General features: G+C 50.4%; 11 protein-coding genes, 1 non-coding gene and 1 pseudogene across 42 annotated transcripts; 7 read left to right on the top strand and 6 right to left on the bottom strand.

Annotated features, from left to right (window-relative positions):
- Positions 1–29,331: 29,331 nt before the first annotated feature.
- Naif1 (nuclear apoptosis inducing factor 1) lies at positions 29,332–34,146 on the bottom strand. The gene is made up of 2 exons (XM_038336730.1): positions 33,397–34,146; positions 29,332–31,455 (listed from the first exon to the last, which is right to left on the bottom strand). Exons 1-2 carry the CDS (start codon positions 33,905–33,907, stop codon positions 30,980–30,982), a joined length of 987 nt encoding a protein of 328 aa, XP_038192658.1. The 5' UTR covers positions 33,908–34,146; the 3' UTR covers positions 29,332–30,979.
- Positions 34,147–34,956: 810 nt separating this feature from the next.
- Positions 34,957–69,149, top strand: Slc25a25 (solute carrier family 25 member 25). Of its 2 annotated transcripts, none has more exons than XM_038337115.2 (10): positions 34,957–35,275; positions 62,139–62,265; positions 62,348–62,435; positions 63,262–63,373; positions 64,500–64,658; positions 65,831–65,983; positions 66,205–66,312; positions 66,404–66,571; positions 67,090–67,240; positions 67,324–69,149. In XM_038337115.2, the coding sequence occupies exons 1-10, from the start codon at positions 35,018–35,020 to the stop codon at positions 67,506–67,508; spliced, it is 1,509 nt and encodes a 502-aa protein (XP_038193043.1). In that variant the 5' UTR covers positions 34,957–35,017; the 3' UTR covers positions 67,509–69,149. The 2 variants fall into 2 exon arrangements, with proteins under 2 accessions (XP_038193043.1, XP_038193044.1); XM_038337116.2 differs by lacking the exon at positions 34,957–35,275 and adding an exon at positions 59,332–59,623.
- A 12,713-nt stretch (positions 69,150–81,862) lies between these two features.
- Positions 81,863–88,614, bottom strand: Ptges2 (prostaglandin E synthase 2). The gene is made up of 7 exons (XM_038337047.1): positions 88,313–88,614; positions 87,302–87,499; positions 84,665–84,723; positions 83,896–84,045; positions 83,381–83,581; positions 82,862–82,979; positions 81,863–82,432 (listed from the first exon to the last, which is right to left on the bottom strand). Exons 1-7 carry the CDS (start codon positions 88,586–88,588, stop codon positions 82,304–82,306), a joined length of 1,131 nt encoding a protein of 376 aa, XP_038192975.1. The 5' UTR covers positions 88,589–88,614; the 3' UTR covers positions 81,863–82,303.
- Positions 88,615–100,049: 11,435 nt separating this feature from the next.
- Lcn2 (lipocalin 2) lies at positions 100,050–104,573 on the top strand. Its single transcript, XM_038337764.1, has 7 exons — positions 100,050–100,294; positions 100,799–100,938; positions 102,902–102,981; positions 103,106–103,228; positions 103,415–103,516; positions 104,180–104,206; positions 104,394–104,573. The coding sequence occupies exons 1-6, from the start codon at positions 100,157–100,159 to the stop codon at positions 104,197–104,199; spliced, it is 603 nt and encodes a 200-aa protein (XP_038193692.1). The 5' UTR covers positions 100,050–100,156; the 3' UTR covers positions 104,200–104,206; positions 104,394–104,573.
- A 2,078-nt stretch (positions 104,574–106,651) lies between these two features.
- Positions 106,652–109,869, top strand: Bbln (bublin coiled coil protein). The gene is made up of 2 exons (XM_038336737.2): positions 106,652–106,855; positions 109,427–109,869. Exons 1-2 carry the CDS (start codon positions 106,777–106,779, stop codon positions 109,597–109,599), a joined length of 252 nt encoding a protein of 83 aa, XP_038192665.1. The 5' UTR covers positions 106,652–106,776; the 3' UTR covers positions 109,600–109,869.
- Positions 107,592–127,218, bottom strand: Ciz1 (CDKN1A interacting zinc finger protein 1). 6 transcript variants are annotated; one of them, XM_038336735.1, is made up of 19 exons: positions 127,109–127,218; positions 126,185–126,347; positions 125,899–126,014; positions 124,334–124,405; positions 122,731–122,957; positions 119,536–119,629; positions 119,341–119,437; positions 118,566–118,812; positions 118,265–118,445; positions 117,903–118,024; positions 116,166–116,363; positions 114,765–114,889; positions 113,512–113,599; positions 112,963–113,076; positions 112,681–112,830; positions 111,677–111,746; positions 111,405–111,526; positions 110,950–111,114; positions 107,592–108,651 (listed from the first exon to the last, which is right to left on the bottom strand). In XM_038336735.1, exons 2-19 carry the CDS (start codon positions 126,340–126,342, stop codon positions 108,631–108,633), a joined length of 2,367 nt encoding a protein of 788 aa, XP_038192663.1. In that variant the 5' UTR covers positions 126,343–126,347; positions 127,109–127,218; the 3' UTR covers positions 107,592–108,630. The 6 variants fall into 6 exon arrangements, with proteins under 6 accessions (XP_038192663.1, XP_038192662.1, XP_038192660.1 ...); XM_038336734.1 differs by lacking the exon at positions 107,592–108,651 and having other exon boundaries at positions 110,765–111,114; XM_038336732.1 differs by lacking the exon at positions 107,592–108,651 and adding an exon at positions 126,442–126,476 and having other exon boundaries at positions 110,765–111,114; positions 118,265–118,812; positions 127,109–127,177.
- Positions 115,374–115,475, bottom strand: LOC119820047. Its single transcript, XR_005286328.1, has one exon. It is a non-coding gene; the product is annotated as a U6 spliceosomal RNA (small nuclear RNA).
- Positions 127,219–136,232: 9,014 nt separating the features above from the next.
- Positions 136,233–136,381, top strand: LOC119820168 (annotated as a pseudogene).
- A 1,733-nt stretch (positions 136,382–138,114) lies between these two features.
- On the top strand, positions 138,115–189,442 carry Dnm1 (dynamin 1). 16 transcript variants are annotated; one of them, XM_038337569.1, is made up of 23 exons: positions 138,115–138,405; positions 150,705–150,778; positions 151,270–151,419; positions 151,683–151,886; positions 153,502–153,600; positions 153,679–153,839; positions 155,455–155,597; positions 155,683–155,818; positions 155,912–155,979; positions 158,477–158,615; positions 164,158–164,244; positions 168,888–168,958; positions 169,154–169,205; positions 169,415–169,426; positions 170,817–170,930; positions 174,460–174,569; positions 175,719–175,830; positions 176,269–176,280; positions 176,584–176,754; positions 178,470–178,711; positions 179,059–179,274; positions 180,941–180,977; positions 181,823–183,612. In XM_038337569.1, exons 1-22 carry the CDS (start codon positions 138,245–138,247, stop codon positions 180,960–180,962), a joined length of 2,556 nt encoding a protein of 851 aa, XP_038193497.1. In that variant the 5' UTR covers positions 138,115–138,244; the 3' UTR covers positions 180,963–180,977; positions 181,823–183,612. The 16 variants fall into 16 exon arrangements, 14 of the variants coding, with proteins under 14 accessions (XP_038193497.1, XP_038193495.1, XP_038193496.1 ...); XM_038337567.1 differs by lacking the exon at positions 158,477–158,615 and adding an exon at positions 156,888–157,026; XM_038337568.1 differs by lacking the exon at positions 158,477–158,615 and adding an exon at positions 156,888–157,026 and having other exon boundaries at positions 181,820–183,612.
- Positions 183,537–203,837, bottom strand: Golga2 (golgin A2). 4 transcript variants are annotated; one of them, XM_038337553.1, is made up of 27 exons: positions 203,708–203,837; positions 200,258–200,380; positions 199,220–199,300; positions 195,900–196,010; positions 195,622–195,665; positions 195,459–195,522; positions 195,047–195,103; positions 194,791–194,871; positions 193,609–193,647; positions 193,304–193,366; positions 193,126–193,219; positions 192,927–193,033; positions 190,002–190,060; positions 189,647–189,788; positions 188,999–189,088; positions 188,793–188,900; positions 188,579–188,666; positions 187,892–188,229; positions 187,578–187,691; positions 186,654–186,899; positions 186,498–186,573; positions 186,202–186,284; positions 185,779–185,997; positions 185,598–185,700; positions 185,391–185,497; positions 185,154–185,310; positions 183,537–185,062 (listed from the first exon to the last, which is right to left on the bottom strand). In XM_038337553.1, exons 1-27 carry the CDS (start codon positions 203,789–203,791, stop codon positions 184,848–184,850), a joined length of 3,093 nt encoding a protein of 1,030 aa, XP_038193481.1. In that variant the 5' UTR covers positions 203,792–203,837; the 3' UTR covers positions 183,537–184,847. The 4 variants fall into 4 exon arrangements, with proteins under 4 accessions (XP_038193481.1, XP_038193483.1, XP_038193482.1 ...); XM_038337555.1 differs by lacking the exon at positions 194,791–194,871; XM_038337554.1 differs by lacking the exon at positions 199,220–199,300.
- Positions 203,838–204,023: 186 nt separating this feature from the next.
- On the top strand, positions 204,024–213,436 carry Swi5 (SWI5 homologous recombination repair protein). Of its 2 annotated transcripts, none has more exons than XM_038336681.1 (5): positions 204,024–204,225; positions 204,499–204,547; positions 210,355–210,476; positions 211,564–211,658; positions 211,834–213,081. In XM_038336681.1, exons 1-5 carry the CDS (start codon positions 204,176–204,178, stop codon positions 212,019–212,021), a joined length of 504 nt encoding a protein of 167 aa, XP_038192609.1. In that variant the 5' UTR covers positions 204,024–204,175; the 3' UTR covers positions 212,022–213,081. The 2 variants fall into 2 exon arrangements, with proteins under 2 accessions (XP_038192609.1, XP_038192610.1); XM_038336682.2 differs by lacking the exon at positions 211,834–213,081 and adding an exon at positions 213,103–213,436 and having other exon boundaries at positions 204,033–204,225.
- Positions 213,437–223,732: 10,296 nt separating this feature from the next.
- Uck1 (uridine-cytidine kinase 1) lies at positions 223,733–230,076 on the top strand. 2 transcript variants are annotated; one of them, XM_038336268.1, is made up of 8 exons: positions 223,733–223,918; positions 224,082–224,241; positions 225,101–225,197; positions 225,321–225,463; positions 225,552–225,646; positions 228,175–228,223; positions 228,692–228,884; positions 229,953–230,076. In XM_038336268.1, exons 1-7 carry the CDS (start codon positions 223,811–223,813, stop codon positions 228,871–228,873), a joined length of 834 nt encoding a protein of 277 aa, XP_038192196.1. In that variant the 5' UTR covers positions 223,733–223,810; the 3' UTR covers positions 228,874–228,884; positions 229,953–230,076. The 2 variants fall into 2 exon arrangements, with proteins under 2 accessions (XP_038192196.1, XP_038192195.1); XM_038336267.2 differs by lacking the exon at positions 229,953–230,076 and having other exon boundaries at positions 228,692–229,920.
- Positions 230,077–230,222: 146 nt separating this feature from the next.
- Pomt1 (protein O-mannosyltransferase 1) lies at positions 230,223–247,329 on the bottom strand. Of its 5 annotated transcripts, none has more exons than XM_038336261.1 (20): positions 247,204–247,329; positions 246,483–246,634; positions 245,258–245,364; positions 245,072–245,122; positions 243,511–243,657; positions 241,933–242,044; positions 241,476–241,541; positions 241,299–241,392; positions 240,883–241,038; positions 239,403–239,533; positions 238,916–239,011; positions 237,582–237,674; positions 236,580–236,676; positions 234,543–234,635; positions 234,247–234,364; positions 233,717–233,814; positions 233,078–233,191; positions 232,033–232,159; positions 231,201–231,378; positions 230,223–230,646 (listed from the first exon to the last, which is right to left on the bottom strand). In XM_038336261.1, the coding sequence occupies exons 1-20, from the start codon at positions 247,237–247,239 to the stop codon at positions 230,472–230,474; spliced, it is 2,241 nt and encodes a 746-aa protein (XP_038192189.1). In that variant the 5' UTR covers positions 247,240–247,329; the 3' UTR covers positions 230,223–230,471. The 5 variants fall into 5 exon arrangements, with proteins under 5 accessions (XP_038192189.1, XP_038192192.1, XP_038192190.1 ...); XM_038336264.1 differs by having other exon boundaries at positions 247,176–247,289; XM_038336262.1 differs by lacking the exon at positions 247,204–247,329 and adding an exon at positions 246,772–247,166.
- Positions 247,330–248,843: the final 1,514 nt, after the last annotated feature.

Below are 248,843 nucleotides of genomic sequence, written 5' to 3'. Positions count from 1 at the left end.
AAAAAAGAAAAAACCAAAAAAAAAAAAAAAATGTATGAATTATCGAGGCAGAGGCAGGCAGATCTCTGCGAGTTCAAGGCCAGCCTGGTTTACAGAGAGAATTCCCGGACAGGATTCTAAGCTACAGAGAAACCCTTGTCTCGGAAAAGAAAGAAAGAAGAAAAGAAAGAAAGAAAGAAAGAAGAAAGAAAAGAAAGAAAGAAAGAAGAAAGAAAAGAAAGAAAGAAAGAAAGAAAGAAAGAAAGAAAAGAAAGAAAGAAAGAAAGAAAGAAAGAAAGAAAGAATAAAGATGAATTCCCTAACCCAGCTTTCTCAGTGGGAGAAGAGCCCCACAATGCTGAGGTTGGAGAGCTTCTTCAGAGCTAGCGATCTGTTTCAGATACAGGAAGTGGGATTCCCCGCCTCCACCCCCCACCTCACAGATGAGGTCATTGGAGCAGAACAGACACTTGCCTCCGGCTTACAGACCCAGCATGACAGACCCAGGAGTCCCAACCACGTCCCCTGACTCTGCTACCCTCCTTGCAGATTCCACCACCAGGACTAAACGTCAGACAAGGAGGAACATGTGTCAGTTTCCCGGTCCCACGAGAATCCCAAGGAAAACTTCATTTCCCCACCGGCTTCATAGTGGAAGAAACCAAGGCAGCAAGGCAAGAGCTGTGCAGTGCACAGACGTCACAGGCCATGGAGTGAAGGGGGGGGGGCATCAGCAGTCTGGGACTGCTGGGGTTTTGTGACAAGGGCAGAGGAGAGAGGAAGGAAAGAGGGGGTGGGGCTTGACATAGAAGATCAGTTCCTGGTGCCCCGTTATCACAAATTCAAATCTCTGAGGCAGCAGTGCAAACAGGATGTGGGTTTCCTTTGAGAAGTTGGTGCCCCGCGAATTGATAAATGCCTCTCCACATGTGAGCATCATGGGAGAGGCAGTGACGCTAGCTGGTTAGTATAGCTCGGCTGAGCTCCGGGCTGTGTGAGGGAGATGTGTGGCTTGACCTCTCTGGACTCTGAATAGAACCTACCTTGAAGGCTGTTGGGGCTCATGAGATGGAGCTGCCCTGATGGTGACAAGGACCTTTGCCACACTGGAGGACCACACGGTACCTCAGCCAGCTTCATTCTATTTCGTATCAGCTAACATCTCTCCTGGCCCTCAACCCAGCACACACTATTAGAACAAAGAGAGTTCCGCTATGTAAAACAGCTTCTAGATAGGCCCTCATCTTCCCAGCACTTCCCTCCATGCAGGTGACACAGGTTGGCTGGGCCCCTGCCAGGTGTCAGCTGCTTTGCACGGGTGGAAAAGCAACAGCCCTGCCCTGTCCCCACCCCAGAGTCACCTCCCAGGGATCTGCCTGGCCCTGTGGGTGTCACCTGCACATGGGAGCCACAACCCAACTCTCAGGATGACATACACAGAAGGTTACTGGGCAGCCTAGGAGAGGGTCTGAGTCTAGTACCCAAAGGGTAGGACAAGGGCTACCCCTTGAAAAAAACAGTCAAAACAGAAGAAACTGCTCCGGAGTCAGACAGCCTGGGGTTTGACTACTGTCTAACACTCACTGCCTAGGTGACATTCAGGAAGTTACTTAACATCTCTGAATGGTTTCCTCAAACAGAAAGCTCAACTAATAATAAGGATGGCTTAGAATACTAAATGGGAGCTGGATGGTGGTTGCGCACGCCTTTAATCCCAGCACTGGGGAGGCAGAGGCAGAGCCTCTCTGAGTTCAAGGCCAGCCTGGTCTACAGAGTGAGTTCCAGGACTGCCAGGGCTGCACAGAGACACCCTGTCTCAAAAAACGAAAAGGAAAAAGAAGAAAGGAAAGGAAACTACTGTGAGTTCGAGGCCAGCCTGGTCTACAAGAGGTAGTTCCAGGACAGGCTCCAAAGCTACAGAGAAACCCTGACTCGAAAAACAAAAGTAAAAACAAAACTAAATTATTAGGGCAGTGGTGGAAAGGAAACTGGAGAGCAATCGGAGAAGAGCTCCGTTCACAGCACCGCTTCCTCTGAGGTCTCTTTTTATTTTATTTTCTTTTTTGACATGGTCTCACACAGCCCAGGTTGACATGGAACTAGGTATGTAGTAAGCAGGTCTTGGATTACAGATATGGTTCACCATGTCTGGCTTTCAAATTTCTGTCTTATCAGAAGAATGCCACTGGACTTCACCAGCTATGGGAAACACCTTTCTTTATACACCAACAAGAGAGAACGCCAGCAGGTCGGGCAGACAGGGGAGGTGGCTCAGTCTGTAAAGTGCTTGTCACACAAACAGAAGCACTTGGGTTTGATCCCAGAATCCACACAAAAAGCCAGGCGTGGCGGGGTTTGAGCCCCCAGCACTGGGGAAGCTGAGAGAAGGGTCCTTGAGACCCTCTGACCTATTAATTAATTAGTCCAAAGAGCCTAATTAATATGCCAAGCCAGGTCTGAGTGAGAGACCCTGAGGAACTGCCCCCGAGGCTGTCCTATGTCGGCAAGCAGGCAGCTGTCAGGTACAGCACCAGCAGTTGAAGGGGACACCAGCCGCTAGCACAGAAGATGCTAATGTTGAGGAAGTGAGCCTCTCAGTTCCGGAATCCGTGAGCTGTGGTCTCTGCTGGAAGAGAACAATCGACCTGTTACCCACGGGGGGGGGGGGGGGGGGGGGGAGTCCTGTCCACCTCCAGCTCCCACCTGCCCACAGAAGCCCCATCTCAGCAGAGCTGATTTTATCTCATTTCTAAGTCACGAGCCCACACCACTACCCCTGCTACGTTTGTCTCCAAGACAATCTGCCTCCAGCCCTACCCTGTACCCACCTTGCGGTCCACCATGACTGCCACCACCTAACTAACACACTAAAGGAGGACTCCCTGCTCCCCATTTCCAGCCTGTCTCCCCTTCCTTCCCTCACCCATGGTGGAAGAAATGTTGCAATTTGGGGTTAACTCGCTGGTCATTTTTCAGATATGTATGTTCATTTGCTCCCTTAAGATAGGGTCTCACCATGTAGCCCTGGCTAGTTGTCCTGGAACTCACTCTGACGTCTTTCCTAAACTCTCTCTATACCCAAAAAAGCCTCTGGGATACAGGATTTGTAGACCCGGCCGGGTCCTCTTCCCGGGAGGAGGGAAGAGTGGGTTCCTGGCCCAGGCAGTACACTCTGTGGCTCTCCCTTCAGGCTCTTCAGCGTTCTCACACCCCTCAGAACTGCCAGCACCTGAGGTTCAGTGTAGTTATCCACTGCTGCCTACAGGATGGCGATCCACACATGGACAGCTCCTGCCAGCTCTCACTAACCGTTAACAACGCTTCCTGTATGCCCAGGATAGAGCCCTGTGCTCTGTATGGGTCCCTTGAAAAATGTGTCATTCATTTTATTGCCTAAAAAATAAAACTACTGCCTGTTAAAATATAACAGCAGCACCCGGTCGGGCGGTGGTGGTGCGTCCCTTTAATCCCAGCACTCAGGAGGCAGAGGCAGGCGGATCTCTGCGAGTTCGAGGCCAGCCTGGTCTACAAGAGCTATTTTCCCAAGACAGGCTCCAAGGCTACAGAGGAAACTCTGTCCTGTAAAACCAAAAATAAATTAATAGATAGATAGATAATATAACAGCACCCTTATCAGCTGGACATTTTATTTTGAGCTAGGCGCAGTGGTACACACCTGTAACCCAGCACTTGGGAGACATAGGCAGAATGATCAGAAGTTAAAGGGCAGCCACCCCCGTGTAGCAACTTTGAAGATAGATTGGACTAATGAGACTCTCACTTTTGTAGTTTTTGTTTGTTTTTATAAGACCGGGTCCCACTATGTAGCTATCGCTGTCCTGAAAACCACTCTTTTTTTTTTTTTTTTTTTTGGTTTTTCGAGACAGGGTTTCTCTGTAGCTTTGGAGCCTGTCCTGGAACTAGCTCTTGTAGACCAGGCTGGTCTCGAACTCACAGAGATCCGCCTGCCTCTGCCTCCCGAGTGCTGGGATTAAAGGCGTGCGCCACCACCGCCCGGCTCTGAAAACCATTCTTTAGACCAGGCTGGCCTCCAACTCACAGAGGTCTGCCCGCTTCTGCCTTCCAAATGCGTGGATTAAAGGTGTGGGCCACTACGTCAAGCATTGCTTATTTATGTGTTCTTGAGTTTTGCCTGGATGTATGAAAGTGTCCCAAGTTCATGCAGTACTTAAGAAGGCCAGAAGAGGGCTCTAGATCCTTTGGGAATTGGACTTACCAACAGTCATAAACCGTCTTTGTGAGTGTGGGGTTCACAATTGCACAAACATAATATGGAAATTATGATAAAAATGATATATTCCTATTAAGTACATCTATACATGCGGTGTCGGACCTCCTGAGATGACTTTCAGGGAAGAGCACTGGGTCTTCAACTCAGGGCCCCTTATGTGCTGTGTACCCTACCATTGGGCTGTGTTCCCAGGCCCTGACCTCCATGCAACCAGAATACGGATAATGCGGCTGTTCATTGAAGACCATCTTCAACCATCTCCCTATATGTGTGTGAGAAGGTGGCTAATGCTTAAGAAGTATTAGCTTGTGTGCATGGGGGTCACCACTTAGAACAGAGACCCAAGCCAGACAGTGGTGGCACACGCCTTTAATTCCAGCACTTGGGAGGCAGAGGCAGGCATATCTCTGTGAGTTCAAGGCCAGTCTAGACTACAAGAGCTAGTTCCAGGACAACTAGGGCTGTTACACAGAGAAACCCTGGTGTGGGACAATTGCATTCTGTCAATTATATTTTAAATAAATGCTGATTGGTCAGTAGCCAGGCAGGAAGTATAGGCAGGACAACCAGACAGGAAGTAGAGGCGGGTCAATGAGAACAGGAGTATTCTGGGAAGAAGGAAGCTCTTTCTGCAGTTGTGAGCCCGCCACAGAAGAAGTAAGATGTGACTGCCTTGCTGAAAAAGGTACCAAGTCATGTGGTTAGCATAGACAAGAATAATGGGCTAATATAAGTTATAAGAGTTAATAAGAAGCCTGAGCTAATGGGCCAATCAGTTTATAGTTAATATAGACCTCTGTGTGATTTTTTGGGGACTTAATGACCATGGGAACCAGGCAGGATAGAAACCCCGACAGCAAAACCCTGTCTTGGAAAAGAAACAAAAAAGATCAAAGTGTGGTATCAGTCATACCACGTGTTAACAACAGTACCGGGAACTTGGTTCAAGCTTGTCCCATGCGCAGAATAGGAGACACCCTAAACCAGACTGACCCCCCCAAGACATTACACCAACTCAACTGCTTAATGACCTCAGTTTACCATTGTAACAGTGGAAGGCCCTGGCTCTGCTGTCACCCCGTGGACCCAATAACTCAAGACAGTGTGAGAAGAGAGAGTATTGACGCCTTGAGGGAGGTGAAGACAGACAGCCCTCATTCAAATTTCACCTCTGTTGGAGGGAGGCCCCTTGTTAGTTCCTGGCTGCCTAGAACCAAAATAATCACACAAAAACTGTATTAATTAAATCACTGCTTGGCCCATTAGCTCTAGCTTCTTATTGGCTAGCTCTTACATTTTAATTTAACCCATTTCTGGTAATCTGTGTATCACCACGCAGCTATGGCTTACTGGGTAAAGTTCCTTCTGGCTCTGGTGGGGTTACATGGCTTCTCTCTGACTCCGCCTCCTTTCTCCCAACATTCAGCATAGTCCCGCCCCCCCCCCCCCCCCCCCCCCGCCTATCTAAGTTCTGCCCTACTATAGGTCCAAAGCAGTCCTTTATTAACCAATGGTATTCACAGCACACAGGGAATCCCATATCACACCTCATTAAGGGTTGTAGATACAAAGCTTATCTAGATCAAATAGAGCCTCTGACTTGGCCTTGGCCATAGTTCTGTGGGCACAGGAGTGTTCATTCATTCTACCAGAATCAACTCTCCTCACATTGTTTTAATGTTGTCCTCAGAGCACCAAAGCTCCAGAAGTTTCTAGTTCCTAAATACAAAGTCACCTATGATGGTACAAAACTACAATCCCAGCAGCTGAGAGGTGGAAGTATCAGATCCAGTCCATCCTCAGCTACAAGTAAACTCAAGGCCAGCCTGGGCTACGGAAGACTGTGGTGGTTTCTTATTTGTTTGTTTCCTGTTTAACTTTTTGTTTGTTTTTCGAAACAGGGTTTCTCTGTGTAGCTTTGGAGCCAGTCCTGGAACTCACACTGTAGACCAGGCTGGCCTCTAACTCATAGAGATCCACCTGCCTCTGCCTCCTGAGTGCTGGGATTAAAGGTCTGCACCACAACTATCCAGCTTGTTCCCGTTTTTTTTCAAAAAGGAACTAAAACCTCTTGAGTAGGAGGTCTGTCAGGCGATAGTCTCTGATTCTTCTCTTACCCAGCTAGGCTGTCTATAGACTAACTAGCGTGGGAGGAACAACACAAACACTGATAAAACAGATTTGCAGGGACGAAGACAGGTATCAGTGGTAGAAGGGACTGGTCACTGAGGGCTACATTTTAAGATGCTTTCTGTTAAGCAGGGCAGTGAGTCCCTGGAGTGGAGTTATGTATGGTTGCAAGCTGCCACGTGGTGCTGGAAACTGAACCAGCGTCCTCTGCAAGAGCAGCAAGTGTCTTTATCACTGAGCCAGCTCTCCAGTCTTGCATACTTTTTCTAAAAAGATTTATTATTGTTTAATTTCCAGTGTATGGGTGTTTTGCCTGCATGTATGTCTGTGTATCACCTACATGCAGTGCCCTTACCTACATGCAGTGCCCCCACCTACATGCAGTGCCCTCACCGAGGGTACAAGAGGTCACAGGATGATCAGGAACTGGAGTCACAGGTGGTTGTGAGCCACTGCATAGGTGCTGGGAACTAAACTCCAGTCTTCGGCAAGAACAGTAAGTGCTCTTCAGCACTGAGCCGTCTCTCCAGCCTGAATACACATTCCTCTGTACAACAGATGAGCCCGTATATGTGTACGTGAACATGTATCTGTGTACAGAAACATGCATATGTGTGCAGGTGCATGTATATGTGTAGTCGGTTTTTTTCCTTTGGGCTGCCAGCTGATAAAAATGATATGGAGACTTATTAATTATGAAAACTTGGATGATAATTTAGGCTTGCTTCTAACTAGCTCTTATAACTTAACCAATTTATATCAATTTACTTCCTTCCTCGTGGCTTTATTACCTCATGCCTATACTGCCATCCTGCTTGCTCTGTGTTCCTTGGTGTCTTGTTCTTCTTCCCAGTGTCCTTTGGGCCTGAAGATCCTGCCTGGTTATTGGCCATTCCGCTTTTTGTTAAACCAATCAGAGTGGCACATCTTCACAGTGTACAAAAAGACTATTCCACAACATACATGTACATGTGTATAGGTGCATGTGTATGAGTCCACGACCACGTATATGTGTACAGGTACACGTGGAGACCAGAGGTTAATGTCAGGTGTCTTCCTCAACCATTGCCCACCTTAGTTTTTGAGAGAGAGTTTTCCTTTGAACCCGGAGCTTCTCAGTTCAGCTAGACTGGCAGGCCATGAAGCACAGGAACCCTATCCAATGATAGGATTATAGGCACATGAACCACCATGCCCAGCTCTTACAACAATGCCGGGGCTAGAACTCAGGTCCTCATGCTTGCAGAGTAAGCCGCAGCTCCAGCCCGCCATCCTCTCCTCATAAAGCCAGCAGTGCTGCAGTGGCACTGAGCACTTACCTCATGTAACCCTCGTCAACCCACTTCAACCCTACCAACATGTGGGGTAAGTGCTGTCATTACTGGGGTGTCCCCAAGACAAGACTGCAATGCCCAGGTAAAGGGCCCTGAGATGAACCACTCTTGAGATGGTTTCAGGGAACAGTGTCTGATTTACTGCATATGAGCAAACACTTGTATAATGGGCACCTGTCAGCTGTGATTGGTTGGCACATTATCTCAGACTGGACAGGGAGCACTCACACACCAGGATCTATGACGAAGACTTCTGGGAATATTCAGGAGCATGGTGTGCCATGCTTTAGCAGTGCAGTGTGCCAGGTCACACCGGCATTTTCTCCTACAGGTAAGTCTCCAGTGCAGGGACTCGGGAAACTTTCTGACGGCAGCAAGTTCTCTGATAAGTAACACATGATCTGTGAGGAGCCAACTTGGGGGAGAACACGGGAGGCAGAGGCCAGGAAATAAGGGGCCTGTGGCTGGAAGAGGAAATTTAGGGGCTTACTTGCACTGACAAGTGGCCAGAGTGGTTGGGATGTGATGTCATGTGAAGGCGTGTACCGGATGAGGGGATAGAGAGGTGGGAAGGGCTTGATCTGTCAGCATTGTTCTCCAAAATACAGGGAGGGAGGGGCATTGTCGAGCTTCAAATTGAGAAAAACATTAAGATGTAAAAATTAACTCACTTCCCTTAAATCCTGGCACTCGGGAGATTGAGAACGGAGGATCAGGAGTTCCCAGTCAGCCTGAGCTGCGTGGTGAGGGCTTGTTGCAGTAAATAAAAAATACATCAGCCGGGTGGTGGTGGTAGCACATGCTTTTAATCCCAGCACTCGGGAGGCAGAGGCAGGCTGATCTCTGTGAGTTCAAAGCCAACCTGGTCTACAAGAGCTAGTTCCAGGACAGGCTCCAAAGCTACAGAGAAACCCTGTCTCGAAAAACCTAATAATAAATAAATATATAAATAAATAAATATAAAAATAAAAAACACATCAAGTCTCAGACAGTGTTGGAACTGGAAATGAGACTCAGGCCTGGTTTGCTTCAACATCTGAGCTCTCAACACCATTGTGGGTTTTGGCTTGGTTATTGGTTTCAAGACAGGGTTTCTCTGTGTAGCCCTGGCTGTCCTGGACCTAACTGTGTAGACCAGGCTGGCCTCTGAGCTCACAGAGATCCGCCTGCCTCTGCCTCCTGAGTATTGGGATTAAAGGCGTGCGTCACCGCCACTACTGCCCAACTCTCAGTCCCCTCTGAGGGAAAGGCAGAGCAAGCTGATCTGTTTTCAGTTCCGACCACTTCAGGAACTGGGGCCCAAGGATGGGGGCAGTGGCTTTGCCCTAAGTGGCACTGCAGGTCGGCTCTAATCTAGATGTGAGATTCCCAGGCTCCCTACTTTCATTCAGCTCCAGCAGGCCAGACCAGACCAGCCACAGCCCCACCGTTCTGAGCCCCAGAGAAACCACCAGAGCTTGGAGAGCAAAGGGCTGTGTGTGTTCCAGGAAGCTGTGTCAGCTGGGGCCAGGTTCTCAGTCTGTGCTGGTGGTGGCTGGTTTCAGCCCCCTGGAGCTCTCCTGGGCCACACGGGCCCTAAGTGGACCTGGACTCGTGAGACAGCAGGTGACACCCGCCCTAGTCTATTCTCTGCCCACCCTGCTGGGCACAGGTTAAAATCCAGCCCCTGTGACCCTGTGGTCCTATTGAGCCCTCCACCAGTGCTGGTGCTCAGAGACCAAAGGGCTCTGGGCCATAGGGTCCAGGGATGATTTTGGGCTCCGTGGCCAGCCAGCCCAGCAGGCCTACGGCCCCCTCCCCTTGACACAACCTCAGGACCAAAGATCTTGGGACAGATAGTTCACTACTCTGATTTGTTTCCCCCACCCCCAGGAAAAAGATCTCTAGAATGAAGCTGCGGAGTCACAAGAGCCTGCAACCATTCATGCAATTTATTCATTGGTTAATTTCTAGATGAGATTTCACTGTGTAGCCTAGGATGGCTTTGAGCTCACAGAACTCTCCCTGTGTCTGCCTCTGGGCGTCTGAGAATGAAGGTGTGTACCACCACAGCCAGCTTTCTTATTATTTTTAGAGGTCTCCCTGTGTATATCTGGCTGCGGTAGATCTCAGAGCTCACTAAGTAGACCAGGCTAGCCTTGAGCTTTCTGTGAAATGCCTATCCCTGTCTTAGGAGTGCTGGGACCACAAGTACATACTGCCACACCTAGCTAATTTTGTAAACAAACAAGCAAGCCCTTTGTGTTCGTGCGTGTGTTTGGAAGTATGAACAATGCCTGCCACGGAGGTCAGCACATGGCCTCAGGTGTCACTCCTTACCTTCCACTGCTGTGTGTGACAGGCTAGGTGGCTCCAGAGCTTCCGGTTTTCCCTGGTCCCTACTTCCCTTCTCACCTTTGGAATGCTGGGGTTACGTGTGCCGTGAACAGCCCTGTGTGGTTTTACACATGTTCCATGGATCCAGGCTCAGGCTCCTCACAATCTGCGGCTGCTCAGGGATAAGGGTGGAGAAGTGGGGCTGGGAAGGGCTACACAGAGCGCTGAGAACCTGTGGGTTGGGGGAGTTTGCCTGACAACGCATTCCCTTCATCACAGCCATAGTTTCCCAGACGTACATTCAGATTCATCAAAGGCTGCATGAATGGATTTTATCATGTGGCAGTTACACTTCAGTAAAACTGTAAAAAAAAAAAAAATACAGACAACTGGGGCCCATCAGACCTGTCTAGTGACCCCAGCTTCTACACAAGGTCCTAGGCAATCCAGAAATCCCAAGGCATCACTCCGCACGCAGCCTGTTAGCTATGATTGGGTGTTTAAAAAATATAATAACTAAGGGGTTGAGAGATGGCTCAGTGGTTAAGGCTGTTTGCTGCTCTTCCAGAACCCAGGCTTGGTTCCCAGCACCCTTATCAGGCCATTTCCTACAACCTATAACTCCAGTGCCAGGGAATCTTACGACCTCTCCTGGCTTCCACAGCACACAAGAGGCAAACACACGCACACATAAGTAACTTTTTAAAAATTAAAAAACAACAACAACAATAAGGCTCCCAGGCATTTAGGTACACCCCCAAATTAGAGAAGCGATGCAGCAAAACCCGGTAACCGCTACATCTGTGTCATCAAGACCTCTTCATGGGGTGGCACATGGTGGCGCACCCCAGGAGGCAGAGGCGGGCGCATCTCTGTGAGTCTGAGTTCAGCCTGGTCTACAGAGTGAGTTACAGGACAGTCAGGGCTACACAGAGAATCCCTGTCTTAAAACCAAAAAAAATCTCACTGGCCTCTGGGGGCTCTCTGCACCATGTGCACGGACACATACACACAATTTTAAGAAATGTTTTTGTTATACAAGGAGAGGCTTAAGCAGGGACGGCCTTGTTACCTATGGGGAGAGGGTGCTGCCATTTTACAGGGAGGAAATAGGTCTTGAGGCAAACCACAGCTTAGGGGAGGAATTTGGGATTGTTAGTGTTTATTGTGAATACGACTGGCTCTGGAATTACCCGGAAGTGTGTCTGTCAGAGTATTTTCAGAGAGCTTTAACTGAGAAGGCTGGAGGAAGTGGCGGTGACCTATGGGACCAGCTGGGGACCTGAACTAAATAAAAAGGGAAAAGGAGAAAACCAGCCAAACCCCAGCATTCCTTCCTCTGCTTCCTGCTCTGTAGAGCTACAAAGTGGCGGGAAGCCATCGCTGGGAGCACCCTCCCCCTCCAGCATGGACTGCACTCTCAATGTGTGAGCCAGAACAAGCTCTAACTGACTGCCTTAAACAGCTCCCTGTCAGGTGTTGCTCACAGTGACAAGATAAGTCACTCTCTTCCAAGCGACAGGACTGACCATAGTTACCACAAATCAAAAAGGCAGCGGTCAGGAAAACAAGAAAAATCCCCCAGAGAGGTGTTGAGGGCCCAAGGTCAGGCCTGAGATTTTCGGGGAGCCCAGGCTGCCTGTTGGGGCACTGCAGCCTGGCTTCTCCCCAACTGTCCCTTTTCACTCGGCTGTTCACATCTTCTGCACTGTTGGTGTGTGACATTCCAGAAGGTTCAGAGGCTGCAAAGACTGGGCTGTAGGCCTCTGGATCCAGTTCTTTATTTCCAACTGAGTTTGGACCTTGAATCCTCGTCCACTCAGCTGTGGCCACAGGGGCAGCAGCAGGAAGTTCATCCGTGTTGAGGAGAGGGGAAGGAGCAAGGGTGTGTAGCTTGGTTAATCATCAACACCCCGTGTCCCTCACGCATGCCTGGTTCTGAGGTGGGAACCAGACACGTGCGTAAGCAGCCAGGATGGTCCTAACACAGAGCTCCTAGGGTCTGAACTGCAGATCAGGGCCAGGGAATACCCAGTGGGATTTTGTGTGGAATCCTGAATTCCTGACCCTGGGAGTGGGGCAGAGGGAGGCATTAGGACTCCAGCTGCTGCTGGCTGAGGAACACACCAACTACTAAGGAAATTCAGACTTTCTGTTACCCAGGCTGGCCTCAAACTCCCTGGCTCTAGTGATTCTCCCCTCAGCTGTCCACATACCTGGAACTCCATTGTGACTCCACAGATGCCTGTGAGCTTGCCCGCCCGCCTCTGTCCCTCTTTCCCTGCCTTCTGCCCTCCCTTCCTCCTCCCTCTCTCTTTCCTCTCTCTTTGTTTCACAGAGGTCCCCTTCATCAGCCAAGTCACCTCGTTAGCCACAAACCTACTTAACTGTTTTTAATTTTTTCTTTCCCCCGAGACAGGGTTTCTCTGTGTAGCCTTGGCTGTCCTGGAACTCACTCTGTAGACCAGGCTGGCCTCGAACCCAGAGATCCATCTGCCTCTGCTTCCTGAGTGCTGGGATTAAAGCGTGTGCCACCATACCTGGTTTAAGTTGGCGTGTGTGTCTATTCACTGCATGCAATGTCCACAGAGGCCAGAAGAGGGCATAAAATCTCTGGGCTTGGGCCTGGAGTCCGAGTTGGTTGTGAGGGGTTATGTGGGTACTGGGATTGGACCTGGATCATCTGGAGAGCAGCCAATACCCTAGAACACTAAGCCATCTCTCCAGCTATTCCACCAACCCTTTATTGAAAACACACATGGCCTTGTGTATCCAAGACTGGCCACAAATACCATATAGCTGAGGGATGGCCTTGAACTTCTGACCCTCTTGCCTTCACCTCCTGAAGACTGGAATAGAGGTATGTGCACCACACATAGTTTATATGGTACAGGGGATCGAATCAAGGGCTTAATGTGTGCCGAGCAAACATTCTACCCACTGAGCTATACCCTCAGCTGAAATCAGGCTCATTTTGCCCTTTGTCCAATATGTCCATCCCTGGGACAAGACTTTTGCTAGACAGTTGTCTGAATGAGAAGAAAGGGAGTCTCCTGTATGCAAATCTACCTCCTTATATATAGGTACAGAGAGGGGCTTCGGGTTTTTGTTTTATTTTTTGAGGCAGGGTCTCTCTGTAGCTTTGGAGCCTGTCCTGGAACTAGCGCTTGTAGACCAGGCTGGCCTTAAACTCACAGAGATCCACCTGCCTCTGCCTCCCAAGTGCTGGGATTGAAGGCATACGCCACCACCACCCGACTGTGTTTCGCTTTCTGTTTGTTTTTTCTCATGGACAGGGTTGAGCAGTCTCTATGTAGTCTAAGGAATGGGGAAAAGGTGTTTGGAGGTGATGAAAAAAGTGTCTGTGATCTCCATGATGTGGTCAAAGTTCACAGTTCCTAAGACACATATTCCCAAAATGGTAGCATTGTGTGATCTGAGGGTCAAGTTCTAGTCCTCTGAAGTTCCAAGGTCACCTATCTCAGACAACTGTGCCACCCTAAGAGCTAATTTGAGGTGGACAAACAAGCTTCTAAATTCCTGGAGAACCACTTCCACAACTGTTACCATGGCGACCGGGCCTAGGACGCTACAGAGAGCAGAGAGCAGAGCTGATTGATGGGAGTGCTGGTTAGCTATGGTGCCTGGAAAATGGATGATGAACGCAAGCAGTGGAATGAGAAGGTCTGTGCAGGTTTGCTCTCCACGGGACAGTCTGAGTCACATCCTTCCCATGGAAGGGCAGCTGGGCAACCTCTTCCAGCTGCACGGACTAAGAATGTGGAGGGATTGGCTCTCTGAGAGGAAACCCGGAGAGTCCTGGGGCTGCGCGGGGGGCCCCAACAATAGCCAGGAGGAGGGGGGAAAGGGGCACGACTTTGAGTTTGAAGACAGGAAGGTGAAAACTGACTCCCTAAGGTGTCTTCTGATCTCCGCTAGTGCCCCCCAAAGGATAAACAAAACAGGCCCGCCTGCCTGCCTCTGCCTCCCAATTGCTGGGATTAAAGCCATGCGCCAGCTGAATGTAATGAAAACTTTCAAAAATAGAAACAAAAAGAAATCCTTAAAAAAAAAAAAAGAAACATGCACACACACACACACACACACACACACAAATAAATAAATAAATGAAAATTTAGAAAAGAGGTGAGGGTGAGACCATTCCACAGCAGAAGGCACCGAGCTGGATGACCTGAGTTTAATCCGTGTATCCACATGGTAAAAGGGGAAAACAGCCAGGTGGTGGTGGTGCACGCCTTTAATCCCAGCACTGGGAGGGGGGGGGTGGTGTCAGAGGCAGGCGGATCTCTGCGAGCTGGAGGCCAGCTTGGTCAACAGAGCCAGTGCGAGGACAGGCTACTGCCTCCAAAAACAGAAACAAAAACAAAAAAGCAAATACACAACAATAACAAGTAAAATTAAATTGAAAGTAAAAATCTGGGCATGGCTGCACAAACCTGTAAACCCAGTGCTAGATAAGGGGTCAGGCCAGGCCAGAGGGAGGAGGTGGGTGGGAAGTCGTAGAGGGTACAAAGCCCTCCTCTGGCCTTCACACACCTACACATGCATGCATTCACACAGACCCAGATGATATTAATGATACATTTCAAGCCAGGACCTTGTTACTTTGCTGGAGGTCCTTAATGACCTCTGCCTAGGTGGGGTCTTCTGTGACGTCCAGTCTCACTTTGTACTTGATTGCTGACAAGAGGGTGGGGTGTGAGCATCACAGCTACTTGTCACCCTGACTCAAGGAGGACAAAGCAGAATCAGGTGAGTCAGGCTGGCCTAGGCAAAGGAGGGGGTGTCCTTACCAGAGGCAGCCTAGCCCTGCATTGAAGAGGGGAAGTAAGATCTCCAGAGGAAAAGGGGCCTGGCACTCCAGCCTCCGGCAGGTCAGCTTCCACCTCCAAATGCAAGAGTGTTAGTCACTAGCTCCAAAAGTCTTGAGTTTGGAGCTTGGAGACTGGCTCCAGTGGGTTGGCTCCAGACCGGTGGTGCTTGTTTGGCTTGTAGGAGTTTTGGAAATGTTTAGCAATCAATAAGTTTAAAATGGAAGAGCTCATATCAAGCCTCGGATTCTGGCTCCCATTGAAAAGGACGACCAGGAAGGACTTGTTTCTGATCTTGTGAAGCACTGTCCACAGCTTCCGCCTGCTAGTGTGGCAAGGAAGTCCTTATCAGTGCCTCTGCCGCTGTTATCTGAGTAGCTTTGAACCTGGCAACTGAATCTCAGAGGGGCTAGCACTCCACCAGGAACTATTGCCAGGTGGGCCTCTTTGATCTTTTCTCATCTCTTCACATCTATTGCCCTCGTGGCCAGGCTCTGGGCCACTGATCTCAGTGAAACCATCTTGGTCAGGAGTTAGCCTGAGAGCACCTGTGACCCAACAGGTGGATTGCCCAAGGTCCCCACACTCAGGTGTGCCTGGGACTCACAGGGTGAGGCTCTTGAGGCTTCTGTCACAGGTCCAGGGTTCAGGCTGCTGGAACGGAAGGGTGATTCATGCCCAGGCTGTGTACTCTCACGGGAGGTTGACTCACCGCGGGAGGCCGCAACAGGCACACCTGGGGAGGAATCCTGGCTCTCTATTTACAATGATGTGCCATTGATGAGTGAGTCTTGGCTTTGGTGCCTGCCTCTCGAGTAGTGAGTGTCCACATCATCTTGTGACGATACTGTTGGCCTTCGACTTAGTTAACACTACAGTAAAAGGTATACCAAAATGGTCCAGGTCTGGGGCATACACTTCAACAGTAACTATGACTAAGACGTGTTGTCACAAGAGGAGGTTTGGGTGCCCTCCTCCCAACATTTAATAAGGTCTGGAAACACTTCTGACAGTCCCAAGTGGGGAGGGTGCTCCAGTCATGTGCTGGGTAGATACCAGGGAAGCTACACAACAGTCAGCGACATCCTAAACGTATAGGCCACGGACCAGGGTCAACTGAATGCCTTGACTCCCAAGCTGGACGACCTAAGTTTGGTCCCCAGAACTGACATAGTGGAAAGAGAGAACCAGCTCCCATAAGTTATCTGTCCTCTGTCCCCACAACATGCCAGGGCACATGTGCAGCCATATACATATACACACAAAAGGGCACACGTGCAGCCATATACATATACACACAAAATAAGTGCGCTGGGTGGTGGGGGTGCACGCCTTTAATCCCAGCACTTGGGAGGCAGAGGTACGTGAATCTCTGTGAGTTTGAGGCCAGCCTGGTCTACAAGAGCCGGGACAGGCTCCAAAGCTACACAGAGAAACCCTGTCTCGAAATAAATAAATAAACCCAAAAATGCAAAACCAAAACCATACAGGACATCCCTCAACCCAGAATTATCTAGCCCCCAGAGGTAACTATGCTGAGTTCCTACAGCGGAAAACAGACATTGAAAGTGATTGCATGCATGTTCCTGTGAATACATGTGACAAACATGTGACGGAGGAAACACAAGATGTGACCCAGAAAGGCTCCTTGGAGAAAGTACGCCTACGCTGCAAGAAGGGTGGCTAGGAGTTAGGGAAGCAAGGGAAAGAAAAGGTCGGTGCAAGAGAAACCGCATCGGCTGAGAGCTGCAGGCTAGACCTAACCTGCAGTCTCCGTGCTGCCTGCATCTAAGGAGCACAAAGGGGAAGGCAGCCAAGCTGAAAGATCTTCCAAAGTCACACGGAGAGCCTGGATTTCATCCAGAGTCCAGAACGAGAGTGACTGAAGGGAAGGGCCTCTCCCGGAGTGAGGCTATGAAGAAGAAGGTGACCTGGAGCCATAGACCTCTAGAAAAGGGAACCAAATAGGAACAGGAAACCCCTCAAAAGGTTGACAGAAATACTTGGGGCCATGGAAAGGGCAGCAGGGGACAGTGGCCTCTGCTGCTTGGGGCTTAGAAAGTTATCTTAATAAAGCAAAGGTCATCTGGGCATAGTGGCACATGCCTTTAATCCCAGCACTTGGGAAGCAGAGGCAGGTGGTTCTCTGAGTCTCCATCCCGGGACAGGCCAATTTCAGAGCTACATCCCCCTTGGCAAACATTCATGTCAGGTTGATTTCAACATCTTCAATGAAATAGTTGGCTTTGATCCAGTCTGCTTTTCAGAGGGTGGACCCTGACCACCTTCTGAAAGCCCGCAGCGATGTCTAAAAGTCCCCAGGATCAAGAAATCTTCCAGGGAGATTTCCAAGCAAGACAAGTGAGTCATCTTAAAAGTGTGTTTTCCAGCACCAGAAGGACCATTCAAATTGCAAAATCCCTAGCAAGGGCTAGGTATGCTGGTACACACCTTCAATCTCAGCATTCGGGAGGCAGGGACAGGGATCTCTGTGAGTTCAAAGGCAGTATGATCTGCAGAGTGAGTTCCAGTAGACCAGAGCTGAGACTCTGACTTAAAAAAAGAAAGAAATCTAGGTGTGGGGAATCCATGTCTTCAATTCCAGCACTCAGGAAAAGGCAGGTACATTTCTGCAAGTGTGAGACCAGCCAGAGCTGTATCGTGAGGCCCTGGCTAAAACAAACAAACAAACAAATAAATAAATAATAAAATATCTTTATGGGGCTGGAGAGATGGCTCAGTGGGTAAGAGCACCTATTGTTCTTGCAGAGGACCAGGGTTGGTTCTCTGCACCCCCATGTGGCTCACAACTCCAGTCCAGGGGACCCAATGCTCTCTTTTCCAAGGGTACTAGGTACACTCATTGTGCAATACATACATGCAATTGAAACACTCATACATATAAAACAAGTAAATCTACAAAAAAATAAATTCAGAGTGAATAAATGGTGCTGGTTTTAAAGCTGTGTCAAACGTCCACTGAAACAAGAACCGCCTTTAAGTGTGCACAAGCTGCCAGGAACCCTGTAAAGTGGTCTACCAGCAACTAGCTAACTTCCCCTTCAGCCTTGTTCAGAGAAGGTGTTTCCATGAGGAAGTGGAGGTGCTGACTCTCCCAGGGCACAGCCCTGTTAAGGACAGGCTAGATCATGTGACCATGCAGGGGGACTGCAGGCAACTACAGAGGTTCAGACAGGCAAGCCTTCTGGGGTGGGGAAAGCTGCCTTTGCCCATCCCAGACTTGGGGCAACCAGCCTTCCTGACCCTCCATACGCTTATGCAAACTTGAGTTCTTGGTTGGGATACCTTCACCACAGGCCTCTTTAATAGAACTCACCACTTGCACTGTAGACCAGGCTGGCCTTGAACTCAGAGATCCACCTGCCTCTGCCTCCCAAGCGCTGGGACTAAAGGCGTGTGCCACCACCCCTCAGCCGAAGTTTGTCCATTCTTTCTTTCTTCTTCTTTTTCTATTTTTTAAGGAATAGGGTTTCATGTATCTCAAGATGATCTTGAACTCAATATGTATTCAATGACAATGCTGAGCTTCTGCCCTGCTGGGCTTTACCCCCCACAAGTGCCTCAGTTACAAGGATGTGTCAATCACCATGTCCAGTGAACTTGCTGCTGGGAATCAAGCTCAGGGCTTCGGGCATTCTAAGTAAGCACTCTAGCACTGAATTACATTCTCACTCCAGACAAAGCCAGAGCCTTCCCACAGGTCTCTTCCAAGATCTCATAGGCAGAACTGGGGGTGGGGCGGTCTTGAAGACTCGGGATCCAGGAGGGGCTAAAAATTGTTTTGTCTGTTAGAGTCAGGGCCTTGCTATCTAGCCCAGGCTGGCCTAGAACTTGTAAACTTCCTGTCTCCTCCTGCTGAGTACCAGGAGAACAGGCTCCAGAGATGTTTGAAGAAGCTTTTGGCAGGGGATTGGCATTTTCTACCTCCCTTCATACTTTCTGTTTGGCTTGTGGGCCCAAGGGACTTCTTGGATGCTTGGTTGCTCAGCAGGCTCCAGGGCAGAGTACCAGGCATCTGGGCACACTCCCTTTTCAAGGCCCCAGGGACCAGAGCCTTCAGGTACATAGCTGCTTCCTATGAGGGGATCCATCCCTCTGCCCTAGTCTGCTTCAAGTCCTTCTGTTGTAATCTGCTGGCCTGGTCTGTCACCTGGGTACCCTGTTCCTTTAAGAGACAAGCTCGGGCTGGAGCGATGGCTCAGAGGTTAAGAGCACTGGCTGCTCTTCCAAAGGTCCTGAGTTCAATTCCCAGCAACCACATGGTGGCTCACAACCATCTGTACTGAGATCTGGCGTGCGGGCATATATCGAGGCAGAATGTTGTATACATAATAAATAAATTAAAAAAAAAAGAGAGAGACAAGCTCTACCCACTCCTAACCTCCCCGCTTCTGCCAAGGCAAGCAGATCTCCCACCCTCTCTGTCTCTCCCCACTCCCTCCCTCTCTCTGTCTGCCCTTCTTCTGGAGAGGCTTTTTCTCTCCTCCCTCCTTCTCCTTCTTCTTCTGGAGAGGCTTTCTCTCTCCTCCCTCCTTCTCCTCTTCCCCCTTCCCTTTCCCCTCCATAACTCACTAAATAAGCTCTATACCCAAACTCTCTCTGCATTGCATATTTATCTGTCTCCCGCGGAGGCCTCAGGCCACCCGCCAGGGGACCAACTGAGGCTTCAGGTGACCCACCACCATCCCTCATAGGACCAGTCTCCCCCTTTATAAATGATAACACCTTCCTTCCTCTGCCCTTTGAGACCCCACTGTTCTTTAGTCCCAGGGCCATATCTCCTGTCACCTGATTCAAATCACATGAACTGTCATTGTGATAACAAGACATACCCGTCACTTCCCACTTCGGTTGTGCCACCAAAGGGTGGTATAGAGGGCTGTCACAGTGAAGTTAGAAGGCTGTATTTATTGAGCATGTGCTATGTCTGAGGCTCATGCTAAATGTTTTACACACATGATCTTGAGAAATGAGTTCAGAGGGCAGTCTTCACATAGTGGTGGTCTTTTCCAGACCATCTTCTCGCTGCCCTCTAGAGTAGATACTATTATCTGTCATGTCCTAGTTTTAGCACTAGCAAAACTGAGACTAACAGGCGTGAGACACAGAAAGTGCTGGAGCCATACCTAAAGCCAGACTCGCCCACTTTAGGTCCCTCCCACACACATTTCCTACATCGCCTAGGCCAGTGCCATGTGAGAAAATTTGCTTTTTTTAAGTTTTTTTTTTTTTTATTATTATATCTATGGGGTGGGTATGTGCACATGAGTGCAATTGCCTACAGAGGCCAGAAGAGGGTTTTTGATCTCCTGGAGCTGGGGTTATAGGCAGTTGTGAGCTGCCCAGTGTGGGTGCTTGAAACCCATAGGATCCCTGGCTAGAGCAGTATGCATTCTTTGGTTTGTTTTTGTTTTGAGACAGGGTTTCTCTGTGTAGCTTTGGAGCCTGTCCTGGAACTAGCTCTTGTAGACCAGGCTGGCCTCAAACTCAGAGATCTGCCTCCCTCTGCCTCCCAAGTGCTGGCTGGCATTAAGGCGTGCGCCACCGCCGCCCAGCACAGTATGCATTCTTAACCACTGAGCCACTTCTCTCACCACTGCACTTGAGTATTTTTATTTAATTTTTTAATTTTATTTTAGGCAGAGTCTTGCTATGTAACCTGTTATGGCCTTAAAGTCAAGAGCATCCCACCTTGGTCTCTCATGTTCTGTGAGGACCCCTACACCGGACTCAGAGGACATGTGTTGGGATATTTGAGGGAGCCTGGCTATGCGGACCCAGTGCCTTGAACCTGCCCTCCTCCTATCTCAGCATCCCAAGGGCTAAGATCCCAAGGGTTGCCACCATGCCTCTCAGTGACTGGGTAAGTTCTGTGATATAAAATTCCATCCAGGTGAGGTGACACACACTGGTAATCCAGAGGCAGAAAGACTACCATAAATTTGAGAGCAGCCTGATTTATATGACAAGTTCTAGGCAAGTCAGGGCTGCAGACTGAGACCTTGTCTCAAAAACAGACAAGTCATGTCTTTGATCCCAATACCCTGGAAAGAGAGGCAGGCGGGTCTCTGGGAGTCATAGGACAGGCTGGTCTGCACAGCAAAGTTCCAAGCCAGCCAGAACCACTTAATGAGATTCTGTCTCAAGAAAAGCATACAAGCAAACAAACATTTCATGTTTTCAGGAGATGTCTCCCCAAATAATGTCTCTAAATCACCCCAGTGTTTGTATGTGTTTGGTGCTGGGGATAGAACCCGGGCTTTGCCTATGCTAACAAATACTCTGTCATTGCACTGTCCCCATTCTAAATCACCCCAGGGCAAAGGAGAGTTCTGCCTCCATAACAGCCATCATGGTACTTCGGGTCTATCCAGATAAACCATTATCTCTCTTCTTTCTTTCTTTCTTTCTTTCTTTCTTTCTTTCTTTCTTTCTTTCTTTCTTTCTTTCTTCCTTCCTTCCTTCCTTCCTTCCTTCTTCTTTTTTATTCTGTGTAGCCCTGGCTGTCCTAGAACTCATTCTGTAGACCAGGCTAGCCTCAGATTCAGAGATCTGCCTGCCTTTGCAAGTTCTGGAATTAAAGGTGTGTGCTACCACCACTGACTTTTCTCTTTTTTCTTAATAGAAGCACAGTGCAGTCCTGAGCAGGGGAGCCTCTTTGACTTAGATGTTCCCCAAGGGCAGGTTTAACGCATTTCCAAAGGCTTTAAGTCCCACAGGCCAGAAGGTCAAAGTAAATTAGGACTAAAAATAGTAACTAGATCTGGCTTGGCAGTGCAGGCCAGTTAAACCCAGCTACTTGGAAGGTTAAAACAGCAAGATGTTGCTGGGTGGTGGTGGCACAAACCTATAGTTCCAGCACTTGGCAGGCAGAGGTAGGTGGATCTCTGTGAGTTCAAGGCCAGCCTGGTCTACAGAGCTAGTTCCAGGACAGGTTCCAAAAGCTACAGACAGACCCTGTCTTGAAAAACAAAACAAAACAAAAAACAAAACAAAAAAAATAACAAAACAAAACAAACAACAACAACAACAAAAACCAACAGTAAAAGCACTTGCGTAGAAAAAAAAAAAAACTATAGCTAAAGGCACAGGCTGCCCTGTGGAGCAAGGTTGCTTGGTGGCCTTACACAGGCAGTTAGACTTCTGACCTTTAGTGTCCTTACCTGCACAGTAAGAACCTTCTCAGCCCCCACTTCCTGTCATTGCTGTGAGGACTCATTGACGACAGTTTCTAAGGTGGAGCCTGACAACTGTCAGCTGTATTTACCTTTAAACAGTGACAAGGAAGCACTGGAGCCTGCCCTGGGGAGCCTGGATCCTTCTGAAGGATCAGTCATTCAAATGAGCGTCTCTGCTGGCCAAACACCTCACCTGTGTGAGAGGCAGCCCACTCTGGAGCAGGATCTGGAATCCAGCCAGTTTCCAGAATGCAGTGCTGGGAGCCAAAGTTCTCAGGCTTTGGGAAATCACAATGTTCACTCTAAAGGCAGGATGTGTCTAAATCATACCATAAAGACCGGGTGTTTATATCACACCTTACAGACCGTGTGTCTATACCATACCATACAGACCGTGTGCCTATACTGTACCATACAGACCGTGTGCCTATACTGTACCATACAGACCGTGTGTCTATGCTGTACCATACAGACCGTGTGCCTATACTGTACCATACAGACCGTGTGTCTATGCTGTACCATACAGACCGTGTGTCTATACTGTACCATACAGACCGTGTGCCTATACTGTACCATACAGACCGTGTGTCTATACTGTACCATACAGACCGTGTGTCTATGCTGTACCATACAGACTGTGTGTCTATGCCGTACCATACAGACCGTGTGTCTATACTGTACCATACAGACCGTGTGCCTATACTGTACCATACAGACCGTGTGTCTATACTGTACCATACAGACCGTGTGTCTATGCTGTACCATACAGACTGTGTGTCTATGCCGTACCATACAGACCGTGTGTCTATACTGTACCATACAGACCGTGTGTCTATGCCGTACCATACAGACCGTGTGTCTATACTGTACCATACAGACCGTGTGTCTATGCTGTACCATACAGACTGTGTGTCTATGCCGTACCATACAGACCGTGTGTCTATACTGTACCATACAGACCGTGTGCCTATACTGTACCATACAGACCGTGTGTCTATACTGTACCATACAGACCGTGTGCCTATACTGTACCATACAGACCGTGTGTCTATGCTGTACCATACAGACCGTGTGTCTATACTGTACCATACAGACTGTGTGTCTATGCCGTACCATACAGACCGTGTGTCTATGCTGTACCATACAGACCGAGTCCTTTTTCTCCTTGAGTCTATTCGAGGTTCTGGGTAAGACCTGGAAAATTCTCCCCACATCAGAAGACACACTAATCCATGTACGTACTTCAGGCTTTGTGGTTCAGCTGTTTCTGGTTACAGCTACTCAACTCTGCTATGGACTATAAATCAGCTAGTTTTTTTAAATGAATGCATGCCTGTGTTCCAGTAAAACTTACTTTACAAAATAGGTGGCAGGTCAGGCATGGTGGTGCACACTTTAAATCCCAGCACTCAAGAGTCAGTGGTAGGTAGATCTCTGTGTGTTCAAAGGCAGCCTAGTCTACATAGTGAATTCCAGACTGTTAATCCCACTGGGCGAGAATAAGACCACTACCACAATTTTTTTTTGTTTGTTTTTTGTTTTTGGAGACAGGGTTTCTCTGTGTAGTTTTGGAGCCTGTTCTGGCACTCGCTCTGTAAACCAGGCTGGCCTCAAACTCACAGAGATCTGCCTGCCTCGGACTCCCAAGAGTACTGGGATTAACAGCGTGTGCCACCACACAGATTCCACTATCACAATTTTTTTTAAAGATTTATTTATTTATTATGTATAGTGTCTGTCTGCATGTATGCCACCAGACCAGAAGAGGGCACCAGATCTCATTATAGATGGTTGTGAGCCAACATGTGGTTGCTGGGAATTGAACTCAGGACCTCTGGAAGAGCAGGCAGTGCTCTTAACCTCTAAGCCATCTCTCCAGCCCCACTATCACAATTTTTAAGCCAAATTTGAAGCGAGCTTTATTGAATACTGGTCAGGACAATGGACATTGACCAGGTCTATACCTGGGGTTTCCAGAGTATAGCATCAAATTACATTAGATAGGAGCTTATAAAGGCACAACCCTCAAGACTATGTATTTCCTACCTTAGTCCAATCAGGGGCTAGCATACATCCTGATGTATTTCCTTCCTTTGTACCTCCCACCAGTATGCGATCAAACACATTCTGGGCAGTTGGGGGAACCAAGCTTGTTTACAGAAGCAAAATGTGTGGCTTGTTATTTAACGTGAACAACAGCCCCAGCATTTCAGAAAGTCATGTGCCTTTGGGCAAGTGGCGTGTTGTTTATAGATGTCCCTCCCTCCCTCCCTCCCCACTCCTTTGAGACAGGATTTCTTTGTGTGTCTTGGCTGTCACAGAGCTAGCTCTGCAGACCAGGCTGGCCTTGAACTCACAGAGATCTGCCTGCTTCTGTCTCTCAAATTCTGGGATTAAAGGGGTGCACTTGGGAGGCAGAGGCAAGCGAATCTCTGTGAGTTCAAGGCCATCCTGGAGTATGAGCGAGTTCCAGTACAGCTAGGGCTGTTATTCAGAGAAACCCTGTCCTGAAAAATGAAGAAGAAAGAAGAAGAAGAAGAGGAAGAAGAAGAAGAAGAAGAAGAAGAAGAAGAAGAGAGAGAAGAGGGAGAAGAGGGAGAAGAGGGAGAAGAGGGAGAAGAGGGAGAAGAAGAAGAAGAAGAAAAGAAGAAGAAAAAGAAGAAGAAGAAGAAGAAAAGAAGAAATGAACTAACAAAGGTAGCCACCAGTCTTGGGGAAGGAGCTGGTTGCTAGCCATCGGCTCGCATCAAAGATCTGAGAAGGCTAAATTATAGCAGGAAGTATTACCCCAATGGTCTCAGTATTGACTAAACGACAGATACTTACCAACTACCTGGACAATAACCCTAGTAGGCTCTGTGGTCTTAATGGCTTTGTTGGGGGCAGAGGCCATCTTCACTATCACATAGGACAGTGTTACATCTTCAGTTGCTGCACAGGACAGCATAGGCCTTCAGCAGCCAGACACAGAAGGTCTGGTTTTCCTGTGGATGAGGAACTTGGGAAAACTGGTCTACCAGTAGGACAGTCAGCCCAACAGTGTTCACAGTTTATACAGAGTCCTGGCGGCAGGCGAGGCATAGGGTACTATTTCCCAATGCTTACCATTCCAGGTCCGTGCCATCTGCCTTCTCTGGAGACTTTAGGGCTACCTCCAGGAGCTGGCATATTTGTCTATCACAGGACACTTCTTCCATTAAGCATTTAAAATGCCATATTAGGCAGCTCTTTGAAAAGTTTTGAGAGCCATCTATTACGTATTCCCAATCTTTAAGTTGCTGTTAGTTATTTGTTTTAGGCTTAACCTTGAAAATATATACAGGAAGCTGAATGAAACTTATTTTTATAATTATCTACATTGGTCCTTAGCGTGACTGCAAGGCAAGTACAGTTCTGAAAACATTAAAGAATTTAATCGCTTATTAGGTGACTGGCAATTTGCACATCTTTTTTTTTTTTTCGAGATAGGGTTTCTCTGTAGCTTTGGAGCCTGTCCTGGAACTAACTTTTTGTAGCCCAGGCTGGCCTCAAACTCACAGAGATCCGCCTGCCTCTGCCTCCTGAGTCTTGGGATTAAAGGCCTGCGCCACTACTGCCTGGCTAATTTGCATATCTTAATCATCTTTAACAGTTCATTAAATCTTTAACAGTGCATTTTTGTTCCTGGTAAGTTTAGCTTTAAAAAATAACAATTTTTGAATTGAACCTTGTTCAGCATCAAAATAAAACTTTAAATCATAGATACAGTACAAGGGAGACCGGCAACTACTTTCCTAGTTTTTTCACAGTATATATACTATTACAAAAAAAAAAAATCACAGTTTCTTGAATGACTCAGTTTATTAAAATAGCTAAGGTTTAACATAGTTAGAACAGGAGGTGAGCTGGGCGGTGGTGGCACAAGCCTTTAATCCCAGCACTTGGGAGGCAGGCAGATCTCTGTGAGTTTGAGTACAGCCTGGTCTACAAGAGCTAGTTCCAGGACAGGCTCCAAAGCTACAAAGAAACCCTGTCTCAAAAAACCAAAATAAGAAAAAAGAAAAAAGAAAAAGAAAAAAAAGAAAAGGAGGTGAGACATACTTCTTAAGTCAGTCCCTGTTCGCCTGATTAGACCTTAGGTAAGGAGAGACTTTCTATGGGCTCCTTGCCAGGCTGCTTAGGTCATTTTCTTGCAGCATCGTAAAAAATATTTTATGATGTTTCTAGTGTTTAGTGTTTGGTACTCATAGCTATGGTGATAAATCTTTAGCTTTTTATTTATTTATTTGTTTGTTTACTTTGTTATTTTCTGTTTGTTTGTTTTTAGAGACAGGGTTTCTCTGTGTAGCCCCGGCTCTGTAGACCAGGCTGGCCTCAAACTCGGACATCCGCCTGCCTCTGCCTCCCAAGTGCTGGGATTAAAGGCTTGTGCCACCACCTTCCAGTCAATTTAATTAAAAAAAAAAAACCTGAGCCAGGTGGTGGTGGCGCACGCCTTTATTCCCAGCACTCAGGAGGCAGAGGCAGGCGGATCTCTGAGTTCGAGGCCAACCTGGTCTACAAGAGCTAGATCCAGGACAGGCTCTAGAAACTACAGGGAAACCCTGTCTCAAAAAACAAAAAACAAAAAACAAAAAACAAAAAAACAAACAAACAAAAAAAAAAAACCTCCAAGATTTCCTTCTAAAGAAATTAAAAAATCTCTAAACTGTGAGTTCCTGTAGTATCAAAATAAATGCCATTTTTTAAAGTAACCTTTCTTCCTTCTGGAGGGAGAATCAGGGCACAGCCTCAGTCTGGACAAAGCGAAACCAAAGTCCAACCAGGCGAACAGCTCAGTGCTCAACATCTGGCCTTTTCAGGGACCTCTGGCTGCCTCAGGAGGCTCACCTCTCCGGCCCCACCCTCAGGCAGCATACACAGCTTGACTTCTAGGCTCCAGCTGGCTCCATTTCCTGAGGCTGCTGTTCCTGGTAACCATCACTTGGCACCAGCATCTCCTAAACTGCTGAGGTCCCTCTCCTGGGGTCTCTTCGGGAACTCCAGCCCTGCCACACAGTGCCAAGCCTCAGCTTCTCTCCATGACCCCTTCATGCTCTTAAAACCAATACCACCTGGGTTACTCTGTAGACCAGGCTGAACTTGAACTCAGATCCACCTGCCTCTGCCTCCTAATTGCTGGGATTAATAGTATACACCATCACTGCCTGACCTTTTTTTTCTTTCTTTCTTTTTTTTCTTTTTTTAAAGACAGGGTTTCTCGCCGGGCGGTGGTGGCACACGCCTTTAATCCCAGCACTCAGGAGGCAGAGGCAGGCGGATCTCTGTGAGTTCGAGACCAGCCTGGTCTACAAGAGCTAGTTCCAGGACAGGCTCCAAAGCTACAGAGAAACCCTGTCTCGAAAAAAAAAAATAAATAAAGACAGGGTTTCTCTGTGACACCAAAAGTCTAATTTTGTTATTAATTAATTTGTGTATTTATTTATTTTAGCTGTTCTGTTTTTCCTTTTTTATCCCTGTCAGAGTAAGGTGTATCACCTGACATAGGACAGAGAGGAAACTTTTAAATAAGCTTGCTTGGGCCTAGAGAAGGGGGAGCCCCAGATGCAGCTTTTCAATAAAGTAGAATAGCATAAAGCAACTTTAATATTACCTACACCCTGAGGGCATCTGAATTCTTCCTAAATTGAATCCAGTGACCAGAAAGCTCAGATATAAAATCCGAGCCCTGGCCATCAAAGCAGTCATGGCAAAGTGATATTAACTGTGGTGGCTGGCAGCTGGCAGCAGCAGAGACAGTAAAAACAAAACCAATAAATGCAGAACATAGAAAGCTCACACTGAAAGGAGACCAGTCAGAAACAAACATGTGGTGTCCACCATCGTTCGTACATTCATCTAAGCCTGATCCATTTCCTTCTTGGCTCCCATGTTTGCAACAAAACTTATACAAAGGCAAGACAAATGAAACACAAAAGCAGACTAACAGCCTCAGCTGGGACTTGCAACGTCTCACTTTTTTGCTTTGGATGGGATAGAGTTGTGTTCCATCAGCCCCAAAATCAGGATCCCGACAGAACCAAATGTCACAGAAAATGACTCTGACTTGCCAGGGGAGGCCTCTGTAGGTACTGGCTGCTTCTCTCAGCATGGCTGTTCATTCTGACAGTCCACAAAACCAAAAGCTCATGGCAGAGCCACAGAATGTCTCCAGGTGTGCACCTCCTGAGGTCTAGAGTCCCAGAGTGAAGGTCCCGTTTTAGATTTTGGTGGGTAGTCTGATCTCACTGGGGTCTCCAGAAAATATTAATCCCATCAGGTGAGAATAAGACCACTGCAAGTTCTGAGTCAAATTTGAAGTGAGCTTTATTTTATTTTATTTATTTATTTTTGGTTTTTTTCGAGACAGGGTTTCCCTGTAGTTTCTAGAGCCTGTCCTGGTGGAACTAGCTCTTATAGACCAGGCTGGCCTCGAACTCAGAGATCCGCCTGCCTCTGCCTCCTGAGTGCTGGGATTAAAGGCATGCACCACCACCACCCGGCTAAAGTGAGCTTTATTGACTACTGGCCAGGACGATGGACAGTGGCCAGGTCCATACCTGGGATTCCCAGAGTATGACACTGAACATTAGACAGGGGCTTAGAAAGGCACAACCCACAAAGTACATAGGTACTTCCCACCTTCGTCCAATCAGGGGCAAGCATACACGATGACTACATACATACTTCCTGCCTACATACCTCCCATCTATGTTTGATTAAACACATCCTGGGCAGGAGGGGCAACCAAGCTTGTTCAAAGAAGCAAAAACGTGGCTTGTGATCTTCCACGAACAACAGCCCCCCGCATTCCAGGAAGTTACGTCCTTGGGCAAGTGGCTTACAGGTTAGAGGCATTTTTTTTTTTTTGTTTTTTTGTTTTTTTGTTTTTTGTTTTTTTTTTTTTTTTTTTGGTTTTTCGAGACAGGGTTTCTCTGTAGCTTTTTTAGAGCCTGTCCTGGAACTAGCTCTTGTAGACCAGGCTGGCCTCGAACTCACAGAGATCCACCTGCCTCTGCCTCCCGAGTGCTGGGATTAAAGGCGTGCGCCACCACCGCCCGGCGCATTTTTGTTTTATAGGCCTCTTAAACACAGTAATTTAAACTTAAAACATAATTTTAGCTATCAGAAGGCCAGCCAGGGAGACACAGTGAGACCCTATCTCAAAAACACAAAAACAAAACAAAACGAACAAAAAGTAGGTGGCGGGCCAGATTTAGGCTGGAGGCCATAGTTTATTTCCATGTGTGATTAATAAAGACACAGAGAAGTGTATAAAAAAAGTGATATTTCTTTAATTTAATGTTGTGACCTGGAAAGACCAAGTTAACTTACGTAATCTAGGCTTCCTCTTTACACACAAATGGAACAGATACACGATTGGCTCAGATTTCCAACCCCAAAGAAGAGCCAAACTGGGTCACAAAGCGTTAGGAAGTCCCTGCAGCAACCCTGCTGGGCCCAACAGGCTCCACAGGGTGAGGGGTCCCACCTCATTCCCCTCTCTGTAACTGGCATTACACACGCCTCCTTGGAGAAGGGGACAGTGTGTAGCCAGCTCCTGTCTCCAGGGGATCTCCTCCTGGGACCACAAGCACGGCGCTAAGTATCCCTGGGTGTGCACGCCTGGAAGGGCGGCTTGGCTAAGACCTGGAGCTCGGCTGTAGCCACTGGTCATGAGTGACCCAGTTATGGCAGCAAAATGGCAAATGGGATGGTGATGTGGGGAGAATGAGGGCTCAGCACTCTACAGCACATCTGAAAGCGATGCAGACAATGCCTGCCTGGCTGAGGTTTTTGTAAATGCCTCAGAGAGAAGGTGGAAAGACAGACAAGTCCTTCAGCCCTCTGAGACTGTGTCCTGCTTGAGCACAGAATTAAAAGCACCCCACTTTCTGTCTCACCCCTCCCCTCCCACCTCTTACATTCAAGGACAATCCTTGTTTTGAATTCAATCAGCCAGTCGGGGGCATCGACAATGCACCAGGCACGGAGTAACAGAGCAGGAGCGGGGGAGTACTGCTGAGCAGGGCTCTAATGCGCACTGTCTTTCAGATGTGTGGTCCACAGAGCCTGGAGCCCTCCCAGAAGGGGTTCGGCTGTAGAATAAATATGACTGGCTAGAAGTGAGCTCTCTGAAAAACTAATACTAAAATAAAGTCAAAATTAGCGATTTGCCTCAAGTGCACTGCCGTGGGAAAAAGGAGTCCACAGGGTTTGCCTTCTGACTGACAGCACCTGAAGCCCACCTGGGTCAAAGACCGGGGTGGGGGCAAACTATATAACAGCTACCCAGAGGCATCATGGAAGACAAGAGAGTGGCCAACCCATCCCCACCACACAGAGCAATCCTGAGCCAGGCTGGCTGCATGCGTCTCGGGGCATTTCCAAGAGCTGGGCTGTGCCAGGGTGGTGGTGGCATACAGCAGTAAGGAGCGTCCCCTGAGAATGGAGGCACGGTGGGAGGAAGAAAGGGCTGGGGTTTCCCAGTGGCGCTGGGAGGCATTCTTATGTGGGTGTTATTGCATTTCTGCCAGCGCCACTGGAAGGATGGCACTAGAAAAGGTGGTGTACCTGAGGTGGGGCAGCCCATTGAAGATCCTGTGCCGTGACATGGCCCCAGTGAGAACCAGTCTGTCTTCAAGGTTGTCCTGGATGGAGTCTGGGCGATGTCTCAAGCCTTAGACCATGACAACATCCGGCCCATCGCCGGCACACACAAACCCAGCTAAATCTCCCAGATTTCAACAAGGCAGCTCCACTGGGTCCCGGGAGCCCAGCAATTTTCTTTTCCCAGTCCCCTTCATTTCTCAGACTAATAAGCCCCAAATATCTATCCAAGAGGGAGCTAGCCACATGGTCCACTTAAAGCCACTCACAGAAACCACTTACAATCACAGCAGAGTGCTGGCTCTGCCCTCACTGGAGGATGCTGTCTGGCTGCCCATTCTGGGCCACCTGTCCAGGGTCAGGGGCCGGGGCTGGGGTGGGTGTGTTACTCTGCAGGTAGCGTCGGAAATCTTTAATCATGGGCCGGAGAACCTGGATGAGGACGCTCAGGGCCGCCTGGGTGCCCTCCATGGCCTGGGCCTGCCGCTCCTGGGCGCAGGCCTGCACCTCCTGGGAACGCCGGATCATCTGCAGCAGGTCATTCTGCTGCTCCAGGTGCTGGGCGATCTCCTTTATGTGGAGGTTGGTGACCCGCTGTTCCTGGATGAGCTTGGCCGAATTGAGGGCGATGCGGCTCTTAAGTGCCTGCGGTTTGACGGAGGCGGCCTCTGCGTGCTGAGTTATCATCTCCACGGGGGCCTCAGTCGGCAGGGGCTGAGGAGGCTCGGCGGTGCAGTACTCCACCACCCCCTCCTCCAGGGTGTGGAAGGTGGCCTCAGTGGGGACTGCCGAGAGGAAAGAACAACAGCAGAAGCAGGTCATCGTTCGGAAGGAATGGTGCCGGCTCTGTAACAGGGGAGGACACTGAACCCTGTGTGGCAGGGAGGCAAAGGGGAATTCAGGCCTCCCCTAGCTGTACTGACATAAAAACACAGTATCTGAGAGGTGCAAATTGTTCCTCGAGGCTGGGATGGAACCCAGGACCTTGTATATGGAAGCATGTGCACTACCCCCAAAATACTCCTCCAACCAGATTTCAGGATTGTACTCTATTGGTAGCCAAAGGGAAGCCCCCAGATCTGACAATAAGGCCAGCAAAATCTTAGGATACTTATCGACTACTCTGCATTCATTAGCTCAAGGCATCTTCCAAGTGACAAGAGGTGGACACTGTCGCCTTCAGTTTCAGAGATGATGAAACAGAACCACTTTTCTGGGCCACTTTGAACTAAGTCCACCCCTTCTGTGTGACCAGTCAACGAAGGAAGGGCCTTAGCAGCTCACATCTTCAGAAAATGCCTCCTTGTCTCTTTAATCACCTTGGTGCTGAAGATACCTAAACATCCAGCCTGGTGGCGGTGGCGCACACCTTTAATACTCAGAAGGCAGAGGCAGGTGAATCTCTTAGTCTAAGATCAGCCTGGTCTACAGAGCAAGTTACAGGACAGCCAGGGCTACACAGAGAAGCCTTGACTCAAAAAACAAAACACCACCAACCATAATAAAGCCAAAACCGAAAAACAAAAAAAAATCCCAAACATCCTTGAAGATGCTGTTCCAGAACGGTACCTGACTTGGACCAGCGCTTTTCCTCCTCTTCCCACTTCATATGGACTGCAGAACTATGCAGAGGAGAGCACACACCCACACACCATTGAGAGTCTGGTGGCTACAGTTCAAAGCCTATCATGGCCGAGCAGAGTTCACAGCTGTGGGCACACATCCTTATCTCAAACACAAAACCTAACCAAAGTTAGCTCTGTCATCAATGACGAGAACCTCCAAAGGGACATCAGGTGCTTGGGCCTTCGTGCATGTGGGAGATGTCAATCCTTTTTATATGTTCTATATGTTCATATATATGTAGGTACACATGTGTGTGCACACAAGTGTGTTTGTGTTCATATGGAGGGGTTCAGAAGACAGCCTCAGGTGCTACCCCCACATCTTTTCTTTATTGAGAAAGGGTCCTTCACTGGCCTGGGCCTCTCCAAATAGGCTGACTGGCTGCTAGAGTTGCAAGTGTGTACCTCCATCTATTTCCCCTACCTTTGAATGCCATCAACCATATGTCCCCTTCACACCAGGAACTCTTGGGAGTCCTTGGGTTTTCTCCTCTCATAGTTAAGCTATTCATACATACCTCATCTTCCGTAGTAGAATACAATTGGCATATATATTTAATTTTTGCAGTGCTAAGCAAGAATTCTACCACTGAACTATCTCCCTAGTCTCCAGGGGATGTTAAATACTTTGGTATTTTTGGTGCCTAGCATACATGTCTTGATGAACGGATGAACAGATAGAAATCATGACGGTCCTGAGACCTGCCTAGTGAATGTGTGTATTGAAAACACGGTCTACCTTTGTGCAGAATGGACATCTCACTTGGGCGTAGAATTCCTAGCCAGTCATTCAGCAAGTATACCCTGGCTGCCTAGGAACAGAGCAGATGCTAAGTCCCATGGGGCTACAGATACAGTCTCTTGACTTCAAGGCTATATAGGTCAGCAAGTGGGAGTCATGGATATCCAGCTATCCACATGCTGAGGAAGCCCCCTAAAGAACAAGCTCATTTCTGTCTAGGGAGTTCTTGGAAGGCCTTATGGTCTTTCAAGATTACCATCTGACTTTTGACCCTTGGCAGCCAATTTGCCCCAGGCTGCCCCAGCACTTGCTGGCCCTTCCCATTTATGCGGCAGAACTGAGCAGGAGAGGTCACTCACTCTGTGTCAGGGTGACCGTGGCTGCAGCTGCCGTGGCCGTGGTTCCGAGGGCCACGGGATGGATCTCTGTGGTACTGGGCAGGCTGATGATGGTGGCCTCACCCAGCAAGTTGCAGATGCGCTGTTGCATAGGGGTCAGAAGTACTGGAGCTATGGCTGTGCCACTGCCACCACTGCCACCGCCTGTCCCAGGTCCACCAGCTCCATCCTCTTCTGTGGGCCCTGGAGCCTCGCCACCTTCTACAGCAGCTCGGACTTGGGCCACTTTGCGGCGGACTTCGGTCTTGAGGTCGGACCACTTCTTCTTGACTTCGGGCAGCTCCCTACGGCAGGTGGCCACAGCGTTGACTCTTCTCAGAATGCCATGCCAGGCTGCACTCTTGGCAGCCAGAGGGACCCCAGCATTGAAGTGGTTCACCAGCAGGTGCTTCTTCAGCTCTAGTTCTTCCACGATGATCTCCACCTCCCGCTCTGAAAAGTTCATCTTCCTCTTCTTGGCTGGAACAGCCATGGCCTCTCCTAGCCTCACTTCTTAAAGAAATTATAATGCCCTTAACAACCCCAATTTCCCTTCTCTTCTTTTCCAGTCTCGCCTCTCGCCCACCCCCCACCCCCAAAAAGGGGGACAGGCAGGGCTTGCTTGAGGCCAAGCACCAGGCCTTAAGTAATCCCCCTCGCTACGCAAAGTGCGTAGGGCCCAGCCCTGACCGGCCCGACCGCCGCCAGCCAGCTGCGTAATGGCTTCCTGAATCTGCCTCTTCCGCTGGGGTGTGCGGAGATCCGCCCACTTCCCTTCTTCCCGCCCCTCCACACATCCCTGGGAAGCCCCGCCCTCCAGGCTGGCGTGCCTCAAATACCTCGCCGATCATTGGCTCTCCAGGCCTGACATTCTTCTCAAGAACACACCTATTTGCCAGAACTGGCTTGTTCATTGGTCTAAAGGCTTGTCTGTCGCTTCAGTGCGTCCGCCCACATGGCCTTTATTCACATCCATTGGGAAATCAGTCTGTCGTTCAATTGTTGGTATTGCGACTATTACATTGTTAAGTTCAGCTATTTTATTGGTAGTTTAGGAGACTACTAGAAACGAATCTTCCGATTTTGGTTCGTGTTTTCGGTCTTGAGCCGTCAGTGCATTACATTTTTATTTTATTCAGTGTTGCTAAGGGTGTCGTCTAACTTCAGTCCACAGTTGCCCTCATACAAATCTTATTTCCACGGACAGCTACGATCTCTCCGCACACAGCCGCTCTCCCAAGCCTCCGCAGTCTAAGGAGCGCTTCTGAATGGGAACTGGACACAGGGCCTCCTGCTTGCCTAGTTCCCAGCGTCAGCCAATCCCCGCCTCTCCCAGTTTGAATCGACTCAAAGCCAGCGTGGTGGCCCCGCCTTCTCATTGACCCCGGAGCCGCCATCCCGGCCTGTGATTGGACGGCAGTGTACCAGGGTCCGCGCCTCCGCGAGCCGCGGGGCGGGGCTCCCGGAAGCGGCCCCTCCCTCCAGCCTGCCGGCTTCTCGGAGCCCGCGCTCGCCGTCTGGGTAAAGTCGGCGTGCTTCTTCGCGCTCAGGTAGCCTGCCTGTCGCCCTCAGCCCCGCGTCCGGCGCCCCCGCCTCGCGCCCGATGGTGAGCAGTGTGTTGTGCCGCTGCGTGGCCTCTCCGCCGCCGGACGCCGCCGCCGCCGCCTCGTCGTCCGCCTCGTCGCCGGCTTCCGTAGGGGACCCGTGCGGCGGCGCCGTCTGTGGCGGCCCGGACCACCGGCTGCGCCTGTGGAGTCTTTTCCAAACACTCGACGTCAACCGCGACGGCGGCCTCTGTGTCAACGACCTGGCTGTGGGGCTGCGGCGCCTGGGACTGCACCGCACGGAGGGCGAGCTCCGGGTAAGCTTGCGTGAGCCGTCCACGCGGGCAGGATCCGGGAGGTCCTGGGAGCGATCCTCTCCGTGGGGACGGGCTACGGGGCCTTTGGCAACCCTCTGGAGCTTGACAAGCTTGAGTGAATGCTGCAGGAGCCAAGTGGGACCCCTGGAGTTGGGGGGATAGTGTCCCTTGACTGACAGATGGAAAGGACATTCACACTGTGTTGAGCTTGGGACTCCTCAAGTGGGTGCCCGGGACGTAAGAAAAGCTCGTCGTGGGTACAAGTGGCACCCTTGGGTCTCTTTGATGGGCAGAAAGCCCCTTGCTCCTACTTTCCTTAGGGCAGAAGGACAAATCTCAAGAATGCCTTCCGGGCCTCAGGGCCAAGTTGGTGCCAACCCTGCCCCACTCCCAGGTTCCTCTGCATCCATTCTCATCGTCACCCCACCCTCTTTTAATCCTTCTCGTTTCCATGCCACCGGGGCTCCTGGTTTGGTTGCTCTCAGAAACATGTGGGTGTTGTGGGGAAGAAAAAAAATGGGAACTGGGTTCTAGGCAGATCTATGTGGATGTGGGTGGTGACGACTGAACAGTTCTTCTGGCTTAGGCCCAGCCCCCACGGCTGTTCCAGAACACTGGGGTCATGAACCCTTTATGGAGTCGGAGTGTGGATACATTAAAGAATCGGAAGGAAGATTCTTTTTTGTTTTTGTTTTTGTTTTTGTTTGAGACAGGGTTTCTTTGTGTAGCCCTGGCCTTCCTGGAACTTGATCTGTAAACCAGGCTAGCCTCCAACTGACAGAGATCTGCCTGTCTCTGCCTCCTGAATGCTGGGATAAAAAGCCTGCGCCATCACTGTCGGGCTGGAACATTTTTTTCAAAAAGTGAAAGTGGGGTACATCTAAGAATATAGTTGGTTGGAGTGGGTTGGGCCAAATCCAGGAGACAGAGGCGGAGAAATGGCCACCTCTGGGGCTATAAGAAATAGAAGTGCTGCCGTTCCTGGGCGAGAAACCCTGAGCGGTGGCTTTTTCTTCCCTTTTGGTTTTGTGGTTGGGTTCTCAGTTTGACTTTAGCTGTGGCTGCCTTTTACGTTGTTTTGGCCTAGTCTGGCATACAATATGCTTGGTTCTGCTGAGCAGTTTGCCTAGTAACTTGTTTCTTTCCAAAGTTCGTGTTTGGTTCATTTGTATGTACAGTAATTAAGAATCTCATAGCCAAGTGTGAAGAAAACCTGGTAAGATGGTAGTGAATCATGACAGTTTGTTGCTTGGGTGGGCACGCATCAGGTGTCATGTCCAAGATAATCTTAGATCAATATCCAAGATATTTAGCCTACTTAGGATCAGCGTAGGAAGCCCAAGTACAGCACTGTGTAATGTAGAATCCTTGGGTTAAGCCCAAGAGATTTAAAGATAAGGTTTCTCTATGTGACCATAAGAGCTTAGTTTTAGGGGCTGGAGACATGGCTTGGTAGTTAAAAGCATTTGCTGTTCTTCCAGAGCTCCTGAATTCAATTCTCAGCACCCACATGGTGGCTCACATGTAACTGGATCTGATGCCCTCTTCTGCCATGCAGGCATACATGCAAATAGAGCACACGTGTGCATAAATAAATCTTGTAAAAAAGAAAACCAACTATAAAAAAAGTTAGCTTTATACAGAATAGTGTTATGAGCTGGATATTTCCATCTAATTCATCTAATGAATAAATCATTTTCCTTTCTGTTGTTTTGCTTGTTTGTTTGTTTTGACGCAGGGTGTTACTATGTAGTTCTGACTGTCTTGGAACTCACTACGTCAATCAGGCTGGCCTTGAACTCACGGGGATCTGACTGCCTCTGCCTCCCTAGTGCTGGGATTAAAGGTTATTTTTTTTGAAGATAGGATAGCTAAACTCAGAGGATCTGTGCGGGGGGGAGGGGCACGGGGGCAGTGCAGCTTGGGGGTCCAAGTGAACCTTGCTCTTAGGAACCTGTACAGTTTGTGGTACCAGGCACACAGGAAACAGCTGGCTGTGGGAGCGTGTTCTGTGTTTATACCAAGCTTTGTGACTCTGCAGGAGTTACCATGTTCTGGCATTCATAGCATATCTGATATTGATCCTAATCCATTTTTTTGGCAGTGATTTTTTTTGACTAAAGACAAATAAGGAGAAAGTGGCCATTCTCCAGTGCTAAGAGAAAGCCTGTTTGTTTGAGACATTTTCTTGCTCTGGTAGCTCAGGCTCAGAACTCACATTATGTAGCCCAGACTGGTCTCAAATGCACAGCCATCTTCCTACCTCAGTGTCCCTGTGTGTCTGCCCTGCCCCACCCTTCCATGCTGGATTATAGTTATGAGTCACCACCCAGGTAAAAGAAAACCTTTGGTTAACCTAAAGGAGCTTAGCTCCTTGTGGTTACTCTGACTCCACAATATTTGACTCTTTGACTGACCTAAGTTCTGTAACGTGAATCTTTTTTTTAGAGGATTGAACATTGATTTATTAAAAAGTCAAAACTCCCAAGAGTGGGAAATACCCTAAAAGTTTTATTGTTACTGTTAACTCGGAGCTCTTCTAGCTTTAAAAAAAAAAAAATGTAAGTTAACATACCAAATAATTAATGTGTGTCATTGGGTATCTTCATATGTACTTCATTAATACTTTTGTTACTCGTCTCCCTCCCTCTCTTAGCTTTGAACAACTTAAATTGTTATACTGCTTTGAGAAAGATTAGAAATGATTCACTTTATTAGTTTATTGCTTTAGGGGAAACATTCAAGCATTAGAAAGAAAAATGTTCCTTTCTGTAAATAACTAGGCCATAGTGAGACGCACACCCCCCCACCACTTCCTGTTGAATTCATTACTATTTGCTGCCTAAAGGAAAAGGCAGCGCTGTTGATTTTACAGAACTGGTAAGAGAGCCAAAGAACTTGGGGGCCCCCTGGGTAGAACTGGGTGCCTGCTGTGGGATAAGCCTTGACAGATGTGGTGCTGTAGGAAGCTGCTTCCTGTGGCCCATGGGAAACTGGTTTGAAGTGGAGGTTTTCATAGGAATCAGCTATGAGCTCTTATCAGCAGATGCAGCGAACAGGGGTCATGTGACTCCACAAAGCCTCTTGCTAGCTTATAACAGCTTGACGTGAAGTTTTCTTTTAAAAATAAACCAGCAAGTTTTGCCTTCTGCCTTTGTTCCAGAAGAGACTGAAACAGAAAAATTACTTAAAATGGAAATGGGCAGAGAAATTCATGGCAGCCAGCCAGGGAAATTTTCTTTATAAGGGGCATGTGAGGAAGAAGCCTGTCTTGGGACAAAAGGAAGGGAAGGGTTTATTAAAGAACTAAAAGATGACATCACCGGCAGTGACTTAGGGAGATGACACTCAGACTGGGCTACTTATAGCATTGACTATTTTGGGCATTTTCATGTGACCAAACAAAATTTATGTCTTAAAACAAGTTTAAAACATAGGTTAGGACTTGGCAGCCGAGTAAAGGAAGAAAGCAGTTTGTTTTACCTATAAACAGCTGTGTTTTTCTCTCGATAAGACTGTGGGCTCTCACAGGGGCAGAGTTTCATCCAGAGCATTCTAGATGCCGTGATGTTTGCTGTTCTAGAGACTTGTGTGCACAGTGAGCCCTACAAAAACAAATATGACAGTAACATGATTTCACATCATTTTACAAGGGAAGAAAGGGACAATCCAAAATGATGATGCTTCTTAGTGGTAGCATGGCTTCAGGTTAGGAGAGGGGCTGGGCAGGAAGATCGCTTGAGTCCAAGAGTTTAACGCCAGCTTGCCAAATATTGCGAGATGCACTCCTCTCATCTTTAGTGAAGTGAGATCCAGACCTGGCCTTTGGGGAGAACTTGAGAAAGATGAGGCCTCCCCAGTGCTGGGAAGGCAAACACGGGGTCTTGCGCAACTGAAACAAGTGATATGCCACCAAGCCACATCCCTAGCCCACACACCCACTCAGAAACACTTTCAAGGTTATCCCAAGCATCCCATCAGAGAGCAAGAGCCCATCTTGCCCTGTCTCTTTCCCTGACCTGAGTCATGTACACAGTCTCTGTTGACTCGAAATTATCAAATGAAAGATTGTTACTGGTGAGCTAGTATCGTTTAACTAGACAGCATCTCTAAACTTCCTACCTTCTTCATATTGGCCAAAACTAGATAGATTTAGAGAAGATAGTCTTGCCTAAAGAAGAAAGGACTTTTTTTTTTTTTTTTTTTTTTTTTTTTGGTTTTTCGAGACAGGGTTTCTCTGCAGCTTTTTTAGAGCCTGTCCTGGAACTAGCTCTTGTAGACCAGGCTGGCCTCGAACTCACAGAGATCCGCCTGCCTCTGCCTCCCGAGTGCTGGGATTAAAGGCGTGCGTCACCACCGCCCGGCAAGGACTTATTTTATTTATTTATTTATTTATTTATTAAGCATACAATGTACTGCTGACAAGGAAGACACCAGGTCTCATTACAGATGGTTGTGAGCCACCATGTGGTTGCTGGGAATTGAACTCGGGACCTCTGGAAGAGCAGCCAGTGCTCTTACCCTCTGAGCCATCTCTCCAGCCCCAAGGACTTATTTTTTGATACAGGATCTCACTTAGCCCAGGCTAGGCTTGAACTTGCTGTGTTACGGAGACTAACTTTAGAACTTCTGATCCCTGAGTTCTGGGATCACAAGTATGTGACACTGTGCCTGGTCCAGGACTTTGTGCATGTTAGGCTGTAGGAGGAGCAGCTTAGCCCCGAAATAATCACACAAAAACTGTATTAATTAAATCACTCTTTGGCCCACTAGCTCTAGCTTCTTATTGGCTAACTCTTACATATTAATTTAACCCATTTCTATTGATCTGTGTATGGCCACGTGGCTGTCTGTGACTTACTGGCTAAAGTTCTGGGCATCTGTCTCCCGCAGGGCTACATGGTGTCTCCACCCTTCTTTCTCCCTGCATTCAGTTTAGGTTTCCCCACCTACCTCTATTCTACCCTATTAGGCCAAGTCAGTTTTCTTTATTAATGGTAATCACAGCACACAGAGGGGAATCTCACATCACTAGGCAAGCACTCTACCAATCGAGATACATTCTCAGTCTCTTCCTACCCCCTTTGGGTGAAGACAGGGTCTCTTGTAGCCCTCACTAGCTTGGAACTTGCATCTATTCTCCTGACTCGGCCTTAGAGGGTTAGGGTTACAGGTGTGAACTTTATACCCAGCTATGGAAGAGCCTTTCTCTTGGGATGGGGACAGACATCATTGGCAATAATGTAATGTCCCTTTAGTAAAACCTTAGACTGAGTGTATTTATTAAATTCATTGTTGCCAACTTGGTTATTGGCTCAAATTCATGATCATGGGGCCAATTTGAAAAGTGTGTACATATTTGAAACTGGGGAGACTAATGGAAAGGGGTTGGGAGTTCAAGGCTAGCCTGAGGTGCATAGTGAGTCCTTGCCTCCAAAATAATACTCCAAAGCTGATACATGGAAAGATGGACCAAAATAATGAGTAGGAATACTTCCTAGTCTGTCTGGAGTGGAGCTTCACAGATGCATCCCTTTGTTCAGAATCACTAATTACTGAATTCTCTCAGAAACCGCATGGAGTGGAGCAAGCAGATCCTCTGCTGGAATTCATTTGTAATCCAGCTAAATACAACCGTGGGTCAAATCAGTGGACAAAACTATTGCTCTACCAAATGCATGGAATTTTCCCATTTCCTATTAGAATTGGGTTTTCTTGTCTTTTCCTTTTTCTTTCTTTTTTTGTTTTCCACATACATAACTTTATGTGCACTGGTGTGATGGTATCAGATCCCCTGGAACTGGAGTTACAGATAGTTATGAGCTGCCATGTGGGTGTTGGGAATCGAACCCGGGTCCTCTAGAGGAACAGCTAGCACTCTTAACCATTGAGCCATCTCCCCAGTCCCTCTTTTTCTTTTTCGGCTTTTTTGAGACAGGGTTTCTCTGTAGTTTTGGAGCCTATCCTGGGACTAGCTCTTGTAGACCAGGCTGGCCTCGAACTCACAGAGATCCACCTGCTGAGTGCTGGGATTTAAGGCGTGCGCCACCACCTCCCGGCTAATCTCTCTCTTTAAAGACGTGGTTACTCTGTGTAGCCCTGACTGTGCTGGAATTCACAGTGTAAACCAGACTGACCTTGAACTCTCAGGGGTCTACCTATTTCTGCTTCCCAGAATGCTGGGATTAAAGGTGTGTGTCCCTACATCTGGCCTAGAACTTTGAGATTTGAAAGAGTCACTGACCACCAAAGTCATGCAGTTCCTGTTCAACTTTCCACTTGATGTAGGATTCTCTTTGTGGCATCATTCAAGGAAGGTCATCTAACCTGTAACCTGGATCATGTTCTTTGTCATCTGAGACCTGTAGTCTATGTCAGCTATTCATGTGCTGAAAAGTGCCTTTAAGAACAGAAGAGCAGTCATGCAGGAGCCCTTTAGGAAGCCAGAAACTAATATACTTATATGCAAATGTCAAAATGAAACCCATTATTTTATACACTGACTAAAAAAATTTAATAAAATTTTGAAAACCACGAGTCATGGTGGTGTACACCTGTAATCCCAGAGTTTAGGAGGCTGAGACAGGAAGTTTTCAAGCTTGAAACCAGCCTGGGGTGCATAGTGTGAGACCTTGTTGACCTCTGCCCCCAGCACACATGCAAAAATTGGGGAACTTGCTGTGTTATCTTCCCATGATGTCTGCTGATCCTGCTAAAAGCTGTAGGTGTTCACATGCACATCTCATGTAATGCACCTTGCATGTATTTGATGGCTTCCTGGGAGTTGATAGAGTACAGTATTTGCTAAGACTCAGCCAAGGCAAAGAAGCCAGTGGGGAGAAGAGCATGCATCTTATGGTCCGTCTGTATGCTCCCATAGAGACAGAGAGCAGATTACTGGTGTTCTGATCCGGGAGGAGAAATAGAAATGTGGTAAGGAGGGATGGTAGGGTTTCTTCTTGAATGCTAAAATGTCGTCAGGTGAAAAATGACTATGAACACACCTACAGAGATACTGAAAACTACTTTTTTTCAAACGGTTCTCTTGTATCCCAGGCTAGCCTTGAATTTAGTCTGTTGGCAGTAATGATCTTGACCTCCTGAACTTCCTGCCTGCCCTGTGCTAGGGGGCAGAAGTAGGCCACCACACCCAGTTTATTCAGTGCTGGGATTAAAGTCAGGGCTGTGCTTCATTGGTAAATACAGCCGAGCCAAATCTCTGGCTCCCAGTTGTGCCCTTTAAATAGTCGATCTGTGTGGTCTATGATCTGAACTCAGATGTTTCTATAGCTTGTTTGCTAGCTGGGGGACCATGACCAGGAGGTCCACCTTTCCCAAGAATCTCTTATCAGTATGGCAGTTTGAATCTCTCATTTCAGATGCTAGTTGTATGGCTCACTTTATATATATGTATGTGTGTATATACATATATACATATATATGTGTATACATATATATACATACACACATACATATATACGTACACACATACATATATACACACATATATGTATATATATGGTGTGTGGGTTTTTTTGTAGAGTTTGCCCACTTTTAATAATGTAAAAAGGTTTTCTTTAAGATTTCTCTTTTCTAGCTGCTTTCTGTTGCTGTGAAAACACCGACTAAAGCAAACTTGGGGGAAGAAAGGATTTATTTGGTTTATGCTTCTGTGGCACAGTTCATCATTGAGGGAAGTCAAGTCAGGAATCTAGAGGCAAGAACTGAAGCAGAGACCACAGACTTACTGACCTTCTTCCTCTGGCTTGCTCAGCTGCCTTTTTATATAGGCGAGGCCCACCTGCCTAGGCATGGCACTGCCCATGCATGGTAGGCTGTCCTTGCCTATATAAATTAGCAATTAAGAAAAACCCCATGGGCCAATCAGATGGGGACAATTCCTCAGCTGAGGGTACCTCTTTCCAGGTGACTCTATTTTGTGTCAGAAGTTCCAGTTTTCCAAACAACAATCAGGTTTTTCCCTTCACCCGGACTTGCTGTGCTCCTGGTTCACTCTGGCCACCAGGAAGTTTGCAGAGAGTCATGCTGTGACACCTGCTGCCTTCCATGGTCAGAAGGTCAGGAGATCAAAGGAAGGGCCTGCCTTAGCCCAGCAAGTTTCACATTCTTAAACAGCACCTTTGTTCCTGCCCTACCCCAAGTGCTCTACTTCTTGAACATTTTTGTGCTGCATGACATGGTGCCAGGGCTGTCATCTGCAGCATGGCAACAGGCCTCCAGTGTTTTTTGAGACAGGGTTTCTCTGTGTAGTTCTGGCCACTGGAACTCGCTCTGTAGACCAGGCTGGCCTCAAACTCAGAGATCCGCCTGCCTCTGAAGTATTAGTATTAAAGGTGTGTGCCACCACTACCTGACTAGCCTACAATTTTTTTATGCTAAAGAATTATAATGTTTTGCCGGGCGGTGGTGGCACGTCTTTAATCCCAGCACTCGGGAGGCAGAGGTAGGTGGATCTAATCTTTTTCAGATTTATTTTTGTTTTATGTATATATGTTTGTTTGCTTGCATGTATGTATGTATGTGTATGTATGTATGTATGTGCGTGCACCATGTGCCTTTCTGGTGCCAGTGGTGGCCAGAAGAGGGTATCATATTAGGTTCTACTAATTTGCCCAGACTGACCTTGAGAGTTTACTCTGTGGCCTAGGCAATTGTCCTCTGCCTTTCAAGTAGCAGCGATTGTAGGTGTGATCCACCATACTGGGTCTGATACATACCAGGCGACTTTCCTCCTGTTGATTGTTTAAAAACATAATGCCTCAAATTGGTTAAATGTGCTTCTGCCTCCAGTCTGCGCCTGTGAAGAGTGAAAGGGAGTAAGGGGTGACTGTGGAGAACAGACTCATCCACAAGCTAAAGCAGTGTGACTGTGGGGAACAGACTCATCCACAAGCTAAAGCAGTGTGACTGTGGGGAACAGACTCATCCACAAGCTAAAGCAGTGTGACTGTGGGGAACAGACTCATCCACAAGCTAAAGCAGTTTGGAAGCAGGTGTGGGTTCTGAGAAGCCTGGGCTTGTGAACCTTGGGAAGATTAAAATGAAGACATTCAGAAGGACTAGATTACTGTTTATAAATGTGGGTGTTCAGTCCAGATGTTTCCTGGGACGCAGATGCTCACAGCACTGACCTTCAAGCATTTTGTTCTCATTAGTCTTGGGTAGTGTTACCTCAATTTCAGAGATGACTTTGAGGTTGAGAAGGCAAGCTTCAATAGAGTTTAGTTAAAACCTTTGAAGGTTTTACACTCTTGAGTCTGAGGCCTAGAAGTTGGGCCAAGTCAGTACCAGAACCCATGTTTTGAGTCTACCCAGTTTAGTTCAGCACACAGTCTCCTTCCTTCTATGGGATAGGAATTTACCCTTAAAACTTTTACAATATTGCACTAGGTGTACATTCCAGCGACCCCAGCACTCAGAAAGAGGCAGAACTGCAAGTTCAAGGCCACTAAGTAAGAAAACAGATGAAAAACTTTACAGTGTGCTCTTTTAGCTTATGACATTGGCACATCAGTGCATAATCCATTTCAGCATGTTAAGGCCCTTGGTCATGTTGAGGAAGCTCCTTAAAAGGTAAATGTTGCTCCAATGTGTGGAACAGAAAAGACTTGAACGGTAAAGACAAGACAGAAACAACAACAGAAAACCCCAAAAGGCATTGTTCTAAAGATACATTTCCCTTTAAAGCAAATCAATAGCGGATGAAGCAGCAGGAGCTGCTGAGGTCTGGATTTCCAGGAAGCAGCGGGTGAGTCATGGCCCCTTCTCCACTGGAGCTATGGAAGGAGGCAGCTGCTGTCCCTGCTGTTCCCTGAGCTCTCCTCATTATTCCAGCCTTCCTGGGCCCACCTTCCTCCAGCTCCTTTCCACCCCCGGAGTTAGAACTCTTACTAAAACCCAAACTCCTCCTCGCTTGAGAAAATTCTCAAGCCTCTGAAATGTCAGCGGTGAAAACAGTGGAGGAGGTTAGTTTGGGGTTTTGTGTCTTGCTGGGAATCAAACCCTGGGTCCTGTATATCCAGGCAAGTGTTTTTACACTGAGCACACTCCTAGCCAGAGAGACTAGTTTAGGTCACCAGGAACTGAGAAAACTGTGCTAAACCTTCCCCTTCAGTTGCGTGGCATAGTGAATCATCCTGTTAGATTAAACCAGTGACAGTGGCCACCGTAGCCAATTCCATTGGCCTTTGCCCATCTCCACATGCTGAAACACTGTTTTTGCTTTTAGTTAGTGTCATGTATATTTATTTGTAGGTAGGTATTTAGATTTTTATTTTATTTTATTTTGAGATGGTCTTACTATGTGGCCCAGGCTGGCCGGAACTCAGGAGCCTCTGTCTCCACCCGTACCGAGCATTGGGTTATAGTTGTTCACGGCCGTCTGTACTGGCCGGTAATGTTATCTTCAGGTGGACTTTGACCCCATAGGAAGTTAGACCTGGAACACATTCAGGTGTGCAGTTCAGCCTCCACACTCCGCTTACCAAGGAAGCGGCTCGTCCAGGGCTCTGCAGAGGCGTTGGAGGGAGATATTCCAGTAGCAACCTATAGAGCACACTGGGACGCAGCTCACTTTTTTCCATTTTTCTTTCATGTTGTAGGTATATTTTTTTTTCCTAGAGTTTCTTCATCTCCAACCTATAGGAAAAGGAAAATAGGACCAGAGAAGTAGATAGTTTCATAATTAAATATATTTCTGAATGGTTTTCAAGAGCTGGTCTGGTTCAAGCGAGTCATTCTTTATTAGAATTCTCCCAGCTACCCTTGACAGTTCTGCTGCCTGTAGAAGGCAGTCGGAGTAGTTTCCTCTTCCTGCTATTTGGTTATTTATTCCTGAGACAGACTCTCACGCTTTACCCTGTCTGGCCCATGAGTACATCCCTGTCTGATTTGTCTCCCAGCATGCTTTGGTCTTGGGAGGTTAAGGTGGCACTGTATCACTGATCTGTTTTGTTGGACTCCGCTGGGTTGTCCCAGCTGGCCGGGAATTCCTGGGCTCATATAATCTTCCTCCCTCTGGTCTCCATGTGCTGGAGCTACAGGTGGCCCTACCTGATCTAACCTGACCCCAAGCTTTGATCCTTAAGTCAGTTTTTGAGAAACCAAAAACACTGTTTTTGGCAGCTCTGGGGATCAAATCCCCGGGCCTTGTGCAAACTGGGCATACACTGTACCACTGAGTTTTTGTACCACAAAACCATAGGTTTGTCTCTCGCCTCAGAGAAAGTGGAAGGGTGTGTATGAGCAGGTTTTGATTGTTTTAGGGACATGGGATTTTACATGCTGGCCTCAGTTCGTATCTACGTTCTCTCAGGAACTTGATAGATAATCTAATCAGAATGAGAACCGTGGTCTTGGAAGAAAGTAGTTCATGGCATGTTTCAGTGAAGACTGGCTTCATTCTTGTCCTAATTTCGTACACTTTTCCTTTTAGAGACAAGAGAAAGGCATCTTTGTTGAAAAGGCATTCACCTTGAACGATGGGGACGGCCTTTCACCAGCAGCAACAAGCCACTCGGGAGACTGATGTGTAGGCCTTGTGCTCTCTGCCACAGTCAAGGGTTTTCTGTGTTTCCCTCCTCGATGCAGATTAGGGGATTCCATGCTTTTCATCAGCCCTGACCGCCTGAGCAGGGCCAGGGGACAAGGGCTGGCTGCTCCTTGTTCCTTAATTGAGGGCTGAGTCACTGGCGGGAGGGTCTGGTCTGTTCACCCTGCCTTACATCTTGCAACTCTGGCTCCCATAGGGTCACTCAACTGAATTAGCTGGTTGATTCGTTCCAGCCCAGGTACCTTTACCTGCTACAATTGTGTCTCTGAAATAGTAAATCGTGACCACGTGGCTTTGAACTCCTGTGTCTCTCTTTGCACATTTGTATCTTTGGTTTGTTGGTTTCAGTTCTGGTTTTGGTAAAAAGCCTCAGAGCAGTGATTCTCTACCTGTGGGTCTCGACCCCTTGGTGGGTGTTGGGTGACCCCTCACAACAGGAGTCACGTATCCAATATCCTGCAGATGAGATATTTACAGTACAATTCATAACAGTAGTAGAATTACAGTTATGAAGTAGCAGTGAAAATAATTTTATGCTTGGGGGTCATCATAAGGAAATGCATTAAAGGGTCACAGCATTAGAAGGTTGAGAACCACTGCCTTAGAGCCTCAGGTTTGACCCATTTAGCTGGTGGACAGGGGCCTCCCTGTGACCTCATTGGTATAATCGGTCCTCATTATGAAATCAGTCAGCCAGATCAACCTGGCTTTCTGTCAAATGAAGTTTGGCTTCATTTTTTTCATTAAAAAGCAGGTGTTCCCTCTGACAGCACCTGTTCTGAATGTTATGCAAAGTAATGCAGAGATAAGTAGCAGGTAGTTAAATAGGTAGACAGGTGGAGGTTGAAGTGGGCATCATCTGCATGGGAGCAGGCCCTCCTGTAACTCTGTTATGAGGCTCCCACGGCCCTCTGTAGTGGCCCTGTGTGCTCTGTGAGGGTGTTCTACCCTGGTCACTTATTTCCTCGGGTCATTTGGAACAAGCCATTTATTTAACTGCTTGCCACCAGGTCCATTCCTTAGAATATTTCTCTCAGCAGGCTCGGGTTCTTGAAGTGTGGCTTACTACTGCAGATGGGTACCCTCATCTTCCTGAGCTGCAGATGCGTACAGGCTGCAGGTTTCGGAAGCTGTCTGTGCCAGCCCTGCGTTAGAGTTGGGTGGGCCTCAAACCCAGGAAGTTGAGTGAAGTAGGATTACAGATGTGGTAATTGACAGGTGACCCAAAAGAAACCAGTGATCTCCCCAATGCTCTGAGTTAGGCGCCTTGGCCTGAGAGAGGGGCCATATTAACCACTGGGAAAGGAGGCAGCAAAGATGGAAGAGTTTTAACAGAATATTGGTGAAGCACACAAAGCACAGCAGGTCCTGGTCTGTGCAGGTGATGGGAACGTGCGTGATAAAATACCCTTCAACCTGAATCTGGGTGTGGTTGTTTGAAACAGACTGGACCGCAGAGGGCTTTCTTTGATAGGTGCCGTCTTGTTTGGAGCCAGACCTTCTTGAGTGTTCTTCCTTAAACCTGTATTGTGAGGGTTCTCTCTGCAGCTGTCTCCTTTTGGTGCCCTGCCTCTGAATACTCAAACTGCTCTGATAGCAGCCTTATCCATTTAATGTTGAGAGATTAGATTGCCCAGCTCCATTCAAACTCTGCCTCTGCGTGAGAGCCTGGACACTCCAGGCAGGAAGCCGTGGCAGCGCAGCAGTTGCCTCCTCAGGAAGCACTGGCCTTTGTGCGTGCTCAGTGGCTTGAAAACATTGCTTCATATAGCCATAGATTTTTCTTGTTATAGGCAGGAAGGTGTGAATCAGTTCCTGATAATCCTGACTGGAAGCCCTGGTGTTTGTAATTCAGCTCCGCGATATGGAGAAGTTTGATTAAAAGCCAGTGCCTACTACATGAGGGAATTTTGTAGGCGGGTACCCCAAACATCACTATCACTACTACATGAGGGAATTTTGCAGGCGGGTACCCCAAACATCACTATCACTTCCATTTTTCTGCCTTTCTGTGCCTAAACAGGGTTAAGTGTATGAGTGTATTAACTTGTTAGGCTGCGGCTGTGTCTTGGTAGGTAGAGCACTTGCCTTGCTTGGATAAGGCCCTAAATTCAATCCCCAGTATCAAATACACACACACACACACACACACACACACACACACACAGAGTTGATGTGTTTATTTAGGGTCTTGGCTCTAGACTGGCCCAAAGTAGCAAGAGTAGTTCTATTAACTGTCCCCATTTTGAAATAAGAATATTGAATTAGAGATGGGTTTGGTGGCAAAGGCCTATAAATCCAGCTTCTTGCGGGGTACAAGGAAGATCAAGTTCAAGGCTGTCTGGATATAGAATGGGCCCAAGGGCAGCCTGAACAACTTAGAGACCCCATCTGAAAATGAAGGGTTTTTGTTTGTTTGTTTGTTTGTATTTTTTCAAGACAGGGTTTCTCTGTGTATCTCTGGAACTCACTCTATAGACCAGGCTGGCCTCGAACTCAGAGATCCGCCTGCCTCTGCCTCCCTGAGTGCTGGGATTAAAGGCGTGCACCACCACTGCCTGGTTTATGAAAAGAAGTTTTATTTATTAAGTGCTTGTGATATAACTCAGTGACAGAGTCCTTGCCAGCAGAGACTCTAGATTCTGTCCTTAGTAAGGGGCGATATGTGTTTGGTGGGGACAGAAGAACAAAAGAAAGAATATTGAATCAGTAATAAAGATTATTGATTTTTATTTTTATTTCTTTGGGTTTTTTTTTTTTTTTTTTTTTTTTTTTTTTTTTTTTTTTTTTTTTTTGAAATGGGGTTTCTCTGTGTAGACCTGGCTGTCCTAGAACTAGCTCTTGTAGACCAGACTGGCCTTGAACTCAGAGATCCACCTGCCTCTGTCTTCCAAGTGCTGGGATTAAAGGTTTGCACCACCGCAGCCTGGCCACAGCTGGGCTGGTGGTCCTGGGTGCTATGAGAAAGCTGACTGAGCAAACAGTGAGGAGCCAGCCAGCAGCACTCCTCCATGGCCTTTGCACCAGTTCCGCCTCCTGTTCCTGTCCTGACTTAGATGGACTGTGATTAGGACGTGTGAGATGAAATAAGCTTTTCCTCCCCAGGGTGCTTAGGTCATGGTCTTTTATCACACCAATAGAAACCCTAACTTAAACAGTCTTAGAGTTAGAAGGAATTGGGGATGTTTGTAACTCATTGGTAGGGATTCGCCTAGTGTTTATAAGGCCTTGGATTCAGTCTCCAGTATGCTTAAAAAAAAAAAAAAAAGTCCTGGGGGCTGGAGAGGTGGCTCAGCAGTTAAGAGCACTGACTATTCTTCCAGAGGTACTGAGTTCAGTTTCCAGCAACCACACAACCACATGGTGGCTCACAACCATCTGTAATGAGATCTGGTGCCCTCTTCTGGGGTGTAGGTACACATACAGGCAGAACACTGTATACAATAACAACAACAACAACAACAACAACAATAATAAAGTCTTAGCCCAGGGTGGTGGGAAGAGTAGTGGTACACACCATTAATCCCAGCTGAAGCAGATGGATCTCTGAGTTCAAGACCAGCCTGGACAGCAGAGTGAGTTCCAGGACAGCCAGGGCTACACAGAAATCCTGCTCTGAAAAAAAAAGTCCTTCACCCAGTTTGGAACACCAGCAGACCTGGGCTGCTCTAGTCCTTGGCGTTTTATAGTGGGGAGCAGTCAGCAGAGAGATTTGGACCCTCGGAGTGCTGAGAAAGGGACTGCGTGCTCAGCCCTAAACAGGACAGCTGTAGTAACCTCCACCACCAAAGCCGGTGCTTAGGGGACATCTTTTTTAAATTATTAATTTATTTATTGATTACATATGGTGTTCTGTCTGCATGTGTGCCAGAACACCAGAAGAGGGCACTACCTCTCATTATAGATGTCTGTGAGCCACCATGTGGTTGCTGGGAATTGAACTCAGGACCTCTATAAGAGCAGCCTAAGCTCTTAACCTCTGAGCCTTCTCTCCAGCCCCAGCTCAGGGAACATCTTAGAAGAAGAGGTAGAAAGAATGCAAGGGCTGGAGGATGGGGTGGAGTGTTGTGAGCAGAGCTTCTGCACACACCTGATGAGGGTCACGAGGTTACCTGCTACAGATCAAACAAGATCCTGGTATAGAGAGTCTCAAGGCCCCACCCCAGCTGAGGTACTACTGGCTGATCACTTTTATAGGTTTCTCATGCTCCAGTTGGATGACCCCAGACTTGTGTAGTTAGTGGGTTATTTACAAAAAAAAAAAAAGTATAGGGTGTATAGGGGACATGAGGGAAACTGGGGAAATGAGTAGATTATTTCTTTGGATACATTTAAGGAATTCTCAAAAATAAAGGAAAATTTGTAAGCAAAGTTATATAACAAAGATAATACGTGTACGTATGAATGTGTTTATTTGTGGGTTTGCGTGTGTGAGCACTTCTACAGAATAAGCTGAAACTGATGTGGAGGGCTGGAGCTTTTGAAAGTTGGTATACAACTAGGTTTCTCCCCCCACCCCTCCCCCTTTTTTTTGAGGCAGGATTTCTCTGTGGCTTTGGAGCCTGTCCTGGAACTAGCTCTTTGTAGACCAGGCTGGCCTCGAACTCACAGAGATCCGCCTGCCTCTGCCTCCCGAGTGCTTGGATTAAAGATGTGCACCCCCACCACCGCCCGGCCCAACTAGGTTTCTTTTCTGGGGGTTGTAGCAGTGGGAGAAGCTGGAGGTTCCCCATCCTTTCCCAAGAATCTAATGAACTTTTGGGGGGGCTTACATCTGTTAATGTGATTTTTATGTGTGTAAATATGTTTAGGTATATATTTGTGGGCACACACGTGGAGATCAGAGGACAGTTTGAGGGAGTAGGTTCTGGGCTCCCCCTGTGGATTCGAGATCACGCTCAGATCAGCAGGCTTTGGCAAGTGCCTTTACCAACAGAGCCATCTCCCCAGCCTTGAGCTTGGATCTTTAAAATGGAATGATTATGAACATATTGAATCACCTTTGTGAGGGATGATAGTTGGTCACTTGTATTTGTCTGCTGTGAAACTAAAAACAACTAAAGATTAATTATGGTCATTTGCCCAGCTAAGTGGACAGGCGTGAGTCCAGGGCCTGGATCGAGGGCGTGGGGGTGGGGCAGAGGAGTTCGCGTTCTGATGTGATCTCAGGAAACAACTACCCTGTAGGCTTGCCTTCTGCTAGGCTTGGGTTGGAGAAAATTGAATAATGGGAGGAGAGAGTGATGCTAAGTGACTTAGGAGCTGTTGCCAAGGACCCTAGATCACGTTGAATGTGGTGAGTGGCATTCGGGAAGGTACCCTGGGGAGAGCGGGAAGTTGTCCCTAAAGATGAGCCTGCTCAGATTCTGCAAAATGAACCTGGTCTGTACCTCCCAGCGGACTAGCTGGGCTGCAGGCAGGAAATACTCCGCCTGTGATTGGAGGGTTGGTGGTCGGGATAATGAACCCGGTAGTGTCGGCAGAGGTGATTGGCCAGGCCCTGCTGCAGTGAGAATGCAGACTAGATGCTCTGTCCTGAGCTTGCGGAATGAGCGAGGACGGCTGAATGACTGGGAGCCCCAAGTTGTTTCCGTCTCAAGAGAGGTCTGTCTGGATATCATTTTTTGCATTATAAAAAGAAAAAAAAAAGAGCCAAGCCTTTGATCGTCCGTCACCTGACGAAGTGAGTTTGATTGAAGTAGCCCAGCTGCTCTCCTTATTGCTAGCAGCCGGGGAGGAGGCTCCCTAAGTGAGCTACTTCTCAGGCTAGGCACGAGCGAATTTGAAAAAGCAAGAAACAGCCCCTGCTTGTAGAGAGCTTCAGCCTGGGAACTCCCAGCTAGTATTCCAGACAGCTGTGTAGCTAGAGACCCTTGATATTGTGGTCACATCCCTAAGAAGTGAACAGTCATCAGCAGTGGCATTTGGAGGAAGCCGGCATGCTACAGATGCTGTGGCATTTTCTGTCTAGCTTTTTCCCTAGAGCTGGGTGCCAAGATTCCAGAGAGGGCATCGATCATGGAGTCAAAGGCACTCAGGCCCCTGCTCGGGGAGACCAGATGCCCACCTTTTTGGGGAAACAAAACGGAAGGGCTGAGGCTACGGAAAAGAGACCCACCATCTTGCTGGTGGTCGGACCTGCAGAACAGTTTCCTAAGGTAACAGCACCTTCAAGAGGACCTTCTAGTTTAGGGGCTGGGCTGGTATCATTTTCCTGGAAGGGGGAAAAATGAGTGTGGGAGGGAGAACTAAAAAAAAAAAGAATAAAAAGTTCAGCGTTGGAGAAATGTTGGATGATGAAAGAGGCCACAAGATTTGGTTCAAAATGTCTGTCATCACTGCAAACTGGTTGTTGAGGAAAGGTTTTCTTCAGTAGGTTAGCCTCCGGGTTTGTCTGTTTCACTGAACAAGCCATTTGAAAGTAAGGGATGAACTAAAGTATAGTGTCTTCATTTATCTAGAGTATGAGAGGACAGTTGAAAGACGGTCCCTTGAAAGGGGACAGGGTTTTGTTAGTTTTTTGTTTGTTTGTTTCTTTTCAAGACAGGGTCTCACTATGTAGCCATGGCTGCCCTGGAACTCATTATGTAGACCAGGCTGGCCCCAGCTCATAGAGATCTGCCTGTCTCTGCCTCCTAAATGCTCGTGCCAGGTTAAACAGGGCAGATCTTGTCAGCTTTATGAAGGTCACATTCCCCTTGCCAGGTGGGTCATGATTTGTTTACCTGAGGTCCCAGAGGAAGGTCAAGGTTGGGGATGGATCCTAGGAGAGCCTGGAGTCGTGGAAGAGTAGAGGCTGGTGACTCTTGAGTTGACCACAGCCACCAGGGTCAGCCAAGTGTCAGGCCTTTCACACTTGTGTGCTGTCCTCACAGGAGCTAAGGTAAGTGACAGCACTCGCCAGCTGGAGGCTGGAGAAGTGAAGTACAGAAAAGTTCAGTAAATCACCCAGATTACTTAAGGGGAAGAGGGCTGAGACTTGACCCCAGTCTTTTTGAACCTTGTTTACTTTCCTTCAGAGAACTATTCAATGGGACTGATCGAGCGCTCACTTAGAACAGATGGGGCCATTTGCAGCAGGTGCAGCCTTACTCAAGCCCTGAGTTGTTCCAGAATCTTTCTTTTCAGTCAGGGCAAGGAGAAGTCTCCCCCGTGTTTGAAATATGATAGATGCACCCAAAATGTCACATTGAACCCCCCTGTAAATGCTTGCCTAGCTTGCACCAGTAGATGGGGACTTTACTGTGACAAGTTTTGCAGTAGTTGAGCGTTGACATCAAGGGGAGTCCCTTGATAAGGGATTGTGATGAGCTCCCCGTTGTCCTGCCTGAGGCATTTGAGCTCACTGTATTGCAAGAGGATGCCACTTTCTCCCTCAGACCAGGAGCAGTGGCCTGCTCATTTGTAAGACACTCGTGCTGAGCCCTGCTCACCGTCTGTCCTGAGTTAGCTGGCTGGCTGCCTTTTTAAAAGATCACTTTTAGGGGAGGGTCTTGGAGACAGGGCTTCTCTGTAGCTGTGAAACCTGTCCTGGAACTCTCTCTGCAGACCATGCTGGGGAAGGATCACTTTCTAAACTTGAACAATAACTGCTCTACTTCCTAGCTTCCTGTGGGTACTCTTTGTCAGGGTTGCCTTGGGTGGGACTTTCTAGCCTGGCCTGCAGAGACCCACACCATTTACTGTCTCTGTTCCTGGGAGGGGAAATGGGTTGGTGGGCTTCATGGGGAGGGCAGGAGGGAGGCAGACTGGCAGCAGTCAGCGCTTACCCTGCACAGAGTGCACGTGAGATGGATTAGCCTCCGCCTTTCCCAGCAGGAAGCCCCCAGCAAGCTTGGGAAACGTGCTGGAGAGCCTTCCTTCGGTTCTCAGGCGTCTCCTTGTGCGTTACAGTGTTTCATTCTCACCCCACCCCCACCCCCACGTAAGCGTGCCTGTGTCGGGTTCCTGCAGGCTCTTATTATAGGAACTACTCCAGTTTCCCCTTATCTTTGTCTCACAGTTAATCCGAAAGTTGAGAAAGAAAGCCATTTGTCTGGAGTGGGAGTTGCGCTTGCACAGGGGAGCTTAGATCCTGAGGGGCCACCAGGATTGTGCTCATTGTGTGTGTAATTACCGAGTGTAGGCAGGTTTCATTGGAAACCTGCTACACTGGGCTGTCATGGCAACCCGATCATTAAAATGACAGAGCAGCCAATGAGATTTGAGAGCCTTGAGGGTGGGGTTTGCCAGGCTCCTTCACATAATGCTCTGGCTTGGTCTGAGTCATTGCAGAAAAGCAGGAGTTACTTTCTGACTCAGTGCTACCAGAAGCATCGTACCTGCCCTTAGTGTGTTCCAGCCCTAACCAGAAGTGGGCACTGGATAGAGCGGCAGGATGGGAAGGCTGGCCGTGGTCCTGGTAGATGCACATGAAAGGAACTGCTCCTTTACCTATCCACCGATTTCAGAGGTTCTAGTGCTGCTGCCAGTGTTCTCGCACATCAGTCATAGGAATGGGCATCCGAGGACAGGAAGCAGATTTGGGTCACTGAACTAGATAGAATAAGGAAGGAGAGCAGAGCGTCGCACCGTGTGCTGTGATCAGGTCCCTGGGGCCACGAGCTGCCTTGGAATGACAGGAATGGGACCCGAGTCTGCCTTCGCTATGCCTCGTGTGGCTCACGTTTGCAGTGTGATATGTTGCTCACGGGGGGTCTAAGTGTGGGGTTCTAGGTCTTTCCTGGAAACTGGACTTTAAAACCTCCCTCCTTTGGAATTGGCTTTGGGCACTGCTGTGACTGTTTTAAGAGAATTTTGGCCCTGGCTGTGAGCCTGCATCCTGTCACCAGTAGACTTGGGGACTTGGGCAAGCCAGGTCATTCTGCAGGGTGTGTGCTCCAGGAGAGAGGACTGAGATGGCTGCAGAGACTCCTTGTGGCCTGCAGTCTGAAGTCACAGCACACAGGGGCACACAACTCAGGCATCAGACACCTGGAGATTGACTCTTTCGGGGAGGGTCCATTTCTGTGTTGAAGTCAGAGTCTGGATTAAAAGATGGGTGTTTAGTTAAGCAAGCACCGTGTGAAGACTCCTGCTTTGCTCGACTTTCTTTCAGGGTATGAGGTATGGACACAAGGACAGAGTCTGCTTGTGTAGCCCAGGCTGGTCTCCAAGTCAGTCTCCTGGGCCTAGAGATTCAGATAAGCGCCACCATGCAAGGCCTCTACTGAACACAATCTGTACTCAAAAGAAAAATGTTTCAAAGTTTCTTAAACTAATGGTGGTGGTTCGTGCCTGTAATTCTAGTACTTGGAAGACCAAGGCAGAAGATCCTAAGCTCAAAGCCAGCCTGGGTTAAATAGAAAAACCCAAAAACACTCATGTTGGGCCTTTGGCTGTGTTTCAATTGTAGAGCACTTGCCTAGTATTCAAGGCCCTGGGTTCAATTCTCATCACCACAGAAAATGAAACAAAACTAATGTTGGAATAGAATTGATGTATCACTGTAAAATAGTATGCTGACAATCACTTGGAGAGCATTTCAGGGAACATTCCTTGCCTCTCTAAAACTATTGGTCTGTGTAGGATAATAACCTTTGTTATAGTCAAGGAAATTCTTATTATTTTTACTGTGTGTGTGTGTGTGTAGGTAGGTAGGTAGGTGGGCATGGACGTTTCTACTGTGTCTGTGTGTTTGTGTATGTATGTATATGTAGGTAGGTAGGTAGGCAGGTAGGCAGGCATGGACGTGTGTGTGTGTGTCTGTGTGTGTGTGTAGGTAGGTAGGTAGGCATGGACGTTTCTACTGCATGTGTGTCCATCCACCATGTGCATGCCTGGTACCCTTGGAGGCCACAAAAGGGTGTTAGATCCCCTAGAACTACAGTTGCAGATGGCTGTTAGCCACCGTGTGAATGCTGAGAATTGAACCCAGGTCCTCTGGAAGAGCAGCCAGTGCTCTAACTACTGAGCCATCTCTCTAGCCTCTTCCCCCCCACCCCACATTTTTTTTTGTTTTTTGTTTTGTTTGAGACAGTTTCTCTATGTGTAGCCCTGGCTGTCATGGAACTTGCAGAGATCCACCTGCCTCTGTCTCTCCCAAGTGCTGGGATTAAAAGTGTGCACCACCACTGCCTTTTTTTAAAATTACATTTGTGCGTGTGTGTGAGTGAAGGCTGGAGGACATGCAGGCATCTGCTCTGTCCACCGTGCGTCCCAGGAATCAAACTAAGTGGTAGGTTTGGCGGCAGGTAGCTTTCCTGCTGAGCTGTCTCATCAGCCTTCACCTAAAAACTGACAAAGCCTTTTTTGTGGGTCAAGGAAGAGGTGAAGACCAGGCATGCAGGGTCTGAAGCTGCAGCCTTCTCTCATGAGGACCCCAGCAGTAAGCTTCAGGTGTGTGTTAAAATAGCTCCAAAGCAGAACATTCTGGATTGGACAGTTTCAGAGGTGGCTGAATCTGAGCAGGAACCTGCCTGGATTTGCCTTCTCCTCAGATCCAGCACACACCAAGGCCTGGATTTACAGACTTAAGTCTCAGGAAACCTGGAATGCCCTCTCCATTAGAATCTGTTTCGCTGTTATACACAATGATACAACAGTGTTTTAATCTAGAATCTTCTTAGCAGTTTTATTCTGTGTAGACCAGACTGGCTTTGAACTCACAGAGACCCTCCTGAGTGCTGGGATTAAAGGCATGTATCTTCACAGATTCTTAACAAAACACTTTGGAGTTAATCCTTCACTTTTGCTGATTCTCAAATGGTAACTCCCCATTATAATCCATCCCAGGAGTGACAACGCTCAGTCTATATTAGGAAAGGATGAAGGAATAAGGGATGTGCCATAGAAGGAATGGGGTGGGGCTGATCCTGTCTTGTCATAGTGACGTGATCCCGCCCTTGGCAGCTCATGTGTAGGGAAGGAAGGAGTGGAAAGAGAACGCAGGCTGGCATGTAAAGAATGATGTATGTGGGGGCTGGAGAGCCGGCTCAGCAGTTAAGGACATGTGCTACTTTTGCAGAGGACCTGAGCTCCCGGCACCCACGCCAGGCTTCACAATACCACATGTAAACCTAGCTCCAGGGAATCTGGTTCCTCTGGCCTCTGAAGGCGCCTGCACACACATGGTGCATGGCACAGCACACGCGCAGTTAAAAATAATACAATTTAAAAATAAAAAAATCAGATCCTTCAAGGACCAAAGATCTTGTGTCTTAAAGTGTAAATCTAGAGCTGGGCTGCCAGTAGACATGGTGATGATGGGAATGCCCACAGCCACATGACAAATATTTTCAGTGAGGACGTGTAGGTGAGGGGGTCTAGTTTAATTCCAGCCTCCCCCTCTCCTCTTGCTGGTGAGTAAGCCTTGTGCCAGCCATTTTATTAGTTTTTGAGATTAGGTTGGCTTTGAACTCTGAACAGTGCTCCTGCTTCAGCCTCCTGAATTACCATGCCCAGCAACTAGTCAGATTTGTGCTACTGTGAAAACAGTTTAGGGAGAAAGGACTTGTTTTGGCTTCTGTTATAAGTCCATCATGATGGCCAGGAGGCAGAGAGAGGAGAGAGCGAGCCTACAGCAGCCTGCTTTCTGCTTTCACCCTTTACTCTATCTGGAGCCCCATCCTGCTCCTGGGGAGGACCTCTCCGCTTAGCTGGTCTTCTCCAAAATTACCTGGACACACCCAGAGGTGTGCGTTACTAATCTCTCAGAGCCATCAGTGTCGCCCACAAGCATTCTACCCCTGAGCCTCTATCCCACCCCGTTTTTGAGACAAGGTCTTAATATGAAGCTTAGGGCCTCAAATTGGAGATTCTCCTTTAGTCCCCCAAATGCTGGAACTGTAGTTTGAGCCTCTGTGCCTAACTCATTTAATCGTAGTTAATTTTAAAAGGCTTCAGGATGGCACAGCAGAGTTCTTAAAGCTCTGATCAGCAAGGTTCTGAGTGCTCTGAGTGGGCTTGGGCTTTGAGGACCATGAGTCTCATTCTTGGCTAACCAGTGATTGACGGACACGGAGCGGTTCCCAGGTTCTGCATTCCTGTGGACTGTGGGGTCTGTGTTTCAGGACCGCTGGGAATGTGACTCTCAGTTCCCCTCTCACAGGAAGTAACCTGGGTCAGTTTTAAATGGGCACTAGTCCAGCCTCTGTTTCCACTGAATTTTCAGTTGGGAATTATTTACTCAGGGGAAAGCTGCATAGTGTGACGCATTTGGGGACCTTGTATGGAAACAGACTGTTGGCTGTTTGTTGACTTTCAGGAGTTGACAGGCAGGGGTGAAGGTTTGTTTGGGCATGGGGCTGCACCCTACCTAGGTGCTTAGGCAGTGCCGGCTGCCTGGGTTCCAAGAGTTAACTGCTGCAAGCCCTGACGTTAGTCCTGATCTTTGCTCCTCTGCTCTTGAGCAACCTGATACTGTCTGCTGCTGGGGCTGTGCTCATTGGCTGCTGGCTGCCCTACAGTGGGCGGATTTTTTTTTTTTTTTCAATTAAGTAAAAGGGCAGGACTTAAGCAGCCAGTGACAGCTGAGGCAAGACATCTCTTGTGCCACTTCCCTGGGAACTCTGGCATTTCCCGCTCGACTTCTGCCAGCACTTGCTCCCAGTGGAGGCTGAGCACCCCATCTCACCAGCATGCTCTGCCTGTGCCTGTATGTGCCCGTCATGGGGGAGGCCCAGACTGAATTCCAGTACTTTGAGTCCAAGGGGCTTCCCGCAGAGCTGAAGTCCATCTTCAAACTCAGTGTCTTTATCCCCTCGCAAGAGTTCTCCACCTACCGCCAGTGGAAGCAGGTCTGTATGCTGAGCCAGGGTGGTCAGGGCAGCAGCAGGGACTGGCTTTGAGTGAAGGGGTGACTGGGCCGGCCGAGGCATGACTTCCTTGCCTAGAGGAAAGAATGTCTGGAATGTAGGTGTTTCCCCAGCCCTCTGGCTGCAGCCAGTGGTTAGGTCACTGTCTTGGGAATGCCTGGTTTTCACTTAATTTCCAAGAAAGGCTGGGCTGGGAGAGAAGGCTTGTAGGAGATGGAGTCTCTGGATAGGAGTCCTTTTCACTGGCTGCAGTGGAGCCTCCTAAAATGTACTGGGTGTCAGTGAGGAGGGGGGCCGTCTCACTGCTTGGGCAGCTTCTACAACTCTGGGGCCAAGGCTAGAAACACACTGGAGGAGGAGAGCGGCTAGGATTAGAGGGCAACATTCCCTCCTGGGCTTTTAAATGCTTAGGTGCACCAAGAAATAGGATGGCCGCAGTGACCCTGGCCCTTGTTGATGGGAAACTGAAACACGGGTTGGGGGTTTACTGTGACTAAATTCCATGCTGTCCCGTGTCGATGTGTCGATTTGTGGATCGCAGACTGGAGATGCAAAGCAGGTTTAAAGTGGGTTTAAAGGGGGAGGGAGGAAGTCTGTCCGTCCTCCCCCTCCTTTTTTTTTTTTTTTTTTTTTTTTGTAAGACAAGGTCTCTGTGTAGCCCTCGCTGACCTGGTCCCCATAGAGATCTGTCTTTTGCCCTCACAGCTGGCATTTCCTTCTTCAGCAGGGTCTTAATGTACAGCTCAGAATCGCCTCAGCCTCTCGAGTGCTAGGGTCATAGGTGTGCACCACCTTGCCCACAGGTATAGAGCAAACTCTTTGAAGATGTTTTTAAGGGTACAGTTAGCACAGTCGTGGGTGGCCTGTGTCACAGGGCATCACCCCAGGACAGATTACTTTGGTGGCAGGCTACCTGGGAACCAGAGAGAGTTCTGTATGCCTCTTCCCTGTATGGCATATTCTTTTCCTTCTTACTTGAAATCTGGGGTGGGGGCCCTGACCTAGAAGTTAGCATAATCCCAGCTAGCAGATAAGACCCGTGCTGTATCTGTTCCACATGCCGACCTACCCCTTACACTGTTGGGTCCTAGGGATCTATGTCTGCCCCCCAGAACCAGCGGCTAGCGTGCTGAGTAAGAGGGAAGCCGCGATGGCCACCATTGGGAGTGTGAGCCAGCCAGTGAGTGATCCATCAGTTTTAAACTCTAGCTGGCTCAGAACACTTGGACTTAGCATGTTGATTTTTGACAAGTGAATGGATTTGTCCACAAGAGAACCAAGGAATATTTTCCTTAGGAGGTTCTCTTGTTTTGGATTCAAAGTACCTCCTCCAAGTAAATAAATAATGTAGTTTAAAAGGCCCCTCCCGCAACAGGGTCTCACTCTATAGTTCTGGGTGGGCTGGAACTCCCTGTGTAGACCATCCTGGTTTTGAATTTACGGAGGTCCACCTGCCTCTACCTCTGGAGTGCTGGGATTGAAGGTGCACACCACCACTCCTGGCTAAATGTAATTAAAAAACAAAAAACAAAGTGCTGCTGAGTTGGACTGACCCATATTTTTCCCACAAATCCTCAAGTTGTTGAGATTAACTTTTAGGGTGGCAGTAAGATATGAAGGCGGCTCAGAATGCACGTGACCACCATGGCTACATCTGAACACCATCTAAGTGCTGTTTCTTGCTTTGTAACATGCGGGAAAGGATAGGCTATGCTTCCTCGAGCAAGCTGCTGGAAAGGCCTCTGTAAAGCCTATCTACACCCCATACCCCATCCTAGGGGGAGAAGCGCCCAGCTGCTTTGCATCCAGGTGCTGCCCAGGGTCAGGGTCACTTAAAGCCTTAGGTCACCAGACTAGTAAAGCTGCCCTGGCCTTCAGCACCTGGTGGGAATCTGAGGTTGGTCATATCTGATGTCCCTGAGACAGGGACTGGACTTGAAGTGCCTTCATGAGCCCAAGAATAGTTGCCCTTGGCTCTTCCTGTCTCTGCAGCCTCCAGAGTGTTCCCTGGCAACGTTTCTGCCAAGTAGGCATTGTCTGCTCCTTCACCCTAGTCACCAGGTTGTTACAGGGCTGGTGCCACCACAGGAGATGGAGCAAGTAGCAGAGTTCCTGAGGGAATCTGGATAATAAACGCTATCCCCACATCTCAGCAAGGGTCATGGGGCTGAAGTCTAGTTCCAGGGACAGCCCTGCAGGGGAGCCAAGCCGCTGACCCTGGCTGTGGAACAAACTGGCCTTGGGAATGCTCGGGAAGAGCAACCATGCCGCCCTGCTGGCCTCTCTGAGATCTTCCTGGGGGGCCCTGGCTTCTAGGCAGCCTCTGGGAACCTAAGCCGTGGCTCTGCTGTGTGGGTAAAATTGACATGATAGGGTTCCCTCAGGCTGGCATAGCTTTAGAGATAGGACATCGTGGGTCCTTGTGGAGAGCAGTTATTTCCCCATTGTGACAAGAGACTAGTGAGCCACATCTCAAGTTCTTTCTTTGGTTTTCTAGAAAATTGTGCAAGCAGGTGACAAGGACCTTGATGGGCAACTGGACTTTGAAGAGTTCGTACATTACCTCCAAGATCATGAGAAAAAACTGAGGCTGGTGTTCAAGAGTCTGGACAAAAAGAACGATGGTGAGTTTGGCTTGTAGCTCCTCTGCTGGGAACGCCTTGGCTTTCCAAATGCCTGGCCCTGCTCACAGCCCTTTTATCACAGGACGAATCGATGCTCAGGAGATCATGCAGTCCTTGCGGGACCTGGGTGTCAAGATCTCTGAACAGCAGGCGGAGAAGATTCTTAAGAGGTAAGTGTGGGTGAGCTCTGTTCTCTGGAATATTTTAGTGGCTTTTGGACTAATCCACACGCTGTTCATGTTGACCTGCTGCCCTGAAACTAGTCCTGTGGTTTGGAAGGATGAGTAAGAAGCCCTTTCCCAAAGCAGTCTTCTCCCGGGGTTTGCAGCCCTATTCTAGGACTCATAATCTGGAATTAGCCCATTTGCCAGTGATCCTTAAAATGACAAGATGAGTTGTGGGCATTTCAGGTTGGTTAGAAGTGTCCCTGGGACACTTTCTCTGCCTGCTGAATAGGGGCTGGCACCATGTGTGGGCGTTGCCTCAGGTTCTGCTAGGGCCTTGTTCTTCACTCTGTAGCCACATATGCTGGCCAGAAAGATGGCTCCCTCATGGGCTCAGCAAACACAACAGTTTGTACCCGGCTGTGCTGAGAGCCCACTTCCGCTCCTCACTGAAGGCTGTGTTTGTATGCTGCGCTGGCCCCAGTGTCCTTGGGTGTACGCTTGCTTTACTAACTGCTCAAAGCATTTATTCGTGTTGTTTCTCCTCTCTCCTCTGCATCCTCCCTTGTCTGTCTGTCAGAATACGAACGGGCCACTTCTGGGGCCCTGTCACCTAGTAAGTATCTGTCACCCCATGACTGCCTCCCTCCCTTGTAATGGGGTTTTGTGGAAAATGGGGTATTGAGCCACTTTAGCCTTTCTCATGGTACATAGGCACCTGCGGTTTCCTTGGTGGCCACGGCGCCTGCCTTCATCCCGTCTAGGTAGTGGGCACACAGGTAGGTGCAGATGGCGTGTGACACGTGGGAGTGACCATGCTTCTGCCTTGCAGCATGGACAAGAACGGCACAATGACCATCGACTGGAATGAGTGGAGAGACTACCACCTGCTGCACCCTGTGGAGAACATCCCTGAGATCATCCTGTACTGGAAGCACTCGACGGTGAGGCCACACCCCCTGTCCACTCGGGCAGTCACCTTCATGTGCGTCAGTCATCCCTTCCCCACGCAGGCCTGAGCCAGTGAGATGTAGTTCCCCCTTAGTCAGCCATATGTTCCCCCTCTTTCTGACCAGCCTGAACAGCGTGACTGTCCCCTGGCCCTTCACTGGATGTACCTTCCTATCCCCGCATGCCTCTGTCCTTCACGGTTCCTTCTAAATATCTCTCTTCCCAGTGCTGCTGCTTCTCCCAGAAGCATACAGTCTGTCCTCCTTGGGATGGTGGCAGAAACCTTGCTATAGATGTCTCCGCCTTCCCTTGGTTTCTTTTTTAGTATCATTTTCTCTCTATGACAAAAATAGCATGTCCTGGCTGAGACAGAGAAGCATTGTGAGTTAAAGGCCAGCCTGGGCTACAGAATTAGACTCTGGCTTTTTGGTTTTTGTTTTTAATAAACATGCCCTATAGGGGCCTCCATAACTGTTTCTTACTCTCTCGGCATGGTTCCACGTTCAGAAATGCAGATCTGGTTTCACAGTTAGAAATGTCATTCTGAGCTAACCTCCTGCCCAAGACTTCTGCTGTCCTTGGCTGGGCTGCCCCTGCTTTATCCACCCTGCTTCTATGGTGCCAGATCAGGGCTTCTTGGGTGAAAGGAAGTGGTTGATTCTAGGGCTCAGAACAGCTGGCCTGTCTCTGACCTGAGCCCAGAGGTCAGCAGAGCTGACTGGGAGCAGCTCCAGAGAGAAGGTATTAATGCAGGCAGCACAGAACTCTGCTTGCTGCCAGCAATCCAGTTCCACATCAGGTTGCAAGGTTTCTGTTCATCTTCCCGGATCCTTGTGGTCCATCCCTGCAGCCCTTGCCGGAAGATGTAAAAGCCACCTTTAAAAGGGCAACCCAGCAGCTTTGTGATGCTCTCTCGTTTAGATGACTTACAAGGTCAAGAGCTGCAGCCACTGTCAGAGCCGAGGGAAAGAGTTCCAGTGAGTTTTCAGGGCCTTCCATCCTCACCCTTAGTGCGGCCACTTGAAAGGGTGGAAGGCAGTGACCGTCTCCAGATGACTGGCAGCTTGGCCATGGTGTCCTGAGTAAAGCTGACGTTGTCTCTGCTTGTCTTCCCCACAGATCTTCGATGTTGGCGAGAATCTGACAGTCCCGGATGAGTTCACAGTGGAAGAGAGGCAGACGGGGATGTGGTGGAGGCACCTAGTGGCCGGAGGTGGGGCAGGGGCCGTTTCCAGAACCTGCACTGCTCCCCTGGACAGACTGAAGGTGCTCATGCAGGTGAGCAGATTTCTACCTGTAGTTCCCTGGTGGCTCAACTTTTCTCCCTCCCTCATCTGGGGCCCTGCTTAAAAAACCCAGACTTCCCACCCCAGCAATGGAGTTAATGCTTTGCGGGCTCCAGGAGATCCAGGCCTAGGTAACCTCTGCGTTTAGCTGCTCTAACTTTCTCCAAGAGACATAAGCTGTGCATCAGCCTACATGTGGCAGGACCTGGGATCCTTAAGCGCGTCTCAGAATGCATAGGGCACATCATGGGAGGCAGGATGAGCTGATCCTTTCATGACCCAGAGGCCATCAGGAAGCAGTGCCTCTACCTGGCCTAGGCATGCGACTCCACGTCCACAGGGCAGAGATAAGCCTGTCTGATGTCAGGGGAGCGTTGTGAAATGACCCACATGTGGACACTCGTGGACTTTGGTGTCTGACTGAACAGTGACCAGTTACCCCATTTTGTGCCAGGAGGCCCGGCCTGCCCAGAAACAGCACATCCCCAGAAGCCCCCCTGGACAGACTGAACGTGCTCATGTAGATGAGTAGGAAATTGATTTTTACCCATGGTTATTGGTGGCTGGGCTTCCCCTCACTCCCTCAGCTTGGGCCCTGCTTTAAAAGCCCAAACTTCCCACCTGAGCTAATGGAGTTGGAGTTTGTGCTTCGTGGGCACCGCCCTACCCCCTTGGCATAAGTAGGTGGGATCTCACCCTGTCTTCCAGAAATAGACAGACTTAGAGCTTTAGGCTTAATCTAGCTTGGACTGGCCCCTGTTCCCAGCTCTGTGGCCCAAAGAAGCCATTTCTCCTTCCAGAGCCTCTGAGAAAACAGAAATTTGAACAGTTCCCTCTCATTTCTGTTTTTAACAGAATTCCAGGGATGTATATGTAGAGATTAAGAGCTGTCCTGTCTGGGTTGATGGGCATACTTCCAATGCCAGTACTTGGGAAGATTGAAAATTTAAGGCAGGCTGTCAGGATAAGAGCCTGTCAATAATAATAATAATAAAGCAAAAACATCCAGCCATGCCTGCTGAATCATCAGGATGCTAAGTTATTCTTCAAATGACTCAGAGGGAAGAGCCTTCCTGGTGTTCTGAAAGCACCAGGCCCCTCCCACAGTGAACAGTGGCAGTCCTCAATCCTGCTGCATTCTTCTGACCTCTACTCTCCCCTCAGGTCCATGCCTCCCGCAGCAACAATATGTGTATCATAGGCGGATTCACACAGATGATTCGAGAAGGGGGGGCCAAGTCTCTCTGGCGGGGCAATGGCATCAATGTCCTCAAAATTGCCCCTGAGTCAGCCATCAAATTCATGGCATATGAGCAGGTAAGGACCTGGGAGAGGGTTGCCAGATAGTAGCTGGAAGCCTGGGGTAGGGGTGGGGGGACACCAGCTCTCCTACCACTTCCTTCCATCTGGGGACAGCATAAAGGAGCTTCAGAGCCACATGTTTCATCCAAAGCTGACTGGCTGTGAGAGGGAGGGCAGGGCCAGGAGAGGCGCCATGGTGCCCACCCACATGCATCCCTTTGTTTTTCCTGTTTTAGATGAAGCGCCTTGTTGGCAGTGATCAGGAGACGCTGAGGATCCATGAAAGGCTCGTGGCAGGCTCCTTGGCTGGGGCCATTGCCCAGAGTAGTATCTACCCAATGGAGGTAAGGGCCACCTGGGTCCTGGAGTGGGCAGTACCCAAGGGGCACAGAGAGGAACGGGCTGTGCTCATGGTTGCTGTCACCCCCGTTGCAGGTTCTGAAGACCCGAATGGCCCTGCGGAAGACAGGCCAGTACTCGGGCATGCTGGACTGTGCCAGGAGGATCTTGGCTAAAGAGGGTGTAGCTGCCTTCTACAAAGGCTACATCCCCAACATGCTGGGGATCATCCCCTATGCTGGCATCGACCTCGCTGTCTACGAGGTGAGGCCCTATTGGGGATAGACCCTGGGACCAGAGAGTGAAGCTCAGCACCCGCCTGGTCCCCGAGATGCTTAGATCAGAGATAGCAGTCCACTGTTTACTGCAGTGGTCTCGCATTGCCCCGCACCTCTTGCACAGCGAGTTCAGACTCTGTCCCAGGTCTACCCTTTTAGGGTCCAGAGGTTCAGCAGGCAGATCCCAGAACACAGTGACCATTGGGCGCTCACAGATCTCAGACTCCAGACCGCAAAGGCCAGGTGCTCTGCATGGGAACATAGTGCTCCCTCTACCCTCATCCTTCCCCCTGCCCTAGCCAAGAAGCCCAAGTAACAGCGGATGCAAAAGGCCAGCTAGTCAGGAGTTTAGCAAGGCCCAGGCCAAGAGAATCAGTTTACACGGCCTCTCAGATCTCATGTGATAGGAAACAGCTTTCCTGTGGGTTCAGTGGCTGCCCCACCCCAGCACGTTTCTCCCATACTGGCTCTTTAAGGCTCACCTCTGGTCCTGCTTGTCCCTAGACACTGAAAAATACCTGGCTACAGCGCTACGCAGTGAACAGCGCAGATCCCGGTGTGTTCGTTCTCCTGGCCTGTGGCACTATCTCCAGTACCTGTGGCCAGCTGGCCAGCTACCCGCTGGCCTTGGTCAGGACTCGGATGCAGGCACAAGGTAAGGTCCTGTGCTGACTTCCACGTCCCTAGTAGTTGGGGTGGCTGGCAGGCAGCATCTAACCCGTGGCCTCTCGCCCGTAGCCTCCATTGAGGGTGCGCCTGAAGTAACCATGACCAGCCTCTTCAGACAGATTCTGCGGACTGAAGGGGCCTTTGGGCTATACCGGGGGCTGGCCCCCAACTTCATGAAGGTGATTCCAGCTGTGAGCATCAGCTACGTGGTCTACGAGAACCTGAAGATCACCCTGGGCGTGCAGTCTCGGTGACGGGAGGGTGGTGGACTTGGTGATCCTGGGCTGCAGCCCGGGGTGTGCAGCCATCTCATTCTGTGAATGTGCCAACACTAAGCTGACTTACCCAAGCTGTGAAACCCAGGATGCCACAGGAGAAGGGCAGGGGCTGGCAAGCTCTGGGCTGGTCCTGCTGACCTGGCAGGCCCTTCTGTCCCTTCCAAGGAAGACCTGTGGACATTCCTTGTGGTCCAGAGGTCAGTAGGATGTAGGCTCCTGCACCTAGAGACGGGACGTTTCCTGCAATGCCTGCCAGATAGTGAGCTTGGAGACCAGCTTAGTTCTTCCATCTCGTTCACGCAGCCAGACCTCAGCCACACTCTCCCTCTGGTCCAAAGAGCATTCCTGTGTCCCTCCATGTCTTCCCTATGGATGTGCTGTGGTAGGAAGTGGACCTCTCCCCACTTCTTGTCCCTCTCCCTTCAGTGCTGCTCCTCCAAACCTGTTTCCCAAGCTGCATCACCCGCGTGGACCTGTGGCACAGGAAGCTGAAGGAGTACCCCTTAATGTCCTTGCCTCTCCTGAGCTCACCAGCAAAGCTGTGTGGATGTGCCAGGGTACTCGGGCGCTGGCTGCCTGACACGGTGGTGCATGGCTCTGCTGAAAGCTAATCTAGGACCGGATCCCAGAGGATCTGTGCTACCTGCATGGGCCTGATGTCCTCTGAGCTGTCCCTAAGCCCTGTCAGGACTGGCACCAGATGGCGACCACACTTACTGTTCCAGTCTGCGGTATGAGGGTGGGGCAGGGTGTCTGTCCCCGGCGTGCTGTCCTGATGAGAAGGAAAGGGTGCTGAAGGCCTTCATTATGTCTTAACTGGATAAAGGCTTTGGTTCAGAAGGACAAGCTGGACAATGCGCGTGTATAGCACTTACAGAGAGAGCCGGAGGGAAGTGGTTTGGCTGCTTTAAAGTCAGTTTTGAGGTTCTGTGGGCCAAGTGGGACCAGCCTCACATTCCACACGGCATATCACACTGCTTGGAGCCTATTTATTTTGTATTTATTTGAACAGAGTTATGTCCTAACTATTTTTATAGATTTGTTTAATTAATAGCTTGTCATTGTCAAGTACATTTTTTTATTCATATTTATGTTCATGGTTGATTGTACCTTCCCATCACCACCTGGTGGGAAGTGGGGAGATGAGGTGGAGAAGTGGCCTCAGAGTGACTTTACCTGCTGCCTACACTGACGGCGTGTCTGTCCAAAGGAATTCCTCTCCTAGCTGGAAACAGAAGGAAAGACACAAGGGAGGACCTGGCAGGCGCGTGCGTAGGGTAGTGGGAAAGGTCGGGAGGATTTCTTTATTTTACCCTTCTGGAATGACAAGGCAGTGGGGCGCTTCACTGGTATGGGTATGAGGGCGAGGACTAAAGGCCTGGGTGGCCTGCCCTCCCCAGCCTGTGACCTGGGCTCCCTCCTGGCCCACGGCTGCCCTTGCTCAATGAGTGGCCAGCTCCACTTGGCAACTGAACCTCCATTGTCCCAGAACAGCCTGATGAGAAGAATCCAAACACGATGCAGAGATCAATGCAAAAGGACCGTCTGCATAGTCTATCGCTGTAACTGGAGTTGTCAAAGGCAAGCAGCCTTCTAATAAAGTTGCTTCAAATGTGACAATGGAGCCAGGGTTTTCTGTTCTTGGCTTGGGTGTTGGGACATTGACATTCTCCTTATTCAGTGCCTACACGCTTACACCTCGGCTGCGGGAAGCACTTCGTCTTTAGTGGGTTTGGGGTTCTTCCATGTGTGGTGTGGCCTCTCCTTCCTGCAGGGAGCTTATTCTTCACGTGGTTTCCAGGCCTCCCGGGTGCAGAGCCGTCAGCCCCTGTCTCATGCATCAGAGCCTTGTTAGAGGACGACTCTGTGAGTTCCTGCAGCCACAAACTCATCCTCTGCTGGAACAGCTGTTGGGCATTGAAGTGTCACATGTCAAAGTCCAGGTCCTGGCTTTCCTCCGTCTTTGTGACCCCATTCTTCTGACTTAAGTCAAACCCCTCCAGGTTGTCAACAGCACCCTACTTCCTTCCTCTTCTCGCTCTACTCCAGTCCATCAGAGAACCCCATCTTCCTTCAGGTGCATCTAGGACCCCAGTGCTCACTACAGCCACCCTGCTTCCGATCGCTTCTCACCTGGGCTCTCGCCAAAGCTCTCAAGTCTGTCTCCCTCTTCCTCTGTTTTTTTCTGAGTGACCTACATGCCTGAGTGATTCACAGACCTAAAACCTTAAACTCTGGTCCCTGTCACCCAAAACTTTCCATCAAAGTGACAAGCCACAGGCTTGGAGGAACCAGTGTATTAAATCCTGTAACTCAAGATATGGATCAAACTTAAAAAACGACACTTAGGGGCTGAAGAGCTGGTGGTAGGCTCAGCAGGTGGTAGGCTCAGCAGGTGGTAGGCTCAGCAGGCAGACTGGCCAGCTATCAAGCCTGATGACCTGATTTCAATCCCTGGCACCCACTTGGTGGAGGGAACCAACTCCCACAAGTTGTCCTCTGGCCTCCACATTCACACCCACACACATAAACCCAAGGAACAAATTAATAAAAATGGTTAGAGCCTAGAGAGAAGACTCGGGGGCAAAGAGCACAAACCAGCACCTGTGTCAGGCAGCACTGCTCCCAAAGGGCCAGAGTCACAAGTGGTGTACACCCACAAACTCATGTTACCTGAATGAAGAAAAATTTTAATTTAAAAAAGGTCACTTAGCTGGGCATGGTGGTTCATGCCTTTAGTTCCAGCACTTAGGAAGCAGAGGCAGACAGATCTCTGAGCTCAAGGCCAGTGAGAAAAACCCCGAAGGGGAAAAAAGACACCCCACAGGCTGATAAGATGGCTCACACCTGCTGCCAAGCCCAAGGACCTGAGCCCCACATGGTAGGAGAGAACCGATTTCCTTAGGTTGTCCTGTGACCTTCACAGTAGACTGGTGCACACATGCACCCACACAAATACAACTTGATGTGTCACAAAGAAGGGCACAATAAAGGGCCCTGTGTGAGTCGTCAGGAACTACAGGGGTGCCAGTGTGCACACAGAGTTAGAATGACTTTGAAGGAGCCACACGCACGCTTGCTGAGAATCTGGAGCAGCCCACTCAGATGCCTCTAGTGGAAGGGAAGGTCAAGTGTAAACGTTGCAGTGGAACCACCCTTTGTAACAACGTGAGTGAAGGTGATCCGTGTCCCTGGTGGACCAGCAGATCTATCCCCAGGTATGTACCTGTTTCCAGCTGAGGGAAAACAAATCTGGGTAGCTGTGCTGGCACGGTACACACCTTTAACCCCAGCACTCAGGAAGCAGAGGCAGGTGGATCTCTTGAGTTCAAGGCCAGCCTGGTCTGCTGAGTGAGGTCCTTGTCTCAAAAACAAAATTAGGGTGTGGTGGTTTAGTCCTGCTATCCCAGCACTGAGGAGCGTGTGTGTGTGTGTGTGTGTGTGTGTGTGTGTTGAAGACCAGTTTGTAGTAAGACTATCAAAATTCAAAAATATAAGTCTGAAGAGATGGCTCAGCGATTACAACACTGGCTGCTCTTCCGCAAACCAGTTCAATTTCCAGCACCCACATGGCAGCTCACTATCATGTGGGTTCAGGGCATCCAACATTCTGTTCTGGCCTCCAGAGGTACCAGACATGCAAGATGAACAGGCGGGCCAAACACTCATACACATAAAAAATTTAAAAGATAGCCGGGCGGTGGTGGCGCACGCCTTTAATCCCAGCACTCGGGAGGCAGAGGGGCAGGCGGATCTCTGAGTTCGAGGCCAGCCTGGTCTACAAGAGCTAGTTCCAGGACAGGCTCTAGAAACTACAGGGAAACCCTGTCTCGAAAAACCAAAAAAAAAAAAAAAAATAAATAAATAAATAAATAAATAAATTTAAAAGATAGTAAAACAAAACAATTTGGGGTGGGCACAGTGGCAAACGCCTTTAATCCCAGCACTGAGGTGGGTGGATTTCTGTGAGTTCAAGGCCAGCCTGGTCTACAAAGTGAGTTCCAGGACAGCCAGGGCTATGCAGAGAAAGCCTGTCTGGAAAAATCAAAAACAAGGGACTTGAGAGACAGCTCTTTGGTTAAAAGCACTGACTGCACAGGCAAGGTGCCAGGAAGCCATGAAGCTTGTTTTCAGTGTTCCCTCGCTCAGCCAGTGCTGAGCCTGTGTGCTAAGGAGGCCCAGAAAGTGTCTTGATTCCAAGGCTCCACGCTGGAGTAGTGCCTAGTTGTTTGTTTGTTTTTTCTTTTGTTTTGTGTGAGAATGTCTTGCTGTGTAACACAGAGCTGGCTTTGAACTCATAGTCCATCCTCCTCCCTCCTCTTCCCAACTGCTGGGATTGTAGGCTTATACCACCAGTTTTCTTTTTCCATAACAAAAGCCTCTGAAATACTTTTTTAATTTTTTATTATTTTGTTTTTGATTTTTGAGACAGGGTTTCTCTGTAGCTTTGGAATCTGTCCTGGAACTCACTCTAGTTCAGGCTGGCCTTGAACTCACAATGATCCGCTTGTCTCTGCCTCCCGAATGCTGGGGTTAAAGGCTTGGGCCACCACTATCTAGATTCCTCTGAAACACTTTCAAGTTTCAGCCATAAAAACCTAACTGGGCTTCTTCCTAGTCTCCCTGCAGCCAGCCCCTCTGTCTGTGCAGGGCCACAACACACACACACACACACACACACACACAGCCTGGAGCCCTCTGCTCAGCCTTCAGCACCTGAATTTCCCGATGGGCGTGGTTTGCATTCTGTCTCTAGACTCCGTTCAGCCTCCTGGGTGGAGGGAACCTTGCAGTTGTCTCTCTGATGCTCCCAGTCAAGTGGCCAGGCCACGTTGCTATGGGGATGGCAGGAAACAGCTCAGGGAGTCCAGCACACACATGTGGGGTGTGCCCAGGTGTGGAACTAGGATGTACCACCAGTACATAGTGTTCTTTGTGTCCTAGGACCTCAGGACGTCACCTTGTTTAGGAGTAGGAGCTTTAAATATGGAGCCATTAGGACAAAACTGTCATTGCAGCTTGGGGACCTTTCTCCACAGAAACCATAGCAACCAGTCGGTCAAGTGGGGGGAGTTCAGGCAAGAGTTTCATGGGACCTGGCTCCTGAGGAGGAAGGGAGGAGCAGACCTTATGGCTGCCGTAGGTGGGTTAACAACCCGGTGCCTAGCTTCTCACCTGGTCAGAAGGACTCCAGGTGCTCAGGCTGCCTCAGCTTCAGCAAGGGCTCTGGAGTTCACGTGCCCTCTGTGGTGGTTCCCAGTGTGTCAAGTCTATTTGAGATTAGGAGGGGGCCCCAAACCCAGCGATTAGCGATTATCCTTACAAGAATAAAAAGTGGCACCGTGTAATCCTAGCATTTGAGAGGCCGAGTTAAGGTAAGCCAAGATATATATAGACCCTGCTTTAAATTTCATTGCAACATCTCTTTTGTGTGGTGTGTGTGGTATGTGGGTGTGTGGTTGTGTTTATGTGCTTGCGGGAGGTCAAAGGACAATGAGCCTGTTCTGTCTTTTCATACAAGGGTCCTGGGGATTACACACAGGTCCTCAGGATTAAGAGCACTTTTCCTGCTAAGTCACCTCGATGACCTTGATACTCCCTAAAGAGGGAGGAGTTGGGACAGAGGCACTCAACTCTACATAAAGAGGGTAGGTTAGGGGGCAATGTACTAGCTGATACTAGCTAAGAAACACTGAGGAACCTGCTGGAGCCACCATTGGAGACCAGTGTGAGAATTAGTGTCTGTGGCTTTTGCCATCCAAGGTTCTGGGAATTGGCTAGGACACCAATACACCACTTATTTCAGGAATTTGTTACCAGGGTAACAGGTGAATCATCTCCTTACCTTTGGGTCCTGACTGGTTGGCTTAGTCCCCGCTCTCCCACCTGCTCAAGCCTTGTCCTCCAAGCCTTTCAGCTCCTGAATCACTTTCAGGCACAGCATTCTCTGCCCCTCTGCCCTGTGTATTTGGGTTTGACCTTCTTGAGACCTGCCTAAGCCGGCCTTGTCTCCCTGCCGTGTTGCCTGGCACAGGCCACTTCACTATTATCAATTCCACGCACTCCACGCTGGGGGCTTGGTTTCCTGCCACTGTTGCTGTCCATGCCTAGAGCCCAGAACTGTTGACACTCACGTGTGGTTTGGATTATATCGCCCCTGGATGGCCTTTGAATTGGCTTAGACAGTAAAGTAGGGCACTGTGGTATGGTCTTGGGCAAGGTCTGCGTTGCCAAGTGTCTTTCTCCACTAGATGGACATGGGGCCTTTCTTACAGCCCTGAAGGGACATACCTGCTTTAGTTCATACAAAGGAGAAACTGACCTTATTCACCATCGTGGCCTGTACTCTGCTGTCCCCAATCCAGATTTCACCAGTCTGAGCGGACCGGAATGTAAGGGAAAGGTGGCAGGGAGGTGCCTTCATGCTAGCACAGCTGCCCAGGTGGACCTTGGTCCTCGCACCTAAGGACCCGCCAGCCCAGTGTGGCCCCAGTTGGTCGGGGCTAGCTGAGAACTGTGGGAGGTGGAACAGGAGTAAACCTGGAGCCAGAGACAGCTGGTGATCGTCCAGGTTCTGCAGGGGCCATCCAACTGGGCCCGCTGGACAGAGTCCGCGAGCACAGGGTCAGACAGGAGAGCAGCCCAGTGAATGAATTCTTCTGTCCTTTTCTGTCGCTGTGAGCCCACCCTATGGTCCTGGAGGGGTCTCTCTCTCACACAGCTCTTGCTGAGGCTGATGGGAGAGGGAGCAGATCTCATCAGCCTGCGGGGTGCCTGGCTCTCCCTAACTTCACAAATAGGGGACACAGGAGACCAAGCCCCTCACTCATTTCTCCTTCCTGACTACCCTATGCGTGGCCTCTGTGTTAGCATCAGGACCATTGTACCAGCAACCACACTCTCAGTGACTCAGAACATGCCAGTCTCTGGAGGCCTGAAGTCCAAAGTCAGTTCCGCTGACTGGAGTTAGGGTGTCAGCAGGTCTGGCTCTGCCTGCAGGCTTCAGAACAATCTTCTAGCTTCTGGAGGCTTCTGCAGCCCTTGACTAGTGACCCTTTCTGACTCCTCCAGCTGCCTGCTTCCACACAGAGGTGCATTCTGACTCTGCCGGCATCTCCCTCTGTTTGCTGCAGCCAGGGTTGGCTTCACACTCACCTTGTAGAGGAGGAAGAAGCTTACCTGAACTCCTAATCTTCCTGACTCTACTTCCTGGTACTCTGGGATTGCAGGCTTGTGACACCTAACTGGTTTTCTGTTTGCCTCTCTTGATTGCTTTTAGTGCCTGCTTAGACAATCTCCCCATCTTAAAATGGGTAGTTTGATCACACCTATCAATTCCCTTTACCACAGCAAGCACAACAGGTTCTGGGAAAGGAGAGTCACCTGGCCACACTGCTCCCCACCCTGCCTGCGGTTCCCTGCTGGGTGTGATCTTACATCAATAGCCCTAGCCCTCAAGAGGCTGTAACAGCAGGGGTAATAGGGGTCCCAGGCCAGCTGAACTATATACATTGAATTCTAGAGCGGCCTGGAGTCCAGACAGACCCTGTCTCAAAAAGCAACAAGGTACTCATTCTCCGGTGCCATCAAACACTCCCACCCGTCAAAATCCTCTCTATTGTTTAAATACCGCAGAGGTAATACCCAAGGAATGTGGCACACTGGAGTATCAGGCACTTGCTGGAACTGGCGAGAAAGAACAGCTTTATCCCAGAACAGTTTCTATGGAGAATAAGCATTCATTGTTCACCTAATCCCAAAGAAAATGTAATGGGTCGGGGGAGACGGCTCTGTGGTTAAGAACACAGAACTGCTCTTGTGGAAGGCCCAGATTCAGTTTTTAGCTCCCAGGTTGGGCAGCTCACAAAGGCCTCGACTTCCAGTCCGGAAGCAACGGATGCTTCTAGCCTCCTTGTGTGCGCGCATACACGTGCGCCTGGACACACTTGCAGTACTTTAAAATAATTTTTCAAAATATTTTTAAATGGAAATTTAATAAACAAAAGAAGAAAGCTAGAATGCTCCCTGTTTGGTCCCTCCCTAGCTAGCATGGAGGAGACATCTTGGTCTCAGGGTTCTCCAGTCCTACTTCCTAAGCCCTTGACTCAATACCGGGAGCAGCTCTGGGTTAGACAGCTCACATCACGGATTACACCCATCACTTCTTCAATACAAAGTGTGTACCACCTTCCAACACCTCTGGACCCCAGCCTCACCAACCCCACAGATGGTCACCGGTGCTAGTTCACAGGAGGAAAGAGGCTTGCCCAAGGTCAAGCGTGAACAGAAGCCCAAACTCCATAGGTGAAGCTGGGCAACATGGTGCACTTCTGTAATGTCAACGCTTAGGAAGCTGGAGGAGGTTACAAGTTTGAGGTCAGGTTCCAGTTCAGCCTGAGCTACAGACCTCAGGAGACTTAGTGTGACCTGACATGACAAAGATCAGGCAGTGGTTCCTGGGTTAGCTCAGAGACCCCATGAAATATGATTTTTCTTACTCATCTCCAGACTCTTAAATGCTAAATCTCAGATGGGCTATTTGAACAATAAAGGTCACCTAACTAAAGCCAGAATTGGACACAGTGTGGCAGCCACATGCTGTTTCCATCTCCTGCGAACTACGGAGGTTCTCTGGGTGTTATTGGGAAGCATTGCCTTGGGCTTTGGAGGCTCTCTAGTGCTGTCTGGTGGCATTGAGAGCATTGCAGGCTTTGGAGGCTCTCTAGTGCCTTCTGGTGGCATTGAGAGCATTGCAGGCTTTGGAGGCTCTCTAGTGCTTCCTGGTGGCATTGGGAGCATTGTAGGCTTTGGAGGCTCTCTAGTGCCTCCTGGTGGTACTGGGAGCATTACAGGCTATAGAGGCCCTCTAGTGCCTCCTGGTGGCTGTTGGAAGCACATTGAAAGAAGTATTGTAGGAAGAAAGCTGGGCCTAGGTGTTGTTGGTAGCAGCTTCAGTCACTCTCCAGGGTAGTCACAGGAAGCCAGTTTGGCTAGCACCGTCCTTGGAGTTCCCATCACCTGATCAGTCAGTGTAGGCTTCTCCCTACCTACAGCATCCCCTGGGAAAAAAATCCTCAGGATCACTCCAGAGTCCCCAATGCCTCTGCCAGCCCTGTCGTGCTTTCTGTGGAATGCAGAGATAGAAGCAAGCATGAACAACTGTCCATGTCTAACAGCTGAGACACAACCTGCCTGTCCCACCTCCTAAGTCAGATGACCTTCAGGGGGCGCTAAGGCTAGACACAACCATGGGGTAGTGCAGGACCAGTGAGTGCACAGGCTACTGGCAGGCAGCAGGATTCTCTGGGCTATGGTATCCTAGTGAGAAGGTGGACATCTCACAATATGGGTAGATCAGTGGCTTCCTTTGGGGAAACAGAGGCAGAGAAGTGAGTCCGTTTCCTTGGGAGATACCAAGGAACAACAGTGGACAGAGTCCTGGGAAGGAAACATGGGAGGTTGGAAGCAGGGATACAAGGATGGAGAGATGAAGGCACAGAGAAATAGATACAGGGATGGAGAGAGAAAGGCATGAAGAGATAAGAGGGATGCAGGGATAAGGGGATGGAGGGGTGAAGGCATAGAGTGCTGGGGACTGTGAATTTCCTGTGACCTCCTTGCCCGCCGGAGGAAACAACTTGTTTTCCTATATTTGCAGCTGCTCTGAGCATGAGACAGGGGAGTGGTTTCTGGGGGCTTGCAGTGCCATTGGTCAAGGAGAGCCTATATAAGCTGCCTTGTAACACAATAAAATGGGCATTCTTGGCGTTCTTGTTTCAAGGATGACCCATGTCTCTGTCTCTGTGTGCATGAGTGTGTTTCAATCTCTAGGACCCTTGCCAGACTCGCAAACTGACCAGGTAAGCTACAGGCATAGTACCATAGTACACGTAGTACAGGCACTACTACAGAACCATAGTACACTTAGTAGTACAAACGTTACAATAGATGATGGGTTGGAGGGTGGACAGCTACAGCAATGGGAAGATAAAGGACAAAGGGATGAAAGACCTTCACATTCCTGTCACCCATTGCAATATTTGCTAAGTTTCTGTTTGTTGTAGGTGCTCAGGGTTCACAAGGTATAATCTGGACTAAGGTCCTTCAGACTTCAGGTGTTTCCAGTAACTGAAAACAGCTGTGGCTCTGGGGTCTCCACCACGTTCGGAGATGACCTCCTGATGGAGGAGTGTCTATGTGTTACTTTCATTTATTAATAAAGAAACTGCCTTGGCCCTTTAAGAGACAGAAAATTAGGTAGGTGGAGTAGAATTGTGGGAGAAAGGAAGCTGAGTTGGGGAGTCGCTTCAGGCAGTTGCCATAGTGAGCTGCCATGCTTCTCCTCTCCGAGATGGATGCAGGTTAAGATCTCTCCTGGTAAGCCACCCCTCGTGGTGCTATATAAATTACTAAATATGGGTTAAAGCAAGATATGAAAATCAACCAATAAGAAGCTACAAATAATGGGCCAGGGGCCAGGCAGTATTTAAATGAATACAGTTTCCGTGTAATTATTTTGGGTAAAGCTAGCCGGGTGGTGGGACACAGCCCGCCGTTCCTTCTACAGATTGGAGCTCCAACATGGTGACTAAATCCACTTAAAAACCTGAGAGGGCTTTAAATAAAGGAGAGAGAGAGTTTAACACAGCTTTTTGCTGTTTGCCTGGACGAGCCGTAGAGAGATTTCCTGCTTTGGCAATAGTGGCAGAGAAAAAGCTGAGTCATTTTAAAACGCAGCTTCCTGGTGCTGTGCCGCCAGTGCAAATTCTGGCTTTAAAGCATTTCAATAGCTTTTATGGGACTGGATGTTTGTGTTCCCGCTTGGAATCGGAAGGAGAGTGCTTTGAGACCATGCCAATGGCTCAGCGCTCCCCGCCTGCACCTGGGCAGATGGCAGAACCAGGCTTAGGCAGGCAGAAGAGCATGGCGGATTCCTGCCACCATACAGAGAGATGTTTTCAGACTGCGCAGTGCTCTGCGCGTCAGATTTGGCTGTAACTTGGATGAAAAGAGTTTCTGTGCTGCATGCTCAGTCTCAGAGTTAAAGTGCTCCTACCTGGCGGCCCCAGAGCTAGCACAAAATGGTACATCCTCCATTTTGAAATTGGAGAGAGGTGGAGCCAACATCCAGAATAGCCCGGCAGCTCTGCAGCCCAGAGCTGCAACTGATTCAGTCACAAGCGGCTCCGCCATGTTGGACTGGGCGTGGCAAGCTCACAGTACCTGTTTTTGACCCAGGAATGTCACAGCTTAGAGTCTTAAGCGCTTAGCGATTTAAAGGCGCAAATCAAACATGTTTCTGGACAGTAAAGAATTACAGATTCGGGTTGGAGAGATGGCTCAGTGGTTAAGAGCATTGCCTGCTCTTCCAAAGATCCTGAGTTCAATTCCTGGCAACCACATGGTGGCTCACAACCATCTGTAATGAGGTCTGGTGCCCTCTTCTGGCCTGCAGACATACACACAGACAGAATATTGTATCCATAATAAATAAATAAATTTAAAAAAAATTACACATTCACAATAGGACAGATTCAGACATAGAAGACCCCAATACGGGTCACAATGTTGGATGAATGTACGTAGGCTTGAGAGAAAAAAATATAGAGGATAAAGTTAATGCCTTTTAAAAAAGGGTAAAGTCTTTAAAGAGACAGAATAAAGTGATAGAGTGAAAATGAGCCACGTAAAAATGGAAAATTCACAGAGAGTCTGGATTATGTATTTTATTGTGTTTTCTTTGAAATTTTTGACTGTAAAGGAGCTAAATACAGAGAGACATTTCATTATATGGGCTGCCAGGCTAGACCAGAATGGACATCTTAACAGTATGACTTCAGGATTTGGATCTAAGAACATGATGCTTTGGAAAAGTTCTTCTTTTGTTTTCACAGAGGATGAGACTCTGTGGATTGCTTCTATCCAAATATGGTATGATAGACCACGCCCTCCTGAAAGGTTGCTGTGAACACCCTCAAAAAATTACTTCGCTCAACTGCCAACTGAGATGAACCTAGCAGACGGGTTATACCATGAAAGATCTAAATAACAACGCCCCCATTCAGTAGGAAGCAGTTTGGAGAGAAATAACTGCGCCCATTTTCCCAAATATTGTTTATAAATGTTCTTTTACATTTAAAGAGGGGAGATGATATAGATATGAATAATTTGCATTGGTATAGATTTTAAGGTCAATTTTGTTTTATGTATATGTATTTCTGCTTTTGATTAAGGTATTGTGATTGTGTAGTTCATTTAAGAATGTAATGTATAGTTAGGAAATATAGGTTAATGGATAATCATAATTAATAGTCAAGCTTGTAGTCATGTTAGATTTTCTTTTTTTTGTTTTTTATTTTTTTTTTTCTTTTTTATAGTCATGTTAGATTTTCTAGATATATAGAGATATATTTCAGTTAGACATTCTTCATATCTTTCAAAGACTGCAGAATATGGCATTTAATGTTTTAATAACTTAGGGTTTTTCATGACAATGAGACACGTCTGCTCCTGGCAGCACCAATCTACTTCAAGAGGAAGATGGGCATCGAAGAGGCTACTTATGGAGTTTGATAGCCATTTGGGCAAGAAACTGCTCTTGCCTGGACTGTTGCATAAACTGGACACAAAGAACCCACAGAGAGAGGAATGCTGAACTTGCCTAAAGGTGAGATGGTCTTTCGGGGTTCCTGATTCGTGAAAGAGTCTGCAAGACGTTCTCCAGGACACAGCAGAAAGTGACTGAACTGTCTTTGGAATTTCCTGCTTCATGGAAATGTCTGCTGGACACTATGGGCCTAGATGCCCCAACAGTACAGAGGAACTTTGGGTGACTGTCCAGGAAGCGAGAGAACACTGCCTCAAGCCCAAGTCCTCACTTCCTCCCGCAGCCCCAAATGCTGAGACCTGATACCCCAAAGGGCAAACGCTAGTAAGTGGGCCGTGCATATCTGAACGGGTGCCCTGCACAGAGGAACCAGTGGTACATACTAACCTCTGAGGTTGGAGGGCACAGAGGCAGAATAGCCTGGAAGCTCTTCCACACGGCTGTACGGGCCAGGGCCCCACCTCAGGTACTTACCTACATGATGCAGTTATGAGCATGGATTGGAGGGGACTCCAGATGACTCCAGTAGAGGCCCCAGGTCCCCAGCACCCATGCTGGGTGCTCACAACCATCTGCAGCTTCACTCCCAGCGGGCCCATTGCCCTCTTCTGGCCTCTGCAAGCACTAGGCATGCACATGGTGCAGATAGCACACAAGCAGAACATTCACACACATTAAAAACTACATTAAGCTGGGTGGTAATGGCACAAGCCTTTAATCCCTGCACTTGGGAGGCAGAGACAGGCAGATTTCTGTGATTACCACTAATGAATAAAAAACTGGCTTGGACTGATAGGGTAGAACAGAGCTGGGGGTTGGTGGGAACTAAACTGAATGCTGGGAGGAAGAAGATCGAGTACGGAGAAGCCATGGAGCCAACATGGAGCCACTGCCAGAGACTGACATGCCAAAACTTTGCCAGTAAGCCACTGCCACGTGGTGATCCAGATTAATGGAGATGGGTTAATATATAGGAGTTAGCTAATAAGAAACTAGAGCTAAAGGGCCAAGCAGTGATTTAATTAATACAGTTTCTGTGTGATGTTTTCGGTGCTGAGCAGCCGGGAACCAACAAGTGGCCTTCACACAACAAACAAAAAAAAAAAAATAAAATAAAACAAATTAAAACAAGCAAGAGCCTACAGACTCTGTCCCAGCCTCGTCAAGCTTGGCATCCTGATGTGCGCCTGACCTGCTCCAGTCCCCCACCTCCTCATCCTATGGCAACTTTGTTGGGTTTGGTTTTATTTTGCGGCTGTCTCATATAACCCAAGCTGGTCTCAAGCTCGCTGATATAAAGAGACTTTGAATTGACCTTCCTATTGCCTGCTAGGTGTATTGTCACACCCTGCCTATGTGATAACACAGATGGAACCCAGGGATCTGTACGTGTTGAGTGAGTAACTCTACCAACAGAGCAGTCCAGGCTTAACTCTTGGTGCTCCATCCTCAGCCTTTTGTTTGCTGAGATTACAGGAGTGACCTACCAAACCCAATTTGCCCACAACTTTCTCAGAAGCAGGACTACCAATCTGCCCATCTCATAGCTGGAGGTTTGGAGAGGAGTGTCACCGCCCTAAGCTCTGTCCATGTTCAAGAGTCTGGTGACATTCAAGGGGAACCGCTAGCATACCAGAGGCACCAGGGTTAGTGCAACCTGCCCTGGCTTTCCTTGACTGACAGCCCCTGCAGCACCTCCCACACAGACCAGATCTCAGAACAGTGGCTGCCTGAGAGAGCAGCAGACATCTCCTTTATTGGAAATACAACAGTCCCAGGCGTACCTGGGAAGAACTGGAACTAGGAACCGGGCTTTCCCTAATGCGACTGCCCTCCCCTGGTCCAGGGTGGGAGCCAGTCTGATACTTGCTAACAGGGAGTCCAGGAGCACTGGGAGAGCTTAAAAGGAATCCCTGCTGAGAGAGCAGGCCCCTGGAACTGGGGCTGGAAGGCAGTCAGTCCTCTGCAACCCCTGACCTCGTTACCCTAAGAACAGCTGTGAGCCTGGGCCTTGTCTCCAGTGGCAAGGTCCCTAGTAATGTCCAGTAGAGGGCCAGGGGGCTGGGTGGACCAGAGACAAAATGACTCTGCCCCCTACGGCATGGCCAGGGGCTGGTCAGGAGGTCCTGACCCCTCAGCGCTAGTCTCTGCAGCTGGCGGGGACTCAGTGCATTGATGGGGCTTCCTCAATGGCCCGCTCCATCCGCAGGTACCAAGGTTGGATGCGTGAGTGTCGCATCAGGTCATCGAATGCCTCCAGGCCCTCCATCACTCGCAGCACACCATACACTGCCTAGGGAAGGAGCAAGAAGAGCCATCGCACTAATGGCCAGTCTGCTACCTGTTGTGTAAGATTTGAGGTGCTATCTCAGCACCTGGTCAGACCCAGGCTATCTGGTTACAGGACTGCGCAAGGACAGGGCTGAAAGCCAGGGAGGGCAGCAAGACTGCCGGGTGGAAGCCAGGAGCTGTGTGTGCCACAACTGAGCCAGGAAACTAGACAGAGAGCTGAGGCCCTGCCCCGCCACGCAGGACCCTAGATCCTGCCCAGCCTGCAACAAGCCCCTTCCTGAGCCTTTCAGGAAAGAGAACCACAGAAGGGAAAAACAGACATAATTACTCCGGGGAGAAGGAAGCTGCAAAATGTAGGCCTTGCCTGGGCTTTCCCTCCCGAGATCCCACTCCAAAGGGAGGCCATTCTATCTACCACCATCACACCCACCAGGTCAGCAAGATTAGGCTTCTGGCCCCCCATGAACGGCCGGTCTTTGCCCACTGCGGTCACCCACTTGTTGGCTGCCTCATAGAGGTCTGCACGTACATCATCCTGCAGGTGGTGCCTGGGGAGAGACAGGGAGGCTGGTCAGGGAACTCCTGTCCGTCTACATGAACACAGCTTCCAGGAAGGCTGGGTGACTGGGGAGTCCTAGGTGAGGGATGGTACCCACATCACGGAGCACCTGCCCCCAGTGAGTGATGCTGTGTGGCTCAAAATGAGGACGGGACCCTGACAAGGAGGCAGAAGTAAAGGGCACAGGGCAGGACCATGACTTCTGACCCCAAAGCCTGAGACAGGGACTCATCACACAGCTGGGTCCCAGGCCTGGCTCGCCTTCTCTAGGCCTCAGTTTCCCTCTCCCCTCCCGAAGGGTCTGATGGATGCTACGCAGATCGCCATGCCCAGACTGGGGGACAGCATAACCCTGTTCCCTCGTGTGCATATACTTGCACGAGCCATCACCTGCTCTTGAGGCGCTTGCTGATGAGGTACATGGCAGCTGCACCCACATACTTGGCCATGGTGGCCTCCACAGCCCCAAACTTTCCCTCACGGACAATGTAGTCGAAGGAAGCCAGGGCTTCGGTGGGTGTCCGGTAGACGTTGGGGGAGATGAGGTGCACCAGCCAGTCATCTGCCCACTGCCGCCACTTCATCTCCTCCCTGCAGACACGGGACGTACAGGGTGTTGCAACGGCGCGGCCCCGGCACTTGTCTCCCACAAGACTCCCCAGAGCAGTGGTTCTCAACACCCCTGATGCTATGGCAACCCCAACCCTAAAATTACTTCATTGCTACTTCCTATCTGTAGTTTTGCTACTGTTATGAATCATAATACAAGTATTTGTATTTGTATTATGTAGGATGTTTGGGCCCCAAAGGGGTCACGACCCACAGGTTAGAACCCACTGGCCCAGAGCATCCGGCTTAACCTAGTCCTTACCACCCCACCCCTCCTGCACCACGGCACCACTCACGTCCTGGCTTCCTTCCCGCCATACATCCGCTGGGCCTCCTTCTCATCCAGCATGAGCCAGTACTTGTTGCAGAACTCGGTCACCTCCTTGCCCTGGTCGTTCATGGCCTTCATGGGTGGGTAATAGGTGATGACCTCTTCCAAGGACTGCCTTCAGGGGAAGGCCAGAGTTTCAGCCTGACTCAGCCACTCAGTGACCCAGCCCTGGGCTAGAGCCATGACCCAACCTAGGAAGGGTCACTTACTTGTAGCAAAAGGGATTAGGTTAGACACGAGGAACACTGGTATAGTAGTTCCTTCTGTCTATGTGTTGCTTTCATTGGATTAATAAAGAAACTGCCTTGGCCTAGTTGATAGGACAGAACTTAGGTAGGCGGAGTAGACAGAACTGAATGCTGGGAAGAAGGGACAGAGTGGCAGATGCAGTGGGTCTCCTGCCTGAGACGGACACTGGTTAGAATCTTGCCAGAAAGCAACAATCATGTGGCGATACACACAGATTTTTAAAAATGGGTTAAATTAAGATGTAAGAATTAGCCAATAAGAAGTTAGAGCTAATAGGCCAGGTAGTGTTTAAATGAATGCAGTTTCTGTGTGATTATTTCGGGTGTAAGCTAGCAGGGCAGGTGGGACAGAACAAAGGGCCTGCTCTCCTTGTAACAGAACACTTTCCTGATAGAAGGAGGAAGGCAGGCCTTGGTCTATTCTAGAAGTACCTACAGCAGCCCCACTCTTAGATAAGGCCCTGCTGGGCATCCCAGGAGCCTTACCCTGAAACCAGGTGGGTCTTGAGGGCACTGATGATGACGGAGGAGTCGTTCAGCTGTCGCTGGAAGAGAAGAAACAACCGTCTTGTCTTGTGCTGTGTTGTGTTGTGAACCCAGGGCCTCAGGCGTGAGGGGCAAAAGCTGTTACTGAGCCACGCCCGTTGCCCCAGAGACAGTTTTTGATCAGAGGCTCTGGCTGGCAGTTGGCAGGATCAGGCCCCTTAAACAGCAGCATCGTCAAAAACAAACAACAAAAAATAACAGGAGCGCCCATGGTATCTGGTCCTTGAAACTGTGCCCTGCTGAGAGCCATCACAGCTCACCCCAAAACCCTGGCCCTGAGCTCACTGCCACTCACCCTTGGGCCCTCGTTCTGAGTAAGGGTGACCAGATATGGCTATTGGGGACATATGATTGGGAGAGCCACAGCTTCTTGGCACCAGGGGCAGGACAGGACTCAGAGGCTACATACAGGGTACCAAGCTTAGCGGCAGGATTTTATCCTTACCGTCCCTACAGCCCAGGGTTGGGCTCCTGGAGACTAATCAAGAGGCCTCGCATGGTCTCTAGCTCACATCTGTAATTCCGGCACATGGAAAGACGGCTAGTTCTAGGCCAGTCAGCACTACAGAGTAAGACCTTGTCTCAAAACCAAAAAACCACCACCACCAACAAAAACCCTCTACAACACCTGCACACACACACACACTAAATAACTAAATAAAAAAATGTAATTTAAAGAAAAAAATCTGGGAGGATAGGATCTCACTACATAGCCCAGGGTGGCCAGGACTCACAGAGATCTGCCACTTCTACTTCCTGAGAAGCAGAGTCAAGGTGTGCACCCCCAAGCCTCCTGGCAGGGGGTTTGCTTGCTTGCTTCCTGCTGGGTTTTGTGTGTGTGTGTGTGTGTGTGTGTGTGTGTGTGTGTCTGCAGTTTACAGGAATTGTTCTCCCCCTTGAGTTCTGGGGACCAAACCCAGGTTGTCAGGTTGAGCAGCCAGCACCTTTACCCAGCCATCTCAACCACCCTTAAGTAAAAAACTTTAGCCGGAGCTAGAGAGATAGCTCAGCAGTTCAGAGCACTGCCTGCTCTTCCAGAGGTCCTGAGTTCAATTCCCGGCAACCACATGGTGGCTCACAACCATCTGTAATTAGGTCTGGTGTCCTCTTCTGGCCTGCAGGCATACATGCAGAGAGAACACTATACATTACAAATTTAACAAAATAAACTTATTTATTTTGTTAAATAAAAAAATTTAACGCCGGGAAGTGGTGGTGCATGCCTTTAATCCCAGCACTTGGGAGGCAGAGACAGGTGGATCTTTGTGAGTTCGAGACCAACCTGGTCTATAAGAGCTAGTTCCAGGACAGGCTCCAAAGCTACAGAGAAACCCTGTCTCAAAAAAACAAATAAATAAATAAATAAAATTAAATTAAAAATAAACAAGCTGGACACAGTGACACAGCACTAGGGAGGCACAAGCAGGTAGAGCTCTGTGACCACTCTGGTCTACACAGATAGTTCCAGGACAGCTAGGGCTATACAGTGAGACCCTGCCCCTCCCCCCAAACCAAAACAAATGTACAAATAAACAAACCCTACATCTTGGCATGGTGGCATGTCTATAATCCTAGCACTCAAAAGAAAGACAGATACTGAGGTTTGGGCCAACTCAGGCTATATAACAAGATTCTCTCCAAAACAAAAAAGGCTACGCCATAGAGGTTAAAGTCACGAAGTCACAGGCAACTGAGCTGGCTATCTTCTGTCAACTGGACACAAGCTAGAGTTATACGAAAGGAGGGAACCTTGTTGAGAAAAGACCTCCATTAAGACCCAGCTGTAATGCCGGGCAGGCGGTGGGGGCATGTGCCTTTAACCCTTGCACACAGGAGGCAGAGGCAGGTGGATCTCTGTGAGTTCATAGGCCAACCAGTTCTACAGCATGAGATCCAAGACAGGCTCCAAAAAGCTACAGAGACACCCTATCTCAAAAAACCAAAAAAGATCCAGCTGTAAGGCCTCTTCTTAATTAGTGACTGATGGCGGAGGGCCCAGTCCATTGTAGGCAGGGCCATCCCTAGGCTGGTGGTCCTGGGTTCTACAAGAAAACAGGCTGAGCAAGCCACGAGGAACAAGCTAGAAAGCAGCATCCCTCCATGGTCTCTGTATCAGCTCCCGCCTCCAGGTTCCTGCCCTTATTGCACCTGATGATATGGGACAGCGAGTGACATAACCCTTTCCTCTCCAACTTGTTTTTTGGTCATGGTGTTTCATCGTAGCAATAGAAACCCAGTGGAAGAGCCGCACCTCAGACCCAGACCACCCCAGCTGCAAACCAGTTTGTGCATCTGTAAATGTAGCCCCACCCAGTCCCCCAGACTTGGCTAACAGGGAAAGAAAAGGCTCTACGCTGTCTTGAGTTTTGTTGTTGTGACTACATCCTGCTACATTACCTGCCTCAAGGGCTCAGGGATCCACTGGAGCAGCCGCCACTACAGGCGTGCACCACCCAGGCCACACTTACGGACCCTTTCTCTACCCCAGCTCAGTGGAGACCAGGGAGCTCTTTTAGATTTAGGGAGACTCCTAGACAGCCTGGGACAGAAAAGAGGCATGGGATCCCCAAGGCTCACCGAGCTGTCTCCTTCCTGGGCCACCAGGATGGGCACCTTCCTGTAGGAGGAGAACTTGATCTCAGTCCTTCTGACAGGGTTCACCTCCACTACCTGATAGGGCAGGGAGTGGAAGTCGAGGAAGGCACGGACTTTGCTGCAGAAGGGACATGTCTTGTACTGGTACAGGGTCAGCTGCAGTTGGCTGGACGGGGACAGCTGGAGGAGAGAAAAAAGACGGGTAACACCTGCAGTCCCAGAGCTCTGCGCCCCCCAAGCAAACCTTTCTCCATGGAGTCCCCTTCTAAGCTGACCCTGAAAATACATGAATGGGAAAAAGCAGAGAGAATGGATGGCGTGGGCAAGGAGCTCAAGGGGTGATGGTACAACTCAGTGCCCGGCTGGTATACCACAGGGCCAGGACTAAGGCTCACCCCCACTCCTCCAGTCCTCTCTAGGGAAGGGGCAGAGCTGACCAAGCAGCTACACTGGCCTGAAAAGAGGTCTACCTCGGATGCACAGAAATGCAGGGAGACTATATGCGGCTCCTCCACAGTGAAGCCTTCAGGCGTACTTGCTACAGTTGCAGCCCACCCGCCTCAATTTCAAATGGAGATCGGATGGACAGAGAAGAGAGCTGCGAGCCAACAGCTCTCTTTCCAGTTTCAGCGTCCAGGAATAGGCCATGGGAGGTAGGGTGGAGACTCTGCAACTCGAAAAGTCCACAGGGGCGGCTGAGCCACCGCAGCCGGAGACACACCTCCAGTTCTGGGTCTGGAGTCCTGCTCACTCGGTCCACAAAGACTACTCGCGGCACCGCGCACTCAAAACACAGTAGAGACCTCATGAGAGACATACAGCTCTAGGTAATGGGCGTCAGTACGAACCTCCTCGGACTCCCACGGCCAAGACACTCGCCCAAGGTCACGAGCGGGCGAAAGAGGCTACTCCTGACCCTGCGGCTTCTCAAGAGTCCCGAGTTCGGGGCTGACCCCGGCTCCCCGTCCGTAGCCCTTGCTAGCCAAGCCTTACCTGTGCGGCCGAGCGCTCGGCGTGAAGGTCCTGAGAGCGCAGGTGCCACCGCACGGTGTGGTACAGCCCCAGCGCGCCGCCCAGGGCCAGAGCCGCCGCCCCCAGCAACCGCGGGCTCCCCTTGCGGACCGCGGGGCCCGGGCTCCCTGCCGCCGCCCTGGTGAAGCCAGCCCACCTCTGCGCCGAGATTGGTGGCCAGGGTCGTGTGCGCGACCCCTCCGTCAGGGCGCACCGGCTCAAGCCAAGAAACCACGCAAAGCGCGCCGCCCGGGCCATGGTCTCTCTACCGGAGCTGCGGGCGGGCGCGCGAAACCAAAACGACAAAGGCTCTATGGTGCCTTAAAGGGACAGGACGCCCGGCCGGGAGTGTTGCCGAGGGTGACGATGACGCCGAGCAGGGACTAGAGGCTGTGCGGGGACTGGGAGCGTACGCCCGTCTGAGAGGCAGAAGCACATCCCAGGAGCTTTAGAAATGGCTCGACGTTTCTGTCTTTTGGGAGTGCAGCGGTGACATGTGATTTGTGGTCACCGTGCATCTATTCGAAAGAGTCTCACGGGAAACGCCGGTCTTCCGACGCATGCTTGCTCTGGAAGAGGAAGCTAGATGTGGGTGGCTGCAGCTCTTGGATTCTTTCTGCCCTCCCGCAACGCTATACCATTCTGCTATGATCAGAACCATAAACTTTTCTCAGTCCCGGCGGGGGCCTTGGAAACCACGTGCCTCGGAAATGGCCCACGCTGTTGCCCGCGGGCAGCCCTGACGTGGCCCCGCCCCGAGGCCGAAAGAAGGCGGGGCTCTAAAGTGGGTGCGGCATCTGGAGGCGGGCTCCTGGGGCGTCCTGGGTTCGATCCTTCTCCTGGACCTGGAAGCGCCGGAGCCCACGATATCCAGCCGGGCCAGGCGAACGAAAAAGGCCCAGTGGCTCCAACATGCTTAGCTTTTTTGTGACTACCTAGCTGGGAAGAGAATAATGATCTTAACAGGCACCGAGGTCCCCCGCTCAAACCCTGCCTCTGACTGGGGCTGGAGTTGTCCCGGAACAGTCCCGGGACCAGACAGAAGGGTATCAGGGAACAAATCCCTGGAAACTGCTCTAGAGAACTGCGGCTACCCCTTTTGTTTTACAGTTGGGGAAAATGAGGCAGCTTCAAAGAGAGTTGCCCATGTTGCTTTAGACCCTGAAGGGCAATTTGGGGAAGCTGGAAGGGAGTTTGGTGGTTTAATTGAACAGTAGGGACCAACAGCAACTACTGCTGTTACTGTCTTAATGTGACTTGTTTACAAAGTAAATCGCCGGATCAGGGTGGGGGCTGGAGAACCAACATCCATAGGCTCTCCTGTTTCTTTGATGAACCCCAGTTTGCCCACCTGTGATACAAGAGTTAATGATTCGCGTCTCCTGCAGACCCTACCACCCCCACACTCTGACTTGTAATGAGAGCCTTTAATCCCAGTATCAGGAGGCTGAGCTAGGTTTGAGTTCTAGGCCAGCCAAGGCTACATAGTGAGACCTTATCTCCTTCTCATCATCATTATAAATAAATAAATTGAGATATGAATGGAGAGAGGCTGAGAAGTCAGTGCGGCTGGTTGGGGGGGGGGTATTTTTACCTAACAGGCAGCACAACATGAGCCAGCCTTTGCCGAGGAAATCCATACTTGGCGCTCTCAGTGGAGACACTTGGCAAAGTTATTTTCTTTGCATGGTATATTGTCTAGTTCTCATCTTGCCATCCTACCCATGAAGGTACCTCTGTACTGCCTCTTCATTCTAGCTACAGACTTCAAGCTGTAGCCAGCACAGGGCACAGTCCTGCTCGATGCCCAGGGGACCTGGGCTGAGGAGTCAGCTTTGGACTCACTTGGTGTGGGAAGTCCTTCTGTATATGCATTGCTTTTATTGGTTAAAGAATAAAGAAACTGCTTGGGCCTGTGGCAGGGCAGAATAGAGCTAGGCAGGAAAACTAAACTGAATGCTGGGAGAAAGTAGGCAGGGTCAGAGAGGTGCCATGTAGCCGCTGAGGGAGACAGATGCCCAGAAACCTTACTGGTAAACCACGAGCCTCATGGTAAAATATAAAATAATGGAAATAGGTTGAATTAAGATATAAGAGCTAGCTAGTAATATACCTAAGCAATTGGCTAAGCAGCATTGTGATCAATATAGTTTCTGTGTTATTATTTCTGGTCCTGGATGCTGAGAACATACAAGCAGTCTCTTGCCTACACCCACTCATTCAACCAAATGCAGTCTTAGAAGCCCCAAACTGATGAAATTTCAGGGCATATTATAGAAAGAGGGTCCCTCAGCCTAGGCTGAGAGATACTCTTTCTATTCATCTCTAGGCCCCATATGATCTGTGATAAGAACCTGGCCCTTCCCTTTCCTTCACTTTCTCTCTGGTACTCTCCCTGATTTCTGGCCCTAGCGTGATCTCATCTCAGGACTCAGCAAGTAAGCACGTTCTTCCCTTATGGTCACGTGAAACCCATCCCAGATACGGTTTGGATGTCTATGTCCCTCCCAAGTCTGTAACTGCAGCTGAAGACAAGTGTGGTCGGAATCGCAATCAATCGTTTAGAGAGTGATTAATCAGTTTTCAGGAGTGGATCAGTGCTTTAACTACAGGGCCCCAGAGAACAAGCTAAACCGCTTGCTCTTCTCTGTCTTCTCCCCACACAAGGACACCGGGAGGAGGCCAACCCAACATGCAAGGACACAGGGAGGATGCCAACTGGAAGGGACTGGCCGGACACCAAATCTGTTGGCTAGCTTGCCCTTGAACTTTCCAGCCTCCAGAGCTGTAAGAAACAGATCTCTTGTCATTTATCTAGCCCCTCTGTCCCTGCCGTTTTGTTAGGGTAGCAGGAATGGATGAAGCTGTGACTTCAGGCCAGCTCCACCCTGATTCCAGGCCTGGGTTTAAATCTGCCGTTTCCACAATTGGAACATTGCCCAGAGCCTACCAGCCACCTCAGTGTAGACGCCCCACGGTGCCACCCTCCTTCCCAGTCACTTTCTCATCTTCTCCCTCTGCCTTGGTGGCCAAGTAGGAGCCCAGGAGTCTTGCTGTTCACTCCTGGCTCTCCACCCCCCACTCTTTGTCTCCTGAAATTGTCACCCTCAGACTCCATAGGGCCGAACTGATTCTCCCACACAGCACCTACCTGACAGCTGGTCTGCTACAGGGTGAGGCTGAGAGGAGCCAAGCTATCTCGCCACTCAGGAAGCAGAGACAAATGGGTCTATGAATTTGGGTCTAGCCTGGTCTATATAGTGAGTTCTAGGGTAGCCAGGGCTACATAGTGAGCCCCTGTGTTGAGGACCAGCCTCAACAAAAATACCTCCTGCCAGGGTACAGGTGTGGGTGTAATAGATTAAGTAAGATGCTGCAGGATCCCGAGTGGCTACAGCAGGCCATGAGACCAAGCCGTGGGTCCCTGAGGGGGACATGCAGTGGGCCCCAGAACTGCCGGTCCCAGATGCACAAGACCACACCACAGGTCTCCAAAGGCGGCTGGTACTGGGCAGGGAGCCACACGGTGGGCAAGAGACAGACAGAGGACAGACAGACAGACAGGCCATGCAGAGTGAGGTTGGATATTTATTTCGTGGATTAGGAGGGGAGAAGGAGAAGGGGAGAAGAGGAGAGAGGCAGAGGAGTGGGGGGGAGAAGGGAGAGACAGAAGCTGCCTCTTTGAAAACAAAACAAAGAGACTCAAGCTGGAAGCTGAAGATCAGCTGCCTCGGCAAATTGGAGAGGGGGAGTGGGCGTGGCTTGTCTCTTAAAGGAACAGGACAGATCATTACAGTGGGGATTTAGAAATATAGTAAGAATATGAAGACACAAATGAAAATAACGAAACGGAGAAACATATAGGATAGTATAGGAGGGAATTCCAATTTAATTTTAATTTTTAATTTTTTAAAATTTCCAATTAAATGTTTAATTTCCAATTGTTTTAAATACCACTGACCCCAAAAGGTAGGAGTAAGACAAAAGACTGCATTAACACAATACAAGGAAATGAACATACCAATTGAAGGTTGCGTTGCGTGCTGCATCTGTTGTTAAACTTTCTGTTGCTAGAATAAAACAAGTCAGCAAGTCATGCTCATGCCCTAGACCAAAACACTCTGTAGGCAAACCACTCCCTGGGTGGAATCCTATGTTCTCTCCATAAAGGAACTGGACCCTTAGTCGGGTTCTTAGACTTTTGTTTGAGGTAGGAACATATCTGCTTCTCTATTCCTGAAATATCAGGTTTGTATATTAACTACACCTGTTGACAATAACCTTGAGAGAGCAGAACTCTCTGAGCTAAATCTAGGTGGGATCTTTGAGACAGAAACATAATAACCTTGAAGGAACTAGAGGTAAGTTCCAACTCTCTGACCTTTGGTCAATATGGAAGTAGGCGCACATCTTCCGGCCTCCTTACCCCTGCCTAAAAAAAAAAAAAAAAAAAAAAACAAGTAAAGAAAAATAAAGAAAAGAAAGAATCCAAGCTATAAAGACTATTTACTGCATGCTTCCATTTCACTAAAGGTCTATATATTTTCATTTTGTGTATATGTATAGTTTTGCCAGCACGAAGGCTGTGTTCCATGTTCATGCAGTACCTGTAGAGGCCAGAAGAAGCAATCTGATCCCCTGAAACCCACTCACTGACAGTGGTTAGCCATCATGCTGCTGCTAGGAATCCAATCTGGATCCTCTGCAAAGTAACAAGTGTTCTCAACTGCCGAGCCACTCTCCAGCTCCTGTTGTTATTCTTTTTTTTGTTTTGTTTTTTGTTTTGCTTTTTTTTTTTTTTTTTTTTTTTTGGTTTTTTCGAGACAGGGTTTCTCTGTAGCTTTGAAGCCTATCCTGGAACTAGCTCTTGTAGACCAGGCTGGTCTCGAACTCACAGAGATCCGCCTGCCTCTCCTGTTGTTATTCTTAATCATATGTATGTGTATGCCTGAGTGTGTTCACATGTACCACGTGTCTGCAGGTGCCCGAGGAGGCCAGAAGAGCCCATCAGATCGGAACGAACTTACAGACAGTTGTGAGCTGATGTGTGGGTGATGGGAACCAAATCCAGTCCTTGGCAAGGGAAGCCAGTGATCTTACCCACTGAGCCGTCTCTCCAGCCTTTGCTTATTTTGTGTTTGGACAGGGTCTCACTTTGCAGCCCAGGGCGGCCTGGATCTGTCCACCTGGTTCAGCTTCCTAAGGCCTGACTTGCAGCTTTTCAAAACTTCTGAAGCTTTTCAAAACTGTCACTATAGTGCTGGAGAGATGGCTCAGAGGTTAAATGCATTGCCTGCTCTTCCAAAGGTCCTGAGTTCTATTCCCAGCAACCACATGGTGGCTCACAACCATCTGTAATGAGGTCTGGTGTGCTCTTCTGGCCTGCAGGCATACATGTAGACTGAATATTGTATACATAATAAACAAACAAACAAACAATGGATTGTGAGTCCCACAGATCCTTTGGAGTCTGGTGTGCCCAGGGGACGAAGGGGCCCTCAAAGTGCAGTCTGCTGTTCAGTATGAACTGCTTTTCAAATGGATCCTCCTCAAGGTCTACTCTTTGCAGGAGATGGACACCCCAATCTAACCAAGGACACTGTCTGATTCTGGCATACAAGAGAACTGTAGAGGCAGGTAGGGAGGCCCTCCTCCAGACCCACCCTGGGAGCGCCTCGTTTACAGGTAGCAACTCAGGTGGGGAAAGGAAGGACCCTCGGAACTCCAAATAGCAGGCCAAGCCTCTGGGTGGCTCCTGTGCTCAGCACAGGACTCTACTTAAGAAGAGGCTAACCTGTGACCTTGGAGTTGTGGGCTAGAGTCAGACAGATGCTCAGAAAAAGTCCAAGGCAACCCTGGGGAGTTTGCACCTAGTCCCTGGTTCCCCTGGTGCTCTCCAGTCCTCATCCTGGTTGCTCTGAGCCCTGCAGTCACACCTTCCCTGCCATGGTGGACACAATGAGCCTTCCCTTCCTCCGACGGTCAGATATTTTGGTAATAGAAATGGAATGTAATTGGTCTAGGGAGATTGGAAAAGGCTACACCTAGAGAAGATGATGGTGGGGACCCAGGCAATGAAGCTGTAAGATGCTAGAGGCTTGGAGAAATGGAAGGGGAAAGCCCTGGCCACACCTTGAGTCTGCACAGAGTAAATTTAATCTTTTTGAAAGTATTTATATATGGGACTGGAGAGATGGCTCAGCGTTTAAGAGCACTGGCTGCTCTTCCAGAGGTTCGTTTCTGAGTTCAATTCCAAGTAACCAGGTGGTGGCTCACAACCATCTATAATGAGATCTGGTGCCCTCTTCTGGCCTGCAGGCATACTTACTTAAATTTACTCATTTATTTGGTGTGTGTGTGTGTATGTGTAACTTTTGGGAGTTAGTTCTCTCCTCTACCACGAAGGTAACTTGGGATATCAGGCATGGTGGGAAACAGTGAACCACCTTGCCAGCCTTCTCTTCTTCTTTTAAAGATAGGGTCTTACACTATAACCCACACCGTGTTGGAATTCACTGTACACCCCAGGTTGACCTCCAATTCATGGCCGTCCTCTTGCCTCAGCCTGCCAAATGCTGAGATTAAAAGTGGTTACAGAGTGGACTATTATTTTATTTTATTTTTGTTTGTGTGTGAATGTGTATGTGTTGGGGGGGGGGTATGTGTGTGAAAATGTCAACAGGGACAGCCTGGAGGCAGTCCTCACTTACCGTCTTGTTTGAGATGTTCCCTTCTTTGTTGTATATGCCAGGCTAGCTGGCCCATGCACGTCTGAGGTTTCTCCCCGCTCCGATGCCCCTCTCACCACAGCAGCAGAGAGACTGCAGGCATATGATACCACACCTAACTCTTCTGTGGCTCCTAGGGATTCCTGTTCGGATCTTCATAATTACACAGACAGTGCTTTACGCCCTGAACCATCTCCCTAGCCCCTGTGCACAATGCTTCTCTGATTTCGGACTTCTGGATTTTGGAAGATGTGATTCTAAGGCACCAAACGTGGTAACTTGTCGCAATTTGATGATTTGGGAAACTCACCCTTTCCCAACCGCGGAGGCCGTTGGCAGGAAATACACTGTTTTTGAAAAGTTTGCTCTTGAGAGAAGGCTGAGTGTGGCTAGCATTGGATCCGTGGATGGAGGAAAAGGTGGGCCAACACGGGAGGCCGTAAGAAGTGAGGAGGAAGTGGACTTAATCTACAGGACCCAGAGTAGCATGGAACAGGGAGACGCAGCGGTGTCTGGAGAGTGACCTAGGGATGAAGTAGAAACTAAGGAGCCCTGTGCTGCCTCTGGCTGACTAAGGCTGAGCCCCTCTAGAACAGCACCGGGGACTGTAGTCTCCCATCCCAAGGCCCTAAGGACACTGGGTCCTATGTCCTCTGCCTGTCCATCACACCAATACAGAAAGTTACACCCTGAAACCCGGAGGGGATGGTAGTCACTCTGGCCTGAGCCCCGTCCCCAGGAACTCACTTGTCAGTCCACTCCCCTGGTACAGAAGGACTCCAAGAAGGGCAGTAGCCGAGCTAAGGCCGAGATCTCAGTGGCCATTGTCAGCATGGCTCTTACCTGTTCCTGGTGCCGCCTTCCCTGGTCATTGCCCATCTCTACTGGCTCAGGTTAGCCCCATCCCCTTGTAAAGCAGACGACAGTGACCCTGTGGAGCCTGCCCCATCCTTGCTGTCACAGCCTCACCCATCCCTCTTACTTGGGGGCAAGGCTCAGCCACTGAGACCACGGAACAAACGGGCTGGTACAGAATTGTGTTGCTTGTCTCAGAGAACACAAGGGGCTCCCAGCAAGGGTGCCCTGGTTCTGGAGTTGGAGACACCCTTGTAGATACCTAGTCGAACCATCCCAGCACCCAGGTGGTACACTTTCCTGACCTGTCCTGGGCTCTTGGGGCACAAGAAAGAGGCAGCCTTTTAGGCGGAGCAGCCTGTCCTTTCGCAAAGCATCCTCTGAGTGTGTTCATCAGAGGCCCAGGTCAGCTCAGCTAAGGCCCGGGAAGCAGGGAACCGGAGCACGGGGCCGAGGAATGGCTGCTGTGGGCATGTCCCTTCCTTGTGCAACTTGGGGTGCCAGGGGCAGGAGTCTTGTCTAGTACCAGCATCATGCCAGGCAGAATCACCCTGTTCAGGTGAGCCCAGTAGCCACCCACTACCTCCTGGATAGCTGCCCGCAGCCCCTACCCAGAGCTGAGACCTCCAGTCCCCTGCACCTATGGTCATGTTGGCTCTCTCACCTACATAGGCATCCATGCTCCGGAACAAAACCCAGGGTTACAGAGGAATGAGCTCCACCTCTCCCTAAGGTTCTATGGGCGGTGGATGGTTGCTGAGTTCCTTTTCTTTTTTAACAGGGTCTTGCTATATAGACTAGGCTAGCCTCGAACTCACTGAGTTTAGCTTGCTTCTGTCTCCCAAGTACTGGGTTTAAAGGTGTGCATTATTACACCCAGTTTAAGAGGCCTCGAACTCACTGAGTTTAGCTTGCTTCTGTCTCCCAAGTACTGGGTTTAAAAGTGTATATTATTACACCCAGTTTAAGAGGCCTCAAACTCACTGAGTTTAACTTGTTTCTGTCTCCCAAGTACTGGGTTTAAAGGTGTGCATTATTACACCCAGTTTAAGAGGTATTTATAGGCCGGGCGGTGGTGGCACGTGTCTTTAATCCCAGCACTCAGGCAACAGAAGCAGGCAGATCTCTGTGAGTTCAAGGCCAGCCTGGTCTACAGAGTGCGTTCTAAGCTAAGGATAGAGCCCTGGGCACACTAGGCAAGTGCTCTGCCACTGAGTGGGATCCCTAAGCCCTCACCAGGCTCTCTTGCCTTGGGTCTCCTCCCAGGCAGCCCTGGCTTCTGAGAGGCTGACTTGGTAGTCCTGCATCCTTCAAGCTGGTCTGCAGTCAGGGCTGGAGGGCAGGGCTGTGTTAGCCCCAGCCCCTCATGGACACCATAATATTCAGTTTCTGGACACCAGATCATGACGTCCCTGAGATACAACAATCTAGGAACACATCAAGTGGATTAGACCCACTAATGGTGGGGTTTCAGAGCAGCTAGAGTTCTCTGAGCCTATGACCACAGAAAACCCAAGTGTGAACCACACATGTGGGTTCACACCTGTAATCTCAGCACTTGGTGGGCTGGGCAGGGTCACAAACTTGAAGCTAGTCTGGGCTACCTACTAAAGTTAGTGTCAGCCTAAATTACACTTTGAGACCTGGTATCAAACTGTATAATTAAAAGAGTCAGATGGTATGGTTGGTGATGCGTGCCAACACTCCAGATAGAGGCAGAGGTGGGAGGAAGCGAACGAGGAAGACAGAGTGGGTGGGAGACGGAGGCTGAGGATGAGAAGCTCTGAGTCGCTTTTGGCCACATAGGGAACTCGAGGCCAGCCTGGGCTATACGAGATCCTGTTTCAGAGAAAGGGGGGTCTGGGAGACCTAGCAGAGTCCTGGGGGAATTGCACACAGCAGGAACCAACAGACAGGCAGGAGGTGGTTGTGTGTCTTGTACCTGGAGCGGCCAGCCTTTGAAACTGGCCCAGGGTCCTGAGCTAGGCCATCTCCCCTTCACTCTTAATTCTGACCCAGAACTCTGCCCCGGTTCATACTCTAGAGTTCCACTGGTCAGGCAGCCCCCTGATTTTCAGAGTCTAGAATATTCTACCTGTCTAACTCCTCTGAGATTCTGGGATCAGTCTTTCCTGACTGAAAATTCTTTTTCTTAAAAAAAATATTTATTTATTTGTTTGTTTGTTTGTTTATTATGTATACAATATTCTGTCTGTGTGTATGCCTGAAGGCCAGAAGAGGGCACCAGACCCCATTACAGATGGTTGTGAGGTACCTTGTGGTTGCTGGGAATTGAACTCAGGACCTTTGGAAGAGCAGGCAATGCTCTTAACTTCTGAGCCATCTCTCCAGCCCCCTGACTGAAAATTCTTGGTGGCTCTGTCCACACCCATTTTCCTGACACCCAGTTGTCACACACACACACACACACACACACACACACACACACACGTATATATTAGTTTGTTTGTTTTAAGACAAAGGTCTTGAAATGTAGCCTTGGCTTGCCTCAATCTCCTTTGTAGACTAGGCTAACTCAGCCTTGAACTCATAGAAGTCCCCTTGCCTCTGCCCCCAATGTTGGGCTTAAAGGCATGAGTCACCACACCTGGCTTTCAAGGTTATCTTTTAAACTAAAATGTTTAGTAAATTGGAAAGTTGGGTTTTTTTGTGCTGTTGGGGATAGAACCTGGGGCCTCCCCCGCGCTAGGAAAACCCTCCACCTCTGAGCTGCATCCCCAGCTCATAGATACCTTTTAAGGTCACAGAAGCTAGAAGGGGTGGATCTCCTCAAGCTGAGATTGAAGGGACTGGAAGGGTGGAGAGGCCACGGCACCTCAAGAGCAACAGGATCTGATGGCCACATAGTCCCCGCAGCTTGGCTCAGCTTCGCTTCCTCCCTTTCACCATCCAGGGGCTTAAGGGGACAGGTCTAGTGGTGGAGTCTCTCAGACATGGGGTCAGGGGTCAGGCTGCATCCTACTTCTCAGTTTAGGATCCCTTCCTAGGACTCTCCCTTCCCCAAGGGCTAAAGGTTGGGGGTAGAGGCCAGCGGGTGATCAGTGAGCCCTTTCAGTCCTGTGCAGGGTCAGGGGACTCCAGCCTCAGGTCAGATGTCTTAAGTGAGCCATCTCGGGGTAGGGGTGGGGGACAGTACAGCCCCTAGGTTCATCACTGCTTTTCCATGGAAGCTGGCCAGGCCTCCAGTGAAAACTTGGCTTCCCTCAGGACTAGGCCTCAATCAGCTCGGGAGGGGCTAAGACCCCTGATGCAGGTCCACTGGGTTCCATTACTCAGAGGGATCTTCCCAATGGCATCTCAAAAACAATCTTGCCTTCTCCAAAGCAACCGGAATACGTAGGGCTGTGTGGAGCCATTCCTCCCTCCCACACCCACTTTCCCATGTTCACCTCCTGTAAGCTCCTTATCCTCTGAGGTGAGCTGGCACTGTGGTTGCAGCCCTTGGCTTGGAATGCAGCCACATCTAAGGACTGTGTGGCACAGGAGGGAGGCAGCCCCTGAGAGTTCAGATGTTGCTCTGCCTGATCCCGTAAATGGTGGTGGGGTCATGGGAAAATGAAGGGTTTCGAGGTATTGGACACCCCCAGACCAGTCTTTTGGACACCTCACACCATGTGCCAAGACCAAGCATGACCTTGGCAAGCTCACAACAGGTGTCCCATTCTTCTCTGTCTAGAACGTTCACTCTCCGCTGCTCCACTCTTCCCCAAACAAGGAAACTGCACAGGATCTGGCAGCGTTGGGCATTTCTGGTTTTAGCAGGTGTGGGCACAGGGAGAGGCCTTCACCACACACACCATCTGGAGTTTCTGATGTGCTAGGACTCCTAGGGGCCGTGGGGCTGGGAGACTGCCCAGATCTGAGCTGTTGACCCAGTCAGGGCAGCTAGACAAAGGGTACAGACAGTGCCCTCATGCCTGCCAGACTCCAGAGCTCTGCCAATGTCCCTCCTGTCCCCCTCCCCTGCACTCCTTCCTGTCACTCAACCTTGCACAACCCTGACCTGGGGAGAAAGGGACAGAAATCTTGCCAAGTATTTCAGCAGGACATGCCGGCAATTGCCTCACGCTTCCTGGACTTGGTAAAGGATGGATTTCCCCAGTGCCCACCGCCCCCCCAAAACAGGGGGCTGGCAGCCTAGTGGCCCATAAAGAGTGTCCCTGGGGAGTCCTCCTCAAACTCTTCCTCCTCCTGCCTACTGGACGCAGTAACTGCTGAAACCATGGCCCTGGGTGTCCTGTGTCTGGGCCTTACCCTGCTTGGGGTTCTGCAGAGCTGGGCCCAGGACTCAACTCAGAACTTGATCCCCGCCCCATCTCTGCTCAAGGTTCCCCTGCAGCCAGGCTTCCAGAAGGATAAGGTAGGGACCTGGGAGGGAAGCTGCAGGAGGGAGCAGGGGAAATGGGGAGCAGATGGGAATAGAAGCCAAAGACTTCACGGACAGCACTGGGTAGGATGGATAAAACTCTGGGAGACCAGGGTCGGGGTTCACTCATGATCACCGCGCATCCCAGTGGAAGCCACACCTCATTTTGCTCTGACAGTCAGTCTGGGGGAACTTCACCGGTCTATACCTCCTCTTCTGTAACCTCCATTGTCCGTGTAAGGTGGGCAATCTCTTCAGTCAGCTCTGCCCGAGGAGGAAGCAGAAGCCCAACGGCCTCTGCCCAGGACCACCTCATCCTCCGTCTCAGGCCAACTCCACCTAGGGTCTCGTCTAGCGCTGGAGAAGTCCAGCTCATGCCTGTGTCTGTAGACAGACCCTGCCACTCTCCAGCCTGCCTGAAGGCACCAGCAGGACCAGCGCAGGAGAAGCAGCCATGTGCGGCCATCCCTGGCTCCATCTGTCATTAACCTCTTGCAGTTTCAGGGGAGGTGGTATGTTGTGGGCCTGGCAGGCAATGCGGTCAAGAAAGAAGACGAAGGCCGCTTTACCATGTACAGCACCATCTACGAGCTGCAAGAGGACAACAAGAGCTACAATGTCACCTCCATCCTGCTCAGGTGAAGCCCTGTCACCCCCATGTCACAGCCAAGGACTTGGTCCATTTCTTGCTCGTTCCTTCCCTTCATTCCTGTCTTCTATCAGATGAGGCTGGACATACAATCCACAGAAAGCAAGAGGGAGAGAGCTAGGGAAACAGCTCTGCCCATAGAGTGCGTGCCACGTAAGCGTGAGATTCTGAGTTCAATCCCCCCAAGGCAACGTAAAGAAGCTGGGTGTGACATCTTAGCCTGGTGTGTGTGTGTGTGTGTGTGTGCGCGCGCGCGCACACACACACACACACACACACACACAAAACAAGGATCCCTTAATCCCTTAATCTAGTCAGCGAACTCCAGGCTTAATGAGAGACCTTGTCTCAAAAGTAAGTTGGAGGGACTGGAAGATGACTCAGTGGTTAAGAGCCCTGGCTGTGTTTGCAGAGGACCTGGGTTTGATTCCCAGCATCCACATGGCAGCTCACAACTGTCTGTAATTCCAGTTCTAAGGAATCCAACATCCCCCTTTTTGTTTTTTCTTTTTTTTTGTTTTTTGTTTTTTGTTTTTTCGAGACAGGGTTTCTCTGTGTAGCTTTTGGAGTCTGTCCTGGAATTTGCTTTGTAGACTAGGCCGGCCTCAAACTCACAGAGATCTGTCTTCATCTGCCTCCTGAGTGCTGGGGTTAAAGGTGTTTGCCACCATCACCCAGTTGGTTTGTTTTTGGGGGGACAGGATTTCTCTATATAGTTCTGGCTGTCCTTCCTGGAACTCGCTCTGTAGATGTGGCTGGCTTGAACTCACAGAGATCCACCTGCTTCTGCCTCCTGAGGGCTGGGATTAAAGGCGTGCACCACCACTGCCTAGACCAACATCCTCTTCTGATCTCCATGGCGCCTGTGCACGAACATTGCATAAACATGCACGCTGACAAAACACTCAGAGTAATCATACACATAACTCACATAACTGGACCAAACCCAGGACTTTGCACTTGCAAGGCAAATGCTCTACCTCTGAGCTAAATCCCTAATCCCAATAATAATTTTTAATAAAAAAATAAGGTGGAGAGGGATGGAGGAAGCCACCAGACATTACCCACAGGTCTCCGTCTGCACTCACAGACACGCATCCAAAGGAGAATGAGAGGGCGAAGGGGCATTGAATCCAGTCTTCAACCTACCTGTGGCCTCTATCCAGGGCCTCTGGGGAGGTGGCCTTGAAGGAGACAGAAGTACTGCACAGCAGGAGCTGGTGGGCACTGTGTCAGATGCTGTGCTTTTGAGTTCGAGATGCAGTCAGCCATTGGCATGGCCACCCGAGCAAGGGTTGATGGGCAACCAGGAGTGTGGTAGTTTCTGGGGCTTGGTCTGGGGCTCCTGCAAGGGCAGTCCTGGCTCAGCTGGAGCACGGGAGAATGGGGGAGAGTGCCGCGAGGTCAGGGGGTCTGTTGGGGAGATGACAGCGGTGGGGCCAGGGCTTGGAGAGGGCAGCCAGGGCTCACCACCTGCAGAGCTGGGTAGCTGAGGAGCTCCCCAAACCTGCTGTGGAGGACGGGATTGAGTGGGATTGGAGGAAAAGCCGAATATGGCCTAAGGGCTGGAAATGGGATGCTTAGCTTGGAGCAAGTTAGCAGCTCAGAAATAACTGCCAAGGGAGGCGGCAGAGAGGGAGCAGAGAAAAAGAGTAGGGCTACTTACATGGGGCCTGGATTGTGTGTGGGGAGGGGAGGTCACCCCACAAAGGCACCGGGAAGAGGATCTATACATTCTGGGGTCAGCAGGGTCAGGCAGGGAAGACCCAGCGGGGAGGAAGGCCCAGGTGCATCTAAGATGGGTGGGTGGGGCCTCCTGCCAGGTTTGGGGACAGGCTATTACTGGTTGGATGGACAGGGGTGGAGGACACCAGAGTTCTAACCCCACTGCCCCAATCCAAGGGGCATTCCAGCCTGTGCCACACCCCTGCTCACTCCCAGTTCTCCCACAGGGACCAGCGCTGTGACTACTGGACCAGAACTTTTGTTCCAAGCTCCAGGGCTGGCCGGTTCACCCTGGGAAATATTCGCAGTGAGTCCTGAGAGGAGTGGGGCCCTTGTCCCTCTACCCAGACTCTGTAACGGGGAGAGCCACTCTGAAAGTCGCTTTCCTCTTCTCCAGAGCAGAACCCGTCCCCTGTCCTTCTCACCCGCAGGTTATCCTCAGATACGGAGCTACCACGTACAAGTGGCCACTACTGACTACGACCAGTTTGCCATGGTGTTTTTCAAGAAGAAGGCTTCTGGAAACAAGCAGTACTTCAAGGTCACCCTGTATGGTGAGTTCTTGGCTGACACTTAGGGACTCAGCCTCTGGTTATACTCAAGGTTGGGATCCCACAGTCTTAGCCCAGGGAGGGGTCTCTCTGCAGACCTCCACGGTTAGCAAGTCTGAGACCTCACTTGCTAGGTCAGTGAAACATATGGAGTGTCCCATGACCGCTCTCTGCCGATCTTGGTTGCAGGAAGAACCAAGGAACTGCCTGATGAACTAAAGGAGCGTTTTGTCCGCTTTGCCAAGTCTCTGGGCCTAACAGATGACCACATCATCTTCTCTGTCCCCACTGGTAATGGCCAGCTGGGGAGAGGGGAAAGGGACGTGGGGATGTGGGGACTGTCCAGGCTGATACCTGCTCTAGCCACTGGGATCTACCTTAAGATCTGGAAGACTCTGTGACACGTTGCGGTCTGTGGAGTCCTTAGGGATCCCAGCCCTAAGTTTTTCTTCTGCCAGTTGACCCAGAACATTCCCAGATGAGGAAACCTGGTCCGTGTCCAAATACCCTCAGCAGTGCTGCCCAAGCCACTTCTGCCTACAGCAGGAACCTTGAACAAACAAACCTACAAACCCTGAACCTTGCTGTCTGGGGCCTCTCCCCATCCCATGACTTGGGAGACATCTTGTTTTCAAGTAGCCTGGGCAGGAGGCTCCAGTCAGGTCACTAAGAGCCACCAGTTGAGATGCTACCAAGGCTCAGCAGATAAGCAGGCACAAAGCCTGGGTACACGATCCGCTAAGTACCGCCCACCCCTGCCCTTTGGCAGTCCTTTGGGTCTTTCTCTCATGTTGTCTGTTCCACATGGGTCCTTTCGCTGCCACAACCCTGAAAGAAGTCCCAGATCCTTTGTAGTTGGGCTAGTCTGGACCTGGCAAAGCACAGGTTCCTAGCGGCCAGACATCACAAATGCATGCCCCCTTACTCTGTTCTGACAAACGTTCTCTCCTACAGACCAATGCATTGACAACTGAACAGGCGGTGAGTGTGGCTGGGATGGGCAGGGGCCGGGTGGGAGGCCAGGGTACGGGGGATGGGGGGGGGTGTCTCCAGCCTGTGGCTGGCTGGGATGGGCAAAGGCCTGGTGGGAGGCCAGGGCATAGGGGAGGGGAGTCTCCAGCTTGTCTTTGCTCTTCCCCTGAACTGTGGTGTTCTGATTCTGCTACAGTTTCTCAGGTGCTTCCTGCCTGTCCCCAGTCCCATCTCTCCTGTTGCTGAGAGTCACCTGGTTACCCCGCCAGCCACAATACCAATGAGTAGCAGATGACTCTTCTTATCTGGGCAGCACTGCCCAGTCACCTGCCCCAAGGACACCACCTTGTCTGCTAAATAAACGCATGTCCCAAATTCTCTGAGTCTGTGCTGCTTAACCCCATAACAGTGAGGGGAGGGGCAGAGGGTGGGTTCACACCAGTGTTAGTCCAGCATGATGGCAGGGCTGCAGAAAGAAGGCTCAGGGAAAAGAAGGCTCCAGAACTCCAGCCTCGCCCCAACTTCCACCATCGTGACCACTAACTGCCCCAAGTCCCTCCTATACAGAACAATATTACACTTGCTGCTGTTTTGGCTTGGTGCCCCCAGCAAGGACAACACCAGCTCCTCCGTGCCTTGTCTCCAATGGGCATCCTGCACTTGGCCACCTGCCACAGGTCCCAAAGGGCAGCCCCTCTGGAACTGGGAAGTTGGGAGAGCCTTGAGAGGGTATGAGGTACAGACACCCCACATTCATCCGGACCCTGTGATTGCTAGGAGTCTGCAGCCATTTCTCTTCCCCTTTCCCAGAATGCATGAGATTCCAAATGAACCCCTTTCCCATTTCACACACAAACGCTACCCTTTTCACCTAGACTGAGAAGAGAGGCGTGTCAAGTAGCAACCAGTCATACCCACAGTCCTGCAGGGGGCAGCACAGACCCGAGACCCAGCTCAGCAGAACGTGTTGAAATCTGGGCTGGACTTAAGGAAGAGATCTGGCTGACACAGGTTGAGCAGCCAGGGAGGGATAGAGGCAATGTTCAAGTCCAGGAAGGTTCCAGATGGAGAGGTACAGCTAACACCTACTGGTTAAAGCCTCAATGACTAGCCAGGAAAGGAAGCTACACCCCACATACTTCACTCTTGGGCTCCAGTTGGAACACAGATCTAATTCCTTTCTTTCTTTTGGATCAGAGTCTTACTTACTATTGTATCCCTGGCTGGTCTGGAACTCTATGAAGAGCAGACTGGCCTTGAACTCAAAGAGCTCTGCCTGCTTCTGCTTCCAAAGGGCTGGGATTAAAGGCATGCATCACCATGCCCACATTATTTATGTATGTTTATTTATTTATGTATATTTATTTATGTTTTGCCTACCTATATGTACGTGAACCACATACATGCCATAGTTCTCATAGAGGCCAGAAGGAGGAGTCAGATCACCTGAGCTGAAGTTACAGAATCATGAGCCACCATGGTAGGTGCTGGGAGTTGAACCCAGGTCCTTCAGAACAGACAGTGGTTTTTGATTTTTCAAAACAGGGTTTCTCTGTGTAACAGTCCTGACTGTTCTAGAACATGCTCTGTAGACCAGGTTGGCCTTGAACTTCCAAAGATCTGCCTGCCTGTGCCTCCCAAGTGCTGGGATTAAAGGTGTGCACCACCACTGCCCAGCTTATTTTTTTACTTTTAATGATATGTCTGTCTGTCTGTCTGTCTGTCTGTCTGTGGTGTACATTGAGTGCAAGTGCTTGAGGAAGCCAGAGGCATTGAATTTTCCTGGAGCTGGCGTTACAGGTGGATGCCAACCGCCTGCTTCATGCCCTATTTATTGGCATTGGTCAAACGGACTGGCTCTACATCTACTGTCCAGGCTGGAGTCTGGAGTCTGGTCTGATTTCTAGCCATAAGTGTAGTCTTTGAGAGCCCGAAAAGAAGGGATAAGGCCAAAATAGGACGCGGTTGTGGGTCATCTTGGGTGCACCTGGGGGAGACGGGAAGAATGCGGATTCCTCGTGACTGGGAATAAAGTTCTCGAAGCTATATAAAGCCTTGGGAGATCCGGGCGGTGGTGGCGCATGCCTTTATTTCCAGCACTCAGGAAGCAGAAGCAGGAGGATCTCCGTGAGTTCCAGACCAGCCTGGTCTACAGAGCTAGTTCCAGGACAGTCTCCAAAGCTACAAAGAAACCCTCTCTCGAAAAAAAAGAAAAAGAAAAAAAAGACGAAAGCAGCAGGATGGAGCCTAGCGGGTCAGGGTTTCTACTGCCTGGCTTTCAGTGAGTGCGCGGGCTCTGTGGGCCGCGGGGTCCAGCGGCCAAGAGACGGAGGCGACACGAAAGTGAGAGGAGGAGCCTGAGAGCGGACGGGGGCGGAGCCCCGGTTGAGGGCGTGGCTTGCAAGGCCTCGGGGCAGGGCTCTGGGCGGGGCTCAGGGCGGGCCGGGGTGCGCCGCTGCATTCCACCCTTCCGGCCCGGCGTTCCATCAGCCGCTTGCACCTTCCGCCCAGCGTCGGCTTTCCGCGCGACGGTCGCCAAGTTCCATTTTCGCGTGGCCTCTGCGGTGCCCGAGCCCGCAATGTCGGGCCCCAACGGGGACCTAAGCATGCCGGTGGATGCGAGCGCGGAAGGCGAGAATGACAGCTTCGGGGAAGCAGGTGACCGGGGCGGGGGCGTGCTGCCGAGGCTACCTTTGCTTTGCTAGGGGTGCTGTCCTGGGATCTGGAATGGGACCGAGTTGGAGGTGTGTGTGAGGGACTGAAGAGCCATCCCACCCCGCCCCTGGGTGGCTATGGAGTTGTCCCCACAGTCGCCTCGGAGGCTGTGGCGAGCGAGCGCTAGCGAACGGATCCCTGGACGCAGCAGTACCGGGGAACAGTCGCTAACCAGCCATAGTTATATAGGGGAAACTGAGGCAGCTTCAGAGAAGCTTGTCGGTTTGAGATTTGCTTCAGCCACTTTCTTCGCTGAAGGGGGGGGGCGGGTCCTGCTTGGCTCTCTGCAGGAGGGGTTGGCCCGGTGGGCGCCCCACTGTGCTGAGTCAGCACCCCAGCCTCCTGGCTTTGCTGGTGTGACCTGCTTACCAAGCACTATGTTGGGTGCACAGCACTGCAGAAGCACCTCAGGGGAAGCAGCAGCCCACAGACTCCTTTTGCACGTTTGGGAACCTCAGTTTTCCCATCTGCAATACTTGGCACATTGGTGTTTCCTGTATTGGGATGTGTGGGGATTAAAGGGCAGAACGGAATGGAAAATGGTTAGACTCTAAGCTTCCAGCGTACAAGTTCCTTCTGAAAGTGGACACTGCTTGTATTTTTTTTTCTTATCATAGTCAAGCCTGGTGCCTTACCGAGAGTGCAGGTCTTGTGCAGTAAGGATGGAGTATGCTTTTGCTTTGTTATAAAAGCTTTATTGAGCTGTAAGTCACACAATAGATTTTACCACATAAACCGTACAGTTCCGCAGGCTTTCACTGAATTCCCAGCATATCCATTGGCACAACAGTTTTAGAATATTTTCACTACCCGGGTTCTGCTCTTAATAAAGGTTGTCCTCCTGCTGGAGGCAGGTGCTGTGCAGTGGCTGCTGGCAGCCATGGTGGGAACATCATGAGGGGACTCGGTGAGGGTGCAGTGTGACCCCGAGTGAACACTGAGATGGTGAGGTGCAGGCTATCTGACCCAGGACAGGAGCAATGGCTAGGAAGCACCCTTGACATCAATGAAGGCACCGCCTCTCCTCACCCCTTGGCTAGCCTGCCATGAAACGGGAAGGATGGGTCTTAACAGCTGCCCATTAAATTCTTGCTGTGGCCAGACCCCAAATGAGCTCTTGGTGTCCTGGAACCTCAGTGTCCCCTACTCCAATAAGGAGTTGCTGGGGTACAGACCTTCAGGGTCTCTGACCTTCAGGTCTGAGTCTTGGTCCTGTCTCTGAGTAGCTATGGGAAGCTGTTCTGGTTCCTTCCTTCTTAGACTTCAGTTTCCCCATGTGTACCATGGGGTGTGGACTTTAAGATCCAGCAGCCTTCAGAGGCTCTATCCTCTGTAAGGGATGCCCTTTCTGGGAACCATCCCCCAAAGGCATATCCCAGACACCCTCCTTGGGCCTTTTTCTTAAATCCAGCATCTACTTTCCCTTTGGTCCCATGCTGGCAGCTGAGTGTTTCTGAGTCATGGCTGGCTCAGAACTGGGTCCCACAGTGGGCACAGTCCCAGACCTTGGGTCCTGAGGGACATAGGATTGCCAAGAGGCAGGTCAGAAGTCGCTGTAGAGGAAGATGGAGAAGGCTCCGAGGAAGAGGTGTTTGAGCTGGTCCTTGAAGGGCTGTTGCGGTTGATGAGTTCTAGATGGTAGACAGCTGAGCAAGAGCAGGGACTGGAAAGTCAGAGCTGCATTCATTCATTCATTCACTCATTCATTCAATAAGTGCTTATTTGTGTCGTCGAGGGCACTGGGGAAACAGCAGAGAACACAAGACCCGTCACCTCTCCCAGACCTTTATAACTGAGTGTGAGGTGGAGTCCAGACTATCATCCAGCTTGTCTGAGGGGAAAGCTGTGCAAGGTGGAGGCTAGCGGCTCAGGAAAAGACCTGGTCCAGTGTGGGACACCCCGGGAGGGCTCCCTTTGGTAATAGCCATACCGAGACTTAAGATAAGTGGTATTCATCCCAGAGGGAAAGACAAGGCCACCCAAGGCATTCCAGCCAGAGCCATCAGTACATGCAGAGGACTTGAGACGGGCTAAGCCGGTGTGAGGGGAGAAGAAAGAGGTGGGAGGGAGAAGGGGCTAAAGGGGAAATGGGCTGGGTCTGCTCCAGGGTGTGGAAGCTGCGGGACACTACTGTGAAGGCAGAGAGAGCTGCAGAAGGGCTGGAGGTCAGGCCATGCCTAGACTGGAGCTTTTAATTGCCCCGCTTTGGAACATGGACGTCTAGGGAGCTATGGAAGGAAATGCAGAGGAAGCTTGGCATATGATAGGGCCACCAGCCAGGACACTGGCAGATTGCGCCAGGACCACACTGACCCTACAGGAAAGGTGTGCTATGGATGATTTCTGTGACACTTGTGGTACCTACTCATTTTCTGCACAGTGACACTGAGAATCAGAAAGATTGGGGATGTGCACAAAGTCCTCTCAAGGGAGAGCTGGGGGCACTGGGTGTACTGTGTCTGTCAGCCCTGAGGAGACATGGGACCTTCCCTCTGTCTTTTCCCTTCTTCCCAGAGTATGCTGCCATCAACTCCATGTTGGATCAGATCAACTCTTGTCTGGACCACCTGGAGGAGAAGAACGACCACCTCCATGCCCGCCTCCAGGAGTTGCTGGAGTCTAATCGGCAGACACGCCTGGAATTCCAGCAACAACTAGGGGAGGCCCCTAGTGATGCCAGCCCCTAGGTGCCGGGAGCCCCAAACCAGGCCCCGGCCTCGCCTCTCTAGGCCATGTTCTGGCCTGGGTAGATACTACTTGGCTTAGACACCATCTCAGGTACTGGCCTTCAGATCCCCCAGTGGGTCTACCCACCTGGACCAAGCCCTACTGCCCCATCATCCCTTCTGGAGCCAGGTGTGGTCCTACAACTCACTCACTTATCCGCCTGCCCAGCTCCGGTCTCTTTCCCCTCTACCCTGGATCGAGTGTCCATATTAAAGAGATCTCCCACACCATTGCCCCTCTTGTCTCTTTGTGTCAGGGTAGGGGTCCCAGTAGCCACTGGGGGCAGATGGAGCAGACTGTGGCTCATGGACCACATCATGGGGCTGGGGTTCTTAACCACTTTTCATTTCTGATGCAGAGGATACAGGCAAGGTCGGGGCTTCCTCCCTACCTGGTGTGTTGCCTGCTAGCAGCTGCTTCCCAGCCTGACAGAGACAGACATGCTGTGTGACTGAGCTTATTTGGCCTCTGGGCACTAGGGCCTTTCACCATGAAAACCGTCCCAAGATCTGACGGTAAACTTTGGTGCCTTCCACTTTAGCCTTGGTCTTGGCACTAACGGCCAGGCCACCTTATCTCTAAAGGTCACTTCTCTATAATGAGGAAACAACAGAGCTAAGGCTGGGTCCCCTCACTGCTCATCTGTCTTTGGGTTAGGAGGGTTGTGCCCTCTTGGCCAATCAAGAGCTGAACCTCAGCAGCAGGGGACCCCCCCCCAATCCCAAATCTTAACTCCATGTCTGCTCTGGCTTCTGTGAGATGCAGCTGGATAGAGGCCAACACACGGGCCAAGAATTTACACATAGGGTTAAGTCCTGGCCAGTCTGACTTTTGGCAAGTCACATGACCCTGCTAAGGTCTGTTTGTTTATCTGCAACTTTGGGGTAGGAGCAAGACCATCTGCTAGGGCCACCAGCCATAAGAATTTTCTCTCAAGTTGCCTTTCTATCCCTGAGACACTGTGAGGGAAACTGGGGCTCAGAGAAGTGCCTTGTAGTCCTATCCCAGAGACCCTGCATCTCAGGAAGCCTGACTTTGGTTTCCCGGTCCTCCACCACACTGTGTCCAGAGAGTAGGTGCCCCTCCCTGTCTCCACCCCGACACAGTGCTGGTGGGGACTGCACAGCGGAGCAACTCTTTATTGGATTTTGAGTAATAACATCAACCACGTGAACATTTCCACGCAGTACCTAGAAAACATTAGCAGACCGGGCCCTAGTCAGGCTGGCTGGCCAGAGCTCCCTCTATCAGGTTTTGAGGCGAGCTGAGCGCCGAAGGGAAGGAGGGGACTTGGGGAATCCAGGCTTCACCTTGCTTGGTATTTTCGCTGTGTCCTGGGGGCCGGGCTGGCTGGGCGGGCGGCCATTGCTATTGCTAGAGGTGAACAGTGCAGTCAGGGCATTGCGGGCGTTGATCGCACACCTGCGGCTCACGGGCCGGCTGACAGGGCTGGGGTTCTTGGCTGCTTTGTATTTCTGGATACAAACGTTTTCAAGTTAGGTGCAGTGTATGGCACTCCTGGCCAGCAGCTGATTCCCAAAATGGGCCTAAACAGTAATGATCCGTTGTGTGATCCTCTCTAGGCTCTGGAGTCACCCCCACCCCCACCCGGACCTGCAACATGCACAAGCACGTAACACAAAGAGCCAAGCCAGAGTGGAGTATGCTCGAGAACTACCTTGGTACAGCGGCAAACAGCTGCTGGTCATACCCACCAATTTCAACAGGCCGTGCCCCCGGGCAGGGCAGTCAGATGGCCACTCACCTGCAGGTTCTCAAAGTGGGCCAGGGACTTGCAGTGGGAGAGGCGCAATCCTGAGTTACTGTCGTAGAACTTGTGACAGATGCGGCAGACATAGCCCATCGCGGGCACCAGGAAGTCCACACCTGGGGGACAGACAGCAAGGACTGCATGCCCAGGTCCCTCTCACCAGCTGGGAGTCCCACCTGCTCTAGGTGGGAGAAGAGAAAAGCACCAGAGGGTGGGCTGCTAGACTGGAGTGCTGTGGCAGCTGGGGGCTTAGCTTGGGGTCTTACCGTATGCTGTGTTGGGGCTGTAAGTCTCTGAGCCTTTCAATTCCTCTAAGGATGTATCTCCTGACCTCACCTGGAGAGGGAGCGAGGGCTCAGATGTGGTGCCTCCGGCCCCACCCGGACACAGGTCAGGGGCCTGCAGTGCACACATGGTCTCCAGAGCGTCAACCATGCCCTCGGCTTACAGCCCGTTCAGGGTGGCCTCCTCTGAGCCACGGCACATGCCGATCCTGCCTCCCAGGTGTCCTGATGACTGCATTGTGGGTTCCAGTTAGCCCCGTCCTCCAAGCCAGAATAAACACTTCCTTTCTGAGGCTGAGTGTGTGCACGCGTGGGTACCTGAGGCTAGCGTCTGTCAAATCTCCAGAACTCTGGAGGCACAGGCAGTCAGGAGCAATCTGACATGGTGTGAGGAATTGAATCCAGGTTCTCTGGGAGCAGCACAGCTTCTCATCACCTACTCACCTCTCCATCCTTTTTCTTTCTCTTTTTCTTTTTCTTTTTGGAGACAGGGTCTTGGTATATGATGGAGCTCTCCTTCATGCTGGAGCCTGTATGACTTCCCTCCCCCGGTACTAGGGGGTGAATCTAGGGCTTTGCCCATGCTAGGCAAGAACTCTACCACTGGGCTATAGTTCCTAGTCCACTGCCTCCCCCGCTTCCCCTGCCCCAATCCACCTGCGTTTCTTTTACTTTGTCCAAGAATAGCAGGGAAATCTTACACAAAGCCTCCCAGGACTGCTGTAGCGTGCCTTCTGTGCCTTGCTTAAATACAGTTCCCTCCGCCCTCCCTTGCCCCACACGGTATCTCAGCCTTTAAGGCCCTTGCATATGTCACCTGTCACTCAATGTCACTCAATCTTCATACCTAGTTCCATGGCCATGTGACAAAGCCCATAACTGCGTCATGTATTAGTACCTACAAATGCCAGCACAGTGTCTGGGCCCCTCAAGGAGCAGGACAGCCCCTCTGGCTCCAATAGCCTCGAACGGCTCACCCCACATACCTGCTTGCAGAATTCCTCCTCAGCCTCAATCTCTTCCTCTTCCTCATCATCCTCGTCCTCTTCCTGATCACTCTCGAAGCAGCCGATGGCGTCCACCGTGATGAAGTGCTCCTCCTCTGGGTTCACTACCTCCTTTTCAAGTGTCTTCAGCTGCCCAAGGCACGGGCGAGGGACTTAAGTCAGCTATAGGCAGCTAAGGTACCACACACTTCTGAGGGTTCTAGGCCTTGCTCTATGATCTTGGGGAACGGATTCATGCTGTACTCAGGCAGTGGGGGTTACCTCCTTGGCCTTGTCTTTGTGTCCCTGGGACTTCACATGTTCCACAAACTTTCGAGGGGTCTTGAAATAACGGTTGCAGATGGTGCAGAAGGGCCTCAGGGATTGTTTGGCGATCTGGGGAAAGGAAGGCAGGCCATGTGGTGCATTGCAGCATTCCTAGGTACAAGCTACCCTATCAGTGGCCTGATGAGACCTCACCTGTCAAGCTTGCGGGCTCAACCCAGCTCTGACCATACACTGGGACATGCAAAATCAGTTCTCTTCACTATGTGGGATGGTAGGTGGCAACAGAGACAGGCTAGGAGGGAGGACAGCCACCAAAGACACCTCAGTAGGGTAGAGGCTGAATAGCAGGATGAGCTGGTGTCTACACTGAACAGATGGGCAAAGTAAAAGCCCAAAGGGAACATGACTGACTCACCAGAAGTCACATGAGTGAGAGTCACATGAAGACAAAAATAGACTTTACATCCCACTCCCACCCGGACCCCCTCCCCCACCTGGCTGTAGCACACACAGGTGCCTCTGAAGCATGAGCGGTTCTCGCACCTTGTGCTCCTGTGTCCTGCGGTGCTGGATCAGGTCTCCCATGTAGTACACCTGGCAGGTGTTGCACCAGCGTTTTGGTGGAGGATCTCTGAATGGCACAATGAAAACAAAGCAGGGCATGATGCTACATTCTTCTAGAATGCTCTGGAAGTGTATGTGGTTCAGAAGCCAGGGTGGGGGTCAGCCTGCAGTGCCTCCTTGAGGGACCAGGAGTCTAGTATCAAAAAGACAAGGAAAGAGCAGCAGCTCCTGACCCCGAGAGCTAACAGATATGAGCTCTCTGTCTGCCAGGCAACAAGCAGAGCGGACATGAGTCTGCTGGCTCCTCGTCCTCAGTAGAACTCCCAACCATTGGCACGGACAACTGTCCAGCCTGAGAAAGGTCTCCAACAGGGTTTACTGTAATCCTGAATAAGTCAACTCTGAGATCTCATTAAGCAGTTGGCTTTAAATTCTTGATCTTATGCCGGGTGGTGCTGGTGCAGGCCTCTAATTACACTTGGGAGGCAGAGGCAGGTGAATCTCTGTGAGTTGCAGGACAGCCAGGGCTACACAGAGAAACCCTGTCTCGAAAAAACCCAAAAAAACTGAAAACAACAACCTCTTGATCCTTCTGCCTTAGCCTCCCGAGTGCTGGGATCACAGGGTGTGTACCATAGCTGGCTTTGTTGACACTCTGAAATCGGGAGGCTTCCAAAGTTATTCAGGCTCCTGGAGTCTCCTGAAATGCTGGGCACTCTGGACACAGCCCTTATCTCCCAGTTCCCAGGTCTATATGGTTCTGCTTGTGACAGTGCACTGGGGCTGGCAGCTCCTAGAGCTTCCCACCCAGCCTTGTCACCCCAAGTGCTAGGTTCCAGACTCTAGGATAGACATTTCAGACCAAGCACATCCCGACAGCGGAAGGAGGGCCCAGGGAAGGTCTAACTCCAGGCCACAAGATGACCTGATTCTTGCCATTGTGCTTCTACGGTTGGTGCCGGCACACCGGCCAGAGGAGCAGGGCTCTGCACCACAGCGTCCTCCCAACCACACAGGGTGTCACACTATTCTGGCCTGGAAGGACCCCTAGGACACCTGTCACTACACCCCCATCAGGCTATTTTATAGACAGGGAAAACTGAGGCCTGAGGTTATAGTTAATCAGTGCAGAGCAATAATTAATCCGTAGGCAGGTCTCAGGAGAGTATACTCAGGGCCTGGCCTGTGAGGCTCCCTGCCCACAACTCGAGCCTCTGCCAGCATTTACTTACTCTGCCTCTCTCTCCAGGATGTCCCGAGGCATGGGCAGCAGGGACAGCAGGCAGCTCTGGCTCGAGTGCTGCATTTCCCCAAGCCGCTGCTGGTGTTGAGCCTCTGACAGGTGGTCCTGGAACTCCTGCAGCGTGAAGGAAGCAGAGGCGGCTATGAGTCATGCCACCCTGCATCTCTGAACCCCCTGCCTTTATTTCTTCCGCCTGTCACACCTGCATGTGTCCCCACAGCATTATTTCACACAGCTCACGCAGGCCAGGACAAGGATGGTAAACACACATTTCTAGGAGCTCTGCAGTGAAGGAACATGGCTCTAGATGGTCCTGCTCACACAAGGACCACAGTCACAGGGAACAACGGTCACTGGAGATAAGTAAGAGCATTAAAAAAAAACTGGGGGGAGCTGGAGAGATGGCTCAGAGGTTAAGAGCCCTGGATGCTTTTCTTGAGGACCTGGGTTCAATTCCCGGCACTCACATGGTGGCTCACAACCATCTGTAACACGAGATCTGATGGCACTGGACCCATATGGCACATAGACAGACATATGTCAAAATACCCATACACATAAAATAAAAATAAACAAGTCTTTTTTAAAATTGGTTTTAAAAAATATGGAACGCTTCACGAATTTGCGTGTGATCCTTGCTCAGGGCCATGCTAATCTTCTCTGTATCGTTCCAATTTTAGTATATCTGCTGCCAAAGCAAGCACCAAGTCTTTTTTTGTTAAAGTTTGTCTTTTTAATTTTACAGATAGATAATTGAGTTCTAGCTGTATTGCCCAGGTTGATCTGAAACTCACGTGCTGACAGGTCCTGTTCCAATCTTCCAGGCAGCTAGGACGGCTGCGGGAAGCCCACACACGCCCAGCCAGGTATACCACATATTTACTTATCCTGTTCATCACATGTTAAACAACAGCTGAGCTATATCCTGGTTGTACTTTTTAAATGTTTTATTTTGAGACAGGCTCTCTCTCACGAAGCTGACCAGGTTTCTGTTAAACTCATGATCCCCCTGCCTCAGCTTCCCAAGAGACGAGAACCCAACCCAATTGAGACTGCCATTATTATTAATGCTGTACTCGCTTGGGTAGACCTGGTCCAGAACTTCAAATGTCAAGTGCTGAGGCCCTAAGACGCACAGTGAGGTAGGTTCTGACTTTACTCACTAAACACAAGAGGAAAAGATACAAGAGTGGAATTTACTTCTGGAGACCTTGTTGACCGGTTCAGACCAGCTTTTCCCTGACCCTAAAAACCTGCTCTACCAGCTGATCAGGAAATGTCTAAGCAGATGGGCAGCCCCGGGCAGTGTAGAGAAAGTAAGCCCACAGGCCTAGCAGGCCTGAACTCCCTCCCCACTCCCATGCCCCCCCCCCCACCACGCCCTGAGTACCTGCTGGCTGTTGCAGCTGGCCTTGCAGATATAGCAGAAGAATTGGAGGGTCTGCTTGGAGGGAATGCTGGCAAGGACAGGGGCGGCAGAGGTGGAGTCCCCAGGGCGAAGTCCAGATGTGAGGGGTGTGGTGTTGAAAGCCCGGCTGTCACTGCTCTGCAGGATGGTGACCTTCAGGGAGCCCCCAGCCCCCCACACCTACAGTAGATTCAGAGACAAGAGTTTCCACCATCTGGGTGTTGATGGTGTTCCAGCCCCGACAAGAACACCTGCCAGCATCGTTTCTTCAAAGTTTCCTGACAGACAGGGAACCTGAGGTTAGGTTCTTATGTGACTGCCCAAAACTACACAGAGAATATGATAGCCAGGATTTGAACCTAGTTACGTGTGTATATGTGTATGTCACTATGTAGATCAGGCTGGCCTGAAAGTCACAGAGATCAGCCTGCCTCTGCCTCCCTAGGGTTGGATTAAAGACGTGTGCCACCCACCACTCCCGACCTAACTCTGTTTAATTCTTTTTTTTTTTTTTTGGTTTTTCGAGACAGGGTTTCCCTGTAGTTTCTAGAGCCTGACCTGGAACTAGCTCTTGTAGACCAGGCTGGCCTCGAACTCAGAGATCCGCCTACCTCTGCCTCCCAAGTGCTGGGATTAAAGGCGTGCGCCACCACCGCCTGGCCTCTGTTTAATTCTAAAGTCCAACCCATGTCACCCCTTACATGATGGACGGGGAAACTGAGACCCAAGGAAGAAGAGAGGTTGGCTTAACGATTTGTTATAAGGTAGAGTTGGAACCAGGGTCCCACAAGGAGGTTTTTTGCTAAGGTACTCTTTGCACTAAAATGACATCACCACAAGAGGGACTGGCAGCTCTAGTGTGGAGTAGCCAGACCAAAAGCACATCCAGATCCAGAAAAAAGACACAGGGGCAGAGCAGAGAAAGCACCGGGTGGCTCATTCATGCAGCCAGGCACAAGGCCACTGTCCTTTCTACGCAAGGAGAAACACAAAAAATCCTTAGGTAGCCTGGGACAAACAGATGCCAGGCCACCACCAGAGTCTCAGGCCTTCTAGTGGCTGTATGTAGGCTTCCACACCTCCCCTCGGCATCTAGTGGCTGTATGCAGGCTTCCACACAACTCCCCAGCATCTAGTAGCTGTATGTAGGCTTCCTTGCCCCTCCCCCGCCAGCATCTAGTGGTTATATGCAGGCTTCCACGTACCCCAGCATCTAGTGGCTGTATGCAGGCTTCCACGCCTCCCCCCAGCATCTAGTGGCTGTATGCAGGCTTCCATGCTCCCCCTCAGCATCTAGTGGCTGTATGCAGGCTTCCATGCCCCCCCTCAGCATCTAGTGGCTGTATGCAGGCTTCCACGCCCCTCCCCAGCATCTAGTGGCTGTATGCAGGCTTACACACACAGACACACAGACACAGCATCTAGTGGCTGTATGCAGGCTTCCATGCACCCCAGCATCTAGTGGCTGTATGCAGGCTTCCACATCCCCCCTCCAGCATCTAGTGGCTGTATGCAGGCTTCTACACACCCCCAGCATCTAGTGGCTGTATGCAGGCTTCTACACACCCCCAGCATCTAGTGGCTGTATGCAGGCTTCCATGCACCCCAGCATCTAGTGGCTGTATGCAGGCTTCCACATCCCCCCTCCAGCATCTAGTGGCTGTATGCAGGCTTCCATGCACCCCAGCATCTAGTGGCTGTATGCAGGCTTCTACGCACCCCCAGCATCTCTCTTGCTCTTTTTTCACACTCTCCCACATCCAGGTCACCAGTAGATGCCTCCTGGCTCGTGTCTTCACTGTCCTGGGTACCTACTGGTTCTGGCAAGGCCTCCTCTGGGCCTGAAACGACAGACATGTTCCCTTCCCACAGCGTGTCTACCATTTGGGGTCCAAGATCTAGATTTAAGAGAGCTGGCTTCTCTGTCCGCTGTCAAGACCCTGAAGTCCAAAATGGGGATGGTCCCAGATCTGGACTCCGGGCCCAACCCTCAGTCCCCAGTCAAGGCTAGACAGTGCCAGGTGGGAGAAAGAAGGGTTGGGCAGGGCTGAGTCTGGCCAGGGGTCCACACACTTGCTCACCTCCCCTAGCTCCTGTAGCACCAGATGGCTGCGGTTCTGTGGCACAGGCCACAACTGACGCTTGCGCTGCTGGGGGTGCTGACCCCTGTGGCCAGGTCTGAGGCCCGTCCTGGGTCTTCTCTGACGTCTGTTCCTGCATCTGTCCCGAAGGCTGCTCCTGCGGCTGTGCTTGGGCAGATACCTGTGGATATATCTGTGTCTGGGCCCGCATCTGCAGCTGTACCTGCCACAGGGACTGAGGCTGGGCCGCTTCCTGTGGCTGCCCCTGCCGCGGGGGCTGAAAATGTACCCGTGGCTCTACCTGGTTCTGCTGTGGTACTAAGTGCTCTGGTGATGTCTGGGTCTGTGCCTGCTTCTGCAGCCTTGGCTGCACCTGGGCCTGATGTTGCTGCAGAACCTGCGGCTGCAAATGTGTCAGGACTTGGGCTCCTGGTAGCTCGGGCAGCCGCTCTGGGGTCTGTGTCTGCTTCGGTGCTGTCATCTGGGTCTGAGGCTGGACCTTTGCTTGTGGCTGTCCTTTAGGCCCTTTCTCTGTGGCCTCCTCTGAGCTAGGAAAGATCCAAAGATAATCAGAAAGCCAGGTGGTGGTGTCTACACCTTTGCTCCTAGCCCTAGGGAGGCAAAGACAGGAGGATCTCTTTAGAGTCAGAGGGCAGCCTAGTCTACATAGTGAGTTCAGGGCAGCCAAGGATGTCTCAAAAAACCAAAAAGCCAAACAGGAAAATCAAAGAAGATCAAAACTGTATTTTTCGAGAGGCCTATGACCCAGCTCCTAACTCGTCCTTACAGTGGGGGATGGGGGAAGCTCTAAAGCTGCCCAGGCCTGTTCCACCTAAACTCAGGGCACTGACTCTCCACCTTGTAACATGTCTTGAATTAACCCTCCAAACCTAGCAGCACCCGTGCACTCTGCAAGGACCCCCTTGCTTCTAGCTGCCCGGCCTGGCCTCCAGGTGGCTCACACCCAGGTAGACACAGGGATGAATCTGACCCTCCCCACAAGCCAGAGGCCAAGGCCTAACTTCACAGGCCTGAGCTCTGGGCCTCTGAGCCCCAGCATTAGTAGCAGTACTTACCTCTTGGGCCTCTTGGCTGGTGGTTCTGATGCCTCAAAGGGCTCAGGGTCAAGCACTGGGGTCTCTATGTCATCTGGGCAGACTAGTGAATCTTGCTCTACAATCGAGGCAGATGAGGGAACACAGCTCCAGGAGATGGCCCTGACTCACTTGCCACCAGGATCCCCCCTGCCCTGATGTCCCTGTGTCTCTCACCTTCAGGTGTGTCCATCTGGAGCTCTGCAGCCTCTTCAGACCCCTCTGTGGGGTCCTCCCTGTCTCCCAGAGGCACTGTCTGGGAAGAAGAATCCTGCTTCTTTTTAGAATCCATGTTTTAACCCCCACCTCACTTGCCGACACCCCCCCCCCCCCCGATCAGGGACTGAGGGTAAATGACCTGAACCATCTCAGGAGTCAGGTGCCCATCCAACTGCCTGCCATTTGAATCCAGGTTGGGTACCCACAAAATCTCTTCTTTCCCTTGGTCATCTAGACTTCCCACTCCCTGTTCCCTAAGAAGTCAGCAAGAGCCTTTGGCCTAAACCCTCAGAAGGCTTTCTAGTGCTGGGAGTCTCCTAATCTCAAGCCAGGAACTGTCCACTCCTCCCCTCTGCCTCTCCTCTCCTCTTCTGCATCCCCCCCCACCAGCCTTCCTCCTACCAGAAGCCTGACTCTGCGTATCCTCACTGGCCTTTCTCTGGTCAAGCCCCCAGCCTTCAGAGCTTCTTGTGGAGAGCTCCTAACTATAGGCTAGGTCCAGACCCTTTTAGTGGGTTTCACGGTTTTTGTTACTGCCATCTATCTGAGACAGGGTCTCTCTAGTTCCAGTCTTAACTGCTTTGTCTTCACACACTCAAGACCCACAGAAAGGCCAGGCCAGATGCCACATCTGCACTGCTGAGCAACCACACGGCTTTCCTCCCTGCTCCTGAGGCCTCCTACCCTGGTGAACACGTGTAACCCACACCAGAACTCTTGGCTCTTTACAAACTACTCAGCTCTTGCCCTGGGAGACGCAAGGAGTCAGACGTTGTTTTCCTACATGTGAAACAGGAGTGCAGATAAGCCAAGACTCCGGTGTGCCAGGCCTAACCCCAAGGATACAGGCTGAGCCCCTCTCTGGAGGGAAATGCCTTCCTCCAGATGTAGGAGGACAAAAGCAATTAAGTAAGGAGCATTGTTCATGCCAGCATACACCTGGGGATGGACCTTGTACAAAGAGCTGCAAGGACATGCAGGGGCAGTGTGTGAATGTGTGTGTGTGTGTGTGTCTGTCCAGGACATTGTGTGAGTGAGTGTGTGTGTGTGTGTATCTGTCCAGGACATTGTGTGAGTGTGTGTGTGAGTGTGTGTGTGTGTATGTCTGTCCAGGACATTGTGTGAGTGTGTGTGTGTCTGTCTGTGTTTTCCTCCGTGACTCCGAGTCTTCTGCATGTGGTAAGATGAAGCACTGAAGCCACTGGACCCACCAGACAGCTGCTGGGGACGTTAGATGTGGCTGTGTGAATATCATGCCTTCCCAGGACTCGACATTTACTCTGTGTATGAGGATTACACAATTTTGGAACTTTAGGCAGTGATAAAATTCTTCCTTATCCAACACCCCAAGCCTGTGCTCTACCACCGAGCCACACCCTCGCATCTTAAAAGTAACATTCAGAGCTGCCTGTCCCACACTGCGGCCATCAGCCTCAGGGAAACACCTGAGATGCAGACTCGCAACTAAGGTGGGAAGCTTAATGACACAATAGATATAGAACATTTAGTAATTGGGGCTTTTTTTTTGGACAAATTGGGGCATGGTGAAATATACTGGTAGTTTTAGGAATTTGGGAAGCTGAGGCAGGAGGATCAATCACTTAAGCCAAGATGTTTGAGTTCAGGCTGGGCAACATAGGAGGCAGAGAAGCATTTGAAGTTTAGGAGGTAAGACCTCGTTTCTTCAAACAAACAAACAAACAAACAATCATCAATCAATCAACCAGAATTCTTATTTTTATTTATTTATTTATGGTTTTTTTTTTTTAAGACTGGGTTTCTCTGCGTAGACCTGGCTGTCCTAGAACTTGCTCTGTAGACCAGGCTGGCCTTAAACTCGGAGAGATCCACCTGCCCCTGCCTCCCAAGTGCTGGGATTAAAGGCATGTGCCACCACCACCCAACTAATTTATTTATTTATTTTTAATATAGGTCAAAATGGTATCTTTTTAAAAATAATAGATTAACTAAAATTTTGGTAAATTTTACTGTACTTTATTCATTTTTGTTTGATTGTTTTGGGACAGCTGGCCTAGAACTCGCTATGTAGCTGAGGATGACTCTGGAACCTTTGGTGCCATCTCCAGAGTGCCGGGATTATCAGTGTACATGACTATACTTGGCAGTATAATTAACTTTATCTGTTCCTTTGAATTTATTTTTAAAATCTTAAGGTCTTTCTCCATTGCTCAGGATGGCTGGAATGTGCAGCCATCTTCTACCCCAGCCTCCCAAGTGTTGGGGTTAGGGCTTTTTAATCTTATTAATGTGGTTATTAAATCTTTAAAATCATATACATGACTCATGTTTTATTTCTGCTGGACGTTGCTGATGTAAAGAGCAGCATCAGTGGGGGCCAGTGGGATGGTTCAGCAGGTGAAGGCATCTGGCACCAAAACTGATGGCCGGAGTTCCGTTCCTAGGGCCAAGCAGTGGAAGAAGAAAACAGACCCACACAAGTTGTTCCCTGACCTCCGCATGCCCACCTTGGCACATGGAAAATGAATGATAATGGTGAAGTAAAAAAGATTAGCTGGGTGGTAGTGGCATACTTTTTTAATCTCAGCTCTTGGGAGGCAGAGACAGGCAGGTCTCTGAATTCCAGGTCAGCCTGGCTTACAGAGAGAGTTCCAGTACAACCAAAACAAAGAAACCCTCTTTCAAAAAGCCAAACAGATGAACAAATAAGCACCCAAAAAAAGTTGTTTTTTTTGTTTGTTTGTTTTTGTTTTTGTTTTTGTTTTCGAGACAGGGTTTCCCTGTAGTTTCTAGAGCCTGTCCTGGAACTAGCTCTTGTAGACCAGGCTGGCCTCGAACTCAGAGATCCGCCTGCCTCTGCCTCCCGAGTGCTGGGATTAAAGGCGTGCGCCACCACCACCCGGCCAAAAAAAAGTTTTAAAGAGAGAAATAGTACATAAATAATAATAAAGTGGTATTTGGGTATGGCTAAAGTCCCATTAGGGGCACAGAGGTATTTGGAGTTTGGGACATATGAGACACCGCCACCTTCATCTTACAGACAAGGACACTGAGGCACAATGAGGGAGCACGACCTGCCCAAAGGCCAGGTGAGCCCAAACACATGGAGTCAGGCTGACACCGGGGCACCCCTTCACCGACTCCTGCCCTGGCTCCACCCAAAGCTCGACTCACCTTGTGATTGGTGGTGGTGGAAGGAGTTCTTGCCTGTTTCTGCGAGTTCCTCCCTGAGTGGCTGAGCTGAGAAGGGTTCATTGGGACCCCAACAGGAGGAGGGCCCAGCAGGGACTGGCGTGTGGCCTGCGGAAAGAACTGTTGCAGATTTGGGGTGACCATCTGGGGAGGTGTAAGGCTGGGTGCTGCTAGGCTGGGGGCCGTCACGTTGTAAGCACGGAGGCTGCCTGTGGGGAAGAAAAGGTGAGAAGACAGGTCACACCATGGCCCCTCAAAGTGTCATCGGAATATCAGAGACAATGTCCGAGGGCAGCAGAGGGAAAGCGAAGCCAAGCTGAGGCCCGCTGTGGGCCCAGTGAGAAAGGACTTCCAGCTCTGTGTGTCAGACCGGCCCCAGCTAGCCCTCAGAAATGCTGTAAGGCCCCTTGAGGGACCCAGCAAGCTGTTGCTCCACACTTTGTCCCCCACCAGCTTCTCTTTATCAATGAGATGGAAGCCCCTGGCACCGTGCAAGGTATTCTTGTCACTACGGCCCTCTAGCCGGCCAGGTACGGGGGCAGATGTGGCTCTTTCTATAGATGACAAACGTAGACACAAAACGGAGTAGCAGCTTGCTGGAGATCTCCGAGGGACGCCCGCTAGCTGCCACTCCTCCTTACCCTATCCTCCACACCCAAGACATCACACACGTGCCCTATGACCAGGCTTCCCATCTCCTGAAGACACTTCCTCCCTGGAACCGCAGCAAACAAGATCTCTCTAGAGCTCCGCTCTGACCTCATCCCCTGCCCAAAGCCTTCTACAGTTCCCTGCTCAGTAACGAAGTCTGCTTACAGCAGGGTCTGGCCCCGCCACCCCTCACAGGGTTCACACTGAGCTCGAGGAATACGGCCTTGTGCAGCCCCTCAATCACCCGGCCTCAGGGCCTTTGGGCATGCTGCCCCCTCTGTGGAAGCTGCTGTGCTCCACCGATTCCCAGCATCCTTCAGACCTCCCTTTATGTCTTTCCTGTCTCCCCTTCAGGAGGCCTTCTGTGACATCTGTTTCCCTAGAGACCTCGATCCTAGGTCCAACCATCTTATTTCCTGCGACATCTCCTCTGACTCAGCTTTTTACCCAGGGACAGCCCCGAGTGTGAAAGAGAGCTGCCATCCATGCTGAGGTTCAGGGGCTGTGCAGGGGAGGGCAGCGCAGGTTAAAGGCACAGGTCAGCTGTGCTGAAAGCTGAGATCAGGTCCAGACTCTACCTCTGGGACCCGGAGTAAACCATTTCCCCTTCCTCTCATCTGTGGAATGCGGTTTCAAAGTTATGAACTAGTGTATCTGATAGACAGGTATAACAAAGACAAATACACAGTCGCAGAGAGCCACCAGCTCCCATACACACAAGATGAAAAACAGAATGCTCTCAAACAGAAATGGACAAAGGACATGGACAAGTCACAAAATGAAATGCAAATGTAAAAATATTTTGGCTGCACTCGCACAATGAAGTGTAAATAAGACATTCAAGACACAGCCTTAGTCTTTGCAAACCAACTTAGTAAATTATATGTACATATTATACAGTTATACAAGTTATATATAAAAAAGCATAGAATACCCAATGCTGCCGTGGGCATGGTGAGGCCGGCACTGTCATACGCAGCTGGTGGCATTGCAAACTGGTCCAATCCTTAGGAAAGTAATTTGGCAATTATCAAACATCCATCCCCCGACTCAGTCATTTTATGTCGGGAATCTAATATGAGAAAAGAGTCTCAAATGTCATGTTCATCCCAATGGTATTTAGGATAGAAAAGAGAGAACGAGAAGGGGGGGCAGAAACAGATAATTGACGTTTCTGTAAGGGCACATCCCTCTAGTAAAAAAGTAAACCTACCACAAATATCCTGATTGAACCAAAATTCTGGCTCATACCTATAATCCCAGTCGTTGGAGGATGAGGTAGGAATAGGAAGACTCTTGTGAGTCCAAGTCCACCCTGGCTTACATAGTTAAGTTTCAAGACAGCAAGGCCAAATAAATAAAGCGACATGCACCTATAATCCCAGCACTTGGAGAGACAGAGGCAGGCGATCTCTGTGAGTTTGAGGCCAACCTGGTCTACAGAGTGAGTTACAGGCCAGCTAGGGCTACAGAGTAAGACCCTGTCTCAAACAAATAAACAAAAACCAATTCTAACACAGGAAAATAAAAAAGAAACATGACATAGATCTTGTATTAGTCATAGTAATCATACCCAAGCTCCTTCCCAGAGAAAACAACAGAAAAACTATACCAAAATATTGGCTGGTGACTCTCCCGGAGATGAGTGACTGCTTTCCTACCGCTGGGGTTATTGTTGTTTTTCAATGACTTTATTTTTCAGAATTTATTTTAAATTTTAATTTATGTGTATTTGTGTGTGTTTAGGTTATGTCATATACGGGAGGATGGCCCCTGAAGCCAGATAAAGATGAGAGATCCCCTGGAGCTGGAGTTATAGGCAGTTTTGAGTTGCCCCATGTATGGAATATTGGACTCTAACTTAGGTCCTCTGGAAGAGCAGCAAGGACTTCCAACCACTGAGCAATCTCTCCATCCCCTTTGGGGTTTTTTGTTGTTGATGTTGTTTTCCTGTTTTAACACATTATTTTCACTATGAGAAGCATGACTTTTAAGATGGGAAAAGAAAAGATGGCATCTACACGTACACACTGTGACCCGCTATGGGATTTTTCTCTCCCCAGCTATCCATGTGCCATCTGAAAGTCAGCTGAGCGGGCTATCCACACTGTGGTCTTGGTAGGGCTGCCAAGTGACTGCCATCTAACCAGCTTCTACCTGTGTTGGACTACGGGCAAGGGACTCAGGGAAACTGAGGCAAGGGCACAGGCTTCACACTCAAGGCCTGAGACAGGGATTCATGGAGGCAGGGCTCAGGTCTGGCAGGATGCTGAGTGACTCAGGACAAATACCATGTAATCTTCATGACAGCGGGTTATGCTGGGCACTGCCAAAAAAGCCAGCACTGTGTTTGGTAACTCTGCACTTAGCAGAGTAGCCTGTGGACTTTCATCTCCTGGAGTCTGGTGTCCTCTCCATAAGGATGCTCTCAGGGTCACTGTGTGAGCTGGGAAGACTGGGCGGGAAACCGAGGAAACGGGACGCTGAGAACTGCCATACCTTGCAGCTGCTGAAGCAGCAAAGCTCTCTGCAGCATGGAGCCATTGAGCAGGGAGGCCGAGTGGGTGCCCTGGAGATTCAGAAGCTGTTGCTGGGACGACTGCTGGGGGAGGCCCCTGTGTGGTGGAACGGGAGCATCAGAGGATTGGTGGGAAAGCCGTCCACCTGGAGAGCCCTCCGAGGTGGGAACTGATGACACTTAACACTCAAACAAGGATGCCCTTGGGGCCGCAAAACAGGGGTCTGAATCCGACCACAGCCTCGGTTCTTCCAGTGGGCAACTCACCGGCTGACAGGCATGGGCAAGGGGGTCTGTGGTGGGGACTGCTGCAGCAGCTGCTGGAGCTGCAGTAACTGCTGCTGCTGTTGCAACTGCTGCTGCTGGAGCTGCTGCTGCTGCAGCTGCTGCAACTGTTGCTGCTGCTGGAATTGTTGGTTGAACATGGTTGCTGAGGGAAGGTGGGTAAGGTCAGGTCACCACTCTGGGTCAATCGAGCACCCCCTCCCCTCCCAAAGCACCCACCCTAGCCCACAGACGCGTACTGTAGGCTAGGCTGCACAGCTACACACTCCCAGCCCTGTCAAGAAATGACACTTTTGGACCCAGGAGCTTTCAGTTCTGGTCAGCTGCCGAGAACAACGCTCTTGCTTGTAGACCTCTCTCTTCGCTCCCATCTCTTCAACTCTGGCGGTTCCACCCTTCCAATCCAAGAACACCTTCCCACCGCCCCCCAGCCCCTACCTTCTCTCTCTCTCTCTCTCTCTCTCTCTCTCTCTCTCTCTCTCTCTCTCTCTCTCTCTCTCTCTCTCTCTCTCTCTCTCTCTCCCCCCCCCCCCCCCGTACTCATCACTTCCTGGAGCCAGCACCTCTTCAGACACACCCCCCCGGTTTGGGATTCAGCTGCCCTAGCCCTATGAGGTGTCAATTACACCAGCACCCATGCCCGGCCTTCCACTTAAATTAGTGAACCCTAGACAGGAAAAGCTTCCCTCCACTACAATACACCCCTACGTCCCTCTACTGCCCTCATTCCTCCACCCCCTTTCCCCGCAGATATATCCAACACCGGGCATCTGATCCCGTGGCCTCGCCTGTCCACAAAGCCTGCAGCCTCCATACAGGTAGCCACTACCCCTGCAGTCCATTCTACCCAGGTGCCCAGCCCTCCACAAAGGCTTACAGGGCGAGCACCACGCAGGTTCCCCTCACCTCTCAGCAATCCACAAAGGCGGAAGACGCGAAAGCCACCCGCGGAATTGACGGCGCGGGCTCGCCGGTTCGCGGGCTCCTCGGGACCCGGCAGTAGCTTGGCCACTCGGAAGGCCCGGCGGCTGGCCAGTCCTGCGCGGAGCGCCCTCTAGAGGACCGGAGGGCTCACCGCGGCCCCCGCGGCCGTGGGAACCAGCTTCGCACGGGTCAAGCCGCCGGGGCTGCGGCCGGGCTTCAGCCGCTGGAGCCACGGTGGCTCCCAGATGCCAGGAGGCGCAGGGCAGCGCAGACTCTGGGTTCCCAGGCCCCGGAATCGGAAAGGGGCGATTCTGAGCTCCCAGGCTCGTCTGTTTATCCGGCAGGAGCATGGCGGAGGACTTCTAGGAGGGGTCAATTCGCAGTCTACCTCCCGAGGTCACTACTGTCCGTCCGGTGATCCTGAGCCCTTGTGGGGCTGGGACAGGAGCGAGCTGGCGTGAAGAGTGTTATACCCAAATCACGAAGTCCCCACAAAACCAACTAGGAGACCGAGTCCTGTATTTGTAAAAGCAAAGAGTCTTTATTCTTACACAAGTTTGCAAACTCGGTCTCTCCGCGTATCCAACGTCTTGTAATGATCGGAGAGCCCCGAGCTCAGTTAGAGTTGGGTTTTTGTAGTAGCAAAGGTGGGGGTGAGGGATTTCTAAGGTTCAGGACCCCTGATTGGCTGACAATTGTCTAGGGTTGTCCTGGTGAAAAGCGATGGGTGTGTGCTGGCAGGTGACCCTATCTACAACGTTTGGAACGTTAGGAATTTCCTTTGGTTGGTCTGTTCCTGGGTGGTGCCTGGGTAGTCACAGTTTGTGGTCTTTCTTGCAACCAGGTATCGCCTTAGGGAAAACTACTGAGACTCAGGCCTCTTTTGAGTTTATCATGGCTGGGTCCTACAATGGGAGCCAGGTGTGTGTGTGTGTGTGTGTGTGTTGAGTTTTTCTTTTATAGTGTTTGTTTTCTAAAGATTTATTTTATGTGTGTGTTTGGTTTGTATGTATATATCATGTACATCCTGAAACTAGAGGTAGGAACATTTGTGAACCATCTTGTGGGTACTAGGGATTGAACCCAGGTCCTCTGCAAGAACAAGTACTCTTAACCATCTCTCTGTCCCCTGCCCCCATTTTATTTAGGTTTATTCTTATTTCATGTTGTCCTGCATATGAATGTTTTGCCTGTATGTATGTATGTGTGTACTGTGTTTGTATGTGTACTGTATGTGTGTATGTGTGTGTCTAAAGAGGACATCTGATCCTCTAGGAAGTGGAGTTTATTGGTGGTTGTGAGCTATCAAATGGGTGCTGGAAACCGAACCTGGGTCCTCTGGAAGAGCAACAAATGTTCTTAACCACTGCACAAGCTCTCCAGCTCCTGATTTTCCTTTCTGTTTCATTTTGTAGCTGTGGCTGGCCTGGAACTCACTTTGTAGACCAGACTGGTCTCGAACTCACAGAGATCCGCCTGCTTCTACAATCAGTATTGGCCCAGTTATAATTTTGTTTAATGACTTTCTCATCCTACCCCTAGAACGATCCCGATACCGAGGACTCTCTCATCCCAAATAGTTTCGGCAATGCCATTTTCCTTGTCTGTCCCCGTCCCCCCCAACCCACCCAGGGTTTTTCCCACACTTTGCACCAGTGCACACCTTGAGGACTGGCCACACGGTGGCGCTAGGTACATCAGACACCAAATCACGATCGCTGCAGTCAGGTGACTGTTCTGTCCGCAGGGATCTGGACTGGTCTTCGTGCCACTGGCACAGGTGCTAGGTCTTCTCACTTCACCTGGACCTGTTGAGCAGTAGTTGGGGTTAATTGCGCCAAGTGCTCAACCTGGCGCTAGGATAGCCGCGGCTGGGAGATGCATGTTTAGGAAGCCTGGATGGTGGGGCTGAAAACGGCGAGCTGAAAGGGTGGGCTTTATCCTTGAGGGACAGGGATATTTAGGAAGGGAGCAAGTGACAGGAGTTAAGTCCATAGGTCGGAAAATGCCCGTAAACCCAGCACAGCACATGGGAGGCAGAAGCTGGAAGATCGCTAGCTCCAGGCTAGCTAGGACTGCATAGTAAGATCTTGGCTCAAAATAACATCATTATTTTAAAGTAAAAGAAAACGCACTCTGGTTTGGTCGGGCATACTGGCCCCAGCCTATGAGCTTCTTGCCAGAGGGACAGAGGCGGTATAATCGCGAATCCAAAGCCAGCCTGGACTAGCGAGACCCTGTGGCAAACAAACAAACAAACAAACAAACAAACAAATGCTTCAGCCTGGTGGGAACCCAGGCGCAGGTAATGAAGGAGTCAGGGTTTTGTTGTTGTTGTTTGTTTTTGTTTTTGCTTTTTTCCTTCTGGTTTCGCGACCCTGGGGGACTGAAGAAGCCCTCTCCGCTGGTTTCTTGATCTACCAAATAAGTGTCCCCTCCTGTAGGTGTATGTGAAGATGACATTACATAATGCTTAGCACTGACGCCGGCACACGGCGAGCTTAGCTAGTTGCTAAAGTGAAAACACTAAAAATAATGCTGGTGCTGGCGAAGATGGGAAGCCAGCGCGAGCTGAGTGCGCAGGCGCATCTTTCAGGCCCACACCTGCCAAGCGTTTATCAAAGCTCTAAGCACCCTTTGCCCTTTGCCCAACTAACCCCCTTGTAGGAATGTAGCCCAGGAAAATGATCAGAAAAAAACTTTAAAAGCCAACAGGTTTGTCCCTGGAAACGTTATGTATAACAGCAGCCTGGAAAACAGTCAACTTGGGAGGGAAAAGCTAAATAAGCCGTAGTGTCTGCCTCTTCAATAGGAAGCACACAGCCATCAGAAATTATTTTCAAATGTTGTTACATATTTACAATATGACATGGTGTGAACCCAGCAGGTTCTCAAAACTCCATATCCATTATGAACTGAGCTTTGTGGGGCAGGGAATAACAGTGTGTAGTGGGCTAGAGGCGATTTCACTCTCCCCGCCCCCCTCCCGCCCTAGTTTGCATTGGTTGTTTTGGATGACTTTGATCATGAGAAGAAAGGCTTTCTTTTCCTTTCCTTTTTTTTCTACTTTAATGCGTGTGATCTCAAGCCTTGAAGACCAGCTGGGGCCATGGGTTGGAGGGCTTTGGGTCTACTCTTGGGGGCTAATTATCTTTGCTCAACCTCAGACAGAATTCCCCTTCCCAAAATATATGTGTATGTACACATGTGTACATGTATGTATATGTATGTATGGATGGATATGGATATGTGTGTGTGTGTGGATATATGTATTTCGAAAGAAAAGGCCTTCCCCGTGGAAGCTGAAAAAAAAAAACTGTTGAAATTTCTTTCTTGTCACTTAACTTTGACTTTTATTACTAGTGTGTTTTGTGTATATATGTGTGTAATGTATTTTTTTTTTTTTTTGGTTTTTCGAGACAGGGTTTCTCTGCATCTTTTTTAGAGCCTGTCCTGGAACTAGCTCTTGTAGACCAGGCTGGCCTCGAATTCACAGAGATCCGCCTGCCTCTGCCTCCCGAGTGCTGGGATTAAAGGCGTGCGCCACCACCGCCCGGCTATGTGTGTATGTATTATATGCAGGGTATGTGTATCATAGTGTAGAGTCAGCTCTCTCTCTCCATCTCTCCGTGGGTTCTGTGGACCGGACTCAGGTCGCCCACTGTTGCAGCAAGTGTTATTGCCCAATGAGGGACCCCGGGCCCTTGTAACTGAGTTTTGAAAAGTCTTTTTATCATGGAATTCCCATACTCAGTGGATCTATGTCAACACTGGCTCCTTCTGGTTATGTCCAATGTACTATGAAATCAGGAACTAAATACAACTCGCCAATTCTAGATCCTGTATTTTTTCAAATGGAATATAGAATTTTGTTAAACCTCTCGCTACCTCTAAAATCCAACCAGAAGCTTGGCTGATATTGTATCAAATTTGCTTTACTTGGAGAAAAGCTGTTATTTTTACTCTAAGTTTTAAAAACTTTTAGATTTATTCTATGTATGTCTGTGCACCACATGCGTGCCTTGTGCCATGAGAAGCCATAAGAAGGTGTTGGATCCCCTGGAACTGCAGTTATGCACAATTGTGATATGCTGTGTGGGTGCTGGGGATCGAACCTGGATCCTCTAGCAAGACGAGGTACTTTAACAGCTAAGCCATCTCTCCAGGCTTATCCTGAGTTCTTCAGGATAACACTGAGGTCAAACCAGGCAGTCTCATGCCTGTAATCCTAGCACTCAGGAGGCAGAAGACCAAGGACTGATGTAAATTCAGAGCCAGATTGGTTTATATAGAGCAGCGGCTCTCAATCTTCCTGATGGTGCAACTCTTTAATACAGTTCTTTGTGTTGTGGCGACCCCCCACCATAAAATCATTTCTTTGCTACTTCATAACTGTAATTTTGCTACTGTTATAAATCATAATGTAAATATCTGATGTACAAGATATCTGATATGAGACCCCTGTGAAGGGGTCACTTGACCTGAAACGTGGTCTCAACCCGCAGGTGGAGAACCACTGATCTAGTGAGTTCTAGGTCAGGCAGGGCTACACAAACAGACCTTGTTTATTGTGGTTGTGGTGGTTGATATTGATGATAATGATGATGGACTAAGGACATAATTCAACTAGTAGGATGCTTGTCTAGGATGCCCCCAAAGCCCTGGATTCGATTCCAGCACTGCAGAAAACCAGGTACTGTGGCACATGCATGTAACCCCATCACTTGGGAAGTGAAGGGAGACAGATCAGAACTCAGTTATCCTCAGAGTTTGAGGCCAGCCTGGGCTACAAGAGACCCTTTCTCAGTGCTGATGGTGGTGATGCTAACAATAATAACAACGGTGTCTTGTTGCTGAAGCCTTGCAGTGCCTTAGTCTTGCAGGTTCCCACGCCAGCACCTATGCAACGTTTATAGTGGCTTCCGTCACTGTTTTCTGTGTGGTCATCGACCCCATATGGCATCTTCGTTTGTAACCCTGCTACCGCCTCAGCTCATGCTATTTCTATCCCCAGTGATGTCATGCGCCTCCAGATGGCAAAAGAAGCTGCTGAATTGTCCCCATATCCTTGATCCTGCTCACTCCTGCTCATCACACTTATCTGGTGAAAAATCAATGAAATGGATGAATGAATGGACAAATGGATGACTCCAGTACATGAATTCAAGAACCCCCCCATCCCTGGGGTTGATGGTCCACAGAGCAGCTGTTCCTTGATTGACATCCACACCCATCCCCCTACAGAGGAGATCCCAACCAGGCATCCAGCAGGGCACACTGACACAGACAGCAAGGTGGGCCTGCCACTCTCCAGCCCTGCTCAGGATTCCTGGGAACCGGCCATGCTCAGCAGAAGCTCCACACTTCTGCAGGAGGCAGAGTGAATGTGAGACCGTGTGTTTCTCACGTGGCCTTGCCAATGGTTGCTGCCCACCTGTGCCCCTTCCTATAAATACACACGGTGAGAGAGAGAGGACATCGGTGGGGGCAAACTGGATGTGCTCAGCCTTGAGTCCATCCCTACCTTCTGGAGCAAGCATCCTTCTGATGAGGGGCCTTAATTTGGTCATTTCTGCTGGACAGAACTGACTTGTGGGTGACAGCCTCCCGCTTCCACATACCTTGTCATTACATCTAGCCACACCTTCTTATATCTTCCTAAGACACAAGGATCCCTTTAGAGGTGCAGTGTGTGTGTGGGGGGGGGGTATTGCTTACAGCTATGCTAATTGTTGTTTCATTGATTCTCTACCCAAATTTGCTTCATCAATTCCGGATCCTGAAACCCAGAGATTTTATTATCCATCCCCTTTTACAAAAAGTTAGAGCTGAAGCTCACAGAGGTGAAGTGGCTGCTCCAAGTCATCAGCCACAAAGCAGTCTATAGAGAAGGGACACGAACACCAGACGATTGGCTTCATGCGTCAGCAGGGCAGAACCAGCAGTAAGTCAGGCCCTCTCCCAGGCTCGTGGGGAGTGCGCTCCATGGCATGGGACATGGCAAATGCAGACACCTAGACCAGCAACTCACCCAAACTCTGAGAATGCCTTTGTCCCCAGCCTACCAGCCTTGATGAGGAGGGCACTGTGCATGCCTCAGCCTGGCTCAGGGGCTTCCCCTGCAGTGCTCCTGCCCTGGGTGTCTGTCTTAGGGTTTCTCTTGCTGTGAAGAGATACCATGACCATGGCAACTCTTTTATTGGTTTTTTAAGACAGAGTTTCTCTGTTTGACATTCTTAGCTGTCCTGGATCTCACTTTGTAGATAAAGCTGGCCTTGAAACTCACTGAGATCCGCCTACCTCTGCCTCCTGAGTGCTGGGATTAAAGGCGTGAGTCACCATTTCTGGCACAACCTGGCAACTTTTATAAAAGAAAAATATTTAATTGGGGCTGGCTTACAGATTCAGGGTTTTAGTCCATTGCTGTTATGGTAGGAAGCATAGTGGTATACAATCAGACATGGTGCTGGGGAAGGAGCTCAGAGTTCTACACCTGGATCAGAGGCAGCAGGAAGAAAAAGACACTAGGCTGGGCTTGAGTACTTGAAACCCAAAGCCCACTCCTAGTGATACACTTCCTTCAAGAAGGCCACACCTACTCTGACAAGGACATACCTCCTAATCCTGTCAAGTATCACTACTCCCTACTGACCAAGCATTCAAATATATGAGCATTTGGGGGCCTTGCATATTCAGAGTACCACAGTGCTCTTGCTCCATGTGCCCGATCTGCTGGGCACGTCTAGTTCTCCCCTGTGAATCCCTGCTGCAATAGGATGAGCCCTGTGTCTTATTAACCCTTTCATAGACCTGTGTCTTGCATGAGTTCTGCCACCAAAGAGACACTGATGTTGAAGAAAACACAATGAATGATAGATCCAAAATGCCAAGCCCAGAGAAAATTGAATGGCTAAATACAAGGGCTTGCTCTAGGGGCTTTTATCTAAAGATCAAATCAAACACTCCAATCAACTAGTGTGGTTTCCTTCATTGTAATTTCTTTATGTATGTGTGTGTGTCCACGAGTTGGTGTCAAGATCAGAGGACAGCCTGAGGGAGCCAGCTCTCCTTCTCTACCAAACTCAGATAGGCAGGCTTGATGGAAAGCCCTTCACGTGCTGAGACATCTCTCTGGCCCTCAACTAATTTTTTTTTCAGTATCTGCTGTGCACACATAACAGGAGGCTGCTGTATGGTTTTATGTGCACAAATACATAGCTCAGTTTTTAAAGTGCTTGCCTTATAAGCCTAAAGATGGAAATTGGAAGAGTCAGTCATGGAGGTTCATGCTTGCAACTCCAATGCAGAGAAGGACGATGGGGCAAGGTGGTCAGTTACTACCGGTTTGATGAGCCTGTCTCAAAAAACAAGGTGATGGCAGATGAGGACACCATTTGAGTTTCTCCTCTAGCCTCTGTGTACACACACACACACACACCACACACACGCACATGCACGCACACACACTTCACAGACTTCCAATGCAGACAATGCTGCGGGCCACGCCCCTCTACTGACAGCTTGAATCTGTCATTTCTTTTTTAATTAATTAATTTATTATGTATACAGTGTTCTGTCTGCATGTGTGCACACCAGAAGAGGGCACCAGATCTCATTACAGATGGTCGTGAGCCACCATGTGGTTGCTGGGAATTGAACTCAGGACCTCTGGAAGAGCAGCCAGTGCTCTTAACTGCTGAGCCTTCTCTCCAGCCCCCAACTCTGCTAGGCCTTGTGACCTTGGACTCATTCCTCAGTGGTATCTCTGCACCTCATTTCTCTAATCTAACGCAGCAAGCTACTAAAAGTTCTGAGACGCTGCCAGAGGAGTCACCGAGTATGGTCACCGCCTGGAAGGAACCACTTATGGAGAGTTTAATAACTGAGCTCCACGGAAGTCCAACTTCAGGAACTCAGCAAAGCATCCTCCCTTCCCAAAATTCAGAGCAGAGGGCCAAAACATTTGGTGTTTCTGAGGGCTCTGATTGGATGGATGTATTGTCCCTCAGAGTGCCCAGCTTCTTTGAGGGCTCTGATTGGATGGATGCATTGTCCCTCAGCGTGCCCAGCTTCTTTGAGGGCTCTGATTGGATGGATGTATTGTCCCTCAGAGTGCCCAGCTTCTTTGAGCCTGGGGCCTCTCTGCAGCAGCCCTCTTCAAAACCGTACAGAGAGCACGAGGGCAGAGTTTGTGTTAGGGAGTGTTCACTTTCTGCACGAGGGCAGACTGCGTGTCAGGGCGTGTTCACTTTCTGCACGAGGGCAGACTGCGTGTCAGGGCGTGTTCACTTTCTTCACGAGGGCAGACTGCGTGTCAGGGCGTGTTCACTTTCTGCACGAGGGCAGACTGCGTGTCAGGGCGTGTTCACTTTCTGCACGAGGGCAGACTGCGTGTCAGGGCGTGTTCACTTTCTGCATGAGGGCAGAGTGTGTATCAGGGCATGTTCACTTTCTGCATGAGGGCAGAGTGCGTGTCATGGAGTGCTCACTTTCTGCACTAGGGCAGAATGCGTGTCAGGGAGTGTTCACTTTCTGCAAGAGGGCAGAGTAAGTGTCAGGGCGTGTTTACTTTCTGAATTCACACTTGCATGGAACTTCCTTTATGCGGAGCATCACCCTCCACACTCCCACTCCTTTGCACAGCAGCTTCCTGCAGGCCTCGGTTACAATCAAGTAGTGACAGGGAACGTCCTGGGTGAGGCCTGGAGTTCTGCATTTCTAACCAACACCCCACCAGGTCCTAGTGGCTCAGGAACCAATTATTGCAGGACGTTTAGCATGATCCTGTTTTGTAAAGATAAAAGACATGCCACAGCTGGGCGGTGGTGGTGCACACCTTTAATCCTAGTACTAGGGAGGCAGAGGCAGGCTGAACTCTGTGAGTTCAAGGCCAGCCTGGTCCACCGAGAGAGTTCCAGGACAGCCAAGACTGTTACAGAAAGAAGCCCTGTCTCAAAAAACAAAACAAAACAAAAAAGATACGCTGCAGATAAACTCTCGGCTGTGGTGTTGATCCATAGGTGGAAAGACAGCCTGAGGCTTTCAAACACTTCCGGAGCGTCTTTTCATAGTAAGTTTCACTTTTGTGTTTAAGAAAAAAGTTATCCTACTTACCTAGCAGGAAAGATGCCAAGATCAAGAAGGAGTCTTTCACAGGCTGAGGTTCATCCACTCTGTACTGATCCCATGATCTTCCCAAATATGGGAAACATTAATTGCATAATTTGTGGTGGTGAAGACTACATTCACACTTTCCCCTTTAAAAAAGAGAAGAAAGGAAGACTCAGGAAAAAAAAAAAATAACAAAATCCCAGTTGCAATGGTCCAAACAGACATTTTCAGACTGTCATCCAGCCTAAATTGATGGTGCTGGTCATCTTGGCACATATCCCTGCCCTCTCTGGTCTTTAACAGGTTGGCTAAGGATGGTTGCTCTGGAGGAGGATGCTGGGACTGGTGCTTCAGCTACCTGGACTTCTGACGCGGTTGGCATGGTTACTGAGGACCAGTGAGCACCAGGCATTCTGTTCTGTCACTGTGCCCACTCTCCAGATTATATAACTAGGACCCAGAAATGTGGAAGGATCCAGATCATATATGTAGGTAAGGCCCAGGGGCTTTTCCACCTACCTGAAAATCCCTTCTCACTTGGCTCATTGTCCACCTTCTTTTAGTCCCTGTTCCGGAGTCACCTGACATTACAGTCTCTGATCACCCTGTAGACATTAACGACACAATTCCTGCCCCATTCCCGCTCCCTGCTCAGCGCCATCTGACAGTCACGGTTATTGGCTTAGTTTCCTATAGCCCCTCCTTTTCCCACTCAACTGTAAGTCACGTGTAGGTAAGGGCCACTCTTCTCACTGCTTTGTCTCTCGGGACTAGCATGGTGCCTGACCATGGGTGAAAAATTAATCTCCGCATGTGGAAGCGACCTGCTGACCCTACCTTTCTTGGCTTCCTTGTGGAAAGTCCTACTTAGGTCCCTCTTGGTGCAAAAGGGGTAGCTGGGCACAGTGTCTCGCGGTCCCTCTGGGGGAAAGGCACTGGCAGGCAAGTAGAGTTGTAAGAGCCCTCGGTTTGCATCCTCGCTACCTGGCAGTCTCCACATGCCCTGGGCCTGGCTACCACCCTTTTAGAGCCTTAGAGTTTAAGACAAGAACTTTCATCTCTCCCTGAAGGCCTTCCTCCTACCAGGGAGCTTTTTCCCTTATCTACCTGTGGCTCCTTCTTATCATTTGGGCCCTTTTTCTAAAGGTCACTTCTTCAAAAAACCTTTGACTCCGGTGGTTAACGTGGTGTTTCACTCTCTGTTGTGTTCTTCCACGCCTTCTAGCCCAGACTACTTCTGTTTTTTCCCATTTCAGCCTCTGGCTATTTGTGTCCTGGCTGTGCCCCCCTCTGAGCGTGGAGATCACAGCTGTTTTGCTGTTTTTGTTTTTTTTGTTTTGTTTTGTTTTGTGTGTGTGTGTGTGTGTGTGTTGTATCTGTGAGTTTAGGATGGGGCCTGGCTTATCATAGGTTCTGCGTAATTCGTTGAATTAATGGTCCTTTCTTTCTCCTAGAAACAGAAACACTGAGGCCCCAAAATAGAAAGGAATATACTGAAGATTATTAATTAGTATCAGAACCTAGAATAGAAAGCATCCAAGGTTAAATGGACTAGAGCTTATTTTTGTCAGCTGATCACAATCTTGAGGGTGCCAGATCTTCCCTCTAAGGCCTCAGTTTCTCTACTGGAAATGAATCCTAGAATGAAGTAATCATGGCCACCATATAATAACCAACTTCTAGAGTTAGCACCTCTCTCGTCGCCAGAAATAGTATCTTCGGTGTAGCATCCGTACCCCAGAAACACAGGTAAGCCGCCCCGAAAGCCGCAGGAGAAAACTACAACACCCATAGTGCCCCGCGCGGCGTCTGCGCATGGTGACCAGCCCGCGAGACCCCGTGCGCCATCTAGCGGCGGTCTGGAGAAGCGCTCCGCTCCGATCCCCGTGGGGCGGGGGACCCGCGGCGCACGCAGTCGGGATATTCTGCAGCAGCCGCGAAGCCGGGGGCCAGGAGCCGGAGCAGGAGCGGCAGCCGGGATCGCAGCCCGCCGGGCCCGCTGCAGTCATGGGCAACCGCGGCATGGAAGACCTCATCCCTCTGGTCAATCGGCTACAGGACGCCTTCTCCGCCATCGGCCAGAACGCGGACCTCGACCTGCCGCAGATCGCCGTGGTGGGCGGCCAGAGCGCCGGCAAGAGCTCGGTGCTGGAGAATTTCGTGGGCAGGTAGGAGCAGCGCGGACTCCCGCGCTCCGGTGCCCTGGGTCCCCGCCCTGGGCTCCTACGGGCTGGTAGCTGCTCCTGAGGACTGAGCGCCCCCGCCCCCCACACGAGCCCTGGGGTCCGCAGCGACCCCGCCAGACCACGGACATCGGTGGAGTCCCCCTCTCACGCCCCCTCCTTCACCCCATCCTCCGCAGGGTGACCCCGGCAAAGGGCTGTCCTTGATCGCCAATACCCGCACCGTGGGGCCCCGCATTACTCAGCGCCTCGCTGGGGGCGGACAGCACCCGGAGGGCAGTGTCCCCCTTCCCATCCTAGGCTCCATGGAGCCGGCTCTGCCCCCGTGGGAATTCCTGGTCGTGACAGGGGACAGCCCCCTCCCTCAGTCCCTAGAAAAGGACATAGCCCCGTGGGCATCAGGGACCAGGCACAGCCTCCCCCTTCGCACACGCACATTCTCTCTTTCTCTCTCTCTCTCTCTCTCTCTCTCTCTCTCTCTCTCTCTCTCTCTCTCTCTCTCACACACACACACACACACACACACACACATACACACACATACACCTCTGCGGCTCCCGCCGCCATCCGTGCGCAGAGCGGCGGAGGGGGAGGCGCGGGCTGCGGGGCGAGGAAGGGAAGGGGGAGGGAGGGGACGCGGCTTGTGAGCCTTTGCGGAGCAGCCGGCCCTTGGCTTCACCGCCCCCTGGGTGGGGGCTGCCTGTCAGTGTCCTCCTTCCCTGGCCTGGTAGAAGGGTTGTGATGGAGAGAGAAGGCGGCAGAGGGCAGAGATGACTAAGTCCGGGAGGCAGGATGGCGGGGAGGTGGAGGGTGGTGAGCCATTGCAGAGCCTAATCCTCCTCAGGCCTCTGATCCCACAAGGCGCTGGGAAAGCCAGGTGGCAGAGTGGGGGTGCAGCCTTAGAAACAAAGGGTCTTGAACTTAGGGGACAGGCAGGGTCGTGACCCCCCCCCCCAGACTCCCTTTGAGCAAGGGAAGGCAGAGATGGCATTTCCGGTTCTTAGAAAGAGTAGATCATTCTATGAGCTCAGGAGCAGTATGGGGAGAGGACTGCCAGACAGAGGGAGGGGACAGGAGCATTGACCTTCACCCCTCACCTGCATGGCTCCCTCTCTCATCTTTCTAGAAAATTTTGCTTTCTTGCAATGACCTTCATCTTTAAGAAGATGATTGGCATGAGAGAGAGGGAAGCAGGGGCTCCTCCTTCCAGAGGAACAGGAGCTCTGTGGGGTGACGTCTGGGTCTAAGTCAGGTTCTGTTAGAAAAGCTTGGATGAGTCACTTGCCTTTACCAAACATCTGTGTGATATGGGCAGACTGGACGACCCCTCACATGCCCCCGGAAGCCCATCGCAATCCCGCCCTGGAGGTAGGGAGAGGATCCGAGTAGCTCTATGTATTCGTGGGATGTGGGCATAGCACAGTAGAAGAGGCTGTGTCTGTCTTGTCAGCAGAGAGGAGCAGCTGTCTCTGGATCATGTGACCCCAGAGCCGCAGATAAAGGCAGGAAACCATATAGATGAGCCCCCCTTCCCAGGGGACCAGCAGTCAGGACTGTTAACGGTAGGGGACTATGGAGCCCTTGGAGCCAGTGGGATGCAAGGATGGCCAGCATTTAGTGTGCTATATCATGGTCCCATCTCTCACTCCCTGAGTGTTTGCTGGACTGCTGTGAGCTAGACTGTGCTCTGGTCAGGGGTGCAGACTGGGGAACTCCACAGAGCTCTCCCCTGCCTTGAGATAGCTCCAGTGAAGCAAACACCCCATATGGATGTCCACCCTATAGATGGACCAACTGGACTTAGACTTTACTCAAGGTCACATATTCGGGAAGGGTAATACCTACCAGACTCCACCTTGCCCCTACAGTGTCTGTGGGACTCATTGGAATGTAGTCATCTGGTTTCCCTGTCTGTAGGAAGGGGTCCCTAGAAACATACCTTGACCTCCTAATAGGGTAAAAAGCCATTCACTAAACCCATTAGAAGAGAGTCATTGAGACACTCTGAGAATCTTTTAGCCTAGGGACCTATCCATGGTGCTCCTGCCCTCTGGGAGTGCAGAAGGAGAACCCAGACCATGACAGATACACAGCCTGCTGTTTACCTGCTAAGCTTCAGGGCAAGGTCTGAACTCTGCCCTTTGTACCCCAGTGCCCTTGGCCAGGGCTCGGCTCGGGCAGAAGGATGGGAAGGAGTGTCCAGATGCAGGTGTCCGGCAGAGGAGGACTGCTCTCAGATCGGAAGAGCCAGTGGGAGGCAGTGTCGACCCCTAAAGCTAGTGAAGAGGCCAGGGTTGCAACATGAGCCGCAAAATCGAGGCCAGCCAGCCCTACAAGAGCCCTCCTGGGTTCCCGACCGCTCTACCTAGCTCTGGGTCCCCAGACCCGTGAGCATGGAAACAGCTCTCTCTCCTGGGGCTTCCAGCGCACCAACCCCCATGGAGAGGAAGTGGAGAACTCCCTGGAGGAAGCAAGCTAATCCAGGCCAGCCAGGTTCCCAGGCACCCAGAAGCACCCAGTGTCAGCTCTGCCATGGAGGCGACCCAGCAGCGGTCCAGGACCCTGCTAGGACTTGTTTGAGTCCTAGCAGCGGTCCAGGACCCTGCTAGGACTTGTTTGAGTCTGTGCTGTTTCTTTCGCTTCCCGTTTCCAGATGGGGGAGACTGAGGCCAGTTCATTCAGTCCTTAGCAGTCACTCTCGGAGGGTCCACGGTGGTCACGCTAGAGCCAGAGAAACTGAGGCAGCTGAAGGATGTGGCCGGTGTCCCAGAGGAAGAAGAGCTGCTTTCCACAGGGAGGGCTCAGAAGGTCTTAGAGGAAGGTCGCACCCAGGAGAACCAAGCAGGGCCAAGCTGCGTGAGAAGCTGGGGGAAGATTCCTGGCCCGGCAACAGCAAATGCAAAAGGAAGGAGAGAATCCGTTTGAAACACAAATAGGCACCACTAGGGCTGGCATTTGCCCAGGCAGGAACGATGCCGCGATAGGCGTAGGCATGCTGCATCTGTGAGGCCTTAGGCCACTGTCAGGAGATTGGTTTATTTTCGTTATCCATGGAGGCTCCTAAGTGGACTTGAGATGATCCTGACAGATGTGTGCCAGGGAGGAGGCAAGAGGGAGGACTTGGAGGCTCCTACAGGGATGTCGAAGAATGTGGGCTCAGATCTGTCTGGGGCCAGGTCCCACTGGTTGATAGACAGGAGCAGGAGTGGGAGGGGCCATAAGGGGATTTAAGGGTAACTTTGACACTAGTACCGTCGGGAGAGTCTGGGAGGACCAACCTCAGGGGATACTGGGGTGGCAGTGATAGGTTCAAGGCAACGAGGATTCAGTCTTGAGTGCTTTGAGCCAGAGATGCCCCAGACATCTCCTGGAGGTGTTGGGGAGCTGGGGAGAGGGCACATGGGAAGTATAAATTTGGAAGCTGTCAGTGCAGACATGGGATTTAAACCCGTGAGAAAGATGAGATCGTTCAGGGGTGGCTGTGGAGGAGTGTCTGTGACCCCCATGACTGTCTAGTATTTCCTGAACAGATGCTCCAATGTGGGACCACCTCCATGTCCCCTCTCCCAGCATTCCTCCGGGGTAGAATTGTATGCCCCCAGCCCGAGGGTGGAAGAACAGTGAGAAAGTTTCCCCCTCACATGACAGCCATCTGAGGAAAGGGGTCCCTGGCCTGGGGTGGGCAGAGAGAACAGACAAGGCCTGGGCTTACCCAGAGTGAAACTAAACAGACTGAAAAGCTGGAGAAAGAATAAGCTATTCTAGGTGTGGGGAGGACCTTCCTGTCCCCCGCCCCACCCCCAGGGTCTCCCCAGAGCACACCCCTGGCACACACAGAGCACTCTGAGCCACACTGGAACTCACAGCTGGGGCTGGTTTCAGCCAAGGGACACCTTCCCCCATCCTTGCCATCCCAGTGGCCCAGAGGAACTAAGGATGAAAGGTGACCCCGGCAGAAGGCATTTGATCCCGGCGCCTGGAGAGCAGAGTTTCTCCCGGCTTGATTGGGGTCAGAAGGTGGGAACCCTGGCTGGTCGGATAGTGAGCGTCCAGGTAGGACACTGGTGCGGGAAGCCAGGTGTGGGCACGGTGCTGTCAGGCGTGGGCAGGAGCAGAACCAGGGCCCACGTGCCATGTGTCTGGGATTGCTATTATAAATCAGGGCGAGGCTGCTAAAGGCAGTACATTCTGCCCTTGGCAAATCTAGCCTGCATGGAGACAGGTGGCCTCTCTCAGGCTGCCCCATCCCTTTCCATCCCATCCTGCACCACAAAGCCCCCAGCCCCTGCAACTGTCACACGTAAACACCCTAACTGTCATATTATCTATGGCTCCAAAAAGGACTGCTTTCTTGACAACCCCTAAAAATGAGGGCTATTTCTCCAGGACCCTGGAGACCTTTCTCCATAGGCACAGTGACGCCTGGGGTCGGAGCTCCTGTTTCCCACACCTAAGGACAGTACTGCTTATTGTCTTTGTGAAATCAATGACCAGTGGTAGGAAAAGTGGACTGTCATCCCAGGCTTTCAGAATGTCTCAGAGAAGGTGGAGCTCTTGCCTGAAGTCACTCAGCAATTGGATCAAAGATAGAGAGGAACCGACGGGTCTGCTTCTAGGCCAGACATTCCCATGTGCCTGCCCACACTTCACACCCCGCCCATTTGCACAGCCTGTCTCTGTCCTTCTCCCTCTGGGTATCTCTGTGATTCTTATGTCTTCTCAGACAGAAATCTTCCATAAACCAAGGAAGGTTTATAGAAGAGCATTCGAGGGACTTGAAATTCCTACAGGCAACAAAGAATGGCCGGTTAGGCTTAGAAGGTCCTTAAGGCAGATCCCTAAGTGGTAGATGCCCAGTACCCTGGACAGAGGCCTCAGGCCCAAACTCTCCAGTCAACACATCCAGAGTTCGATCCCCAAGCCCCACAAAACCAGTCATCAGAGCAGTGACCTCTTGCTACACTGAGTCTGCTTTGGCCACCAGCAGGGAGCTCTGTAATGCTCCCTCCTCCTGACCTCCTCTAGCTGAAGCCTTCTTTGGACCCTGTCCCGTCAAAACTGAGCCCCAGACCCCAGTTGAGCCCTGGTGGCCTCATCACTTCAGCCAGTCCCCACGGGTCCCCTGCCTAGCTGGCAACTCATGGAGGAAATGGTTGAGGTCTCTAATGTGGCTTGTCTGCTCTGCTCTTCTGCCCCCGTCTCCCTCACTGGCTCCGACCTCCAGGTCTTACCAGCCAGCCAGCCCCCTCTCTTCCCTGCCACCCTAGCTCCTTGGGCTGGCCCTGTTCCTTGTGTGGGGTGGGTCTCTGATTCCCTTGAAAGCACTGAAGAAAGAAGGTGGATGCTCCCGGCAGAAGTGGTTACAGCATCTATCTAGAGCCTGGCTATTTTACCACCTGGGCTCCTGTGCACCTGGTCTTAGAGCCAGGAGGCCAGCGCTCAGAGCGGGGGAGGGAAGCCTCCCTGGGTTTCTGCAGGGTATACAGCCAGACGAGGGCCAGCTTTTGAGCACCTCCAGTGGGCACCCTCAGTTAGGTCTTCCACAGCCAGGCTCTCAGGGCATCATCTCAAGAGCCAGGAACATCTCCATGTACGGAGTCCCATTCCGCCAATGGGGAAACTGAGGCTCTGAGTAGGACACACTTCCGAGGGGGAGGGGTGAAGCTGGAGCTTTCTCCCCATGCTGCTGTGACAGGAAATACCAACTCAGAGGTATCCGTACCAGGTGTCTTGTAGGAGCCTGAGTGGTAGTCCAGCTGAGGGTCATGTGACTTCCACCCTCTGAGCCTCAATTTCCCTTCCCCCATGAGATAGGGAAACTGATCACAGCCACCTCAGTCAGCCATAAGAGCACCTGGTCCAGATGACGGAGCCCTAAACAGCCTTCCTGCTGTGTGATGTATGCACTATAAACCCCACCCATTCTAAGTGCACAATTTAGTGATTTTTAGTGTATTTACAGAGTTCTGCAACCATCATCATAAACTAATTTTAGAACATTCCTATCACCCTAGAATGAAATCAGAACGCTGCAGATTTTCAAGGCTCCAGCAGAGTCTGGCCTGGTGCTAGCAGTGCTTACAGTGGCCGTCCCCAGGGGCTGGGACAACAGCCCCTGGTGCTAGCAATGCTTACAGTGGCCGTCCCCAGGGGCTGGGACAACAGCCACTGGTGCTAGCAATGCTTACAGTGGCCGTCCCCAGGGGCTGGGACAACAGCCACTGGTGCTAGCAGTGCTTACAGTGGCCGTCCCCAGGGGCTGGGACAACAGCCACTGGTGCTAGCAATGCTTACAGTGGCTGTCCCCAGGGGCTGAGACAACAGCCCCTGGTGCTAGCAATGCTTACAGTGGCTGTCCCCAGGGGCTGGGACAACAGTTACATTTTACTTTGTAAAACAGTTTGTATATCTCTTGAATTTTTTCAAATGGAAATTCTTTCTTTCTTCCTCTCTTTCTTTCTTTCACTTATTCTTTCTTTCCTTTTTTCAACCAGGGACAGGACTTTGCACAGCCCTGGTTATCCTGGAATTCATGATGTAGACCAGGCTGATCTTAAATACACAGAGATTCACCTGCCTCTGCCTCCCAGAGTGCTGGGATTGAAGGCGTGTGTCACCATGCCTCTCTAAAATCTATTTTTTTAAAATTCATGTGCATTGATGTTTTGCCTGCATGACGGTGTTGGGTACCCTGGAACTGGAGTTACAGAAAGTTGTGAGCTGCCATGTGAGTGCTGGGAACTGAACTCAAGTCCTCTGGAAAACCAGCCAGTGCACTTAACCACTGAGCCATCTCTCCAGTCCAAAATTTTAATTTTTTAAATTAGGTGGAAAAAAAGGAAATTGTTTCCATTTTGAAAACATAACTTCCATTGGGGTGGTGGTGGCACACGCCTTTAATCCCAGCACTCGGGAGGCAGAGGCAGGCAGATCTCTGAGTTCGAGGCCAGCCTGGTCTACAAAGTGAGTTCTAGGACAGCCAGAGCTATACAAAGAGAAATCCTGTCTTGAAAAGCCAGGACAACAACAACAAAAACATAGCATCCTAGTGTTAAAAATTAATGCAAGAGGGAAGGAACGGAGGGAGGGAGCGAGGAAAAGGAGAGGGAGAGAGAAAAGGAGGAAGCATGGATGGAAAGAAAAAAGGAAAGGAATGGAGGGGAGCTGGGAAGGACGGACATTGCTCTGTGGGGCACCACCCCATCACCAACTTGCACCATGACCTTGGGCAGCAACCTTCTTTTGGAGATTTGGTGTCCCCTGTTGTCCAATGAGCTGTAAGTGGGAACTGGGAAAGCTCCTTGTCCAACCTCAGTTTTCTCAATAGGGCATCTGAGTGTCCGCCCTTTGCCCACTAATCCTGGGCACTGGGGTATGGATGGAGGCAGGTCCCACTCAGTCCCTTCTGGGGGACCATTAACACATGAAGGGAGTCTACAGTTAGACTGCCCCGAATGTCCAAACATGAGCTCGATATTTACACACTGCAGGGTGTGGGCTGCCTCGGGTCTCCTGGGCGTCCTGGGAACAGAGAAGGTCTTGTTGCCTGTGGCAGCCTCACCTACCCCAGTGTGTTTCTTGGCCGACAAAAATCTCTGTCCATCACTCCGGGTCAGCGCTTCAAAGGCCACCTCGGAGAATGACCAGCCCTGCCTGCCACTTTCAGGAGCTGCATTTGTCCTTGAAACCCCCCTTGCTCTCCCAAGCCACCGACTGGAAACCCACCTTCCACCTCTCCCCAGCTGATCATGAGTCATAAGAGCCGTGGCTTGTCCACCCCTTAACTGCAGTAAACCCCAGGACCACCCATTGCACCCGTGGGGAGACAAACACAAGAGGAATGGCCACTCGTCTGCAGCCCCCAAGCCAAACCTGCCTGCTCTTGGAGCCCAAGAAACAGGACAGAGCTGTCACCCGTCAGACCAGACACGCTACTTCTTGTCGTCATTTGCACCCAAGCAGGGTCTGGAAGTCAGGGCACTCTAACCCCAAGCCTCAGATTCTGGAGCAGGAGTAAGGGAGTCACTTTGGCTCATTGGTGTGGTGTTTCTAGACTCTCCGGGGAGGAGATGACACTGCCAATTTAGTTAGGAAGTAGGTGGTGCTGGAGGTCTTGAGAGGCGTCTGTTTGGTCCCTTCTGTGCTTCAGGTTTGAAGGTGTCTCTGCAGATGGCAAGGCAAGGGCTCCCTGTGAAATCACCATCTGCTCGAAATGAGTGGGAGGGCTGGCAGGCCACCAGGTGCCCTCCCATGCTGGGCTCCACACTGGCCTCTGGGGCTACGGGCCCGCATGCTTTCCTGAAACACCTGCTCTGTTGTCCCTAGGTGCAAGGTGCAAGGGTGGTGGCTCTGATGGGGAGGTCAAGTCAAAGATGCTAGCCCTGACCCTTTGCAGAGAGCTGTAGAGACAATGTTTCCAGCAGCGGAAAGAGATGATCCTTCTAGTGTCCCTGGAGCACCTGCTATGTGTCAAGTTCTGTGTCTGCACATGTGGACCCACTAGTCCTGCTTGCTGTCTGTCCAGATGTGAGGCATCTGGGTGCTGTTCTCTTTCAGCCACTCTCCATTACTGTGGATCTTCACACACCCTTGCCCTTTCTGGGCTTCGGTCCCATCTTCAGGACAGTGACGGGTGACCAGAGTGTTCTCTTTTCCCGTTTTCATCTTATCTTTTGTGGTGTCATGGTCAGGATTTGGTACCCAGAGGAGGTGAGACAGAATTCTTGCTGGAATTTGGGGGTCCTCCTAGAGGAGGCTAAAAATGAAGGACCATTCTTGGTAGCCCCCGTGGTCTCCACATTCTGGGCATGGGCTCAGTCTTTTTTTTAAAATATTTATTTATTTATTTATTCATTTATTCATTTATTTATATGTATACAATATTCTTTCTGTGTGTATGCCTGAAGGCCAGAAGAGAGCACCAGACCTCATTATAGATGGTTGTGAGCCACCATGTGGTTGCTAGGAATTGAACTCAGGACCTTTGGAAGAGCAAGCAATGCTCTTAACCGCTGAGCCGTCTCTCCAGCCCCTGAGGGCTCAGTCTTTTTGGGGAGAGGCCCCACAAACCCTTTAGCAACAGTGTGACATTCCACCACAGCTGAGCACCTTACAGATTTGGAGTGAAGGAGTGAGTCCAAGGGGAAAGCAGGGGTGGGATTTGAACCCAGGGCTTCTGCCTGGCACTGTCTCTTAGCCACTAAAATAGCAGACTACGGTGAAAGAACATGACAGCCACACAGGGTCTGGTTGATCTGTGGAGATCAGAATCCAGCGCATTGAAGAACCAGCATTACACACACACACACACACACTATTTTTCTTTTTTTTTCTTTTGGTTTTTTGAGACAAGGTTTCTCTGTAGCTTTGGAGCCAGTCCTGGAAACTAACTCTTGTAGAGCAGGCTGGCCTCGAACTCACAGAGATCTGCCTGCCTCTGCTTCCCGAGTGCTGGGATTAAAGGTGTGCACCACCACCGCCTGGCTCACACACTATTTTTCAAGGCAGGGTTTCTCTGTGTAGACCAGGCTGGCCTCAAAATCAGAGACCCACCTGCCTCTGCCTCCCACATGCTGGGATTAAAGGTGTGTGCCACCATTGCCTGTGGATTCTAACACAGACTGAGTGGGCTTCACATAGGGAGCCTGGCCCTCTGAGAGCTTGATCTTGACCTCCGTGGCTTATAGGCTTCCGCTCTGAGGTGGCAGTGATTTGGGTCAGACTAAGCAGCCATCAGGAGGGCCTTGGGATTCCCGGTCTACGTGGATCTCCAGAGCCTTCCACCCTCAGGCGTTCAGGGCTGTGTGGGCACATCCGCTCACGGAGAGGCCTCTCAGGAATAACTCTAGGGAAGGTCCACATCTCTGAGTGGGGAGGGCTCTCTGTGGGGAGTCCTACCCTTTCCAACCCTCCTGTAGTTACCACAGCAACTGTTGTTGCCATGGTTTTTCTTGGCAAGCAACTGGTGAGGAAGAGGGTGGACTGGAGGTTCCTACACCCACCAAAGCCACTGCAAAAACAAATGTGCGACCTCCACAATCCTGGGGACCCCCATACAGACGGGTGACCTCCCCCCAGGCATCACTGAGTGAAGGCTGGAGATGAGGCAGGAAGTGCCCTAGGCAGGGACTCCTGCTCTCCCTGGCCTGCCTGGCCATCTCTGTCCTACTGCAGGCGCAATGCACAATCTGTTTACTTGCCTCCGCTGCGCTTGAGCACTTGGGGTGGGGAGCTGGTGACTCATCTCTCATCCTCACGGCCCAGCACAGGGCCTGGTACAAATCAGAGTCGATTCAATTATATAAAAAGCTAAGTCTGGCTCCTTGGGCTTAGGGAATGGCACAGAGGGATGCAGATGTTTCCAGCCTCTGGGGTCCAACAGACACTTGGGTTTGAGTGCAAATCCTGGGGCTGGAGGGTATAGCCCAATAATAGAGTTCTTGCTTAGCACATATACAGATCTGATTTTGAAGTCCGGCATTGAAAAACAAAGAAACAACAATAAAACCCAAACTACTACAAAATCCAAATGAATATAGCAAAACTCATGTGAAATACAGTCTGCTGTGTGACCCTGAGTGAGTCACATCCCCTCTCTGAGCCTCAGTTGCTTTATATAGAAAATGAGACTCTGGCCGGGCGGTGGTGGCGCACGCCTTTAATCCCAGCACTCGGGAGGCAGAGGCAGGTGGATCTCTGAGTTCGAGGCCAGCCTGGTCTACAAGAGCTAGTTCCAGGACAGGCTCTAGAAACTACAGGGAAACCCTGTCTCGAAAAAAAAAAAAAAAAAAAAGAAAAGAAAATGAGACTCTGTGAGAGTCTTGTTTGGTGACTCAGGGATTCTCCTGGAACTAGCTCTTGTAGACCAGGCTGGTCTCGAACTCACAGAGATCCGCCTGCCTCTGCCTCCCAAGTGCTGGAATTAAAGGCGTGCGCCACCACCGCCCGGCCTCGGGGATTCTCTTAGAATGCATTGAGCACCTCAGGAGTACTGAGCTTTGGACTGGGCCTAGTGTACGGTGGAGGATGGGAAGTACCAGCCCTGTCCTCCTGCAGATTAGCATGGCGAGAAGGAAACACATTTGTCTGGTACCCGGAAAGGATTAATGCATGCCAAGTTTCCCCTTCCTTCCCCAGACCACTGATTTCCAGCAGCCTCGCCTTTTCTAGAGGTGGCAGAGGAGAGGGCCCCAGGAGGGGGGCTTGAACCTGAGGCTTCTAGGCCCATCTGTTCTTCCTGACTCTTTGCCCCTGGGGTGCAGGAAACAGGAGCCTGAGTCGGGTCTGGGCTGAGACTGAGTATCTGGTCCTCTCTTAGGCTCCTGGGTCTCTTCCGGGGATGAACGGTGGATGGGTACGACCCCCCCAGGCCCTGGTCTGCTTCCCATTTCCTGGGTTCTGGGGGTTCCATTGCTACTAGTTCTGACAGCCTGGTTCCTGGAAAGAGCTCTACCTTCCAGCCAACCCATGGAAGAGTCATGGGTGGCAGAATCGAGAAGAGCTGACAGACAGAGTCAGCCAAAAGGACAGCTGAAGTTGGCATCAGCAGGAGCAGATGTTGGGTATAGACTGTCAGGTCTTGGGATACGAATAGCACTTTGGGGCCCCTCTGTGTGGTCCTTCAAAGGGGCTGAGTCCATGGGGCCTGGAAACCAAGAGCTCTCCCAGAGCTGAGCCCAGGGTCCCCTGTGCTATATCCTGCAACTGGAACGTCTTTAACGTGGGGACAGTGGCTGCGTCCTCCTCTCAGGGCACTTTCTGGCGCTCATGCGCTCCGCCCACAAAGCAGCTGGCATGCAGTAGGCAACCAAGAAGCCCGAGTTCTGTTCCTGCCTCCTCCAGGCTGCATCTGCCTTGTCTCAGCTCTAGACAGATGGGGCCTGGGGAGAGGAACCGAGCCTGTCTGTCCCAGGGGACAGGGAGGAAGGTGGTTCTGCTCTGATTTCGCTGAGATCCAACTGGTCTCTGGGCTACCCTGTGCTTCATTTTTTTTTTTTTTCTGAGCAGAATAACAGCGGCTAGAATGGTGACTGGGACTTTCTATTGATTCAACATGGTATATATTTGAGGGACATCTGGGGAGTTGCTGACCTAGCCTCATGGCAACCTGAAGCAATGACTTGGGGGAGCCCACTCCCTTAGTGACTTAATGCTGTAGTAAGATGTTGTGGGCCGGCCCTGTGAGGGGGATTTGTGTCTCCTAATAGCAGGGCAGGTATTCTCTGAGGAAAGGTAGCTAGCTGCTCTCTGATCTTGACCCTCTTCTAACCCCCAACTCATTGCAGGGACTTCTTGCCCCGAGGATCTGGCATCGTCACACGACGTCCCCTGGTTCTGCAGCTGGTTAATTCTACCACAGGTGGGTGTTCTCCATCAGAAGCCAGGCGCGGCCCCTCCCTAAGGTGAAGTTCAGCCTAGCTACTGAAGCTGTGTGTGGAGTTACTTTAGCTCCGGCCACCCTTCCCTCCTTAGGCCTGGATTCCAAGCTAGTCAGTGGGTATAAAACTGTAAAACGGGGGCTTGGAGAGATGGCTCAGTGGTTAAGAGTACTGGCTGCCCTTCCAGAGGACCCAGGTTCAATTCCCAGCACCCACATGGCAGCTCACAACTGTCTGTAATTAGTTTCACGGGACCCAAAACCCTCATGCAGACACGAATGTGGACAAAATACCAATGCACATAAAATAAAATTAAATAAAGTCTTAAACACACACACACACACACACGCTGTAAAATGAAGACTAGGACCGCTGCGTTTTGAGATCAAGGGTAGATTAAGGTAGAACGACGCCTCCCAGGTGGGCTTCCCAGGTCTGATGCCTCCTACCCTTCTGCCGGTTTCTGGAGCAGAATATGCCGAGTTCCTGCACTGCAAGGGGAAGAAATTCACCGACTTCGAGGAGGTGCGCCTGGAGATCGAGGCCGAGACTGACCGGGTCACGGGCACCAACAAAGGCATTTCGCCGGTTCCCATCAACCTGCGGGTCTACTCACCCCACGGTGAGGAGACCTGGCCCCGCCTCCTCCTTCTGGCTTCTTTGTCTCCTAGCCACGCCCCTTAGGTCAAGTCCTTGGGCCCCTCAGTTCTCATACTTGTTGCTCGGGAGATTCTGAGTCCACTTACCTCAAACCCCACCTGACTAACCCCTCCCACTCTGGCCGTGCCCACCACTAGATGCTCTTGAAGCCGGACCCTATTATTTAACTCCGCCCACCTGACCACGCCCCCACCGTGGGCCTGCCCTTTTTGCCTCTCTGTCCAGTGCTGAACCTGACTCTAGTGGACCTGCCTGGAATGACCAAGGTTCCGGTGGGGGACCAACCTCCCGACATCGAGTTTCAGATCCGGGACATGCTTATGCAGTTCGTCACTAAGGAGAACTGCCTTATCCTGGCTGTGTCCCCTGCCAACTCGGACCTGGCCAACTCGGATGCCCTCAAGATCGCCAAGGAGGTGGACCCCCAGGGTAAGTTCCTATCTGGCGGCTGATACACAATGCCAGCTGATGGCTCGGCAGTAGTCTAGTTTTGGTTTGGAAGTATCTTTGAAGGGTCTAAGTAGAATAGTTGGGATCATCTAACCTTTAGACTCATTTCAGCTGGCTGTAGTATAGGCTCCCCTCCGGCAGAAGACCCAGTTTGAAGGCAGCCTAGGTTACATGAGATGCAGTCTCAAAAAGCTAAAAGCTATTAAAAAGGGAAAAAAGCCTTCAAGGTGGCTCCCTGGGAAAAGGTGCTTGCTGCCAATGATAATCCAAGTTTGATCCTGGGAATCCATGTGGAGGAAGGAGATAACTGACCCCTGCAAGTTGTCTCCTGACATCCACATGTTCGTGGTAGCATGGGTGCACTCACATACATAAATACATAAATAAATAAAAGCCTTGTCTACAGAGTGAGTTCCAGGACAGCCAGGGCTACACAGAGAAATCCTGTCTGGGAAAAAAACAAAATAGTAATAAATAAAAAATAAAGCATGATTTTGGCACTCAGTGTGGCACTGCACAATCAGGATCCCATCCCAGGTGGAGGCAGAAAGATCATGAGTATGAGGCCAGGCCAGACTATGTAGATCAGTTTTTTGTTTGTTTTTGAGACAGGGTTTCTTTGTGTAGCTGTGGCTGTCCTGTAGATCATGCTGGCCTTGAATTCACAGAGATCCACTTGCCTCTACCACCCAAATGCTGGGATTAAAGACGTGTGCCACCACCACCAGCTACATCAAATAAAAAATAAGTAAAAAAATTATTTTATTAGTATTTTTGCTGGCAGTGCCCTCAGAGGCCAGAAGAGGGCATCAGATCCCCTGGAATAGATAGTGTGAACTGCCATGTGAGTGCTTAGAACTGAATTGGGAACCACTGAAAGATCAGTCAGAGATCTTAACCACTGAGCCACCTCTCCAGTCCCTACAGATGTCAAGTTTGAAGCCAGCTTGAGGTTCATAGCCAGATCCTCTCTAAAAGAAATGTCATGGGTGGGTGCTGGAGAGATGGTTCAGCGGTTGGGAGCGCTAGCTGCTCTTCCAGGGGACCCAGGTTCAATTCCCGGCAACCACATGGCAGCTCACAACTGTCTGTAACTTTAGTTCCGGGGATCCGACACCCTCACACAGACATGCATTCAGATGAGACACCAATGCGCATAAAATAAAATTTTAAAAATGGCATCAACCTGGAGCTAGAGAGATGGCTCAGTGGGTAAGAGCACTGGCTGCTCTTTCAGAGGACCAAGGTTAAATTCCACTCACCCACATGATTGCTCACAACCATCTGTAATTCCAGTTCCAAAGAATATGACACCCTCTTCTGGCCTCTGCAGGCAGCAGGTGCACACGTGGTACACACGTATGTGTAGGCAAAACTCACATACACACAAAATGAAACTAAAAATAATTTCTTAAAAGAGAAATGGTATCAGCAGAAAAATCATTTTGTCCCCTTTGGATCATGAAAGAGGGGCGGCTGAGTGGGCAAGGGAGTGGACAGAGGATGAGATCATAGTGTGGACGTTTGGGAATGCACAGAATCTGGAGGGGGGGGCAGGAGCAGGCGTGACAGCCCTCTTGTGGTCACTCTCCAGGTCAGCGCACCATTGGGGTCATCACCAAGCTGGACCTGATGGACGAGGGCACCGATGCTCGGGATGTGCTGGAGAACAAGCTGCTCCCTCTGCGCAGAGGTAAGCAGACACTGCCCGCCTTCCCTCCTTGACCTTCCCAGGAGGTTGTCTGCCCCTGACCTTCGCTCTGTCCCACAGGCTACATCGGCGTGGTGAACCGCAGCCAGAAGGACATAGACGGCAAGAAGGACATCACAGCCGCCTTGGCTGCCGAGCGCAAATTCTTTCTTTCTCACCCATCCTACCGCCACTTGGCTGACCGCATGGGCACGCCCTATCTGCAGAAGGTCCTCAACCAGGTAGGGGGGCAGACCTGGCCAGGACCTCAAGTGCATCTTTCCTTGTTTGTGTGTGTGCTTAAGTTTTATTTTATTGTATTTTATACATGTGGGTGTTTTGTCGGTGTACCAAGTGCTTGTCTTGTGCCCAGGGAAGTCAGAAGAGGGCATCAGATCCCCTGGAACTGGAGTCACAGATGTGACCTGTCATGTGGATGCTAGGAACCACACCTGGGTCCTGTAGAAGAGCAGTTAATGCTTTTGACGACTGAGCTGTCTCATCAGCCTGGTCTTCTCAGTACATTTTAAGGGTGACCAATGGAGATAGCATTCACCAATGCAAAGTAAACTGAGACCCAGAGAAAGGAGCCACTTGTCTCAGTCCCACGGGGCATTAGTGACAAGAATTCTGCTGACTTGCTGACTTTTCCTGTCTTGGACCTGGAAGGGGAGCTCTGGGACTCCCGGCATATATATAAGACCAGGATTTTGTGTCGATGGTGGCACAGACTAATGAAGACCAGAACGTATTCAGCTGGACATCTTGGTGCTCTTGGCATGATCCAAAGAGGCTGACCTAAGAGCTGAAGAGATGGCTCAGGGGTTAAGAGCACTGGCTTCTCTTCCAGAGGTCCAGAGTTCAGTTAGCAGCAACCACATGGTGGCTCACAGCCATCTGATGCCCTCTTCTGGCCTGCAGGTGTACATGCAGAGAATGCATACATAAAATATAAATAAATAATTTCTTTTAAAAGAATCAATTTTTAAAAATAGAAAAAAGCATCAATTAAAAAAAAGAGGTTGACCCAGAAACCACGAACATTCCAGAAGCTTCCCTAGTTTACTTCCCCTTCTGGAGTGTGTAGGGGCTGTTGAGACTGCCATAGATTTGGCTCCAAGTCTCAGCTTTGCCCGTTACTCACCCACTGGGATACTCGAACTCTTTGGTGTTCCACTGCTACCTCTAAAAAGAGGATGGTGGTGACCAGACCCTGCCCCATAGTGTCACCACGATGGCTCAGGGAGGCAGGGTACAGGGGAACCTAGCAGACTCAAGTGCCTGAACTTGAATTACCTGTGGGTAACAGGAACCCAGAGTATGTACGGGTTCTTGCCTTCAGCTTTCCCTGCCTAAATGCATTTGGGGTCTTGAATCTAAAAACATTCAGTTACTCCAAGTTAGGTAGCTTCAAGTATATCTGTGCAGATTCCTGGCTTCTGTTAGAAATTGAGCCATGGCATGTTAATTCCAACGGCTCATCTCTGTGAGCACCTGTGGAGCGCCAGGCCTACCCTCTGCAGCAGCGGTCCTCAACCTGTGGGTCGTGACCCCCTCATGGTGGTTACATCAGATATCCTGCATATCAAATATTTACATTCTGATTGACAACAGTGACAAAATTATAGTTAAGTAGCAACGAAAATGATTTTATGGTTGGGGTCACCACAACATGAGGAACTGTATGAAAGGGTCACAGCATTAGGAAGCCGAGAACCACCACTCCACAGCTTCCGACCTGGTCTTCCACAGTGATGTCCACACAGCTTCCTAGCGTCACTTCCCTGCCTGGGCCTGTGGGCATCTAGGGCTGTGACCTTGGTTTTAATCTTTTCTTTACCCACCCACCACACCCAGCAACTGACCAACCACATCCGGGACACACTGCCAGGGCTTCGGAACAAACTGCAGAGCCAGCTGCTGTCCATTGAGAAGGAGGTGGACGAGTATAAGAACTTCCGACCGGACGACCCAGCGCGCAAGACCAAGGCCTTGCTGCAGTAAGTCCCAAGTCTCCAGGGCTGAACCGCTCCAGCCCCTCCCACCCTCCAGGGCCTCCTCAGGCCACGCCCCTCTCCCACACAGGATGGTCCAGCAGTTTGCAGTTGACTTCGAGAAGCGCATCGAAGGTTCTGGAGACCAGATTGACACTTATGAACTGTCCGGTGGAGCCCGCATTAACCGGATCTTCCATGAACGCTTTCCTTTTGAGCTGGTTAAGGTAGGGCACTGTAGTCCCAGGCAGGAGGGTGGGCCTGTCTCTACCTCCTGTGGCAGGGCTGGCCCTGACCAGTCTTCCGTCTGTCCACCGTAGATGGAGTTTGATGAGAAGGAACTCCGAAGAGAGATCAGCTATGCCATCAAGAACATTCATGGCATCAGGCATGTACTGGGACCAGGGTGGGGTCTGCACCCTGTTAGGCAGGGGCACTGGGCTTAAAGGAGCCTCCCTCAGGTCTTCAATCCCTTAACCCCAACTTTCTGGCTCCCAGATCAACAGGTTCCAGCTAAAAGAGGTGGCTGGGAGGACTGGGCTACCTACAGCCTACAGCCCACTGGCCTCCTTGGCTGTCTGTCCCTGGGAGTATGGCCTGGAGGTCACTGGGTAGGGCTTGGGGTATAGCACTCAGATAGTGTTCTAAATCCTTTCGTGAGGGTAGTTTTCACCATGCCAGATGTTCCCAGTCTCCTGTTAGCCTAGGTTTACCCATTCTACCTACCCTTCTAAGCCACCCTTTGGTGCCAAAAGAGGGTGGAGATAGACTGGCCCTTAGGTACTCTCAGGGACTCAGATCCTGAATGGTGCCATGCCCATGGGACACCTCAGGGAATGAGACAGAAGTAGCCTGTGTTCCTGTACGCCTCATGCTGTGTCTCAGCGTAACATCTACGTTTCGATAGCTGCATTTGACCAAAGCAGGAGACCTCATCTCCTAGTCGTAATAAGAAGAGCTCAGTTCTCAGAATGGCTCTTAAGGGGCCTCAGTTTAGTAATTTCCAAACAGTCTGGGGCTGTAGAACCTTTTACAGAAACACTTAAGATGAAGCCAAATGGCTGCAGAAGAGACTCAAACATAGCTGTCTGGCCCAAGGACCACTCTGAGATGGAAAACCTCTCATTAGAACTTCCCTCCAACCCACTGACTAGATGGAGACACTGAGGCTCAGAGGGGGTAGTGGGCAGACTCCTCCCACAGGCACAGCTAGGGGCTGGAGAGGGACCCTGGCCTGGCACTCCTGGCCAGTGCCAGCCTGTGACACTGTGCCCTTCTCCTGCTCCGGGCGTTCAGAACGGGGCTGTTTACCCCAGACATGGCCTTTGAAACCATTGTGAAAAAGCAGGTGAAGAAGATTCGAGAACCGTGTCTCAAGTGTGTGGACATGGTTATCTCAGAACTAATCAGCACGGTTAGACAGTGCACCAAGAAGGTAACAGGCAGCCCTTGGCCAGCCCCCGTCAGCCCTGCCTCTGTCCCTTCCCGCACTGCTCAGCCAGGCTCTCCTTCCCCAATCTCCACCGCCTCCTCGGTAGCATGCACAGGCCTCAGCGGGGTGGGGAACCTGGACAGGGGAGCCCTCTGAGGGAACCTCGCCCACACCCTGATCCCCAGACCTGGGGAATCAAAGAATTGGACACTAAGAGCTCTCCCCTGGCCCAGAGAGAATGGTGTTTGAGGAAACCCTGGGCCTCTGCCTTGCCTGTAGAAGTGGGGTAACCTTCCAAAGCTCTAAGAGGGTCTTGGGGAAGCCACAGCCTGGGGACATGTCGGGGACAGGTTCTTCCGGGGTGCTTTGCGGGAACCTGGGCAGCCAGAGTAGTGCAGAGGGCCAGGCCTGGCAGGTACCACATCTCGTTACTGTCCTTCATCCCCTCCATCCTTCCACTCTCCTTTAGGGACTGTCACTCAGGACCTCATCCCCTTCCTTCCACATTCAACTTTCCAGGGACAGGGCTGTCTCCTGCCAGGCTGCCAGCCTCACAGAACTGCCCAGGAAGGCAGGGCTTGGAGGACGGTGCTCTTTTCTCACAGCAGGGAAACTGAGGCTCAGGACATGGAGTAACTTACCCAGGGCCTTATCCGCTAAGAAGCTGCTACTGGGAACCGAGGCTGCAGACACTAAGTCCAACGCGCATCAATCCCACCCCTGCTCCTCCACTGCTGCCTTGGCCTCTCTCCACCACCTCCCTCCTCTCACTGTCTTTCCTCTTCTCACACTTTCTGTCTTTCCAGAGACCCCACACACCTGTTAGGAGTGAGAGGGATGCCCCTTGAGGAAGGAGGAGCAGGGGTAGGCAGGGAGGGTCAGGTTGGGGCACCACAGCCTGGGCAGTAACACACAGCACAGCCTAGCAGAGGTAGCCAATGGGGCTGGGCTTTGGAGTTAGGCTGAAGCAATCCAGGGACACCCCAAAGCCTAGATTCGAACAGGATGTGTGTCTTGGTCCTGGTCCGGGTCAGGTCCTTAGGAGGACACAAGGGTGTAGACTAAATTGGTACCAGAGAAGGACAGGCAGGCTTGGTGCTGTTGGGGAGTGTGCTTTCTAGGGGGCATCCCTGGGGAGAGGAACTGAACTGGGGAAGGCGCTCTCAGAACAGGGATTTGGTCCCTGACACCTCTGGCCATGACCCCAGAGCCCTGAGGGAGGGGATGCTTGGCAGCACCTGGCAGGTGCAACCCGGGAGAGGTGGGGGGCTGGGTCCCACGCTCATGTTGTCTTCTGTTCTCTCTCTTTCTCTTTGTTGGTGTCTCTCTCTTTTCCCCCATGCCTGTGCCATCCTCACCCACCCTTGGCTTTCACTCCCATCCTCCTCCCCTCTGCCCATCCGGCTGCTTCCCTCCCTGTCCCCCCACTTCTCCTCCTCCTCCTCGGGTGCAGGACGGGCCTCTTCACACCTGACCTCGCTTTTGAAGCCACAGTGAAAAAGCAGGTGCAGAAGCTTAAAGAGCCCAGTATCAAGTGTGTGGACATGGTAGTCAGTGAGCTCACGTCCACCATCAGAAAGTGTAGCGAAAAGGTACTGCGGCCGCCTGGGAGGGGCTGGGCCCGGCCGTCACCCCTTTCCCGGGGGCTGTGGTTTTCCATGGGCAGAACCATCTGCCTAGCAGATGTGGTGGCCTCTTGGCTTCCCACTGGGACCCAGGCACTCACTCAGGCCAGGCAATCGCTGGCCTGAGACTTCCTGCCATCTTATAACCCCGGTTCTACTTCCACTGAGCCTTGTCCCTGCCGGAAGGGCTCTATCCCACCCCACACCTCTCCTTTCCATCGGTAGGATGGTTGTACCGCAGTGGTGCCAGGGTGGAGGCTGTGTGTCACGCAGCTGCTCTGTGCTTCAGTGGGCTGAGTGCTGGGCCTTACCGTCTGGTTTAGTTCCCTCAACAGCTCTAAGAAGTGTGTAGCATCATTATCCTCGCTTTACAGGTGACCAGACAGGTCTCAGGAAAAGCAGAAGGGGACTTAGACTCAGGAAGAGAGCCCAGAGTCAGGGCCTCTGGGGATCAGAGAGCCGTCTCAGGACCTCAAAACCAATTTGTGCCAGCACACACTGGATTGCTCAGTGACAGGCTGTGTGAGTCAGGCCTGGGAGCCTCTTCTGAGTTGTCTATGACCTTTAGACACCTTTTTAAAAAATTTTTGAATATTTATATTTTAATTGCTGTTTTTTAATTTTACATACCGGTTCCAGTTCTCTTTCCCTCCCCTCATCCCGCTCCCCCACCTTCCCCTCACCCCCCCATTCTCTCCTCCGAGAGGGTGTGGTCTCCCATGGGGAATCAGGGAAGTCTGTTCCCGGATGCCTTTTTCTTATCTGTCCACTTTGGGCCATTTTGAGGGTTTTTAGCCAGGTTGTCCGAAGTAGTGCTTGCTTTCAGTTCCCATTGGCAGCGGGAGCTTTGCCAGAATTCCCATGCTGTCCCAGCCCCCAGCAGTGAGCTGAACCAGGCTCAAGAGTGAGTCGAACCTTGCATGGATCTGAAATATCCCTTGAGCTGAGGTACATGTGTGATACACACATCTGCCGTAACTCTGAGTTTCTAGTAAGTGTCCCCCAGGTCTTTTTTCTGGGCCCTGTTCTGTGGAGTCCCTGTGTCCCCAGGTCCTCTGTCTGTTGGGCTCAATCTATGGCAGAAAGGTTACCAGGTAGATGTAAGTTCTGTGTATCTAGACTCCTCCTGAAAGACACCTTGCGTGCTCCCCCCCAGCCTCCTCCCGACAGGCCCTTAGTGTGCTCCCCCCAGCCTCCTCCCAACAGGCCCTTAGTGTGCTCCCCCAGCCTCCTCCCGACAGGCCCTTAGCGTGCTCCCCCAGCCTCCTCCCGACAGGCCCTTAGCGTGCTCCCCCAGCCTCCTCCCGACAGGCCCTTAGTGTGCTCCCCCAGCCTCCTCCCGACAGGCCCTTAGCGTGCTCCATGTTTACATTAGTTGCTGTTCTCTGCTCTCCTCCCCTCCTCTCCATCCTTCCCTTCTTCCCACCTCTCCCCCCACCCTTTTTTTTTTTTTTGAGACAACCTCACTCTCTCTCTGGCCCAGGCTGACCTGGAATCCACTATATAGCCCAGGCTGACCTAGATTTCATGGCAGTCCTCCTGTCTTGGCCTCCTGAGTGCCAGGAATAAAGGCATGAGCCACCATACCCACTTAAAACCTTCCGTATTTCTGAACTGACCAGATGGTTCAGTGCGCAAAGTACTCACTGTGCGCATGTGCCCGTACACACATCATGCACACACATTAATACAGTAAAATAACTAATTTCTCAAACTTTCCTATTTCTACAACATAATTGGCTTGTTTATTTTAGCCATGCTGACCCTGGATCCATATATTGCTCTTCTCATTCTACACACTGGGTAGAATTATTACATAGCCTATGGAAATATTTTTTTCTGAAACAGGGTTTCTCTGTGTAGCCCTGGCTGTCCTGGAACTCTCTCTGTAGAGCAGGCTGGCCTCAAACTCAGATATCCATTTGCTGGGATTAAAGGCATGCCCACTACCTGGCCCTATGTAATCATTTTTTAATGGTGATACAAGAGGCCGTTATATAATTTGCCTGACCATTTTCCCATTAAACGTTTAATCTCTGTTTTTAAATATCATAAAGAAACAGGGGTTGGGGATGGCTCAGTTGGCAAAGTGTTTGCCACACAAGCAGAAAGCCCTGTGTACAGATCCCCACGTGGAAAGCCACTGTGGTCCCAGGGCTGGGAAGGCAGACTGTCAGATCCTGGGAGTTGCTGACCCACAAGCCATATTGTGACTCCAGGTTTAGTTAGAGATTCCGCCTCAAATATAGGGTGGAGAAAGGGCTGAGGAGTCACCCCACACTGACCTCTGCCCCCCACAAGAGTATGCACACATACAAGTGCACAAAGAAAGAGCTGGTATCGCCTTTGGAGGTGGAGATCCGCCATGCTTCTTTCTCTTGCATGGTCCCCTAAGATAGAGCCCCAGAAAGTAGATAGGTAGATACAAGCCCTCCAAAGCTGAAGAGCACTTTGCTGAGTGTGTCCCTACGGAGAGCACTAACTGTGACCGGGAAATTGGAAAGCAATCCATGTATCCATCCAGAGGCAGTCGGTAGGTAAAGTAAGGCAGCTACAGTGGAAACCCGCAGGTGGCTAAAGGGCCATGCCTCAGTCCCACACTCTGGAGTGGAGGCAGGAGAATCATGAGGTCAAGGTCTACCCCCTGCTACAAAGTAAGAGGCCAGCCTGGGTTACGTGAACCCTCGTCTCAGAAGAAAAGCGGTGAGACAGGCTGTGTGCTCCCGTCCACGTGGCCCCTGTGATGTAAAGGGAGCGTGGAAAACATTGCGGGAAAGAATGCACGTAGCATTTTGAGGAGAAATTAGTAAGTACCGAACACTAAAATCCAAAGTCATATTTACCTAATGCATACCCAAAACCACTGTTTTGAAGGAGAAAGGAACATAGGGGTGTTTCTATTTCACATTAAGTCTTTTGTGGTTATTGAGATGTCTCCTTTTCTCTTAAGGGAGAACCGTATTTTTGCCTTATGATATAACTTCAATAGTTATTTTTCTTTATATGGCAAAATCCACTTTTATTTGTGCTTTTTTTTTAAAAAAAAGTATGGGTTTTTCTTTTTTCTTTTTTCTTTTTTTCCTTTTTCTTTTTTTTTTTTTTTTTTTTTTGAGACAGTATTTTTCCTGTGCATCCCCTGGCTATCCTGGAATTTACTCTGTAGACCAGGCTGGCCTCAAACTCACAGAGACACTCCTGACCCTGCCTCCCAAGTGCTGGGATTAAAAGTATGCACCACCATAGTTCTGTGGACTTCTTTTGCTTTGCTTTGCTTTACTTTCTTTTTCTTTCCTTTCCTTTCCTTTCCTTTCCTTTTTCTTTCCTTTCTTTTTAATACCTGTGTTTTCTAAGCCACTCCTGACAGAGGTTTGGTGTTATTCCTAGCACTGCTGGTTTAGATTTTTTTTTATTGTTCATCTCTGGACACAGCTGAGAGTTTGATGTTAGGCAAGGATAAGAAGCACCATGCCTAACACTTGAAGCGGTGCTCAGCGGTCAGCAGGCAGATTCGTGACATCAGCAGCTTCATTCCTGACCTCAAAACCAATGGGCTCCAGGCTGGCTACTCTACCCAGCCAAGAACCCAGAGAGAGGAAAAGAGAGAGGTTCCATTTTAAAAACTGGCTAAAAGTCCTGGCGGGGCTCCGAGGCAGCCAGAATGGAAAAAGACGCTGGAAGGAGCGGAACTCGAGGGAGCTGAGGCGACCCTGTCCGCATGGGACATGTGGAAAACCTGAGAAACATAGATCCAGGCTCTTAGCAAGGAGCTGGCCATGCTTTTTGGCAAATGGCTCCATCCTTCCCAGCCCCACCCCCACCCCTGCCCTGGGAGGAAGCCTTGGACCACCTCAGAGACCTGGTGGCTGTGACTCAGCCCCAGACCTCCGCCCAGACTCAAAGGCTGCATACAAGGAGCCACACAGGGCAGCAGACCCCTCCAGCCAGCATTAAAGCCTGGGGTCTCAGGCTGGTCCTGCCACAAGGTCTCAGCCCCTTGTTCTAGGCGGCCTCAGATGTACCCTTGGCACAGCCAAGGGGAGGTTGGATGTGGGCTTCTCACAAGTCAGCCTTTCCTGGGCTGGTATCCTGAGCTCCACTCCCATCCCGTCCTCCCCAGTCCATCCTGACAGCCCCTCTCTGCCTTCATATTGCCCTCAGAATGAGGCACAGCGTGCTCGGATCTTCCCACACGTTCCACTCCTGAGAGTCTTGACCCAGTGTAGGGTGAAAAGCGGCACCAGGAAGTGTTCAAGCTTCCCCTGGGGGAGGGTGGTCCTGGTGGGGGGGGGCTGCACCTTCAGAAGCCCTGGCTAAGAGTTCTTTCCAAGCCAGAAGACGGAGGAGCCTCTGCTTGTTCACCCAGCAAGGAGGACAAAGACATTCATCTTCCATTCATTTCCTCATTTCTCCAACATGCCCTCTTTGAGTGCTGGTGGTGCCCAGCCCTGCCACAACCCTGGGGGACAGTTTCAATTCAGACAGATGAAAGAGGCTGAGGTAGCACAGGGGGCCCTCTACTCAGCTTAGTCCTCAATCTGGACAGACTTCAGGAAGAGGTAGTAGCTAAGAGAAGCTACAGCAGAACAAGTTGTCTGTGCTTTGTCCGGAACCTGGCTGGGCTGTAGGCAGGGCTCCTAGGAGGTCAAGGTCATCCTTGAATATGGGTGGGGGGGGGTTGTGTGTGCCTATTGGGTCTGCTAAGTCTGAGATCCGGGCAGATGTATCTGGAGATGATGGTGGCAGACAGAGAGGTGGCATGCTAAGGGAGACAGGACTGGGTGGGAAATACCAAGTGGTCCCAGGGCCCAGCAAGGCCCCCGCGGGGTCCTGCTCATGCTGCTGACACTGTCTCTGCATGTCCCCTGTGTCCTTGCATGCCTATGCCAGGTAGCTCCTGCATGTCCTCTAGTGTGACTGCCGTTTCCTCCTGTAAATCCTTTCCCGGCTCTGACGAGGATCATTGCCTGCCCCCAGCCTGACTCAGGAGGCTGACTGGCACCATGCACTCTCCCCTTCCCAGTTTCTCCTGGATGGGTCTCTGGAGGCTGCTCCTTGCCCGATTCCTCACTTGGCTGTCACTCAAAGCCTTTAGGAAGGCAAGAGGCCACCCCGAGGGTCAGTGAAAGCCTTAGAAACTAAGGATGCCTCAAAGGCCTCCATCTGCCAGGTCGGTTGCAAGATGGCCACTGTCAAGATGATGGCCACCACCACCATCTCTCTCGGTAGTTCTCCCCATGGAGACTGTCCCTTGTCCACTGGAACTGCCCACGTGGTCCTGGAACCAGGAAAAGACCCTTGAATTGCCATTTAGAACCCACAATGGGGTGAAAGGAGTGGCCATGGCTTGGTGCCATCAGCCTCTTGGGGCTCCAGGGCTCTCTTCTTGGCCTGGCCGGTGTTCCCATGCATATCTCCCACCCCACACCGCTGGGTCCCTGTACTCAGGTGCGGCTTGGGTGCCTGATGCCCAGGCCCTGTGTGTACGTGGCTCTCTCCTGCCCTTCTCCAGCTCCAGCAATACCCGCGTCTTCGGGAGGAGATGGAACGTATAGTGACCACCCACATCCGGGAACGCGAGGGCCGCACCAAGGAACAGGTGAGTTCCCAGTCTCCGTCTCCCTTCATCTTTTCAGAATAACTTACTTATCCTCTTTGTCTGTTTTCTTATGGGATAATATCGTTAACAGAAAGTGGATTGTTTTAGCCATTTTTGAAGGACACAGTTCAGCTGTATCGAGTAGCTTGACGTTGCCACCATCCAGAGAAGGCTTTGCTTCTTGAAAAGTTGACTTTGTGCTTGTCATAAAAGTCCCCTCCCAGCTCCTGGCAGACACCTTTCTTTCTGTCCCTATGACTTTATCTAGATTCCTGTGGTAAGTGAAATCATACAGTATGTCAATCCTTTGGTGTCTGGCTTCTTTCACTTAGCCTAATGCCTTCAAGGTTTATCCAAAAATACTGTAGCATCTACCAGAATATTCCTCTCTAAATACTTGAATAATATTCTGTGGAATAAACACTACATTTTTGTTTATCCATTGGGTTCTTTCCCACCTTTGAAACATGTCTGTGTGTGGGTATTTTGCCTGTGTTTCTGTCTATGCATCATTTTTGTGTCTGGTGTCCATGAAGCCAGAAGAGGGCTTTGGCTCCCCTGCGACTGGAGTTACAGGTGGTTGTGAGCTGTCATGTGGATTCTGGGAAGTGAACCAGGGTCCTCTGGAAGAATAGTCAGTGTTCTTAATCGCTGAGCCATCACTTCAGTCTCTCTCCACCATCTCTTGGCTGTTGTACATAATCCTGCTAGGAAATACAGCTGTGCAAATACTTGCTCAGGTCCCTGCTTGCAATCTTTGGGGTCTGTACTCAGATGTGGATTTGATGGACCATATAGTAATGCTAGCTACCATGTCTCTATTAGTGGTGCTGGTCATTGAATGTAGGGCCGAGCACATGCTAAGCACACACACTACCATGGAGCTACATCCCTAGTCCCATTTGTTTGGTAATTTGAGGAACCACCATCCTGATTGCACACTTTTGCATTCCCACCATGTTCCTCTTTTCCCCTTCTTCCCTTTCTCGTCCCTTCTGCCCCTCCTCTGTTCTACTTCTGTCCATCCCTTCATTTCTCTCTCCCTTCTTTTCTTCCCTCTCTTCCCTTCCCACCTGCCTTCCATCCCCTAACTGGGATCTCACTATGTAGCCTAGGTGGGCCACAAACCCATGATACCCCTGCCTCATCCCCTGGAGTTCTTGGATTACTGGCGTGTGACACCTCACCCAGATACCACCCCCTGCCTCTCTGTTAGTCTGTCTGTCTGGTCATCTCCCTGGAGGCTGCTTTCTGTTTGCTGTCTCTGGTTGACCTTTACCCTGCACAGACACTGCTCCTTTTGCATCTCTGTTTATGAAATAAATATTCATTCATTCACAAATTTAGACTCCAGATGTTATCTTTGGGCCTGGAAGGACAGAGATATTCTGACCCATTCTGGACCTCCTGAGGCTCAAAACAGAGTCTCACTATGTAGCTGGCCTGGAACTCATTATGTAGACCAGGCTGACCTCAAACTCACAGAGACCTGCCTGCGTGTTTTTAAATCCTTATTATGCTGAATAACTTTATGAACAATTATAATCCCAGATTCTTTGGAGGTGAGGCAGGAGGATCAAGAGTTTGAAGCCAGCCTAGACAACATACAGAGATCCTGTTTCAAGACCAACAAAAAGCCAGAAAACAAAGAAAATAAAGCCAGGGCTGTGACTCAGTGAGTAAAGCCTCTGGTATGCAAGTGTGAGGACCTGTGTTCGAATCCTCAGGACCCGTGGGAAATCAGGCACGGTAGTGAACACCTGCAATCCCAGGGCTCCTACAGTAAGATGGAAAGCAAGCAGCCGAAGAAAGCTGGGTGCGATGGCACACACCTTTATCCCCAGCACCTGGGAGGCAAGGCAAGAGGGGCTCTGAACTGAACGTGAGCCAGACTGGTCTACATAGCAAGGTCCAGCCAGGACCACATAGAGAGACCCTGCCTTGACAGCTTCCCTCAAAGGAGAGAGGAGGTTGGAGCCCAAAGTCCAGCTAACCTGGTGTTTGGAATGGTAATTAACAAGAGACCTTGTCCCAGACAAGGCAGAAGGTAAGGAAGGACAGTCAAGGCTGCCCTCTGACCTCCATATGCACATCATGGTACACGGTGTACACACACACACACACACACACACACGGCTCTCACACATGTGACCCACCTCCTCCTGCAAAATCTCTGTGGGTTGCTGCCCAGCGTCCCTCCCTTTCTTTTCATCCCTTCCTCCCTTTTTCTCACTCCGACCCCCCACTTTAAGTTGCACGTGTAAATGGGTGATCGCATATGTGTATGCTTGTGTGCATGTTTGTGTGCATGCGTGTGTACGTGTGTGTGAATTCACGATGTAGCAGAGGATAAACTTGAACTTCTACTGCTCCTGCCTCCCTCTTCCCCCCAGTACTCAGATTGTGCTGGATCTGCCACCTGAGCCTCACTCCCAGCCTCCCCTCTGCCTCTAGGAATCTGATTCCTGCTGTTCATCGTGCCTTTTTCTTTTCTTTCTTCTTTCTTTTTTCCTCTCTGTGCCTTTTTCTTGACAATAATTACACTACTTAACATCCGCTGACTATCTTTGACATGCGGGGCAAGTGACTCACTTCATCCTAATGAGTCTTCGCCAGTCCTTTGTGGGCAGAAATGCTTCCTTTGCAGAATGTGGGCCTCAGGAAGGACAGGCTCCAGGCCCACAGGAAAAAGCAGACTTGGGGCTGGACCTAGCAGCCACATGCATCAAGCGATAGATATACCTAACCTCATAATATAAAGCAAAAAGAAAGACTCAGATACAAATGCCTGCACACTTCAGAATCTGCAGTATGTGTTCCCCCACCACAGCCTAGAATTTTTCTATGCTTTTGAACATCAAGAGTCTTTCGTTCTTCTTTTGTTGTTTTGTTTTGTTTTTGTTTTTTTGAGAAAGAGTTTCTTTGTGCAACCCTAGCTGTCCTGGAACTTACTCTGAGTGCTGGGATCAAAGATGTGTGCCACCACTGCCCGGCTAGTGTCTTTCACTGTCACCCTAATCTATTTCTAATGGCTATTAGTTTGTTCCCAGTTTTCTTCCATTACAAATGATACCACAACCAAGCATGTTGACATAGGTGTATTGTCCTGTGTCAGCTGGGAAGACTGAGGTATGAGGAGCCCTTAAACCCAGGAGTTCAAGGGCAGCCTGGGCAGCAAGCATCAACATCTTATGTCAAAGAAGAAGAGGAAGAGGAGGAGAAAGGGGAAGGAGGAGAAGGGGGAGGAGGAGGGGAGGAAGAGAAAGGGAGGAGGACATGGAGGAGAAGGGAAAGGAGAAGGGGAGGAGGAGGGCTTGAGGAGAAGGGGGAGGAAGACATAGTAGAAGGGAGAGAAGGGGGAGGAAGAAAAGGGGAGGAAGACATGGAGGAGGAGAAGGAGAGGAGGGGGAGGAGGAGAAGGGAAGAAGGACATGAGAAGCAGGGAGGAAGAAAAGGGGAGGAGGGAGAGAAGGACAGGAGAAGAGGGAAGGAGAAAGGGAGGAGGAGGGGGAGGAGGAGGTGGGGAAGGAGGACACGAGGAGAAGCAGGAGAAGGAGAAGAAAAGGAGGAGAAGAAAGAACAAACAAAAGGGGGAAAACTTTCCGTTCTTTAGATATTCTGGCATCTACATCTTTGATTATTTGATGAGTTTATCTGAGCTACAATGCTAGAAAGGTATGTGTTAATTTTAATGTCAAGCATTACCAAATTGTCCACCACAGGGTAGCACTAGCTGCTCTCAGGAGTGCCTCTTGCCTCACGTATGCAGGGAACAGTGTTTCATCCTCACCTTAGCAGTACAAAAAGTAAGAATTGCAGTTCTGGGACTGGAGAGGTGGCTCAGAGGTGAAGTGCACTGGCTGCTCGTAGAGAGGAGTGGGGTTCGTTTCCAAGCACCCACATGGCAGCTCAAAACCACCTCAGCTCAGGGGAATCTAACGCCCTCTTCTGGCCTCTTTGGGCACTGCATGCACATTGTGCACATACACAAATGCAGGCAAAACTTCCACACATACAATATAAATAATACTAAATAAATCTTTACAAAGTAAAAAAGGAGAAATTAAAGTTCCATCTCCCTAAGCACATGCCTATCCTGACCCTTTATGAATACCTTTTATTTGTTAGGGTTAAGAGGGATTTATTGTGTTAACTAAGAGCTCATTACGAACAAGGGTGAACAAGTTTTGCAGAATTTTGTTTTGTTTCTTGAGACACGGTTTCTCTGTGTAGTCCTGATTATCCTGGAACTAGGTCATGTAGACCAGGCTGGCCTCAAACTCACAGAAATCCACCTGCTTCTGCTACCCAAGTGCTGGGATTAAAGGCCTGCACCACCACCAGCAGCTGAATTTTTTTGCAGATTTTAAAAAGATTTTATTAGCACATATTAATTATATATAATAATTTCAGTTTTTCCATATTCACATTGGCTGTTAGTATGTCCTCTATGAGATATCCATTCATGTTCTTTGATCATTTGACCTCTGTTTCTTTTGTCTTTCAGTTATTGACAGTAGGGACTTTTTGCTTATAGACACTAACCTTCTAAATGTGCTAAAAGTATCTTTCCTAGCTTGTTAGACATTCTTAAACTTTGTGGCATCTTTTCTATTTACTCGCCAACTTGTGGACCCTTGAAGGTCATGCTTCTCATCGATATCGAGCTGGCTTACATGAATACCAACCATGAGGACTTCATAGGCTTTGCCAAGTGAGTTCCCCAGGGCTGTGGAGTGCCCCCTTGTGTGTGTGCTTGCACATATGCAAATATGTGCATATGTGTGCGTGCGCGCGCGTGCACGCGTGCAATAAATTCTGTTAGCCTAGCCCTCTAAGTCCTGAGCCCCATGAGCAGTGGGGCTGGGCCTATTGAGAGTTCTGAGACTCCTCTCCTCTCCCTCACTAGTGCTCAGCAGAGGAGCAACCAGATGAGCAAGAAGAAGACTTCAGGGAACCAGGTGAGTGGTCCCAGTGCCCCAGTCCGAGGGACGGAGGGTGCCGGATGGACTCAGAGCTCTGAGGAAACCCCCTCCCAAGGGGAAGGGTCCCACGGGGGCCAGAGAGCCCGTCTGTCATCTGCCAGCCACAAGCTTCCCACTCTGCCTCAGTAATCCTCTCTCCTCTCTCCCCAATGCTTCTCGTGGTTGCTATGGTTACCTCTTTGCAGGATGAGATTCTGGTGAGTACCAGGACTGGGGGTCTTGGCTTCTGCAGTGAGGGGAGGTGGAGTCTCATTGGTGATGGGGATCTGCACGTGGGCAGAGGGCACCCTGCGGCTTGAGCACCTTGCGCATACAGCACACGCACGTGAATTCCACACCTGCAGAGAAGGCCCAGCCGTGTGTCTTGCCTTCCGCAAGCCAAGCACCTGCTGCAGGCAGAGCTAGACTATGCAGGGATGAGTGGGCCCAGAGCTAGGGAGGTGCTCTTTAAATGTCCATGAGATAAATGTTGGGATGAATGGATACAAGACAGGCACGTTTCTAAGAAGCCGCCAATGACCTCCAATGGACAGTTACAAGATGATGAAAACTCATGGGCCCAGTCCCTCCTCACCTGGCTTCCTGCTCCTTGCTTCAAATGTCTGCAGAAGCTGGGCAGTGGTGGCGCACGCATTAATCCCAGCACTTGGGAGGCAGAGGCTGGCGGTTCTCTGTGAGTTTGAGGCCAGCCTGGTCTACAGAGAGAGTTCCAGGACAGGCTCTAAACCTCAAAAAACAAAACAAAACAAAAACAAAAAACAAACAAACAAAAATGTCTGCAGGAATAGCACTTGCTTGACCCCAGTTATACGCATGAGCCCTGGAATCCTCAGCAGTTTTCATAGTTTCCAAAGGCTATGGCTGGTTAAACATGTTTCCTGGTCAGGCTTGGGTTTTGGTTATCCCTGCCCCCAGGTCCTGGGGCCCAGCGTGTAGTAGGAGCTCAGACAATGAAGGTGTGAAGGAACTGTATATCTCAGGAAGGCTCAGTAGGTATAGGCCAGGCAAAGGGAAGAGAAGCACCTGCAGCAAGCACAAAGTTCCCAAGGTTAGGAATATATGTCAGAGTAGACCCTCAATAGATACTTGGAGCCATTCAGTGGTGACGCACGCCTTTAATCCCAGCACTCACGAGGCAGAGGCAGGTGGATCTCTGAGAGTTCGAGGCCAGCCTGGTCTACAAGAGCTAGTTCCAGGACAGACTCCAAAGCTACAGAGAAACCTTGTCTCGAAAAACAAAAAACAAAAAACAAACAAAAAAGACACTTGAATTGCCTTATCCAAACAGCCGACAAACTCTGCTTGCACACTCTTAGCAATGAGGAACCCACCCTCTACCCTCTACCAAAGTGGCTCACACATCTCCGGCTGTTTGTTACAAGGATTTCTATCCCTAGCTGGCCTTTGCTTTCCTGTCTTCTATTCTGTCGGCTTGTGGTTCAAACCAGGGCAGTTCTGGCCCCCTCCTCTGACCAGTCAGGCCTCAGAGAATCAAGGAGGGGGCTTTTGAATGCCTCTTCACTCACCCCATCCTCCATGGGGAAGCCTAGCCCCTGCCCACCGACCTCCTGCCCCCTCCTGCTCCAGGTCATCCGGAAGGGGTGGCTGACCATCAACAACATCGGCATTATGAAGGGAGGCTCCAAGGAGTACTGGTTCGTGCTTACTGCCGAGAACCTGTCCTGGTACAAGGATGACGAGGTGAGTCCAGGGCCACTGGTGGTCAAGGGTCAGGTTTGGAACATCCCATAGGCTGACAGTGGCTAAACCACACCCCAGAAGTCTGAAAAGACTCGTATGAGGGGGCAGGGTGGGATATACAGCCAGAGAGGTGCCCTTTCATCCAGGCTGGAAGGAGAAGGTGGCAAGCCTGGAAGCACCCTGGAGTGGGTAGGCATGGGTGCTGGGTGCTGCTCCCTGACACAGCAGCCCAGGCCTTCCTGTTTTCTCACTCCAGGGTGTGCCGCCTCCTCTGTGGCCCCTACAGGACCATGACACACACATGTCCAGCTGCCAGACACTCAGTTAACCCCTGCATTCAAGTATCCTCAGCCCCTGCCAACCGAGGCAAGCCGCTCAGGATACATCCAGGCCAAGGGACCAGTAGCGATGACAGGCTGCAGAACTACCCCCCAGATTAGCCCCCTACCTCCTAGGGCACTCAGAGGCCCCCACCACTCCCCTCCTGTTACTGGTCTCCTTTAAGAATGAGTCTATTTGGCTTTCACATCTGGATTCCAGAGGTGACCAGCGAGAATGGGGGGGCAGACAGGGGGTGTTGTGGTAATGAACTCCAGCTGGCCAAGGAGTGGGGGGAAGGGACCCTCCTCCTCCTGAGTGGGCTGCTCTAAGATGGTGCTCTCAATGGGACAGTAGCATTTTAGAGTGGGGGACTGTGATTTGGGACACCGTGCTCCCTCCTTGATCACTGTTATCCTCCAAGCCTGCCTTGGGACAGGGGCCCACCTCTCCACCTTGGGCGGGGTCCTCTGTCATTACTGGCGGGGGCGCCAAGCCATCTGGACCTCATTACCCCAACCCCGGCCTCTTCTGGAGCCAGGGGCCCCTGGAAGGGATGGAGTATGAGGTGGTGTAGGGCTGGGAGGTGGCTTCCTACCCTGTCATCCTGGCAGTCCCCCTAGACAGCCCCCATGGGTCTCATGTTCCCATATCTAAGATCCCCTTAGACAGAGTTAGGGGGATGGTGGCCCTATATTTGGCTTCCCCGGGTGAGCCAAACTGAAAGGGGCTTATATATGCCCAGGGTGGGTTTTTTGTTTTGTTTTGCTTTAGTTTTAGTTTTGTGTATAGATTTGAGTTTAGTTGTGCGTGGAAGTGGAAACTGGCTGAGTAATGTATGCGGAGAAGTGGGGCCTGCACGTGTGTGTGTGTGTGTGTGTGTGTGTGTGTGTGTGTGTAGGGGGTGTTGTGAGCGTGTTGGGGGTATAAACACCTAGGTGTGAGTTTGTGTGCTTTCATGTGACTTCATTGTCTGTGCTTGTGTGTCAGGGTGGGGGTGGGGGTGGGCTGGAAGAGGGAGACCGAATGAGGGATATTTGAGAATATGTGTATGTGTTTGGGAGGTGAGGATGGGGGAAGGGAACTTCCCATTGTGAGGCTGAGTGTCTGAGTGTGAGTGCATGCACTTGAGTGTGAATTTGCGTTTGTGTGCGTGCCTGGGCATGGGCATGCACTTTAAAGCTGGGGTGCACAGATTATACCTCTCAGTTCTGGCAGTGTGAGCACTGAAGTGCATTGTCGGGATGGGAGTACGTTTTTTGCACTAGAATAGCTGGAGTTTGGGCTTGGGCAGGCGTCTGGTCACCTCTGCCCAGTCGCGCACCCTTTAGTCTTTGGGCTGGGGACGCCTCTTCGCAGACAGGCAGTCACCCACCTCACCAGCCCCGATGGACCCCCCCCCCCCAGTCTCTGTCTTCCTCCGCTGCCCTCCCCCATCACCACAACCTCCCATCGGTCCCGTAGCTCTGCACCTCCTCCCAGTCCACCCTGTGCCCCCCAGCTCCCTGCCCCAAGTACAGGCTTTGGTTCTGGAAGACAGCGGGGTTGGTGCGGCTCTCCAGCGACGGTGCCGAGGGTCTAACCCAGCCCAGCCTAACCAATGTGCAGACTACTGTACAATTTGGGAGTCCTGAACAGGTAGTCTAAACACTGGGTAGACGGAGTGGAGGTATCCTCTGGTCCATCCAGGCGGCAGCATCTGTCCATCCGGTGGGAGCTTTGGTCCCATCCCCTGGAGATACGATTGCCCCTAGCCCCAGCTCCCATGTCCCCCAGCCCCAGTCAGCCAGCCGTGGTCCCTCTCTGCTCCTGACTCCCCTTCTGCCTCCTTTGACGTGGCAGGGGCGAGCGGGAGCTGGGCTGGAAGGAGGGGCCTGGGGAGGGGGCCGGCAGGAAGGGAGGGCTGGGGGAGGAGGCCACTCCTACCTAGTGTCCAACCCTGAGCGCAAGGCGGCTGTGGCGGGCCTCCCTAGATGGGTTCCAGATGTTCCCTGGCCGCGTGTGCAACTTCCTCCTCTCCTCCCCCAGCCGCCCTCTGGGGCTCCCGGCCACCCGCCTGGCATAAAGAGGGCTTTATGTGGCTGCATAGGCCAGGCGGGTGTGTGGGGCAGAGGGGTGGAGATGACGCCAGGGTGGGAAAGCAAGGTCCTCCTAAACCCAGCCCCCACCTGAGATCCTAGGCAGAGCTTATGAGTTCTAGTAGACCATCCCTCCTGCATAGGCCCCATGGTGGTATTGGGTAGGTGGGCCAGTGGGATGCAGGGAGCAGAAACTTCTCCTCCTTCCTGGTGCCCCATCTGGGATGCCTCCTCCCAGGGTCCTTAAACCCTTCCCCTGGGACACAGAGCCTACAGACACAAACAAATCTGTCCACAGATTTCCATAACTTCTTCCACAAGCAACACACCAACAGTCTAGCCCACTGCACAGACCATGTAAGACTATTCTTACGTTCTATTCACAATCGCCATACACATCTAACAGCGACAAATTAGTTTCCACATGGTCCCATACATAGATGACCTGTATCCTAGAAACACAAGCGCACACAACGGTGATGGACTTGCTTGGCTTTGCAACGACCGCACAACCACACATGTGCTCACAGACATACAATTTCCAGGCTTGCGCTGTGTGTCTGATTGTTAACACATGGATGGCTGGAGCAGAGCAGGGAGCGGACTGAACCGGCCCTTTGAAGCTTCCGGGGCTAGTGTATCCCTCTTCTCCCCCACCCCCACCCCCGCCATCTCTGTAGTCAGGAAATGAAGTCAGAGGCAGTCAGGCTGGAGGCTGGAGCCTCATATGAGCCATCTCTGCCTGAGGCCCAACCTGGCCTGTCTCCAGGACTCGCTTAGGGTAAGATGAAGGAGACACCCTCAATCTCGCTGCCTTTGCCAGCACCTTAAGCTATGGCATATATACAGGGCTGCTAGGATTGGCTTGAAAGTCATGGTGTGATGTGTGTGCGTGCATGTGTGCGTGCGTGCCTGTGTGTGTGTGTGTGTACACGCACGTGAGTGCATGCACGTGTACCCAGATGGTCAGGGCTCCATGGCTAGGATTTACCGTATAGCACCATGTGCAGTGGCAAGGGTTAGAGCCCTGGGCTACTTTGGGTGTTCACAGTCCCGAGGTGCTCACCAGCATGGAAAACTCTGAGGGATGGAGGCATAGCAGCGCCAGACTGACCCCTCGTTCTTCCCAACAGGAGAAAGAGAAGAAGTACATGCTGTCTGTGGACAATCTGAAGCTTCGTGATGTGGAGAAAGGCTTCATGTCAAGCAAGCATATTTTTGCCCTCTTCAATACAGAGCAGAGGTGCTTGCTTGCCCCTGGCTGAGCTTCTGAGACCCCAGACCCTGCAAGCCCCAAACCAAGCCTGCTGTGTAGAAAATGGGTACACAAATCCAGGGACCTGCCATCAGACAGCTACTAAGTTTCTACTCAGTGCTAGGTCCATGTCTGGACATCCTTTTCCCCCTTCCCCTTTCCCCTCTCCTTCCTCATTCCATCCCTCTTTTCACAGCCAACCACATAGTGTTGACTTGGCACAGAACACTGCCAGGCACTAGAAACAAAAAGTCTAAAGGCCCAGTCTCCTCTGGGACGGTTTGGGATTAGACCTCACTTCTCCAGTTCCAGACTGGCTCTGATATAGGCTATTTCCCACTCAGAAATAAGAATCCCACACGGGTGGTGGTGGCGCACACCTTTAATCCCAGCACTCCGGAGGCAGAGGCAGGCAGATCTCTGTGAGTTCCAGGCCAACCTGGTGTACAGAGTGAGTACCAGGACAGGCTCCAAAGCTACACAGAGAAACCTTGTCTCAAAAACAAAAACAAACAAACCAACAACTAAAACAAAGACTCATAAACAGCTGCTATTTGGAAGTCTCCAGAAAGCCAGGGAGTTTGCTGAAGGGGCCCGAGACCCAAGCCGGGGCTGCCCTGGCTGACTGTGCAGCCTTCCTTCTTTTGTTTTGAGATGGAGTTTCATTTAAGTAGTCCAGGCTGGCCTCACACGAAATACTTTCCTGCCTCAGTCTTTTAAGTACAGGCTTTGTGTCGTTCCCCCTGCCTGCGTAGCTGAGGGCCAAACCCTGGGCCTTATGCTTGCTGGGCAAGTGCTCAACCACTGAGCTAAATCCCCAACCTTTCAAGTACAGGCTTTAGAGTTTGCCACCGTGCCTGGCTTCTGTCTCCTACACATTGGGCGACTTTTCCCCCTGATGCATCCCAGTGGCCATAACAGACAGGAATCATTACCAACCTATCTCCAGAATGAGAACACTGAGGTTGGAGAGAGGAGGTGCCTTGCCTAGGGGTCACAAGAAAGCTAGTGATAGATACTAGAAGAAAGTTAGTGATAGATACTAGGCATGAGGACCCTAAATCCCACGCGGGTCCCTATCCCTTGAGCAGGGTGGAGCTTTTCCTCATCTTCTTGCCCGCCTACCCCATCCTGCAGGAATGTCTACAAGGATTACCGGCAGCTGGAACTGGCCTGTGAAACGCAGGAGGAGGTGGACAGCTGGAAGGCTTCCTTCCTGAGGGCTGGCGTGTACCCTGAGCGTGTTGGGGTGAGCGGTGGTGGAGCAAGGGGGAGGGGCCAGCTGCTTGTCCCTGGGAGTTCCAGGGCACCAGGCTTTGAGAGGTTTCCAGTCCGTATTTGGCTCACAAAGAACAAGCTACCTGCATGGGTTTGAAACAAAGCTCCCTGGTTTCCCCGTTTTCTTCCAGCGGCGTTGTTTTATGTTTCCCCCTCCCTGCCAGAGGGCATCTTTGAACTTTCATACGCTGGGGCTTCAAGTTCCCATCTCACATCTCCCCTCCCCCCCCCCCCCCCCCCCCCCCGTCACTGCTGCAATGTCTATGCAGACCAGGATTTGAGTATACTCCACGAGGCTCACTTAATCCCTCCCTTTCCCTCTCTTTATCTTCTTCGAATGTGCTCCCTGGTGACGGTGGTGCTGGTGGCAATGCTGATGTGGCTTCTGTGCCTCTGATGTGGCCTCCAGGACAAGGAGAAAGTAAGTTTGCCCTTCTCTGCTTCCTGCCAGGTTCCTGGAGCCTGACACCAACTCTGGCCAAGAGAGGGAAGTTGAGATGTTCTTTTCCAAGGTAGAGATTGAGAAAGGGGGATAAAGAGTAGCCACTAGCATCAGAGTCAAGTCAAAACTGAGTCTGGGGTCCTTAGAGGCTCAGTGGGGAGCCCAGAGCCCCAGCTGTCCTCGGTGCCACTGTGTGGCAGGCACTCTTGCAGGGGCCGAGGTTTAGTGACACCTAAGGTCTGCACAGGCCCTGCCACACTGATCCCTGTGTCCCCAATGCAGGCCAGTGAGACCGAGGAGAACGGCTCTGATAGCTTCATGCACTCCATGGACCCTCAGCTGGAGCGGCAAGTGGAGACCATTCGGAACCTGGTGGACTCATACATGGCCATCGTTAACAAGACTGTGCGGGATCTTATGCCCAAGACTATCATGCACCTCATGATCAACAATGTATGTCTATAGTTGGGGGTGATGCAAGGGGTTCTGGAGGACCACGCAGCCAGCTGGATTTTTTTATTATGTTATTTATATATGCACAGGACAGGGAAACACATGCCATCTTTTTTGTGTGTTGGTCATGGGACAGCTTGAGGGTCCTGGTTTCTCCTTCCACCATGTGGGTCTTAAGGCTTGAACTCGGGTCATCAGGCATGGCAGCAAGCACCTTTATCCACTAAACTAAACTAAACTAGCCCATAATCCCCAAAACCTTAATTTTTATTTATTTATTCATTTTCAAGGCAGGAATTCACTTTGTAGGTCTGGCTGGCCTTGAACTCAGAGATTTGCCTGTCTTTATCTCAAGTACTGGTATTAAAGGTGTTTAGCACTATGCCTACTTCCAAAACCCTTAGTTTTAATTGTATTTATTTTAAGCTCAAGATATCAAAAATACTCTTGTTTTGACTTTTGAGGTAGGGTCTTGCTGTGGAGCTCAGGCTGACCTCAAACTTGTGGATGATCTCTGCCTGGCTCTCTCAACTTCCTGATTGCTGAGGTGACAGGCATGTCCCACTAAACCTGGCTCCAATCTAGAAAATATTATTTAACAAGATATGTTACACACTATTTTCCCATTAAGTTTTTTGTAAACCCACTCCAGATGTTACATATCCGGTGAAAATATGTCATATTAATTTGAGTTTCAGGGAACTTGCAGCTGCAAAATAGATATGCATACCTAGGTTGACCCAAACATGAATGCTCTTCAGGAGGAGCCAGGAATCTTTGCTTTTTGAGACCTTATGTGTTACTTTGAAACACACAGAACCACCACAGCCTGTGGCTTAGTGAAAAAGCAGGGCCTCAGGAAAGCAGAAATGGGTTTGAATGCTGCTGGCTGTGCCACGAATTCCCTGTGTGATTTTGAGCAGGTGAACTACCAGCTCTGAGTCTGTTTCCTGATGTGTAACTGCGGACAGTAATGATAGATAGAGGTCAGGACAGAATGCTTAGGAAGTGTGGAGCAGCACAAAGCTGGTCACAAGGCGGCTGTTCGGTAGATTTTTGGATAAGGAATCAGTGAGATTGGAGTAGACTGCAATGATGTCAACAACTCACAAGATTGCCCCAGACTGGGGATTGTTTTGTTTTTTGCTTTTTGAGACAGGGTTTCTCTGGGTAGCCTGGCTGTCCTGGAACTCACGCTGTAGACCAGGCTGGCCTCGAACTCACAGAGATCCACCTGCTTCTGCCTCCCCAGTGCTGGATTAAAGGCGTTCGCTGCCGCTGCCACCACCGCCCCTCAATGCCTGGGGATTTTAAGTGGAAATTAACCCTCCACTACACACTGACAACTTTGTTTCAATCCAAGGACACATTATAATTATATATTTATTACTTTCTTTCTTAGGAACTCAGGACATTTTAAACTGTCTTCTTCCTTTTTTTGGTACTGAGAAAGACTTAGTAGGCAGTCGTCCTAGTAAGTAGGACATTAGGCTCTGGGTCTCCTCCCACATCCCAGACCTAAGGCTTTCCTCTCTGGCCATATAGTCTCGTCTAAGGAAAGGATATTAGATGAGGTTTTAAAGAGACCTGCGGGTTTAGGCACCAAGCAGAAGTTGGCATCTGACATGCCAACCCCAGCTCCCAGTTCTACACCCAGTCCCAGCAGGTCTGGCCAGCGACAGGGTTCCAGCCTCCTTCCCTCTCTGCCCTCTCAGACCAAGGAGTTTATCTTCTCCGAGCTGCTGGCCAACCTGTACTCTTGTGGGGACCAGAACACACTCATGGAAGAATCGGCCGAGCAGGCTCAGCGGCGCGACGAGATGCTGCGCATGTACCACGCACTGAAGGAGGCGCTCAGCATTATCGGCGACATCAACACTACCACCGTCAGCACGCCCATGCCCCCGCCCGTGGACGACTCCTGGCTGCAGGTGCAGAGCGTACCGGCCGGACGCAGGTACCAGGGCCGGCCCCCACGGCCCCAAAGCCCCCCAGCCCGGGGCCCGCGGGAGGAGGGCCGGGACCGGGCAGTGGCGCGCCCGGGTCTCGGGGGCTCCCACCTGGAGCGAGGGGCGGAGCTTAGAAGAGGGCGGGGCTTGTCGCGGGGCGGGGCTTGCCATGAGCTCTGGCTGCGGGGCGGGTGGTGCCGCTGGGGGACGGGGCTTAGGCTCCGACGCTGTCCGCGGCCGTGGTGGGCGGGGCTTGCTGCATGGGCGGGGACAGCCTGGGCTGGGGGCGGGGTCTCTTGTGGGGGCGGAGCCACTCATCTCTGCTCCTCGCTTCTTCGGCCCTTGTCGCTCGTAGATCGCCCACGTCCAGCCCCACGCCGCAGCGCCGAGCCCCCGCCGTTCCCCCAGCCCGGCCCGGGTCGCGGGGCCCTGCTCCTGGGCCTCCGCCTGCTGGATCCGCCCTGGGGGGGGCGCCCCCCGTGCCCTCCAGGCCGGGGGCTTCCCCTGATCCCTTCGGCCCCCCTCCCCAGGTGCCCTCGCGCCCCAACCGCGCCCCGCCTGGGGTTCCCAGGTGAGTAAGGGCTGAAAGCGGCGGGAAAGGCCGCTAGGCGGGCGTGACTGGGAGGGAAGTGGAGTCGGATTCCAGATCCTTGGCATAGCAGTGGAAGCGACCCTCTCCATCCCAGGCGCTGGGGTCGGTGGTTGCAAGGTCAAGCCGACAGTCCGGGCTGACGGTCCTGCCCCGCAGAGGGCGCTGAGTCCCGGAGGTGGTCGTTTCTCGGGAGGGGGCTCTGGTGCTTATACCACCTGCCCCCTCCTTTTCAGCACTTGCATGGCTCTTCCTTCTTCATTTTTCTCTCCATTCTTCCCACACTTTGCATTTCTGAACCCTTGCTCTCCATCCTCCTCCATTCCATTCTCCACTCACTCGCCCAACTCCTGGTGAGCCTACCTCACGACTAGGGCTCTGACCCCAGATCCTCTCTAAGACCATAGATTTCTTCAGTTACATTTAGAACTGCCTTGATGCCTGCCCCACTTTCCAGCCCTGACTCTTTTAAGCTGTCCCAGGGTGGTGTCCAGCCTCTGGCGCACAGGATCAGTCCAGACTGTGATTGTGTGACCAGCAGGGTGTATGATGTGTGTGTGGGCGTGCACACGGGTGTGAGTCTGAGAGTGGCACCCAGGCATGGAGAAGGATAGGAAGCAGCTGGGGAAGGGGTCTGGTGGGGATCATGGACAGTCTGGTAGTCTGGAACCAGAGGGTGGATGTGGGGCAGGGACAGAGACTGAAGACTATCCTACTACCAGAGATCTCTAGGAAGAGGAATACACTTCAGCCCTTGGCTTTGCCTTCTTGATCCATGACCAGCTTTCCAGTAAGTTCACTCTAATAGCTGACTCAGCCTGCCCGGTTTCCACTGACCATAATCTCTGAGAAAGACACATTATCTGATAGACCAGTAGCATCTGTTTGCTAATCTAGATGGCTGAACGGCAGAGCTGGGTGTCTGATCCCCATGCACCAGTTGAGGCAGGGGCTCTATGGGGCTCTGATGAAACAGTAGGGTAAAGGCAGGCAGCAAGCATGCCCTGGGGTTGGGAGTCCAGAGATGCTGGTTTATTCCCTTAAGCAAGTCACCTTCCCTCCTAGGGCTTCCATTTCCCTTCTAAGTAAGTACGCTCCACTCTTCCAGGGCAGTGTCCAGATAGGGACAGTGGGCCACTATACTGATGGGAAATGTGGCTGGCCGGCTGGCTCTAGGGTGAGTCAGGCTGGAGACAGATTTGTGGAGACTCAATGCTGTAGAGAACCATGAAAGGTTATTGGGCAGAGAAATGAAGCTGGGTCCTAGAATACAAGCCCCAGTCCCCAGTGTGGTAACCCTGTCAGCACACCAGGCCTGAGTGTGCAGGGAGCTGGTGCAAAGGCCTTCTGTGTGCAAGCGAGCTTCTGTGTTGTGACAGCTCACGCGTGTGCTTCAGTGTGCCGAGTGGCTGCATGTCCCAGATCCGTGCTGCACGTATTGGCCGGCAATGGTGCTGGGAAGTGGGAGGTGGGAGGGGAAATGTATGCGTGTTTGTGGGCATGTGTGTTAGCGTGTGCATGCAGGGCCTTGAGGCCTCACAGCATGTGTGTGCACGCCCAGGCGTGTGCGTGTGTGTGTCCCCTAACCCCACGCCTGGCTCACCTGTGTGTTTGTGAACTGCCCTGTTGATTTCGTGCTGTCTTTCAGAATCACTATCAGTGACCCCTGAGGAGTGTCAGCTACGGTAGGTTATGCTCTCAGCCTGCTGCATGAAGTGTGTCTGCCCCCTCCCTCCTCGCTGCACCAGCTCCATGCTGAGGACAACCTTGGAACCTCTGAGCCAGGCCCCTCCTCCTCCTGCAGCTCTAGACTCCCTCTTCCTGTCCTCTGCCAGCTGGCTCTCTCTTCCCAGTGAGCCTCGGGACTCAGCGCCACTACTCAAGGCCCTTTTGCCTAAACCAAAGGCTCTCGGGACAGGTCCCGTGCCCAAGCTGGTAGATGCGGGTGCTCCCTGGGGCTGTCAGAGACACCAAACTCATTGTTGACAGTGTAGGGACTGAGAGCTTGGAGAGGATGTTTGTGGCTGGCCTCTGAAGGGGCTAGAGGCCTTAGGACGTCTTCATACCTAAAGTGTGCTGCCAAGGTAGAGCATCCAGCTCCCACCCTGGGAGCATGGGCATCTAAATCCACCACAGAACAAACATGATGACCTGACACTAGACAGTAGCCATAGCTGAGTCAGGGCTCTGGTTGGCTAATTATTTAAGAACTTAAAAGCTTTGCCATTCTGTCAGCCCATTAAGAGCTCACAGGCAAGGCAAGGACAAGTAGCCCCCTTTTCTCTCCCTCCTTAATATTGCACATCTGCAATTAATGGCCATGTCCTCTGCCCCAGATACAGAGCCAGCCCATTAGCTCCTACACTTGACCTCTTCTCAGAGTGGCCTGTACCTTTTAGCTAATAGTACTGCAGTGTCTGCTGACTTGACAAGTCAGCTTGAGTTCTGCCTGGCTGGCCACAGGATCGCTGTGACCTGTCCCAGCTCTTCCCCAGCCATTGACGCTCACCCTTCTGCTTTTCCCCAGCAGGAAGGGCCCAGCCTCACCTACGCGACCTGCAGCCCCCCGACCAGCGGAGGCTCCCCTCTTAGACTTATAAGTCTATGGCCACAGGCATCGGCTGCTTGCCTCCCAGCCTCCCCAGGGTCCCCTCAGAGGACTCCTGGGCTTTCTGACCACCTGAGGGGCCTCCAGGGCTCCCTCCAGTCATCCCCTTTAGCTTCGCTCTCCTGGTTCAAGCACTTCTGGCCTCATGGCTGTTACATGGGACTCCCTGAGGCTTGGGGTGGCCCAGGGCCAGTGGGATGGGAGAAGGAGTGACCAGAGAAGAGGGAGACCCTATGGACACATTGCCTGGGTGGTGTGTGAGAGGCCGTGTGCGTGGCAAGTGAGGGCCACCAGCCTCCACCCAGACTACCTGCTAGTTATGGCCCAGCACCTCCCATCTTGCCTTTTTCATTCATCAACTGTCTGCCTCTTTTCTGGGAATTTTGCCCACATCCACTCCTGCCTCATCCCCTCTGCCTCTGCTGGGGGTGGCTGCTCTTGCCTTACCAGCTCTCCTTCCTTTTCTCTCTCCGGTTCTCTCTTTGCTTTCTCTCCAACTGCCAGCCGATCGGGTCAGGCAAGTCCATCCCGTCCTGAGAGCCCCAGGCCCCCCTTCGACCTCTAACCAGATCCCTTCTGCTCCTCGGAGACCTCCCTTACCAAGCCTGCCTGGACAGCTGTTCTGTGACTTGACAGTGGCTCCCCCCGGCCCCAAAGCGTGTTCCCTTCATCTGTGACTTAGTCTGTTGTAGTGTGAGCTACACATCCAGATGTGATGCTGGTGAAAACTTGTGCCCTCTGTGGTATTGCTCCTGCGACATTCTATAAATATCTATAAATATACCTATATATATATATATATATACACATACATATATATGGCTGACACAGCCTTGCCTGTAGTGTCAGAATCAACCATCATGCTGTCCTTGTGGAGTCTTGTGGTCCAACTACAAGGGAACACTGTTACTCTGACCCTCCCCCAATGTGCCACTCCAGTGAGCTTCTCTGTCCTCTTGGCCTGTGGACGGCCATCCCCACCCTGCAGCATGGGGATGCTGCACTAGCAGCTGTATGGTTCTCATAGCCACCAGTCTTGCTGTCTTGGCTGAGAATAAAATCCATTTCTGGATGATGGGGAATTGTGTCCTCTGCTGGTTCATAGTTCGTATTCTCTGTGGAGCTGGGGGGGGAGGGGAAGATGTAAACACTGGGCACTAAATGCAGGGTGAGGAAGAGCCCCTGCTAGGGTGCTGTAAGGTGAGTTTAGCAGGGTCTCATCCTATGAACTGCTTCCACCATTAGGGGGCAAGACCATGAACTCAGCCAGGAGACTGAACTGAGGAGGCCTGCAGCCTGAAGGAGAACAAAAATGGGCCAATGTGGACAGGCTAGGGGAAACGGGGGACAGGATGGAAAAGGTCTGGCCTGTAAGTCAGCACCCTTAGGTGCTGTACCCTATCTATAAGTGTTCCACGTACATATAGGTCAGTCTTGACTGTAACCCATGACATGCTCACTGGGATCCCTCAGCTTCAGTAAGCAGTATACAGACAATACAGCATACCTGCTAAGCACGTCAGACCTTAGGCTCCACACAGGCCAGAAGGCTGCTCTCTGCTGACATACTCCCTGCTTGGTGACAACCTCAGGCTAACCCCAGAACCCAGTAACAGGAACACCCTAGGCCCAGTAGTATGGCTAAATCCATTTATTTCCCAAGTAAAAAGCAAAATAAAGAGGAGCTGCATCAGCAGGGTGCCACAACCCCATCTCTGCCTCCTGTCTTCTGTCCTATACTACCAATAAATAAGTTTCCCAGCCCCAAGTGATAATTAGAACCACCTCCCCACTTGCCAGCTCCAACCTCCACTATGATACAGGGGGTGTCCCGACCCCGGAATATACAAAATGGTACAGAGGTACAATATGTACACCAGGGGAGGGGAAGCCCCCCCCAGCAGCCTTTATCCTGCTTAGTGTACAGTTACCCCAATTGTCATAAGGCCTGAGAGAATAGTACCCACTTTCCCTGTCCCAAAGTGCCTCTAAGAAGATGGAAGCCCTCCTAAGTGGGATGCTTTCCAGAGACAGTTATCCCAACTGCCTGGGGACCATGGAAATGTTGCCCATCCCCACTGCCCTAAAGTGCCTCTAAGAAGATGGGAGTTGGTTTAGGGATGTGCTGGGCCCTGGGTTCCATCCCCAGCACTACCACACAGAAAGGTAGGTAGTGATGGGTGTGTAAATCAATTTGGCAGAATGGCTACTTAGCACTGCGAGATACCAGGCACAGTGCTGAGGCAGGAGAATCACAAGGTCAATGTGTAGTGAGTTCAGGGTTAGCTTGGGATGCGTGTCTAAAGAACATACAGATAAAAAGGAGGGTGGAAAGAAATGAGAGATGGTAAGATAAAGGAGCCCTGCTGAAGGCCAGATTGCATCTACCAGACTATGCTGTACCTGGCCATAAAAATGCTGCCAAATTGTTTTGTCCCAGTGTCTAGAGTAAGGACTGAGGCCCTCCAATTAAAGACAACTTCGTCAGGAAGCCATCAGCTACCCAATCTGCTCAATCACCAAGTCCAGTGTTCTTTCTCTAACGGGAGTTTAGAAAGTAAAACCACCCTGGCCAAAGGGCACAGACCATCCCCATTTGTATCCCACAGTAATATAGGAAGTCTGATCATCTGGGTTTTTTTTTCCCCCAGACAGGGTCTCAGTGTAACCCACTGTGGCCTCAAACTTACTAGCTAGATGAGGGTGGTTGATTCTCCTGCCTCCACTTCCCAAGTTCTTGAATTCCAAGCATCACCAGTTTCAGAGTGTTGGGGACAGAACCCATGGCTATGTGCGTGGCAGACAAGCACTCTACCAACTGAGCTACTTCCTCAGCCCCTGGAGGGGGTGGATCTGACCTTATTATTATAAGGATAAGGGTGACTGAGAAGGGTGGGTTGGGGCAGAACCTTTGGCTGCCCGTGGTGAGGCTTTGGCTGCCAGTCTTTTAGACAACCATGATTTTCACTTCGTCATTCTCATCAGCACGGTAGAAAAAGGGGATGCAAGGGTTGCTGCCCAGGCCTGGACGCTCCTGGGGATTCTGGATCTCACGCAGCAACTGCATGATCTGCTGTGCAGTATGGTTCTCAAGGGGAGTAGGCGCCCCAGCCTCTCCTTGTGTAGTCTCTACACTGTCAGCCAGGCTCACCTCCCTAAGGTCTTTAGAGAAAGGGGAGAGAGGGGTGTCAGGGTTCTGCATGCAAAGGCGGTCCTCCCCTTTGTGCCTGCCCAAGCCAAGGGCTCTACTCACCACCCTGCTGCTCAGCAGCTCCAAATTCCTGGGAGCCCGTGGGCACTGGGGTGGGCACATCAGCAGGGTTCTGAGAGACTGCCAGGAATTTGCTCTGCCAATCATTGCGCTCGTTCACAAGCCTCAACACCAGCTCCTGTAACTCTAGCAGCTTTACCTGGAGGGAAAAGCACTCAATAAACTGAGTGTCCCAGTCCAGCCTAGATGGGGCCTAGACCACAGAAGTGTGGGGCTTACCTTCATCTCCTCCTTGTCCTGGGCTAGCCTGCTAATGTACTCCTCCTTCTCCAAGTGCCGAGCCTTCAGCACTGCCCTCTGGTTTTGGTAGAGAGCAATGTACTCTCCTGTGGGGACGGCAGGCAGGTGGACAACGCTCAGTCACCGAGGCTCACCCAGTCTGCCCCATGTGTAGCCCCAACTGCCTTAGGCTGGGCTCTGCCTCACCAATGGTGTCTGTCTCTCCAGAAAGCTGGATGCAGCAATGTTCAAGTTCTTCTACCCTCTCCTTGAGCTCCACTTTCTCCTGCATGACCTCCAAGAAGCGACTCTGGAGCCAAGACAGAGGTCTCAGAGACTCAGGAGCCCTGGCTGGCCCTACCCTCCCAGCACCCAAAGACTCACTCACCTGCAGCTTCTCCATGGCTACATGTAGGGCCTGGTTGCTCTCCTCAGACACAGAGTCACTCACACTCCTGGGAACTACTGTCTCCTTTTCGAGCTTACTTTGGACTGGGGCTGCCAGGTGAGCCAAGCTCCGGCAGCGTGCCTTCTGCTCTCTCAACTGCATGCGAAGTTGGGCCTGCTTCTCCTCAGCACTGGCTATAGCTGTGTTAAAGAACGCTACCTGCACACAAGAGTTGTGCTTCTTAGGATGATGCTCAGGAAAGAGGCGGCAGGGAGGTAGAGTGGGAGCACCTATTCCCAGATGGGAGAGTGTCTGACCACAGGCTCCCAGGCACAATGTGGTAATCCAAAGAAATGAGAGGACAGGAAACTGAGGGACCACAGAGGCAGGGAAGAGAAGGGGCAGGGCACAGGGCCAGCTCACCATGGCCTCTTTACTGTCTAGGTCTTCTGGGATGGTCAGACTAGGCCGAGGAGCCTCCTCCTCCTCCTCCTGCTCCACATCTCCTGGGGATAGACAGTAGGTTGTCTCTTCTAACAATCTCAGCAAGTAGACAGTGGGCTAAGGGAAGACACCTCAGGACCCCACTTCTGTGCCCCTACTGTATACCCTGGGGCCAGCCACTGACTAGAAAATGCTCAAGCATTCTCAAAGCTTCTCCAAAGATGTCTGCTCAGTTCTGTTAAGAGTCTGAGTCTTCCTCTCCTGTATGGTCTTACCTTCCCCAGGGAGAGCCAAGAGGCTCAGCTGGGCCTGGAGCTGCTGGTTCTCCTGGCTGGTGGCTTCCAGGCGCTCCTAAGGGGCCAGGAAAGAGTGAGAAGGTACTGAGGTGGCCAGGTTCTCCCACTGGGGCCCAGCCTCAGCGAATGCCTCACCTGGGTCTTTTGCAACTCCTGGCGGGCAATTTCAGCGGCCATCTTGCCCTGTACCTCCTCATGCTGCAACTGGTCCATGAGCTGTGTCTGCAGTAGAAGCTGCTTGTGCAGCGCCTCCTTCTCGGAGGTCAGCTGCTCATAGGCAGCCAAGTGCTGTTGGTAGGCGGAGGCGTACTGCTGCAGGTGGGACAGACACTGGTCTCGCTGCTCCTGCAGACCCTGTGCTTCTTGGCTCTTCAGCTCCACCTGCAGGACAGGAAGGCTAGGCCTGAGGGCTCCACATCTGGGCCCAGGCCTGGGCGCCCAGTCACCTTTTCACCACTTCAGGCCTCACATGTAGAAAAGCAGATGGAACCAACACACATTGTTCTGCACAAACCACAGTGCCCAATAGCTTATGCACATTTTCTCATTTAATTTCCAACACTTCTATGAGGAAACCCATCTTTTAAGTTTAGTAAACAGGTTTGGTGATGGGAAGTGTTTGAACAAATGGATGTGAATCCAGCCTTGTATAACCTCCAACTATAAAGAGTCAGCTCTGGGAGCTGGAGAGATGGCTCAGAGGTTAAGAGCACCGACTGCTCTTCCAGAGGTCCTGAGTTCAATTCCCAGCAACCACATGGTGGATCACAGTCATCTATAATGAGATTTGGTGCCTTCTTCTGGTGTGCAAGCATACTTGGAAGGAATGTTGTATATATAATAAATAAATAAATATTTAAAAAAGTAAAATTTAAAAAAAAAAGAGTCAGCTCTGGCCTTGGCCCAGATGAAAAGCAGTCAGGTTCTATAATCTATAATAGAACAGTCATAGGCTGATTTGCAAGCCTGTCCATAGGCTGCAGCTAATCTGTGATGGGCCTTGCACTCCCACCCCTACCCCCAAATCCAGTGGCTGGAACCACATGTGGTAGGCCTTACTGTCTCTTTTAGCTCTCCCAGCCTCTCCTGCAGCTCGCCCAACTTCTTGGCCAGCTCTTTCTTGACGTGCTGCTCTGACTGCAGCGCACTGGTGATCTCCATGTTCTCATTGGTCTGGACAGAAAGCAGCCGTCATAAGGACCCAATGTGGCTAGGGTGCCCAGACCTGTATGAGCGCATCCTCCCGCAGAGCAGGGAAGGCTGCTGGATCATTCCCACACGCCTCATGGGAGGTGGAGAGCACCCCATTCCCAGCCCATCACCAGAAGGGGTGAGTGTGTTCCCTGAGGAGAGACGGCCTACAAGCTCCGCACCAGCCTGACAAAGCCGTTCTGCAGCTCAGCCAACTGCTCCTTTAGCTCGCGGTTCTGAGATAGCGCTCTGCTGATGGTGGTGCGGTCACTCTGCATGCTCTCCAGGATCTGCTTGCGCTCCTCCGCCTGCTCACTCCAGCGCTCTGCGGCCTGCTCCAGCTCCAGCAGCCGCTCCTCCTGCTCCCGGTTCAGGAGGCTCAGGCTCTCATTGTCCTGTACCTGGGCCCTCAGTTGTCCCGTCAGCTTCTCCAGTTCCTTCTGCAGCTGCTCAACCTCTCCCTGCAGCCGCTCTTCCACCTCGGAGGGCCCAGCTGGAGGCTGTGGGGGTGGTGGCTCCTCTGAGAAAGGAAGCAGGCACAGACACTTGACTTCTCAGTGAGCTGGAGTCAGGCTCCTGCCCCAAGCCCTGGCTTCTTTTCTGTCAGGGTCTCAGACTGGGTAAGCATTTCAAGCCATTCTAGTAGTTCCGTGATGCTCAGCCACCTGCAGGGGGTAGCAGTGGCATGCCACCCTGCTTTGCACAGAAGGACACATTTTCAGGGGGATGACAAAACTCGCCATCTCCTGGCAGAGCCCGCTTGTCCTCTGCTACAATGCCCTTGTACCCACCTGCCTCCCCAGGGCAACGGAAGCCACCTTTATGCCTTGGACTCACTTCTGCTCTCGGGTCACCCTTGTCCTACTCACCTGTCTGACTCCTGAGTTCCGCCAAGCTGGTCTCCAGCTCCTGCACCTGACTTTCTCTGTGTTCCTTCTCTTCCTTCAGTGTGTGCACCTGCCCAAGGCACAGGGAAAAAGCTGGAGATCCCGGGCACCATCCATTCCCAGTCCCACCTCTGCAAAATCGAAGCTGCGGTCCACTGCTGCTCAGGAAGAGCTGAGACCCAGGGCCAGGCCTCACCTGCTCTGCCATCTGCTGCATCCTCTGCTGCCACATGGCACTCTCTCCTTTCAGGGTCTCTGCATACTGGTCTCTCTCCATCTGGAGCTGTTTCAGCGACTCCATCAACTGCATCGGTCAACGCACGAGTTACCAAGGGCTGCCCTGGTTCTCACGGGCCCTTGGCCACCTGGGACCGTGCCCTCCTCTCCCTCACAAATCCTCACCTGGCCTACGTGGGTCTCCAGCTGAGCCCGCTCCTCCATGGCGTGTTGTAACTGCTGGTTACTGTCGGAGGCCTCAGACTGGCTAGAGAACTGTAGAAGGAAAACGAGGGGTTCCACTGCAGTGCTCCCTGCAAGAGTGTGAGCTAGGACTAATGAACAACTCAGGGTCATTGCCGTATGAGAAAAGTGCCTGGAAGCGGTAAGCAGCCTCCTGCATAGATTTCATAGAAAGAAACAGAATGGTGGCTTTTCAGCTGGGCACAGTGGCTCATGCCTGCAACCTCAGCAGTTGGAAGGAAGGCTAAAGTAAGCAGACTACCATGAGTTCAAAGCTAGCCAGGCTACCTATGAGTTATAGGTCACCCTGGCGACTGTCTCTGACTCAACAACATGAATAAATAAAGAAACAAAAACAATGTTTTTTCAAGCAGTACATGTCAAAAAATAAAAATTTAACAGCCATACCAGTGACCAGTTAAGATTATGTCTCCACAGGTACGGTCAGGGCTCCACTGCTGAACATTTAGCAAAGAATTCTATAGCAGGCCAGGAGAAGGCTTCAAACTGTCCAGTGCTTGGCTACAAGTCGCCTGCAAGGATGCTGAGACTGTGTGCCTGGGGCTTAGGGGTGTGGGCTGCACCTCTCACCTGTTGCAGCAGCAGCTCTGACATTTCTAGCTTCTTCTGCAGCTCCTCCACCCCCAACTGTGCAGCTGTTTTCTCCGCCACCAAGATTCGAAGTTTCTCTTCCAGTTCTGAGTTCTGCTGCCTCAGATCTTCGTTATTTTTGCTGTGGCCAAGGAGGCAGTGCAGAAAGGATGGAACCAAAAAGAAAGGACCACATTTTTGAGTAACGTATGAGCCTTGCATTAAGACACAAGTAACAGGTCACACCATGAGGTGGGAGCATGGCTAGAACAAGAGCACAGCTTACACAAGCCCAATCCCGTCTCCTCTGACCCTCCATTCCCTGCAGAAGGCCCAACCTCCTTCCCACTCTTACTTGTTCTTGTACAACTCCAGCTTGAGGGCATCTCGCTCTTTGGTTAGGTCCTTGTTGTACTGCAGATAAAGAAATTTGAGTCTGGACCTGGCAGGCTGAAGAGAAGCTGACACAACACCAATGGACCCAGTGATATTCCAGTGACATTTCCTCCCTCCAGTCACACTTAACACTATCACAAGGCATTTCTAAGCCTGTGGTCTCATTTGTGTTTCTGTGTGTTTGTTTGGTTGGTTTTTTTAAAAATAGGGTTTTTCTGTGTAGCCTTGGCTGTCCGGGAACTCATTCCACAGACCAGGCTGGCTTCAAACTCAGAGATCCCACTGTGTCTGCCTTCAGAGTGCTGGGATTAAAGGTGTGCACCACCAGCTTTGTTTTGTTTTTAAGATTGGGTCACACTATGTTTTACTAGCTCGCTTCAAACTCCTGTGTTTAGATGATCTTCCTGACTTGGCCTCCCCAGTAGCTGGGACCAAAGGTCCACCAGTTATAGCCTTCAGGGTTAGTCTATTTTTTTAATTTTTTTAATTTTTATTTATTTTATGTGTATTGGTGTTTTTCCTACATATATATCTATGCTTCACAAGCATGAACTATAGGCAGTTATAAACCACCATGTGGGTACTGGGTATTAAACCTGGATCTTCTGGAAGAGCAGCCTGTGGCCTGTGCTCTTATCTGTTAAACCATCTCTCTAGTCTTGTTTTTTTTTTTTTTTTTATCTATATATATGTATTGGTGTTTGACCTTCATGTCTTTGTGAGGGAGTCAAATTCAATGGAACTTGTTGAGTTACAGACATTTATGAGCTGCCATGTGGTGCTGGGAAATGAAACCAGGACCTCTGGAAGAGCAGTCAATACTCTTAACCACTGAGCCATCTCTATGCCCCCGCCCCATTTTTGTTTTTAATTAACAACAATAATTTTTTTAACAAGACTAGGGATCAAACTCAAGTCCTTGTACAGGCCAGTCAATTACTCTACCACTGACCAATAACACCTTGGCTCTCTTTTATTTTTTCTTCTGAAGCAGGGTCTAAGCAACCAGGCAAGACTAGAATTTACACTATAGCCCAAGCTGGCCTTGAACCCTCCTGCCTCAGCCTCCCAGTGCCCAGCATTCATTCTGGTTTTATGAGAAGAGTTTCAAGCAGATGGGGCTAGCCTTTCTCTTTCAAGTGCTGGAATTACAGGCATGTGCCACTCTATCTGGCTCACTCTTTTTTCTAAAATATTATTCATAATTTTCTTTGAGGCAAGGTCTTTCTATATAGCCCTGGTTGTCCTAGAACTATGTAGACCAGACTGGCCTCAACTTGGAGACATCAGTACTGGGATTAAAGGTATTCACCACCATGCCTCCCTAGTAACTCCTTTTTGGGGGCAGAGGTGGGAGTTTCAACACAGGGTTTCTCTGTGTAGCCCTGGCTGTCCTGTAGCCCTCTCTGTAGATCCCGCGGCCTCAAACTCAGAGATCCACCTGCCCCTGTCTACCAAATGCTGGGATTAAAGGCCACTTCCCAGCTAACTCCTTTGGGTTTGTTTTCTTTTGTTTTGTTTTTTCTAGTTTTCTTTTTTTTTTTTTTTTTAAATAAGAACTCCTGAACCAGGCAGTGGTGGAACAACAGTTTAAATGCCATCACTCAGGAAGCAGAGGTGTCTCTGTGAGTTCCAGGCTATCCAGGGCAACACAGAGACCCCGTCTCAAAAAACAAAAAGCAAACTCAAAACAACAACAACCAAAAAAGAAAAACTCAGTAAAGGGGGCAGATGTTCTTCCAGAAAACCCTGGTTTGGTTCTCAGCACCAACATGATAGACCTAGTGTCAGGAGATCAAGAGCCTTCTGCCCTCTGCAGGCACCAGCTGTGCATGTGGTGCATATGGAAGCAACACACACACACACACACACACACACACACACACACAAAAGTAAATAAGCCTTAAAAATAGAAATAAACCGGGCGGTGGAGGCACACACCTTTAATCCCAGCATTTGGGAGGCAGAGGCAGGCGGATCTCTGAGTTCAAGGTCAGCCTGGTCTAGCGAGCTAGTTCCAAAACAGGCTCCAAACCTAAAGAAAAACCTGTCTTAAAAAACTAGATGGATGGATGGATAGATAAATGAACTCTTGAACCAGGTGGTGGTGGTTTGCACCTCTAATCCTAGCACTTGGGAGGCAGAGGCAGGCAGATCCTTAAGTTTGAGGCCAACCTGGTCTGAGTTCCAGGACAGGTAGGGTTACACAGAGAAACCCTGTCCTGAAAAGCCAAAATAACAAAAACAAACAAAAAATAATTCCATAAGATGAAGAAGGCAGAGGAAAAAAACTGAGACCAGCCTTAAGAATGATATTAGCATATGGAGGCCAAGGCATTCACAACAGACTACGATTGGCCAGAACTCTCAGACACTACTGGTGTTAATCTGTTCACTGAGCACTTCACCAGACACCACTGCTAACCCACCAATCTTCACACCCATCGAGAACAGTTACTGTCATCCCCACAGGGCAGAAACAGTATACAAAAGTGTTGGCCTGAAGTCACTTAGCAGGGGTGGGACTTGAGCATTTTGGGGTGTCTAAATCTCTAGGCACTTTCTCCCTGGGGGTTGTACATAAGAGGAGGAAAATTAACTTCTGTTTGGATCTTGTGCTCGCCTCTGAATGGATGGTCTATTCATACACTCCAAAACTCAGAGGGGACAGAAGCAAAATGATTCCCACCTGAGCTCACTTGCGCAGTCCCCAGTTACACAGCTGTGAACTCATCCCCAGTTTGCTTCTTCCAACCACACAACAAAAGCAGCAACAAACAGTCCATGCTGGCTTGTCAGCAGCAAGACACTGGACCATGCAGAAGAGCACTTTAAGCTTACTGTCCACCAGGAAGCTGCTGATGGCCAGAGGGGCTTGTCTTACCCTGTCTGCCTGTTTCTGTTGTGTTGACACCGTAGACAACGTCCGCTCTAGCTCTCCCACACGCTGTCGGGAAGACTGTAGGCGGTTGGCAAGATCCTCTGACTCTCCTGAAACAAGAGTTGTCTTGATGGAGCCCCAGGAACCCTCCCTCAGGGCTGCCAAGGCATCGGCACGAGGCCAAAGGGTGCCCTGATCTTACCTGCTTTCTGCCTGGCTGCTTGCTGCGTGTGGGCCAGGGCGGTCTGTAATTCTGCCTTCTCAGACACCAGGATGCCTATGGTCTGAATGTGAACCTTTGGGAGAAAAGTCCAAAAGTGCTGAAAGAAAAGACAGACATGCTCTCTGGGGAACATAGGGACACCATGCAGGCCACTCACCTGCAGTTGTTCCCTGAGAGCTCCCTGCTCCTTTGCCAGTTTCTGCTGATAATCCTTCTTCTCCTATGGGCATGGGAAGTGCAGCTCTTAGCAGGGATGCAGAATCCCAGCAGGGACGAGCCCCCAGAAACCCCAGTAGCCCAGGACAGGCCCACCGTGAAGCCAGGTTATCAAGGATCCTATGGAGGACACCCTGTGGGGTGAGTCTTCTCCAAGAGGGAAGCAAGCAAGATCAAGGCCTGCAGCTCTAAGGCCTCCCCCAATCCCATCAGCCAAGAAAAGAGCAAACGCAGAAACCACAGTACTTTTTCCAGTTGATCCAGAGTATCTTGGTTCTGTTGTTTCTGTGGGAAGAGTCAAAGGAAGGTGACTGGGGCTGGTCTCTTTCATGTCACCCCAGACTAAAACAGAGCAGGGGGATGGATTTGAAAAAGGAGCTCAGACTCCCAGGGGCTCATGAACCAACAAACTACTCAAGTTCCCAAGGAACTACAGTTTGTGTCTTGGCTGCCTCTCAATTACAACTATGCCACAGAGGTCTGAATCTGGGTCTAAATTAAAGAACAGTAACTCTAAAAACAAGTTTGAGAAAGAAGACTACCCTCTGCCAACTTGGAACAGTGTGCAGAGTTAAGAACTGACTGTATCTTGTATAACCAAGAGAGGAATGGGAGAGTACTTCATTCTGACAGTTCAGTAAGTCTTCTTTTTTCCCCCCTGCAAGACAGTTTCTCTGTAGTTTTGGAGCCTGGCCTGGAACTCGCTCTTGTAGACCAGGCTGGCTTCGAACCCACAGAGATCCGCCTGCCTTTGCCTCCCAAATGCTGGGATTAAACGAGTGCGCCACCACCACCTGGCTCAGTAAGTCTTTAAATTCTTTTTTTTTTTTTTTTTTTGGGGGGGGGGGGAGGATGTTTTGAGACAGGGTTTCAGTTTGTAATAGCCTTAGCTGTCCTGGAACTCACTCTAGTAGACCAGGCTGGCCTTGAACCACCTGCCTCTGCCTCCTGAGTACTGGGGATTAAAGGCATGGGCCACCATCAACACCCAGCTAAGTCTTTAAATTCTTGCCACTTAAGAGTGGAAAGAGGTCTCTGACACTCTCCAACTCCGCCTCAACAGGAAATTCAAAACCCAGGGAGTACTGTGGCCAAAATCAAAGAGAAAATTAGGACCTAAGCCAGGGCAAGACATGGGGCTCCTGACAACCAACTGGGTTTGTGTTCTCTTCCACTGGAGGCACCAAGCTCAGAACAAGTGTGGTGAGGACTCAAGCTGGGAGTCTAGAGTACAGAAAGAGGTGGGGAGCAGCGAGAAGAACCATGCTGCATGGTCTATGCTCTTGCTGCCTCCAGCAAGAGACCTGAGGTACCCAGGTCTCCCGTTACCCTTTTGCCCCAAGGGCTCCCAGTCTCTCTTCTGAGCCCCAAGGGGAAACTGAAGCCCAGGACTGGCAGGAGGAATCAGGGACCCCACTGGACTCTTACCAATTCCTCTATCGTGCTACTGAGTTGTTTGTTTGTTACATAGCTGGAGTCCAGGGCTCCGGCTAGCTCTTGGTACCGGCTCTGAGGCGCATGCAGAGAGGAGGAGTTGGAGGAGGGAGGGGGGAAAGGTAGAGAGAGCATCATTAGGGTTGGGGGTGGTGGGCTGTCTCGGCTGGCAGTGGGCACTCAGGTCCCACTGTACAAGGAGATAGGTGGTTGGCTTAAAGGGTCTGAACCATGTTCCACGGCTACTCACCTCCAGTTCCTTCATGTTGGAAGACACGAGGCCCTCCCCATTGATGTAGGATGTAGTCTAGGAGAGACAACATTTCACATGGAGATGCTCTGTCACCCTCAATGTCTAATCCCTCCAGCCTTCTTACTTCCCCCTCAACTAGCAGAATCTGCTCTCCTGCCGACCTTGGACCTGTCTTCTCACACCCCTCATGGTTCTCATCCCACCACGGCTCAGCCCCTGCCCTCAACAGCTGTCATTTCACACTTTCTACAGCAGGATAAAAATCACATCACCCGTCAGGGTCCAAATCTGTCTTCTCTGAGTCTGACAAGATCCTCTCATGAGCCAGTCTCCTGAGAATCCCTGCTTCAGCTTCTACCATGCTTTTCTTTCCCCTCTACCTTCTCTCTGGACCCCAGTTCTGCGGTACCTCAGATACAAGCCCATTGAGCTGTTGAGAAAGTTGTCGCAGACTCTCAGTTGATGAGAAAGTCCTAAGGAAGGAGACAGAGGGTCAGGGGTGCAGGTGGCTTGATGGGAACCTGGTTCATGGGCAGAGGCCTGCCCTGACTCCCTCAGTAGAGAACGCTTACTTGGTCTCCTCCATGAGGTTAGAACAATTGCCAGCGTCGTGGCTCTGTATGGGTAGAAACAAATCAGGTCACTATTCAGTTTCTGCTTATTATCACCAGGGACGAGGTAGGCCAAGCTCATCAACACCCATCTCCCCAGGCCTCCCCAGCTTGGCCTCCCCATGTCAGGCTCCAGGAGCAGCACTTGGACCAAGCTACCAGAAGAGAGAATTCGGAGAAGGTAAAGTCCTTTGACAAGCAGATAGGAGCATAGCAAGCAAAAGGGAAAAAGCACAAACCTGAGGTGATGCCATGCTAGTGAGGTCAGCATCAGGGGAAGGGACAACACCAAGAAACATAGTGTCATCATCAGCAGTTGGCGGTGCAGGAGCAGCACAGTCTGTGGGCGCCTGTCACAGAACAGAGCAGGGGTATTAGACGACCACAGGGAGCCTCGCTGCCTTGGACATGAGGTGATGGGGCAAGCAGGGTAGGAGAGCAGCAGTCACAGGACGGTCGCACATGCTGGGAGCTACTGGGGAGAGACACAGCCTGCCCAGGCCTCAGGCCACTGAGGAGCATTCTAAAGACCAAAGCTCAAAGCAAAGGCTGCAGGGTCTTCTTCCTGAAAACCCGAGGACCTTGTTCCCTCTGGAGCTTTGACTTGTTGCAGCCACAGCAGGAAGTGCCCAAGTCCAGGAGCCAGAGAGCCAGCCTGTACCGACTGTGACCCTGACCACGGCCTGCTCCTGGGATGGACTAGTCGCCATGGTCAACATAACTATTCACCCCTCTCCTCTCGCTTTCCTGCCTTCCCTTCGCCCGACCTACGCAATGGCTGTGTTTGCTGATTAAAGCAGAGAGCAATGGCTGCCTTTTGGCTTGCAGCATCCCGGAGATTGGATGACCTTCCTAGGAACAGCAGCCAGGGACCAAGCCTAGGATTCAGGATGTGGCGGTTTGTGGAAACCTTCTTACTTCCCCTGTGGGAACCGTCTGCTTTACCAGCTGTGCCCAGACCTCACTCTTACTTCAAATATATATATATATATATATATATATATATATATGTATACACACACACACACACACACACACACACACACACACACATAAAATTTTTTTGAGACAGGGTTTTACTATCCAGTTCTGAATGTCCTGGAATTTAACTCTGTAGACCAGCCTGCAGCCTGGCCTCGAACTCACTGGGTATGTGCCACCACCATGCCCAGTGGTTTAGGACTTACTTTAGAATATGTCTCTGGCTGGGTAGTGGTGAAACACACCTTTAATCCCAGCACGGGGGGGGGAGGGGGTAGGGGCAGAGGCAGGTGGATTTCTGCGTTCAAGGGCAGCCAGGGCTACACAGAGAAATCCTGTCTTCAAAAACAAGACAAAACAGAATGTCTCTGGTTTAGAGGTCTTTTAATGTCCAACAAGCTAGACAGGCAGAGAATGGGAAGCCAAAGGGGGAGGGTCAGGGAACCCACGCCTGCCCAGCAAGGCTGGTCTGGGAGGCAATGGTCATGCCTTTCTCCAAAGAGAGGCTGCTTGCTTTCTGAGCCTTCAGTCTCAGCCTCCTGAATGCTGACCAAATTTCCTCCACTGAGCAATCGAGAACCTTGAAGAACAAGGGTGAGCCTCGCTCTGCAAGGTTACTGTAGCCATGTCCCTGGAATCCCATGTGACTGTCAGCTTGGAATTACCCATACATGTTGCCTTAACAGCTCTACAGTTGAATATAATCAGTAAGAGCAGGGACACAGACAGTCAGGGGAGTATGCCACTAAGTGACAGAACCCTCCCAGGTTCTGGGTCCCTTGGGGCATCTCAGGAACTGATAAGACACCACATACAGCTACTGAGTACCAAATAACTCCCCAATTTTAAGTCTTACAGCTAAGCATGGAGTTTTTAAACGTCTCAGCCAATTAGAAACTATGTTTTCGTTTGTTTTTTTGAGACAGGATTTCTCTGTGTCTCTTTGGTTGTCCTGGAACTCACTCTGTAGACCAGGCTGGCCTTGAACTCACAGAGATCCAGGGATTAAAGGCGGGTGCACCACAATGCCAGAAACAACTTTTATCTTTCTATAACTTCCTGTATCTTCTCTGCTCAGGAGACACCATTCTCCTTCATTCCTGGTTTGGAAAATCCATTACCCATTCAAGACAGTTTTCAGAAACACCAGGAGAGGGAGCTGTGTACTCAGATTAATTTTTCCAGTGAGGAAACTGAGGCCCAGGCTCTCAGTGTGACTGACTCCTGAGCTAAATGCTAAAATGCTAAAGCAGTGTGCCAACCTCTGAACTGAGAGATGGAGCACAGCCCCTGAGCTCACCACAACATCTTGCCAGGAGCAGCGCTAGTGGCTGAAAAAGAGTCCAGCTCCAACCCGAGTCCTCAGTCCATTCCACACTCAGCTCTAAAAGGATGTGGCCTTGGCTTAGGCCACTCCTTCAGTTGGATAAAGCCTGCTCCTTTTGTTTGGCATATGTTAACTGAAACAAGTACTAAAGTCACGCCCAGGAGGCCATCTCCAAGCCCTGTGGACACAGGTTCTGTGCCCCCAAGACTCCCTGTATCTCTGAAAGGTGCCTGCCTGTGAGCTCCCTGCTCCTCTGCTCCCCAACTCTCCATGTGGATGAACAGGAACCATCTTTCCTCATCAGATAGCCGCGAATGCCCCTTCTCCAGCCTCGAGTCCACTGGGAAGCAACTCTTCTGTTGCTACATGAGGTATCCTGGATGTCACACAGCATTGGGTCCGGCTCAGGTAATCTAGTATTTGTGTGAGACAGGGTCTCACTATGTAGCCCAGGCTATCTTGGGACTTACCATCAACGTGTCTCAGTCTCCGAGCACTGGGCTTTATGGGCATGTGCCAGTACACATGGGTGTTCGTCTACTTTTGTCACTGTTTACCAGAGCCTTTCCTATCAAGGGTCCACTGATTTTTCAAAGACACAGCGGGCAGAGTCTCCTGGCCATTTATTTGTTAGTTAACTTTACCTCTGACAGTTTCTTTCTCCCCCACCCCCCACGAGTCAGGGTTTTCCTGTGTAGCCCTGGCTGTCCTGGAGCTCACTCACTGGGATTAAAGGTGTGTGCCACCACTGCCCAGTTAGTTTCTTAGAAAAAACGTCTTAATTCCAGAAACTATAATGCAAATTCACTTTCTCATAACCTTATGTTCCTAAGTTTCAAAGCAAGATGAATTCATAAAAAAGAATTGCATGTTTCCACGATCTGGTCTTCTGGAGACAGATGCCCAGAGGGCAAGCCCAAAAGGTGTTTTGTTTCCACCTGTCCCAGTCTAACAGCACCATGCTTGCTGGGCATTCAGAAGCCCACAACTCACACCTCATCCGAAAGTTATCTCCTCAGTCAGCTGTAACTTTCAAGGTGGGTCTCAACTCCTTCTCCAAGACGAGAAATGATACGGAGAAAGAAAAAAGAATCCCAATCAAGCAAGCAGTTGACGAAGCAGACATGGGGGCTAAGGGTTAACTGAGGCAACATAAAATAAGCCAGTGGCAGAGGTTCCCCAAAGCAGGGAAGCCTCTGGAGCATGCATGGCTGGGAGAGCAAGCCAGAGGGAGTCTCGACACTGCCTCACCTTCCTCTTGTCTAATGGGGGGAGTGAGACCCCATTGGAACGGTTAAGGTCGGACACCAACACCTTCAGAATGTCCTGAATCTATAGCAGGCGAGAAGGAAAAACAAGGGCAGGGGGAGAAAGGCAAGAAAGTCAGGGCGGGAAGAAGAGAACCGGTCAAGGAAATGGAACACTCAAAGAGCAGAGATCAGCACCCAGGCCTGCACCATCTGTCCAAACACCACTTGCTGCTTTGTAAGCTGCAGCCCTCAGAGTAAATAAGAGTTCCCCAAGGGATGCAATCAGCTCTCTTGACCACTGCAGCAACTCAACATTGAGACCCCTTCTACAGACCCAGGATTGCAGGAACAATCTGAAAAGCCCCAGAACCCATGTCCACCTTCAAAACCAGCTAAGACTTCTCTTATACTGCTACCATCCAGTTGAAAAGCAAATGTAAGACACCAAGTGAATCCACCATCATCTTGTCAGATAAACTGTGTGTGTGGGGACTTTCCTGATGTAACCCAGCAAGCTCATGACAAAGATGGACTTAAAACTTAGATCTTCTCTTACTGTTGCTTCCCCTTAGGAAAGCCTGAGAACAAATGATATTCCCTCTGGCCTGGTTTCTACCCACAAACCAAGAAAATCAAGCAGCACCTAATGCTGAATCACTATTTACTCCAAGCAGGTTCTCTATTTGCGGAATTAACATAAAAACAACAGCAACTAAGCTCATTTAAATTTTATAAATATACATTAAACAATATTGCTGCTATTTTGTAGATATGTAAGAAGAGGCTCAAAATGTTCATACACCTTGCCCTAATCTTATCATATTTCTAGCAGATGGAGAGATAGGATTCAGACCCAGATTTTACTTTATTTTTCCATGCTGAGATAAAACCCAGGGTCTCTTTCCAGGGAAGGCCTAATTCATTACCATTGAACTAGGCTCCCAGTCCTCAAAGCCAGAAATTTTAATCATCACTGACACTTCCACCTGAACCACAGTCCTCTCCACCCCATCCCCAGGACTCTGCCACCCAGACTCACATCCTCTGGTGACTGACAATCACTGACGGTGGTTTTCTCAGGGCTACTGCCATTTTTAATCTTTTTTTTCTTCTTTGCTCCTGCAGGAACACCAGGGCTGTTCTTCTGCTGATACTCTCTCAACTGTGAAAAAGAGAACAGGGACTCATGAAAGCCGTTTGTCCCATACTAACAGCCTCCACTCCAGCTGGAATTCCAGTTTATTAAGCGGTTCTTGTGTGGTGTTTCTGTATGCATTGTTTGAGACAGGGTCTTATGTATCCAGGGTGAACTCCAATCCACTATGTACATATGGAAGACTCAACCTCTAAAAGCTCTAGGATTCCAGGTATGTGCCACCATACCTTGTTTATACAGTGCTGGAGAGCAAACCTAGAGCTTTGGGCAAGCAAGGCAAGCACTCTCCCAGCTGAACTTCATGCCCCGCTCCCTCCCATGTGTTTTTTATAAAAATACTCTTAAATACATAAGTCTGATGTAATAGTACCACAATTCTACAAGATATCATAATGACGTTTTAATGGCCAAAGAAATGGCTAAGAAAGCAATAATTGGGTTAGGAATGTAGCTCAGTGGAAAATACTTGCCTACCCTTCAAGAGGCCCTGAGTTCCATCCCCAGCAACACATATGTATGCACACATGTGCGCGCACGCACAGAGAGAGAGAGAGAGAGAGGGAGAGGGAGAGAAGCAGACACAGAATTTAAACTCAATCTTCTGATTCCCAGCTCTGGGGTTTGCAGCTCCCAAAGGAAAATCTAGAGGTAGCAATCAGAGAGTAAACATTCAGCAGGTAGGAACTAGCTGGGTGTACTCTCTCCTATCTGTAATCCCAACTCTTGGAAGGGACAGGCAAGAGAAATGAGACTCTGAAGCCAGCCTTGGCTACACAGCAATACACAGTCTCAGAATAAGACAACAAACAAATAACCAGTAGACAAAAACTACATACTGAACCTTAAAACCCCTTCCTTTTTTCAAAACATTTTATCTTGCTGGGCATGGTGGTACACACCCTTAATCCTAGCACTCAAAGTAGAGGCAGACGGAGTAATGAGTTGAGCTAGCCTGGTCTACATAGCAAGTTCCAGGCCAGTGAAGGATACAAAGCAAGACCATGTCTTTATTCTTATTTATGTGCATGAATGTTTTGCCCACATGTGTATATATATATGTGCACTGGGTGTATATGTGATGCACACAGAAGTCAGAAGTTGGTGTCAGAACCCTTGAACCCTCAGATGACTGTCAATCATCATGGGTGCTGGAAGTGAAATCCAAAAATTCCATCTTCAAAATATGTATGTGCGTGCGTGTCTCTGTGTATGTGTGTGTCATGTACATGCATGTCTGTATACTGGGAGAGGGTACATGGGTATGTCATGGTGCACACAAGAATGTCAGAGGACAGTCTCTTCCACTTTGAGACAGGTCTCTTGTCACCAAACACAGCAGGCTAGGTGGCCTTTCCTAGGAGTTCTGTCTCTACCTTCCATCTAGCCAGAGAACACCTGGGCTTACAGATTCATGCTGCCATGTCTGGTTTTATGTGGGTTCTAAGAAATCCAAATTCAGGTTCTTCTGCTTGTGTGGCAATACTTTACCCAACGAACCATCTCATTCTCAAAAGTCAAAGTACTGTCAATAAATCCTCAAGTCAATGGCATTTTTCTTTTTCTTTTTTTCTTTCTTTTTTTTTCTTTGTGTGTGTGTGCGGCAGTACTGGAAACTGAACTTGGAGCAATATGCATGAGATACCAGTACTCTACTACTGAGCCATATATAGTTTCCATTAAAAAAAAAAAAGATTGCTGGGCATGGTACCCCATACCTTTCATCCCAGCACTAGGGAGGCAAGGGCAGGTGCGGATCTCTGTGAATTTGCGGTCAGCCTGGTCTAGAGTTCCAGTACAGTCAGGACTACACAGACACTTCTCGAAAACAAAAAAATTAATCTAATTAATGAAAAAGATTATTTTTATTTTGTGAGTTTTTGCCGACATATCTATCTATACAGTGTACATGCGGTAAACTAGGTGGCCAGAAGAGGGCGTCATACAGAGCCTCTGGAACTGGAGTTACAGATGGATGTTAGCTGACATGTGGGTGATAGGAGCTAAACCTAGGTCCTCTGCAAGAGCCAGCAAATGCTTTACCTGCTGAGCCATCTCGCCAGCCCCAACCCTCTTTTTTTTTTTTTTTTTTGTAAAGATGGAGTATTACATATACCATGCTGGCCTCAAACTCCATATAAAGACAAAAATAACCTTGAAGTTCTGATCCTTCTGCCTCTATCCCCAGAGTCTTGGGATACAGGCTTGCATTGTCTTGCCCAGTAAAGGCCGTGTTGGGACCCACCCAGAACCTCATACGTGTTAGGCAAACACTCTTGCCAACTAACCGGCCCTTGCATACACTAAACAAACACCCTAACAACTTAGCTACATGCCTAACCCCAATGGGGCCCTTTACCAACACCGCAGTACTTCCTAAAACTTTTACAACGTAACACGAGGGAAAAACTCACGAAGGTGAGCCTTCGTGAACACGAGAACGGGGGAGCCCAACCTAAGCATCATTTCAGAGAGGTTTTACTGCAGAAGGAAGATTCTGACAAATCTATGAAAACGCCATGCCTGACTTTTATGTTCGTGTCTCAAAAGGCTCATGGGAAAGGGATGCTTCTGAGATGCCTCATGTTTACCCTGAAGTGCTCACCACCTAGTTTGAGAAGCCGACCGGAAGCTGTTCAGTTTCCAAAGAAACTGATCCACAGTAAACATGCATTTTGCAAATGTCCAGAGACATTTCAGTCTCTTAGCGAGTGGAACACTAAAAAAAATCCCAACCCAACCCACACCCGTTCTTCCATGTCAGCCAGAGACACTGACAGTGTCCTGTGCTCACATTAACGGCTAAGTTAAAGGACTGTGGACGCCTGAAGCGTCTCCGTACTCGAGCTCCCTTCCAGGTGTAAATAGGTGCTCCCCCAGAAACAGGAAAAGGGCTGACGACTTTAGGTGAGCAGGAGGGACGCTCCAAGACCGGCCTCCAGATAGTAATGACAGTTTCGAGGGGGCCTGTGACGTAACTACATTCCACTCCACACTACCAACGTCCGACTCGCCGCTCCGGGGAGCTGAGAGGGGGATAAGAGTACAGGGCCAGGAGCGAGGTCCCTGGAGACAGGGGCCCAGGGAGCTCTGGTTCGCAGCTGGGGGCCGAAAGACCCTGAAGTCACAGGCCAAAGTCAGCCAGGGGCGACTGGGCGGGCGGGCGGGGGGCTGGGTTGTTGAGGGGGCGGGGCTGGCTGAGAAGACTTTACAGGGGAGCCCAGGGCGCTGAGGGGTTCTTCTCGTGTGTCTTGGGAAAGGCTCGGACTCTGGTCATGGTCCGGCCGCCGGAGGAGCTCGGGTGGGGTCAAGGGGCCGCGACCCGGAGCGCTTTACCTTTTTCTTGGCCGCAGCCAATTTGCTCTGCCTGGTTTCTTCCGACATCCCGGGGTGGGGAGGGGGGAAGCGGGGGGGCCACATCACCACGATCCCGGCAGCCACTGCGGAACTGCTTCCGGCAGCTACAGCGCTCTGAGTGGCAGAGAAGGCGGGTGCCAGGCGCCACTAGGCCTCTGGGAAACGCAGCGTGGCCTGCCCTCTCCAAGCCTATTGGTTGACGAGAACGATGAATGGCAGGGAGGCGTGGCCACACTGCCGCGAGGCGGGAGCAACCGGTGGAGTGCACGGGGAAAGCTGCGCGCGCAGCCACGACCCCGTTCGGCCGCCTATCGGAAGGAGGGGCGGAACCGCCCTAGCTTGGTGCGCGCGCAGCTTGACGGTCGTCGCTTGGTGGTCTCCATCGCTCATTTCTGGTTACCTGAAGGCGCTGCGGCAGCCTTTTAAACCCCAACCCTGGACCCTTCTATGCATCAGACGACCCCGATAAGGGTACCTCGGACCTCGGGGCTCAGGAGGTGGGCGAGGAGCGCGCAGCGCTTCATTTCCCAGCCTTTTCCCGACTCTCACGCCTAATCCCAGACTTCCCCTCATCAGGCCCTTCACAGCCCTTTCTCCTCACAGTTCCCTTCTCACCATGCGCACCCCGACCTCAAAGTGCCCTGCCCCATCCCGGGTAGCTCAGGGTAATGCCCTGCAGCTGGACCGCGGTCCAGCCTCCTCCCCTCTGCGGCTCCCGCGCCCCCTCGGTGACCCCACCTCATCAGTCCTTTCTTTGGGTTTCTCCCCAGGATTGATTCAGGACTTGGCCGAAATTGCTATGGGCCCTTCCGATCGCCGGTGAGTATGTCAGCCCCAGCCCGTCCTCTGCCCCTCTGCATCCCGACACCTGCCCGCTCATCTCCCCCCTCCCGAGCCTCCCGCCGCCAAGCTGTTCTGAGGCATTGGTCCTTTCCTGGTCCCACCTTCCCTTCCTCTGAAACGGGGTCCTCAGCTTCCACTCCTACCTGTCCGATGCCTACGCTTCTCCAGCCGCCTCCTGCTCGCAGCTTTGTCCCCCTCACCCCACCCCGCCTTCAGTCCTGCAAGCAATTTCCCAGTCAGGGAATCGCTCTTGATGCTGGCCACGCCCTAAACGACCAGTAGAGCAAGCTCCTTCTCAGCGTCCCTCATCTCATCCCCAAAGATAGACTCTTCAAGCACTCTCTTCGATGAATCATGGGTTACTTCTTTTGAGTAGCTCCTTTTGTTCTTTATGCTTTTTGTAATACAGTCATTAATCCCCAAGGTGGATGGAGAACAACCACCGACCCAAATCATCATGGCAAGTTAATTAAAACAAGCTTTGCTATCCGTGTACACAGGCTGCCTCCCCCTAAAGCGGGGTTCGAGAGGTCAGCCGCGGATGTGAGGAAGACAAGGCCTTTACAACTCGGGTAGGGGGTTTCCAAATGGGGACTTGGGTAGCAAAATAGGCAGGGTTATAGGAGCAGAACAGAAGCATAACAAGTTAGTCCTGCATGGGCTCCTGAAACATAGACATGCTTGCAAGGTGGGCATAAGAAGGCAGTCATAGGGCTGGAGAGATGGCTCAGAGGTTAAGAGCATTGCCTGCTCTTCCATTGGTCCTGAGTTCAATTCCCAGCAACCGCATGGTGGCTCACAACCATCTGTAGTGGGGTCTGGTGCCCTCTTCTGGCCTGCAGGCATATATACAGACAGAATATTGTATACATAATAAATAAATAAAATATATATATAAAAAAAAGACGGCAGTCATAGGTGGTCGTATAACTTTCTGAACAAAGGTAGGGTTCAAGATAGTTATAAACAATCTCTCTCTTATATGCAGTATTCTGCCTGCATGTGTGCCTGCATGCCAGAAGAGGGCACCAGATCTCATTCTAGGTGGTTGTGAGCTACCATGTGGTTGCTGGGAATTGACCTCTGGAAGAGCAGCCAGTGCTCTTAACCCCTGAGCCATCTCTCCTGTCCCAACAGCTTTTTTCCCCTTTTATTTAGTAATGAGATGGCTTTTAAGCCGAAGGTGGAAGCAGGCTGGTTCTTCACAGTCTCATATGTCACAAGCAGGTCCCAAACCCATTCTGTATTCAAGGATGCCCTGCATGGTCTCACTTTGTAGCCCAGACTGACAAATACTTTTCATCATCCTCCTGCCTCAGCAACTCCCAAATGCTGGGGAGTCAGGATAAAATGCCAGGGAAAATTATGGGGACATAGGGAGAAAAAAAGCACTTTAAGCAGGATGGTGGTGGTTCAGGCCTTTAATCCCAGCATTGGGGAAGCAGATGTGGGCTGATCTCTGTGAGTTCGAGCAAGCATGGTCTACAGAGTGAGTTCCAGGACAGCCAGGGCTACACAAGGGAGCCCTATCTTGAAAAATGAAACAAAACAAAAAGAGAAAGAACCCTGATTTTAGAATTTGGGATTCCAGCGCAATATTTGCTGTGAATATTGCCAATATAAAGACTATTTCCTTTTTAAACTTTTTTTTTTGAGACAGTGTTTTTATGTGCCCCTGACTGCAGACAAGGCTGGACTTGAACTCACAGATAGCTACCTGCCTCAGTCTCCTGGTACCAAAATTAAAGGCTTATGCCACCACGCCTGGCTTTTTTTTTTTTTAATAATTTAAAATTACATTTAAAAATGAGTTTAGGTCGGGTGGTGGAGGCAGAGGCAGGCGGATCTTCGTGAGTTCAAGGTCTACAAGAGCTAGTTCCAGGACAGGCTCCAAAGCTACAAAGAAACCCTGTCTCAAAAAAAAAAAAAAAAAAAAAAAGGCCCAAAAATGAGTTTAGGTTTATGGTGGGCTCTTGAATGTCACAGAGTACGTGTAGGGGTCAAAGAACAACTTTTGAGGGTTGGTTCTTCCGTTCCACACTGTGTCCACCAGGGAACCAACTCAGGTCCTCGAACTTGTCACCAAGTACTTTTACCAGCTAAACCATTTCACTGGCCCTGATAATTCTTTTAGGGAGAAAAATTTCTGAATAGGGGTGGTAAGATGTCAGTAGGCCAGACTGAAGGCCGGGCCTTGGATAGGGCATCTCTCCTCACCCAGAAGTTTTCCAGGAGTCTTAGGAGACAGTGTTTACAGTGGAGATGATGCGATTCTAATTTTCTAAGAGTCTAATGATCCACCGTAAACCTGTCAGGCAGGTTTCAGGAACCATGGGACCATGTCGTCACCTTAAAATGCCTTAGCAAACCTTGGAATAATTTCAGAAGTCACCTGTGTGTGCCTAGACAATGAAATGTGGCTAGGAGTGGTGGTGCTTGTGCTTTAATACCAGGTACTGGTATTGGGAGGCTGAGGCGGGTGAATTTCAGTGCAGTTGGAAACCAGCCTGGTCTGCATAGACAGCCAGGGCTATGTAGTAAGAACCTGTCTACAAATTCAAGTCTTCTTTGGAAGCCCACACCCTTACTTGAGTTTGTCTCATTCTTTCTCCAGATGCCTTTAACTCCTGTTCTTAAATCTGTTAAGAATGTATTTTTGCAAGCGGGGCGGTGGTGGTGCACACTTTTAATCCCAGCACTTGGGAAGCAGAGGCAGGAGGATCTTGGTGAGTTCCCTAGTCTACAAAGTGAATTCCAGGGCAGCCAGGACTGTTTGACAGAGGAAACCTGTTTTGAAAAACCAAAAATGGAAAAGAAATGTATTTTATTTTATTCTTTTCTATGATGAAGCTAAGGATCCAACAATACCTGGGGAGAACTCACTAGACTAACCCGGCTAACCTTTTATTAGAGCTGTTGGCCAAGCCAACACCCACTTACCCTTTGAAGTTCAGCTTCTTCCAAAAACCTTATTCCCCACTTCTGTTTCTCAATTCTAGACGCTTCCTTAGCACATTGTTCTTCAAAGCTCTTTTTAGACTTATAATTAGTTGATTAGTTGTTGGGTCTTTCGTGTAATGAATATTGTCTACTATGTACCAAACTACTACTGTGGGCCTTGTGGTGTCAGCAGTGGACAAGCACACAAAGTCCTTGTCTGCTTGGAATGCACCAGGATAACAGTGGTGTGGACGTAATCATGGAACGTACAGCATGTCAGGTGATGAGGAAAGAATTAAAATGTCAGCTTTGGTTGGAAAGATAGCTCTGTGGGTAAAGTGCTTGCCCTGAAAGGACCCACATAAACTCAGTAGCACCCATGTGAAAACTGGGTGCAGAAGCACAAACATAATGTAATCCCAGCACTGAGGTAGAGACAGCAACCACCCTAGGACTTGCTGGCCAGCTGTCGGGCCAAATAGTGAGCTGTAGAGTCAGCGGCCCTGTCTCGGGAAGACTGGACATGGAGACCCAGACAGCTCGTTGGTTAGGAGGTGACTGCTCTTGAGAGGACCTGAGTTCAGTTCCCAGCACCCACGTCAGCATCAGGTGCCCCTCAACCTCCTGGAACTCCAACTGCAGGAAGACACTGCCTCTGGCCTCCACAGGCACCTGCTCTCATGCACAGACACATAATTAAAAATGAGAGCTGGGCGGTGGTGGCGCACGCCTTTAATCCCAGCACTAGGGAGGCAGAGGCAGGCAGATCTCTGAGTTCAAGGCCAGCCTGGTCTACAGAGCAAGTTCCAGGACAGCCAAGACTACACAGAGAAACCCTGTCTCAAAAAAAAGATACTCATTTAATAATTAAAAATAAGGTTTTTAAGTTTTATGTTCAAGCCGGGCGGTGGTGGCGCACTCCTCTAATCCCAGCACTCGGGAAACAGAGGCAGGCGGATCTCTGTGAGTTTGAGACCAGCCTGGGCTAAAAGAGCTAGTTCCAGGACAGGCTCCAAAGCTACAGAGAAACCCTGTCTCGGAAAAACAAAAATGAATAAATAAATAAAGTTTTATGTTCATGAGTGTTTGCTTACATATGTGTACCATGTACATTCCTGGAGCCTAGATGTCAGAAGCAATGACCTCCTGGCACAGGTGAATCCTATGTGGGTACTAGGAACCCAACCCAGATCCTCTGCAAGAGCAGCAAGTGCTTTTAACCATCATTCCAGACCTATAGAAAAAAAATTACATTTATTTCTGCTAGGTGTGGTGGCACATGCCTTCAATGCCAGCGCTCTGCAGGCAAGAGGCAGATGTATCTTTGAGTTGGAGGTAGACTGGTCTACATACTGAGTTACAAGCCTGCTAGAGCTACAAAGTGAGACACCCCACCTTTTTGTAAAATAAAAAAAGTAAATAAAATTACATTTTTTTAAATTTGGATCAGGAGGTACTCACAATAACAGTGATCCCTTTGTGATTTGAATGACCTTTTCACAGGGTCATGTAACAGTAACAAAATTAGTTATGAAGTAGCAACAAAATAACTGTGGTTGGGAGGTCACCACAGCATGAGGAACTGTAGGAAAGGGTCCACTGTACTCTGGTATGCAAGTGGGAGTCAGAGGACAACTGGAAGGAGTCATTGATTCTGCCCTGGGACTCTAGGAGTAGGACTCGTGTCTCTTCGGTGTGACAGCAAACACCTTTACTTGCTGAGCCATCTCAGTGGCCCTTTTGAAACTTTGAATGTAGTGTGCTGGTGTGTAGGTCAAAGGGCAGTTCTGAGGAGTCGGTTCTCTTCCAGGGTTTGCGTATCAGACTCAAGGTTGTCAGGATTACAGAGCAAGTGGTCTAACCAGCTGAGTCACCTTGCAGGTCCTTCTCTTTGGTTTGTGTGTCCTCTGAATACAGGGGCCTGGATGAATGTCTTCCTGGGGCTCCTGCCAGTGCTGGCAGACAGTGCTCAGTCATAATTGCAGAGTGACTGATCACAGCCAGAGACCTAAGAACAGGAACCACAGCTTCCTCTATTTTCTTGCTAGGCAGGTCTTCCAGCATAGACTTCCTGAAGATAAGCTGACACCAGATGCCAGCCTTTGCAACAGTGGTCCTCATCCTTCCTAACGCCACGGCCCTACAGTTCCTCATGTTGTGGTGACCCCATCCATAATTTTTTTTTTTGCTACTTCATAACTAATTTTGCTACTGTTACAAATCATAATGTAAATATCTGATATGCAAGATATGTAGTACATGGCCTTTGAGGGGTCGTGAGTCACAGGTTGAGAACCACTGCTTTATAGGCTCAGTCCAAGAGGGCAAAGATGAAGCCTCAGGGAAAGAGCTTGTTGTCCAATGAGACTACAAATCCAGTGACATTGCAGATCTGGGCTCCGACTACAGGCCAAAGTGGCCAGCGGCTAAGGGTTGGGATTGGTCAGGAAGAAAATGCCAAATAACCGCCATCATAGACTCCGTCCTGCGCCTTGCTTCCGCCTCCACGAGGCTGAGATTACTGGTCTACTCCAGCATTATGTCAGCATTTCAGGCAGAGAAAGGCCAGGGTTAAGCATGTTCTCTCCCTGGAGAGACAGCCCTCATATGTTGCACGTGTCATTTCTGATGGCATTTCCACTCGCCATAAACCTATCACATAATCCTTGTCATAACTTGGGCCACACCTAGTTCCAAGGAAAGCTGAGAAATACGTGGCATTTGAGGGCAGGGGTCTATTACCAAGCAGAAATAAGGAGTGACTATCAAGAGGCATCGCATAGGCTCTGATCTGTGGGGTCCAGAGCAGTCCAGCTGAAGACTTTTTTTTTTCTGCCACTCAGCGTCTGTTTCCCAGGACTGAGCTGCCTGATGACAGCAGTGAGGAGTCTTTGAAAGCTGACATTCAGAAACTGAAGGAGAAACAGGACATGCTGGACAAGGAGATTTCCCAGTTAGTAAAAGAGTAAGTCTCTGTAATTTTGTTTTCTGAGACCCTCTGGTATCCCAGGCTGGCCTTAAACTTGCTTTGTAACTGTTAACTTTGAACTGATCCTCTTGTCTCCTCTTAGTGTGTGATTATAGGTATGGGCAACAATATCTAGTTCGGGGTTTTTTTTGTGGGGGGAGGTTAATTTTTTTTGAAACAGGGTTTCTCTGTAGCTTTGGAGCCTGTCCTAGAACTAGCTTTTGTAGACCAGGCTGGCCTTGAACTCACAGAGTCTGCCTGCCTCTGCCTCCCGTGTACTGGGATTAAAGGCATACGCCACCACTGCCCGGCCTATATCTAGTTTTCTGAGCAAGTCTTGTTGCCTCCCCAGTGTGGGAGCATAAAGCCCTGGGTTCCATCGCTGTGCAGGAAAACAGAGCAAGGGATGGAGCTCTGTGGCGGAGTGTTCACCTGTTGTACATAAAGCCTTGGGATTGATCCCAAGCCACACACAAACATCCTTTTAATTAGTGCCTAGTAACAAACCCAGCTACACTAGCTTGACATACAAAAGATTTTGCCATAGGATTCTGAATATCTTTGCAGGTTAGGACAAGCCTAGAACCAGGGTCTAGAAAGCTGATGAAAGTGGAAGCAGTGGCTGTTCTGGTCTCTCACTCTGGTATAGTCTAGGCACTGCTGACAGCCATGGGCCCTTTCAGTGTGGAGTTTCAGCATCTAGGAGAAACTGGCTCTCTACAACCCCTGGGCTTCCCCATGCTCCTCACACCAGCCTCAGAGCAGAGGCTAAGATGCACGGGGATGTATATTTCACACGCGGGAATCTGCCTGGTGACCCAGATTATGTGCTTCTCTGTGGCCAGGATCACACAGTGACTATGTGTCTGGAAACTCCTCCTTTAAGGGACCAGACAAGTTTGCTAGCGATGAGGATGAGTAGACCCCCTGCCCATTACAAGCTTCAGGAGAACAGGATCCATCCTGTCATCGCTGTCACCAAGGCCTAGCACCTAATAGGACTATAGTGAATATTTGTTAAATGCCTCACTACGACCCTCATCAGCTTACCTAATGGTGCTCGTTCTCCATTGCTCTTCCCTAGAGGCTACTGTGTGATTGAACTGGAGGACCATATCGCTCTCCTCCATGAATACAATGACATCAAGGATGTGGCACAGATGCTTCTGGGAAAGCTGGGTGAGTCTCAAGGGGTGGGAAGGTGGCTCCTCCCCTCCCAGGGTCCCCTAACTTGCTGGCCATTCCACTCCTGTCAGCTACCCTGCTCCTGCAATACACCAGCCCTTCTTCTCATCAGCCTCCGCTCCCCTGGGACCCAGCAAAGCAGGTGTGCAGTTTTTGCTTTCGTCCCCAGAATCTCAAGCACAGGGCCTACTTAGGAGCAAGTCTGAACAGGACTTAACCACCTGCAAGACTAGACTAAGGTCCCTGATCTCCACGGCGTGCAGAGACCTTGAGATAACATGGATACTTCTGATGGCCGGCTTGCTTAAATGGAGCAAGGGACCAGGGCAGCTCTTTATGATGTACAGTGGGATTTAGCTCTTTCTCCAACTAAATCTTGCTGACGAGCAGCCTGCCTGGCATGTAAGTTGAGCTGGTTTGGGGTAAGATACTGTGTAGGTAGCCTTATCTAGCCCTGTCCACTGACCTAGAGTGGTGCACCTTGATATTCTGCAGCCAGTGAGGTAGGGTTTAGAGCGGTGTTGTTGCCCAGCTGATGCCTGAGTTTTAGTGCTTGTTACAGAAATCCCTGTTGGCATCCAAGATTCCATAGACCAGAGGAACCTAGGTTCACAGCAGAGAGGAATCATGTCTCTAAGAATGAGTCCTCCCGAGGGAGAAGAAAATAGGACAGAAATGAAAGTGTCTCAAAGAGCAGTGATCACAGCTAAAGAGAGGAGGGGTCGCCAGATGTGGTAGAGCACACCTGAAATCCTGGAGGCTGAGGCAGGAGGATCATAAGGTGAAGACTAGCCTGAGTTCCATGGTGAGACCTGATCACAACAGCCATAAAAGTGTTCTTGTTAGAAGTCAGATGGAGACCTGTCACCCCTAGGTCCAAGGGCCTGGAGCCAGGGTCCTATCACTTTTGTGGGTTTTTCCAGTGAATATTTACTGAGCATCTACTGTGTACCAGGCACTCGAAGATGCTGATGGTGGTGAAACACGTGCCTTAGGTTTTAGTGTTTGGAGTGGGCAGAATGACCAGTCAGTAGCTGAGCAGAAATGCGGCCATGTTAAGTTCTGTGAAGGAAACTGGGGAGATGAAAGACTGAGGTCTGCAGAAGGTGGCAGCAGGGCGCATGATGAGGTGCTCAGAGGAGGCCTCTGAGGAGAGCTTACCTGTGGAGAAAGGGAGGCGGAGTCTCTTAGGCAGAGCAGCAAGAGTAGGGTCACACAGGCTGCAGGCCATGCTGAAATACTTGGTTGATGTGGTGTAGACAGACCAAGCCCCCAGGGGCAAGGCTTGGAAAGAGAAACAGGAAGATTGTCTTTGCCATTTGGGTAAGGTATGAATCTGGGTCCCAGAGGTGGTGGTCTGGGCAGTTAGGACAGTAGCCTTAGTTTTTGGGTTTTGACCTTCTCCACTGGATAGTAATTCTTCCTTCCTTTCTTTCAGCTCTGACCCGCGGTGTCACCACCAAGGAGTTATATCCAGATTTTGATCTAGAACTGAGTGACTGAGGAGAGTCTTGCAGATTTTTGTCTACAACTCACAGGGACAGGTGGATGGAGACATGAAAAATAGATAGTCCAGACAGTACATGCATATGGTTTCCAGATAAAAGACGCTAAAGGCCCAAAATATTCTAACGGGTCCAAACTGAGTTTAGGGTGGGGCTTAGAGAAGGAGGGTGTTGGGAGGAGTGGGTATCGTCAGCTCTAAGGTTCTTAGTGTTCTTGTGAATGGATGTGTGGGGTTCTCCCTTCTGCTAATAAACATGAGCAGTCTCTGTGTGGTTCTGGTCCCGTTCTTCTACCAGTCCTAGTCACATCCGTCATGGACCACAACAGCTCACTCCTGCCCGGTCTCATAGCTCTTGTCTCTATATCCTTGAGAATTTTTAGTGCTGTCCCGTTGACCTCAGAGAGGCAGGTGGCTTGTCCAGGTTCACACAATAGCAAAGTCCAAGATCGTGCTTTGTGATGTTACTTTTCTGGGTTGAGAAGAAACAGGTTAGACTTAGAAGAAATGACAGCATTTATTTATCCAGGTTTAGTGGTGCACGTCTTTAAATCCCAGCACTCGGGAGGAAGGGGTAGGCAAATCTCTGTGAGTTTGAGGCCAGCCTGGTCTACAGAGTGAGTTCCAGGACATCCAGACATTCAGACAAACAGAAATGACAACATTGTTAAATTATAAATTTTGACCATCATGAGGCTGGAGAGATGGCTGATAATGGGCTGATTTTAATTCTTAGAACCCCCATAAAGATAAAAGGAGAAACTTTTTCACAAAGCTCTTGTGCATCATGGCACACATGCCTACACCGTGCACATATATACATTAATACAATAATTCTGTTTGTTTGCTTTTTTCAAGATAGGGCTTCTCTCTAACAGCCCTGGCTGTCCTGGAACTCACTCTGTAGACCAGGCTGACCTCAGACTCAGAGATCTACCTGTCTCTGCCTCCCTTGTGCTGGGATTAAAGGCGTGTGCCACTACTGCCTCCTGGTTTATACCTCAATTCTAAAGGGGGAAAAAGTTAACATGTTTATTCAACTTTGACAAAAGAACTTTTCCCGTGTAAGTTGATATTCAGAATGAGGACTGCAGTCCCCATGTATGACTCTGGCAGGTGAGGGTAGAATACTGCTCTCCCGTCCCCATTGCATGTAGACAGTTCTCCTGTTTAGAGCGCCTGTGTTTAGTTCCCAGCACGCAAATGGTGGCTCACAACTTCAGTTCCAGGGCACCTAATACCCTCTTCTTATCGAAAGTGGGACTTGCACTTTAGGCTTGCCACAAGTTCTGACTCCAGCTGCCCATCCCTGCTGGATACTGCTTCTCACAAGGCCCGAGGGAGGAATGTCCAAGCCTGGGGACACCTGGACCTGTAGTTAAGGAAGTGTGATCTCTAAAACCCAGTCTTGCTGGGCGGTGGTCATGCACTTCTTTAATCCCAGCACTTGGGAGGCAGAGGCAGGCAGATCTCTGAGTTTGAGGCCAGCCTGGTCTACAAGAGCTAGTTCCAGGACAGGCTTCAAAGCTACAGAGAAACCCTGTCTCGAAAAACCAAAACCAACCAAACAAAACCCAGCCTTAACTGCACACCTTTAATCCCAGCACTCTGAAGGCAGTGGCAGAGAGCAGACAGAAAAATGGAGGTGGATGGGTGTCTTAGGCCTTCTGTTGCTGTGAAGAGACACCATGACTATGGCAACTTTTATAAAAGAAAACACTTAATGGGGTGGCTTACAGTTCAGAGGTTTAAGCCATTGTCATGATGTTGACGTGGCAGTGTGCAGGCAGACCGTGCTGGAGAGGGAGCTGAAGTGGTCTGTCTCACTGACTGTCTTGAACATCGAGACCTCAAAGCCAGCCCCCTGCAGTGACACTTTGTTCTACAAGGCCTCACGTACTCCAACAAAGCTACATCTAAGAATGCTGCTTCCCGTGAGCTTGTAAGAGCCAATTACATTTAAACCAGCTCTGTAGGGTAAAGAAGGAGGCCTGGGTTTCAACCCTAGCTCTGTTTTAGAAGCTGTGTAGCCATGGCCAACTGGCTTGACCTCTATAATGAAAAAATACCTTCATTGAAGTATTCACTGCCTGCCTGAGCAGAACCCACGTACTCCATAGCTCAGCATGGTAAAAGTAGGTACAGGGCCAGCTGCAAGTAATCGCAGCCCTTGGGAAGGAAGCAGTTGTGGGAGGATAGTACCAAAGTTCCAAGCCAGCCTAGGCCACAAAGGCTACAGTACAAGACCATGTCTCAAAAAGACAATAGACAGATGTCCGGAAAGCTGGCTCAGCCGTTAGGAAAACCTGAGTTGTGACGGGTAGCAGGCAGCTTTAATCCCAGCACTCGGGAGGCAGAGGCAGGTGGGTCTCGAGTATGAGCGAGTTCCAGGACAGAGAGGGCTGCATAGTAAAAACCCTATCTCAAACTAGTTCCTAGCACACAGCCAGCAGCTCACAGCCACTCCTGCTCCCACACAGATGTATACAAATAAAAGGCAAGTCCTTTTTTTTTAATGTTTTAATTATGTGACTGTTGCCATGCGGTGGTGGTGCATGCCTTTAATCCCAGCATAGAGAGGCAAACCTCTGTGACTTGAAGGCCTGTCTGAGTTTCAGGCTATAGGAAATATATGTGAAATCCTATGACTTAAGTTACTATGCACTTCTGTGAAAAGACACTCTAAGAAAGCATTTAATTCTGAGCTTGCTTGCATACAGTCTCAAAAGCTTAGTCCATTATGGCATTGCAGGCATGGTGCTGTTCAGTGTGAAAAGGGATCCGCCATGTGCTATTGACGGGCACAAGCCTCTTGGGGGCAGTGTCCTCTCAGAGATGTGCTTAATGGCTATCTGCTGGGCAGCATGTGGACAGGGACAAAGGAGGTGAGGGATGATAATCACACATCCAGATTAGTTACCAGCCAACCGTTCCACCAGACACGGGCTGACGAGACAACTGTAATGGCCAGCACTTTGCACTACCTGGCTCAGTGGGATCTGTGCACCTTGCCTACAACATCTTTTTTTTTTTTTTTTTTAGATTTATTATATATACAGTGTTCTGTCGGCCTGTGCCCCTGAAGGCCAGAAGAAGGCACCAGATCTCATTACAGATAACACCATGTGGTTGCTGGGAATTGAACTCAGGACTTTGTGAGACAGGGTTTCTCTGTAGCTTTGGAGCCTGTCCTGGAACTAGCTCTTGTAAACCAGGCTGGTCTCAAACTCACAGAGATCCTCCTGTGTCTGCCTCCCGAGTGCTGGGATTAAAGGTGTGAGCCACCACCACCCAGCCTTGAACTCAGGACTTCTGGAAGAGCAGTCAGTGCTCCTAACCTCTGAGCCATCTCTCCAGCTCACCTGTAGCATCTTTCTGGCCCTGACAATGGAGTAAGGTTCAGTAGCGTGTCCCATTCCCAAACCGAGCCACCTGAGGCACTAGATTGTAACAAGTAGCCCAGCTGTCTGACTCCAGAGCTGGTAAGTTCTGACTCCCAAGAGCAGACAGGCTTCTCTTGAAGAAATGATGGCTCACACCTACAAATTTAGGTACATCCTTGGCTGTATAGGGGAACACATCAGGGAAGGTAGCCCGACTGGCCTGGAACTCATCCTCCTGCCTCTGCCTCTTAAATGCTGGAACTGTGGGTATGCACCAACATACTGTCTAGGGAGAATCTGGAATTTGAATCCAGATCTCTCTGAACCCTTATGTCCAATATCTTAGCCACATACCTCTATTAGGTTTCTTAGAAATTGCATCTGCCTTTGACCAGCTGTGGTGGCACAAGCCTATAAACTCAGCATTCAGGAGGTAGAGGCAGGCATAGCCAGCCTAGTCTGGTTAGTTCCAGGCTCTCCAAGGATCCAAAGGGAGACTTTCTCAAACCAATACCAAACTAGAGGAGGGACTAAGGGTATAGCTTAGTTTTAGAATATTTGCCTCCTTGTACAGACCTGAGTTTTATCTTTAACACCGTAAAATAATAATATGCTCCCAGGTGGTGGTGGCACACGCCTTTAAACCCAGCACTTTGGAGGCAGAGGCAGGCGGATCTCTGTGGGTTTGAGGCCAGCCTGGTCTACAGAGTGAGTTCCAGGACAGCCAAGACAGTTACACAGAGAAACACTATCTCGAAAGATCAAAAAAAAAAAAAAATGCTTTTGCAATTTGGATGTTCAGTATTTAGGAATTCCAAATCTTGAGGCCCAGAGCTTTGTCTTTTATAAGTTTTTAAAAGGTTTGTTTGTGTGAGCTGCAGAAATAGCTCAGTGGTTAAGCGCACTAGCTGCTCTTCCAGAGGTCCCGAGTTCAATTCCTACAGCCATCTGTAGTGAGATTTGGCACCCTCTTCAGGCATGCAGGCAGAATACTGCATAGATAATACTGTATAGATAATAAAAATTTAAAAATAAAAGGTGTTGGGGGGGGGGGTGCTGTGTGAGTGCAGTACCCTCTGAGGACAGAGGGGGCGCTGGATCTGGAGTTGGGGCTGTGAGCTGTGTGGCCTGACATGGGTACTGGAACTGAACTCAGGTCAGGGTAACAAGTGCTCTTAACTGCTGAACTCAGGTGATCCTCGTGTTTGTCATGACAAGTATTTCACCACCTGAGCTATCTCCTCGGTTCTCTCTTTTTTTCATTTTTGCTTGGAAATTGAACTTCATGCTTGATAGGCAAGTACACTACTGAACTAATCCCTCAGCTTTTTTGTTTGTTTATTTTGGTTTTGATTTTTTTTTTTTTGTTTTTTTCGAGACAGGGTTTCCCTGTAGTTTCTAGAGCCTGTCCTGGAACTAGCTCTTGTAGACCAGGCTGGCCTCGAACTCAGAGATCCGCCTGCCTCTGCCTCCCGAGTGCTGGGATTAAAGGTGTGCGCCACCAACGCCCGGCCTTGATTTTTTTTTTTAAAGACAGTGTTTCTCTGTGTGGCCCTGGCTGTCTTAGAACCCACTCTGTAGACCAGACTGGCCTCGAACTCATAGTGTACCTACCTGCCTCTGCCTCCTGAGTGCTGGGATTAGAGACATAAACCACCACCACCCCAGAAACTCCCAACTTTAAATGGGACGGCCAGGCCCATTTCTAGAGCTGTTGTTGATGGCCGCTTTCGCTCTTCTTCTTCTTCTTCTTCTTCTTCTTCTTCTTCTTCTTCTTCTTCTTCTTCTTCTTCTTCTTCTTCTTATTCTTTTTTAAGATTTATTTATTTATTGTGTACACAGTGTTCAGCCTCCATGTATGCCTGCAGGCCAGAAGAGGGCACCATATCTCATTACAGATAGTGGTGAGCCACCATGTGGTTGCTGGGAATTGAACTCAGGACCTCAGGAAGAGCAGTCAGTGCTCTGAATCTCTGAGCCATCTCTCCAGCCCCTCACTCTGCTTCTTGATCCCTGGTGGCTGATGAAATAAATGGGCTTCTGAGCCTCACAGATCCTACTGCAAACCTGCCTTCAAACCCCTCCAGTGTGCTCTCTGACCCCAAATGTCAACGCTGTCTCAAATCTCCATCACCCAGAAGACCTGATTTGGCTGCTCCCCAGGAAGTCTTCCTGACCCCAGTCGACTGCATTCCATCCCGGGAGTTGACCTGCCCCACCCCTTCTGGATTCTTCTGAAAGGGTCATAGGTGGGACCACTTAGAGAACAGTTCAGGAAGCAGGAAGTCCACTCTGACTGCAGCCTGCTCTGGAGGCCCCAAAGGGGCTGGAAGGCCCCCAAACAGTGCTGTCTTACTCTCACACCATGGTCCTCATTCTGCAGCTCTTGTATCAGCCTCCACAGACTTCCCCAGCATTCTCATGGACAGTGTATACCACTAGGTTAGTATTCCATTAGGTTAGTGTGACTGACATCCATGGTCCTGCTATCCAGACCATCCCTGGGGAAAGGCCGCTTCCTGTTGTGGTGCTCAAAGATCAGAAATCATCATGACTAGGCAAAAGCTGCAGAAGAAACACAATGCCAATGATATGATGATCGGTACGAGTTTGGTTGCTTTTTTTTTCTCTTTGAGACAGGGTCTCCTTATATAACGTTGCTGGACTCAAACTTGGAGTCCTCCTGCATCAGTTGCTTAAATGCTGGGATAGGTATGTACCGTCATGCCGATTGTGATGGTCAACCTTCATTGTCAATTTGACTGGATTTAGGATCCTATGGAAACACCTGTGGGTGTGTCTATGAGGGTGTTTCTGTAAAGGTTTAACCAAGACAGAAGGAAGGCCCACCCTATGGGTTGGGATCCCAGATCAAACACAAAGGTGAAAGCTGAGGAAGCTGGAGAGGTGACTCAGTGGTTAAGAGCACTGGCTGCTCTACCAGAGGAGAGGGGTTCAATTCCCAGCACCCACATGGCAGCTCACACCTGTCTGTACCTCCAGTCCCAGGGAATGCAGCACCTTCATAGACATGTGTGCAGGCAAAACACCAATGCATATAAAAGAAAGAGAAGTATAAATAAAAAATTTTAAAGGTGAAAACCGAGTGCCAGCATTCGTCTCTCTCTGCTTCTTGATTATGGCTGTAACATGGCCGTGACCTCCCAGTCTCCCCACAGGGCCTTCCCTGAGCCACAGCAGCCCTTCCTTCCCAGTAGCTTCCGTCAGGATCTTTGCCACAGTGGCGATAAAGGTGACGACCATACCAGCCTGCTGCTGTTCAGCTTTATTTGTGGCTGAGCAGGGAGGCTCAGCATGCTGTACACAGACACAGGACACGGCACCGGTGACTTCACCACACTGTCTGTGAGAGAGGGTAGCTGATGCCTGTGGTGGTGACCTCTTCACAGAAGGGTCCGCTTCATGAAGGATGTCTGCATGGCTGGTGAACACCCATCAGCTGGGTGCTAGGGTGATATGGAAGTGGGCTAGAGTATGAAGAGCATGAAACTATAGCTACCCAGCTGCCACTGTATCACTCATTCGTTCACTCATTCATTTGTTCATTCCCTCATTCACCAAGTGTTAGGGGCTCTAAATTCCAGGGGTGAGTTACTGAATAAAACAGACTAACACTCCTGCCTGTGGGGTTTATATTTAAGGGAAGGAGATCACAAAACAAATAAAAAGTAAGTCATTGTGTCTGGAAAATAGCTCAGTTGGTAGAGTGCTTGCCAATCATACAGGGGTCAATCCCTAGTACCACATAAACCAGGCAGGGTGTTGCATGCCTGCAATCCCAGTGGTTCAGAAGTAGAGCAGGATCTCACAACTTCAAGGTTGTAATCAGCTTCAGAGGCGCACAGGTAGTTCAGACTCAATCTGAGTCTGGATGTTGGCACATACCTGTCAGTTTTGTGCTGCCTGCTTTCCTGTTTCTCATTTTAGCGTGGTGATGCTTCCCCCTAGCCTCTTGGGTGCGTTCATCTTTCTCTTCAGTCCAGACCATTCCTTTTTTTTTTTTTTTTTTTTTTTTTTTTGGTTTTTCGAGACAGGGTTTCTCTGTGGCTTTGGAGCCTGTCCTGGAACTAGCTCTTGTAGACCAGGCTGGTCTCGAACTCACAGAGATCTGCCTGCCTCTGCCTCCCAAGTGCTGGGATTAAAGGCGTGCGCCACCACCGCCCGGCCAGACCATTCCTTTTTAAAAAAAAAAAAAAAAAAAAAAAAAAAGGTTTATATATTATGTACACAGTGTTCTGCTTGTATGTACATCTGCATGCCAGAAGAGGGCGCCAGACCTCATTACAGATGGTTGTGAGCCACCATGTGGTTGCTGGGAATTGAACTCAGGACCTTTGGAAGAGCAACCAGTACTCTTTTTTTGTTTGTTTTTTGTTTTTTGTTTTGTTTTTCGAGACAGGGTTTCTCTGCAGCTTTAGAGCCTGTCCTGGAGCTAGCTCTTGTAGACCAGGCTGGTCTCGAACTCACAGAGATCCGCCTGCCTCTGCCTCCCGAGTGCTGGGATTAAAGGCGTGCGCCACCACCACCCGGCCAACCAGTACTCTTAACCTCTGAGCCATCTTTCCAGCCCAGTCCAGACCATTCCTGTCAGTTTTCTCTATAGAGATTAGTCTTCATAAATTCCTTTTGCCTGCTTTTTTTTTTTCAAAACTGGGTTTCTCTGTGTTACATCTCTAGCTATCCTTGAACTAATTTTGTAAAGCAGGCTGGCCTCAAACTCACAGAGATCCACCTGCCTCTGCCTCCTGAGTGCTGGAAGTGCTGGAATTAAAGGTGTGCCACCACCACCCAGTCCCTTTTGCCTGCTTTTATCATAGAAATTTTTTCTTTCTCAAGTATGACAGTTTTGCTGGGTATAAAGGTTGCTGTGGTCTTTCAAAACTTGAAATACATCATTCTGATCTATTCTGACTTTAGATTTTATTGAGAAATCAGCTGTTATTCTCAGGGGCCTACCTATGTTTATATTGACTCCTTTATAGCATTCAATATATTTTATTCTTGGTGTTTTCACTATAACTTGATGAGGGAACTTTCTTTCCTAGTCTTGTCCATTTGTGTTCTAAATGCCTCTTGACCTGACAGGGATTTGACAAATATTTTTGTTATGAGTTTATTGAAAATGTTTCTTGCTGGGTGGTGGTGGCATACCTTTAGTCCCAGCACTTGGGAGGCAAAGGCATGATGTGGGATTCCCCTCTGTATGCTGGAGATAAGTTTTATTACCATTGGTTAATAAAGAAGCTGCTTTTGTCTATGGCAGGGCAGAATATAACAAAGTGGGAATTTTAAGCAGAGATAAAGAAGGAAAGGAGGCAGAGTCAGGCAGATGCCATGTAGCTCCTGAAGGAGGGAGATGCCAGGAACCTTACTGGCAGACCACAGCCTCGTGGTGATACATAGATTAATAGAAATGGGTTAATTTAAGATGAAAGAGTTAGCTAAAAATATGGCTGAGCCATCAGCCAAATAGTGTTTTAATTAATATAGTTTCTGTGTGATTATTTGAGTCTAGGTGGCTGGGAAATGAATGAGCAGTCTCCACTTACAGAGGCAGGCAGATCTCAGTGAGTTTGAGGCCAGCCTGGACTACCAAGAGAGTTTTAGGACAGCCAGGACAAAGAACCCTGTCTCGAAAAAAAAAAAAAACAAAACAAAAAGAAAGGAAAGAAAATGTTTCCTATCCTTTGGCATAAGGTTCTTCTCATCTTTTTATGTCCATAATTCATTTTCATAGAGCCCCAAAGATCTAGCATGCTCCATTTGTACATTTGGCTATGGGGAAGATGGAGGAGCTCGGCTATGGGGAAGACGGAGGAGCTCGGCTATAGGTAGACTGAAGAGAGGCACAGGTGCAATCGGATGATGCAGAAGGGCTCCATCTCTCAGGAGACTGAGTTAGAGCTCCTCACACTAGGTCAGGTATGTTCTCAGGGAAAGTAAAAATGGAAAGAATAGGAGCGTAAGGAGTGGGGAGAGAGATACGGGCAAGAACAGAGGAGGGCCTAGCTGGCCTGCTAAGCTGACACCGGGAGTTAAATAAGTAGGCAGATGTGGCCAGGGTGGGGAGAGGAGGGAGCAGCCGGGTGGTGGGGTTGTTCTCTTCAGTCCTGGGTCTCTCAGTGCTCCTTCCCTGACTCCCTGAAGCCTGTCTGACCCTGCTCTGAGATGGGCTGTCTTTCCTCCCATGCTCCCCTCCTAGGCTTGCTTTAGATATCAGTTGGAAGATGCTGGTCCTGCTCCTGTTCTGGCCTAGGTGGGATGGTTGCCCTCATCTGGAGTTTACAGAGGTTTATGCTGGAAAAGTCTGGGACAAACTGAAACAGCCCTGGCTGAGGCTGTGCCTTCAGGAGCTCTGTTCACCGTGTAGCATTCTTCAGGCCTCTGCCGAATGTTAGAAAAGTTAGTGCTGGCATAAAAATAGTTGAGTTGGCTGTTGGATGGCCTGAGCTTTTGCTCAGAGCAGGCAACGAGGTCGAGAGTCCAGCAGCTTGCAGCTAATTGAGCTACTCCATCTCCCAACACCTTAATTATTCACAGTAAATGAAAGTCAGGAGCAACGCTTACAATAAGAATTTAAAACCAGGCACACGCCTTCAGTCCCAGCACTCGGAGGGCAGAAACAGGAGGTCTCTGTGAATTCAAAGCTATCCTGGTCTACATTTCAAGTTCTAGACACTGTCTCAAACAAAGCAAAACAACAAAGAATTTAAAAACCAGGTGTGGGAGCTGCAGATACTGCTCTTCCAGAGAACCTAGGTTCAGTTCCAAGCACCCATCAGTAGCTTGCATCTGACTGAAATTCCAGCCTCTGTGGGAACTCCATGAATGTGGTACACAAACACATGCAGGTAAAATACCCATACACATAAAATAAAATGAAAGGTGGTGGTGGCGCTCTTGGGAAAACAGAGGCAAGGAGGATCTCTGTGAGTTTGAGGCCAACCTGGTCTACCGAGAGTTCCAGGACAGCCAGGGCTAAACAGAGAAACCCGGGTCTCCAAAAAACAAATCCAAAACCAAAAACAACTTGTTGGAGGGAGGTGGAGCCACATCCAGGCCCCGCCTCCAGGTACGGGGTCACCCAGGAGTCACCAGGCCTTCCTAGGCCTCCACCCAGAGAGCCGCGCCCCCCGCACGCATGCGTGCTGGTCCCCGGAAGCGCTGCGCACGGCGTTCGCCCCTGCGTCCCGGCGGGAGCGGGCAGAGTCGGTGGATGTAGGGCCGAGGCGCTTGACATGGCTTCGGCGGGAGGCGGCGGCTGCGAGAGCGCCGCGCCCGAGGCCGATCGTCCCCAGCCGCGGCCGTTCCTCATCGGCGTGAGCGGTGGCACCGCTAGCGGCAAGGTGAGTGGCCTGCGCCCGAGCCTCGCGGAGGGACTGACGGCCGCGGGTTGGGGCGCCATTGCCTCCCTCCCAGCCGCGTCACCTGTTGCTAGCAGCCAAGGGGCCGCCCCCGGGGGCTGGTGGGTCACTGCCCAAGCCCACTCCCGGCCCTTTCTGTCCCCAGTCAACAGTGTGCGAGAAGATCATGGAGCTGCTGGGACAGAACGAAGTGGACCGCCGGCAGCGCAAGTTGGTCATCCTGAGCCAGGACTGCTTCTATAAGGTTCTGACGGCCGAGCAGAAGGCCAAGGCCCTGAAGGGACAGTACAATTTCGACCACCCAGGTACATGCAGACAGCCTGCCTGGAGAGGTGGGGGTGGAGGGTGGACTGCTGCGACGCGGGCTCTCCTGGGATCGCACACTGCCGGACAACAGAGGTGCGTGTGGATGCAGACTGCTGGACCAGGGCTGTAGGAGATGCCTGTGGGATGCGGGCTGCCAGATTAGGGCCTCACCGAGCTGATTGCTGGATGCAGACGGCCATGGGAGGCTGCATGTGTGTAGGATGCGATGCAGAGAGACCAAGGCTGAACAGAGAGCTGATGGATACCAACTGTCAAGGCTGTACTAGAACGCAGGAGCCGAGAGGCTTCGTGAAGCTCGCCCTCATTTCCCATGGTAGTCGGCCCATGTTATGTTAGGAGGATTTGCTGAATTGCTGTGGTCATGGGGCACAAGACCTTGGCTACAGCCACTTGGGAAGGAGGTAGCAGAGGGGTCTTCAGATCACTTCTCGATGTGTTAAAATTTCCTTCCTGCACCTTGCTGCTGGGGGCTCTTTGCACTACCCTACTGCCTGGGTGACCTATGGATTCCCCAAACTGTCTGGGAGTAATCTTCAGAGAGGCTGGTAGTCAAAGCAGAGCCCAGCCTGGCACCAGGCCTTGGAGCTGTTTCCTGGTCTGGAAGGTGCCAGTGGTTCCTAGAAAGTCAGCTTTCCTAGGGACACAAGAAGGTCAGAGAATGTACTCTTAATGGGCCCTTCCTAGATACAAAAAGGGGCAGAGGAGAAAGTCTTTGTTCCTGTTCCTGGTGGTGTGCTGTGGCGGCTTCAGTAGCCCTGGCTCCCACTGTGCTGACCTGGGCAGGGGCAGTTCTTCCCCTGGAGCAGCTGGGCAGTCTGGCTTTTGCTGTTTTTGTAGATGCTTTTGATAATGATCTGATGCACAAGACCCTGAAAAACATTGTCGAAGGCAAAACTGTCGAGGTCCCTACCTATGATTTTGTGACCCACTCAAGGTAAGCCAGTAGTTCCTGGGAGGCCCGTGAGAGAGGGCTGGCCACACCCACTGTCCTCTGGTGGATCCCACTTCTCTGGTTTTGTGGACTATCAAGCAGGGCCCGTCTGCCTCTCCCTGACAGGTTACCAGAGACCACAGTGGTCTACCCTGCTGACGTGGTTCTGTTCGAGGGCATCTTGGTTTTCTACACTCAGGAGATCCGGGACATGTTCCACCTGCGCCTCTTTGTGGACACAGACTCTGATGTCCGGCTGTCTCGGAGAGGTAAGGGCCTCTAGGTCCCTGGCTGGGGCTGGGGTCCTCCAGGGTCCCAAGGAGGGCTTATGGTGGTGCCTTGCTCCTGTTGCTGTAGTTCTCCGGGACGTGCACAGAGGGAGGGACCTGGAGCAGATTCTGACCCAGTACACCACCTTCGTGAAGCCTGCCTTTGAGGAGTTCTGCCTGCCGGTACTGCCTTTATCCATTCAGAACTGAACGTGGGTCCCAGCTCTGCCCCCCGTCCCTGCCTGCACTATCTGCCTATTCGCCTCAGGCAGGACCCTGGTGCATCTGCATTGGCAGCTCTCCTTGAAGCCTGACCTGTGTGGCTTGCTCACTCCCCTTGGAGCAGCTCTGTAAGGACTTTGGACTGGTCAGTGCCTGGAGTAGCTCTTGGGTGTTCTGACTGATCTCCAGGGCCTGGGGCCTCCCGGCTGCTCCGGACCAGATACTCAGAGACTGCTGACTTACATTAGGAGTTTGCTGTTGGCCATCTTATATTTCTGGAGTTAGAGGTGAACTTGTGGCTGTACACAGTTCAGGGATGGAGGGAAGTGATGGGGAGCTGAGGGTTGTAGTGCTGGCTGGCCCTGAACTCATGGCAGGCTTCCACATTTAGTCTCCTGAGCTCGAGTGTGAGCTGTCATGTTCAGTGTCAGACTGGAGCATTTTAAAGAGAAGCTTAGTAGTATTTTGCCTTTGAAAAAAGGAACATGCAGCCGGGCGGTGGTGGTGCACGCCTTTAATCCCAGCACTCGGGAGGCAGAGGCAGGCGGATCTCTGTGAGTTCGAGACCAGCCTGGTCTACAAGAGCTAGTTCCAGGACAGGCTCCAAAGCTACAGAGAAACCCTGTCTCGAAAAACCAAAAAAAAAAAAAAAAAAAAAAAAAAAGAAAAAAAAAGAAAAAAGGAACATGTACACGTATGTATGTACATGTGTACTTATTTGGGGCCAGGCAGTGGTGGTGTGCGCCTGTAATCCCAGCATTCGGGAGGCAGAGGCAAGTGGATCTCTGAGTTGGAGGCCAGCCTGGTCTACAGAGCAGCCAGGACAGCCAGGATTGTTACACAGAGAAACCCTGTCTCAAAAAACAAAACAAAAACAAAAGAAGAATTATTGTGTGTGTTGTGTATGTGCATGTATGTGTTCATGGGAGCCAGGGAGAGTGTGGGGTCCCCTGGAGCTGGAGTTCTAGGTGGTTGTTACCTGCCTGATGTAGGTTCTGGGCTCGACCGACCGTGAGTCCTCTCTCAAGAGCAGCACTTGTTCTTAACTCCCTGCAGAGCCATCTCTCAGCCTCCAGTATTTTATCCCTTAAAGGTGAAAATAAAAGCCAGGCATGGTTGTACATGCTTTTAATCCCAGAGCTCCAAGGCAGGAGATCTCTATGTGTTCAAGGCCAGCTTGGTTTCAGGCCAGAGAGAGATAAATGAAGAGACCCACACGTGCCCCAGAAATGGAGACTTCCCCCAGCCATGAAAGTAAAGGAACCAGAACTATCAAAAACAGGATAAATAAGTTCCATTTGCTGCTACTGAAAGGGCCCCTTCTGGGTGCCTGGATAAAAGTGCACTACCACACCAGGCTAAAATAACTTTTTCTTTTTTTCTTTTTCTTTTCTTTTGGTTTTTTGAAATGGTTTCTTGTAGCTTTGGAACCTGTCCTAGAACTCGCTCTGTAGACCACACTGGCCTCAAACTCACAGAGATCCACCTGCCTTTGCCTCCCGGGTGTTGGGATTAAAGATGTGTGCCACCATGCCCGGCAAAGAGTTTTTTATTTAATACTCATGCTCTCTGACGTTTCTGGAAAGTGTGAAGTGTTGTAGTCTTATACTCTAGGGCTTTTGCTGAGTAGCTGGTGAGTTGGCAGCCAAGCCCTGCGCCCTGCCTCAGAGCAGCCTCCTGAGCAGCCTGCCGCATCCTTCCCTGAACAGGTGCTGTTGACCTCCTCAGGGTTTCCTCCCCATCAGTCAAGCCCTCAGAACCATTTCCCGGGCTGGTGGGGAAGGGGAGTGGGTTTCAGCCCCTCTTCCCCTCACCTGATAGTGCTGCCATAGTGGGTACCAGCCCAGGTCTGCTCTTGCCTTTCATGGGAAGAGTCTCTACTGCCTTCTGCAACCTGTCTTCTGCAAGGGACAGGCCTCCCTGACCCAAACGCACAGGTTGGCGGTATCAACCTGGGTCCATAGTATACTTCACCCTCTCTGGGCTTTGCCTGGTTCAGCTATGTCCCCTCAGCAAGGTTTTTCCTTCTGCTCTCCTCAGGGTTCTGCACTTCCTCAGCCATGTCTGCTGGGCTGTCACTGGCATTAGAATAAAGCAGTGAAAGCATACGTGGAACAGGTGCCATGTGTGTCTCCATGCAGTGCAGGGCCAGGTAACAGGCCTGTGTATAGCAAGGCTCTTGTCCTGTCACGTTCATTCCTATAGGACATTTGCAGACTTCAGTCCCAATTTCAGAGGCCAAGAACTGTGGGAGGTATCACACCTGTCTAGGCCAGCGATTCAGCTGGGACCAGGCAAACACAGTAGAGCACTGATGTTCAAGTTTAGTCCAGCGTAATCTGCCTCATGGCTGAGTCCCCCGTCTCTCACCTATGTAAGGCTGTCCCCAACTTGCCAGTGCTACCAACACCCAGGCGTTCATCCCTTGTTCCTGAGTACCTTAAAGTCACCCGGAGGAAACAGCTTCAGGAGACCCTTCTGTCTTTCAGACCAAGAAGTATGCTGATGTGATCATCCCTCGAGGGGTAGACAATATGGGTAAGCAGCCCCAACCCTACTCCCAAGCAGAGACTGCTGCTGCCTTTACCTTAGCTAGCAAGGCTTCCCAAGTATGTGCATGGGGGCTGCCAATGTTAACTGGGACCTGGGTTCGTGTGTACTTTGCAAACACTCAGAGCTGCTGGGCAGGGAGAGATGTGTTTTTATCAGACTCAGTCAACATCAGCAAAAGTCTTCTGTCTGATGAGATATCAGGCAGGCAGGCAGGCATGAAGGGCGGGCGGGCAGGCAGGCAGGCAGGCAGGTTGGACTGCGGGCAGGCATGGAGGCCAGGACTGTGGGCAGGCAGGTTGGGACTGCAGGCAGGCGTGGAGGTCGGTCGGGTCTGCGGGCAGGTAGGCAGGCTCAGTGGCTTTCCTGCATGCTGAGTGTTTTACAGAGTGGGGGAGTAAGGGCAGGCCCCAAGGGTTCCAGGAGTGAATGTGATATTTCCATGTCTTATTGCAGTTGCCATCAATCTGATTGTCCAGCACATCCAGGACATTCTCAATGGTGACCTGTGCAAGCGACACCGAGGAGGGCCCAATGGGCGCAACTACAAGAGGACCTTCCCTGAACCAGGAGATCACCCTGGAGTGTTGGCCACTGGCAAGCGCTCACACCTGGAGTCTAGCAGCAGGCCCCACTGAGACCAGCATATGTAGGTTCCCCACAGACCCATGATTAAGGGTCTGGGCCTGGGGACAGCCACTTGCTCTTAAAAGCACAGTCAGGGATTCCTCTCAACGTGACCTAGGACCAAGGCCTGCCTTACTTGGGGGGGCAGATTCATGCTGACAAAGCATTCCGGTGTCCTCCGCTTCCTCTCATTGGAGGCCAGTAGGTCTCTGGGTCACTGAGAAGTGTCCCAGACTGCATAGAAAGCCCATGGTGCCAGCTTCCAGAGGGATGCAGGACATACATTATGGGGCAGCTGAGGAAACAGCCCTGACACTGGCTGGCCTGGTGTTGATAGTGAACCACAGTGACGTGCTTCCCAGTATTACGTGGTTCGTGTCCGTGTTGCAGAAGGAAAGTTTGAAGATAAGTCATATATCCTTATTTGTTTTGTGGCAGGCTGTTTGTGACTTATGAACCTAGTTTAACAACCTACCACTGGGCTATAGTCCAGTCTAAGGAGTGTAAGGCAGGAAAGAACCCTAAGTCTATCCACTTGAAGCCAAGTGGCATCACACTTGATATAAGGGACTCCTGGGTATCCCGGGGCCTGGACTGTGGGATAGACAGCAGCAGGCCCTCAGGTCTCTTGTGGCTGTAGTGTCTTCACAGTTCTGCAGGAAGCCTTGAGTGCCAGGGCTGTCTGTATAACCACTTGGGTACAGTTCATGATTAGCATGCCAGAGTAGGCTATCTATCTCCAGCCAGGGGAGCATGGAAGTGCAGAGCAGACAGTCACGTGAACGTGGCTGCCTGAAGCCGGCGTTCTGCACGCTGAACCTGAGCTCACGGTCCATCTATGATGTCATGGGATGGCCCTTTCTGGAAAAGTGTCCTTGGCTATTGTCACAGGCCGTGGCGCACACGCTCGTTTGTTCTTGCTAAATACCACTGTGGTTCCCACTCGTGACAGCAGCTGAGCTGCACTAGGCTCGGGCTGGTTTCTGTTAGTGATGTACTAGTTTTGTTGAACTGAAACCCCTTTGGAGGAAGAATCAATAAATAACACTAAAAAATGATTATCAATGTTGTTCCTTTTTATTTACATTAGGAAAGGCAAATTCAAGGCAAAGAAGTGTATGGATGACATCTGGCTGTGGGAGACGGGTGAAGACACTTCGGTGGAATCTCCCAGAGGGGTTTAAATACAGACCAGTGAGGAGTCTTGGTATTAATGCGCTGTCAGATTTCCACGTAGGCTTTACAAAGGTCGGCTGTGCCTGCAGACAGTGAGTTGTTTGGGGTGACTGCAGGCCTTGTGAAAGGCAGGGGGCTTAGCCCACAGCTGGGGAAGCTCAGGCTCATCAGGAGTCCCGTTCACGCTGGCAGCTCAAATACTGGCTGGGTCAGAGTTGGGCCTCATGGGTCATGCTGTGGCAGGGCATACTCTTCACTATGTGAAGAGGGAATAAAATCACTTCTGAGGAGAAACCAGTGAACAGGGCTCTTCAGTTAATCCCTGGAGTCCTTCCTGGACCCAGCCAGTCCTGCCTGCCGAGGCCTCTGCTGGTGGGAGACGAAGACATTTTTGAGATCCTGCTCTGCATGTTTGTCTTCGTGCTCTCGTTCTCTAGTACTTCCGGATCAGAATGTCCCAGCTGTCTTTCCAGCGAAGGGCCCGGAGTTCTCCTGGTGAGAGTGACGTGTCCCCATAGGTTAGTGGACGTAGCATATTGGACACATGGCATGCAGAGGAATACCAGGCCACAACCAGGGCACTGAAGACATTCCTCTGCAGCTGAGACCTGTGGGCAGCAGGGTGAGTGAGGTTAAAGCATCTGGCTTGCCTCCCCACAGCATCCCTGCCCAACCATCTCCCAGGAACCTGCTGTCTATCTGCTGACACCTGTGGACTTTACCTCTGTGTTCTTAGGCCTCCCCTGCTTCTCTGTGCCCCCACCAGCCCTTATCTGCCTGGACACATTGCACATAACCCTCATCACTGCTTCTGGGATTTACCATGACTCTACCCACAGTGCCAGCTGTGTGCCTCACGCCCTCCACATCAAGGCCCTCTGCTCCAAACCTACGCTTTCTTTTTTCTTTTTGATTTTTTTAAAACAGTGTTTCTCTGTGTAACAGCCTTGGCTGTCTTGGAATTTACCAGGCTGGCCTTGAACTCACAGAGATCTGCCTGCCTCTGCCTCCCAAATGCTGAGATTAAAGGCACGTGCCACCACACCACACCAACCAAAAGCTTTCTGCCTGCCACATCCCCCCAGTCTGGGCAGTGAGCCTCTGCTGTCCTGGAATGCTGGTCTGCAGGTAGTGAAGCCTCTCTTAGGCCCACTGCCCACACCTGCACAGGTGATCACTGACGTGCTGCAGGACAATCGGAAGCAGCAGGATCTGGAAGGTGAGTGCTGGCAGGTAGTGGTAGAGAAAGAGCATCCTCTCCATCAGGAAGAAGGGCAGGTAGTTGAACGCCCAGCCACCAGTACACAGGGCTCCAGCTAGCACCCAATGGGACCAGGCATCTGTGGAAGAGTGTATCTCAGAGCGGCGCTCCCACTGGGTCAGTCATGAGCTCACTCCTGTCACATACTGTCCTCGGCTCCTCACCCCCCTCAGCCCACAGGACCAAGTGGACTGATCCATGACACTGCTGTTTCTTCCTAGGTCCTGACAGCTCTTCTGCAAGGGCCCAGGCCTCGAGTGAGGCCAGGCCCAGTCTTACAAGGTCCTCTGCCAGCCTTAGCTTGAGACCAGTGTAAAGACAGGCTGCTCTCATCTGACAATTCTGCTCTCAGCTCACATTTGAGACCAGCCGAGAATGGTAGTAAAAGTCAGGAAGGGGCCATGTTTTCTGGGATGGAGATTACAGGGCGATGGTAAGCCAGCGCTGAAGTTTTCTTTCCAAATGCAATTTCTGTCAGCTGATCACAACCACTGCCCCTAAGCCTCTTGCTGACAGCTGTGCCTCAGCTAGCATGGCTGGTGCCTGCTGCTGGCAACCCAGAGCTAAGCCTCTGTCCCCTGCACTCTCTGCTAAACAAGTCTCAACTGTGGTGTGGAACCTAACTACAACAGGTTTCTTTCAGGGCCCCTACCTGCAAAAACAGGAGCCCCAGGGCCTTGGGTCCTAGTAGCTGGCTGTCACCTATACACGCATCCTATGAGGAGACACTAACCCTTAGGGAGGTCGCAGATGCTCCTCCGCCGGCGGAGCAGGTACCAGAGGAAGAGTAGGATGTAGGCTGCTGTAGCAAGGCTGGCTGAAGCCCAGATCACGATGTTTCCAAGCAAGTGGATCTGAGCCTGAAAGACAGGGAGCCGCTCACCACCTGTCCCTTCATCCAAAGAGGAGGACAATGGCCACGAGAGAAGCCAAATGGACTTCGGCAGTCCAAAACCACACAGGCACATCTGGAACTCTAGCCTGGACACATCTGGATGAACTTTCCAGCTACTCTTCTAGACATGCACTAGAGTTCTCAATCCTGTCTGTCAAAACTGAAGTTAGGAGTAATGGAGACTGGGAACTGAGCTTGGATCTGGAGGTCTGCGCATGCTGAGCACACAGATCTACCCGCAGCCCAAGTCATGTGAGACTCTCCTAGGAAGCCTAGCCTGGCCCCATATATAGGCTCCCTGTCTCAAACGTGTGCCACCATGCCTGGCCTAGGACTCCTCTTTCAACAACGCAGTTATTCACAGGAAGGTCGTACCTGGAAAGAGATTTCAGTTTGCACACACACAGCTATGGGCGTGTGTGGGTCGGAGAGGTCTTAGCGTTTACTCCCTAGGTGACTCTGTGCCCAGCTCTGCCTCCATACAGCCCCATGCTCCTTCCATTCTGCTGTGGCAGAGGTGACATAACCAGGGCCATAACATAACATATACAACATACATTACACTCATAACGTACGTAACATAGCCAGCACCAGCCAGCTTAGTCGCTGGACGCTGCAGGGAAACACGGCTAATAAATGGTCTTGATAGGAGTGAGGCAGCAGGGGGTGTCCACAAAGGCTAACCGGGGGATTCTCTCAATCTCTCAGCAGACTGCACGAAAGCAAGGCCTTGCTCTTTGGCAATGAGCAGTCCAGGCCTTGAACTGCCCAGTATTCACCCTCCCACACCAAAAAAAAAAAAGAGCAAGTTCTGAGGCTTTGCCTTGGAGAAACCCCAGGACACCTTCAGGAACTCAGCCAGGACTCACACATGCTTGCTTACACTGGTCCTAGGATGTAGCCAGTAGGCGATGTTGGTGTCCAGGGTGACCCACTCCAATGGGGTGGAGCTGTACTTGTGTTCTGAATTCTCGTTCTTCAGCGTCAGCATCTTCCACTGCCACAGAACAGAGAACAGGTTGCAGGGGATGGCCACACCTCCAGCTGCCACGATGTCAAAGTGTGTGACGAAACCACTGTCCCTTGCATGTCAACTGCCCCGACTAAGCTCACTTGGCAAGTGCTGCAGGAGGGGCCCTGCACGCTAAGCTGGGCTATGGGCTCAGGGCTGACTTCATGGATGAGCACTTACTCTGCAGGCTAAGAGACAGGAGTCTTGCCATGGACTCTCTGAGACTGCCTGACTTTAGACTAGTTGAATGTAGCCCATTTTGACCTGATGGGAGGCTTTAAGACACCCTGACATTATTGCAATGTCACACTGATGGAGAAACCCCTTGCTCCTGACTACTGGGTGCAGGTTCATGGAGCCTGCAGAATGGAGAGACACTCATTCTGCTACAGAGTCTCAAGTTCCAGGTTGGAGGACTTTGAACTTCAGAACTCGGCAACACACAGTGCCTTCATGGGCAGAAATTGGCTTCCACTGACCAAGGATGGCGTCCCTCCAGCTACTGGTCACCTGCAGTTCGGAGAATCTGGCCATGAAGCTGAGGTTCCTGCTGACATCAACCTGGGTAGGTGCGTGCAGCTCCAGTTCCCTCTCCTCCTGTTCTTGGCCTGAGAGTGAATGCCAAGGAGGAGACAGGCTGAAGAGCTGAGGACAGAGGCTGCCCCCAGGTCTTTCCAGTAACCCACAAGGACACCTCACCAGACTGTTATGGTTCCACTTGGTTCCCACCACACCCTGAACTCCCCTGCCAAGTTGAGACTAGTGAACCCAGGAAGCATGAGCTGCCATTCTCCCCAAGTCGGGACCAGTGACCCCCAGGAAGCATGAGTTCCACTCTCCCCAAGTCAGGACCAGTGAACCCAGGGAGCATGAGTTCCATTCTCCCAATTGTCCTTTCCAGCACAAACACCTCATGTAATCATGGGTCAGTGCAAGGGACTCAGCTCCCTCCATACCAACACTGATGTTTTGGTATTTCCTTGAGTGCCACAAGATCCACAGACAACCAGATGTCATGACCCACGACTTCACCAACTCACTTTGGCCATACCGGTGCTCCTCCACATTCCACACCATGCTCTCGTGGTGGCCCCGTGACTTCTCCCCAACCACCTCCAACTGCCGAAACCCCCAGTCAGGGAGGTGAGCCCCGCTGAGCTAGCAAAACCAAGAAAGAGAATAAGCGTGATGGAGCTGGCTAACCACAGGGCTGTGTCAGCAGATCCCACCCCAGGTCTTCCCAGGATTCTTGGCCACTGCATGAACTGTAAGCACAGGATGACTTTTGTCACATGGCCTGTCTGTGAGCACAGGCCGACCAGGAGCTGCCCTTCACCTTCAAGACGGCGGACGTGTTCACATGTACGAAGCGCACTTCCGACAGGATAGTCTTCCAGGTATCCCGGCTGGACTCTCTGTTCACAATGTCCTGCAGAAAGAGATCTTATCAGCCTGGGGGCTTGCAGTGGAGCACTTGCCTAGCATTTATGAGGCCCATCCCCAGCACCACACACCAAGGATAAAACCAAGTATGTCTAGTCATACCATCCTTTTCAGATTGCCTCAAATGACCCCTAAAGACCAGACACCTACTGCTTCTCGGTGTTTTATCTTAGTTAAGACCAATCACACAGCTATGAAACCAGTGTGGGTCTCATACAAAGGAAGCACACTAGGTAGTCCTTGGCCTTGGTGCTATTGGGACTCCATGACCCCCACAAGCCCTCACAATACAGCATGTGAGTCAGTCCCTGTCTGAGGCTGTAGAAATGGCACTTCCCACAGACACTCAAAAGCCATCTAGTCAGTCACAAGATGACTCAGAACTCTAGCCCAAACAGGGAGTTTCTTAGACTTTATCTGGCCAGTATAAGGTGGTTCTAGAAGTCAGGACCGCACTCCCCCGCAAGACTGGCCCAGGAAGGTCCTGGCCCTGGCAGTACTTTGCCTGTTACAGTCTGATATGCTAGAGCCTCAACTGTGACTCATGATGAGAACCACAGATCTCAAGAGGCTGAGCGGGGGCAAGGCTTCCTGGAGCACTAAGTGGGTAGCCACGCCTGAGCTTGCGCCCCTTATCTGGGATCTCTGTTTGACCTGTTGCAAGTGGTACTCAAAGGGATGTCAGGAAGTGGGCAGGGGAGGGGATCAGTGATGGAGCCATTAATAGCACAGTAGCATGGAGGTCAGGGAGATTCAGCGCCATTCCTACTGAGACGGCTTCCCATAGAAGGGGCACAGGACTGTCCCCAGGCAGAGCCACTCAGGAAAGGCTGGAGAACAGGAGGGCCACGAGTACACACGGCACAGAGAAGGGGAAAATGGCAGAGATGTGCCAGATACGTCTAAGAAAAGTCCCCAGACAGCTTTGCCGAGGGAGCTGGCAAGGGGTGCCTTATCAAATTGGCATGGAAGTCCCTACGGAGGGAAGCTGAGTGACCAGGGCTGCTGCAGTCAATCAGAAGCTAGGGCAGTAGGACCTCTCCTAGGCAATGGCCCAGGCCTGCAGAGGTTAGTACTCAGTCTGCGGGTCCAGAACGCTTTGTGTACAGCACCTTTCCCAGGAAACCTGACTGTAAGGGGAGCGAGAGACCACCACCAGAGGGGAAGGTGAATGCAGGCCACTGTCTCAGTAAAATCACCCTCTGATGGCCAAGTCCTTTACCAAGCAACTGCTTGGGCTCCTACTAACTCCTGAGAATTGGCTGAGAAGCTTCCTTTGGATCACAAGGTGGTTGGAGCTCTTGTCTGTGGTGACAGGGTGTCCTAATCAGCTTTAACTGTCAATGTGACACAGCCCAGAGTCATCTGAGAAGGGAGGCTCAACTGAGGAGCTGCCCAGATGAGACTGTCCTGTTGGTCTGTAGCCTTCGTCGTTAACTGATGGAGAAGGCCCAGTCCACTGTGGTGGTATCGTTCCCTGGGCAGGTGGTCCCAGGCGGTACATGAGCTGGCTAAGCATTAATATGGGAGTGAGCCAGGAACGGCAGTCCTCCGTGGTTTCTGCTGAAGCTCCTGCCCTAACTTCCCTCCTAAGTTGGTCCTGGTCATGGTGCTTGGCACAAAAGAATGAAACTAGGACAGCAGGTGAACAAATGAGCAGGCCAGGAAGCAACTCCAGCTGCAGCTCCTGACCCCGAAGGCCTCACAGACCAGTCACAGCCCCTGGAACTTTCCTCTCCATCCCTGAGACACCAAAGACTCTAGACCTGATAAAGTGACTGCTCCCCCTGGCAAATCTCAGGCTTGATTTGTGAATAGCAGCTCCCTACCCCATTGGCATCTGAACCCATTATCCAAAGGGGCATTTGGGGTACTCCAAGGTAGAAATTGGTGTACCCACTGGCCAGCCAGCACTCCACATGGAACTCACCAGCTTCCAGAGGTTCTGGGCAGGCATGGAGATGTTATAGTCGATGTAACAGGAGACTTCTTGAGAATGGGGACTCAGAGGGGCTGCAACATCGTGTCTGGAAGAGCAGAGAGCAGAGCAGCCTTAAGTGTCACAGCGTGAAGAGGCGCGTTCAGCCCAAAGCTGGCTTTGCCTGCTGAGGTTGGGGAAGCTGCTGGAAAGGTGGCTCCCAAAGAGGCCACTCCTCCAGGGGAAGGGCATCTGAAGTGGGCACAGCCTGGACTCATCTGAGAACGGAGTCTCAACTGGCGGGCTGCCTGGATGGGACTGTCCTGTTGGCCAGAGATGATGTAAAAGCATCGATGGGTGTCATTCACTTTTTGGACAGGTGAAGCAAATCTCAGAGAAAAGATGGCTGCCACAGGGAGTGGAAGTCCTAAGTCTAAGAACTAAGTCACTGGCCTGGCAGAACTTAGAAAAGCAGTACTGTCAGTCTTGGGCCAGCAAGTACAGAGTGGTTTCATGCTAGGAGAGCAGGCTCTTGATGTGACTCAGCCTTAGTGGCCAGAAGTAGCCTGTCACCAGCCACTCAGGCAGGAGTCACTTCACAGGATGTGCCGGGTGCCCCATGGAGGCAGACAGCAGCACACGGGCTGTGGACAATGGGACAGTACCCAGGCAGGACTTCTGGTATGGTGACCTTAGCAACAGTCCAGGAGAAAAGTGAGTGTAGTAGCCCAGAGATGCTGTGTTTGCTTTACTGCAGGACTAGCAGGGAGGCCAAATGCCCAGGGTGACACAAGTCAGGGTTACCAGGAGCCTCAGGAGAGCTGAGGGAGTCACTAGAGAGGGAGGGCTGTGGGCAGAGAGTTAGGAACTCCATTCTGTCTTCTCAAGGGCCCAGTGCGGCCTCAGTGGACGAAGGCAGAGGTAGGAAGCCAGGATGCAGGAAGCAGGCTGAGTGGGGTGGAGAGAGGGAGCGAGAGGAGACATCCTGATAGAGCACTCATGGCGAGCACTCACGTGTTAAGGAGGCGGGTGGTCATGCCGTGAACGAGCTGTACAATGTCTCCATGGCGAACAGGCCTGGGAGGGTTGTTTACCACCAGCTGGTGTCTAGGAAGACAGCACTGTCAGGATGCCACCCAGCCCAGTACCCTCTTACCATAGACTCCCTGGGAATGCCAAGGCTCCAGTCTCACAGCAGACACTGGGGAATGTGCACCCCAATGTATGCATACCTTGTGTGAGGTGACTTTGTATAGAATCAAGGCACTTATGTTTCCTCTAATGCTTCTTAACCTAAGGTCACTTTCCAAATTGCCAAATGTGACTCCATTTGTCATTGCCACATTTGTCTATGAAGAATAAACTAGGTGCACCCTCCCCAAATCCTTATGTTGACAGCATACTCTTTTTTGATACCCCCAAATAAATAAACAAACAAATAAATACATTAAGAAGCCTATAATCTCAGCATTTGAAGCTGAGTAAAGGGGATTAGGAGTCTGAAGCAAGGCTATAAGTAGAGATGTTGTCTTAAAAAGATAGAAAAAAAACCACATCAAAACCAACCAAACAAAAAAGCCACCCATAGCCAGGTGGTGGTGCACACCTTTAATCTCAGTGAGTTTAAGGCTAGCCTGGTCTACAAGAGCTAGTTCCAGGACAGGCTCCAAAGCTGCAGTGAAACCCTGTCTCAAAAAACTAAAAAAGACTACCCAACCCCTCAGACCCTATCAAATCCCCAGCAGTGATGCAGGGAAGCCTCACTCACTGCAGTCGGTTTACACGTAGACGTGCAAACCAAGCCAACAACCATGTACGGATGGATATGGTGACAGGAGAGGAGGGTACACCTTCAGATGGACTGGCCTAGGAGGCCTCCCCAGGGATCCAGCCCTCACATTCCTGGCAAGAACGGTGAGTGCAGAGATGGCAAAGGACCTGGTGATGGTAAGTGAGTGCCACTGGAAGCTATGACACTCGTTTGTAGGACAGAGAACCTGGTCTAGGGCTTCTTAGAGGCTGCAATGCTGGAATGGTCAGTGAGGGCGGAAGCTCTAACAGGCAGACTGCCTTGGCCTAGACAGGCTGAGTGCAGAAGGGCTTCTACACAAGGCCTTCCTCAGGGGAGCAGATGTAGAAGCGCACTGGAGCAACCGGGTCCCGTTACAACCAAGAGATGCCGAGGAGGTCACTGAGGAACCAGAGCCTTGCACCAACAGCTCATGAACTAACAGGCCCATACTCTAGCTCTGAGGCTGGTCTCTCAAGGAGCACCCAGGAAGGGGAGGCCCAGGGTGCAGCAGAACAATCTGTCCAGTCGTGTTGTGAGCTGCTGGAACCACACTCACCTCCTAGGGTCCTTTACAATCCACCAGTTATTGATGTCTTTGAAGGGGTAACAGGTCACCTGTTGCTGGTGGGAGCTGCCACGGCCGTTCTCATATCTGTGTGAAACGCCAACAAAGAATGCACCTGAAGCAAGCAGCCGAGACACATGGGCTGCTCTGCTCTGCCCTGCTTTCTGCAGAGACCACCCAGCCTGATGTCACTCAATCATACAGCCTGTCTCAGAGACCAGAGGACATAGAAAACACAACACTGCTGTCAGGCAGAGCTGCTCAGAGGTCCCTGCAGGAGACACAAGGCCCTTCTATTGTGCCACACTGGGCGCCACAGATATCATGATCCTGGGCCCTGGGCCCTGCTGCTTCTGTCCCTCTAGACTTGATCACAGAAACTGACAACTCTTAATATAAGCAAACTGGGAGAAAACAAAACATTTTGTGATTAGTAAATCAATTTGTGACTGCAAATTAAGATGGTCACTTTCCTTACATCATGGGGTAGGTGTTCTTGTGGGAATGAAGCCAGCAGGGCAAGGGTTTGCCGAAGACGCTCTTCAGAGTGACCTGGGAACCAAAGGCCACCTCCAGGGGCTGGCCCTGGGTGATGCGGGCCAGCCCTCCCTAAGACAAATAGAAAAGGTCTCAGGTGAGCTCAAGAGACGAACTATCCTCCTACCCTACGGGTCCCTGATGGAGAGAGGTGTCAGGCTCATGGCAGGCCCCTTTACTGTGCAGCCATCTCATTGGACCGAGACCAGCAATTCTCAACTGGCCTTGATGACAGATGGGGTAGTGGTAAATATAATCAGGTGTAACTAACTCTGTATGCTTGGGTCCTACTGAATTACAAACTGTGAGGTGTGTGTGCTCCCTGGCGGGTGTTCAGGTGACCTGTCCACACATTCCTTTTTTTTTTTTTTTCTTCATTTTTTTGATAGGGTTTTTCTGTAGGTTTGGAGCCTGTCCTGGGAACTTGCTCTGTAGACCAGGCTGGCCTCAAGCTCAACAGACATCCGTTTGCCTCTGCCTCCTGAGTGCTGGGATTATAGGTGTGCACCACTACTGCCCGGTTCACACATTCCTTTTACAGGTGTTCTGTGCGAGCCAAGCAGCTGTGTCCAAGAGCTGAGGAGAGGAGACCAGGGTGTGGTGACATGTACATTCTCAGCAGAGCCAGGATGCATGAGCAGGCCTGCTCAAGGCTACACTCCTCACCACGCTTGGTGCATTTTATAACCTAGTATCCTTTATTCGAAATGTTGGAACCAGAGGTGTTCCAATTTGGGGGGGTGGCGGGGTTTGGGGCTACCCACAATCTGAAAGTCTAAAATGCAAATGTTCCGCAATGCAAAGCTGTCTGTCGTGCTAGCACTCGAGAGGTTCTGGAGATGGGAACATGCTGATTTCAGACTTCCATGTTAGAGATGTTCAACCTGATACATCTGCAGTCAGAATGTCACACTCCGGGCCCGAGTTTATCTCAGGAGGCTGTTAACTGCAAGTCAGATTAAGAGAGGCAGCCTCACTTGTTCCCACACAGTCTGTACTTCAGAACTCTTCTGGATCACTCGGCATTGATCACTTGACTGTACTGCTCACTTGACACTTTATCTTTATCTATCTATCTATCTATCTATCTATCTATCTATCTATCTATCTATCTATCTATCTACTTACCTACCTCCCTACCTACCTATCTATCTATCTACTCATTTATTTTGCTTTTACGGTCTATATGGAGTTCTGGCTGGCCCTAACCCATGGTGACCCACCTACCGCTTCCTCCTGGGGGCTACAAGAACCACGCAGGCTGGATCTGATCCTCTGGGAGCTACAAGAACCACCCAGGCTGGATCTGATCTTCTGGGGGCTACAAGAATCACCCAGGCTGGATCTGACCATGCTTAGATAGACACTCTGAGCCTCTGACTGTCTTTGTTCTGAAGCGACCTGGACATCATTTTTCTTACCTCTAGGCTGGCTTGGAAGGCGCTGGACATGATTTGGTCATGGGGCCCAGAGCGATAGAGCAGCATTAGGTGGACATAGAAGAACAGTAAGTACAGGAAAACCGGGATGACCAACAGGGCCACTACCCTGGCGAGCAAGTGACCGAACACGCAGATCTGCCAGGGGAGGAGAGGAGTGGTCTCCTGTCTGCGGAGCGGCAGGACCATTTTCAGACACTGCATGCAGGCTTAGAGAAAGTCACTGAGAAGCCCCACCTCTCATGCAGACACTAGTGGAGGCGCACAGGAGAGCGGGCTCACTGCCACCTGCTCCTGAAGCCCCAAGGATCCACCCTTTGAGCCAGCTGCTACCTAGGACAGTTTGATACCCCAACCCCACACACAGCAGACTCACGTGACACTGACATGACACCTACATTTGACAAGGTCTGGTCTCCGATCAGGTTCCAGGCATGTACAGCTGCGATGCTGAGCACGAGCAAGTAGGTAAAAATTCCCATATATTTGATACTGAAAAAGACAGAGAGAAGGTTAAAAGACAGAAAATCCCATAGAAAGGAAGAATACTGTCCAAGTCAGGGGCTCTAACTCACCCAACTGAGCAGGAACAAGACACCCCGGTCAGCATTAGCCACAGCCACCAGCGTACTGAAAAAGGGCTGGGATAAGAACAGAAAGACAAGGAAGCATTCACAAGACTCATCTGACACTCAGGGCAGGGCATGCTTCTCTGAGAGGTCAAGGTTGCCCAGCCCTGGCACCAGCCACATAAAAAGAACCCACCTCCCACTCTGGGGCTCAAAAGGATTTTTCTTTTTGTTAAGAAAAACTTTACTGTGGGTTAAAGTTAAAAAGGGTGTCATTATATATCATGGGCTCAGGGCTGACCCACAGAATTAGGTAATCAAAAGGCATTCTGCAAGCAACTCCTCAAGATTCAAGACACTAGCAGTGGCCCAGAGCTGGTGCACTCTGGAGGCTGAGGTGGAAGGATTACTCAGCTAGGCGCCACAGCCAGACCCTAGCCAGAGGCCTGCCTCACTTGCCTACCTGTGTGTCTGGGAGTTGAAGAACTTCAGATAGGACAGCACGCCCAAGAGGTTAAAGAATATCAGTAAGGACTCCAACAGCATGAGCCTGGACTGAGTGAGCAGCGCGTTTTCTGTTACAGAGATGAACAGCTGTCAGTGTTGAGCAGCACACGCACAGGAGATGCAGACAGCTGTCTCCATGGAGAGGGACCGAGGACCCCTGAGGATGCCAGTCCATGCATGCTCACGCCCAGTTCGTACAAAGGCATATATTTGCATATAACCTTTCACCTATCCTACTGCATATTTTAAATCATTTACAAATCACCCAAATGCCTAATAACATATAAATGGCACCTAGTCAACTTACTGTCTTGTTAAGGGAAAAACAAGGGGGCAAAAATCTTTTTAAAATATTTATATGTATGAGTGGTCTGCCTACATGTACATGTGTTCCATGTAAGTGCCTGGTATCAGTGGAAATCAAAAGAGGGCATTGGATCCTCTGGAACTGGAGTTACAGATGGTTGTAAGCCACTATTTGGATGATAGAAACTAAACTCAGGACCTCTGCAAGATTAGCAAATGCCCTTAACATCTAAGCCACCTTTTCCAGTCCCCAAGAAAAAAAGTCTTTACATAGTTTATGCAGAAGGGAGTTTTGAAAAAATTTTGAGAAAAACTCTTGGTACATAGCCCAGGCTGACCTCAAACTCAAGACTCTTCCACATCAGCCTTCCAGGTGCCAGGGTTCCAGACTCAGCAAGAACCAGTATGGCATAGTTTTGCTTTTGCACTGGGGATGAACCCAGGGCCTCATAAATGATAGGCAAGTGATTGATCACTGTGTTACATCACCAAGCTCAGGGTTATTTTCTTTAGGTATTAAAATGTTTTTAAAAAATTGTGTGTGTGCCAGGTGGAGATGGCGCACGCCTTTAATCCCAGCACTCGAGAAGCAGAAGCAGGTGGATCTCTGTGAGTTCAAGGTCAGCCTGGTCTACAAGAGCTGGTTCCAGGGCAGGTTCTAAAGCTACAGAGAAACCCCGTCTCAAACAAAACAAAACAAAATATTATGTGTGTGTTTATGTGTTTGTGTGTGTGTACGTGCATGTACCTATGTGCACATGTTATACAATGGTGTATATAGGCCCTTGAGCACTGTCTGGTGCCCTATCTCTAATCCAATCCATTATGGCCACACCTCCACTTCTACTTCTTTTTTCGGCTTTTTGAAACAGGGTTTCTGTGTAACAGCTCTGGCTGTTCTGAAATTGGCTTTGTAGACCAGGCTGGCTTCAAACTTACAGAGATCCACCTGTCCCTGCCTCCCAAGTGCTGGGATTAAAGAACTACACCACCATTGCTGGCTTCACATCTCCACTTCTGATAAGAATCTGAGCTCATAGTCCATCAATCCTACATCAGAGGGCAGCCGAGAAGTGTGGGTCTTGTGGAGGCGAATCTGGAATCGGGATGAAGCAGGGCAGTGCACTCTCTAACACCAGGCCTTCTAGCCTCATGGTGAAACGCCACAAAATGTTTGCTTTTTTCCTGTACTCTGCCCAAGGCAGGCGGGCAGGAACCAAAGGCTTACCAATGAGCATCAACAGGGCGGCTCCCATGGCGGTACAGTGGGAAAAATGGAGCTCCAACACTATCTGGTAGGCCATGGGTACTGACAGGGCCCCAGCAAGGGCTGGCAGCAGGCGCAAGGACCACACGGGCACGTTACTGCTGTATTCTGGAAAGGTAATCACACAGCAGAACTGAGAGCATGCATACTAACACACAGCAGAACTGAGAGCATGCATACTAACACACAGCAGAACTGACAGCATGCATACTAACACAGCAGAACTGAGAGCATGCATACTAACACAGCAGAACTGAGAACATGCATACTAACACAGCAGAACTGAGAGCATGCATACTAACACAGCAGAACTGAGAGCATGCATACTAACACACAGCAGCTCACGGACTCTGAAATGAAACAACCAAGGATGGAAACCTGGAGTAAAGTCTTTAAAATGAGCGCTGGGATTTTTGTGGTGGGTGGTTTTTAGAAACAGGGTCTCACCACTGGGCAAACTGATGCACACCTTTAATCCCAGCACTTAGGAGGCAGAGGCAGGAGGATCGCTGTGAGTTCGAGGCCAGCCTGGTCTACATAGTTCCAAACCAGCCAGGACTACATGATAAAATCCCATCCAGAAAAAAATAGAGGTTCTCAAGCTCCCGAGTTCAGGTGTTGTCCTGCCTCAGCCTCTCTGCGCAGGCGGGACACAAACATTAACTACCATGTGCCCACTATTCTGAAGCCAGCTTTGCACAGTCAAGAGACCAGCTCTCACCAGGCATAGGAATGATGAGTAAGGATCCTAGAATTAATGGAGACTTAGTATATTTACCCCAAGTAGCTCTAAAAGTGTTGTGGCCACATAAAAGTTCATACATATAGCCGGGCGGTGGTGGCGCACGCCTTTAATCCCAGCACTCGGGAGGCAGAGGCAGACGGATCTCTGTGAGTTCGAGGCCAGCCTGGTCTACAAGAGCTAGTTCCAGGACAAGCTCCAAAGCCACAGAGAAACTCTGTCTCGAAAAACCAAAAAAAAAAAAAAAAAAAATTCTTATTTACATATTTTATGTATATGAGTGCTTTTGTTTGTTTTCTTTTCCCCCCAAAGTTTCTCTGTATAACACTCCTGGCTGTCCTGGAACTCACTTTGTAGACCAGGCTGGCTTCAAACTTAAGAGGTCCACCTGCTTCTGCCTCCTGAGTGCTGGGATTAAAGGTGTGCGCCACCACTGCCCAGGTATGTATACAGATCTGCATATATGACTGTGTATGCCTGGTCAAAAGAAGTTGTCAAGTCCCCTGGAACTGGATAAAGATAAGGCTGTGAGCCCCCATGTGGGTGCTGGAAATCAAACCCTGGATCTCTGCTGAGCCCTCTCTCTAGCCCCTTTAACCAAAGTTTTCTCCTTTCTTTTAGAAAGGTTTTTTTTGCTATAATAGCCCTAGCTATCCTGGAACTCAACCCAAATAATCAATTATAACCTGGTTCAGATTAATAAATAGCAATTGTTGGTTCTTATAAAAGGTGTCATGTCTCCATTATTTTATGTGTAGATTAATAAGTTAAAATCATTACCTGCTCCAATTCGGTTCCACAAAAAGTTACCGTCGAATCCTCCTAAATAACCTGAAACAGAAAATTTGGAATATGGACCAAATAAGGCAAGAAAACAACACACAGAATTTCTGCCCTTGAGAAATTTTACTTGATAAACTTAATATATTTCGGGCTTGAAAGACAATGGCTGTTTCTCTTACCTACCTCCTAAGGCCAATAGCATGTGCCCGAAAGGTGGCCCACTATCATCCAGAAAGAAGACACGCTTCATGTAGAAGGAAATGTATTGCCCATAATACACTTCATCAAAGCTAAAAACAAACAAGCAAACACTTCGATAGCCAACTATAAATCTTAACCGTTATTTAAATTTTTAAAAAATATTTATTTTTTGTCAGGCAGCGGTGGCTCATGCTTTTAATCCCAGCACTCTGCAGGCAGAGGCAGGTGGATCTCTGTGAGTTCGAGGCCAGCTTGGTCTACAAAAGCTAGTTCTAGGACAGGCTCCAAAGCTACAGGAAAACCATCTTGAAAAACAAACAAAAACTTTATTTGTTTTAGCTGTGTGGTGGTGGCACAGGCCTTTAATCTCAGCACTGGGGAGCCAGAGGCAGGCAGATCTCTGTGAGTTCGAGGCCAGCCTGGTCTATAGAGTGAGTTCCAGGACACTCAGGGCTATATAGAGAAACCCTATCTTGAAAAAAAATTCTCATCTTTCAGAAGTATATATTGAATTAATTAAGTTATATATATATATTTAATTAAATGGAGTATAATTAGAATATAATGTCTAGGATTTTCCTCAAACTAATCTATTATACGAGGGTTGCTGAGACTGGGTAATGAATTTATTTGGAGCGGGATCATATTCTACTTGATATCTCTAACAAAGTAAAAGAGAATGTCTATATTAATAAACACCCTTTCGATAATAACTACATTTCCCTATATGAACAAAACCAGCTCCCTTCCAAATCTATCAAACAACCTCTACCTTTCAACTTCAGAATGAAAATTAAGGGTGTAAACTAGAAAACTAGAATTTCTTCTACTGTTCTTTTTCTTTTCTTTTTTTTTTTTTTTTTTTTTTTTTTTTTTTTTTTTTTTTTTGGTTTTTTGAGACAGTGTTTCCCTGTAGTTTCTAGAGCCTGTCCTGGAGTCTTCTACTGTTCTTAAGTAAGCTTTCCTTACTACATTCCTCCAGGGCAAGACCTAAAGGTATACACTATAGGGGCTGTTCTGGGGGTTCCATCCACAACCACAATGTGATGGCTACTCTTGGTTGTCAACTTGCCTACATACTAAAACCCATCACCAAGAGGCCCAGAAGTTCAGGATTTCTCTTCCCTTTGCACCGTATAGCAAGGTGTTTCAAATCACTAATTACAATGCCTTTTGAATCATATACTCTCCTCCGCATTCCACTTACACCACAGCCCGGGGGTAGGAGAGTTGCCATAGTCGGGTCAGTAGTCCCAGGCCAGTCAGGGCCACCAAATTCAAGTTGATGTCAGCAGTCACCACTAGAGGCCGCTTCAAAAATCTCAACATTTTGCAGAAAAGCAAGCTCGGGGAGACACCCTGGAAAAGAGAAGAACTCTTGATTAAAAGTAAATGGACAGCAGCCCGGAAAGGATCCCAAGGCGGCCTAGCTCCGCAAGGCACCTAGAGAGAATTACAGCATAGGTTAATCAAATCAGGGCTCTTTTAGAACATACCTTTTGGAGGACTCAAGCACAGGGGCCACATAAAGACATTTGTGGGATGAATTCAGGAAACTCAGAACTGGCCACTCACTCATTTCTATAAGTCATTCCATAAATACCTGCTGGGCACTAGCTAGGAGTGAGGCTGCTAATGAATGATGTGGCCCTCCTGTCATTTCCCAATGTGGCCGCAAACTAACCCCTACTTTGGGGAGCTCTGGTACCGTCATAACCCAGTGACCTGGATGGACCTTCCCGTCCTCTCCCGGGGCATTCCTCTCCTAATTGCACGTGCCCCGAACCCCTTTTCTCTCTACAGCTCTGTCCATCCGGAGGCCGCCCTGGAACTCCCTTGCTGCGCCGGAACATCCACCGACCCTAGAGCCCCCGAGTCGGACCCCTGAGCCCCAGCAGACCTCTCAAATCTGGCACTCCAAAACCTACTAGCGTTTCTGCGAGTCCTGCAAAGTGGCTTCCCATCTGGGGCCACGCCTGCGAACCGCCTGGCAGGCTCGACCGTTGGGGCTGAGGCCGCTCGACAATCCTCACCGCCCACCGATCGACGCTCAACTAGTCGTTCCTGCGCGGCCCGAGGCACTCAGCGGCGCGCGTGCGCAGCAGGAGCTCAGGGCTAGGGGAGCGCGTGCGCGTGCGCTCAACCGGCGTGCCGGCCGAAGACGGCTACCATCCCCCGCCACTTCTGTGTACTCCAATAGCTTTTTTGGTTTGCTTTGTTTTTGTATTTTAAAGCAGTGTTCTTTCGCCCACGAGCTCATCACGTGCTTGGAGCCGACCCCAGCGCGTTGGCTGAGGAAGGGCACGGGTGTGGGCAGATAGTGGCGGAACGTTTTTGTTTTTCTCATCAGCTCTACTCAGACTAGATTGTATTCCCCACCCCACACCACCCCCGGCTCCCCGGCTCCGACTCATTCAAATAGCCGAGGATGGCCTTGAGGGTCTGTTTCTACTGCCTCCGCCTCTCAGCCTCTCCTCTCCAGCGTAGGTATGTCTTTTTAAGTGGGTTCTCGGGATCAAATTCAGGTCCTCATGCTTAGCTGGCAAGCCCTGCTTGTACCGAATGAAGTGTCTCTTCAGATCTTTAATCATGCTTTTGTTTTGTCAAAATTAAATGTTTTTTTACAAGTTAGTTCTTCGCTGGAGGACATCCAGACTGTAGCATGCCCAAGAGACTGACTGCTCAATGGTTAAAAACACTTTCTCTTGAAGAGGACCTGGGTTCGATGCTCAGCACCCACGTGACCGCTCACCACCATTCCTAATTGTAGTTGTAGGTAATCAGGGGATGGTCTCTTCAGGCACCAGGGAGGCAAGTGGTATGCAGACACACAAGGGTTATATAAGGAAGAATGTAAGAGCTGGGAGGTGGTGGCGCACACCTTTAATCCCAGCACTCAGGAGGCAGAGGCAGGTGTATCTCTGAGTTTGAGGCCAGCCTGTTCAACAGAATGAGTTCTAGGACAGCCAGGGCTACACAGAGAAACCCTGTCTTGAAAAACCACTTTTTATTAGAAACAGTGTAGGGAAAGTTTGTTCCTAGCTTATCCTTGAGAACATGGTCTACCCAAGTTCCTGCAGAGAAAGGGCACTGGGACTTTGGAGAGAGCCCTCTGGGCCTCAGAGGTTTAGTCTGAGCATGTAACATGCCGTGCTGGTACTTCACGACAGCCCGTAGGCACAGTCTTAGGAGGACCTTATCCTGCCTGCAGGAAACCTAAGCAGTGGACTTGGCTGCAGTTACTACTGCCCACATGTCTGCCAGTTCTGTAGCAAGTGACTTAAGAGTCTGAAGGATTGGATTCCTCATGTCAACTGCTTTTTTTCTGAGACAAGGTCTCTCTCTCTCTCTCTCTGTAACCCTGGCTAGCCTAGAACTCACTGTGCTTACCGGTGAGTGACCTATGAGTCCACACCATCTCTTTTCAGTAGATAGGGTTAACAAATCACAATAAATAAGGAACTTGGGAGTGTCTAAGAGAGAGCCCTGTACCAAGGTTACACATCTTGGTGATGGCGCAGCCAAGCACAACTGCCTGAACCCATCTGAACCCCTGCAACCCTTTTCT

This window comes from Arvicola amphibius, chromosome 7, assembly GCF_903992535.2.
Source record: "Arvicola amphibius chromosome 7, mArvAmp1.2, whole genome shotgun sequence".
Lineage (NCBI taxonomy): Eukaryota > Metazoa > Chordata > Mammalia > Rodentia > Cricetidae > Arvicola > Arvicola amphibius.
This window is presented reverse-complemented; position numbering and strand designations above follow the sequence as displayed.

Excerpts from the sequence above, each read along its gene's own strand:
- Naif1 (XM_038336730.1), bottom strand. The coding sequence starts at position 33,907 with ATGGCTGTTCCAGCCAAGAAGAGGAAGATGAACTTTTCAGAGCGGGAG. Across the intron at positions 31,456-33,396 it reads CACGGTCACCCTGACACAGA|TCCCCACTGAGGCCACCTTC; the intron begins GTGAGTGACCTC and ends TCCTCTCGGCAG.
- Slc25a25 (XM_038337115.2), top strand. The coding sequence starts at position 35,018 with ATGGTGAGCAGTGTGTTGTGCCGCTGCGTGGCCTCTCCGCCGCCGGAC. Across the intron at positions 35,276-62,138 it reads GCACGGAGGGCGAGCTCCGG|AAAATTGTGCAAGCAGGTGA; the intron begins GTAAGCTTGCGT and ends TTGGTTTTCTAG. Across the intron at positions 66,572-67,089 it reads TCGACCTCGCTGTCTACGAG|ACACTGAAAAATACCTGGCT; the intron begins GTGAGGCCCTAT and ends GCTTGTCCCTAG.
- Ptges2 (XM_038337047.1), bottom strand. The coding sequence starts at position 88,588 with ATGGCCCGGGCGGCGCGCTTTGCGTGGTTTCTTGGCTTGAGCCGGTGC. Across the intron at positions 84,724-87,301 it reads CCCAGGAAGGAGACAGCTCG|CGACAGCTGAACGACTCCTC; the intron begins GTGAGCCTTGGG and ends CTTCTCTTCCAG. Across the intron at positions 84,046-84,664 it reads AAGACCCACCTGGTTTCAGG|GCAGTCCTTGGAAGAGGTCA; the intron begins GTAAGGCTCCTG and ends CTTCCCCTGAAG.
- Lcn2 (XM_038337764.1), top strand. The coding sequence starts at position 100,157 with ATGGCCCTGGGTGTCCTGTGTCTGGGCCTTACCCTGCTTGGGGTTCTG. Across the intron at positions 100,939-102,901 it reads GTCACCTCCATCCTGCTCAG|GGACCAGCGCTGTGACTACT; the intron begins GTGAAGCCCTGT and ends GTTCTCCCACAG. Across the intron at positions 103,229-103,414 it reads CTTCAAGGTCACCCTGTATG|GAAGAACCAAGGAACTGCCT; the intron begins GTGAGTTCTTGG and ends TCTTGGTTGCAG.
- Bbln (XM_038336737.2), top strand. The coding sequence starts at position 106,777 with ATGTCGGGCCCCAACGGGGACCTAAGCATGCCGGTGGATGCGAGCGCG. Across the intron at positions 106,856-109,426 it reads TGACAGCTTCGGGGAAGCAG|AGTATGCTGCCATCAACTCC; the intron begins GTGACCGGGGCG and ends CCTTCTTCCCAG.
- Ciz1 (XM_038336731.1), bottom strand. The coding sequence starts at position 126,342 with ATGTTCAACCAACAATTCCAGCAGCAGCAACAGTTGCAGCAGCTGCAG. Across the intron at positions 118,813-119,340 it reads CCAGCCAAGAGGCCCAAGAG|CTCAGAGGAGGCCACAGAGA; the intron begins GTAAGTACTGCT and ends GATCTTTCCTAG. Across the intron at positions 111,115-111,404 it reads CCCACTTTGAGAACCTGCAG|AAATACAAAGCAGCCAAGAA; the intron begins GTGAGTGGCCAT and ends GTTTGTATCCAG.
- Dnm1 (XM_038337558.1), top strand. The coding sequence starts at position 138,245 with ATGGGCAACCGCGGCATGGAAGACCTCATCCCTCTGGTCAATCGGCTA. Across the intron at positions 138,406-150,704 it reads CTGGAGAATTTCGTGGGCAG|GGACTTCTTGCCCCGAGGAT; the intron begins GTAGGAGCAGCG and ends AACTCATTGCAG. Across the intron at positions 174,570-175,718 it reads CTCTTCAATACAGAGCAGAG|GAATGTCTACAAGGATTACC; the intron begins GTGCTTGCTTGC and ends CCCATCCTGCAG.
- Golga2 (XM_038337553.1), bottom strand. The coding sequence starts at position 203,791 with ATGTGGCCCCCCCGCTTCCCCCCTCCCCACCCCGGGATGTCGGAAGAA. Across the intron at positions 195,523-195,621 it reads AACCTCATGGAGGAGACCAA|GACTTTCTCATCAACTGAGA; the intron begins GTAAGCGTTCTC and ends CTCCTTCCTTAG. Across the intron at positions 185,701-185,778 it reads TAGCCATGGAGAAGCTGCAG|AGTCGCTTCTTGGAGGTCAT; the intron begins GTGAGTGAGTCT and ends TCTTGGCTCCAG.
- Swi5 (XM_038336681.1), top strand. The coding sequence starts at position 204,176 with ATGCATCAGACGACCCCGATAAGGGTACCTCGGACCTCGGGGCTCAGG. Across the intron at positions 204,226-204,498 it reads CGGACCTCGGGGCTCAGGAG|GATTGATTCAGGACTTGGCC; the intron begins GTGGGCGAGGAG and ends GTTTCTCCCCAG. Across the intron at positions 210,477-211,563 it reads ATTTCCCAGTTAGTAAAAGA|AGGCTACTGTGTGATTGAAC; the intron begins GTAAGTCTCTGT and ends GCTCTTCCCTAG.
- Uck1 (XM_038336268.1), top strand. The coding sequence starts at position 223,811 with ATGGCTTCGGCGGGAGGCGGCGGCTGCGAGAGCGCCGCGCCCGAGGCC. Across the intron at positions 223,919-224,081 it reads GTGGCACCGCTAGCGGCAAG|TCAACAGTGTGCGAGAAGAT; the intron begins GTGAGTGGCCTG and ends TTCTGTCCCCAG. Across the intron at positions 224,242-225,100 it reads GTACAATTTCGACCACCCAG|ATGCTTTTGATAATGATCTG; the intron begins GTACATGCAGAC and ends CTGTTTTTGTAG.
- Pomt1 (XM_038336261.1), bottom strand. The coding sequence starts at position 247,239 with ATGGGAAGCCACTTTGCAGGACTCGCAGAAACGCTA. Across the intron at positions 246,635-247,203 it reads CAGGACTCGCAGAAACGCTA|GGTGTCTCCCCGAGCTTGCT; the intron begins GTAGGTTTTGGA and ends TCTCTTTTCCAG. Across the intron at positions 233,192-233,716 it reads CCAGATTCTCCGAACTGCAG|TGGAAGATGCTGACGCTGAA; the intron begins GTGACCAGTAGC and ends GTTCTGTGGCAG.